The 283,106-nt window shown below is 43.2% G+C and overlaps 1 protein-coding gene and 1 long non-coding RNA gene across 7 annotated transcripts; one reads left to right on the forward strand and one right to left on the reverse strand.

Moving 5' to 3' along the window:
- Positions 1-19,093: 19,093 nt before the first annotated feature.
- elovl5 (ELOVL fatty acid elongase 5) lies at positions 19,094-234,593 on the reverse strand. 6 transcript variants are annotated; one of them, XM_059982052.1, is made up of 11 exons: positions 234,330-234,593; positions 220,548-220,625; positions 192,583-192,833; positions 168,011-168,114; positions 103,503-103,568; positions 65,844-66,031; positions 48,833-48,910; positions 38,552-38,723; positions 31,770-31,894; positions 24,935-25,069; positions 19,094-23,666 (listed from the first exon to the last, which is right to left on the reverse strand). In XM_059982052.1, the coding sequence occupies exons 5-11, from the start codon at positions 103,558-103,560 to the stop codon at positions 23,541-23,543; spliced, it is 882 nt and encodes a 293-aa protein (XP_059838035.1). In that variant the 5' UTR covers positions 103,561-103,568; positions 168,011-168,114; positions 192,583-192,833; positions 220,548-220,625; positions 234,330-234,593; the 3' UTR covers positions 19,094-23,540. The 6 variants fall into 6 exon arrangements, with proteins under 6 accessions (XP_059838035.1, XP_059838036.1, XP_059838037.1 ...); XM_059982053.1 differs by lacking the exon at positions 220,548-220,625; XM_059982054.1 differs by lacking the exon at positions 234,330-234,593 and having other exon boundaries at positions 220,548-220,734.
- On the forward strand, positions 169,259-180,116 carry LOC132400748 (uncharacterized). The gene is made up of 3 exons (XR_009514353.1): positions 169,259-169,434; positions 173,687-173,760; positions 179,892-180,116. It is a non-coding gene; the product is annotated as an uncharacterized LOC132400748 (long non-coding RNA).
- Positions 234,594-283,106: the final 48,513 nt, after the last annotated feature.

The following is a 283,106-nucleotide window of genomic DNA, read 5'->3' on the forward strand; positions in this document are numbered from 1 at the left end:
CCAGCATCTCCTTCCAATTTACTTTGACCAATTCCTCTCTCACACCATTATAATTTCCTTTACTCCACTGAAAAACTGCTACATCAGACTTTACTTTCTCCCTATCAAATTTCAAGTTGAACTCAATCTTATTGTGATCACTGCTTCCTAAGAGTTCATTTACTTTAAGATCCCTAATCTCCTCTGGTTCATGACATAACACCCAATCCAGTACAGCTGATCCCCTAGTGGGCTCAATGACAAGCTGCTCTAAGAAGCCATCTCAGAGGCATTCAACAAACTCACTCTCTTGAGATCCACTTCCAACTTGATTTTCCCATTCAACCTGCATGTTGAAATCTCCCATGGATATCATAACAATACCCTTTTGGCGTGCCTTTTTTAAAAATTTCCTGTTGTAATCTGTAGTTAACATCCCAGCTACTGTTGGGAGATCTTTGTATAACTGCCATCAGGGTCCTTTTACCCTTGCAGCTTCTTAACTCAACTCACAAGGATTCAACATCTTCCGATCCTAGGTCACATCTTTCTGCTGATTTGATGCCATTCTTTTATAGCAGAGCCACGCTGCCTACCTTCCTATATCTCTGATACACCGTGTAACCTTGGGCATTCAGCTGCCAACTGCAAACATCCTTCAGCCATGATTCGGTGACGGCCACAAAATCATGCTTGACAATTGGTAAAAGTGCAACCGGATGATCCACCTTATTTCTTACACTATGTGCATTGAGATATAACACTTTGAGTACTGTATTTGCTTCCCTTTTTGATTCTGCATCCCTAATGCACTGATACTTACCCTGCCGGTTACAAATTTGTCCTATCGTCTGCCTGTCCTTCCTGACAGTCTGACTGCATGCTGTTTTTGCCTTTTTACCATCCGTCCTATCCTGAGTCCCTTCTCTCCAGTTTCCACTCCCCTGTCAAGTTAGTTTAAACCCTCCCCAAACCTGCCCATGAGAATACTGGTTCCCGTCAGGTTCAGGTGCAACCCATCATTTTTGAACAGGTCACACCTCCCCCCGAAGAAATCCCAATGATCCAGGAACCCGAAGTCCTGGCCCTGGAACCAGCTTTTCAGCCGCACATTAATCTGCCAAATCATCCTGTTTCTTCCCTCACTAGTGCGTGGCACAGGCAACAATCCAGAAATTACTACCCAGGAAGTCCTGCTTCTCAGCTTTCTACCTCGCTCTCTAAATTCTCTTCAGGACCTCTTTGCTTTTCCTTCTATGTCATTGGTACCAATATGAACCAAGAAATCTGTTAGTTCTCCCTCCCTCTCCAAAATGTTGTGGACACAATCTGAGACATCTCTGACCCTGGCACCTGGGAGGCAACATACCAATTGGGTGTCCCGTTCATGTCCACAGAACCCCCTGTCTGTTCCCTGACTATTGATTACCCTATCACGACTGCTCCCTTCTACACCCTCTTTCCCTTCTGCACCATGGACCTATAGTTTTTAAATTTTGTATTTCAATGTGCTGCCACCACAAAGCAACTAATTTTACGACAACACACTCAAAATGGGAGGAGTTCAGCCTGTCAGGCAGCACCCACTGAATTCCTCCAGCAGTTTGATTGTGTTGTTGGTGAAATTTATTACTTTTGGCAGCAGTATAATGCAATAGAAAATAAAGACACAGTCGATGTTTTGGGCCAAGACCTTGCATCAGAACTGGGAAGGAAGGGGGAGAAAATATGTGATAGAATATGTCTGTGATATTAAACCTGATTCTGATTCTGATGTACAGGTGATAAATAAATCTGAATGTGAATCAGTGTGCGGGCCAATCATTAGCCACAAAGTTTGTGATCCTGTGCAAGAGTGCACCATCTGACATCTGGAGTGACACTGGTTTGATCCTGACACTGGGAACTTCCGGTACTGAGTTTAAATGGTCTGTTACGACCCGGGTTTCTTCTGCTGTAAAAAGTGACATGATAAATATCATTTAAAGCAAAATATGATGACTCAATCCCTTTTAATTGTCAGGGAGAGATAATTTTTATAGCACTCCCTTAAAGATAAAGAAATCTACATCAGTTGATAATGTTAATTCTGTAAATGTTTTCTGGCAGTCAGGAGAGGGCAAAGATCTAATCCTTGAGTAATCAGTTTAGAAATCATCTGTGGGAAAAGTGAAGGGTTAATATTTTAGGTCAACGACCTCCTGTTCACTTCAGTGATGTTGAGGTTAAGAGTGTTGAGAATTTCAAGTTCCTCGGAGTGAACAGCACTAATATACTGTCCTTGTCCAAACATAGACCATAAGATATAGGAGCAGAATTAAGCCATTTAGCTCATCAAGTCATTTCATCATGGCTGATCGAATTTTCCTCTCAGCCCCAATCTCCTGCTTTCTCCCCGTAAGCCTTTATGCTCTGGCCAATCAAGAAGCTATCTTCCTCTACCTTAAATGTACATAAAGACTTGACCTCCACAGCTGCCTGTGGCAAAGAATTCCACAAATTCACCACCCTCTGGCTAAAGAAATTCCTCCTCATCTCTGGTCTAAAAGGATGCTCCTCTATTCTGAGGTTGTGTCCTCTGGTCTTAGACTCTCCCACCAAAGGAAACATCCTCTCTACATCCACGCTATCAAGGCCTTTCACCATTCAATAGGTTTAAATGAGGTCACCCCTCATTCTTTTGAATTCCAGTGAACGCAGGCCCAGAGCCATCAAACGCTCTTAATGAGACAAGCCATTCAATCCAGGAATCATTTTCATGAACCTCCTTTGCACCCTCTCCAGCTTCAGCACATCCTTTCTAAGATAAGGGGCCCAAAACTGCTCACAATACTCCAAGTGAGGCCTCAACCTTACACCCTTACTTTTAAATTCTAGTCCTCTTGAAATGAATGCTAACCTTGCATTTGTCTTCCTCACTACAGACTCAACCAGCAAATTCACCTTTATGGAATCCTTCAAAAGGACTCCCAAGTCCCTTTGCATCTCAGTTTTTTTTGTATTTTCTCTCCATTTAGAAAATAGTCAACCCTTTCATTTCTTCCACCAAAGTGCATGACCATACACTTCCCGACACTATATTCCATCTGCCATTCCTTTGCCTATTCTCCTAATCTGTTTAAGTCCTTCTGTAGCCTCTCGACTTCCTCAATACTGCATGCTCCTCCACTTATCTTCATATCATCAGCAAACATTGAAACAAAGCCATAAATTCCATAATGCAAATCACTGACATGTAACATAAAAAGATTCAGTCCCGACATAGATCTCTGTGGAACACCACTCGTCCCCAGCAGCCAACCAGAAAAGGTTACCTTTATTTCCACTCTTTGCCTCCTGCCAGTCAGCTATTGCTTTATCCATGCTACGATCTTCCCTGTAATACCTCGGGCTCGTAGCTTGATAAGTAGCCTCGTGTGTGACACCTTTATCATGTGCCTCTGAGTACCCTGACATCTCATCCTTAATAACCAACTCCAATATTTTCCCAACCATTGAGGTCAGATAATTGGTCTACAGTTTCCTTTCTTCAGCCTCTCTCCCCTCTTGGAAAAGTGGAATGACTTTCCAGTCTTCCAGAACTTTTCCAGGATCTAGTGATTCTTGAAAGATCATTACTAATACCTCCACGAGATCTTCACCAACATTTCTCAGAACTCTGGGGTGTATACTGTCTGGTTCAGGTGACTTATCTACCTTCAGACCTTTCAGTTTCCCAAGAACCTTCTCTCTAGTTCTGGTAACTTCACACACTTCATGCTCCCTGATAACCTGGAACTTTCACCATATTGTTAGTGTCTTCCATAGTGAAGACTGATGCAAAATACTTATTCAGTTCATCTGCCATTGCCTTGTCCCCCATCACTACCTCTCCAGCACTGTTTTCCAGCTGTCCGATATCCACTCTTGCCTCTCTACCAATGACATAGGTAGGAAAAGGGAAGAGGTCCTGAAAGGAGAATATAGGGAGTCAGGAAGGCAGTTGAGAAGAGGGACCGCAAAGGTAGTGACCTCAGGATTACTGCCTGTGCCACGCGACAGTGAGAGTAGGAATGCAATGAGTTGGAGGATAAATGCGTGGTTGAGGGATTGGAGCAAGGAGCAGGGATTCAAGTGTCTGGATCATTGGGACCTCTTTTGGGGCAGGTGTGACCTGTACAAAAAGGACGGGTTACACTTGAATACTAAGGGGACCAATATCCTGGTGGAAAGGTTTAATAGAGCTGTAAGGGAGGGTTTAAACTAATTTGGCAGTGGGATGGGAACCGGAATGATGGAGCGGAGGAGAGGAAAAACAGAAATAGATCTAAGGTAGTGAGCACTAAGGATGTCAGGAAGGACAGGCAGGTGATGGAGCAAATTTGCAGCCATTGGGATGAATTGCAGTGCAATCAATGCAAAAAGTACCAAATACTGGACTTAAGGTGTTATACTTAAATGCACGCAGCATAAGGAATAAGGTGGATGATCTTGTTGTACAGTTACAGATTGGCAGGTATGATATTGTGACCATCGCTGAGACTTGGCTAAAGGACGCATGTCTCTGGGAGCTGAACGTCCAAGGATACACGGTGTATCGGAAGGATAGGCAGGTGGGTAGAGGGGGTGGTGTGGCTTTAATAGTAAGAAATGATATTAAATCATTAGAAAGAGTTGACATAGGATCGAAAGGTACAGAATCTTTATGGGTTGAGCTAAGAAATCGCAGGGGTAAAGGGACCCTGATGGCAGTTATCTACAGGCCTTCAAACAGCTGCAGTGATGTGGACTACAAATTACAACAGGAAATAGAAAAGGCTTGCCAGAAGGGCAGTGTTATGATAATTGTAGGGGATTTTAACAAGCGAGTGGATTGGGAAAATCAGGTTGGCACTGGATCTCAAGAGAGAGAATTTGTAGAATGTCTCCGAGATGGCTTTTTAGAACAGCTTGTTGTTGAGCCCACTAGGGGATCGGCTGTACTGGTTTGGGTATTGTGTAATGAACCAGAGGTGATTAGAGAGATGGAAGTGAAGGAACCCTTAGGAGGCAGTGATCATAACATGATTGAGTTCACTGTGAAATTTGAGAAAGAGAAGCCGAAATCCGATGTGTCGGTATTTCAGTGGAGTAAAGGAAATTACAGTGGCATGAGAGAGGAACTGGCCATGTTGACTGGAAAGGGACACTAGCGAGAAGGACGGCAGAGCAGCAGTGGCTGGAGTTTATGCTAGAAGTGAGGAAGGTGCAAGACAAATATATTCCAAAGAAGAAGAAATTTTCAAATGGAAAAAGGATGCAATCGTGGCTGACAAGAGAAATCAAAGCTAAAGTAAAAGCAAAGCAGAGGGCATACAAGGAAGCAAAAATTAGTGGGAAGACAGAGCATTGGGAAGTTTTTAAAAGTTTTCAAAAGGAAACCAAGAAGGTCATTAAGAGGGAAAAGATGAACTATTAATGGAAACTAGCAAATAATATAAAAAGGATACTAAAAGCATTTTACAAGTATATAAAGAGTAAAAGACAAGTGAGAGCAGATACAGGACCGATAGAAAATGATGCTGGAGAAATTGTAATGGAAGATAAGGAGATGGCAGAGGAACTGAACGAGTATTTTGCATCAGTCTTCACTGAGGAAGACTTAAGCAATATACCGGTGTAAAGAGGGTTTCTTCTTTTTGTTAACTAGCAGGAATGCTAATTTACTGATAACGAGAATGGTATTCCTTTGTAAACCAAATGGGGATTAATGTTCTTTCTTCTGAGTCTGTAAGCTTTTGTTGACGGGCTTTTGGGCAGATCGGCGCGAGGGGGTCGAGAGAGAGGACGCAATGCTGTAAACTGGGCGAGGATCGGACCCCAAAGGGGGGTCCGAAGCCGGGAGATACTCCGAGGAGGGGGGATGAAGCTAGATGTGCTTGGTTGACCACTCGGAGGGCCCTGAGCTGCGAGTCGAGGAGTTCGGAGGGGATCGAATGGTGGCCAGAAGACTTCAGAAATTGAGCTCCAACGGTTGTGCACGAAGTGGTTTGGACTTTGATAAGTTTGGCGCCTTTTCTTTATTTTTTTTCTCTTCATATATACTGTATCGTTATTAATCACTTAGTTATAGTAACCTTTATAAATTGTACTCATTTAATCGCATATGGTGTACTGTCTGTTTTTGGGCGAGGCGGGGACATCACACAGCATCCACACCAGCTGATTATACAGTTTGGCGGGGCCAAAGGCTGCTCCCCCTAGATGAGAACGAGCTGAGCGAGCCTGAGGCGACCCAGGGGGTTACACCGGACATTCAAGGGTGTCAGGGAAGAGAAATATGCGCAGTCACAATTACGACAGAGAAAGTACTGAGGAAGCTGAATAGTCTAAGGGTAGATAAATCTCCTGGACCAGATGGAATGCACCCTCGTGTTCTGAAGGAAGTAGCAATGGAGATTGCTGAGGCATTAGCAATGATCTTTCAAAAGTCAATAGATTCTGGCCTGGTTCCGGAGGACTGGAAGATTGCAAATGTCACTCAGCTATTTAAGAAGGGGGCAAGGAAGCAAAAAGGAAATTATAGACCTGTTAGCTTGACATCGGTGCTTGGGAAGTTGTTGAAGTCGATTGTCAAGGATGAGGTTACGGAGTACCTGAAGGCATATGACAAGATATTCAGAACTCAGCATGGTTTCCTTAAAGGAAAATCCTGCCTGAAAAACCTAGTGCAATTTTTTGAGGAAATTACAAGTAGGCTAGACAAGGGAGATGGCGTGGATGTTGTGTATTTGGATTTTCAGAAGGCCTTTGACAAGGTGCCGCACGTGAGGCTGCTAAACAAGATAAGATCCCATGGAATTACGGGGAATTTACATACATGGATTGAGTGTTGATTGATTGGCAAGAAACAGAGATTGGGAATAAAGGGATCCCATTCTGGTTGGCTGCCGGTTGCCAGTGATGTTCCACAGGGGTCCGTGTTGGGGCCGCTTCTTTTTACATTGTATATCAATGATTTGGATTATGGAATAGATGGCTTTGTGGCTAAGTTTGCTGATGATACAAAGATAGATGGAGGGGCTGGTAGTGCTGAGGAAAAAGAGAGAGTCTGCAGAGAGATTTGGATAGATTGGGGGAATGGGCAAAGAAGTGGCAAATGAATTACAATGTCGGAAAGTGTACGGTCATGCACTTTGGGAGAAGAAATAAATGGGCAGACTATTATTTAAATAGGGAGAGAATTCAAAGTTATGAGATGCAATGGGACTTGGGAGTCCTCGTGCAGGATACCCTCAAGGTTAACCTCCAGATTGAGTCTGTGGTGAAGAAGGCGAATATAATGTTGGCATTCATTTCTAGAGGAATAGAGTATAGGAGCAGGGGTGTGATGTTGAGGCTCAATAAGGCACTGGTAAGACCTCACTTGGAATACTGTGTGCAGTTTTGGATCCTTATTTAAGAAAGGATGTGCTGACATTGGAGAGGGTTCAGAGAAGATTCACTAGAATGATTCCAGGAATGAGAGGGTTAACATATGAGGAAAGTTTGACTGCTCTTGGGCTGTACTCCTTGGAGTTTAGAAGAAAGAGTTACCAGGAAAGTGGATGAAGTGAAGGCAGTGGATGTTGTATACATGGACTTCAGTAAGGCCTTTGACAAGGTCCTGCATGGGAGGTTAGTTAGGAAGATTCAGGCACTAGGTATACATGGAGAGGTAGTAAATTGGATTAGACATTAGCTCAATGGAAGAAGCCAGAGAGTGGTAGTGGAGGATTGCTACTCTGAGTGGAGGCCTGTGACTAGTGCTGTGCCACAGGGATCAGTGCTGGGTCCATTGTTATTTGTCAACTATATCAATGATCTGGATGATAATGTGGCAAATTGGATCAGCAAATTTGCTGAAGATACAAAGATTGGAGGTGTAGTGGACAGTGAGGAAGGTTTTCAAGGCTTGCAGAGGGATTTGGACTAGTTGGAGGAATAGGCTGAAAAATGGCAGATGGAGTTTAATGTGGATAAGTGTGAGGTATTGCACTTTGGAAGGTCAAACCAAGGTAGAACATACAAGGTAAATGGTAGGACACTGAGGAGTGCAGCAGAACAGAGGGATCTGGGAGTATAGATACATAATTCCCTAAAAGTGGCGTCACAAGTAGATAGGGTTGTAAAGAGAGCTTTTGGTACATTGGTCTTAATAAATCAAAGTATTGAGTATAAGAGTGGGAATGTAATGGTGAGGTTGTATAAGACATTGGTGAGACCGAATTTGGAGTATTGTGTGCAATTTTGGTCACCTAATTACAGGAAGGATATTAATAAGGTTGAAAGAGTGCAGAGAAAGTTTACAAGGATGTTGCCGGGACTGGAGAAACTGAGTTACAGAGAAAGGTTGAATAGGTTAGGACTTTATTCCCTGGACTGTAGGAGAATAAGGGGTGATTTGCTAGAGGTGTATAAAATTATGATGGGTATAGATAGAGTGAATGCAAGCAGGCTTTTTCCACTGAGGCCAGGGGAGAAAAAATAAACAGAGGTCATGGGTTAAGGGTGAAGGGGGAAAGGTTTAAAGGGAACATTGGTGGGGGGCGGAGAGCGGTGGGAGTGTGTAATGAGCAGCCAGATGAAGTGGTGAATGTGGGCTTGCTTTTGACATTTAAGAAAAACTTGGACAGGTATATGGATGAGAGGGATTTGGAGGGATATGGCCCAAGTGTAGGTCAGTGGGACTAGGCAGAAAAATGGTTCGGCACAGCCAAGAAGGGCCAAAAGGCCTGTTTCTGTGCTGCAGTGTTCTATGGTTCTATGGTTCTAATGAGAGGGGACCTCATAGAAATATTTTGAATGTTGAAAGGCATGGACAGAGTGGATGTGGCAAAGTCTGTTTCCCATGGTGGGGGAGTCTAGTATGAGAGGACATGACTTGAGGATTGCAGGGTGCCCATTCAGAACAGAGATGCGAAAAAAAATTTTTAGTCAGAGGGTGGTGAATCTGTGGAATTTGTTGCCACGGGCAGCAGTGGAGGCCAAGTTATTGGGTGTATTTAAGGCAGAGATTGATAGGTATCTGAGTAGTCAGGGCATCAAAGGTTATGGTGAGAAGGCAGGAGAATGGGACTAAAGGGGAGATTGGATCAGCTCATGGTGAAATGGCAGAGCAGACTCGATGGGCTACTCGATGAGCAAACTTCTGCTCCTTTGTCTTATGGTCTCTTTTATAGTTTATGTATCTGAAGAAACTTCTAGTATCCTCTTTAATATTATTGACTAGCTTACTTTCCTATTCCATCTTTACTTTCTTAATGATTTTTTAGATGCCTTCTGAAAAAAAGCATTTTGAAAGCTTCCCTAGCGTCTAACTTCTCAGTGATTTTTGGTCTATTATATGCCTTCTCTAACTTTTACATATGTTTTGACTTCTCTTGTTAGCCATAGTTATGCCATCTTTCCTTCAGAATTCTTCTTCCCCTTTGGGATATTTATACTCTCTGCCTTCCAAATTGCTTCCAGAACTTCCAGCCATTGCTCTGCTGTCAGTGTTCTTTTCCAATCAATTCTGGCCAACTCCTCTCTCATGCTTCTGTAATTCCCTATTCTCCTCACATTGGACAAACCACCAATGTGAAAAGTAGAACAATCTGTGCAAATACAAAAAGATTTAAAAATAATAATAAGCATCAAGAAAATAAGATAGCGAGTCTTTCAAAGTGAGTCCATAGGTTGTGGAAACAGTTCAGTGATGAGGCAAGAGAAGTTGTGTGTAGTTATCCCCTCTGGTTCAAGTGCCTGATGGTTGAGGGGTAATAACTGTTCCTGAACCTGGTGGTGTGAATCCTGGGGCTCCTATACCTCTTTCCTGACGACAGCAGCAAGAAGTCAGCATGGCCTGGATGGTGGGGCTCCTTGTCACTGCCCAGAAAGCTCACCAACCCCTCTACTTCTTTAGAAGGCTAAAGAAATTTGGCATGTCCCTTTTCACACTCAACTATTTCTATCAATGCAGCACAGAAAGCATCCTATCCAGATGTATCACAGCTTAGTATGGCGACTGTTCTGCCCTATGGAGAGTTGTGGACACAGTTCAGCACATCAAGCAAACCGTCCACGGACTTTGTCTACACTTCTCACCATCTCAGTAAAGCAGCCAACCTAATCAAAGACCCTACTCACCCCAGACATTCTTTCTTCTAGCCTCTCCCATTGGACAGAAGATACAAAGCACTATTGTCATCAAACCCAACCACATGAAGGAATGAGACCATAAGACATAGGAGCAGAATTAGACCATTCGGCCCATCATGTCTGCTCTGACATTCCATCATGGTTGATTTGTTCTCCCTCTCAGCCGCATTCTCCTGCCTTCTTCCCGTATTCCTTGACATCCTTACTAATCAATAACCTATCAACCTCTGCTTACAATATATGCAATGACCTGGCCATCACACCCATGGGTGGCAATCAGTTCCACAGATTTCTGGCAAAAAATGTTCCTTCTTATCTCTGTTCTAAACAGACGTCGCTCTATTCTGAGGCTGTACCCTCTGGTCCTAGGCTCCCCCACTATGGGAGACATCCTCTTCACGTTCACTCTATCTAGGCCTTTCACTATTGAATAGATTTCAATGAGATCCTCCTTCATTCTTCTAAGCTCTGGTGAGTGCAGGCCCAGAGCCATCAAATGCTTCTCGCGTATTAACCCTTTCACTTGTGGAATCATTTTCATGAGTAGAATGGGCCAGCATCCACTGTTCCTGAGAACCAACCTGGACTTGCCTCTGTGGGTGATGCTAGCGACAAGGGGAGAGAGGGCCCTCCTGCTGCTCCACTTTGATCCTCTCATTTATGGAGGGTTCACTTTAACCTGAGTATGCATGTGATCTGCTTGGCATTGGATTTACAGCTCTCACCTGTTCCCAGGCACTCACTGTGTGAAGCCGCAGTGCGACCCTCCCTTTTCCTGTTGCCTGTGGTTACTGTGGTTCCAGTGAGTGAGGGCAGGAAGCTCAGATTTAGAATCCAAATCAGGTTTATTATCACTGACCTATGTCATGAAATTTGTTGTTTTGTGGCAGCAGTACAGTGTAATACATAAAGAAAAAAATACTATAAGTTACAATAAGAAATATATACTGTATATAAGAAATAAATATGTAGGACAAAAAGAAAGCAAAAAATAGATAAATAACTATGGATTTCATGGACTGCTGAGAAACCTGATGGTGGAGGGGAAGGTGCTGTTTCTAAAATGTTGAGTGTGTGTCTTCAGGCTCCTACATTCTCCTTGATGGTAGCAATGAGAAGAGAGCATGTCCTGGGTGATGCCTTCTTGAGGCATCAGCTTTTTGAAGATGTCCTCAGTGGTGTGGAAGTGCATGCCCAAGATGGAACTGGCTGAGTTCCCAACTTCCTACAACTTTTTCTGTTCCTGTGTGGTGGCCCCTCCATTCCAGACGGTGATCCAACCAGTGAGAATGCGCTCCACAGTACATCTGTAGAAATTTGCTAGGGTTTTTGATGACATAGCAAATCTCCTCAAATTCCTAATGAATATAGCCAGTGGCATGCCTTCTTTGCAATTGCATCAAGATATTAGAACCAGGAAAGACCTTCAGAGACATTGACATCCAATAACTTGATGCTTCTAACCCTTTCCATTGCTGACCACTTGATGAGGACTGGCGTGTGTTCTCCCATCTTCCCTCTCCAAAGTCCACAATCAGCTGCTTTGTCTTACTGATGTCGAGTACAAGGTTTTTATTGTGACAACAATCAGCCACTCATTTTATCTCACTCCTATACACCTCCTCAAATGAGATTCTGCCAACTACAGTTGTGACATCAGTGAACTTATAGGTGGTGTTTTGAGTTCTGCCGAGCCACACTCAAGTCATGAGTGCAGAGAGAGTAGAGCAGTTGGCTAAGCATGCATCCTTGAGGTGTGCCGGTGTTGATTGTCAGTGATGAGGAATGTTATTTCTGATCTGAAGTGGCTGTGGCCTCCCAATGTAAAGTCTAATTGCAGAGGGAGGAACAGAGGCCCATGTTTTGTAGCTCGTTGACTTGAACTGTTATCAATAAACAGCAGCCTGATGTAGGTATTGCTGCTGTCCAGATGATCCAAGGCTGAGTGGACAGCCAGTGAGACTGCAGCTACTGTAGACCTACTGGAGTGATAGACAAATTGCAGATCCACGTCTTTGCTTAGGCAGGAGTTCATTCAAGCCATCATCAACCTCTCAAAGCATTTTACACAGTAGACATGAGTCAGCTCACCCTGCTCTTCTGGGGCACTGGTGTGATTGATCCCTGACTGCAGCCCAGAGAGAGATTGAAGATGTCTTTGAATACCCTTGCCATTTGGCTGAGTATCCGGGGTATCGGTCTTTAGAGTGCTGTCTGAGTAGCCACAGACTGCTTCCTACTTAACTCCTCATTATTGCGGCGAGGCCGTAGATGGTTGTAGACAGCCAGCTCCATCACAGGTACTAACCTCCCCCACCATCAAGGACATTTTCAAGAGGAGAAGCATCAGGTGACAGCGTCATTCATGAAAGAGCCTCACCGTCTGGCACATGCCCTCTTCTCATTAGCACCATCGGTCTGAAGATCCACACTTAACAATGCAGGAGTAGCTTCTTCCCTTCTGCCATTAAATTTCTGAATTGTTCATGAATTCATGAACCTTGTAATACTCTTTTTATTTTGCACGATATATTTTGAAATGTATCCTTTTTTTGTCTTTGTCCTGTACTGCTGCTGCAAAGCAAAATCTGTCATGTCATGTAAGTCAGTGATAATAAATCTGACAAGAGAAAATCCACAGATGCTGGAAATCCGGAGTAACACATACAAAATGCTGGAGAAAATCAGCAGGTCAAGGAGCACTTATGGAAAAGAGTGAACAGTCAACGTTTTGGGCCGAGTCTCTTCATCAGGACTTCAGAACAAACATGATTCTGTTACTAAACATGATTCAGTTCAGCTGCATTCTCATCCAAGTAATTTCTATAGCAAACAAAATACTCTGAGACTGCTCGGCACATCATGGAGAACAGCCTCCCTTCCATGACTCTGTCTATACTTCTCAACACCCGCCCCCACCCCTAGACATTCTCGCTTCTCCACTCTCCCATCACGCAGAAGGTACAAAAGCCTGAAAGCACGTATCAGCAGGCTGAAGAACGGCTTTTACCCCACTGATACCAGAATCCTGGAACAGACCTCGCACCTTATTATTACCAGACTATACTCTCTTGGTAACCGTAGCACCATTTTCTGCAATCTGTTCTTGTTTTCATTTGTACGACCTTAATGGCTTCCCCAAGGACCATTACGTTCTCATGGTGGAGAGGCTTGTGAATCGCTAAGATCCTGAGAGTGATGCTGTCTGGAGTTTAGCTCCTGGTAGGGTCAAAGGGCAATCCAACCAAGACGTCGATGGTGGTGTTGGTGAAAGACGAATACATATCACTATGGCACTGGGTCCCTGGTCATCTTGTACTCCATATCACTGGACCCTGACCCTGATCCTTTAAAGACCAGGTGGTGGCTACCCGTGCAGCACACTCCCCACATTAAACAAAGTCACACACAAGCATTCTCAGTATGGGAATAACCCCTTGGAGGAACAATACTGATCTCAAGTAATCACACTGACCAATACGCTTGTGAGCTAACCCCAGCTGCATCATTGTATGGCACAGAAACAGCAGTATGGCAGACTGGAAGGCTCTACAATGGGTAGTCAAAACTGCTCAATGTATCACCAGGCACCAGCCTACCCCCTGTCAAGGACATATATACCAAAAAGTGCCAGAGAAGGTCCAGTAACATCATGAAGGATCCCACCCACCCTGTTCATAGACTGTTTGTTTCACTCCCTTCAGGGAGGAGGCTACGTACCTTCCATTGCCAGGACCACCAGACTCAAAAATACAGTTACTTTCTTTAAGCAGTAAGGCTGATCAACACCCCCACCTCCACACCTCCAACCACCACGCCTTTATCATGTACTCTCAGTCATCTTCTGTACAGACACTCCTGTGCCTAGTGTCATTTTATGGACAGACAATCAATCTATGTATGTAAGCTGTCTTATACACTTCTATTAATTGTGTTTTTAATTATTCTTGTGTTCTTTAACTGGAGTAACAATTATTTTGTTCTCCTTTACACTTGTGTATTGGAAATGACATTAAACAATCTTGAATCCTGAATACATGTCTCAAGTGATTGCACTAACTTAATGAACTGATGTAATGAAATGATCTGTCTGGATGGCATGCAGAACAAGATTTTCACCGTGTGCCACTGTTACAAGAATATTGAAGTCCCTTAGTACAAGAAGATGGACTCTTGACATCACAATTTACCTTGTTCTGATCTTGCACTTTGTTTGCCTGCACTGTACTTTCCCTGTAGCTGTTACACTTTGTTCTGTATTCTGTTATTGTTCTACATTTTCCTACCTCAGTGCACTGTGTAAAGAATTGACCTGTATGAACAGTATGCAAGTTTTTTTTCACTGTATCTCAGTACATGTGACAATAATAAACCTGTAAACATGATACAGTGAAAAGCATGCATACTCTTTATACAGATTAATTCTTTACATAGCTCATTAAGGAGCAACACCTCATATTCCGTCTACATATCCTCTAACCTGATGGTGTAAACATTGCTTTCTCTAACTTCCAGAGGGTTTTTTCCCCTCTCCCTTCCCTCTTCTTCTATTTCCCACTTTGGCCTCTTACCTCTTCTCTTCACCTGCCTGTCATATCCCTCTAGGTCCTCTTCCCCTCCCCTTTCTACTATGGTTCACTTTGCTCTCCTATCAGATTTCTTCTTCTTCAGCCCTTTACCTTTTTCCACCTATCACCATCCAGCTTTTTACTTCATCTTCTGTCCCCCACCCAGCTGGCTTCACCTATCACCTTTTAGCTTGTCCTCCGTCCCTTCCACCCACCTTCTTTTCCAGTCCTGATCCCCTTCCTTTTCAGTCCTGATGAAGGGTCTTGGCCTGAAAACATTGACAGCAGCTCATTTCCCATGGATGCAGTCTGATCTGCTAGTTCCTCTAGTATTTTGTGTGCGTTGCTCTGGATTTCCAACATCTGCAGAATCTCTTGGTGTTAATAATGAACCTGTTTAACCAATTTAACAATGAATCTCTGCTTCTCCCAGTGCACACCAGGCTCTTTGGCCTCAACCAACTAGTGTGCATGACACCGGGGGCTGGGAGTCTGTAAATACCTGCCTTTTGATCGCTGCTGGAGCTGGAGTCTGTGAGTGGCCTATGGCTGTGTGGCTCGCTGTGCCAGGCGGGTAGGCCTCTCCAGCTCATGTCATCTCCCTCTCTTTCAATGAATGTCGGTGATATCATAGGATAGTATCACGGTTCTGCATTTAAGGATTGGACTATTGCGTTTACTGTCTGTGGAGTTTTTCAGATTTATGGTTTTTATATATTTTTTTATTGCCATTCTTTTTGTTTTGTTCTGCGAGGAGAGGGTGTTTGGGTTTGATTTTCTGTTAGTTATTTGTGCGGGGGAGTAGATGTTTGGGGGTCGATGTTCCTGTTCCATTCTGTGTGGGGGGAGGGGAGTTTTGGGGGGGGGGCTGATGATTAGGCTGCCTTTCTTTCTTACATGGCAGGGTGGGTAGGTTTGATGTTTGTCACTGAATGATTTTCATATTCTTTGTTTCGTGGCTGTCTGGAGAAGATGGATCTCAGAGTTGTATATGGATACCTGCATTGATAATAAATGAACCTTTGAAATGTATCATCCACACCTGAATGGTACGATGTAAAAAGGCTGCAGACTCAACACAATGGGACAGGCCTGCGCCATCACTGTGACTACCCTCTCTAACTGTACCTTATTCCCCAGAAACAGAAGCAGACCATGACAGATTGTAGTGAGAGCAATACAATGTTCCACAGGGGTCTGCGTTGGGACCATTTCTTTTTACGTTATATGTCAATGACTTGGATGTCGGGATTGATGACTTTGTTGCAAAGTTTGCAAACAATATGAAGATTGGTGGAGGGGTAGGTAGAGAGGCTACAGAAGGATTTAGACAGATTAGAATGGGCAAAGAAGTGGCAGATGGAATACAGTGTCAGGAAGTGTATGGTCATGCACTTTGGTAGAAGGAAAAAAAGAGTAGACTATTTTCTAAATGGAGAGAAAACTCAAAAACGTGAGGTGCAAAGGGTCTTGGGAGTCCTTGTGTCGGATTCCCTAAAGGTTAATTTTCAGGTTGGATCGGTGGTGAGGAAGGCTAATGAGATGTTAGCATTCATTTCAAGAGGATTAAAGTATAAAAGGATGTAATGCAGATGCTTTATGAAGCACCGATGAGGCCTCACTTAGAGCATTGTGAGCAGGTTTGGGGCCCTTATCTTAGAAAAGATGTGCTGAAACTGGAGACCATTCAAAGGAGGTTCATGGAAATGATCCCATGATTGAATGGCTTGTCAAATGAAGAGCATTTGATGGCTCTGGACCTGTATTCAATGGAATTTAGAAGAATGGGGGGTGACTTAATTAAAGCCTATCAAATATTGAAAGGCCTCAAAAAGTGAATGCAGAAAAGATGTCTCCAAGGCGGGAGAGTCTAGGACCGGAGGACAAAGCCTCAGAATAGAATGGATCCTTTTAGAACAAAGACAAGGAGTAATTTCTTTAGCTAGAGAGTGGTGAATCTGTGGAATTCATTGCCACAGGCAGCTGTGGTAGCCAAGGCTTTATGTATATTTAAGGTGGAAATTGAAAGATTCTTGATTAGTCAGGGCATGAGGGGTACAAGGAGAAGGCAAGAGACTGGTGCTGAGAGGGAAATTGGATCAGACATGATGAAATGGCAGAACAGACTTGATGGGTCAAAAAGCCTAATTCTGCTCCTATGTCTGATGGAAGTGGGGTCTGGTAAGGAATTTTGGAGAAAACCAGAGCACCTGGAGGAAATCCACGCAGTCATGGGGAGGATGAACAAATTCCTTACAGATAGGGGTGGGAATTGAACCGCGATCTGAGGTGCTGTATTGCCAAGCTACTCTAATTGCATGTACAGCTCCTACCCACAGCCTGTCCCTAGGAAGGAATGTCGGCCACCTTGTTCCACACACCAACTCTGCCTCTGGTTCCACAATCTTCCCCAGCAGCATGACCGCCATTCGGCCCATTGGCTTTGCTCTGCCATTCCATCATGACTGATATATTATCCCTCTCCAACACCATTCTCCTGCCTTATCCCCATAACCTCTTAACCACTAAACTCCAGAGAGTACGGGCCAGGAGCTATCAAATTCTCCTCTTACGATAACCCTTTCATTCCCGGGATCATTCTTGCGAACCTCCTCTGGACCCTCTTCAATGAGTACACATCTTTTTTTAGATAAGTGGCCCAAAACTGCTCACAATACTCCAAGTGCAGTCTAACCAATGCCTCATAAAGCCTCAGTGAACACCCAATGATATAATGCTGACTCTGAGTGACAAGATGCCATAAAGAATAATGGGTAATCTCACTGAAACCTACCAAATATTGAAAGACCTAGATAGAGTGGACATGCAGAGGATGTTTTCTATAGTGGGGGAGTCTAGGATCAGAGGTCACAGCCTCAGAATAGAGGGACACCCATTTAGAACAGAGATTAGGAGGAATTTCTTTAGCCAGAGGGTAGTGAACCTGTGGAATTTATTGACATACATGACTGTGGAGGCCAAGTTATTGAGTATAGGTTGATAGATCCTTGATTAGCAAGGGCATCAAAGAATACAGGGAGATGGCATAAGTATGGATAATAAATCAGCTGTGATGAAATGACAGAGCAGACTCTCTGGGCCATATTCTGCTCCTATGTCTTACAGTCTTAAGGTACTCTCTCTGAACACAATACAGTGAAGTCAGTACTAATGGCAGAACAATGTCCCACACTATGTGGCCAATTTATTAGGTACATCTGTAGACCTACTTGTTAATGCAATTATCTAATCAGCCAATCATATGGCAGCATCTCAATGCATAAAAGCATGCAGACATGGCCAAGGGTTTCAGTTGTTGTTTAGACCAAACATCAGAATAAAGAGGAAATGTGATCTAAGTGATTTTAACTGTGGAATGATTGTTGGTGCCAGACAAGATGGTTTGAGTATTAGAAACTGTTGATCTCCTGGGAGTTTCTCCCATAGCAGTCTCTAGAGTTTACAGAGAATGGTGTGAAAAACAAAAAAAATCCAGTGACCAGCAGCTCTGTGGGTGAAAACACCTTGTTAATGAGAGAGGTCAGAGGAGAATGGCCAAATTGGTTCAAGCTGACAGGAAGGCAACAGTAACTCAAATAATCACGTGTTACCACAATGACGTGCAAAAGAGCATCTCTGAACTCCAACTCCAACAGCAGAAGAACACAAACATCAGTGGTCACTTTGTTAGGTACAGGAAATACCCAAAAAATGTACCAATGAGTGGATTTAAAATACTATCGGTTTTAAAATTCATTAACAAAAATCACATGAAGAAGTAAATCCTCCTACCACGTCTCAGTGGTTTTCTCAAACTATTTCTTATCTGAGCTTGGAAAAAATTAGAAGCACTATTTTTGACTCATCAATTAAATTTGAAGAAACTTGGGGACCGTTCATTCGAAATTTTCATATGAATTAATTTGGCCTTTTCCAGACCTTCTCTCTGTTTATTCTTGTTCAGGTATGGAGTTCCGGAGTTTTTTGACACTATCATATACTTATAAACTGTTATTATTGCCCATGTTAGTTTAGTTTAGTGTTTTTTTTCAATATATATTTTCTTTTATATATTTTCAATTTTTTTTTCCTTTTCCTTTGATGATTATTTTTGTTTTTTTTCATATATAATTATATAGACTTGATTGATTAATGTACCTTTTTTGATGTTTAATAGGATATTATTATCCTATTATTAATGCAATTTCAAGTCTATTGTATTCATAACCTATTCATTATTATGTTATGTTTTTTTATATATATATGAAACTCAATAAAAAGATTGAAAAAGAAAGAAAAAGAAAAATCACATATCGTGCAACCAAACCAAACTCTGTGTGTGGGTATGTGTGTGTTTTGCGCGTCTGCTGGATCATAAATAAAACAGGGTAACTGTAGAAGTTTAGTAAAGGTTTTAATTGTGTAAATTTTGAGTGTGTCATTGTTACAACTGATGACTATACAAGTTACTCGGACACAGGTTAGAACAGCACACTCATAATCAACGTTTACCAAATAAAACATGTGATTTGACACTTGAGAGCAGCATAACTGAATAATTCAGTACTTATTCGAGAAGAGGGATACAGTGTGTCACACTTAAGACAACACAAATAGTTTTGCTTGTAGCTCACAATATTCGCAGCCTTTGATTCGACACAGGCCTAGCATTAATTTTCCTTTTGAGATGTGTTAGAGAAACCTATGTAAAGTTCTGAACAAAAAAGTCCCTGTTGTGTAATTCTCCAACGGGGAAATTCTAGCTCCCACGATAGCTACTAGGCTTGAGTCAGCCATTCTTTGATTTTATTTTTATCTGTATCCGCCCTCTTAGTCACCTCCACTAGGCAAACATTCACTGTCAGGATTCAGTCCTTGACTCTTGCAGTGTTTAAAACAACCAGAGATCCCAGAAGTACTTGGAAACCCTGACCATCTGGCAACGGTAGCCTTGGTAACTCCAAATATAGCAAACATTTTATAAACACAAGAGATTCTGCTGATACTGGAAGTCCAGAGCAACCTGATGAAGGGTCTTGGCTCAAAATGTCGACTGTTTATTCCTGTCCATAGGTGATGCCTGACCTGCTGAGTTCCTCCACCATTCTGTGTGTGATATCAAACTATTTGCTCCCTTCACAAACATTAACACCAATTATTCTTATCCAGAGAGGTAATAATTGTCACATTGGAATGTCTCACTGTCAAGATCCAACAGCACACAATTTCAAATTCAGTAAAGACTGTGTCTTTCTATGAGCTCAAATGAGCTGTAAAAAAAAATCTAGCTTCATTAACATTGTAGTGTTTCCACCAAAACTTTAGGTGCTCTAACTCACCAATCTCCAAGGCTTCAGAACTGAGTTGTGCAATACTTTGGATATTAAGTGATAGGGACATATTTTATCCTTAGTCTCAAATGATCAATCAATACATGACACACTCCCATGCTGGGGTGTGTAAACCCCATTCGGTGGTGATATTCCATGGTTAGACTACAGGACTTTATTCCCTGGAGTGTAAGAGAATGAAGGGAGATTTGATAAAGGTGTACAAAATCATGAAGGGTACCTAGATAGATAACGTACATGTAAGCAGGCCTTTTCCACTGAGGTTTGGTGGGACTGGAACTGGAGGTCAAGGGCTAAGGGTGAAAGGTGAAATGTTTAAAGGGAACATGAGGGGAAGCTTCTTCACTCAGTGGGTTGTTAAAGTGTAGAATGAGCTGCCATCGGAAGTGGATAAGTACATGGACAAGAGGGGTATAAAGGGCTATGGTCTCGATACAGGTTGATGGGACTAGGCAGAATAATAGTTCATCATGGACTACATGGGTCGATGGGCCTGTTTATGTGTTGTGGTGCTCTATGACTCTATATTGAGCTTGAATTTGGTAATTCAGCTCATCGATTCGGCTGAAGATGTGGGCTGGCCAAAGAGTGGTGCGCAATATTTACAGGCACCAGGTCAAAAAAAAAATTCTCACAGCTTATACTTCCACTGAGAATACACCCACTTAAAGGAACCAGGGGTCTATCCTACATCGCCAGAGGCAAAAATGTTATTAGATAACATACTGTCTTTTTAGTAAGAAGAATGATATGATGCCTATTCACAGTATTTATTCATGTGACTGGGAAGCAACTGAGGCATTAGCTATGCACAGGCATATACTTCAAATACAGTGGAGAGAGTTAAGGTCGATGCATGGCTGATTAATGCAAATTAGAAACCATTATGCAATTTTTCTTTCTACGCATAGAGATTCCAATGTTGTTTTGAATCCTGCTATTTTGTTAAGGCATAAGTGTAACTGCATGAATTATTCAAAGAAATACCACTTCCACTGAAAATGATCCTGGGAGTGAATGGTTTACATATGAGGAGTGTTTGATAGCTCTATGCCTGTATTCTCTGGAGTTTAGAAGAATGGGGGGGGGGGGGGGTTTCTCACTGACACCTATCAAATATTTAAAGTCTAGAAAGATAGAGTGGATGTGGAGAGGATGTTTCCTATCATGGGGGAGACTAGGACCGGAGAGCACAGCCTCAGAATATAGGAATGTCCATTTAAACAGAGATGAGGAAGAATTTCTTTAACCAGAGGGTGGTGAATCTGTAGAATTCAAGTTATTGGGTAACTTAAAATGGAGGTTCATAGGTCCTTGTTTACTAAGGGTGTCAAAGGTTACAGGGAGAAGAGAGGAGAATAGGGTTGAGAAGATTAATAAATCAGCCATGATGGAATGGTAGAGCAGACAAATTCTGCTCCTATGCCTTGTGGTTATCTGATTTCCTCATGCTACCCCACAAACCAACACTTAAAGATGTGTCTATTAATGTGTGTGCCAGATTCAGTCAAAAGGTTTCTTTAACCAACAGAAATGGGGAACTTACCACCAATGTATTTCTGATTTTATGTTATATGTGTATCCTCTATAAATACTAAATAGGATCACTGGAAACTGGAACTGAAAACAGAAAATGCTGAAACCACAGGTTCCTCCAGAAACAAAAACAATTCCTCGCCTTTCATATGCTCTCTGGGAGATTATGAATTTCCAGCATTTACGGTTTACACCGACTCCACTGTGCACGGTCCTCATCCTGGCTGTGAAAGGAGAAGAGCATGGCACTAGAAATCTCATCAGGTAAAAACCCAGAGCTACAGAAATGGCAATACCAGTTCCAAAGACCTCAGCCCTGAGAGAGGAAGGATCTTTGAAGATGGGCTTCACCTGGGGACAACTTGAAACACTGGCCCAGGATCGAGCACTCTGACGAGCTGCTGAGAGTGGCCTATGCCCCGGTTGGGAGGGAGAGGAGGAGGGGGAGAGAAGGAGAAGGAGGAATAGGGGGAGAACAAGGAAGAGGAGGATACCGTTTACACTCTCAGCGAAGACATTTACTTCTTCCTGGGAAACCTTGGAACTCAGAGCCTGAAGTTAACTCTGCGAGCAACCTCAGGTGCAACAGCAGAAATTTTTTGAGAAGGAAGCGGAAGTGGTGTTGGAGTTCTGGGCATGGGTAAAGTGAAGTCAGATAAAGCAATAGTATGGGACCAGATCCACTGGTGAAAGTGGAAATTTCAAAATGGTAAGAAATCCTCTACCAACTAGCTAAGTCAAATCAGAAGCAATCAGTCAAAAAGGGTGGATAACTTCTGAAGATGGAGTAGTCATCTATACTGTCAAGGAATTGACTGTATTAAACACACCTCAATCATCTATGTGCCAGCACAGTACAATCCTATTTTTTAAAACGGACGAGCCAACTAGGACAATCGGAGGCCAGTTTATGAGGTATATCTGCTCATTAATGCAAATATATAATCAACCAATCAAGTGGCAGGAACTCAATGCGTAAAAGCATGCAGATATGGTCAATAGAGTCAGTTGTTGTTCAGCCAAAACACTAGAATGGGAAAGAAATGTGATCTAAGTGACTTTGACTGTGGAGTGATTGTTGGTGCCAGACCAGGTGGTTTGAGAATCTCAGATATTGCTCTCCTGTGATGTTCATGCATAAGACTCGAGTTTACAAAGAACGGTGCGAGAAACAAAAAACAAATCTAATAAGCAGCAGGTCTGTGGGCGAAAACACCTTGATAATCGGAGGATAGAGGAGAATGGCTAGACTGGTTTGAGCTGACAGGAAGGCAACAGTAACTCAAATAACCATGTTTTACAACAGTGGTGTACAGAAGAGCATCTCTGAATGCACAACGTGTTGAACCTTGAAGTGCATGGGCCACAGCAGCAAAAAACCACAAACACTCACTCAGTGGCCACTTTACTAGCTACAGGAGATACCGATAAAATGGCCACTGAGAGTATATTTATACAAAGGAGATATGGGATTCGTGAAATGGTTAAAACCTAACAATTATGCAGCATTGAAACTTTAGGTAAAGCTAAGGCATTTGGGCCAAAATTCTGTGCCAAATTACATTTCAGCTTAAATGAATAAATATGGTTTAAGATTAGAATGAATACAAGACAATTCCTAACACACAAATAAGCAGTAAGGCAACAAGAGTATTGTAAACTAAAATGAACTACTTTTACCTGATTTACACTGGGTCCATTGCTCATGTTCAGGAAATAATCTACCACCCTTAAAATTATATAGAGCTGTTATGAATTTCTCTACCTAAGACTTTTCGGACAAAGAAGTTGCTCTAAATTTATTTTCCCTATTAATCACAACAATATTCAGTTCCATGTCCCCAGCCTCTCTGGCTATACAACGCAGGACCGGATATAGTTAACACGTTGGTAACCTTTGAAACTGCTTTAGAACGTCACAAAAATCTTAAGTGTGTCTACGATGTGCCGTGCAGGCCCTGGAAACTTAGTGTGTTTTCTTTGCTGAGTGGTGGTCCATTGGTGCAAAGAGGCCATTGCTGTGTCCATTCATGGCTAGTGTGGAGCCATTTAGACAGTCTTTACTTTGGCAAGCGCCCTTCTTCTTGTAGGTCTAGAAATGTCGAAACACAAAAAGGAAACACAGTCAGCATGGATGCATTTTGCAAACGATAGCATAGCCAATTCACAAGCCTAAAGCAATTCATCTTAAAGATCACCTTCAATAGGTGATACCTCAGAAAGTTGGCACGCATCATTAAGGACTCCTATCACACAGGACATTGCTACATTCAAGAGGGAGGTACAGGAGCCTGAAGACACACACTCAATGTTTCAGGAACAGCTTCTTTCCCTCCACCATCAGATTTCTGAATGGACAATGAACCCATGAAACTTCCTCATAATTTTTTTGCTCTCTTTTTGGACAACTTATTTTATGAGTTCACAATATACAGTATGTCATGAAATTTGTTTTTTTTTAAATGGGAACAGTACAGTGCAATACATAAAATTACTTCAGTACTGTGCAAAAGTCTTAGGCACCCTTAGCTGTATATATGTGCCTTACCTTAGACTTTTGCAAAGTACTGTATGCCTTATGGTCTTAAAACAGGCAAAGATTAGAAAGTAACATATTGAGAACATGATTTGTAAAATGTCCTTGAAAATTGAATCTATAGGCTGTGCAATCAGTTCAGAATTAAAGTAAGTGAAGATGTCCACACCTGTTCTGGAGCCAAATGGCTGAAGGGTAATAACTGCTTCTGAACCTGGTGGTGTGGGCCCTAAGGCTTCTGTACCTCCTTGCCAATGGCAGCAGTGAGAAGAGAACATGGTCTGGATGGTGGAGGCCCTTGATGATGAATGCTGCTTTCTCGTAGCAGTACTCCTTGTAAATGTGCTCAATGGTGGGGAGGGCTTTGCCTGCAGTGGACCATGCTGTAACCATCACTTTCTCTAGCCTCTTCCATTCCTGGGTATTGGTGTTTCCATACCAGGCAATGATGCAGCCAGTCAGGATACTCTCCACTGTAGAAGCTTGTCAATGTTTTTAGTGACATGCCAATTCTACACAAACTTCTAAGAAAGAAGAGGTGCTGTCATGCTTTCCTTGTGATGACACTTACATGACGGTCTGAGGACAGACCCTCTGAAATGTTGACATCAAACAATTTAAAGCTATTGACACTCTCCAACTCCAAACACTTGTGGAATAATTTTCCTTTCAATTTAGCTCATTATTTTGGGTAATTCTCTCTAGAAAGATATGCAAGGTACACAGCCTAACACAGGGATTTTCAACTTGAATTAAAAACAACAGGTGCAATAAAGATGTACCAGTTAGAATTAGTCACACAGCTACTAAACACGATCACTTGCCTGTATGTAGAAGTTTGTGAAGAGAATAATTAGGGAGATCATGTAGCCAATCTGAAAGTACAGCCAGCCACTCGGAAATCCACAGGGCCAGAAAACACCAAAACTGGTCTGGATTATCGTCAGAACAAACTGCAGCTGAAAACAGTAATAAAGGTTTTTAAATTAGCTTTAAATTAAAACACACTAAATGCAGTGTTTGTGTCAGTGACCAACACCGTCTAGGATGCGCGAAGGGCAAATGGCAAATGTCACCGTGCTTCCAGCACCAAGACAGCATGCCCACAACTCACTAAGTATATCCGAGACATCTTTGGACTGTGGGAGGAAACCAGAGCACCCAAAAGAAACCCACATGGTCGTGGGGAGAATGTACAAACTCCTTACAGACAGTGGCAGAAATTGAACATGGGTTACTGGCATTGTAAAGCATTACACTAGCCACTGCACTACAGTGCCACCCCATTGGAGAAACAGATCTTAAATACCTTAAGTAAAGAGAAGTTAAAATATATGATATAGCCTGAGTGGTATTGGTTGATTATCGTCACATGTATCAAATTTGATTGACTTTATTTCTTACATCCTTCATATACGTGATGAGTAAAAATCTTTACAGTACGTCTCCGTCTAAATGTGTAATGTGCAATTTATAGTCATTTATAATAAATAGTATGTACAACAGGACAGTCAATATAGAGATACAGTTGTGTCAGCATGAATTAAGCAGTCTGATGGCTGGTGGAAGAAGTTAGCCCTGGCTTTTATGCTGAGGTACTTTTTCCCAGATGGTAGCAGCTGGGACAGTTTGTGATTGCGGTAACTTGGGTCAAAAATTATCCTTTTTACTAGGGCCCTTTTTGCTCACCTGTCTCTGTAAATGTCCTGAATAGTGGGAAATTCACATCTATAGATATGCTGGCCACACTGCTCTCTGCAGAGTCCTGCAATTGAGGGAAATAGTGTTCCCATACCAGGCAGTGATGCAGCCAGTCAGGATGCTCTTAATTGTGCCCCTATAGGAAGTCTGATTTGGGAACCCATACCAAACTTCTTCAACCGTCTGAGTTGAAAGAGGTGCTGTTGTGCCTTTTTCACCACACGGCTGATACGTACAGACCAAGTGAGATCCTCAGTAATGTTTATGCCAAGGAACTTAAAGCTAATAACCAAGATACAGTGAAAAACTGCTCTTGTAATAATGGAGGAGAAAAAATTTCTAATTCTTATTTTTAAAGATCATAAGACATAGAAAAAGAATTAGGCCATTCAGCCCATCGAACGTGCTCTGCCAGTCAATCGTGTTCCACTGTGGTCAGTAGTGCCAAGTCACTGTGGAGGCCAAGTCATTGGGAACATTTAAAGGGGATGTTAATAGGTTCTTGATGGGCATCAAGAGTTACAAGGAGAAGGCAGGAAAATGCAGCTGAGAGGGATAAAAAATCATCCATGATGAAATGGTGGACAGCCTTAACGGGCCGAGCGGACTAACTCTGCTCCTATGTCTGATGGTCTTCTGGCTGTTATATTTTGCCTGTCAACTCCATTCTCCTGCTTTCTCTCCATAACCATAAGACATGCTCTCATAAGACATTTCCCAAAGATGAAAATGGCTAATACAAGGAGGCATAGCTTTAAAGTGCTTAGGGGAAGGTAGAGGTAGTTTTTTTTTAACACGGAGTGGTGAGTGCACGGTGATGTGCCCCCTGGGAAAATTCCTTCTCTATAACTATGTTATATCTGCTGGAGGATGACATTAGAAGTGCCATGGTAGCATTGAAGTTAGTGTGATGCTATTACAGAGCCTCGGAGGTCTGAATTCAATTCTGCGGCCATCTGTAAGAAGTTTGTAGGTTCTCCACTTGACTGCGTGGGTTTCTCTGGGTGCTCCGGTTCCTTCCACAGTCCAAATAGATACGGGTTAGTAGGTTTAATGGTCATTGTAACTTGTCCTCTGATTAGGCTAGAGTTAAATAAAGATGGGTTGCTGGGCAACACGGCTCATTGGGCTAGAAAGGACTGTCCTGTGCTGTATTTCTAAATATAACCATTCAGTCTCACAATCCGTGAGATCCAATCAAGATTCACTGTAATTCTAGACTTGTGTTAAAAGAAAAAGTCGAATTCTGAAGCTGGAACCAGGCTTAATATAGACACTCAAAAAATAGATAAAACTGCACTTTGTCATTTGGTGTGTGAAAATGTTAGAGGCAATTGTCAATAGCGTTAACAAGTAGTACTTCCTTACTAATAGTCTGCTGCTGCAAGTGTCTGCGAAGGCTAATTTACACATGTTAATGAGCTGGCAAAGTCATGGCAGTGTCAAGATTCAATATTGCTTAATGTCATTTCCTGTACACAAGTGTAAAGGAGAACAAAATAATTGTTACTCTGGTTCCTATGCAGCACAAAAAAAAACACAAAAGATAAAGAACACAGGAATAATAATAAAAATACATAAAATATAAATACATAAGATTGCTTATGCACATTACACTAGGCACAGGAGTGTCTGTACATAATGTCACTGACAGGAAATAACAAAGTAGTGGTGGTTGGGAATGTGGAGGGGTGGGTTAGTGGGTGGAGGTGTTGATCAACCTTACTGTTGGGGGGGGGGAATAACTGTTTTTGAGTCTGGTGGTACTAGCGTGGATGCTACGTTGACTGCATTTTGAAGAGAACTTCCTGCCTTAAGTTCCAACTCTAAATATCGAACTGATAAAACACAGCAAATACAGCATAGTACAGGTCCTTCAGCCTATGATGTTGTGCTGGCTTCTTAACCTACACAAAGATAGGCCCGTCCCTTCCCTGCTGCTGTAGCCCTTCATTTTTCTATCGCCCATGTGCCTATCTAATAGTTTTCTTGCACGTCCCTAATGTGGCAGCATGTTGCGGACACTCACCACTCTCTGTAGAGAAAACCTACCTCTGACATCCCCCTGATACTGTCCTCCACTCATCTTAAAATTATATCCTCTGGAATCGGCCATTTCTGTCCTGGGAGAAAGTCCAACTGTCCAATAGATTTATGTCTCTTATTATCTTGTACACCTCTAACAAGCCAAAAGTTCACCAACCATGAAAGCCTCCTGTATAATCACATGATTACCACCGTCCAGTGCCGTGGTTTGGAGATGGATGCTGATTCCACTGGCACTGGAGTCAAGCAAGGCTATGTTTTCACCCTAGACCTTTCCTCCATTATCTCCATTTCACCAATAACCGGTCCTTGTCCTACCAAGTAGAGGCCATGCCCATTAAAGATCACCAGCAGCTCTACTTCCCCAGGAGGCTAAAGAAATTTGGCATGTCCCCACCAACCCTTACCAATTTTTATCAATATGCCACAGAAAGTAGCCTATATGGATGCATCACAGCTTGATACGGCAACTCCTCTGCACATGACTGCAAGAAATTGCAGAGTTGTGGATGCAGCTTAGCACATCACAGGAAACAGCCTCCTCTCCACGAACTCTGTCGACATTTCTCACCATCTCAATAAAGCTGCCAGCATAGTCAAAGATCCCACCCACCCTGGATATGCTCTCTTCTCTCCTCTTTTATCAGTCAGAAGATACAAAAGTACAAAAGCACATACCACCATGCTCAACGACAGCTTCTATCCTGCTGTTTTTAGAATACTGAATGGGTCTGCTCATACAATAGACAAACTCTAGATATCATAATGTTATCTCGTTATGATTTGTACCTTATTGTCTATTTGCACTACACTTTCTCTTAGCTTTTACACTTAATTCTGCATTGTTAATTACAAATGAAGTGAAATGTTAAATGCAATTGAAATGTTCCCACAACCTACAGACTCACTTTCAAGGACTCCTCATCTCATGTTCTCGATATTTATTGTTTTTTTGTTTGTTATTATTATTATTTCTTTCTTTTAGTATTTGCACAGTTTGTTGTCTTTTGCTCACTTATTGAATGCACAAGATGGTGTGGTCTTTCATTGATTCTGCTATGTTTATTATTCTATAGATTTATCGAGTATTCCCACAAGGAAATGAATCTCAGGGTCGTATATGGTGAATATATGTTCTTTGATAATAAATTTACTTTGAACTTTGAATGTTTCCCATTTTCTACCTCAATGCACTGTGTGAGGAATAAATCTGTATGACCAGTGTGCAAGGTAAGGTTTTCGTGTTACCTCAGAACATGTGACAGTAATAAAATGATTTACCAGCTTACCCTCTTTCAAGATACTCCCACTGTTGAAAGCAATTCAACATCTATCCTGCCACCCCAGGGAAAGTCTTTTCTCAATAACCATCTCATATCCAGCCTCACAATCATCAGAATCGGAGGTTATTCTGGTTCTGTGCCTGAATTTGCCACGCCTGACTCTGCTCCTTCACTATGTTCCCTCTCAGGATTCTGCACTGTCAGATCTTTCCACTAAACATCTCTCCCATATCCCTCTCAACACAGGCCAGTGAGCTGTCAAGGTTAACTCGGTCACCATCTGGAAACTGCAACCATCGTCCAAACCATGATTAGTCACTGACTGGAAAGTGTCTGACACACAGCGGGGAGATCAGTCACAAGGAGTCAGCTCTAAAGCTCTTTTTGAATAAATTGCACAAGTTAAAATCTCAGGCTGATGCACTTCAATGCAAAATAAGAATATCAGCATCTCTGTTCCTGAGTGATAAACACACACACACACACACACACACACACACACACACACACACACACACACACACACACACACACACACACACACACACACACACACACCAGTATGGTACAGGAACAGACTCTTCGGCCCACAATGTCTATGCCATATATGATGCTGATTTAAACCAAACCTTTTCTTCCAACACATGATCCATATGCCTCCATTTCCTGCATATACATATGTGTATGTAGCAGCATCTTAAACCCCAGTGTCATAGCTGCTTCCACCACTACCACAAGCAGCCTGTCCTGCCCCTCTTTGCATAAAAATCCTGCCCTGCACGTCTCCTTTAAACTTTCCCCCTTTCACCTTAAATGCCTGCGCTCCTTTTCTACCCTGGGAGAAAGATTCTGACTGTCTACTCATAATCTTACAAACATCTAGGAGATCAATCCTGAGTCTGTGAGAAAAACATCCCAAGATTGTCCAACCTCTCCTTCTAGCACATGCTCTCTGATCCAGGCAGCGTCCTGGTAAACTCTTCTGCACTCTCTGCAAAGCCTCCACATCCTTCCTGTAATAGGCAACCAGAATTACACTCACTACTCCAAGTGCAGCCTAACCAGAGTGCATACAGCTCAACACAACTTCTTAACTCAAATACATACTCACTCAAGTTCAAGTTTATTGTCATTTGACTATACGTATTGACAACCAAACGAAACTGTCATGGTCCCTTCTGGCAATCACCCACCTGGCTATTTCCCTCAGGAATTGGGCCTCAGTCACCTCGTTTAGTTCCAATCATTCCCAGGTTCCACTAACTACACACACCTGCTTGCCATCGGCAATGCAGTATAAAAACCCTGTGAGCACAAGGCGCTGCCAGTTTGTTGGTTAACTCTGGTGTGAGTAACTTTGTTTCATGGTTTTTAGGGCTACCAGTTCTAGGTCAAGCATTGCTCCTGGATACCGACTCCATGCTCACTATGTTAATAATGCCTCCCGACTCTGCCTCCATGCCCGCGTTCTGCACTTGGGTTTGTTTCCACCGCCATGTCCTTGCAACAGAAACAACATTCCTCTGGACCACTGTGCACCCACAAAACATATGTAATGCCCTGAGTAAGGTTTCTACTGCTTCGCTGTGAGGTATTTTATTGTAGCATTTTGTGTGAAAGCAGTGTGTCCTGCTAGTAAGAGTGTTTTGGCTTCAGCTAAAGATAAGGAACCATGTTGTCCAACTTAGGAATGTCGTGCCATCCGATCAGGATTGTGGGATGTGAGAGAAGGTTCTAGGGAGCTGGGCAGGAAGAGATTTCTGAAGGGCAATATTCTGGTTTGGGGTCTTTTTGGTGGTAACTGCTGAATGGAGCACAAGGGAAGATGTCACAGAATGACATTTGAAGGAGAGACCCCTATTGTAAGAAGTGCTTTGTACAGATGAATGGCTCCGAGGAGGATGTGCCAATACTCTTGAGTTAGCCAGTTCATTCGAGATGGTCCTGGAGGCCTTCACACAAATCTGGGTCCAATCTGTGAGTAAAGCGATATACCGCCGACTATTCCAAAAATGAGCTCTAATGTTTAGGTGTACATTGGACTGGTTGAACTGTAATGGGCCCTTTTATTTTCCTTTTTTCCCCCTGTAATTATAAATTTTGTAAATATATTTCTTTATAATTTTATGCCAGTGTACGATCTATTAATTTTCTGGTGAACGATAACTTTGCATGCAGCAGTATTTACACAGCATTCGCAAAAATCAATGCTCCTTAATCAGAACATCCCAGCTTTCCTGTTTGGCTGAACCATAAATCATACCGACCCTAGGTGTATATTGCTTATGAAAGGTGGCATTCTCACCACTGTCACATGGCTTTTAGCAGAGTTAGCTAACGAGCCAAGTTTACATGTGAACCCGATGAGAGGTTATACATATATCACACACAGCACATAAAGCAAAATATTACCACAAATATAATTCAAAATACATGTGGTGAGTAGCATAGGTAACCAGTAACCAACTTGCTGTCCTAGTGACCAGACCTCAGTGGTAACCTCGGTTAAATGAAACCATCTTTCTCTGGACCAGTGTCCCAACCTTTACCACCCTAAGCTACAGACTGGACACTGATCTCACCATCTATACATCAACCTCAACATCTGATTCCAATGAAACACACTTACCAATTGTCCTTGAGTAATGTACTTCTTCCACCAGAGATAAGGTCTCATGGCTGGGACGGCAGAGAGACCATAATAGGAGTACATAAGCACGTGAATGAAACTGTTAAGGGTAGCCCCAAAGAAAGCTGCAAATAAACAAGGAAAATGCCAGTTGATCATGACAGAAGTATAAGCACAAAATAACATTGATGTTAACATCTGAAAACTAGAAACAAGGGTGTTGAAAAGCAGTTTCAACTAAAAGGAATCCAGCTCCTAAATTCTGAAGATAACCCAGTTATTTAAAAAGACTATTTCTTCCCAATGCTACATTAAGCACTCGCAACACAATGTAAGAACGATGCCTAAAAGTCTGGAAGTTACGTAGTTTGCATGGGGTTTCACTCTAACTGGGTTAGCATGCAGTGAACTTGCACAGTGATTAAAAAGAGGTGTATAGGTACATGGATTAGTGAAGAATGGTGATAAGAATGTGCAGAAAGCATCATGGCCTAAAAAATTGGCCATTCTGGAGGTGAATCAGAGGGACCACTCTCCAAGTTTTTTTCCTAATTTATCAGGACTAAACATAAATCCTGTTTAATTTGGTCAGGCTAAATGGCAAAGACATAAATTAGTAACCATTGCTTGATCTAAAGTCTCAAATAATAAAGATCTGTCAAATATCTGACTGCTTCCACCACACTACCTTTTAATTAAGGCTCCCTGCTGGGAACTTGCAGCTCTGTCTGCCACAGAAGGCAGGATTTCCCGGTGGCCATCCATTTTAATTCGACTTCCTGTTCCCATTCCAACATGTCTGTCTATGGCCTCCTCTATTGACACAATGAGGCCATGCAGAGGGGGTAAAACCGACATTTCATTTGCTGGTGGCAATGACCACACAATGTTTGACAATGAGTGCAAGGGCCCATTTTGTGTTACTACCCTGTACAAAACTACCCTTCCTTAAGGAACAGTACATGTCTCGATCCAAGGCAGTTGGGTCCATATAGTTCACTGTTCATTCATGCCATGTGGACAAAAGGAAATGACTGATTTTTGTTGATACAGCACTGAACAGGCCTTTCCGGCCCAACGAGCCACGCCGCCCAGCAACCTACCAATTTAACCCTAGCCTAATCACAGGACAATTTACAATGACCAATTATCCTACTAAAAAAATATATCTCTTTGGACTGTGGGAGGAAACTGGAGCATCGAAAGGAATCCCACATGACATGGGAAGAACATACAAAGTTTCTTACAGAGGACATCAGAACTGAACTCTGAACTCCAATGCCCCGAGCTGTAATAGCATCGAACTAACCGCAACACTACCGCGGCACAGTGATAGGTCAAGAGATAGCTCAACTTATACACAAAAACCCCCCAGAAATTTAACAACCTCCGTCCAATCCATGAATTCAGCACAAGTGATTGCAAGCAGCATGTTTCAAAGGACCACATTGTCTTTTTAACTAAGAGCACTTTTTCACAATTCATCTTGAATTAAAGCCCAGTTTCAAAGTGTACTGTTTCAAATGACTAGGACTAGAAAGGGCAGTTGTCAAATATGTAAAATGGTCACATTGTCAGTGTAAGTAAACCACAGCACTGAAGAGCAACTAAACCCAAAATAACTCAGCAATAATATACTTTTTGTTTTGGTCCCCACCCTCACCAGGACTGTGAGTTCTGAATAGTGTGCAAACACAGGGCAGGGTTACAGGCAAGGTGCTTCACACACACTGTGAGTACAAAACCCTAGATTTGGCCCAAAAGGAAGCTCCCTGCAGCAGATCAAGAGGCGGTGGGATTAAGGCAGGTTGTTATAGCGTCAGGAAGCAGAGGAGATTCTCTCTCAGAGGGTTATTTTCAAGAGAATAGATTGATCTTGGAATAGGTTAAGAGGCTGGCACAACATTGTGGGCAGAAGGGCCTGTATTGCACTGAAATGTTCTATGCACTATGATAAGAATGATCTTCCAGTCACCTTGCAATCTTTGGGACAAGAGGCTTCTTTCACAAGGTTGCTGCCTACAGGATGAGACGAATGCTCTCAGGGTGAGGACGGGGTGGCTGACAATGGGTCTGGGCTCTGATATGAGGGTGTCCACAAAAATGAAAAGATGGCTGAGTGGTGAGTGAGGGAGGATGGCTGTCAGGAGACAGAGTGAGGTGGGTATTCAGTTGTGGCCGATGGGAGTGGACAGAATGGGGTCAATTACTCAGAAATCCATTGGACTTAAGGAAACCTTTTCACTCTAATTGAGCCCCCTGGCCAGTGCTGTAACAGCTCTCACTTATCTCCCATTGCTCAGTAAAACAGCCAACATCATCAAAGACCCTACCCACCACAGACTTTCTGTCTTCTCCCCCTCCCATTAGACAGAAGAGTCAAAAGCCTGAAAGCATGTACCACCAGGCTCAAGGACAGCTTCTACCCTGCAGGTTTAAAACTATTAAATAGTTCCCTAGTACAATAAGATGACCTCACAATCCACTGCATCTTATTAAGATCTTACACCTTATTGTCTATCTGCACTGCACTTTCTCTGCAGCTGTTACACTTTATTCTGCATTATTATTGTTTTAGCTTGTTCTATCTCATTGCAAAGTTGTGAAGAATGGATTGGTATGAACAGTATACAAGACAAGTTCTTCACTGTGCTTCTGTACATGTGACAATAATAAACTAATTCCAATTCCATTCAATCCAGTCAACTGCTTAGCTGTCATAGAGTCATAGAACACTACAGCACAGAAACAGCCCATCTAGTTCATACCATCCCAATTTTCTACCTAGTTCCATCTATCTGCACCCTAACCATAGCCCTCCATTACCCATCCATGTACCTATCCAAATTTCTCTTAAATGTTATAATCGAACCTACATCTACCACTTCTGTTGGCAGCTCATTCTGCACTCTCATCACGCTCTAAGTGAAGTTCCCCCTTAAATATTTCACATTTGACCCTTAACCTATGACCCTTAGTTCTTGTCTCACCCAACTTCAGTGGAAAAAAGCTTGCTTGCAGTTACCCTATCCATAACCCTCATAATTTTGTATACCTTTAGCAAATTTCCTTCATTCTGCTTCCCTCTAGGGAATGAAGTCCCAGCCTATTTCACCTTTCCCTATCACTCAGGTCCTCAAGGCCCAGCAATACCCTTGTAGCCACAGACCAGGAAACAGTGATTGAAAAGAGTCACAGAGATACAGGCCCTTTGGCCCATAATGACCACCAACCACTATTCACACCAATCCCATTTTATTCTCTCCACATTCTCATCAATTCCCCCTAGACTTCGCCACTCTCTCATACACAAGAGGCAACTTACAATGGCCAGCACACCTTTGGGATATGGAAGGAAATTGAAGTACCTGGTGGAAATCCAAGTGGCCATAAGGCAATTGCGTGTGCAAATTCTGCACAGACATACTAGGACATAGAACACCACAGCACAGTACAGACTCTTTAGCTCATAACGTTGTGCTGACCTTTTAACCTACTCTAAGGGCAATCTAACCCTTCCCTCCCACATCGTCCTCCAAATTCTATCCTCCATGTGTCTAGCTAAGAGTTTCTTAAATGACCCCAATTTATCTGCCTCTATCACCACCCCTCGTAGGGTGTTCTACACAAACACCACTCTGTAAAAAAAAACTTCTGACATCTCTCTGATACTTTCCTCCAAACACCTTAAATTATGCCCCTTTGTATTAGCCATTTCCACCCTGGGGAAAAGTCTCTGGCTGTCCACTCAACCTACTGTAAGACTGTTACCATCTTGTACACTTCTCATCCTCTCATCCACAAAGAGAAAAGCCCCAGCTCACCCAACCTTTCCTTAAAATCTCTAAATCAAGTCAGTATCCTGGTAAATCTCCTCTGCACCCTCTCTAAAGCTTCCACATCCTTCCTATAAAGAGTCAAACACAAAATTCCAAGTGTGGTCCAATCTATGTTTTACAGAGCTGCAACGTTACATCAAGGCTCTTGAACTTCATTCTCTGATTAATGAAGGCCTACACACCATACACCTTCATAACAACCCTATCAACTTGTGTGTCAGCTCTGAGGGAACCCCCAATGTCACTTGAACATGGGTCACTGAAGATACAAGGTAGAGGCTCTACCAGCCACATCACTGTGACACCCATGGTCTCCATGGTGATGAGGATCACAAGAGTAGGCTGTGGTGGAGCATCTATCCAACACTTGTGGCTATAGGGGGCTGTAAATAGTTTACCCAAAGGTGTGGGCACGAGGCTTTACTTGCTCCACTATCATGCCAATGGATGCCCAGATACCATTATAACACTTAAGCAAATTTGCCACCCCAGCTCATCTTCAAGCCGGGCCTGAATGTTCAGCCTTCAAGCTATGAAATGACCTCAACTCACCTGTTCTCAAGAAGTTAACACTAACCCACACATACAGCTGAGACTCAAACAGATCTCACAAAGGTGATCACGGACCAGGAACAGAAGCCATTCAGCCCACTGAGTCTGCCCTGCCATTCCATCATAGCTGCTATAATTTCCCTCTTAACCCCATTCTCCTCCCTTCTCCCTGTAACCTTTTTAAGAACACTACAGCACAATAATAGGCCCTATGGCCCATCTAGTCTGTGCCGAACTATTAATTTGCTTAGTCCCATCAACCTGCACCCAGACCATAACCATCCATACTCCTCCCAATTATGTATCAATCCAAATTTCTCTTAAATGTCGAAATTGGATCCACATCCACTACTTCAACTGGCAGCCTGTTCCACACTTTCACTACCCTCTGAGTGAAGAAGTTCCCCCTCACATTACTCTTAAACTTTTCTCCTTTCACTCATGACCTCTAGTGCTAGTTTCACCCAATCCCAGTGTAAAAAGCCTTCGTGCATTTAACTTGTCTATCTATATATATATTACATATTGATGGTTATTAATTAGGCACAGTCAACAGAAATGGAAAGAGTGAGGAGGAGATGTATAAGGATGTTGCCAGGACTTCAGGAACTGAGTTATGGAGGGAAATTGAGACATAATTCACTGCAGTGTAGGAGAGTGAGGGGTGATCTTATGGACATTGATAAGGTGAATGTGCACAGTCCTTTTTCCAGGGTTTAGGAATCAAAAATAAAAGCACATAGCTTTAAGGTGAGAGGGAGAAGATTTAATAGGGATCTGAGGGATAACATTTTCACCCCGATGGTGGTCAGTAGATGGAACAAGCTGCTCGAGGTAGTGGTTGAGGCAGATACATTAACAATATTTAAAGGGTGTGCGGACTGGTACATGGGTAGGGAAAATTTAGAGGGATATAGGATAAACACAAATGGGAAATGGGAGTGGCTTGGATGGGAATTTTGGCCAGCATGGACCAGTTGAGTTGAAGGGCCTATTTCTGTGCTGTGTGACACTATGACTCTTTATGTCAGGAAATGTAGCAGAGGCTTGACCCAAAAGCAGAGCAGCAGAGCCCATCCAGTGGTGAACAATATTTTAATAATAGACTGAAAAATAACAAGCTATGGGGGGCAGGGTGGGGACAAAACAAGAGAGAACAGAAACTAAACCAAACAGGCAACACGGCAAATCTAGGAATAGCTGGTCAAGGTCAGCTGGTTTGATGAGTGAACAAGAACTCTGGATGAGAACTGGGGTTTAATAGGCTGCAGGTGATATGACTGGAATGAGCAGCAGATGAATTCTATTAGCTGGTTGGAGATCAGGAGGTGTCTGCATATGCAGGCTGGGAGATGTCAGCGGGACCAGGCCTGACATATGAGCTAATGGCTTGCAAACACGGTTAATGCAATGACACAGCTTTAAGAGTCTTGTTGCTGGGATAGGTGTTAGCAGTTGTATTCATATCAATCAATATGAATATCAATCAAGTAATAAGAATATGATGAGTAAATCTGGGATTATTTTATAACACAAACTTGGTTATTTTTACCTTTTCACAGACAACTAAGTTATCTAGCCATTCACAAATCATTTGGATTGAGAGGTTTGAATAAATTTGTTTTGTTGCCATAGCAACAGAGATCTTAACATTAGTAATGATGGGTGACAGAGATACACTCAGTGGTTACTTTATTAGGTACACCTGTACACCTTCTCAATAATGCAAACAGCTACTCAGCCAATCATGTGGTAGCAACTCAATACATAAAAGAATGCAGACATGGTCAACAGAGTCAGTAGATGTTCAGACCAAACATCAGAATGAGGAAGAAATGTAACCTAAGTGATTTTGACCATGGAATGATTGTTGATGCCAAATGGGGTGGCTTGAATATCTTAGAAGCTGCTGATGTCCTGGATTTTTATGAAAAACAGTCTCTGGAATTTATAGAGTACGGTGCAAGATGCAAAAAAAAAATCCAGTGAGTGGCAGTTCTGTGGGCGAAAACACCTTGCTAATGAGAGATGTCAGAGGAGAAAGGCTGGTCTGGTTCAAGCAGACCCAGGAAGGCAACACTAATAACCACTGATTGCAACGGGGGTGTGCAAACAAGCGCCTCTGAACGCACAACACTCGAACCTTGAAGTGGATGGACTACAGCAGCAAAAGGCCACATCAGGTTCCACACCTGTACCTAACAAAATGGCCACTGAGTGTATATGAAAGGAAGCTGATGGCAGGATATCTAAAACTTCTGGGGCTCTAGATTCCAAGTAGGACATTAAGCCAGGATTAAAGTGAAAGATCCCAATATCCTTGGGTTTAGTTGCCCTTTGAAAGACCAAATAAAAACACCTAAAAAGAGAAAAGATGGTTATTTCTCTTACAGTGACCACAGGGCACCCAGTTCATAACAAACCACCAGATGTTGAACATGGTGGCATGGTGATAGACATGCAGAATAGTGATCTGATGGTAGTTCTTTCGTAAAATGAAGAAAAATGTGTCCATGAACTCTATGACTTTAGAGAAGTAGTACCACCATAGGATACGGATAATCTGCGAAAAAGAGGGAATAATGCTCAAATGTAGTTTAGCATCGATTCAACACCATAAACATCAAATCACTGGCAGTCTTAAGGCAAATCTAGCGGTGAGGAACGTCGCAAACCATCATGAGAGTAATGGTATTACTCTTCCTGTAATCTGGCAAACTCCACGCTCCACAACATCAGACTGCTTGGGTCATTCAGATCATTGGAAAACTGAGTGAGATCAGGCATATACTCTTTCAAATAAACAACAGTTTTATTTATTGTTCTGATTTATTATTTAGAGATACAACATGGAACAAGCCCTATTGGCCCAATGAGCCGCACTGCACAGCAACCTAGCTATTTAACTCTAGCCTAATCACAGGACAATTTATAATGACCAATTAGCCCATAGTCTTAACCCATAGTCTTTAGACTGTGGGAGAAAACCGGAGCACCTGGAGGAAATCCATGCAGTTCATGCGGAGAACATGCAAACTCCTTACAGACAGTGCTGGAGTTGAACTCCAAACTCTGGAATGTCCCATGCTGTACTAGTGTTGTGCTAACCGCTATGCCACCGTGGTGCCCAGTGGTTTTAGTCACCCTGATATAGGAGAGAAGTTATTAAACTAAAAAGACTGTGTAAAGTATTTAATATAATATAGAACGGCACAGCACAGTAAGGGCCCTTCGACCAAGGATGTTGTGCTGACCTTTTAACTTACTCCAAGAGCAATCTAACCCTTCCCCCTCACATAGCTCACCTACGAGTCTTTTAAATGTCTCTAATGTAGCTGCCTACACCATTCCAACACTGCATTTCAGGCACCCACTACACACTGCACAAACCTTTTTCTGACATCTCACTAAACTTTCCTCCACTCACTTTAAATGGACGTCTACTGGCATTGGCCATTGCTGCCCTGGGAGAAAGATGCTGACTATCCCCTCTGTCTATACCTCTTACAATCTTGTACATCTCTATCAAATCACATCTCATTCTCCTTCACTCTGAAGAGAAAAGTCCGGCTCACTCAAAGTGTACTCATTTACCAAGATGTTGCCTGAGCTTGAGGGCCAGAGTTACGACGAGAGGTAGGAGGATGACTTGATAGAGGTATACCAGATAATGAAGGGGTGGACAGGGTGAAAGCACACAGCAACACACACAAAGTGCTGGAGGAATTATGGATGGAAATGAACTGCTGACGATTCAAGACTCTTATCAGGACTGGAAAGGAAGAAGGCAGAAACCAGAATAAGAAGGGCATCATTTTTTAATTTCTGAGGGAGAGGTGGTGCTAAAAACAAGATGTAGGGGTTTTTAAGATCAGAGGCGAGACGTTCAAAAGAGACCACAGAAGCAGCTACTTAACACAAAGGGCAGTGCATATTTGGAATGAGCTGCCAGTGGGCAGTACTGGTTGAACTGGGCACATTAGTATTGTTTAAAAAACATTTAGATAAGAGATGGATAGGAGAGGTTTAAAGGGCTGTGGGCCAAACAAAGGCAGACAGGACTAGCACACTGGGCAACACAATCAGCATGGACGAGTTGGACTGAAGGTACTGTTTCCATGCTGTAAGATTTTATCCATCTAAAGAAACAAACTAAAAGATATGACCGCTTGATTCAGTTCTTCTTTGAAATCAACTAACCATACAGTACAAATATGGCATACTAAATCATCCCAGTGCTCTTAGTAACAGCACAAGGACAATACCAAAATCAAAAAATTAGTTATTTATTTATCTATCTATCTATTTATTTTGAGATACAGGCCCTTCCAGCCCAACAAGCCTGTGCCACCCAATTACACACGTAACTAATTAACCTAACCGGTACGTCTTTGGAATGTGGGAGGAAACCACAGCACTCACAGGAAACCCATGTGATCAAGGGGAGAAGGTACAAACCCCTTATAGTCATTGACAGGAATTGATTGGACTTACGCTAACCGATACACTACCATGCCGCCTCTAATTAAATTTCTGTGTCAAGTCACAACTGTGCGTTTAATCACTGCCTGCAAGAGTAATATTTTTGTTTACTAGAATATATCCACCAACTTTGTATTAAATTAATGTACCGTTATGTTTCACAAGGACAATTTGGAAGATTTTTCAGTTGTTAAAACTAGATTTGGTATAAGAAGTATAATTTACTATAAATTCAGGGGTGTATGGGGTGACATCCCCAGGGAGAAGTAGCATCTCTGGTTAAGGGGCTTACATTGTCTATTCCAGGGCAACTCACCATTTTAGGCCCTACCAGAACCTCAGATCTCACCTGCGGCTCCAAGTAGCACCTGTGGAAACGCTTTGACGGGTGGGCTAAAGCAGTTGAGGGTAACCAGAGAGTCCCATAACCCAGTGAGACAGGGACATGCCTTGTCTTAACATGTGAAGTCAGCTCTGACAGACCGGGAGGATGTGATCTACAGTGACATCCAATTGCCAAGAAGGCAATTCTGCCACGCTTTTTGGAGAGCGAAGGGCACAGAGGAAGTCATGCTCATCCACTGCAACCAAGGAAGGCCCCAATTGTTCTGACTACTCATACCACTGGACTCATTGTTCCAAGGTCGAGAGAGTGCAACAGCTTTCCCACTTTAAAAACTCCCACACAGGTCTCTGTCACCATCAGATACGATGGACAATCACCATTATAAACTCAGAGAAATTCCACACAAGGCAGCATCTAAATTGGCATCTTTCATTGTGTAACAACACTTGCTTGTGATTGTGTCATCTGACCCTCCAGCCAATCACACAAGAGTTCCAATTATCCTACCCAACAACAATCACAGCTGAAACCAGTACTTCACGTATGGAGATAGACCCAGACAGACGTGAGCATTGTGTGAAGGCAGCGAAGAAAATGATCCTTTGATTGCAGGCGCTTATGAGTGCCTGATATGAAATGACAGTGAGTGAGTCAATATCCCTGAGGGTACTGCAAAACTGCTGTCTAACTCAGTGTCAGCAAACTGCCCTTTCTAAAACCTCTCTTCCGGAAAGCGCTATAGCACTACTAAAACAAAATAAAAACACACTATATTAGAAGTTTCTTCCCAGGCAATTAATCTGATAAACCATTCTAGTTAGCCCACCTCCATCCCCTCTATTTATGACCTCCGTCACTGCATGAAAACAAATTGTGTAATGCTGTTTACACTGTAAATACATGCTGGTATTTATGTATTATTGAACATTTTATTCCATATCTGTACTTCAACTAACTTTATTTTTATACAATTGTTTATTCTTATTATTGTAGAATGTTGATTGTTTAACCTCTAACTTTGCTAAATCTTGTATTTTATTTATATATTCTTTTTATAGTTTATATAATTCTTTATTCCTTATAATTATTAAATGTTTATTTTGTTCCTTGACGCACTAACACACCAGGGCAAATTCCTAATGCACAACGAATAAAGTTCATCTTTGATATTTGTCACATGTTCAGGTATCAGAATCAGAATCAGGATTAATATCACTGGCATATATCATGAAATAGGTTGCTTTGCAGAAGCAGTACATTGTAATACACAATAAAATAAATTATAAATGACAGTAAGAAATATAATTTAAAAATATTAAGAAGAGCAAAACAAGAAAAAATTTAGGTAGTGTACATGGTTTCATTGTCAATACAGAAATGTGATGATAAACTACAAAGTTAATTAGTATTTAAGAGGGAAACCTGATAACAACCTGGCTGGCCTTGATCATGAGTGGAGAGATGTAAGGCTGAAACAAATTGTTGCATTAAGCCTGTGAAAACCCATGAACTTAGCTTGAATTCAGGAATTTAAATAGAAAATCCTCAAGACACTGAACAGAGTGGAATGGTGTGTAGTGCCTGTGATCTGGGTTCAATTCCCGCTGTTACTGTAAGGAGTTTATACATTCTCCTCATGATTGCATGGGTCTTCTCTGAGTGCTCCGGTTTCCTACCATATTCTAAAGACGTACAGGTTACGGTTAGTAAGCTGTGGGCATGCTATGTTGGCATCAGCATGTGGCAACAGCTAGCGGGCTGTCCCCAGCACATCCGCAGACTGTGTTGGTCGTTGACGCAAATTACACATTTCACTGAATGTTTCAATTTACATGTGACAAATAAAACTAACCTTTAGTATCTGTGGAAAGGAATACCTGAAACCATGTTATTTATGATCTTGAACTCTGTTGTTTACCTGAACTGCACTTTTTTGGTAGCTTCAACATTTTATTCTGTAGTGTTATTGTTCTAAATCAATGCACTGGGTAATGATTTGATTTGTATGGACAGTATGCAAGACAAGTTTTTTAAGGTGTCTTGGTACACGTGACAACAGTAAACCAATACCACTCTGGTCGTACACTGATGAGAGCTTTGGGATTTTTAATTCATATACTCAGCCTGATTTGTTCACATAAAAACATCAACCAGAAGTGTCCATTTTGGCACAAGGGTGCACTCTGTGAGTTATTCCAACTACAAAAGGAGGGCACAATGATTGATTGTGGTGCCTTAAATTACCACCACTTTATCCTGTAGCTCTACAGAACACTGGTTAGACCTCACTCTTAAGTATTGCTTTCAATTCTGGTCACCTCATTCTAGGAGGCTTTAGAAAGGGTGTATAGGACCTGGTCTGGTTTAGAGAACATCTCTTGTGAGAAAAAGTTGAGCGATCTATGGCTTTTTGCTTTGGAATGAAGAAGGATGACAGACACCATAATAGAGGTGTATAAGATAGAGTAGACAGTCAGTGCCTTTTCCCCAGGGCAGCAATGGATAATTTCACAGGACATCCTTTTAAGGTGAGTGGTGAAAAGTTTAAGGGGGATGACAAAAGGAGGATTTTTTGCACACAGAGAGTGGTGGGTACATAAAACACACCGCCAGAATGGTGGTAGAGACAGATACATTAGGGACATTTAAGAGACTCTCAGATTGGCACATGGATGAAAGAAAAATGATTGGCTATGTGAGACAGAAGGGTTAGATTGAGCTTATAGTAAGTTAAAAGGTAGGCACAACATCGTGAACCAAAGGGCCCACACTGTGCTATAGACTTATACACAATATTATCCTGTGAAACCAGTTTTACATAGGAAAAATTTATGGGGGTAGCATTAAGATCTGGGAAGGGATTGGGAGCCTATAAACATACTCTGTATTAATGAGACTTCTTTCCATTGATGGCCAATCAATAAGCTTAATACCAATTGTAAATTCCAGACTTCAGAGAAAATTCAAACATGTCCGACAATTCTGACATACTTTATAATAATAATAATTATTATTATTACTAGAGTCATAGAATACAGTACAGAAATAGGCCCTTCAGCCTATCTAGGCTGGGCCAAACTGTTATTCTGCCTCGTCCCATTGACCTGCACTTGGAATAGCCCTCCATACCTCTTCCATCCATGTTCCTATCCAAACTTCTCTTAAATGCTGAAATCAAAGCAGTAGCCACCATTTCCACTGGCAGTCATTGCAAACTCTCATCTTCCTTTTAAACATTTCACCCAGGACTTCTAGTTCTGGTCTCAGCGCCTACTGGCATTTACCCTAATTACACCCCTCGTAATTTTGTATACCTCTATCAAATCTCCCCTCATTCTCCTACATTCTAGTTCTAGTTCTAAAATTGACCAAAAGTGCCAACATTTTTTACCTAATTATATTTCACAGGTGGATTTTACTAAAACTGTATGGTACAGAAATGAAGCAGATCTAATGATGATTTTATTTTTGTATGATTCAAGCAAGAAAAACCAAATAAAAACAGGAATTCAATGCTAATCTCAAAAGATAGATTACGTAAATTTAAGATTTCGATTCTTGATAAAAATGAAAATTTCTCTTTCACGTTTCAAGGATTAAACTGAAAATCTTCCTGGGATTTTCAGTCAAATGCAGGAATTTTTGTTTGCCAACAGCCTTAGACCAGATCATTAATTTGTGATCACAACAGTAACAGAGACCGGATTACCCCACAGCTGCAGTGACCTGGGTTCAGTCCTGACCTGGCTTGTGCTGTATGTGTAGGGTTTACAGGTTCACCATGTGACTAGTATGGGTTTCACTGAGTGCTCCAATCTCTACACACATCTCATAGACATGTGATCAGTAGGATTGGCTGCTGTAGATTATCCCTGGGTGGAATTGATAGGAATGTGTGGACAATGGGATTAGAGTATGACTGGTGTACATAGATGGCTGGTGGTTTGTGCCGACTCACTGGGCTGAAGGGCCTGTTCCTATGCTGCTTCTGTAACTGTGGCAATGCTTCAAAAGTGACATCCATCATTAAGGACCTCCACTCAACCAGTTAGGTACAGCTATTCCCCCTCTGCCATCGGATTTCTGAATGAACAATGAACCCATGTGCTTAGAAACAGGTTCAGAAGAGATGTCAGGGGTAAGTTTTTTTACGCAGAGAATGGTAAGCGTGTGGACTGGGCTGCCGGCAACGGTGAATACAATAGGGTTTTTTAAGAGACTCTTGGATAGGTGCATGTAGCTTAGAGAAAATAGAGGGTTATGGGTAACCCCACCCAGGTTATTTCTAAAGTAAGTACATGTTCGGCACAGGATTGTGGGCCAAAGGGCCTGTATTGTGCTGTAGGTTTCCTATGTTTCACTCATCTTGCTCTCCATGCTCTACTTATTTTCATATACACTCAGTGACCACTTTATTAGGTACACCTGTACACCTTTTTGTCAATGCAAATATCTAATCAGCCCATCATGTGGCAGCACAGCCTGTAGGCATGGTCAAGTGGCTCAGACGAAACATCAGAATGGGGAAGGAATGGGATCCAAGTGATCTGACTGAAATGATTGATAGAGAAGGCTGGAGTATCTCAGCAACAGCTGATCTCCTTGATCTTCACAGTCTCTAGAGTTTACAGAGAATGATGCAAAAAACCCCCAAAAAACATCCAGTCAGCCGCAGTCCTGTGGCTGAAAATACTCTGTTAATGAGAGAGCTCAGAGCAGGATGACCAGACTGGCTCAAACTGATAAGAAGGCAACAATAATTCAAATATCCACTTGTTGCAACAGGTGTGTGCAGAAGAGCATCTCTGAATGCACAACACATCAAATCTTGAAGTGGATAGGCTACAGCAGCAGAAAACCATGCACATACACTCAATGACCACTTTATTAGAATTAGAATTTAGAATTTACTTAAATCTTACATCCATCCCACTCTGTTGCAGACATGTGTATTTAAAAGTCTAGTGGCTCGAAGAAAGAAGCTGTCCTGTTGGTCCTGGCTTTAATTCTGCCGTACCGTTTGTCAGACAGAAGCAGCTGAAGCAGTTTATGGTTGGAGTGACTGGTGTCCCCGATGATCTTGCAGGCATTCTTTCTGCACCTGCTGCTATAAATGTCCTCAATGGAGGGAAGTTCACATCCACAGACGCACTGGGCTGTCAGTACCACTCTCTGCAGAGCCCAGCAATCAGGGTTGGTGCAGTTCCTGTACCAGGTGGTGATACAGCTGTCTGCCTCTGCAGACAGTTTTGAGGATTTGGGGGCCCATGCCAAACTTCTTCTGTCACCTGAGGTAGAAGAGATGTTGTGATTCTTTTGCCACAAAGCCAGTGTGTACAGTCCAGGTGAGATCATTGGTGATGTGTATACTGAGGAACTTGAAACTACTCACCCTCTCAACTGCAGACCCATTGATGTTGATCGGGCCAAGCCTGTCTCCACCCAACCTGTAATCCACAATCAGCTCTTTTGTTTTTTGGACATTGAGGGAGAGGTGGTTATCCTGGCATCACATCGTCAGGGTGTCAACCTCTCCTCTGTAGCCTGTCTCATCACCGCTAGAAATAAGGCCGATCAAAGTCATGTCCTCTGTGAATTTGATCAGCAGATTGGAGCTGTGTGTGGCAGTACAGTAGTGGGTGTAAAGGGAGTGGAGAAGGGGATTCAGAATATAACCCTGGAGGGCACCTGTGTTGAGGGCCAGAGAGGCAGGGGTCAGGGAGCGCATCTTTACCACCTTTCGGTGATCTGATAGTAAGTCTAGGATCCAACTGCACAAGGTGTGGTACAGGTTGAGGCCTCTGAGTTTCCTGTCAAGTCTGGAGGGAATTATGGTGTTGAATGTTGAACTGTAGTCCAGGAACAGCATTCTAATGTAGGCATCCCTCTTCTCCAGGTGAGTGAGGACAGCGTGTAGTTCCATGAATATGGTGTCATTGGTAGGCGAATTGTAGGGGTCCAGTGTGGATGGTAGCTCACTGCAGATGTAGTCTTTAACCAGCCTCTCAAAGCGTTTGCTTATAATTGATGTGAGTGCAACAGGGCGCCAATCGTTCGGGCACTACACACTGGGAGAGGGAGATTAAAAATTAAACACACCAGCCAGCTTTTCAGAACATACTTTGAGGATGTGCCCTGAGATACCATTTGGCCTCGCTGCCTTGCGGCTGTTGACATGTTGGAATATTCTATGGATCTCAGCCTCGGGGATAACCAAAGTGCAGGTCTGAACAGTGGCTCTCCTCGGGGGTTCAGTCCTAACAACCTGGAATCGAGCATAAAAAATCATTTAGCTCATCCAGGAGCCAGGTGGCAATGTTAGCTGTACTGCTGTGTTTCCTCTTGAAGTCCACGATGGCGTGCAGCTCTTGCTATCATTGTCACAGAGTTGTGACTGGAAATTGCCCCTGTGTTGCTGTTTTGCCACCTTGATGTCTCTACGTAAACCATAGTGGCATCTCCTGAGCTCCTGTTGTTCTCTGGAGGTAAAGGCTTAATCCCTTGCACTGACAGCAACATACACTGAACTATTTATCCAAGGCTTCTGGTTTGGGTAGACCCGGACCAATTTTTGGGGAACAATATCTTCAATGCACTTCTGAATGAAGCTTGTGACCACCTCCGTGTATTCAGAGATGTTCTCAGCTCAAAAAACCTCCCAGGTGACTACCAGAGAGCAGTCTTGTAACATTGAGTCTGATTGGTTGGACCAACGGTGGAGAGTTTTCAGGATGGCTGCTTCCTACTTCAATTTCTGCCTCTAGGCGGATAGGCTCACCTTGATGTGTTGGCAGAACTTCGGGTAAATTCTGGTTAGTGACACTTGGTTAAAATCTCCAGCAATGGTGAAAGCAGCCTCTGAATTTGTGGTTTCATGGATATTGATGGTTTTGCAAAGTTTATTAGGAACAGGAGGATCTGAGCATGTGCATATAAATGCTGGAAGAACTCAGTGGACCTGGCAGCCTCTGTGAAAGGAAATGAACTTGGATGCCACCCCAGATGAAGGGTCTCGACTTGAACATCAGTTGCTCATTTCCCTTCATAGATGCTGCTCAATTGCACAGCTCCTTGAGTATTGTTCCCAAGGCCAGCATCTGCAGTCTATTGTGTCTCCATTGTGCCACCTCAATGTCCATTTCTTTTTATTTAGAGATACAGCATGGTAACAGGCCCTTCTGGCTCACGAGCCCGTGCCCCCTAATTATACTCATGTGACCAATTAACCTACTAACCCATACGTCTTTGAAATGTAAGAGGAAGCAGAGCACCCGGAGGAAACCCATGCTATCACAGGGAGAATATATAACCTTTGACAGGCAAACCTTTGAACCTCGGCTGCTTGAGTGATTATTGCATTATGCTAAAGCTGCTGCAGCTGGATATTAATAACTTATCCAAAGACATCAATGAATCCTATGCTCTCAGAGATTGCAAAATAAAAAAAAATGGAAATATCTTTTAAACAGCTAAAACCCCAGGCCAGAGTCAGGGCATTAAAGATCTTGGTGGCAGGACAACGTTGCATTCTATATCATACCATCTAGTCACTTTATTATGCAGCCTGAGAGGAAAAATTCAGATGTAAATACTCTCACAGTTCATCCTTATGAATGATATCAGAGAAGTCGTTTAAACGAGATTAAGCAAATGGCTATTTGACTTTGACACAAACAACACATTTCACTTTATGTTTTGATGAAAATTTAACGAAAAAAAGTTAATCTTCAATCATAAAAGCAAGCATCTGAAATAGCAGCAAACAAATATCATCTCAGGCCTCTGGAGGTCATCATCCCAGGTACGATTCCACTCTCATTTAACGCAGACGTAACTCAATTTACCTTTAGATCAGCCTCACCAGCGCTGTGTGTGTCCTGACAGAAAATACTGTATCCACCGTCCCAAACACCTTTCACCAGCTGAAGAAACAAACAGACATGTTTGTAGTTACTGAAATTTCATCTCAAAGTAATCAACAAAGAAACAGTATTTTGTGTAATAACACTCTCAAACCATTATTAGAATCAGATTTAATACAACTCCGGTGTATATACTCAGTGGCCACTTTATTACGTACACCTGTTCATTAATGCACATATATAAAAAGGCATGTATAAAGACAATGTTATGATAGCCATTGGGGGGTGGGGTTGTGGTTCAATCTGCAGGTGGGTAGTTTGGGAAAATCAGCTTGGTGCTGAATCCCAAGAGGGAGAATTTGTAGAACACCTATGAGATAGATTTTGAGAGCAACTTATGGTTGAGCCCACTAGGGGAAAAGCAATCCTCGATTGGGTACTGTGTAATGAACCCGATTTGATTAGAGAGCTCAAAGTAAAGGAACCCTTAGGCAGGAGTTATATTAATATGATAGAATTCTCCCAGCAGTCTGAGAGAGAGAAGATAAAGTCAGATCTATCAGTATTATAGTAAAGCAAAGGGAATTACAGAGGCATGAAAGAGGAGCTGGCCAAAGTTAATTGGAAAGGGACATTATTAGTTAGGTATAATGTCAGAACAGCAATGGCTGGAATATCTGGGAGTAATTCAGAAGGTGTAGGATAGATACATCCCAAAGATGAAGAAGTATTCTAAAGGGAAGAAGAAGTAACCATGGCTGACAAGGGAAGTCAAAGACAGCATAAAAGGAAAAGAGAGAACATGCAAAAATTAGTGGGAAGTTATAGAATTGTGATTATTTTAAAAACCAACAAAAGGCAATTAAAAATCCGTAAGGAGAGAAAAGATGAAATATGAAGGCAAGTTAGCCAATAATATCAAGGAGGATACCAAAAGCTTTTCAGATATATAAAAAGTAAAAGATAGGAGAATGGATATAGGACGACGGGAAAATGACGCTGGAGACATCGTCATTGGGGCAAAGAAATGGCGGAAGAATTTAATACGTATTTTCAGAATCAGAATCAAAATCAGGTTTATTATAACCGGCATGTGTCATGAAATTTATTAACTTTGTTTTGCATCAGTCTTCACAGTGGAAGACACTAGAAGTATGTTATAAATTTGGGAGAGTCACAGGGCATAAGTTGCTATTACTCGGGAGAAGCTGAAAAGTTTGAAGGTCACCTGGACCGGACTACACCCCAGAATTCTGAAAGAGGTAGCGGAAGAGAATTTAGAGGTCGTAGAAATGAACTTTCAAGAATCACTGGATTCTGGAATGTTTCTAAAGGAGCTGAAAATTGCAAATGTTACTCCACTCTTTAAGAAAGGAAGGAAGCAGAAGAAAGGAAATTATAGGCCAGTTAGACCGACTTCAGTGGTGGCAAGATGGCGTGTAGAAGAGCATCTCTCAATGCACAAAACATCAAACTTTGAAGTGGGTTGCCTAAAGCAACAGATGACCAGGAACATACAGGAAATCCACTGACTGCATGAAGAACTTGTTCCACCAAACTCAAGAAACTACAGGCATTTGTTCAATCCACTGCACATTGCACTCAATTTAATTGGTTTCTTGCCCAAGGATTAGTTTCTCAACAATGGTCTTAAATCTCAAAATCTCATAAATGACACAATGAAGTGTGAAACATCAACAAGCCGTGCATGTAGATTGACAGATGTGTAAGTGTGATTGTCCCACATCCAATTCCCTGTTAAAAAAAAACTAATGATTTCGTTCCACCACTGTGTCACAGCAGACGATAAGAATTCCCACCTACCCATCTGTTCCCTCACCTGGTCTTACCTATCTTCTGCCAGCTTGTCCTTCTTCCCTCCCGCTCCCACCTACTTATTCTGTTTGTTTCCCCGTTCCTTTTCAGTCCTGATTAATTTCCTTGGCCTGAAATGTCAGCTGTTTATTCCCCTCCGAAGATGCAGCCTGACTTTCTGAGTTCCTCCAATATTTTGTGTGTAGCTTAGAAGGTTTATCTGTAGATTATCCAAAACATATTGATAAGTGAGATTCTAAATTTGAGCTTCATTCCTGATGCATTCCTGTGCCAGACAGTCATGGCGTGAAACAGCAGGTATGAAACGTTGACTGTTCATTCCCCTCCATTGAAGCTACCTGACTTGCTGCATTCCTCCATCATTTTGTGTGTGTTAGTCAAAAATTCTCACTGCCTTTCTTGACCAATTATTTTAAGCATGTTATAATTGTATTGAACTTTGTTTAGAGCACTCTTGGGGTAGTGAGTGCAATTCTGGTCACCCTATTTCAGGAAAGATGTGCAGTCTTTGCAGAGGGTGCAGGAGAAATTCACCAAGATGATATAAACTATAAGAAGAGTTTGGACAAACTTAGGGTTGTTTTCTTTGGAACATCAGAGGATGAGGGGAGACTTAATAGAGGTTTATAAGATTATGAGTGGCATTGATAGGGTAGACAATGAGATACTTTCTTAAAAGGTTACATAGATTGACATGTCATCAAAAACTTCTATAAGTTTCTATTGATGCGGAGTGGAGAGTATCCTAAAAGGTTAGGTCACTTCATAGCTTGGTATGGAAATACTAATGCCCGGGAATGGAAAAGGCAACATGAAAATGTGAGTAATGCTCAGTTCATCACAGACAAAACCCACCCCAGCATTGAGTGTATTTACATGCAGCACTGCAACAAGAAAGAGCATCCACCATCCAGGCCATGCTCTCTTCCCGCTACTACCATCAGGCGGGAGGTACTGAAGCCTTAGGTCCCACATTAATGAGCAATTAGAACTCTACTACCACCAGGCTCCATATTTTCACTCACCTCAACTCTGAACTGATTCTACGACCTACAGACTCACTTTCAAGGACTCTTTATAGCTCATGTTCTCAGTATATTTTTATTTGCACAGCTTGTAATCTTTTCCCAATTGTGTTGGCCAGTTTTGTTTAGTCATACGTTTTACACAAAATTGTACTGTATTTTTTTGTGTGAACCCTTGCAAGAAAACAATTCTCAGGGTAGTACAATATATGGTAAAACAGTGATAATAAATTTACTTTGAACTTGAACTTTGAAATATTAGCAATTACTTTTGCTGAATTCATGGATTGTATGGAGGTTGTTGTTTTTTTCTGTAAATTAACTTATCTCTTGACAAGTCGTTCATTTCCTTTAGACAACATGGCCTGAATGAGCGCACACTAAATATCGACCTGACTGCTTTGGATCAAGAGATACTGTAGCGGTGTGCTACATGCAGCGCTAAAATTACGACACGGAGTCGGTAACTGCAGTCAAAGGAAAAAAACTTTATTCGAAATCCTCAGCCTCACTTTTAAGCCTCCCTCAACCTGCCCCCCGTGGCACAGAGGCTCCAAAGCTCTGTGCTCGCAAACCCCCGTAGGCTATCTAATTGTGAGCTGGTTCGGATGTGCCAGGAAATGGGTCGCCACATAACCCCCCCCCCCCCCAGAACCGGCGATACACCCCCCAATGTCCACAGTCTGGGCCGGAACCTGCTTGGGAGGTCGGCCTCTGCGCCGAGGTGCCGGAAACTCGGCCGGTTGCGCCAGGTCCACATGGGCCGGTTTGAGGCGGTCCACCGTGAAAACCTCCTCTTTCCCCCCAACGTCCAGCACGAACGTGGACCCGTTGTTCCGGAGCACCATAAACGGCCCCTCGTATGGCCACTGCAGCGGTGGCCGATGCCCGCCCCTTCATACAAACACAAACTTACAGTTCTGCAGGTCTTTGGGTACGCAGGTCGGATTCCGCCCGTACTGTGAAGTGGGTATGGGGGCCAGGTTACCGAGCTTCTCGTGTAGTCTGCCCAAGACTGCTGCGGGATCTTCCTCTTGCCCCCCGTGGGGCTGGTAATAACTCCCCGGGGACGACCAGGGGCGCGCCGTATACCAACTCGGCTGACGAGGCGTGCAGGTCGTCCTTGGGCGCTGTGCGGATGCCGAGTAGGACCCAGGGAAGCTCGTCCGCCCAGTTGGCTCCTCGCAGGCGGGCCATGAGGGCCGACTTCAGGTGACGGTGGAAATGCTCCACTAGCCCGTTCGACTGTGGGTGGTAGGCAGTTGCGTGGTGCAGCTGAGTCCCCAAAAGGCTGGCCATAGCTGACCACAGGCTGGAGGTGAACTGGGTGCCTCTGTCGGAGGTAATGTGGGCCGGTACACCAAAGCGAGATATCCAAGTGGTGATCAGGGCTCGGGCGCAAGATTCGGAGGTGGTGTCGGTGAGCGGGACCGCCTCTGGCCATCTTGTGAACCGGTCCACGATAGTCAGGAGGTGCCGTGCTCCGCGCGACACTGGCAGGGGGCCCACGATATCCACATGAATGTGGTCGAAACGCCGGTGGGCGGGATGGAACTGCTGCGGTGGGGCTTTGGTGTGCCGCTGCACCTTGGCCGTCTGGCAGTGCATGCACGTTTTGGCCCATTCACTGACCTGTTTGCGGAGTCCGTGCCAAACGAACCTGCTGGAAACCATCTGGACAGTCGTCCGGATGGAGGGATGCGCCAAGTTATGAATGGAGTCGAAAACACGGCGCTGCCAGGCTGTCGGGACGACGGGATGGGGCTGGCCGGTGGCGACGTCACAGAGTAGGGTCCTCTCACCCAGGCCTACGGGGAGGTCCTGGAGCTGCAAACTGGAGACTGCGGTTCTGTAACTCGGAATCTCCTCATCTGCCTGCTGTGCCTCTGCCAGTGCCTCAAAGTCTACCCCTTGGGAAAGGGCATGAACGGTAGGGCGAGAGAGCGCATCCGCCACGACATTGTCCTTACCCGAGACGTGCCGACATCCGTCGTGTATTCAGAGATGTAGGACAGGTGGCATTGCTGGCGGGACGACCAGGGGTCGGATACTTTCGTAAACGCAAAGGTAAGCGGTTTGTGGTCCGTGAATGCGGTGAAGGGCCGACCTTCTAGGAAGTACCTGAAATGCCGGATTGACAGGTAGAGCGCCAACAGTTCCCGGTCGAAAGCACTGTACTTGAGCTCAGGTGGCCGCAGGTGTTTGCTGAACGCCAGGGGTTGCCAGCGACCTGCGATGAGTTGCTCCAGCACCCCACCGACTGCCGTGTTAGATGCGTCCACTGTGAGGGCGGTAGGGGCGTCCATTCTGGGATGTACTAGCATTGCAGCGTTCGCCAAAGCTTCCTTCGTTTGAACGAAAGCGGCGGCGGACTCCTCGTCCCAGGTAATGTCCTTGCTCGGACCCGACATCAGGGCGAACAGGGGGCGCATGATCCGGGCAGCTGAAGGGAGGAAGCGGTGGTAGAAATTGACCGTACCTATGAATTCCTGAAGGCCTTTGATCGTGGTGGGTCGGGGGAAGTGGCGGACCGCATCTACCTTAGCGGGCAGAGGGGTTGCCCCGTCTTTAGTAATCCTGTGGCCCAGGAAGTCAATGGTATCGAGTCCGAACTGGCATTTGGCGGGGTTGATTGTAAGACCATACTCACTCAGTCCGGCGCAGAGTTGACGGAGGTGGGACAGATGCTCCTGACGACTGCTGCTGGCTATGAGGATGTCATCCAAATAGATGAATGCGAAGTCCAGGTCCCGTCCCACTGCGTCCATTAACCGCTGGAACGTCTGTGCGGCATTCTTCAGGCCGAATGGCATGCGGAGGAACTCGAAAAGGCCAAACGGGGTGATGAGAGCCATTTTGGGGACGTCGTCAGGATGCATCGGGCTTTGATGGTACCCTCGGACAAGGTCTACCTTGGAGAAGATCCGTGCGCTGTGCAGGTTTGCTGCAAAGTCCTGAATGTGCGGCACAGGGTAGCGGTCCGGTGTGGTAGCCTCGTTCAGCCTGCGGTAGTCGCCGCACGGTCTCCAGCCTCCCATCGCTTTGGGCACCATGTGCAGGGGGGAGGCCCATGGGCTGTCGGACCGCCGGATGATCCCCAATTCCTCCATCCTCTGGAACTCCTCCTTCGCCAGTCGGAGCTTGTCCGGGGGAAGCCGCCGAGCACGGGCGTGGAGGGGTGGTCCCTGGGTCAGGATGTGGTGCTGTACGCCGTGTTGGGGCATGGCCGCTGTGAACTGCGGTGCCAGAACCGATGGGAAATCCACCAGGGCCCTGGTGAAGTCGTTGTCAGACAGCGTGATGGAGCCGAGGTGAGGGGCTGGCAACTGGGCTGCACCCAGGGAGAACGTCTGAAAGGTCTCGGCGTGTACCAGTCTCTTCCTGGGCAGGTCGACAAGTAGGCTGTGAGCCCGAAAAAAATCCGCGCCCAGAAGCGGTTGGGCTACGGCGGCCAGTGTAAAGTCCCACGTGAACTGGCTGGAGCCAAACTGTAGCTGCACCTGATGGGTGCCATAGGTCCTTACTGTGCTGCCGTTCACGGCCCTCAGAGGGGGCCCTGGTGCCCTGCTGCGGGTATCGTAACTCGTCGGAGGTAAAACGCTGATCTCGGCACCAGTGTCGACCAAAAACCGGCGTCCCGACATTCTGTCCCACACATACAGGAGGCTATCCCGATGGCCAGCCGCCGTAGCCATCAGCGGCGGCTGGCCCTGGCGTTTCCCGGGAACTTGCAGGGCGGGCGACAACGGCGGGCTTCTGCGCCCCACTGCTGGTGGTAGAAGCACCAGTGTTCATTGGGCCGGGGGTTGGCGGGCTCTGTGGCCGGGCCTGGACTGGTTTGCTGCTGGGATCGTAGCTGGGAGATCTGTGCGATGGACGCCCCGCTCACCTTTTTGGCGTTCCACAGCAAGTCCGCCTGGGCTGCACCTTCCGGGAGTCACTGAAATCCGCGTCGGACAGCAGCAGGCGTATGTCCTCGGGCAGCTGCTCCAGGAATGCCTGCTCAAACATGAGGCAGGGTGTGTGTCCGTCGGCCAGAGACAACATCTCATTCATTAAAGCCGAAGGAGGTCTGTCGCCCAAGCCATCCAGGTGCAGTAAACGGGCAGCCCGCTCGCGCCGTGAGAGTTCGAAAGTCCTGAGGAGCAGGGCTTTGAATTCCGTGTACTTGCCGTCTGCCGGGGGCGACTGTACGAACTCCGTGACCTGGGCCGCTGTGTCCTGGTCGAGGGAGCTCACCACGTAGTAGTAGTGGGTGTCTTCTGAGGTGATCTGGCGAACGTGGAATTGGGCTTCAGCTTTCTGGAACCATAGGTTCGGTTGCTGTGTCCAGAAACCCGGCAGTTTCAACGAAACCGCATGAACAGAGGCGGCGTCGGTCATTTCTGGTCCAAAAATCGTTTGGACCGTCGGGGTCACCAATTGTGGCGGTGTGCTACATGCAGCGCTAAAATTACGACACGGAGTCGGTAACTGCAGTCGAAGGAAAAAACTTTATTCGAAATCCTCAGCCTCACTTTTAAGCCTCCTTCAACCTGCCCCCCGTGGCGCAGAGGCTCCAAAGCTCTGTGCTCGCAAACCCCCGTAGGCTATCTAATTGTGAGCCGGTTCGGATGTGCCAGGAAATGGGTAGCCACAATACTTCCACCACTATAATGACCTGCCCTAAGCCCAACCTCTTTAACCCCTGCTGGGAACTTGCCTCCAGGCCAAATACTGGGATTTGCACTCTCATTTTGTGTGAAGCATCAGGCAGCGACTGTTAACCCCGCCCCATGTACACATGTACACAGAAGCCCTGGGAGGGGGTAGGGTGACCGAAACAAAAAGTATATTAATGCTGAGTTATTTTGGGTTTAGTTACTCTTCAGTGCTGTGGTTTACTTTTCTTTATTAAATAAAATATACTTTATTCAAAAATAAAATTATATACAAATAACCATTCAATGACTCTCAGTCCTTTACAAATATTTCCATTACAGTCTTTACATTCCCACACTTTTGCCACCCAGGTGGCACTCTGTTACTTCATATCTACATTCACTTGTTCAGGAGTATGCACCCCGCCCCCCCACCCCTCAACTCCCACGGGAGAAGAACCCTAGACTGTGGTCCTTCCCCACCAGGCCCTTGCGGTGGCTGCACCGAGTTTGAGTGCATCCCTCAGCACGTACTCCTGCAGTTGGCAGCATTCCCCCACGGACATCTCCATGTGCTGGTAGACCATCAAGTTTCGGGCCGACCAAAGAGCGTCTTTCACTGAATTGATGATCTGCCAGCAGCACCGGATGTTGGTCTCGGTGTGCATCCCCGGGAACAGCCCGTAGATCAGAGAGTCCTTTGTTACGCAGCTGCTGGGGATGAACCTCGACACTGTCCCTTCCATCCTCCTCCACACCTTCTCCGCAAACGCACACTGTGCAAAGAGGTGGGTCACCGACTCCTGATTGCAGTCCTCCTGTGGGCAGAGGGGTGTGAAGAGGACGTTCCGGGCGTACAGGAGGGATCGGACTGGGAGGGCCTCTCTCTCCACCAGCCAGGCGAGGTCTTGGTGCCTGTTGGTGAGGTCTGGCGATGAGGCATTTTGCCAGATGAACTGGATGGTCTGCTCAGGGAACCCCCACTGTGTCCATCACGTCCTTCTCCTGCAGTGACTGCAGGACCTTACGTGCTGACCACTGCATAATACCCCTGTGGTCAAAGGCGGTGACCTAAAAGAACTTCTCTATGAAGGTCAGGTATGGCGGCAACGACCAGCTGACAGGGGTGTTGCGCGGGAAAGCGGCCAGACCCATCCTTCATAGCCAGAGCGACAGGTAGAACCCAGGCACGTAGTGGTACTTGGTGCCCACATACCTGGGATCCACACACAACCTGATGCAGCCACACACGAAGCTGGCCATCAGGGTGAGGGCGACATTGGAGATGTTTTTGCCCCCGTTGTCCAGGCACTTGTGCATGGTGGTCCATCTGACACGCTCCATCTTGGATCTCCAGACGGATCTGAAGACGGCTCGTGTGATTTCCAAGCTGAAGGAGCGGGGGACTGGCCACACCTGCACCAACTACAGCAACCCTGAGAGCACCTCATGACCAGGTTCTTGCCTGCTATCGATAGGGAGCGCCCTCCCCACAGTCCCAGTTTCTTTTTGACCTTGGCAGTCCACTCCTGCCAGTTCTTGTTGCATGCCTCAGCCCCTCCAAACAGATCCCCAACACCTTCATGTGATCATCCCTGATGGTGAAGAGGACGTTGGATCGGTCGGGCCAGTTGCCGAAGATAATGACTTCGCTCTTCGTGTGGTTGACCCTGGCCCGACGCCTGCTCGAACTGTTCGCAGATGCTGATCAGCCTGCGAACTTACCTCGGATCAGAGCAGGAGACGGTGACGTCATTCATGTACAGGGAGGTTGTGACTTGGGTCCCTCCACTGCCTGGCGTCACCCCTCTTATGCCCTCATCCCTCCTGATGGCTTCGGCAAAGGGTTCTATGCAGCACACGAACAAGACAGGGGAGAGAGGGCAGCCCTGCCTGACTCCAGACCTGATGGGGAAGCTGTCTGTTTCCCACCTGTTGACTTGGACTGCGCTACAGATGTCTGTGTAGAGCAGTTCAATCCAATTCCGGATTCCCTCCCCAAATCCCATTTTGGAGAGTACATCCACCATGTATGTGTGCAATATCCTGTTGAAGGCTTTCTCCTAGTCCAAGCTGACCAGACAGGCGTCTACCCCCCTGTCCTGCATGTAGATGATGGTGTCCCTCAGCAGCACGAGGCTGTCCGAGATCTTCCTGCCCAGTACAGCACAGGTTTAGTCCGGATGGATCACCTAATCCAGCGTAGATTTGACCCTGTTGGCGATAGCCTTTGTCAGGATCTTGTAGTCCACATTCAGGAGTGAGATGGGTCTCCAAATTCTAATATCTTCCCTCTCCCCCTTCTGCTTGTAGATGAGGGTGATGATGCCCTTCCTCATGGATTCTGACATGCTGCCTACCAGAAGCATAGTGTTGTACATTTACAACTCGACCGGTAAGCTGTCACTTCCAGGAGTCTTACCCGACTCAAAGGAATGGATGGAGCCAGTTAGCTAGTCCAGGGTCAGTGGCTGCTCCAGACTCTCCCGCTTGCCGCTGTCTAAGACCTGTGTGATAGATGACAGGAAGGCAGGAGGCTGTGGAGTCCGTGGCCTTTTCTCCGTACACACCTGCATAGAAGGACCTGCAGATCCTCAGTATGTCTGTCTGCGAGGACGCGACTGAGCTGTCCTCTTCCTTAAGGTTGTGGATCACAAAGCTCCCTCTGTGCACCTTTTGGAAGAAGAATCGTGAGCACGTCTTGTCCTGCTCCACGGTTTGGACCCTTGACTGGAAGATGATCTCGGAGGATTCGGCGGCGAAGTGCTGGGCCTGCCGGCCCTTCACCTCCCACAGTTCCTCCCTGACATCCACCCCCCTCGAGTGCAGAAGGAGGAGTTGCTGCAACCCTGTCTGGAGTTTTTTGCAGTTCCCTCTGCCCCTGCCTTGCTTTCTGGATTACTTGTACTGACAGTGTGACCATTTTACATTTTTACAAGCAGACAACTGCCCTTTCCAGTCCCAGTAATTTGAAACAGTACACTCAGAAACTGGCTTTTAATTCATAGTGAATTGTAAAAAAGTCCTCTTAACTAAAAAGATAATGTGGTCCTTTTAAATATACTGGTAGCAATCACTTTTACTACATTCATGGATTGGATGGAGGTTGTTAAATTTTTGTTTTTATTTTGTGTGTAAGTTAAGGTGTCTCTTGGCAAATCATTCATTTCCTTTCGTCCACAATGGCTGAATGAATACTGAACTATATAGACCTGACTGCCTTGGATCAATAGATAGAAACACTCCGTAACATAAGTGGAGTATCACACAGAACACTGCAGCAGTACGAGCCCTTTGGCCCACAATGTTGTGCCAACCTTTTAACCTATTCTAAGATTAATCTAAACCTTCCCTCCTACATACCCCTCCATTTTTTAAATCATCCATATGTCTAAGAGTTTCTTAAATGTCCCTGATTTATCTGCCTCTACCACCACACCGGCAGGTAATCTATATAAAACACTTTATAAATTGATAAATGTCCAACTAAATGCAAATATTCTTGCTGTTCTCTCCCAGCTGAGCAATTCTGATTCAAATGAGTGGTGTGTAGATTTCGCCATGCCAGGTTTTCATGTTTTAAAAAATTCCTCCATTTAAAGTTCCAATCTTCATCTTCAATTTGTATCACTGCATCCTGCTCTCATCACTGTAACCCCTGTAAACCTAATAACCCCTCACTGCCTCCCCTATCACTGTAACCTGACCACACAATAACCCCTCACTGACTCCTCCCCAAAACTGTAACCCCTGACCACCCAGTAGCCCCTCACTGCCCCAATCACTGTAACCCCTGACCAGCCAATAACCCCTCTCTGACTGCATTCCCATCATTGTACCCTCTAGTCACTCACTGACCATCCCCGTAATCCCTGCCCACCCAATAAACCATCACTGTCCATCACTATAACCTCTGCCCACCCTGCACCTTCTCAATGCCTCCTCTCCCTATCAGTGTAACCTCTGCTCACCCAATAGGCCCTCATTCTTTCCCTATCACTGCAACCTTAGCACACTCAATAACCCCTCTTTGTTTTCTTCACCATCACTATAACCTCTATTCACTCATATTTACCTATTAAGTTAAATACATGTGAAGACATTAATTAACAGGTCAGACAAATAAAAATTTAAGCTGAAAGGATCATAATTGAAATTTATAGCTTAAACACACACACTCCTCCAGAACCACTGTCAAGTAGTGTTTGAAGTATGTTAAAATTTCACATCCATACAATAATAAACATATCTGCAGAAATATTACATCCTTTAGATTATCTCATTTTTCCTCAATTTCTAAACACAAGAATTTCTGCAAATGATGGAAATCCAGAGCAACACACACAAATTGCTGCAGGAATTCAGAAGGTTGGGCAGCACCTAAAAAGAGGAATGAAGATTCGACATTTCAGGTGAGATGTCTTGTTGCCGAGTGACTTGGCCTGAAACTCCTCTCCACTGGTGCTACCTGATCTGCTGAGTTCCTACAGCAATTTGTGTTTGCCATTTTCTTCTGGTTTTCTGAAAGCAGTAACACATGGCAACGTGTAACGAGAGTGGAACTCCAATAATTCAGTGTCCAAGTGACAGACAGTCTGATATGTGGCCCAGTCTTTACTCCAGATCATGAAAAAGGGGTTTAAAGTGCAGCTGGGGTGGGGTTCTGGATTCTAAGCCAGATGTGTGGCCAAGGATATCAAGAAACCAGAGATCAGGAGCATGGGTTGGGGTCCAGAATCCCAGGGGTCAGGAACACATATGAGATGCATCACTAACTGGCTGCATCATCATCTGGTATGAGGGCACCATTTGTCAGATCAGAAGAAGCTGCAGAGGGTTGTAAACACATGGGCACTAGCCACCCCAGCATTGTTCAAAAAGTGATTCCTCAAAAAGGCATATCCATCATGAAGGATCCCAGTGACCCAGAGCAGACCCTCTTCCCATTGCTACCATCAGGGAGGAGATACAGGAGCCTGAAGACACACACTCAGCATTTTAGAACAGCTTCTTCCTCACGACTATCAGATTTCTGAATTTCTGAACAGACAATGAAACAACCCATGGTCACTATCTCACTATTTTTGCTCCCTTTTTGCACTATTTATTTAATTTATATAATGGATACTGGTTAATTGGGCCATCGGTTAATCAGGTCAGTCATTTATTTGGGACAACTCTTAAAGAACAAAAATGAATTGAGAAAATAGCTGGGATTCCCTTCACTACCTGGACATTATGCCTCTTAATTGGTACAGGCGATTGTTGCCAAACAGTTTCTAACTAGTGCATGTGCTTGTGTGGCTGTTCATAAAAGTGATTTTTGTCACTGCTAGTTGGCAAGAAATAAGCAGAAAGACAATGCCGAACTGTTTTGCTCACTATAGTTTCGAGTATCCAATGAAATGAAGATTTAGAGGATGCAACAGTTTCTAAATAGTGTCAAGACATACAAAAAAGCTGAATGAACTCAGCAGGTTGGGTAGCATCCATTGAAATAAGCAGTCAACTTTTCAGGCCGAGACCCTTCATCAGGACCTGCTGAGTTCATCCAGCTTTTTTGTACGTCTTGATTTGACCACATCATCTGCAGTTTACTTTGTGTCTAAATAGTGTCAGTTGCATGCACTTGTGCGGCCATTTGATACTGTACCGTCTTAGAAAAAAATTTAAAATAGCGTCAGTTATATATGCTTGTGTTGTGTTATTCATTTCAGACAACCAATGCCAAATTAAAAAGCAGTGATGTTTGACATTACTTCATGCAGAAAGGCAATGAAGGCAGTCCATTATCTGCACTAGGTGTAAGCACTGATTTTGTTAACTTACAGTCAAAAGAACACAGCAGCATACACAGGATGAATTCCTCATTGATAACAATAAGAACTATACACAGTTTTATAGTACCATGGTAATATTGGTAGTGTTCCAATTTGTTCTGTATTTCATTTCAGTGGTTGAGTGAACTTGGTCTTTTCTCCTTGGAGCAACAAAGGATGAGAGGTGATTTGATAGAGGTGTATAAGATGATGAGAAGCATTGATCGTTTGGATAGTCCCATGGCTGAAATGGCTAACATGAGAGGGCACAGGTTTAAGGTGCTTGGAAGGGGCTGCCAGCAACGGTGGTGGAGGCGGCTGCGATAGGGTCTTTTATAACCATAGAACAATTACAGCACGGAAACAGGCCCTTCTAGTCCGTGCTGAACGCTTACTCTCACCTAGTCCCACTGACCCGCACTCAGCCCATAATCCTCCATTCCTTTCCTGTCCATATACCCATCTAATTTTACTTTAAATGACATTACCAAACCTGCCTCTACCACTTCTACTGGAAGCTCGTTCCACACAGCTACCACTCTCTGAGTAAAGAAATTCCCCCTCATGTTACCCCTAAACTTTTGCCCCCTAACTCTCAACTCGTCCTCTTGTTTGAATCTCCCCTACTCTCAATGGAAAAAGTCTATCCATGTCAACTCTATCTATCCCCCTCATAATTTTAAATACCTCTATCAAGTCTCCCCTCAACCATCTATGCTCCAAAGAATAAAGACCTAACTTGTTTAGCCTTTCCTTGTAACTTAGGTGCTGAAACCCAGGTAACATTCTAGTAAATCTTCTCTGTACTCTCTCTATTTTGTTGACATCTTTCCTATAATTCGGTGACCAGAACTGTACACAATACTTCAAATTTGGCCTCATCAATGCCTTGTACAATTTTAACATTACATCCCAACTCCTGTACTCAATGCTCTGATTTATAAAGGCCAGCATACCAAAAGCTCTCTTCACCACCCTATCCACATGAAATTCCACCTTCAGGGAACTATGCACCATTATTCCTAGATCACTCTGTTCTACTGCATTCTTCAATGCCCTACCATTTACGATGTATGTCCTATTTGGATTATTCCTACCAAAATGTAGCACCTCAAACTTATCAGCACGAAACTCTGTCTGCCATCGTTCAGCCCACTCTTCTAACTGGCCTAAATCTGTCTGCAAGCTTTGAAAACCTACTTCATTATCCACAACGCCACCTCTCAACCTTCTACGTTCCAAGGAATAAACCCATCCAATCTTTCTTAATAACTCAGGTCTTCCAGTCCTTTTAAGAGACTCCTAGATAGGTACATGGAGTTTGGAAAAATAGAGTGCTATGGGTAACCTAAGGTAATTCTGAAAGTAAGTACATGTTCGGCACAGCTTTGTGGGCCCAAGGACCTGTATTGTGCTGTAGGTTTTCCATGTCTCTATGTTTTATTTAAATACATAATTTGTTAGTTGAATGGTACCTTAACCTTTAAACTATTTCCATGAAACTTTGCATAATTGAGGCAGCCAATTAAAATGCATTGGTCCTGATGTTTCCCAATTAACCAGAATACACTTTGTGTTTGTGTTGTGTGTGTGTGTGTGTGTGTGTGTAATATATATATAAATATATATTTCTTATTGTAATTAACAGTTCTTAAATTATTGCACTGCTCTGCATCAAAACAATAATTTTACAACATATGTCAGTGATATTAAACCTGAATCTGATTCTGAAATGTTAGCTGGGATCCAGAGCGCTTATTAATTTTTTGTTTCTTTTAAATGTATCGGATTCATAGAACATAGAACAATGCAGCACAATAGACATATAATATTGTGCTGATGTTTTAACCTTAGAATTTGTTGCAATTGAGTATAATGTGACAGGAAATCACATTGCAGCAATATAAACGAGACTGCAGTTGGAGAATTGAATGAAGTTCTGATCTTCTCCACATTACAGGAAGGATGCAAAGGTTCTGGAGAAGGACCAGAAGAGTTTTAACAAGATGTTGCCTGGCTTAGAGAGCAAAAAGCTATAAGGAGAAGCTGGAGAAACCTGGGTTGTTTTCTCTCGAGTGGCAAAGGCTGAGGAGATATTTGATAGAGGTTTATAAGATTATAAGAAGGTAAGACTCAGAATCATTATCCCTGCTTAGAACAAGTATTAGTACAAGTACTAGAGGGCATGCACTTAAAGAGAGAGGAGGAAAGGTTAAAAAAGATGTGCGGAGCAGGTTAGGCAGCATCAATGGAGATTAATGAACTGTCAATTTTCAGCTGAGACCCTTCATCAAAGACATTCCAGAAGAATGCTGTATGTTCCACAGAAGGTGACTGTGCAGGGAATGAAGGGATATGGACATTGTATAAGCAGAAGGGATTGGTTTATTTGGTATCTGATTACTGATTTAATCAAAAATCAGTATTCAGAGTTGGGGTGCCACAATAGCGTAACAGTCAGTGTGACACTGTTACAGCTTGGGGGGGTTTTGGAGTTTGGAGTTCAATTCCATTGTAATGGAGTCTGTATGTCCTCCACTTGAACACATGGGTTTCCACCTGGTGCTCCAGCTTCTCCCACTGTCCAAAGACGAAACAGTTGGGAGGTTAACCGGTCATTGTACATTGTATGTAATTAAGCTCGGGTTAGATAGGTGTGTTGTTGGGCGGTATGGCTCATTGGGCTGGAAGAATCTGTTCCACACTCTATCTCTAAATAAAATAAAGTAAAAATTTAATTGGCTTTATCAGAAGAGACTGTTCCTGTGCTGTACTGTTCAATGTTCTATGTGGATTCCCAGTCTCGGTTCCAGTCACTCAACCAGTGACGCTGCTGACCCCCTGGTGTCTCAGACTCCTGTCTCAACCATTCAGCCCATCTTCAGTCTGCACCTTGGCCTCAGCTGCCATCTAGATCCATGGCTCTGGTTACTCAACCTGCTTATATGGAAATTGTGGTTAGGCAAGGGTTAAAGACAACATCCTGACTGTGGCAGTCAGACAAGGGAGAACTTTTAAGTGAGACCATCAGAGACACCTCTGCTTATTACAGATGAGATAGGCATGGCGGGGTGAGTGGAGGGGCCTGAGGCAGTGGATACTGGAGTTAGATAAGTGAGGCCTTTCACAATAAGGGGTGCCAGAGAGTGATGAGATAGGAATAACAGAAGGATGAGAAACACACCCAGCAACTGATGGACAATGGCTTTACTATCTTTGGCAGATCATAAGCTGTCAGCTTGTAGTTTCTATTGACTTGTAACACCTCTATTGTGAACAATGACTGATCTTGCAAGTAAGGAATTCAAACACATACAATTTACCAAATGGTCAATATCGGTAACTGATAAGCCAATTTGCATAAAAGTAAGTTTTCTGTCCTGGCTTCAGAACCGTGAGGTAATAGGCGCCATGCAGTTCTCCTTGTACACAACTAAATAAAATATGTTTGAGTCGTAAGAATGCATGTGTTCTGGGCCCAGCTGTTTCTGTTTTTTTATCTTATTATCGGTGACAACACTTACACTTCAGTTACCCAGTTCACGTTCCAGGCCAGGACTTCGGGGAACCCCGCACATTCAGATGCCCTGTATCCGAGTTTCACTGCACCGAACACAGGAAAGCTTCTCAGCAAAAGGTAAAAATCAATCACCAAATTGTTCGAATTTCTCACCTCACAGAACATGTATAAGGAAAGGAGAGTCAATCCAATGTTATAAACCACGAGTACGCCCCTGGAAGATAAGGGTGGCTTATTCCGCATGTACTTCGGTCCGACCCAAACCACAAACAGGTATAGAAGACTGAGTATAAACGTTGGAGGGTACGTATCAAGAAGGAAAAAGCCCTCAACTCGGCGATCTGCAACGAGAGAGACATGAGATGAGAACAGTAAGTCATAAACAGAGATGCTGGAAATCCAGAGCAACACACACAAAATGCTGGAGGAACTCAGCAGGTCAGGCTGCATCTATGGAGGGGAATAAACAGTTGACGTTTCCAGCCGACCACCCTTCATCAGGATTGGAAAGGAAGGCAATAGAAGCCAGAAGAAGATAGTGGGTAGAGAGGACAGAGTACAGTATGGATGAGACCAGGTGAGGCAGAAGGTGGATGCAGAAGGGAGAAGAAGCTTCTCACATCATCCCCCCTCACCCAGCCATCTACCTTCCCCTTCATGTGGTTTTACCTATTACCTGCCAGCTTGTACTCCACCCCCGCTCCCCTCTTTCTCTTCCTCACTTCTTTCTCCCCTTCCTCTCCAGTCGTGATGAGGGGTCCCAACCAGAAAGGTCAACTGCTCATTCCCTTCCATCAACATGGTCTGACCAGCTAAGTTCCTCTAGCGAGTTGTGTGTGCTCCTCTAAAGTGACAACAATGCTTCAAGAATAAAAAGGTTTCCAAATTTTGCAAGTACACAATAAACAAAGCATGTCTGTTCCAGATATACACTCAGCGGCCACTTTATTAGGTACACCCGCACATTAATGCAAATCAGCCAATCATGTGGTAGCAATTCAATGCATTAAAGCATGCAGGCATAGTCAAGTGGTTCAGTTGTTGTTCAGACCAAACATCAGAATGGTGAAAAGGTGATCTTCGACAGAGGAACAATTCTTGGTGTCAGACAGGGTGGTTTGACTCTCTCAGAAACTGACAATCTCCTGGGATTTTCACACATAACAGTCTCTAGAGTTTATAGAGAATGGTGCAAAAACCAAAAACAAAATCCCATGAGTGGCAGCTCTGTGGGCGAAAAGAGATGTCAGAGGAGAATGGCAAGACAGCTGATAGGAAAGTGGCAGTAACGTAAATAACCATGTGGTTTAACAGTGATGTGCAGAAAAGCAATTCTGAACACACAACATCTCGTACCTTGAACCAGCTGCAGCAGCAGAAGACCACAAACATATACTCAGCAGCTAGTTTATTACGTACAGGAGGAACCGAATAAAGTGGCTACTGAGTGTACAGCTTAACTTCTGATTATCTTTTAGAGGTTGCAGGAACAGCCATCAGCCTTCAGGCTTCTGACTCAGTACCCTACAGTCATCAGACACCTACCATCATCTTCCTGACCCTGTACCCAACAACCAACAGGATCCTGATCTAATATCCTACCACTATCAGCCTGCTGACCCTGTACCCGACAACTAACAGGCACATGAACCGGTGTGGTTAACTTCACTCACCTCACACTGAAGTGAGTCCACAAGCTATAGGCTCGCTATCAAGAACACTGCAACTCATATTATCAGTATTATTCTTTTATTTTATTTGCACTATTTGTCTTCCTTTGCACCTTACTTACTTGTTTGTCAGTCTTTGTTATTTATAGTTTTCCTTAAAACAATTGTATTTTATTTTCCTGTAGGTATCTGCAATAAAATGAATCTCCTCCCTCTGTCATCAGATTTCTGAATGGACAACAAACTCACTGTTTTTTCCCTTATTTGCTCTGTTTTTGTACTTATTTAATTTAATCTTATACATACATTTCTGATTAAAATTTATAGTATTATTACATTGCACTGTAAACAACAAATTTCAGGACATATATCCAGTGATATTAAACCCAATTCTGATTATGTACTGTGATAATAAATTTACTTTGAACTTTGAAGAAGCAGGCTGAACTTGACATAAGGAAAATAAATTGCAAAACATTGAAGAATTGTGAAAAATCTGCAAGGTTGTTTCATAAAAAGTTGAAAATAAACACTGATTGGATTAGAAAATGGCAACAGTGAACAAAAACAGCTTGAATAAAATTACAGTTTTGGAATTACCTTTTGCATTATGTTCTTAATGGACTTAAAAATAGTCACTATCTAAGCAGCACACTGAATAAGCTTCAGTTCCCCAGCATTAGGCCAATGGTCACGGTTCAATGCACTCTAAAAGCACAGCTTGGTAACCAGTTGCTCATTTGCACTGCACAGCTGGCTAAAGTGGAGGCTTAGCGAGGGGGGAGGGAAGGAGAGATGGGGAGGAAGGAAAGGAGAGGGTGAGAGAGGGGAAGAAAGGGGGAGAGTCAGAGAGAGGGAGGAAGGTTGAGAGAGAGGGAAAGATTAAGAGAGGGAGGTAGTGAGGCTGATAGGAGAGAGGGAGGGAGGGTGTTTGAAAGAGAGGACAGGGAGGTGGGGCAGAGAGAGTAAGAGCGATAGGGCAGGTGTGAGAAAGAGAGAGTGTGTGAGGGAGAGAGATGCAAATTAGAGAGAGGGACAGAAGGGAGGGAGAAAGCAAGGTTGGGTTGGGCCAGAGAGGGAGAAAGTGATAGCAGCAGGTGAGAGAAAGAGAGAGGAGCAGAGTATGTGAGGGAAGGGGAGGAGTTAGAGAGAGAGAGAGGAGGGAGGGAGAGAAAGAGATGGAGAGAGTGATGTGGCAGCCCAGAAATCCATGTAAAATTTCACAGATAAACTCTCATTTATTCCAAAGTTTTGAATATCAACCACATTCTTCGCGGGCAAGACCGTCGACACTGTGTGTGTTCTGCTGTGTTTTCCTATGAGTGGGTCACTTTGCCTTTTTTATGGTGGGAGGGGAGGTTAGAATGGCCATTATGGTCAGGCAGTGAGCCCTCAATAAACAATAGGAAAAGCACACTGATTATGGAAACAAGAGAATGAAGACTTTCTCTGCACACAAACAGCTTCTGACCAGTCCTAATTAGGGGAACTGAGCAGCAATTTGAGGCTTTAACTGGGCACTATAGTGCTTAATTAATTAGTCCATAAATACAGATTTCTAAACAATCCTTCCCTGCACAATTAGGGTGCCACAATAGCATGGTGATTATTGTGACGCTATTACAGCTCAGTGCGACCCAGAATTCAGAGTTCAATTCCAGCACCATTCTGTAAGGAATCTCTGTACATCTTCCCTGTGGAATGGATGGGTTTTCCCCGACTGCTCCAGTTTCCTCCCACAGTCCAAAGACCTACCAGGTAGATTAACTGGTCATTGTAAATTGCCCTGTGATAGGTTAGCATTAAATGTGGTTGTGCAGTTGCTGGGGTGACATGGCTGGAACATGCACTCAGTGGCTACTTTACACCTGCCCATTAATGTTAATATAGAATCAGTCAATCACATGACAGCTTCTCAATGCATAAGAGCATGCAGACACGGTCAAGAGGTTCAGTTGTTGTTCACACCAAACATCAGAATGAGGAAAAACTCTGATCTGAGTGACTTTGACCATGGAATGATTGTTGGCGTCAGTCAGGTGGTTCGAAAATCTCAGAAACTGCTGATATCCTGGGATTTTAACGCACATCTCTAGAGTTTAGAGAGAATGGTGCGAAAACTATAAAACATCCCGTGAGCAGCAGTTCTGTGGGCAAAACGCCTTCATAATGAGAGAGGGACCAGACTGGTTCAGGCTGACAGGAAGGCAATAACTCAAATAATCAGGCCTTACAACAGCGGTGAGTAGAACATCAATAATAAATGTACAACACATTGAACCTTAAAGTGGATGGGCTACAGCAGCAGAAGACCATGAGCGTACATGCAGTAGCCACGTTAGGAGGTTCAGGTGGCATCTAATGAAGTAGCTACTGTGTGTACAAGTGCTAAACAAAATCAAATAAAATTAGGGAGGAAGCTCATACAAAGGTAAATGATCTTCTCACCGTACCCATCAAGATTTCAGGATTCAAGATTCAAAAACTTTATTGTCATTCTAACCGTACATCAGCTCTGCAAGGCAGAATGAGACAGCGTTTCCCAGGAGCAGTGCAATCATAACATAACAAGTTCAACACTAAATAATCAACATAACAATAAATAGTAAAATACAACAGCCACATGTCAGTTAAAAACAAGTTATAAGTGTCCAGTGCAAGTTAAAAGAGTCCAAAGCAGAGTCAGGTAGAGCAGCTATTTAGCAGTCTGACTGCCTGTGGGAGGAAGCTGTTTAGTAACCTTGTGGTTTTAGTTTTGATGCTCCTGTAATGTTTACCTGATGGCAGAAGAACAAACAGTTCATGGAGAGGGTGTGAGGTGTCTTTAATGATGTACTGTGTCTTCTGGAGGTATCAACTCTGAAAGAGGTCTTGCACGGAAGGTAGGGAGACCTTAATAACCTTCTCTGCTCCCCTAACCACCCTCTGCAAGGCTTTTTTGTCAGCAGCACTGCAGCTGGAGTACCAGGTTGTGATGCAAAAGGTCAGCACACTCTCAACCATGCCTCTGTTGAATGTAGTGTACAATGTCCTGGGTATGTTACTCAAAATGGCCTCTTTGGTTTGTTACAAGTAGGAATGTTTCTTTGTCGGATAAGTGTCTCTCTAGCCGTTGTTTCACTTTAGAATGGCTGATATGGTAATTGTATTCATTTGTTAATCAATGGGGAATGTCATTGTGTCTTGTGATGCTGGGAACTTGGGGGAGGGGTTTTCGCGGGTTTTTTGGGGGAGGCCGAGGAAGACACTGAAGAAGGTGGACGTGTGCTGGACTGCTCGTAAGACCACCGGGGTGGTCCCAGGTGCGATGGCCGGATGGGTCGATTGGTTCGTTGATTGAGCTCCAACGAGTGCACTAAACAGACTGAACTTTGATAAGTTGGCGCCTTTTGTTTTTTTTTCCTTGTGTATATATATTGTATTGCTTACTACTCTTTCTAATTTTAGTAAACTCTTTAAAGTGTATTTCATAACGGTATTTGTTGTGGATTTGATATTGTTGGCGGGCTCGAGGCGTAAACTCGATTCTCACAGCACCTGCGTGTACGGGAGGTGGGTTGGAGAGTGGCTGGATCCCTTTTTCCCCTAGACATATACCAGCCTGTTGGGTAAGTGTTACATTTGTGGGGTGCTCGTCCGGGATTGGATTGTCAGGGGCTGTGGAATCGCGCAGGCAGCAGAGCGGAGATGGACAGAGACAAGTTTGTTTGTTGGTGCCAGTTTGAAGATGTACCAGTACAGTACGCATGCGTAGTGAGCGGAGTGGATGTTCGAGTTTTGGGAGACGCGATAGTGAGGGGTTTAAGTTCGGTGAAGGGTATTGGGCAGGTAGAATTGGTAGCTAGACGGTGTGGTAAAGAGGTAGAGTCTAGCTGGGTGTTGGTTCGTACGAGTGCTGAAGTCAGGACGGTGGAACTGCCGGCGATGGTCAGTGTACCGGGGGAGGCGGGCCCGTGGGGGCTCCACTTCTACAAGGATGAGGCTGAGGAGACATCGGAGGAGGAGCTAGAGCTAGAGGTGGACCCCAGAGAGGTGCCCGGCACTAGGAAAGGGAGGTGGGAGGAGGGAGTCGTGACTAAGCCCCGCTCCCCAGGTAGGGTGGAAGTCTCGGAGCTGGCAGCCGCACTTAACTCCCTGGTGGGGGTGGCCGAGAGGCCACGGCTGAAGCTGGGGGTGTTCTCCGGAGCCAAGCCTACTCCGGACGGGGAGGTAGACTATGAGACCTGGATCGAGCATTCGTCTTTGATGTTAGAGGAGTGGCCAGGCTCGGAGGAGGAGAAGAGGCAGCGATTGCTGGGAAGTTTGAGGGGTTTAGCAGCCAAAACCATCCGGGAGTTAAAAGCTGAGAAGCCTGGGGCCTCAGTGGAGGACTGCCTAGAAGTTTTGGAGGGAGCGTTTGGGTTGTCAGGGGAACCCTGGCTGCTTTTAGCAGAGTTTCAACGCCTGGAACAATGGAGAGGGGAAAAGCTCTCCGAGTACATATTTAGGATGGAGGGGATGCTCTCGGGGCTGCGGCGCCGAGGGGTAGTGAAGGCGACTGACGTGGCTAGCGTGAGGATGAGTCAGCTATTCAGTGGCTCTCTGGAGGAGGACAAGGTGGCATGGACTATCCGGCAGGCTTATAGGAAAGGTCCCCCTCTATCCTTCGGGCAACTGATTAGAGAGGTGCGAGAGGAAGAGAGAGCATTGGGGCAGAAAAGGGGCACGGGCCTACGGGAGCGATCCTCAGCGATACAGGAAGTGGTGGCTGAGTGGAGGAATGACAAACCCCCGGGGAGTAGGGAACCCCCTTTGGAGGGGAGGGACAGGGGAGGTACCTACTCTCAGGGGCGATCAGTGCAGTGGATTGGGAGCAGGAGCCGTCCTGGGAGAGGAGGGGCAGCCGGCAGTGTGTGCTTTAACTGTGGGAAAGAGGGGCATTTCAGGCAGGACTGTGGAAGGCCAAGGGTGTGCTATAGCTGTGGAGAGGAGGGTCACTTTAGGTGGGATTGTGAGAGACAAGGAGTCCCGCGGAGGACAAGCCCCCCTGCGACTAAGAAGGGAGAGGTGTCGGGGAAACTTAGGAGAGGCTCAGTGAGGGAATGGACTGGAGCCTCTGGAGGAACACGTTCCCAGAGATCAGCCGGAAGACCACCGGGTGCCCACGCCTCTGTTCCGGATGGGCTGGTAGGACCCTGTGCCAGTGTGGGTCTACGGATAGAGGGAGTTTACGCAAAAGCCGTTCTTGATACTGGATCGCAGGTGACCTTATTGTACCGGTCTTTCTACAATCAACATCTAAAGCATTTGCCCGTAACACCATTTGACGCCCTGCAGATTTGGGGTGTGAGCGAGGGTGACTACCCGTACGATGGGTACCTATCGGTGAGATTGGAGTTCTCGGAAGGCGATGTGGGAGTGTCGGAAGCTATTGAGACGTTGGTGTTGGTGTGTCCTGACCCGGTGGAAACCGGTGGTGCTGCCCTCCTGGTGGGGACTAACTCCCCAGTTGTGCGACGGCTCCTGGGAGCTTGTAAGGAGAAAGGGGGGGAAGACTTTCTGGAGACCCTCTCGGTGCATCCAGTGTTTCAAGCAGTGTTCGCAGAAGGGGTTGCCTCCCAAGGGCTGGACCCGGAGTGTAAACGAGGGACGGTGTGGTGTACGCAGGCGAGGCCCAAGGTGATCCGACCCGGGGAGGTAGCCCTAGTGATGGGGACCCCCAGATTCCCAGGAGTGCCGACGGGAGAAGCCCTGTTAGTAGACGCCCCAGACGATCTTGAAGGGGAGACACGATTTCCGGCGGGGGCGCTGGTGAGGCCTGAAGTGCAGAGACCAGGGGTGGTACATGCGAGGCGTATAGCTATAAGTGTCAGGAACACCACGGCAAGAGAAATCACCTTTAAGAGGGGAATGCCGCTGGCACATCTGTTCCCGGTGACGGTAATGTCCAGCGCACCAGTGCGGACCCCTAACGGGGAGGGATCGGAGCATCGAATGGAGCTGACCGCTGAAGCCTTTAACTTCGGGGATTCCCCAGTGTCGCCGGAGTGGAAACGCAGGCTAGTGGAGAAGATGCTGAAGATGGAAGCTGTTTTTTCTCGGGGCGAGTTTGATGTTGGCTGCTCCAAAAGCACTCGCCACACCATCCGGGTGACGGAGGACACCCCGTTCCGAGAGAGATCCCGGCGGCTGGCTCCGGCAGATGTTGAGGACGTGCGACAGCACTTGTGCAAGTTGAAGGAGGCCGGAATCATAGCTGAGTCTCGAAGTCCTTATGCGTCCCCAATAGTGGTGGCACGGAAGAAGAATGGGCGAGTGCGCATGTGTGTTGACTACAGGACGTTGAATCGGCGAACTGTCCCTGATCAATATACTGTCCCAAGAGTCGAGGATGCGTTGGCCTGCCTGAGCGGTGCAAAGTGGTTCAGTGTGCTGGATTTAAGAAGTGGGTATTACCAGATCCCGATGAGTGCGGCCGATAAAGAGAAGACCGCTTTTATCTGCCCGCTGGGGTTCTTTCAGTTCGAACGAATGCCCCAAGGCATATCCGGAGCCCCAGCCACCTTCCAGAGGCTCATGGAGAGAACTGTGGGGGATATGAATCTGTTGGAGGTGCTGGTGTACCTGGACGATTTGATAGTGTTTGGATCGACTTTGGAGGAACATGAGGAGAGACTGTTGAAGGTGTTGGGCCGGCTTAATGAAGAAGGGTTGAAGCTTTCCCTGGACAAATGCCAGTTCTGCAAGTCGTCAGTTAACTACATTGGCCATATCATTTCGCGAGAGGGAGTGGCTACTGATCCAACCAAGATAGAGGCTGTGACCACCTGGCCGAGACCCCAGAAAGTGGGTGCTCTGCGCTCATTTTTGGGGTTCTGTGGGTATTACCGGCGATTTGTGAAAGGATACGCCAAAGTGTGTCACCCGTTAACTCAGCTGTTGTGTGGCTATCCCCCGGTGGGGAAGAAGAGGATGGGGAACCAGAGGCAGGATGCTGGAGGATACTGGAACCCGGCGGAACCTTTTGGCTCGAGATGGGATGATCAATGTGAAGAGGCGTTCCGATCTTTGAAAAGGGCACTGACCCAGGCCCCGGTGTTGGCTTTTGCCGATCCCCAGAAGCCATATGTGCTGCACACGGATGCCAGCCGAGAGGGTCTCGGGGCTGTTCTGTACCAGGAGCATGGCAAAGCATTGAGGCCGGTAGCCTTTGTCAGCCGAAGCTTGTCGCCATCGGAGAGAAACTATCCCACTCACAAGTTGGAGTTCCTGGCGCTGAAGTGGGCGGTGGTGGACAAGCTGGGCGATTACCTTTACGGAGCCAAGTTTGAGGTGAGAACGGATAACAATCCTCTCACTTATATTTTGACTTCGGCGAAGCTGGATGCCACAGGACATCGGTGGCTGGCGGCATTGTCGGTATATGATTTCAGCCTGAGGTACCGTCCCGGAAGCAAGAATATCGATGCGGATGCATTGTCTCGTCGGGAGCCGGGGGAGGAGGAGAGGGACGAGGAGTGGGAGAGTGTCCCTGCCCCTGGAGTGAAGGCGATGTGTCAGTTTGTTATCACCGTGAAGGCTGAGGGAAGAGGGAGGCTGGAACGAGCCGTGGACCATTTGGGGGTTTTTGACGACGCCATACCCCTAGTTTACTGTGACCTGACCGCTCTGGGGACTAAACAGTTGCCGGAACTGAGTCCGGGGGAAGTGGCAACTGCTCAGCAAAATGACCCGGGCATTGGCACAGTGTGGAGAGCGGTCGAGAAGGGGGATGGGGCGTTGGCTGAGAAGGCGAAACACCCATACGTGCCTCTGTTGTTGAAGGAGTGGTCTCGGTTGAAGTTAAAGAACAAAATCTTGTACCGGGTAACAACGCCTCCGGACCAACCCCGCTGTTGGCAACTGGTCCTGCCGGAGGAGTATCACCAGACTGTACTCCAGGCCTTACATGATGATTCTGGACATTTGGGGGTGGAAAAGACATATGGATTACTCAAAGACCAGTTCTACTGGCCCCGGATGAGGGGGGACGTCGAAGAATACTGTAGGGGATGCCGTCGTTGCATCCAGAGGAAGACCCTGCCAGCGTTGGCGGCTCCACTGTCGCACTTGCAGAGTGCGGGACCTCTGGACCTGGTATGTATGGATTTCCTGTCGATTGAGCCTGACACCAGCAACACCGCGAATGTATTAGTCATCACCGATCATTACACTCGCTATGCTCAGGCATTTCCCACCAAGGATCAGAAGGCGACGACAGTGGCGAAGGTGCTATGGGAGAAGTACTTTGTGCATTACGGCCTTCCCAGGCGAATCCATAGTGATCAGGGGCGGGACTTTGAGAGCCGCCTTATCCAGGAATTACTGACTATGCTTGGGGTTGAGAAATCCAGGACTACCCCTTACCACCCACAGGGAGATCCTCAGCCAGAGAGATTCAACAGGACCCTGTTGGATATGCTCGGGACGCTGGAGATTGGGCAGAAAAGCAGGTGGAGTCGTCATATTGGACAATTGGTTCACTGTTACAATTGTACTCGCAATGAGGCTACAGGGTATTCACCCTATTATCTGATGTTTGGGCGGGAAGCGAGGTTGCCCATTGACGTGTGTTTTGGAGGTGGAATGGGTGAATTTCCCGGGAAGTCCCATCTAAAGTACGTTTCCGACATGAAGAGGGAGTTACAGCGGGCATACGAGTTGGCCGAGGCGGCGGCTACCAAACAAAATCAGCGGAATAAGATGCGGTATGATCGAAAGGTGAAGTTTGTACAATTATTACCGGGCGACCGGGTCCTTTTGCGGAATTTGGGACTCCCTGGTAAGCACAAGTTGGCAGATCGATGGGCGGCCAGCCCCTATGTAATAGAGAGCCAGATGCCGAACCTGCCAGTTTACCGGGTGAAACCCGAGGATGGAAAAGGACCTATCAAGGTACTCCATAGGAATCACCTGCTGCCACTGGGTCAAGCGGTGCAGGTGGATAAGGAGCCCGAGTGGGAGGTTACGCCCAGTACAAGGACTCTGCGAGGGAGCGGAGAACGGGAAGAGCAAACTGCTGAAGAGCGGGGACGGGTCCCTCACTCGGGAATGGCTACCGATTCAGAGGAGGACGACTCAGATGAGTGGGTCCTGTTCCCATTCGCTAGTGCTCCAGTACCAGGAGAGGAGGCTCCTGGCCCTTCCCATACTGAATTGGGTGAGAGGAGGGAAGGTCTTGAGGGTCAGATGGAGAGGCAGCCTACATTGGTGGGAGAGAGGGTGGAATCTGAGCGTGAGCCGGAGAGATCTCAGGTGAGGGAGGACCCCTGTGAGGAAGGGGGTGAGGGTCTGTCAGGTAGACCTGGGGTGTCCGAGACAGTGGGTTCACAGGTGACGAGGGAGCCCAGTGGGGCAGAAGGGGTATGGAGATCTCAGAGGATTAGGCGCCCCCCGGAGCGGTTGACATATGTGGTACCGGGAGAACCGAGTGTGATTTCTACTGCTCTGGGTAGTTATGTCATTGCCTTCTGCACCTGGGTTGGGTTTTGTGTGTTGCAAGAAGCTTTGGGGACCTCTAGTAATGCCATGAGGGCATGACATTTGCTGGTGGGGAGAGAATGTACAATGTCCTGGGTATGTTACTCAAAATGGCCTCTTTGGTTTGTTACAAGTAGGAATGTTTTTTTGTCGGATAAGTGTCTCTCTAGCCGTTGTTTCACTTTAGAATGGCTGATATGGTAATTGTATTCATTTGTTAATCAATGGGGAATGTCATTGTGTCTTGTGATGCTGGGAACTTGGGGGAGGGGTTTTCGCGGGTTTTTTGGGGGAGGCCGAGGAAGACACTGAAGAAGGTGGACGTGTGCTGGACTGCTCGTAAGACCACCGGGGTGGTCCCAGGTGCGATGGCCGGATGGGTCGATTGGTTCGTTGATTGAGCTCCAACGAGTGCACTAAACAGACTGAACTTTGATAAGTTGGCGCCTTTTGTTTTTTTTTCCTTGTGTATATATATTGTATTGCTTACTACTCTTTCTAATTTTAGTAAACTCTTTAAAGTGTATTTCATAACGGTATTTGTTGTGGATTTGATATTGTTGGCGGGCTCGAGGCGTAAACTCGATTCTCACAGCACCTGCGTGTACGGGAGGTGGGTTGGAGAGTGGCTGGATCCCTTTTTCCCCTAGACATATACCAGCCTGTTGGGTAAGTGTTACAGTAGTGTTACACCTGTGCCCCCCTCCTTTTTGAGAATCGCAAGATCGCTATTAATTCAGGTCAGGAGACCCAGGAAATGAGAGAGAGACGTCTGGAATGTCCTGGCTCTCAGCGATACAAAGCCACGGAAAAGGTCATTGTCTCTTGGAGACGGAATTGTGTATTGAGTACTGCGCTTCGTGAAAGCCCTCAGGCAACGTGGGCTGGTTGGGGGATGGCATCATTCCACCCTGAGTGACATCTGAGACCCCGTGAGTGGGGATAAAAGAGGGTCTGGGGAACGGCCCCTTTGACACGCACCAGGAGAAACGCTAGAAGTCCCGTGACAGCATTTAATAGCGACAGCTGGTGGAGGGTCCACGTGTGTCCTTTCCCGTTGCCCCGGGATTGAGGCCCTACCACGGAAGGCGGCTTAGCTAAGGAAGAGATCACCACCGACGCCATTTCAAAGGATCGACATCATAAAACGGAAACCGGGCAAGTTCTAAACCTCCGTCTCTCTCTCCAACCAAAAGCTGCAGCTTGAATGAACTAAAGTGACTTTTATATTTCCATCGGACAATAGATTATCCCCTAGACAATGATAGAGCTATTTCTTATTGATTATTATTATACCCGCGCTTTTAAATTTAGTATTGACGACGTATATTATCTGTATGTTTGCATTGATAATATTTTTGTGTATTTTTATCAGTAAATACTGTTAAAAATAGTGCCATCAGACTTCAACGGACCCCTCTATCTTTACTGGTAAGTGACCCAGTTACGGGGTACGTAACAGTAGTTAAGATGTTAGTGGGGAGTGATGCTTGTTTAAGCTTCCTCAGAAAGTGCAATCTCTGCTGGGCTTGTTTCACAATCCCAGTGGTGTTCCTGGACCAGGTGAGATTGTCCGAGATCTGCACCCCAAGGAACTTGATGTTTTCCACTCTCTCCACTGTGGAGCCGCTGATGCTGAGGGGTGTGTGCTCAGGCTGAGACCGTCTGAAATCGGTGATCATCCCCTTGGGTTTGGTGACATTAAGCATCAAGTTGTTGTCACTGCACCAGCTCTCTGGGTGTTTGACCTCCTCCCTGTACATTGTTTCATCATTTTTGCTGATGAGCCCCACCACTGTGGTATCATCAGCAAATTTAATGAGCAGGTTCCCCTTGAATCTGGCTGCACAATCATGTGTTAGCAGTGTAAACAGCAATGGGCTAAGCACACAACTTGCGGGGATCCAGTGTGATGGAGTCAGAGATGTTCCTGCCAACACGGACTGACTGTGGTCTCTCTGTCAAGAAATCTAGAATCCAGTGACACATGGCAGTGTTAAGGCCAAGCAGCGAGTTTCTCCACTAGTCTCTGCAGGATGATGGTATTTGCATCCCCTTTTATGAAAAGTATATTACTGGACCTATCCCACCTTCCCTGTTTACTATATGTTAATATTCAATTCTTTTTATTATTTGTATTAAGTCAGTGGAATAACTTTACGAGGGTGAACTATGCCTTCAACAAAAGTTCACAAGCATAGCAGTCTGTGGTTCTTATATTGTAAACCACAGGACAGAGCACACTCAGTTAAGTCATACTGTAGAACTACGATGGAAACCACACTGTTCAACACCAGAAACACCAGAGGTGTATAAGATAAGGGGCATAGACTGTGTGGACAGCCAGAGTGTAAATGGCTAATACGAGAGGGCATATTTTTATGATGATTGGAGGAAAGTATGGGAGAATGTCAATATAAGGTTTTATTACACAGAGTAATGGGGTGCATGGAATATACTGCCAGGGATGGTGGTAGAGGCAGATACATTAGGGACATTTAAGAGACCCATAGATAGACACACACTGAAAGAAAAACAGGGGTTTGTGAGAGTGAAGGATTACATTGAGTAGATTAAAAGGTTGGTACAACATTGTGGACCAAAGGGTCTGTACTGTGCTATAATGTTCTATGTTCTGAGTTGAGCCATTTACACCAACAGCATGGGTTGGAAATAGGCACCTTTTAAATGCAGGATGATGCAGTCAGCATAACCACCATTAAGTCTCCAAAGCAGGCAGCATTTATAACAGGGAGGGTCATTGGCAGATACAGACGACAAGTCTAAAAATAAAGACAGAGATCCTGAATGTTATGGTCATAAGGCAGCTGCTTCCAATACGGACAGCACTGCAACTCTATGCAGCCGTTTGCTGAGTTCCAAGTCATCAAGTCACAGAGCACTACAGGCCCTGTGAGGCAGCACTCTTCCCAGAATCGGAATCAGATTTAATATCACTGGCATATGTCTTGAAATAAGTTGTGTTATGGCAGCAGTACAGTGAAATACAGAATAAAAAACTATAAATTGCAAAAAGAAATATATATAAAAAATTAAATAAGTAGTGAAAAAGAGAGCAAAATAAAGAAAAAGTAGTGAGGTAGTGTACGTGGGTTCACTCTCTTCAGAAATCTGATGGTGATGGGGAAAAAGCTGCTCTTAAAACATTGAGTGTGTCCCTTCAGGCTCCTGTACCTCCTCCTTGATGGTAGCGACGAGAAAAAGGCATGTCCTGGGTGATGGGGGTCCTTAATGATGGATGCCACCACTTTGAGCCATCACCTTTTGAAGATGCCCTCAATGCTGTACAGGCTAGTGCCCATGATGAAGCTGGCCAAGTTTGCAACTTTCTGCAGCTTTTTTCAAACCTGTGCAGTGATCCTCCACCATACCAGACAGTGATGTAACCAGTTAGAATGCTCTCCACGGTCAACCTGTAGAAATTTGCAAGTTTTTGGTATCATACCAAGTCTCCACAAACTCCTAATGAAATATAGCTGCTGTCATGTCTTCTTTGTAATTGCATCAGTATGTTAAGCCCAGGATAGATCTTCAGAGATGTTGACATCCAGGAACTTGAAACTTCTCACCCTTTCCGCTGCTGATCCCTCGATCGGGACTCTCTGTTCCAGTGTGCTGGCCAGTCCTTACCACAACCACCCCCTAATCCCTCCGTCAACTCCCTCCTGCTGTTTCTCTATGTACCTGCCACCAGAAAAGAACAAACCACAAATAACCTTGACATATGTGCAGCTGAGATCCGCGTGGTTTCTTCGGAATGTCCTAGGCAGCAGACGCACTGCCCCAATACTCTAATGCTCCATTTCTTCAGGCTCGGCATACTACCATTTCAATGTACTCTTGCATTCTCTGGCACGATTTGGGCAAGATTTGCTGGAGTCAGGTATCAAGATTCAAGTTTATTTATCACATGTATATCAAACATACAGTGAAATGTGGCGTTTATTAACACAACCTATGGATGTGGTGGGAGCAGCTCACAAGTGTCAGCACACATTCCAGAGCCAACACGGTATGCCCACAATGTTCAGCAAAGCAAGACAGAAAACATCAAGCAACAAAATAGCAACAGCAAAACAAGCCCCGTTCCTCCCTCCCACCCACACACATACAGTCTTCTAACCCCAAATCAGCCCATCTTCTCCTGCCTCAAGCCTTCAGCAGACTCAGATTCGGATCGGACATGCAGATTCAGGGCTGGATTCCGTGCTCAGGTCTCGAACCTCGACATCGAGCACTGAACCCACCGATTACCGAACAGCAGGCCTCCAACGCCAGATTCGCTGATGATGAGGCCTCCAGACTTGCTAACGCAGGGGCCATCAGAACCCATTCCTCCTGCACACACTGAACTTCGAATCTGTAAACCCACTGACAACTCTCTGACTTGGGAGGAGACACCAGTCTTCATCCATGCTGTTCTGTCAGCTGGACATCCTAGTCTGGTCACCAAACAATCCTTAACACCTAGTGGCTAAACTTGGCTCACACACCAAGAGCAGGCACAGAAAAAGGTTACCATGGCAGCAGGCACTAACTTACATGATACACTGTAACGGAACACAATCCACTGGCACTGAGAACAGAATCTATTTTGACCACACTGCATTTCAGAGTTGAAGTTCACTACCAGAACAACCCGATACATGCAATCCAGTCTCTGACAGACTAGGGTTGTTTTCTGTGGAGCGCCCGAATAGAAGTTTATAAGATTATAAATCACAGAGCACCACAGCACAGGCACAGACCCTTCGGCCTATCTAGTCCATGCAATCTGAGCTTCTGCATAGCCCCATCTACCTGCACCCAAACCACATCCCTCCATATCTCTCCTTATTTGAAACTTCTGTTAAGGTTCAAAGTAAATTCACAATCAAAGTATGTATATGTCAGCATATACAACACAGCCATTCATTTTCTTGTAGGCGTTCACAGTAAATACAAAGAAAGTAATAATAATAAATAAGGAATAAATATCAAGAACATGAGATGATCAGTCCTTGAAAGTGAGTGTGTAGGTTGCGGAAACAGTTCAGTGTTTGCGTAAGTGAAGTTGAGTGAAGCTATCCGCTCTGTTCAGGAGCATGATGGATGAGGGGTAGTAACTGTTCCTGAACCAGGTGGTGTGGGTCCTGAGGCTCCTGTACCTCCTTCCTGATGGCAGCATCGAGAAGAAAACATGGCCTCGATGGTGGGGGTCTTCGATAATGGATACAGCTTCCCTGCGACAGTGTTCTGCGTTGATGCGTAGAGGCTTTACCTGTGATAGACTGGGCTATATCCATTACTTTTTGTAGACTTTTCTGTTCAAGAGAATTGGTGTTTCCATACCAGGCTGAGATGCAACCAATCAATATTGTATACTCTTCACCACACATCTATTGAAGTTTGTCAGTTTTAGATGTCATGCTCAATCTTACAAACTTCAAAGAAAATAGAGAGGCTATCTACTATACTTTCCTTGTGACAGTATTTACATGCTAGACCGGGGACAAGTCCTCTGAAATGATAACACTAAGGAATTTAAAGTTCTCCACCTCTGATCCCTCAATGAGGGCTAATTCATGGAACTCTGGTTTCCTCCTCCTGTAGTCAATAAACAGCTCCTTAATCTTGCTGACATTGAATGAGAGATTGTTGTGGCACCACTCGGCCAGATTTGAGTTAGAATTAGCCCGAATGGCCTAATTCTAAACCTGTATCCAAATGTGTAACAGCAGAGGCCAAGCATTTACAATGAGAGGGGTAAAGTTTAAAGGGGGCTTATTTATTTATTTAGAAATACAACGCTGTAACATAATCTTCTGGCACAACAAGCCTGTGCCACCAAATTACACCCATGTGACCAATTAACATACTAAAGAACTCAATTTTAGACTGTGTGAGGAAATCAGAGCACACGGAGGAAACCCACGAGGTCAAGGGGAGAACATACAAACTCCTTACAGAGAGCTGCAGGAACTGAACCCTGGTCACTGGCACTACATGACACTACTTTTTTACTCCATGTATGAGGCAGGTTTTGTTACACAGGGAGGGGTGGGTAACTGGAATGTGCTGACAGGGCAGGGGATAGAGATGGAAGGGCAACTGCACAGGATCACAGAAAGCCGCAGGAAGCTGCAAAACCAGCCAGCTCCATGGGCTCTACCCTCCATCGCCCAGCACATGCCCTCTTCTCATTGCTACCATCAGGGAGGAGGTACAAAAGTCTTAAGACACACACTCAACATTTTAGGAACACCTTCCTCCCCACCACCATCAGATTTCTGAACAGCCCATGAATCCATAAGCACATAATTCCCTTGTTTTGTATTATTTATTTATTTTGTAATTGATTGTAACTTCTTGTCTTTGTATTGTACTGCTGACATAAAACAACAAATTTCACATAATCTAATAGCACATCTGATTGCAAATCCTGAGCTCAGTGGGTCAGTTTGCAGCAGCAGAGAGAAATAGGGAGTTGACATTTCAGGTTCTCTCCACAGATGCTGCCTGACCCACTGAGCATCTTGTGTGGCTGGTTCCATGATATCATTATACAAATCATGACACCAGTCCACATAGTTTACTTCAATTTTCCTCCAAGGATATAAATAACCAGGCTTCTCAACTCCCCTTATTGTTTCTTTCTACTGAATGACAACTGGCTGCTGATGTTTAACACATTCTTTTGCATTAACATTTCAGAGGACCTGTCCTGAGACCAACACGTAAGTGTCATTTCAAAGAAGGCACAACAGTGCCGCTGTTTTTTTCCCTGACAGCCCAATCAAATAGTGATTCATTAGCAAGGGCAAATAATAATCAAACAGAGTGGCCATTGTGTGAGTGGACCAGTGTTAGAGTGGGGAAGCTCTGGTTCATCATGCTTCAATAAGACGGGGCTTAGACAAGGTACGTATCTTCTTCATCATTCTTCATCTGTTAGTACTTAGTTAGAGCAGGGAGGATAGCTCTAGGGGCTGTGTGGTGTCCTTTGTGTGAGATGTGGGAACTCTGGGAGACCTCCAGCCTCCCAGATAATCACATCCGCACCAGATGCACCAAGCTGCTGCTCCTCAGAGAACGTGCTAAGTTACTGGAGCTGCAGATCGATGATCTTCAGCTCATACAGGAAACTGAGGAGGTAATAGATAGGAGCTACTACAAGGGAGGGGGCCATGCCTAAGTTGGGTGACTGTCAGGAGAGGGAAAAGAAATGAGCAGTCAGCAAAGAATACTTCTGAGGCCAATCTTGTCCATAATATGTATACTGTTTTGGATACTCTTGGGGAAGAATGATCTAGGAGGAATGCAACAAACAGGTCTCTGGCACTGAGTCTGGTGCTGTGGCTCAGAAGGGAAGAGGAGAGAAGAGGATTGCAGTTTTGACAGGGGATTCTATAGTTAAGAAGAATCCACGAGACTCTGTGGATGCAATAGAGACACTCCAATGGTATGTTGCCTCCTAGGTGCTAAGGTCAGGGTTGTATCAGATAAAGTCCAATGCATTCTAAAGGGGAAGAGTAAGCAGCCAGTAGTCTTAGTACATATAGGCACCAATGATATAGTTAGGAAAAGGGAGAAGGTCCTGAAGATAGAATTTAGGGAGCTAGGTAGAAAGCTGAGAAGCAGGACCTCCAGGGTAGTAATCTGGTGTGTGTCACAGGCAGCAATCCAGAGATTTCTGAATTGGTGCAGGGGGCAGGGTTTCAGATTTCTGGATAATTGGGATCTCTTCTGGGGAAGGTATCACCTGTATAAAAAGGATAGGTTACACCTGAACCCGAGGGGGACCAATATCCTTGCAGGCAGGTTTGCTAGAGCTGTTGACTGAGTGATGGGGCTGAGGATGGGGCAGTTGCTATAAAAGTAGAGGCAGAGTGTATTGAGAATGTCATGAAAAGCAGGCAGATGATAGGGCAAAATTGCAAAATTGAGTTGCAGTGTAACAGCAGGACAAAAACCAGAGGACTGGGATGGCTCCAATCAGCTTTGGTCAGCTATATTTGAATGCACCCTGCATACAGAATAAGATCATGTAGCACGGTTGGAGATAGGCAAGTATGATGTTGTGGGCATCACTGAGTCATGTCTGAGAGAAGATCATAGTTGGGAACTTAACATCCAAGGATACACATTGTATCAAAAAAACAGGAAGGTAGGGAAGGGGGTGGCGTTGCTCTGTTGGAGAAAAAAACAAATTCTCAGGAAGGGGTGACATAGGAAGATGTAGAATCACTGTGGGTAGAGTTAAGAAACTGCAAGGGTAATATCCTGATGGGAATTATATACAGGCCTCTGAACAGTAGCAGGATGTGGGCCACAAATCACAGCAGGAGATAAAAAAAATACGTCAAAGAGCAATGTTACAATACACATGGGGAATTTCAATATGCAGGTCGATTAGGAAAATCAGGTTAGCGTTGGTCTTGGATCACAAGTGAGAATAATTCTAGAATGCCTTCAAGGTGGCTTTTCAGATCAGTCTGTGGTTAAGCCCAGCAGGGGATCAGCTATTCTGGATTGGGAGTTGTGTAATGAACCAATTTGATTAGAGAGCTTAAGGTAAAGGAACCTCTAAGGCCCAGTGATCATAATATAATAGAATTCACCCTGCAATTCGACAGAGAGGGGAGCTAAAGTCAGATGTATAAGTATTACAGTGGAGTAAAGGTAATTACAGAGGCATGAGAGAGGAGTTGGCCAGCATTGATTGGAAAGGGACACTTGCGAGGATGATAGCAGAGCAGCAATGGCTGGCATTTCTGGGAGAAAATTGGATCCCAAAGGATTAAGTATTCCTAAGGCAGGATGACATGAACACGGCTGACAAAGGAACTCAAAGCAAAAAGAAAGGGCATCTAATAGAGCAAAAATTAGTGAGAAGTTAGAGGATTGGGAAGCTTTTGAAAACCAAAAGAAGGCAACTAAAAAGCCATAAGGAGTGAAAGGATGAAATATAAGGGTAAGTTAGCCAGTAATATAAAAGGAGATACCAAATAATTTTCAGATATATAAAGAGTAAAAGAAAGACGAATAGATATCAGACCACTGAAAAATTACGCTGGAGACGTAGAAATGGGGGACAAGGAAATGGCAGATGAACTAAATAGATAATTTGCACCAGTCTTCACTGTAGAAGACACATACAGTATGCTGGATGTTTCAGAGAGTCAGAGCACTGAACTGAGTGCAGTAGCTATTATTAGGGAGAAGCTGCTTGGAAGGCCGAAAGGTCTGAAGGTAGATAAGTCACCAGGGCCACCAGATAAGTCACTTGAAAGAGGTAGCTGAAGAGATTGTGAAGGCATTGCTAATGATCTTTCAAGAATCACTAGATTCTGGCATAGTTCTGGAGGACTGAAAAATTGAGAATATCACTCCATGTTTCAAGAAGGGAGGGAGGCAGAAGAAAGGAAATAATAGGCCAGTTTTCCACACCTCAGTGGTTGGGAAGATGCTGGAGTCAATTAGTAAGGAGAGGTTTCAGGGTAATTGGAGGCACATGGTAAAATATGCCAAAGTCAGTATGGTTTTCTTAAGAGAAAATCGTCCCTGACATATCTGTTGGAATTTTTTCAGGATATCACAAGCAGTATAGACAAAGGGAAATCAGTAGATATTATATACGATTTTCAGAAGGCAATTGACAAAAGTACCACACATGAGACTACTTAGCAAGATAAGAGCTCATGGTATTACAGGAAAGATACTAGCATGAATAGAGCATTGGCTGATTGGTAGGAGACAAAGAGTGGGAACTGAGCCTTTTCTGATAGGGTGCTATTGACTAGTGGTGTTCCGCAGGGTTGTGTGTTGGGACCTATTCTCTTATGTTATGTTATCAATGATTTGGATGATGGAATTGATGGCTTATGGCCAAGTTTGTGAATGATAGGTGGAGGGGCAGGTAGTCTTGAGGAAGCAGAGAGGCTGCAGAAGGACTTAAGATTGATTAGGAGAATGGACAAAGAGATGGCAGATGGAACACAGTATCAAGAAGTGTATGGTCATGCACTTTGGTAGAATGAATAAAAGCATAGACTATTTTCTAAAAGGGGAGAAAATTCAAAAATCTGAGGTACAAAGGGACTTGGGATCCTCATGCAGGATTCTCTAAAGGTTGGTGGAGAGGAAAGCATTGTTCGCATTCATTTCAAGAGCACTAGAATATAAAAACAAGGATGTTGGTCATATAATCTAATTATCTAATTCCTTAGAAGTTTACATAAATTCACCATGTCACTAAAAACTTTGACAAACTTCTGTAAATGCACAGTAGAGAATATCCTAATTGGCTACATCAAACCCTGGTATGGAAACACCAATGCACAAGAACAGAACAGTCTACAGCAAGAGGTGGATACAGCCTAGTCTATCACAGGCAAAGTCCACTCCACCACTGAATGCATCTACACAAAGCACTGCCACAAAAAAAAGCAGCATCCATCACTACAGAGCTCCACCATCCAGGCCATACTCTCTTCTTGTTGCTGCATCAGGCAGAAGTTAGAGAAGTCTTTGATCCCAAACCACCAAGTTCTGGAACAATTACCCCTCAAATCGTCAGGCTGTGAACCAGTGTGGATAACTTCAATCACTACTACACTGAAGAAATTCTACATTCTACAGACACACTTTCAAGACCTCTTTACAACTTATGTTCTCAGCATTATTTTTATTTGAAGTATCTGTCTTCCATTGCACATTGGTTCTTTGTCAGTCTTTGTTTATGTATAATTTTCATAAGTTCTGCGACATGTTTTACTTGAAAATGTTTGCAAGAAAATAAATTCCAATAAGGCATATGGGAACATGTTCATACTTTGATAATAAATTTACTTTGAGCTTTGACTATGTGGGAATTAAAATCCTCTTTTGGTGGCAATGGACTTTGTACGTGGCAGGAACCCGTTACTGACCGAGTGTCAAAGACCTCCATTGTTCCCCAGGTACATAATACAACACCAACAAAGCACAAAACAAATAGATAGGGGTTGTTTACCATCAGTGTACAGAGCCTTCAACTGGCTGGCTGAACACTACACAGGGGAACCAACCACTACAAATGGAAAATGATATTGGGCATAACACCAAACAAAGGCAAGTCCTTGCAGAGTCATGTGAGTATGCAAAGGCAGGGTGGCTTTTGCTCATTATTAAGAAGGCCAAGATGACTGGTTTGGCAGTAACCAAACACAGAACGTGCACAGTACAGGCCTTTCATCCCACCAACCTTTTAAAGTACACCAAGATCAACCTAATCTTTCCCTTTTGTACAACCCTCCATTTTTCTGCCATCCATGTGCCTACCTAAGAGTTTGTAGATGTTCCTAATTTCTTTGCCACTACCACCATCCCTAGCAGGGCAGTCCACACATGCACCACCCTCTGTGTAAAAAAACTTACTTCTGACATCCCCCTATACTTCACTCCAATCATCTTAAAATTATGCCCCTCATATTATCCATTTCTGCCCTAGTTAGAAGTCTCTGGCTGTCCACTCAATCTATGCCTCTTATCTTGTACTTCTCTATCAAGTCACCTCTCATCCCTCTTCTCTCCAAAAAGAATAGTCCTAACTTGCTCAACCTATCCTCATAAGACATATAATATATCTATAAAGTTCAAAGTAAATTTATTATCAAAGTACATATACTTCACCATATACAACCCTGAAATTCATTTTCTTGTGGGTATACTCAATAAATCCATAATAGAATAATAACTATAATAGAATCAATTAAACACTGCACCAACTTGGGCATTCAACCAGTGTGCAAAAGACAACAAACTGTGCAAATACAAAAGTAAAGAAAGAAAGAAAGAAACAAACAAACAAGCAAGATATATCATGAACATGAGGAGTCCTTGAAAATGAGTCGATAGGTTGTGGGAATGTTTCATTGATGGGGTAAGTGAAGATATCCCCTTTGGTTCAAGAGCCTAATGGCTGAGGGGTAATAAATGTTCATGAACCTGGTAGTGTGATTCCTGATGGCAGCAGGGAGAAGGGAGCATGACCTGGGTGGTGGGGGTCCCTGATGATGGATGCTGCTTTTCTGTGACAACACACCATGTAGATGTGCTCAATAGTAGGGAAGATTTTACCCTAGATGAATTGGGCCAGATCCCCTGCTTTTTGCAGGGTTTTCCATTCAAGGGTACTGGTGTTTCCATTCCAGGCTGTGATGCAACCAGTCAATATACTCTCCACTACACATCTGTCGAAGTTTGTTGAAGTTTTAGATGTTCTGCCAAATCTCAGCAAACTCCTAAGGAAGTAGTGGCGCTGCCATGCTTTCTTCGTAATTGCATTCACATGCTGGGCCTAGGACAGGTCCTCTGAAATGATGACACCCAGGAATTTAAAGTTGCCAAACCTCTCCACTTCTGATCCTCCGATGAGGCTCATGGACCTAGGAAGTTGCAGAATTATGAAAGCGCTCAATGACAACTCCTTTGGATTCATCTGCAAAAACAATTTAATTTCTACCTTTCATGCCTGTCTTTTTTTATTTGGAAGGGGTTTTGTTGAAGCCCCTGACCTGGGGTTACACTCAGAATGCGGCTCTTTGTGGTGGTGGGACCCGCTCCTGGGGGCTGACGACCAGCCGCTTTTTGAAATCCCTAGAAGACGAGCACGCCTCCAGGGTTCCAAGGTTTCGCATCCCTGTGGAGAGGCTGATTCTAATCCGGTGCTGCCAACTGAAGCACCGCGGGAGAAAAACAGGAGAACAAGAACAGCAGATCAGCTGACGGAGGCTCCACACTCAGCGAATTGCGCGCTCATCCTCTCTCTCTCTCTCTCTGGTGGGAGGAGTTTGTTGCTGATTCTTGAGTCAGAGAACTCAGAAAAAAATAGCACAATAGATGATTAACACTGTAAATCAGCAAGCTGTTTTGTTATGTCTCCCCTCTCGCTGTGAAAGGGGACACCTCTTTTTCCTTTTATTAGAGGGTGTGGCAGGTCGAACTGTCAGATGAATGATTATTAGTTTTTGTTGTACTGCAGATCATGGTCTTTCTTGAGGGCTTTGCTATTGCTTGCTTGGTGGGTGGAGGGCGCTACTGCTTTTTTAGTGGAAGTGAGGGTCAATGATTTGATGCTGCTTGTGTGTGGGAGGAGGGAGTAGGGGGCTTTGGGGTTCTAATGTTCTTACTGTTGCTCATTCTTTGGGCCACTCTTCTGTTTTCATGGATGTTTGCAAAGAGCAAGAATTTCGGTTTGTGTATTGTATACACTTCTCACATATTAAATCTTAAACTATTGAACTATTGGACCTTTGGTTTCCTTCTCCTGATGTAAATAAACAGCTCCTTGGTCTTGCTGACATTGAGTAAGAGGTTGTTGTTAGTGAGAGGTCAGACAGAATTTCAATCTCCCCCCATATGCTGATTCATCAATAGTTCAATTGTTCCACCTAACATCAGAGAATGTACACAATATACAAACTGAAATTCTTACTCTCCACAGACATCCTCGAATGCCAAAGAATGAATGACAGGAAAAACATACGACTCCCAAAGCCCCTTAATCCCTCCCACTCACAAGCAGCATCAAATCATCAAGCAGCAAGAAGCATCTGCCCACCTCCTCCCAAAATTATTCTAGCATAAAGCACTCCCACCACCCACCATGCAAGCAACAGCAAAGCTCCCAAAGAGAGATCATGATCTACAGTCAGGCTCTCTCTCTCACTAACGGGGGAGAGAGAGATAACGCTTCTTCCGTAGTGTCAGGGAAGGTAACAGTCACTGTTTCAAAGTTACAGTCAGTCTGAAGCATTGCTTTTTTATTTTGAGTTCTCCGACTCAAGCAGTGGCAAACTGACTACCGAGTGCAGATCCCTCTGACAGCCACTCACGTTGTCTTTGATGTTCCAGCTCCTGCTACACTTCAGTACTATCACTTTGTTTCAGCCAATGACAGTGCTGTTGTCAGCAAACTGGAATATGGAATTGCAGCTGTGCTTAGCCAAACAGTCCGAAGTGTAACATGAGTAGAGCAGGAGACGAAGCACCGAGCCTTGTGGAGCAGCTGTGCCGATGTCAATTGTGGAGAAAATGGTGTTACCAACCCAGACTGACTGGGTCTGCAAGTGAGGAAATCAAGGTTCCATTTGCACAAGGAGGTATTGAGACCAATGTCTTGGAGCATATCGATTAGTTTTGAGGGGAAGATAGTACTGAATGCTGAGCTGTAAGCGATAAAGAGCATCCTGATGTATGCATCTTTGCTGTCCACATGTTCCAGGGTTGTGGAAAGAACCAATGAGGTGGCATCTGCCGTGGACCTGATGCTACAGTAGGCAAGTTGGAGCGGATCCAAGTCACTTCTCAGGAAGGAGTTGAGATGTTTTATCATCAACCTCTCAAAACAATTCATCGCTGATTAAATAGGTGGTTTTATATCTTTAAAACACAAATCAAAGACTAAGAGAAGCAAAGAGAATGTAAATTTTGTTTCATCTTTGTTCTGGATGCTTTATTTGTGACATGTCCATTGAAACATACAGTGAAAGTGTCGACTGCTGAGGGCAGTCCGCTTCTGGTAGCGACATAGCATGTACACAGCTTACTAACTCTAATCCTAACCATACATTGTTTAGAATGTGTGAGGAATGTGGAGCATCCAGAGGAAACGCTCGTGGTCATGGGGAGAATGTGCAGTCAGCGGCGGGAATCGAACACCGATTGGTGATCACTGGCACTGTAAAACAATGGCACTAACCACTACGCTACTGTGCCCGATTCTTGCATGACTTCACACAGACGAGGGAATACAAAACAGAATAATGCATCCTATAAATGAAAATGCAACATTGAAGGGACATTTCCATAAATGGAGATAATGGTATAAAGAAGGCAGTGTTTACATCACAGAAGGATTATTGTAAGCTATGGTAACATGTTTCTTTTTAGGAACTGGCTCCCTCAACAATAGGTAAAAGTTCCTCTTGCAATCTTACACTGCTTTTCTTGGAAGACCTCACACAAAGAAAGCCTCTTATTCTTTGCAGCTGAGATCCTTTTTATTACAATAGAACTTTTATGACAATGTGTTTTGTCTATGTTAGGGCACAGATAACTCCAAGGTCATTTATTCCAGCAGAATATATATAGTGTTCTCATTCAACTCTTCATTCTGTGGTCTCAGCCAATTTGCACAGATGTTACACTGTGGTAACTAAACACAAGTGTTTCTTTCTTTACGTTTGCTCTGCAATTTATATTGATTTTTTTTAGCTTATTCAGCAAATGCCTTCTAAACAAAGTGCCATGTCAAACATAAACCATACTCAAAGCATAATCATTGCACAGTAAAAGTATACTCACTGAGTCACAATAGCATTTATTCTCTGAAAAGCAGAAAGCCAGCACTAATCTTCAAAGTTCAAAGTTCAAAAACAAATTTATTATCAAAGGTCAGACATGTCACCATATACGACCCTGAGTATTTTTCTTGCAGGTATTCACAGTAGAATACAAAAATACAATAAAATCAATGAAAACTTACACAAAGACAGACAACCGATGTACAATACAAAAATAATAAATATAAATAGATACAGGTGATGGACAGATAGACAGACAGGCAGACAGAAATATAAATAAGTAGATAAATAAATAATCACGAGTTGTAGAGTCCTAGAAAGTGAGCCCATAGGTTGTGGGATCAGTTCAGTGTTGTGGTAGGTAAAGAGTGTTGTGGTAGGTAGGTAGGCACATTCTGTTCAAGAGCCTGATGGTTGAAGGGTAATAACTATTCCTGAACCTGGAGGCGTGGAACCTGAGGCTCCTGTATCTCCTTCCGGATGGCAGCAGCGAGAAGAGAGCATGGTCTGGATGGTTGGGTTCCTTGATGATGGATGCTGCTTTCCTGTGGCAGCTCCCCTTGTAGGTCTGCTTTATGTTTGGGAGTGTTTTTCCTGAGCTGTATGGAAAATGCTAGAATATGAGTAGGAATACTTGGAGCCATAAATTTTGTTGTTAATCTCAAGGGCTAACAGCAAAGAATCTGTAATCACTGCACACAGAGATTAAATTAGTGGTAACAATGTTAGCCAAGGTTTTAAGGAACTCAGTTTTGCTTTCAATCATTTGAATTCAGTGACCACTTTACTTGTTACCTCCTGTATCTAATAAAGTGGCCATTGAGTGAATGCTCCTGGTCTGCTGCTGTAGTCCATCCACTTCAAGGTTTGACCTCGGAGAAGCTTCTGGACACCACTCTTGCAACATATGGTTATTTGAGTTACTGTCACCTCCTTGTCAGCTTGAACCAGTCTGACATTCTCCTCTGAAATCTCTCATTCACAACGCAATTTTGGCCGCAGAATTTCCACACTGCTGATTTCATGCAAAGTAGTCTCTTGGGTTTACAGAGAATGATGTGAAAAACAAAAAAATAGTAGCAGAATACCATGAACATACACCCAGGTACCTAATAAAATGGCCACTGAGTGCATGTCTTTCTGTTCCACCTGTTATGTCGGTAATCAGGGTGAGCAGTTCAGAGATTTCTGTTCTAATATCTCCAATTATAACCTACCAATTTAAATGCCTTCCTTTTATCCCTCCTCTGTCTTCTGCTTCTGCACCAATATCTAAAACAGATCAATAATTCACCTCAAATTTCATGGACTTGAAGTTTAGCGGGCAGTCAGAGAGACTTTATCGATGGTTCCAGGAAGTCCATTTAAATAACATTGTTCCGAGCTGCCCTGTCCACTGCTTTAGTCTCCTCTGCTCAATATTAGATCAGGAAGGGTTTATGTTTTTTATAAAGTTTGTTTCTTCACTCTGATCAGCTGAAACTTCTCAATAACTTTCACTGACTTTGTAAACCCCTGTGATCTCCCAACAAGGGTTAGTCTGAACAATCTGTGACCCCAACACACTTTAGAACATAGAACACAGAAAACTAGAGCACATAATGCTTTGCCAACCTTATAACTTAACTTAAAACTTAACAAGGCCAATCTAAACCTTCCTTCCAATATAGCCCTTTAATTTTCTATCATCCATGTGCTTATCTAAACATCCCTTAAATGTCCCTAATGTATCTGTTTCTGCCACCACCCTGGCAGTGTGTTCCACACACCCACTATATTCTGTGTAAAAAAAACTACCTCTAACATCCCCCCCTATATTTACTTTGAGTTACCTTAAAATTAGACCCTCTCATATTAGTCATTTCCACCCTGGGAAAAAGTCTCCGGCTATCCACTCGGTCTATGGCTTTTATCATCTTGTACACCTCTATCAAGTCACCTCTCATCCTCCTTCACTCCAAAGAGGAAAGCTCTAGATCAGTCAACCTATCCTCATTAGTCACGCTTTTCCTAAAGAGTGAAGTGACAGCTGCAATTTTCCAGTTGAGAGAACTTTTGAAAAATTACAGTTGGATTATCTGAAAGTCAGACAAAGTCGAGTTTATTGTCACATGCACAGGTATATATATGCACAGGTGCAATTAAATCTATTTTAGTGCAAAGTAATCAAAGTGGTTATAGAGTTGCTATCTGTAGTGATTAGGGTTCTGCCGATTGGACCAAGAACTGAATAGCTTAAGGGAAGTACAGTACTGTGCAAAGGTCTTAGGCACATATATATAGCTAGGGTGCCTAAGACTTTTGCACAGTATTGCAGTAATTTTATTCATTGCTGCCACAAAAAAATAAATGTCATGACATCTGTGAGTGATGATAAACCTGATTCTGATATGGATCTCTATTGTAGACTGAGAGTGGTAAGGGGTCAGGTAGAGGGGAATCATGGCTGGGAAGAGAGGAAGGGAGAGAGGAAGGAGCAGGAAGCACCAGGGAGGTATTTTGTAATGATCAATAAATCAGTTGTTTGGAATCAAATAACCCTACCTGGTGTCTCAGAGCTGGGTATGTCTTCTCCCATGCATTCCCCCACCCCACCGCTGGCACTCCTCTGACACCTGTCCCACACCCCTCCCGTAACACTCCACACTCGCCATTCAGAATCAGAATTAGAATCAGGTTTATTATCACCGGCATGTGACGTGAAATTTGTTAACTTAGCAGCAGCAGTTCAATGCGATACATGATCTAGCAGAGAGAGAAAAAAATAATAACAAATAAAATAAAATATAATAATAAATAAACAAGCAAATCAATTACATATATTGAATAGATTATTAAAAAACGTGGAAAAACAGAACTACTGTATATTTTAAAAAATGAGGTAGTGTCCAAAGCTTCAAAGTCCATTTAGGTATCAGATGACAAAAGGGAAGAAGCTGTTCCTGAATCGCGGAGTATGTGCCTTCAGGCTTCTGTATCTCCTACCTGGTGGTAACAGTGAGAAAAGGGCATGCCCTGGTGCTGGAGATCTTTAATAATGGACGCTGCTTTTTTGAGACACCACTTCCTGCAGATGTCCTGGGTATTTTATAGGCTAGTGCCCAAGATGAAGCTGACTAGATTTGCAGCTCTCTATGGTACAACTATAGAAGTTTTTGAGTGTATTTGTTTACATGCCAAATCGCTTCAAACTCCTAATAAAGTATAGCTGTTGTCTTGCCTTCTTTATGACATCAATATGTTGGGACCAGGTTAGATCCTCAGAGATCTTGACATACAGGAACTTGAAGCTGATCACTCCCTCCACATCTGATCCATAAGGATTGGTATGTGTTCCCTCGTCCTTACCCTTCCTGAAGTCCATAATCAGCTCTTTTGTCTTACTGATGTTGAAGGCCAGGTTGTTGCTGTGGCACCACTCCACTAGTTGGCATATCTCACTCTTCACCACCTGAGATTCTACCAACAATGGTTGTATCATCAGTAAATTTGTAGATGGCATTTGAGCTATGCCTAGCCTTCTTCACTCCCGCTGTATGTTTCGAAGTTTCAATGTACATGTGCCAAATAAAACTAATCTTTATTATCTTTATTTACTGTATGTCCCGGGTGGTGGGAACCTTTGATAATAAATGTTGCCTTCTTGAAACACCTTTTTGTAGATCTTGGGGACAGGTACGTCCATGAAGTTCACCGCACTCTGCAGCTTTTCATGTCCCTGCACGTTTGAATTGCTGTACCAGAGCATAATACAGCTGAATGAACTTTCCCTTCAAAACACTGGACTGGAAACCACATGGACTTGGGCTATCCATAACTTTGAGCCAGTAGTATTTTAATTAAATTAATCTTGTAGAATTCTTCCCCTTCATTCAATATTGGCAATGTTAGAAGGTATTGACATTGATATTGGCTTATTAGCACATTACCAAGATATGAGATTTAGATACTGATATAAAAAATACTCAAAGCATTTATTGTTCATGTCAGACCCACCCTTACATTTACAATCCACTGCTATTTGCTATTCACTTGGAGTTTAACCCGCCAAATGCTAAGTGTTGCACCTTGGGAGATCAAATGCAAAGAAAGAATACACCATTAATGGCAAGAACCTTTTGGACTTAGGTATTTTATTCCAAGTTTCTTTCATAGGGCAGAAAAGAGGCACAGAACTTGTTGATTTATTGTCATTATATTAAGCATTAATTGAAAAATTAGAGAGTTGAAAACGGTCAGTCATAGAATTCTACTAGTTGAAGAGAGGGAGACTCAAAAGATCTAAGAACTGAATGGCATTGCCTGTGGAGCATTCTTTTTATTCTACATAGATAAGGAAAATTCCATTCAAATTCATAGATAAGAGTTAACCAATGAGAAAGTTCTTATGCATATAGTGCAGCATGAAGACAAGCTTCCCAGTATCATGCCAGAATAACCACTAGGGACATATTGAACATACCCGTGCCATAATAAAGCATAATAAACTGGTACATGTACATGAAATACAAGGAAGCAATTAACTGTAAAACTGCAGAAAAATAACAATTAAGCAGTTGGATCCAACAATCCTCAAGCAGTGTTGATGAGCAAAAGGATCTTGGGATCCAGGTCCGTAACCTCCTGAAATATCTATGCAGGTTGATAGACCATAAGACGTAGGAGCAGAATCAGACTATTCAGCCCATTGAAACTGGTCCATCATTCTAGCAAGGCTGATTTATATTCCCTCTTAACCCTTTCATTCCCAGGATAATTCTTGTGAACCTCCCCAAACTCTCTCCAAAACCAGTACATCATTTCGTAGATAATAGGCTCAAAACTGCTCACAATACTCTGTGTGATCTGACCGATGCCTTATAAAACCTCAGTATTACATCCTTGCTTTTATACTCTAGTCCTCTCAAAATGAATGCTAACAATGCTGGACTCATCATCAACTCATCATCGACTCATCCTGGAAATTGACCTTTAAGGTGATCAGCCTAATGCTGCAGATAATGCCAGTTCAGCAGTTAGACTCATGATGTGACATTTACCAAGGTCAGAGAATATCAGTCCAGATGCAGTATTCATTTGGGTATTGATAACAGCAGCAAGCAATATTGTCAAGAGACATTGAGTAAAATGGAAGGTAAGAAGAAATAAATAAAGGAAAAGTTTATTGCTTGCTCATTAAAGATAGCGGTTAGGATAACACTTTACACTGTCAGCAACTTGAGTTCAATTTCTGTTGCTGTCTGTAAAGAGTTTGCACATTTTTGCTGTGACTGTGTGGGTTTCCTCAGGCACTCAAATTCCTCACACATCTCAAAGGCATACAGGTTAGGGTTAGTAAATTTTGGGCATGCTATGTTGCTGCCAAAAGCGTGGCGACACTGGCAAGCTGCCCCTAGAACATATTCTTGGGCTGTGTTGACCATTGATGTAAACATTGCATTTCACCATATGCTTCATGTAACAAATAAAACTAATCTTTCATCCTTAACTCTCCTGAAGTTTACCACCACACTGCACTCACCTACACACTTGGGGAAAATTTACAACGGCATATTAACCTCTCAGTCTAGCGGTCTTTGGGATGTGGTTATAGGATGAACAATCCAATTCCACACAGATGAAACCCTGATCCTGAAAGATTCACAAGTGGCAAGTAAAGGTAATGAATGGATAATAGGAAAAACTAGGGAACCTGTGCTCCCATGAACCAGAACTATTTTATTTTAAGGATATAACACAGTAACAGACCCTTCCAGGCCAATGAGCCCATGCTGCCCAATTACACCCAAGTGTAATTAACCTACTAATTTGTACATCTTTTGCAGGTGGGAGGAAACCCTCACAGGTGTCTATCCGTGCCTCTCAAAATTCTAAAAACTTCTGTCAGATCTCCCCTCAGCCCCTGCCACTCCAGAGAAAACCAAGTTTGTCCAACCTCTCCTTATAGCTCATGCCCCCTAACCCAGGCTGCAGCAGCATCCCGGTGAACCTTTTCTGCTCCCTCTCCAAAGCCTCCATATCCTTCCTATAATGGGGCAACCAAAATTGAATGTACTCCAAATGCAGCCCAACCAGAGTTTTATAAAGTTGGAAAAAAGTACCGGGGAATGTCAATGGTAGGTTTTTTTACACAGAGAGTGGTAGGTGCATGGAACACACTGCTGGAGTGGTGGTAGAAGCAAAAGCATTAGGGAGATTTAAGAGACTCTCAGATAAAGATTAGCTTAATTTGTCACATGTAAATTGAAATATCAAAACCAATTGTGAAATGCATTATATACAGTGAAATGACAGGCACATGCATGATAGAAAAATGGAGGGCCATGTGGGGGGGGGGGGAAGGATTAGATTAATCTCAAAGTCGGTTAAAAGATCGGCAGAACATTGTGGGCCGAAGGGCCTGTACTGTGTCAGACCATTCTATGCTCCATGTTTTTTGTCCTGTGAACTCTTTTGGTGATAGCACACATAAGAAAATCACCATAGTAATAAAAAGTCATCTGAGAAGGTTCCAGGGCAAACTGATAGATGTGAACCAGGAAGATGATTTGGACAGAGTCTGAGAAATTTTAAGAATCTGTTCAACATTCATGCAGGATTCACCATGAGGGAACTCAGTATTCAGGTAGTGGAAATTTACTTTAGCCTGTGGGTATATGAGATATCCCATCAGAATCGAATTGTGATTATTTACCATGACCTAAGCGCTGTAGAGACAACACAGCTGATCAGTGCACGTGACACTTTTCCATTCAGCGACTGTAAACAACAAAAGAGCAAGGCACATGACTGAAATTTAAAATTATCCACAATGACTCTGAGAATTCAGGGCACCACAATGATACAAGTAGAAAAGCTGCTTCCTCACAGCCCCAGCATCGCAGGTTCAATCCTGACTTCTGGCGCAGTCTGTGTGCATTTTGCACGCTCTCCCTGTAACCACGTGAGTTTCCTCCCACATCCCAAACGATTAGTAGGTTAATGGGAGACTATCAGTTGTCCCTGGCCTGTAAGAGAGTGCTAGAATGAGGTGTCGAGAGGGCGGAGCTGATCGAAATATAGGGTAAATCAGTTAGGGTGAAATTAATGTAAACTCTTGGCCAAGAAAGTGCACTAACGCCTCTACTTCCTCAGGAAATTCAGGAGATTTGGCAAGTCCCCCCCCCCAGCAATTTTTATTGATCCACCGTAGAAAGTACCCTAGATGCTTCACAGTTTGATGTGGCAATTATTCTTCTTCAGACCCACAAGAAACTGCAGAGGAACCAGCCTCCACCACTTCCCCACCCACCCATGGACTCTGTCTATACTTCTCGCTGCCTCGATAAAGCAGCCAATGTACAAAGTACAAACTAAATTTATTATCAAAATACATATACTGTATGTCATCATATACTACCCTGACATTAATTTTCTTACAGGCATACAGAGTAAATTGAAAGAAACACAACAGAATCAATGAAAACCCTCATGTGGCAGAGACAAGCAACCAATGTGCAAAAGACAACACATTGTCAGTGACGCAACCACTCAGAATACCCTCCATCGTGCATCTATTGTCATCGCCAAAGCATTACCATGCTGTAATTCTATGTCCTTGTAACTTCTAACAAGTAAAGTGTGACATTACAATAATGAAAAGGGTTAACACGTTACGACTGTGGTGGGTCTCATCAGTAAGAACGACGAGTCAGCTTACAGAGAGGAGGTGCAGCGGCTAACGGACTGGTGCAGAGCCAACAACCTGTCTCTTAATGTGAACAAAACAAAAGAGATGGTTGTTGACTTTAGGAGGACACAGAGTGACCACTCCCCGCTGAACATCGACGGCTCCTCGGTAGGGATCGTTAAGAGCACCAAATTTCTTGGTGTTCACCCGATGCAGAATCTCACCTGGTCCCTCCACACCAGCTCCATAGCAAAGAAAGCCCAGCAGTGTCTCTAACTTTCTGCAAAGGCTGAGGAAAGTCCATCTCCCACCCCCAACCTCATCACATTCTACAGGGGTTGTATTGAGAGCATCCTGAGCAGCTGCATCACTGCCTGGTTCGGAAATTGCACCATTTCGGATCGCAAGACCCTGCAGCAAATAGTGAGGTCAGCTGAGAAGATCATCAGGGTCTCTCTTCCCACCATCACGGACATCTACACTACACGCTGCGTCCACAAAGCAAACAGCATTATGAAGGACGCCACGCACTCCTCATGCAAACTCTTCTCCCTCCTGCCATCTGGGAAAAGGCTCTGAAGCACTGGGGCTCTGTTCTCCATAGAACAGTTTCTTTCCTCAAGCTATCAGACGCCTCAATACCCAGAGCCTGGACTAACACCTTACTGCCCTATTGTCCTGTTTATTATTTATTGTAATGCCTGCACTGTTTTGTGCACTTTATGCAGTCCTGGGTAGGTCTGTAGTCTAGAGTAGTTGTTTTTTCTCTCTCAGTGTTGTTTTTTACGTAATTCAGTCAAATTTTTGTACTGTGTCATGTAACACAATGGTCCTGAAAAGCATCGTCTCATTTTTACTGTGTACTGTACATAGCAGTTATGGTCAAAATGACAATAAAAGTGACTTGACTTGACTTGACTTTACTGCAAAAGGGGGTACTAGATTCAGATGGCTGTTGTAACCTGATGAATATTGATGTGATTAAATGAATAATCTACTACATGGCTTCAAAAAAACAAAATAGCAACAAGGAAGATGAAATTTGGAAGAAAAATAGTTTGAACAACACAAACAAAATGCCGGAGGGACTCAGGAGGTCAGGGAGCTTCTGTAGAAACGTTGTAGAAACAGTTGACATTTTGGGCTGAGACCTTTCAGCAGGCCATTGAGGATTTAGGCACTGAAATATGTTGTGATCTTTGTTGTATTGTAACAAATATATATATACTAAAGAGAGAAAGAGAGAGACATACCCAATAGCCACTAGGTGTTTGGTGTTTTATATTTTTCACAAACATTCACACATTCTCCATAAACTCTAGGGACTGTTGTGCGTGAAATTCCCAGGAAATCAAACACTCAAACCACCCCATTTGGCACCAACAATCATTCCACACTCAAAGTTACTCAGATCACATTCCTTCCCCCAGTCTGATGTTTGGTCTAAACAAATGAACCTCTTGACCACATCTGCATGCTTTTATGCATTGAGTTGCTGCCACATGATTGGATGATTAGATATTTGCTTTAACTAATATGTGTACCTAACAAAGTGGCCACTGAGTGTATATCTAAATTGATCTTAGTGTCAGGTAAATGGTCAGCACAACATTGTAGGCTGAAGGGCCAATTACAGAGATATAGTATGGAAGTAAGCCCTTTGAGTGAATGCTAATCACCAACAGCCAATCTTACACCAAATCCCCCTCCCCTTTCACTCTTCCCCCATTCTCATCATTATAAAATCAGCAAAATCCCCTTCAAATGATTGTCCTGTAAACAACAGGCAGATTCCTCCAACACAGGGCAATTGTGTTCAAACCTTGCACAGGTGCTGTCAGAATTCAGAGGAGATCTTACCTTGCCACTTGCTACGTTACAATCTCCCTGCCCCTGGAGAGAGTCTGACCACTGACTGCCCTTTCAACTCTGAGGTCTGAAGCACCAGGCGCAGTTAGCACTATCAGCACTGCCACGTTTGGTTAGGGTCCTGATGGGTCATTCTCTTATCTCACTTTGTTGAGTCCCCATACAGAACTGTGAACTAAAATTATTCCAGCACTACAGAACATTATAGCACAGAAACAGGCCTTTCAGCCCATCTAGTCTATGCCAAACTACTATTTTGCCTAGTGCACATAGTGCAGACTATTCCATAAACTCAGCTACTTGGCACTCTCTTGAAGTCTATCACAGTTTGATTGTATTTACATTATCGTTATCAAATGGCAAGTGTGGATTAGAATCATAGAATTACTGAATGAAACAGAGTCAGTCTACACTAACCCATTTATACTGAAGATTCCAGTCCTGATAAAGAATCTCAGCCCAAAATGTCGACTCATTACTCCTTTCCATAAATGCTGCCTGATCTGCTGAGTTCCTCCAGCATTTTGTGTCCATTACTCTGGATTCTCAGCATCTGCAAAATCTCTTGTGTTTACACTGAAGATTAGTTTTATTTGTCACATGTATATCAAAACATCAAAACATACAGTGAAATGCATTTTTTGCTTCAAATCCAATCCGCAAAGATTGTGCTGGGCAGCTCACAAGTGATGCCATGCTTGCAGCGTTTTTATAGCATGCCCACAACTCATTAATCCTACACTCTACATCTTTGGAATGTGGAAGGAGGCTGAAGCACCCAGAGGAAACACACACGGTCACAGGGAGAAGGTGCAAACATATTATAGACAATGGCAGGAATTAAACCTTGATCAGTGATAGCTGGCACAGTAACAGCTTTATACTAACTGCTACAACACCATGCCACCCCGAATCTTTGCCTACAATCACTGATTGAACTTCCACAACCCTCTGGGTGCAAAACTCTAAAGGTTCACAACCTTCTGAGTGAATAAAACTTTCTTTAATTCAGTCTTTTAAGGCATTTCTTTGACTTAACAGAAAATACATTTGAAATTTCTGGATGTATATGAAATAAGGCTATGCTAATTAAGACACCCAAAATCAAAGTTCGTAGTTTAAAGTAAACTTAATATCAAAGTACATTTATGTGACCATAAACTACCTTCAGGCTCATTTTCTTGTGGACTTTCACAGTAGAACAAAGAAATACAATAGAATCAACCAAAAACTATGCACAAAGTCTCTCAACCCACCAATGTGCAAAAGAAGATAAACAGCAAATAAATAAATAGATAGATAGATGGATAGATAGATAAATAAATAAATAGGTAGGTAGATAGACAGATAAAGCAAGCAAGCTAAGAACATGAGTTGTAAAGTGTCCTTGAAAGTGAGTCTGGAGGTTGTGGAATTAGGTCAGAGTTGAGGTGAGTGAAGTTATCCTTAACTCTGAACTGATCCCACAACCTATGGACTCAATGTGGTCCTTCTCACCTATTTTTGCTAATCATTTGAGTTTCCCTTTGAGTACTGTTGAATAATTATTCAGCTAATGAGTCACCTATTAAAACAACTGTGCTTCCAACAGATGTACAGTACATTATCATCAACACTCCTGTCACAGGCTCAATTAATACCCACATAACGATGTTCTAGATCTTGCAATGTAAAGTAAGATATTAATTGCTCTCCTACAGAAACCCTTGCATCTCATTACAAAGTAAAGCTTGAAAAAAAGATCAAAAGTCTTTCTTACCTCTTGGCCCAAACCACAAAACAAAATAGTGATTTAGAGTCCTGTCCAAAGCTTCCATTTTAGTATCTGTGAGATCAAGCAAATAAAAGAGTAAATAGAATGTAAGAAACTTCAATAATTGTCAATATTGTCTCTCATTCTCTACATGATACAATGAGCAGGAATGTCGCTTTGATCTTGGCCAGGCCTCAGTTAGAATATTTAATACACATTATCATTCCTTGATGGGTAGTAGTGAGGATTTGGAAAAAGTCCAGTAAAGGTCTATTAGGCTAATTCCCAGCATAAAGTATTTAGTAATCGAGATAGTCTGAAATATGTGGGATTGGCATAGACTTGGGAAAAATATGACTAAGAATTACAAAGTTCTAATACAGTTAACTCCTTGTTCCAATACGATAAATTTAGGAAGGCTAATCTAATTCTGTATCTTGCCATGGAAACCCTATGGACAACTATTCTATCCATCAGGTCACCACGAGTTGAAGGCACTCAATAATGAACTCCTACAGCTTGAGAAACCACGCAGCTGACACAAAGATTAGTGGTGCTGTGGATAGAGTATAGAAGGTTCAAAGTTCAAAGTAAATTATTATCTAAGTATGTATATAACACATATACTACTCTGAGATTCATTTTCTTGCAGGTATTCACAGTAGAACAAAGAAATACAACAAAAATAAAATAGGTTGTTGGGGATTACAATGAGACATCAACAGGATACTGAGCTGGGCTGTGAAGTGGCAGATGGAGTTCAACCCCAAGTAGTGCGAAGTGATTCACTTTAGAAGGCTGAATTTGAAGGCAGGATTTGAAGACAATGTTAATGACAGGATTCTCAGCAGTCTGGAAGAACAGGGGGATTTTGGACTCCATGTTCATAGATCCCTCAAAATTGCCACACAAGTTGATAAGGTTATTAAGAAGACGTATGGTGTTTTGGCCTTCATAAGTCAGGAGATTTAGTTCAAAAGCCACAAGGTGATGTTGCAGCTCTCTAAAATCCTAGTTAGACCACACTTTGAATAACTGCTCTGGTTATCTCATTACAGGAAAGTTTAGAGATAATGCAGAGGAAATTTACCAGGATACTGCATGGACTAGAAGGTATGTTTTATGAAGACAGGTTGTATGAGCCACGATTTTTCTCTCTGGAGCAAAGGAGGATGAGAGGAGACTTCAGAGAGGTGTGTAAGATGATAAGAGGCATAGATTGAGTGGAAAGCCAGAAACTTTTTCCAAGAGCAGTTATAGCTAACACAAGGGGGCACAATTTTAAGGTGATTGGAGGAAAGTATAGGAAGAACATCAGAGGAAACTTTTTTCACACAGAGTGGTTGGTGCATGGAAAGCCTTGTCAGGGGTGGTGATAGAGGCATGTACATTATGTGCATTTAAGAGGTTCTTAGATAGGCACATGGGTGATAGAAAAATTCAACATAATGTGGGAGGAAAGAGTTAAAAAGGTTGCGCAACATTGTGGGCCAAAGGGCCTGTACTATTCTATATTTAAACCATAGTTGAAGAAGAGGAGTGTGGCCATTACCCAGGGGTCTAGGGAGTCCTCAGCCATGGGCTGAAGTGGCGGTGGGAGGGTATTTGAGATTATCACCAAAATTAGGAGATGTTTCCTTTCCTACAGAATAGTCACCCTCTTGAACTGGCTGCAGACTCATGCGGACTTAGCAACTCACTGAATTCCAGCAACTATTTGGTCCTGGTTGAAAAGGCTCACCACCTACAAAGGGGAACAGCTTCAGAACAAGAGTGATTGTAACTCCTAGGCCAGTTATGTTTAACTAGATGGGTCTTACTTTATTATATTTAGAGCTACAGCACAGTAACAGGGCTTACTAGCCAAATAAGCCCACACCACCCAATTACACCCATGTGATCAATTAACATACTAACCAATGCCCTTGGAATGTGCAAGGAAACCGGAGCACTCGGAGGAAACCCACACAGTTACAGGAAGAACATACAAACTCTTTACAGACAGCAGTGGGAATTTAACCCAGGTCATTGCCACGGTAATAGTTTTGTGCTAACTGCTACTGTGCTGCCCCTCTGAGATACAAATGAACTTTCTAGATCTTTCTTTCCACCAACCGGCCTGAGATTTTACCTGTGATTTTTCTATTGCCTCTCCCAAGAAGGGTTTAGCCCATACACCATGATACATGAGGGAAGACATCACAATTGTGTAGAACCTTAAGCCCTCAATTCTAAAGTCTTGTCACAATCACAGCTTGATCCCTTAGAATGTGAATGCCTGCCCCATAAGAAGCGAGCTCTCTACATGGTTGTCATTCTGTGTTGCAAAGACCTTAATTTTCCTCATAAGCTATTTTCACCAGGAAAAATTCAGTATGATCCATAGGATCAAGGAAGCCACTACACATGATGAGAGTTGCAGTGCCCTAGCCACGGAATGCACCATCCCCTCCTCCCTCATCTGCCTGTCACTCTTCCTCACCTGGATCCACCTATCATTTGCTAGCTCTTGTCCATTTTCACCTGACCCACTGCTTTCCTCCAGCATGTTTTGTGTTGTTTAAAATATCCCTCTCACTTTCCTCAGCTGACTTATCCCCACTATTCAAGGGGAGGAGGTGGTCAGTTTTTCATTGATGCTTTGCAAAAAGCATCCTATCTGGATGCATCATGACTTGGTACGGCAACTGCTCTGCCTGCGACCACAAGGAAATGCTGAGAGTTGTGGGCACAGCTCAGCATGTCATGGAAACCAGCCTCCCCTCAATGGACATTGTCTGCACTTCTCACTGCCTCAGTAAAACAGCCAGTATAATCAAAGACCTTACTCACCCGGAAAATCTCTCTTCTCCCCTCTCCCAATGGGCAGAAGATACATCGGCTGAAAACACATACCATCCACTGTCAAGAGACTTGGACTGGTTCACTAGTACAAGATGGATTCTTGATCTCACAGTCTTCCTTGTTATGACCTTGCACGTGATTGTCTGCCAACACTGCATTTTCTCTGTAAATGATACACTTTATTCTTCATTTCTCTATAGCCTCACCTTGTTCTACCTCAACATACTGTTGTAATGATCTGATCTGGACAAACACCATGCAAAACAAGCTCATCACTGTATCTTTGTATGTGGGATGATGGTAAACCAATTCCAGTCTAATTCCAAATCCAAACTGGGAAGCTGCGCAGGCACCGGGAAAGGCATGTGTGATTAACACACATCCCTCGGCACCCCACCCCACCTCCCGCCTATCTTATGGTCTCAGTGACCAGTCATTGCTGGTATGGCTGGTTGCCATCTTAGGACTATGCTGACGTGGCTGAGTTCTGGATGGAGTGGAGAGGAGGAGGGAAGTCCAGGAAGTCCTCCAGACACAGGCTGAGGTGATGCATGAAGGAGCTTTGAGGTCACCAAGCTCTGCTGCTCGTTCTCTAAGTCTACTTTTAAAAGACACTCAAGCATCAGATACAGCTCAGTAGTCCATATTCTCATTACTTACACACCACCCAAAGTCTCCAATCAGGAATCTCCTGCACTCTGTCACACACCAATGCTCTACAGACTGGCTTAACATAGCTTTTGCTATTAAAACATGACAGCCACATTCACCAAACACGCTGACCAATTTGGATCGGATGTGCTGAGGAACAAAACACGTGTCCCTCTTCCTAAGACAAAGGAACTGAATTGCACCATTTGGCCCATCAAGTCTGCTCCACCATTCCATCATGGCTGATTTATTATCCCTCTCAACACCATTCCTTCTCCTCATAACTTTTGACACCCTTACTAATTACCTATCAAACTTCAATTTAATTATATCCAAAAACTTGACTTACACAGCAATTTGTGGCAATGAATTCCACAGATTCAACACCCTCTGGCTTAAGAAATTACTCTTTATCTCTGTTCTAAAGGAACATATTTGACCCAATTAGTTAACATTTCATCACAGCAGTTATGATCAATTTTCTGTTTCCTATAAATGATGAAATTAATTATATCTATCATTTAAACCATCAAGTTTGCTAAAATATTACCCTCCTGATGCTTTCACACGTTTAAGTTCATTGGCATCATGGACGAACACACCCAGGGTCTCAGTGCCATGAGAATGACCTTATTGCAGCAGTAGTACAGTACATTACAAATATGACTAATATGGTTAAATAGACTTAGATTAACATAAATTAAAGGTAAAGTACACACTCATCCCATAACCCTCCATTCCTTTCCTGTCCATATACCTATCCAATTTTACTTTAAATGGCAATACCGAACCTGCCTCTACCACTTCTGCTGGAAGCTTATTCCACACAGCTACCACTCTCTGAGTAAAGAAATTCCCCCTCGTGTTACCCTTAAACTTTTGCCCACTAACTCTCAAATCATGTCCTCTTGTTTGAATCTCCCCTACTCTCAATGGAAAAAGACTATCCACATCAACTCGATCTATCCCCCTCATTATCTTAAATACCTCTATCAAGTCCCCCCTCAACCTTCAACGCTCCAAAGAATAAAGACCTAACTTGTTCAGCCTTTCCCTGTAACTTAGGTGCTGAAACCCAGGTAACATTCTAGTAAATCTTCTCTGTACCCTCTCAATTTTGTTGATATCTTTCCTATAATTCGGTGACCAGAACTGTACACAATACTCCAAATTTGGCCTTACCAATGTCTTGTACAATTTTAACATTACATCCCAACTCCTATACTCAATGCTCTGATTTATAAAGGCCAGCATACCAAAAGCTTTCTTCATCACCTTATCCACATGAGATTCCACTTTCAGGGAACTGTGCACCATTATTCCTAGATCACTCTGTTCAACTGCATTCTTCAATGCCCTACCATTTACAATGTATGTCCTATTTGGATTATTCCTACCAGAATGTAGCACCTCACATTTATCAGCATTAAACTCCATCTGCCATCGTTCAGCCCACTCTTCTAACTGGCCTAAATCTCTCTGCAAGCTTTGAAAACCTACTTCATTATCCACAACACAACCTATCTTAGTATCATCTGCATACTTACTCATCCAATTTACCACCCCATCATCCAGATCATTAATGTATATGACAAACAACATTGGACCCAATACAGATCCCTGAGGCACACCACCAGTCACCGGCCTCCAACCTGACAGACAGTTATCCACCACTACTCTCTGGCATCTCCCATCCAGCCACTGTTGAATCCATTTTACTACTTCAGTATTCATACCTAACGATTGAACCTTCCTAACTAGTGATTCACTAGTTTTTTAGCTTTTAGCTTTTTTAGCTTTTAGTTTATTGGAATTGTATCCGTTTTTTGGGAATCCTTTGTGTTTTAGAAATTGCTTGTAATTTGGAAATCTTTTCTCAGGTAGAAATCCTCTGTGAGCTTTAAATGTGTTTTTAGAACTTTATCTAAATTTAAATGTGCATCACTAAAAATAAGTGAAGTCTTTAAACTACTTTGTTTGCTGGGAAGGGATCCCACCACTCAAATAGTGGATATTGGCACCTAAACTCACCGTGGAGGATAATTTGGTCTTTGAAGACTAGGTAGCTAGAGTATAACCTCCCTTTACATACAGCTATCTATATCGGATGGAGCTTAAGATTTTTGCAGTCAGCAAACTTGATACCATCACAAAACAGGCCCTTCAGCCCTCAGTGAACCTGCTAACCACTGTACTACCCATACTAGTCCCAGTTATCAAATTTGGTGTTTTTGAGACAGCCGAAGAGGGAATATTGGTGGGAGCCCAAATCCAAAAATGGCACGGGACAGTGCCAAAGGGAATCATCAAATATGCCCCCTTTAGGACTACTACAGCTGAAATCCACAGTGACAGCCATGGCAGAGGCACAGATACAAGATAAAAGGGGAGAAGCTGAGAGGTAACCTCAGAGGGTAGTTAGTACCTGCAATGAGCTGCTATAGGAAGTGGTTGAGGTGGCTACAATTGCGGTATTTAAGAAGCTTTTGGATAGGTATATGAGGGGAAGGGGATTGGAGGGTGGTGGGCCAAACATGGGCAACTGGGATTAGCAGGAAGGATGCCGTGGCTGGCACAGACCAGTTGGGCCAAAGGGCCTGTTTCTACACGATGACTATTGTCATCTATTGCACCTATTGTCTATTGTCTATTGACTCTAGGAAATGCAGGTATAGGGTTGGGTTAATCTGGAGCCTAGGCAAGGCAAAAGGGTTGGTGTGGAAAAGATACTCCCAGGTTGACAAAAGGAAGCAGCCTGGAAGTTTAGCTTCTACCCAAAGGTCAAGAGTGCACGAGCTGCAGAGCCAATCTCAGTGCATTCCGTTAGACCTTGACATCGGACTAAGTGTCATGTAAATGCAAGGTAATCCATCTCCAGATGAAATAAACATCACCTTGTTCATGGTCAGTTGTTCTAGCTGCAATGTTCCAATGAAGAGCTGCTTTTTATGTTACAAAAGATTCAGATTCAGATATGGATTTATTTAACGTCAGTACATTGAAACATACAGTGAACCGTGTCGTTAGTTATTTACTTTTTTAGAGATATAGTACGGAACAGGCCCTTCTAGTCCAATGAGCCACACCACACAACTACTCACCTATTTAACCCTAGCCTTATCATGAGACAATTTACAATGACCAATCAACATCTAAGTGGTATGTCTTTGAACTGTTGGAGGAAACTGGACCACCTGGAGGAAACCCATGTGTCTGTGGGGAAGAACATATAAACTCCTTACGATGATTTCAGACTTGAATTTGAACTCCAGTGTCCCAAGCTGTAATAGGGTCACTCTACCATGGTGCCCATTGTGTTAAAAGCCGACAAAATCCAAGGATGTGTTGGGGCAGCCCGCAATTGTCACTACACATTGCAGCACCAACTTCGTGTACCTACAGTACTCTGTAGAACCAGGCACAGCAAGCAACAAAACAGCAGCAGCAAAACATGCCCAATCCTCCCCTCCCCACAACACACACACACACACTTTGTCACCCGCCCACCTCACTGGCCTTTGAGCTTGGAATGTTCTTAAGTCTATCACCCCCACTGGGGCATAGGCTGCCGACAGCAGCTCACCAGAGACCTCTGTCATGGACCAGTCTTTCAGGGTGAAGCCCATCGAAGATCCTTCCTCTTCCCAGCAATGAGGTCTTCGGAGTTTCTGATGGGGTCTCTATAGCGCTGGGATTTTAGTGGATGGGGTTCCGAGCCCCATGCCCAACCCTCATTTCACAGCTTAGCTTGGGATTCATCCATGGAGGAGGTAACTCCTCTACATTCCTGTCCATAAACCCAACCTGACCCAGTTAACTCCTCTCTTTGTCCCCAAAAACATCCTTACAAACTTAAACGACAACTATATCTGAGCCATGACCTCGATGGAAACCGTAACTCAGCTCCATGTTGACAGGAAAAGTTTATTCACCTACAAAGCATTGTACATAATTAGGGCATCATAAGCTATTTATGGTTTCAAGTTCAAATATGTTTAGCACGTAGAACAATACAACATACGATCAAGCCTTTTGGCCCACAATATTGCACTGTACCAATAAAATTAGCCAGCAAATGGCCAACTAGCATCTTCTGCCTACACATTGTCCATATCCTTCCATTTTCTTCACATTCATGTGTCTATTCAAATGTCTCTTAAACATCCCTAATGTATCTCTCTCTACCACCACCCCAGACAGTGCATTCCAGGCACCTACTACTCTTTGTGTAACAAAACTTGCCCCGCAGCTCTCCTTTGAAATGTTCACCTTTCAATTTACATGCATGTTCATTGCTGGTAGACTTTCAACCCTTGAACGAAGATATTATGTCACTCATAGTGTTATAAATCTATATCTGGTATTCCCTCAGCCTCTGGCTCACCAGAGAAAACAACCTAGTTTTGTCCAATGTCCCATTATAGCACATATCCTTTAATCCAGGCAGCATCCTGGTAAACCTCTTCTGCACCTCCAATATCCTTCTTATAAAGGTGACCAGAACTGTATGCAATACTCCAGATGTGCCCTAATCAGAGTTTCATAAAGCTGCAGCATAACTTCCTGATTTTTGAGCTCACTACCTTGACTAACAAAGGCAAGCATGTAATATGCCTTCTTAACCACCTCATCAACCTGTGTGGTCACTTATTAATATCTACAACATATTCAAGTTACTAAAGAGCCCACTGTTCTTGAAAATCCCCCAAAGTACCCTTAAAGACTGCATGCTCCTTCCCTAAGAACACTCGGGCACAAATGTAACCCTGGAAGAGAGGCAGGCAGTACCCTCGACTGCCCACCGGCTGTACCTGTTAATGGCCATTTTGGCCAGTCCTGGGAGCAAACCAACCAGCAAATCCCTCGAGCAACCCATCCCTGCCTATACTGGGTGACTGTAGATCAGGAGCCTGGAGCCGAAGTGTAGCCATAACTTGAGGAGCAGCCCCTTCAAGATTCAAATAGAGGCTGCAATCTCACACATCCCACATACACATGGTATTGTGTTATTTATTATCTGTTGCTGAGTTGTAGGCATTATTAGCAGGTCCGCATGTACTGGTGGAGAGCAATGATTATTTATTTATTTAGAGATAACAACACCAGGCCCAACGAGCCACACCACCCAGCAACACACAACTTAACCCTAGCCTAGTCACGGGACAATTTACACTGTCCCACCATTAGCCTGTAGGAGGAAACTGAAGCACCCATACGAAACCCACACATGTATGATCAGCAAGTGCAAACACAGATGGTGACAGAATTGAACTTCGAACTCCATCTGTAATAGTGCTATAATTTAAATATGAGCTTTATCACAATAAAACATACAGTGGAGTGTGGCATTTGCGTCATTGTTTTTGCAATGTGCTGGGGGCAGCCCATAAGTGTCACCATGCATCTGTGCCAATATAGCATGCCCACAACTCACTAACCCTAATCTTTAGAGCAGAAATGAGGAAGAACGTCTTTAGCTAGGTACTGAATCTGTGGAATTCATTGCCAAAGGTGGCCAAGTCTTTGGGTATATTTAAAGCAGAGATTGATAGGTCCTTCCAAAGGTTAGAGGAGAATGGGGTTGAAAGTGATTTAAAAAATCAGCCATGATGGAATGACAGAGCAGACTCGATGGGCTGAATGGCCTAATTCTACTCCTATATCTTGTGGTCTAACGGTAGTTGGAATGTGGGAGGAAACCAGAGCAAAAGACAAACTGCTAGAGGAACTCAGAAGGTCAGGCAGCATCTGTGGAGGGAAATGGACAATCAACGCTGTTAGTTAAGATGCTTCATCAGGACTGGAAAGAGGGGAGGTGGCCAGTATAAAAAGGTGCTGCGGGGCAGGAGGTAAAGAGTGGAGTGAGAGCTGGTGAGTAGCAGCTGGATCCAGGTGAGGGGAGTAGTGATAGGCAGATGAGCGAGGGGGTAATGTGGGTATATTGTTAGAAACTGGTGGGTGATAAGGGAAAGAAATTGGAATCTAATAAAAGAGTACAGCAGACCACAGAATGAAGGAAAGGGAGGAATGTATGGGTGGTGGGCAATCAAGAGGGCAGGAAAGGGTATAAAAATGGGATGAATGGACCAGTAAAGTGAGCAGAATAAGTGGGGATCGAGAGAAGTGGTTGCCAGACATTAGATAAATTGACATTCATGCCTTAAGACCACAAGACATAAAAATGGAGGGGCTATATAGGAGCAAAGTGTGAGATCAGTCTTAGAGTAGGTTATTAGGTTGGCACAATGCCACGGGATGAAGGGTCAGTTTAGTGCTGCAGTGTTTTAAGTTCTATGTTACCCTGAAGGGGACCAAAGACAGAGAATGGAATGGGAGTTAAAGCAACTCACAACCAGATTCTCAGGGCGCCCCTTCAGAATGAGCACAATCACTGCATAAAGCAATTGTCCAATTAGTATTTTGTTACTGCATTGTAGAGGAGATTACAGTGTTCCCAGTGCTTTATGTTTTTATTGCGGATTTCCAGCATCTGCTATCACTAACAGTGTCAAAAAACACTATAGCACAGAAACAAGCCATTCAGCCCATCTAATCCATGCTGAAGTATAGTCCCATCAATCTGCATCTGGGCAATCGCCCTCTATACCTCTCCCATCTAGGTACCTATCTAAATTTCTCTTAAATTTGCAATCGAACCCACATCTACCACTTCCTCTGGCAGCACATTCCACACTCTCACAACCCTCTGAGTGAAAAAGTTCCCCTCAGGTTCCCCTTAAACATTTCACTTTTCACCCTTAACCTGTGACCTCTAGTTCTAGTTTCACCCAACCTCAGAGGAAAAAGCCAACTTGCATTTACCCTACCTATATCCCTCATAATTTTGTATACCTCTATCAAATCTCCACTCATTCTCCTACACTCTAGGGACTGAATTCCTAACCTATTCAACTTTTCCCTCTCATGCAGATTCTCAACTCTCAGCAACACCCTTATAAATTTTCTCTATACCCTTTCATTGATATTTTTCCTGTAGACTGGTAACCAGAAATGCACACAACACTCCAAATTACGCCTCACCAAGGCTTCCCTTGTTTTATTTTCAAAGTAGCTTTCACAGCTTCAGTAAAATAGATACCGTGGACTTCTCCAGATGTTTATAGGTCAATGTAAGTGACTAGTTTGTTAATGAGGAAGAAAAACATAAATGTCAGCAGGGAAAGATATTAATCCAAGCTTTGTCCCTTAAGTCATAAACACAAGAGATTCTGAAGATACTGGAAATCCAGTGTAACATACACAAAATACTGGAGGAACTCAACAGATCAAACCGCTTCAATGGAGAGGAATAAACAGTCGGCATTTCAGGCTAAGATTCTTCATCAGGACTGGAAAGGAAGGGGGGGGGGGTGATGCACCATCAATAACTCTCTGAGACATGAGGCGAGATATAGGCTTTTATTGACTGGAAGAAAGAACAAGTAGCAATTGACCACCATGCTACATCCTGGAGACTGAGAGGCAAGGCTCAGGCCCCAATCACCTTTATACCGGGGTCCGTGGGAGGAGCCACAGGAGCAATCAGCTGGGGGGGGGGGGCATGTCCAGACAGGTATATGTAGTACACCACAGGGGGGCAGGGGCAGAGAGAAGCCAGAGTACTAAGGTGGGGAGAGGGGAAGGAGAACAAGCTGACGGATGATAGGTGAAGCCAGGTGAGGTGGGTGGGTAGGGAAGGGGAAATAAAGTAAGAAGCTGGGAGATGACAGGTAGAAGAGGTAAAGGGGCTGAAGAAGAGTAATTTGCTAGGAGAGGAGAGTGGACCATAGGAGAAAGGATGGTGCAAGAGCTGGATAGGCTGCCAGCAGAAGTAGTGGATGTGGGCTCGAATGCAACATTTAAGAGAAGTTTGGATAAGTACGTGGATTAGAAGGGTACAGGGAGCTATGGTCCTGGTGCAGATCGATAGGAATAGGCAGAATAACAACTTGGCATGGACTAGGTGTGCCAAAGGGCTTATTTCTGCATTGTAGTGCTCTACGACATGTTTTAACACTTCTTGTGCATCATTGTGTGGTACGGAAGCTACAAGGCATCAGACCATAGGACCCTACAGAAGGTGGTAATTAAAGCTGCCATGAAGATCACAGGGATCTCCCACCCCCCTACTTGTGACATTTACCAGGAGCATTGAAAACGGTACAAAGCATTGTTGAGGATCCCCACCACCCATCCCACAATCTCTTTGACCCACTGAGGTACAGGAGCATCAGGACTAAGATTGCCAGTCTGGGTAACAACTTCTTCCCTCAGGCTGTGAGACTAACTAACCCTGCCACCACTGAGATCTCATCACTAGAACAGTAGGCTGTTTACAGTTTACCTTTACTGTTCACAACCTCCATTTGGAATTATACTTTATTAATTTATTTATGGTAATATTTTGGTTTATGAGCTGTGTGTGATATATGTTTTGTGGGTGTACTGTGGACCAGAGGAACATTATTTCACTTGTTTGACAATAAATGTGAACTTGAACTTTTTCTAAATGGAGACGAGCTGTGCAAATTTGCGTAATGAACCCAATTCTTAGAGCCTTCTCCATCACTAAGAGCAGAGCAATCCAAGTGTATCTTAACTCTGTATTCCTATCTATCTCCAGAAACCTTTCACCCTCCTGCTTATCAACAATCTACCCCTTCCTTAAAAACACGCAAAGACTCTGCATCCACCATCCTCTTAAATTCCACAGATTCTGAGAAAAACTGTTCAATATGGTGTAAGGTTAAAGACTGAAGTTAGTGAGCATGGAGATAGAAGCTTAAAGAACGAGTCTGCAAGTCTGGGCCAGGGAATCCTGATGTCTAAGTCACAGAGTCCAGAGCCAAGGGCTGGAGGCCTGGATGTGGCCTTTTCTAGAGATGGAGGCCTGTCTGTGTGTGAGTGGATGGAAGGAAAGAGTTTTGTATTATTGTTGTTTTGTGTTGTTCTGCCAAACAGTGCGGGGATGTTATGTTGACACTGGAATGTGTGGTGAAACTTGCCTCCGGTACATCCTTGGGAGTATGGTTGTTAATGCAAATGCTGCATTTCACTGTATCCATGGGAAATAAACTTGAATCTGAACCTGATTTAAGAGCAACTCCTTATTTGTCAGACACAAGAGTTTGTAGTTTGTCAGCAGTGGTCCCCTGGACTAGCTTCTCCAACAAGAAAATATATCCGCTGCATCCGAATCCTTTCATCATCACCCCTCAGCATCTTAGATGTTTGATAAGTACATCAGCAATATTTTTGTGTGATCAGTGTAAGTCAACTCCCCTGGTAATCTATTTCACCTCATGGATGAGAGTGTTCTATTTGTGATCTTTCCCTGTTTCCAGTTAGACGACTATTATTTTTATACAATTTTGTTTCTGTAATTTTGCTTTCTGACTAATAGGCGAAGAATTCCTTTTACTTCAACCCTTTATGTCTTCCGCCTATCACCACCCACTCCTTCATGCCCCCCTCCCCCACCTTCCCCTCCCCAGCTTTTTTATTCTGGCTTCTTGCCCTTCCTTCCAGTCTTATTGAAGGCTGAAAATGCTATTCCTCTCCACAGATGCTGCCTGACCTGCTAAGTTCCTCCAGTATTTTGTAAGTGTTGCTCAAGATTTCCAGCATCTGCAGAATATCTTGTGCAACAACTATTAAGGTAAGTTTTTGTACTGCGTACAACAGGAAAGCAATACTGTGACAATAACAAATTCACATACAAGATCATAACAGTTAAACACCTGAGACTAGATCTGCCTTGTCTCAAACAAAGCAGACATCTATTGGGATGAGATACAATATGGGCGCAGCACAAGTGAAATCTAATTGATCTAAGTCAGGTGAGATCAAATTGACTGCAGCTAAGGCAAGAAGCACGGGGGTATGTTGAATGACAGTAAATAAAGGGATTTGGGGTTCTACTAAGAGTTCAGTACTACAGTGGCAACTGCTAAGTGTAGCTAGGCAACTAATTGTTAGAAAATCTCGAAATAACAGTGCGAAAGTCACCTTTTAACTTCATTAACACAGGCACCTGGCATCTGTGATACCTTGTGTATGTATCACTGTGTGGCTGTGTGCCTCTGCGAGTGTTTGTGTCTGTGCATGTGTTCTGTGTGTGTCTGTGTGTGTGTCTATGCATGTGAATGCTTGTGTGTGTGTGTGTGTGTGTGTGTGTGTGTGTGTGTTTATTTGCACACGTGTCTATTTTTGTGCATGTATGTTCACACTCGTGTGTGAAATGCACGTGCTATGTGAATGAATGTGTGTATGTTGTTTGTATGTATAAGCATGCATGTATGTGGATTATGCTGAAGATGATGTCTTTGAGGGCACAGATCGGGATGAAGAGCAGAGAAAGATCCAATTGTTCTTCAGGAGACAGTGAAAAGAACATGCCTCAGCCCCATCAGATTACTCGTTGTTGACAATGCTCCATGCATAACATAGCAACGATGCAATGGGAAATGAGCCCTTCACGTAAGAAGAGGCCCACTGCTGCTTATCAAGAGCCTAACACTATGTGAGGAAATCCCATGGTAGAGCACTGCACTCTCCACACACTGCCTTATTTGGAGATATTGTAAGAGAGGTGTCAGATTTCAAGAAACAAGCCGAATTCAACACAAATCCTACCACCCATTCTGTGGAGCAGGGTACAAATATGAATGGTTTCATTCCCTAACACTCCAGCACGAAACATCAGTCAAATCACAAAGTGTGCAGAAGCTGAAAATCCAAAGCAACACACACAAAATGCTGGCGGAACTCAGCAGGTCAGGCAGCAGTGATGGAAATTACTACAGTTGATGTTTCATGCTGAGACCCTTCTTCAGAACTGAAATGGAAGGGGAGAGATGCTAGAATAAATAGTTGGGGGAGAGGGGAAGGAGGCAAGCTGGAAGGTGATAGATGAAGCCAAATGGGTAGGACACAAGCTCCAAAAATTGCTAGAGGTGTACAAGATTATGAGACACAGATGGAGCAGACAGCCAGAGATTTTTTTCCAGGGCAAAAATGGCTAATATAAGGGGACATAATTTTAATGTGAGTGATGGAACATATGGAGGGGGGAATAAGCCCACAATTTACTAACACTAACTCACATGACTTTGGAACATGGGAGGAAACTGCAGCATCTGGAGGAAACTCACACGGTGATGGGAAGAATGTACAAACTCATTACAGACTGTGGGAGTCAAATCCCAATTGCTGATCACTGGAGCTGTAAAAGTGGCTGACTAATGTGTTGCCCAACGGGGCCATGCCACCTTCTCACATCTATCCGACCGGGCAGGAGGAACACAAGTCTCAGGACTCACACCACCAGGATCAGGAACAGTTATTACCTCAACCACTGGGGATAACTTCACTCAATTCCCACCGCTGCACATAAGGAGTTTGTATCTCCAGATGCTCACAACAAAATGAATCATGATTATATATGGTGACATATATGCACTTTAATAATAAATTTACTTTGAATTTTGAACTTTACATTTTGAAGAACAGTTATTTCCCTCAACCATTCACTTCTTGAACCAAACGTCACAATCCTAATCACTGCCTAATGACTTCTTTGCACTACAATGGACTTTTTATTGTTCTAATTGTGTTCTTTCTTGTATAAATTGTGTATAATTTATGTTTTTAAGTTTTTCTTGTAAGTGTTGTGTATCTGATGCTATTTGCCTGCAATATTGCAGCAAGAAAATCTTTAATTGCACCTGAGAAGACCTGTACAGAATCAGAATCAGGTTTAATCTCCCGACCATATGTTGTGAAATCTGTTGTTTTGTGGCAGCAGTACAGTGAAAGACATAATAATAAAAATATTATAAATTTCAATAAGTAGTCCAAAAGGAAACAAAAAAATATGAAAAAAATTTGAGCAGCACACACACAAAATGCTGGAGGAACTCAGCAGGCCAGGCAGCATCTAGGGAAAAGAGTACAGACAACATTTAAGGCCAAAACCCTTCATCAGGACTGGAGAAAAAAAGCTGTGGAGTAGATTTAAAAGGTGGAGGGAGGGAAGAGAGAAACACAAGGTGATAGGTGATGGGGAGGGATGAAGTACAGATCTTGGAAGCTGATAGGTGAAAGAGATAGAAGACTATGGAAGAAAGAACAGGGGGGCAAGGAGCACCAGAGTGAGTTGATGGGAGGGCAAGAAGATAAGTGAAAAAAGAAAATGGAGATGGGAAATGGTGAAGGGGGGGTGGGGGTGTATCGGGCATTACCAGAGGTTTGAGAAACTTCATCCCTCCCCCTTCCGGTTTCACCTTTCACTTTGTGTTTCTCTTTCCCCAAACCCACCTTTTCAATCTACTCCTCAGCTTTCTTCCTCTAGTCCTGCCAAAGGGTCTTGACCCAAATGGTTGACTGTACTATTTTCCATAGATGCTGAGTTCCTCCAGCATTTTATGTGTGCTGCTTAGATTTCCAGCAACTGAAGATTTTCTCTCGTTTGTGAAAAAATTGTGAGGTCATGTACATGGATTCATTGTTCATTCAGAAATCTGATGGTAGAGGGGAAGAAGCTGTTTCTAAAACATTCATTGTGTGTCTTCAGGCTTCTACACCTCCTCCCTAATAGTAGTAATGAGAAGAGGGTATGTCCTGATGATGGGGATTCTTAATAATTGCCATCTTTTCGAGGCATCTTCATTTGAAGATGTCCTCAATGCTGGGGAGGCTAGTGGCGTGATAGAGCTGACTGAGTTGACTACACTCTACAGCTTTACCTGATCCTGTGTACTGGTGCCCCATATCAGATGGTGATCCAACCAGTCAGAATGAGCTCCACTGTTTCTCCGGGGAGGCTAGTGCTCATGATGGAGTTGGCTGTGTTTGCCAACCTCCTGCAGCTTGTGTACTTGACAATAAACTCGACTCAGAGTTTGTAAGGAAGTAAATGAGGAGTGAGGAACTTTAATCCATTCGAGTTATGTAAAAACTGCCCAGGTGTATGTACGGTTACAGCGACTCTGAAAACATGCACTCCCTGGTAATTTCTATTTCGCATAACATCTAGATGCAGAGATAACTGTCCTGATGATTAAATGGCTAGGAATAGCTGCAGGTGTCCTGTTGAGGATGCCTGCCACTCACCCCACAATCTCTTTGACCCACTCGCATCAGGAAGGAGGCACAGGAGCATCAGGACTTGGGCTGCCAGACAGGGTAACATCTATTTTCCCCCAGGCTGTGAGACTAATGAATACCCTGCCAGCACCGAGGTCTCGTCACTAAGGTAGCAAGATGTTTACTGTTCACTGTGTACTGTTTACCTCTGCTGTGCACTTTACATGCACTTTGAATTATATTTTATTAACTTATTTGTGGCAATCTTTTGTTTAACGTGCTATGTGTGATGTATGTATTATGGGTGCTCTGGGTACCAGAGGAACATTGTTTTGGTTGGTTGTATAAATGTACAGTCAAATGACAATAAACTTGAACAACACAAGAACAATTAGTGCTCAGGACATGACAAATGCTGTGATGTGCAGCTTAATCTGTGTTCACCTCATCCATCAATGAGAGACTGCATACTTCTTCAACCTTAGGTGACAGACAGGAGATCTGATTCCCACTGCTGACTACTCAGCTACAAGGCAGCTCAATTCCAATAGCTTAGATTCGGTCCTGACTTCTGGTGCTGAGCGGAGTTTGCATGTTCTCCCTGTGACCATGTGGGATTCCGCACCCCCCCCCCCCCCCCAAGTTCACTAGTTTCCATGTGAAGGGAATGAAAGGATATGAATGATACACAGCAGGAGGGCATTTAGTATAAATCAGCATTCAGACAGGCCTGTCCAGTGCTGTGCTGTTCTAAAATAAATCCCTTATACAACATTACAGCACAGAAACAGGCCTGTTGGGCCCTCTTGACTGTGCCGAACCTTTTTTCTGCCTAGTCCCACTGACCTGCACCTGTGCCATATCCCTCCAAACCCATCTCATCCATATACCTGTCCAAGTTTTTCTTAAATGTCAAAAGTGAGCCCGCATTCACCGCTTCATCTGGCAGCTCATTCCACACTCCCACTACTCTCTGCGTGAAGAAGCCCCCACTAATGTTCACTTTAAACTTTTCCCTTCACCCTTAACCCGTGACCTCTGTTTTTTTTCTTCCCTGGCCTCAGTGGAAAAAGCCTGCTTGCATTCACTCTATCTATACCCATCATAATTTTATACACCTTTATCAAATCACCCCTTTCTCCTACAGTCCAGGGAATAAAGTCCTAACCTATTCAACCTTTCTCTGTAACTCAGTCCCAGCAACATCCTTGTAAACCTTCTCTGCACTCTTTCAACCTTATTAATATCTTTCCTGTAATTAGGTGACCAAAAATGCACACAATACTCCAAATTCGGTCTCACCAATGTCTTATACAACCACACCATTACATTCCAACTCTTATACTCAATACTTTGATTTATAAAGGCCAAAGTACCAAAAGCTCTCTTTACAACCCTATCTACTTGTGACGCTACTCTTAGGGAATTACGTATCTGTACTCCCAGATCCCTCTGTTCTACTGCACTCCTCAGTGTCCTACCATTTACCTTGTATGTTCTACCTTGGTTTGACCTTCTGAAGTGCAATACCTCACACTTGTCCGCATTAAACTCCATCTGTCATTTTTCTGCCCATTCCTCCAACTGGTCCAAATCCCTCTGCAAGCCTTGAAAACCTTCCTCACTGTCCACTACACCTCCAATCTTTGTATCATTAGCAAATTTGCTGATCCAATTTGCCACATTATCATCCAGATCATTGATATAGATGACAAATAACAATGGACCCAGCACTGATCCCTGTGGCACACCACTTGTCACAGGCCTCCACTCAGAGTAGCAATCCTCCACTACCACTCTCTGGCTTCTTCCATTGAGCCAATGTCTAATCCAACTTACTACCTCTCCATGTATACCTAGCGACTGAATCTTCCTAACTAACTTCCCATGCGGGATCTTGTCAAAGGCCTTACTGAAGTCCATGTATACAACATCCACTGCCTTCCCTTCATCCACTTTCCTGGAAACTTCCTTGAAAAACTCTAACAGATTGGTTAAACATGACCTACCACGCACAAAGCCATGCTGACTTTTTCTAATAAGTCCCTGTCTATCCAAATACTTGTAGATCCTATCTCTTAGTATTCCTTCCAATAATTTACCTACTACCGATGTCAAACTTACCCGCCTATAATTTCCCGGCTTACTTTTTGAGCCTTTTTTAAACAACGGAACTACATGAGCTATCCTCCAATCCGGCACCTGACCCGTGGATATCGACATTTTAAATATTTCTGCCAGGGCCCCTGCAATTTCAACACTAATCTCCCTCAAGGTCCGAGGGAATATCCTGTCAGGTCCTGGGGATTTATCTACTTTGATTTGCCTCAAGACAGCAAGCGCCTCCTCCTCTTTAATCTTTATAAGTTCCATGACCTCCCTATTTGTTTGCCTTGTTTCCATAGACTCCATTCCAGTTTCCTTAGTAAATACAGATGCAAAAAAAACCCATTTAATATCTCTCTCATTTCTTTTGGTTCCATACATAGCCGACCACTCTGATCTTCAAGAGGTCCAATTTTATCCCTTACTATCCTTTTGCTCTTAATATACCTGTAGAAGCTCTTAGGATTATCCTTCACCCTGACTGACAAAGCAACCTCATCTCTTCTTTTAGCCCTCATGATTTCTTTCTTAAGTATTTTCTTACTCTTTTTATGCTCCTCAAGCATCTTATTTCCTCCCTGTTGCCTATAAATATTATACATCTCTCTCTTCTTCTTTGTCAGAGTTCCAATATCCCTCGAGGACCAAGGTTCCTTATTCCTATTCATTTTGCCTTTAACCCTGACAGGAACTTCCTGCTTATTTCCCTCCAAAAGTTGACTCCACCATCACCCCTTCCCTCTCTCCATCTGCCTCCATCCATCATCCACCTGCCTCTGTTTTCCAACTTGACCCCTCTCTTTGTGGCTCAATCCCTTTAAACATTTGGTTCTTGTATCATAATTCCAATCTCCCCCTCAGAATGGCAACACTATGATCACCCTGCACTATGATGGACTTTGTGCTTTTTGTTCTAATTGTGTTTTTTCTAGTAAAAATTGTGTATGTTTTCTGACTGTCTTGTGAAAGATACTTATCACAGTAGTGTAGTGGTTAGCTTAAATTTGTACAGCACCAGTGATCGCGATAGTGGCTCAATTCCCTCCATTCTCTGTATGTCCTGCCCATGACTGCATGGGTTTCCTCCAGGTGATCCAGTTTCATCCCACATTCTAAAGACTAACGTAGGGTTTAGGGTTAGTGAATTGTAGACATTCTATGATGGCACTGGAAGTATGGCAACACTTGCAGACGGGCCCCAAGCACATCCCCAAACTGTGCTGAAGCAAAAGACGCATTTCACTGTATGTTTCGATGTATAAGTGACAAATAAAGCTCATCTGATCTTTATCTGATGCTATAAACCTGTGATGCAACTACAGTAAGTTTTTAATTGCACCCGTGCACACATGCACTTGTGCATTTAACAATACACTTGACTTTGACCTGCTAACCCCCATGTCTTTGGGAAACTAGAGGAAACCCATGTGGTCACATTCAGAACTTGAGGTCAGGGTCAAATCCTGGTCTCTGCCACTCAGAGGCATCGGCCCTACCTGCTGCACCACTGTGCTGACCTTTAAAGTCATGACAGATTTCGATAAAGCATGTAAGGAGAAAATATTGTCAATGAGCAGGGATTCAAGGCAGAACACATTCCAAGTGCTGGAAAACAGCATTCTAACTGGTTGCATCACCATCTGGTCTGGAGGGGCCTCTGCACAGGATCGGAAAAAACTTTACTGACTCACCCAGCTCCATCTTGGCCATAAGCCTCCCCAGCAGAGGACAGCTTCAGCAGGCAATGCCTCAAAAAGGTGACACTTATCACTAAGGACCCCCACCACCCAGGACATACCCTCTTTGCGTTGCTACCAAGAAGGTACAGGAGCTTGAAGGCACACAGTCAACATTTTAAGAACGGCTTCTTCTCTTCTGCCATCAGATTTTTGAATGGATTACGAACTCATGAACACTACCTCACTTTTTTTGCACTACTTATTTAATTTAATTTTACATATATGCAGTACTGTGCAAAAGTCTTAGGGACCTTCAGATTCAGATTCAGTTTATTGTCATTTAGAATCCACAAACGCAATGCAGTTAAAAAAATGAGACAACGGTCCTCCAGAATGATATCACAAAGGCACATGACAAAACAGACTACACCAGAAAATCCACATAACATTTGGCAATCCCCAATCCAGAGTCCGGATAGGCTGCTGCATATTAATATCACGCTACCATCTTAGCACATTCCCTGGAAAGGAGCTCTCATCCCACCAGACAAAACAAGACTAAAATCTAAAGCTACAAGACCTGCACAAAACCACATAGTTACAACACATAGTTACAACATATAGTTACAACAATGCAAACAATAGCATAATTGATAAAAAAAACAAACCATGGGCACAGTAAAAATAGTCTGAAGATGTTAAAAGACTGTAAGTCCAAAAGAAACCACCACACAATTTCCACAAGTCCTCAGGGTCCCGATAGACTTGTCATCCCACGCAGGCGGCAGAAGGGAATACCCCCGCTATGGACTTCCACAGCGCCACCTGACTCAACCTCACAGATGCAGCACACAATGAAAGCTCCATCGAACCCAAACTTGCAGACACAGCACACAGTGAAAGCGCCCCGACCGCAGCGGACTACAAGCACCATCCTCTGCCAAACATATTAAGACGCCCCCGCCAACGGCCATCGGCATCGCGACCCCAAGGACTGGGGGCCTGTTCTTCCCAGCAGAGACCCAGACCTCACAGCAGCAACAGCAATGAAGAAGGTCTTCCTGGAGATTTCCAGATGTTCCTTCATGCTCCCACGTCATTTTTCATCTGATTATGATTGCGCAAGGCACCCCGCTTCACAAGTAACAGATAATCAGCCCCGGAGTGGCCGCTGCAAGCAGAGTCACGCCGCCATCTTGGTTAGCGATATATATATATATATATACTTACAGTATACAATTAATACAATTGTCATAATATTACAATTAAATTTATATTACTATAAATTACAGTAAGAAAAAATTATATATAAACAGTGGCATGCAAAAGTTTGGGCACCCTAGTCAAAATTTCTGTTACTGCTTATAGTTAAGTGAGAAGAAGATGAACTGATCTCCAAAAGTCATAAAGTTAAAGATGAAACATTCTTTTCAACATTTTAAGCAAGATTAGTGTATTATTTTTGTTTTGTACAATTTAAGAGTGGAAAAAAGGAAAGGAGCACCATGCAAAAGTCTGGGCACCCCAAGAGATTTGCGCTCTCAGATAACCTTTATCAAGGTCTCAGACCCTAATTAGCTTGTTAGGGCTATGGCTTGTTCACAGTCATTGTTCGGAAAGGCCAGGTGATGCAAATTTCAAAGCTTTATAAATACCCTGACTCCTCAAACCTTGTACCAACAATCAGCAGCCATGGGCTCCACTAAGCAGCTGCCTACCACTCTGAAAATTAAAATAAATGATGCCCACAAAGCAGGAGAAGGCTATAAGAAGGTAGCAAAGCGTTTTCCGGTAGCCATTTCCTCAGTCTGTAATGTGATTAAGAAATGGCAGTTAACAGGAACGGTGGAAGTCAAGTTGAGGTCTGGAAGTCCAAAAAAACTTTCGGAGAGAACTGCTCATAGGATTTCTAGAAAGGCAAATCAAAACCCCCGTTTGACTGCAAAAGACCTACAGGAAGATTTAGCAGACTCTAGAGTGGTCTGTGCAGTGACACCTGCACAGATATGACCTTCATGGAAGAGTCATCAGAAGGAAATTTTTCCTGCATCCTCACAACAGAATTCAGCGTCAGAAGTTTACAAAGGAACATCTAAAGGAGCCTGCTGCATTTTGGAAACAAGTCCTGTGGACTGATGAAGTTAATGTAGAACTTTTTGGCCGCAATGAGCAAATGTATGTTTGGAGAAAAAAGGGTGCAGAATTTCATGAAACTAACACCTCTCCAACTGTTAAGCATGGGGGTAGATGACATGCTTTGGGCTTGTGTTGCAGTCAGTGGCACAAGGAGCATTTCACTGGTAGAGAGAAGAATGAATTAAATTAAATACCAGCAAATTCTGGAAGCAAACATCTCACCATCTATAAAAAAAGGTGAAGATGAAAAGAGGATGGCTTCTACAACAGGATAATGATCCTAAACACACCTCAAAATCCACAATGGACTAGCTCAAGAGGCGCAAGCTGAAGGTTTTGCCATGGCCCTCGCAGTCCCATGACCTAAACATAATTGAAAATCTGTGGATCGACCTCAAAAGAGCAGTGCATTCAAGACGGCCCAAGAACCTCACAGAACTAGAAGCCTTTTACAAGGAAGAATGGGTGAAAATCCCCCAAACAAGAATTGGAAGTCTCTTAGCTGGCTACGCAAAGCATTTACAAGCTGTGATACTTGCCAAAGGGGGTGTTACTAAGTACTGAACATGCAGGGTGCCCAAACTTTTGCTTCGGGCCCTTTTCCTTTTCTGTTATTTTGAAACTGTAAAAGATGGAAATAAAAAAAAGTAATCTTGCTTAAAATAATAAAGAAATGTGTCATCTTTAACTCTATGCCTTTTGGAAATCAGGTCATCTTTTACTCGCTTAGCTATTCACAGGAACAGAAATTTTGACCGGGGTGCCCAAACTTTTTCATGCCTCTGTGTGTGTGTGTATATATAAAACTGCATATATTTTTTAAATTATAATCTATAGCTTTTTCATTATGTATATCAATGCTCTGAGTCACAGACAACATATTTCACAACATACGCCACTGATATTAAACATGACTCTGATTCTAATAAAGCCAAAAAGGAGAAACACAAAACACAAAATACTGGAGGAAATCTGCAGGCTAGCCAGCATCTAATGAAGGGTCTCAACCTGAAGTGTTGACTCTTTATTCCTCTCTATAGATGCTGCCTGACCTGCTGAACTCCTCCAGCAGTTTTGTCTGTTGCTCAAGACTTCCAGCATCTGCAGAATCTCTTGTGTCAAGGATTTAAAATGGCAGATGAGAGGTGGAAGGGGCAACATGAGGTTAAAAAAATGGAGTAGTTGGTTTGGGTTTGAAATCTATTTCCCGATAAAACTGTGGGCCCAAATTCAATAACAAGGCTCAAAGAATCATTAAGTTCGCTAATGACACAACAGTGGTTGTCCTCATCAAAGGGTCAAAGGTCCAATTTAACATCAGAGAAATATATGCAAAATACCTCATATAACCATATAACAATCACAGCATGGAAAAAGGCCATCTCGGCCCTCCTAGTCCGTGCCAAACTCTTAATCTCACCTAGTCCCACCTACCCGCACTCAGCCCATAACCCTCCACTCCTTTCCTGTCCATATACCTATCCAATTTTACCTTAAATGACACAACTGAACTGGCCTCTACTACTTCTACAGGAAGCTCATTCCACACAGCTATCACTCTCTGAGTAAAGAAATACCCCCTTGTGTTTCCCTTAAACTTCTGCCCCCTAACTCTTAGATCATGTCCTCTCGTTTGAATCTCCCCTGCTCTCAATGGAAACAGCCTATTCACGTCAACTCTATCTATCCCTCTCAAAATTTTAAATACCTCGATCAAATCCCCCTTCAACCTTCTACGCTCCAATGAATAGAGACCTAACTTGTTCAACCTTTCTCTGTAACTTAAGTGCTGAAACCCAGGTAACATCCTAGTAAATCGTCTCTGCACTCTCTCTAATTTATTGATATCTTTCCTATAATTCGGTGACCAGAACTGCACACAATATTCTAAATTTGGCCTTACCAATGCCTTGTACAATTTTAACATTACATCCCAACTTCTGTACTCAATGCTCTGATTTATAAAGGCCAGCGTTCCAAAAGCCTTCTTCACCATCCTATCTACATGAGACTCCACCTTCAGGGAACTATGCACTGTTATTCCTAGATCTCTCTTCCTCTGCATTCCTCAATTCCCTACCATTTACCCTGTATGTTCTATTTGGATTAAAAAAGCATGAAATGCTTTTTCTTTGCAAACATCCATGAAAACAGATAAGTGCCCGAAAGAATGAATGACAGTTAAACGTAAGAACCCCAAATTCTCCCCCCCCCCAGCTCCCCTCCCTCCCACGGGTAAGCAGCAGCAAGCAAAGATCCCCCCTCCCCCACCAGCAAAAAAAAGCAAGCATCGGCACCACTCAAACATGAGCAAACAGAGAAGAAACAGACTTGCAGTTACTCCAAAAACTTCACGTTTCACCTGGCATTCAACATATCACAGGTTCTCTCTCTCACTACTAAAGGAGAAGGAGGTGTCTCCATTTTGTAATTTATAGTAATCTTATGTACTGCTGCTACAAAAAAAGAGATTTCACGTTATATGTCAGTGACAGTAGACCAGAATCTGATTCTGAATTGTAACTTGTTAGTCATTTGAAAGCACAGAGTCCACACCTCATTTGTGAATCATCTATGGTTGGCAGGACTCCTTGACTTACTGCTTTTTTCACTCCCTGAATGGAGCTTAACATCCAAATACAATAAGGAATGCAAATCTGTTCTTACACATGAAAAGATATCTTGCAAGAAAAGCAGATGTGCCTAACCTTTCACTGCATATTTCCTGCATCACAATAAATTAAACCCTTCTATCTTATCAAACGTTAAACCTTGCTCTGCAGCCTAGGCAACTATCAACATGACAAAAAGACAATTTACAGAGGGGAGGTAGAGCGGCTGTTAGAATGGTGCAAACAAAACAACTTGAGTCTCAATGTGGACAAGACCAAAGAGATGATTGTGGATTTAGGAAAGCATAGGTTGACCACTCCTCACCACACATATATGGCTCCTCCATGGACAGAGTTAGAGCACGCAATGGACGATCTCACCTGGTCCCTCAACATCACTTTTCCGGTCAAGAAAGCACAGCGGTATTTCCATTTCCTGATCAGATTGAGACGAGTGAGGCTCCCACCAGCATTTTTAAAGGAGCGCCATTGAGAGTATCCTGACCAGCTGCATTACCATCTGGTACAAGAATTGCAAGGCATCTGACTGTAAATCCCTACTAAGGATTGTGAGGACTGCTGAGATTATCTCTCTCCCACCCATTTGAGATATATTTTTCAAAAGTGTTGTGTACACAGAGACCTTAGCATTGTCAATGATCCCTCCCAACTGTCCAACAATCTCTTTGAACCACTACCATCGAGCAGCAGGTATTGTAGCAATAGGACAAGAACTGTTATGATGGGAAACAGCTTCTTCTCCCAGGCTGTAAGAGTACTGAACTCCCTGCCACCACATGCAAATCTCATCGTACAGTTTCATCACATATGAAGCTCCAGTAGCATTATACTGTTTATATGCACCTTATTGTTTGTGTTATCTATTTGTGGTAATATTACTTTATGTGTTATTGTTACTGGATGAGCATGTTACATGAACTAAGTTGTGCACCTTGGTCCAGAGGAGCATTATTTCATTTGGCAGAATACATTACGTACAGTTGAAGACAAAAAATTGATCTTCAACCTTGAATGGGAGATAATGTGGAAGGAGGTTAAATGGTAGGAGTGTCATTAAATGGTGGAAAGATTGAACCCATGTTGAGCGAGTTTTAAGGTCAGTACTAAAAGTTTGGCAAAGTCCAGAGGGCATCCTTGTCCAATTCCAGACTTCAGTGAGTCCAGAGGTGGAAGCCAAAAAATTAAAACCTCTTGCTGAGTTTACCTAGAGGTCAGAGGCCCATTGTCTGCATGTGTTTATGTTGTTCTGCTTCAGCATTGAGGTTAACCTATCTGAGAGCCACAACCAAAATGTGTGGGAACACCAGTGGGCTGCCCCCAGGACATCCTTGTGTTGTGTCAGCTGTTAAGTCACACAACCACCACTCACTGTATGTTTCAATGTACACGTGAAAAATCAATTGCAATCAAAATCTGAATTTGGAAGTGCTTTCCTGTTTACTTCACTATTCATAAACCTTTAATTGCACTGAAGTTCAAAGCAGCACACAGACCTCTCTTCTATCAACTAATTGCCTAGGCAGCAGAGCAAAGCTTAAAGTTTGATAAGATAAAAGGGTTTAATCTATTGTGATGCAGGAAATGTGCAGTGCCAGTGAAAGGTTATGCACATCTGCTTTTCTTGCAAAATATCCTTTCATGTGTAAGAACAGATTTGCATTCCTTATTGTATTTGGATGTTAAGCTCCATTCAGGGAGTGAAAAAAGCAGCAAGTCAAGGAGTCCTGCCAACCATGGATGATTCACAAATAAGGTGTGGACTCTGTGCTTTCAAATGACGAACAAGTTACAATTCAGAATCAAATTCAGGTCTACTGTCCCTGACATATAATGTGAAATCTCTTGTTTTGCAGCAGCAGTACATAAGATTACAATAAATTACAAAATAAATTGTGCAAAGAAAAGGATTAACAAAGGCATTGTTCATAGGTTCATGGACTGTTCAGAAATTTGATGGTGGAGGGGAAGAATTATTCCTGAATTGTTGGGTGTAGGTCTTCAGTCGCTTGTACCTCCTCCTTGATGGTAGCAGTGAGAAGAGGACATGTCCTGGGTGATGAGAGTTCTTAATGCTGCCTTCTTGAGGCATTCCTTTTGAAGATGTCCTCAATGACGAGGAGGTGTGTGCCTCTGAAAGAGCTGCCTGAGTTTGCAAACCTCTGCAGTTGTTTCCACTCCTGTGCATTGATGCCTCCGTGCCAGTGTATCTGTAGAAATTTGCTAGAACCTTTGGTGGCACACCAAATCCCCCAATGAAGCATGAACCCACCCCCCCCCCTCCACTTGCACCTTGCTAACAGGACCTGACGAAGGTTCTCAACCCAGAATCTCGATCTTTGATGCCCCTCCATAGATACTGCCTGATCTGCTGAGTTCCTCCAGCAGTTTGAATACAGAATTAAAGGTATGTCAGCAATGCTCTTGATGAGCCCAAGCTTATAATTATAAATTTAGAAAAGTCTACAGTAAATCATTCAGCCAGCAGGCTATGCAAAATGATGTCACCAGATGCTCCAGATGACTTGGAGTGAACGAGGCAGGGAAAGGTTACATGTGAACTGCAACTGGCTGATTCATGGGATGACAATCCTATGTATTTACTATTTCATTGCTCTTGCTGTACAGAACTGAAGTGAAACACACACCAAGCTCTTTAACTGTAAGACATTAGCCCAATCTCAATAGGGGATCTCACTGAAACCTATCAAATACTGAAAGGCCTAGATAGGGTGGATGTGAAGAGGATGTTTCCTATCATGGAGGAGGAAGATCATTTATAACAAAGATGAGGAGAAATTTCTTTAGCAAGGGGATGGTGAATCAATGGAATTTCATTGTCACAGACAGCTGTGGAGGCCAAGTCTTTGGGTAGGTTTAAAGAGGAGGTTAATAGATTCTTGATTCGTCAGGGAGTCAAAGGTTACGGGGAGTAAACAGGAGTATGGGGATTGAGAGAGATAATAAATCAGCCACGATGGAAGACAGAGCAGATTCGATGGGCTGAATGGATAATTCTGCTCCTATGCCTTATGGTTTTGTGAAACAAGCAGATGCTGCAACATGGAGCAACGTGCAAAGTGCCGGGTGAAATACAACAGATCGGTCAGCATCTGTGAAGGGAAATGGGACTAGCTTAAAAATACACTCTGTGTCCCAGAGGTGGGGACTCAAGAGAATGAGTGGATGTCCGGCTGCCCCAGGTCAATAGGTCCTGGGATCAAATGTCTGTGCGAGCAGGAAGCATGAGAGCCAATGAGCTGGTGTGCTGCAGTTCAGTGTCTCCTCTTTGGCTAGTCTGGGGGCTAACACTGAAGATCAAAGCCTGAAGGTCGGTCAGAAGTCAAAGCAAAATGCCAAGTCTGGAAACTGGATGCCGGAGGCCTGTCCTGGAGTTCCAGGACTCTCCATGTGTGGGGGTGGTTGGGAGGGAGAGAAAGGACTTGTTTTGCTGTTTTTGTTTTGTCACTTGGATGTTGTTTTTCATTGTGTTCTATGTTGTTCTGCTGTTCATGGTGGGCATGCTATTTTGGCGCTGGCGCCAGAATGTGTGGCGACGCTTGAGGGCTGCCCCTAACATCCTCGCGGTGTGTTGGTTGTTAAGGTAAGCGTCACATTTCACTGTATGTTTCAATGTACACGTGATGAATAAATCTGAATTTCAGATGCTCTGTGGGAGCTTATTCCAGGAGATTGCCTCATCTGAGTCTGAAACCTTATACCATTTCCAGTCGGAGCACAAGATGGCCTCTAGCCTTTAACCATCCTCAGTTGCTATAGCAACAGCAAGTGAGAGTTCAAATCAATCATCAGCGAACAAACATCCAGTAAACTTGCCCTAAATATTCTTCAGCAAAGGTTCCTCTGTCACGAGGTGATACCAGAACAGTAACAGCAGTGCATATTCAAAGTGACTTGTTAATCGGAAACAAGCAACAAAACAATTTTGGCCAAAAAAATGTCGATAAATATAGCAGCCAGCACACATCAACAGTAAAATCACACATCAGTTTCACTCAGCAATTGTAACACTGCTATCAGAGTGTCTATCTGTGAGGAGAGATCTGATATAAATTTATAATTATGGGAGGCATAGATGGAGTAGACAGAACAATATCTTTTTCCAATGGTTGAAATCTCTAAACCAGACAGTATTCAAGGTGAGAGGGGGTAGTTTCTAAGGAGATGTGAGGGACAAGAGTATTTACACAGAGAGTGATAGGTCCCTGGAATGTACTGTCTGGGCTTGAGATTGAGGGAGAAATATTACAGACTTTTAAGAGAAGTTTAGACACATGAATGTGAGGAAAATGGAAGGATATGGACTTGCATAGGCAGAAGAGATTAGTTTTGTTAGCCATTTGATTACTAATTTAACTGGTTTGACACGACATTGCAGAATGAAGAGCCCGTTCCTGTGCAGTACTGTTCTATGCTCTATCTACAATTTAAGAAACCACAAAATGCTATTATTTTTAAACAATCGATCTTACTCCTGGTAAAATTAAATAAGAAAGCACAATAGCCCCTGTTTTGACAGGCATGATAAGAACTTTCCCAGAAGAATCTACGCAAAGTTGATTCCTAGTTACAAGCTCAGCTGTCAAGTCTGCAGATATTTAGGGTCTGGTCCTGTCAGCTGCACCCCCACACCGTGCTGACTGCACTTGGTTCAAAGCAGCCAGATGCAACCACAAAGTGGAACATTACAATTCTCAGCACAATTAGTACATTTGCCTTGATCTTTCACTTCCATATCTCACTTCTTTCTTAGAATTTCCCCTGCTACCCAGATATGAAACCACATATTCCCCTACACACTCACACTTCATTCTCTCGATGAAAGTTCAAAAAGGTCTATCTTGAGAGATGTTACGTTTTTACTCCTTTGCGGCAACCAACAGTTGAAAAACTTTGTGTGTTCAATTTAATGACTTGAAAATTTTGTCCCCATTTTAGCCTGTTTACTTATTGTGAGGTCACATCATGTCACAGAGGACTCAATCTCAGAGGTGTACAAACCACTTAGAATTTTGACAAAAGATTAGTTTAAGGCCATATGATAGCAGAATTAGGCCATTCAGACCATCTAGCCTGCTCCATTATTCCATCATGGCTGATCCTGGATCCCACTCAACCCCATACACTTGCCTCCTTGCCATAACCTTTGATGCCCTGACCAATCAGGAAACGATCAATTTTCATTTTAAATATACCCGCACTCTTGGCCTTCACAGCTGTCTGTGGCAGAGCATTCCACAGATTCACTACTCTCTGGTGAAAATATTTCTTCTTTAGCTCTGTTGTAAAAGGTCGCCCCTCAATTTTGAGGCTGTGCCCTCTAGTTCTGGACACCCCCACCATAGAAACATCCTCTGCACATCCACTTTATCTAGTCCTTTCAACATTTGATAGGTTTCAATGAGATCCACCCCCCCCCCCACATTCTTCTAAATTCCAGTGAGTACAGGCCCAAAGCTGCATAATGGTTCTCATATGTTAACCCCTTCATTCCTGGAATCATCCTCATGAAACTCTTCTGGACTCTCTTCAATGACAACACATCCTTTTTGAGATATACGGCTCAAAACTGTTGACAATACTCCCAAGTGCGGCCTGGTGAGTCTTTTATATATTGCTGTTATGTTCTATTCCCCTTGAAATAAATGTCAACATTGTATTTACCTCCTTCACCACAGACTTAACCTGTAAATTAACCTTCTGGAAGTCTTGCAAAAGGACTCATAAGTGCCTTTGCACTTCTAATATTTGAATTTTCTCCCTATTTAGATTATAGTCTGCACTTTTGTTCCTCTTACCAAAATGAATTATCATACATTTCTCAACACTGTATTCCATCTGCCACTTTTTTTGGCCCATTCTTCCAACGTGTCTGAGTCCTGCTGCAATAGGATTGCTTCCTCAGCACTACCTACCCTCCATCTACCTTCATATCATCTGCAAATTTTACCACAAAGCCATCAATTCCATTATCTAAATCACTGACAATGTGAAAAGTAGTGGTTCCTTTACAGGCCCCTGAGGAACACCACTAGTCACAGGTAGCCAACCAGAAAAGGCTCTCTTTATTCCCACTCGCTGCCTCCTGCCTGTCAGCCATTTCTCTGTCCATGCCAGTATCTTCCCTGTAATGCCATGGGAATTTATCACACGTAAATCAAAATGTTGAAACATACTATGAAAAATGTCATTTGCATCAATAACCAACAAAGCATGCCCACGACTTTCTAACCCTAACCCGTATAGTCTTTGGAATGTGGGGAGGAAATCAGAGCACCTGGAGGAAACCCACGCAGTTACAAGGAAAATGTACAGATTCCTTCTGGACAGCTGTGAGTATTGAACCCCAATCACTGGCACTGTAAAGCCTTTTGCCAACTACAATGCTACCATGCAACCCTTTTTGGGGCAGCAAAGCAGCACAGCCTGTAGAGCTACTGCCTCACAATGTCAGAGATCTGGGCTCAATCCTGGCTCTGGTACTATTTGTACTTGTGGAGCTTGCAGGTTCTTTCTATGACGGCATGGTTTCTCCCCGGGTCTCCATTTTCCTCCAACATCCCACACACATGCTGATTTGGTTGGTGAATTGCACTGTAAATCGTGTGTAGATGAGGGTTAGAATCCGGGGAGGGGAGATGATGGGAAGGTTAAGGGGAAAAGGCAAAAAGTGAACAATTGCCTTCTCCCCTGGATGTGACTACAACTAAAGGTCATAGATTAAGGGTGAAAGGTGAAATGTTTAAGGGAAACATGAGGGGGAACTTCATCATTCAGAGGGTGGTGAGAATGTGGAACGAGTTGCAGTGGAAGTGGTGGATGCAGGTTTGATTTCAACATTTAAGAGAAATTTGGATAGATACATGGATGGGAAGGGTATGGAGGACTAGTGTCCGGGAGCAGGTCGATGGGACTAGGCAGATTAAAAGTTCTAACACGGAATGGATGGGCTGAAGGACCTGAAGTGTTTTGTAACTCTATGGACTCTTGACTTCACAATCTACCTCGCTATGGCCTTCCACCTTATTGTCTACTTGCACTGCACTTTCTCTAACTGTAACACTTTATTCTACATTATATTATTGTTTTACCTTGTACTACCTCAATGCACTAGGGAATGAATTGATTTCTATGGACAGAATGCAAAGCAAGTTTCTCACTATATCTTGGCACATGCGACAATAAAAAAAAATTTACTTGGAGAATGAACTGACTGCACTGTGCTGTTCGTCAATCACTCCTGTTGATGCCCTCAGCTTTCTGTCTCTCATAACTTCAGACCTCTTTAAGTCAAAACATTTTAAGCCAGCTGTTGACTTTAAGCAAACAAGTGCTGACTCAGCACCGATTACCAAGACAGGGCAGGGAAAGAGAAAACTGGAGAGAGGCATTAGGAAAGGCAAAGGAAGTAGAAAGCATTGATTAGTGAATATTGCATGCTGCTGGGGGAGAAAATGTATTTCAGTGAACAAATAACTGTTTGGATTGATGCTTGGCCTCATGCTACAACTCTGGATCTTTCAAACGATGAGAAATAGAAGAGAGAATAAGTTCCAAATGAAGATTATTGAGAAATATATAGTTAAATAAGAAATGTATTAAGATAAATTATTGTGAAAAAGAGATTAAAAATAGTGAAATGATAATTACGATGAGAAGGTATTGAAGCCTGCAAAGCCCACAGTCAATATTTTAGGAATAGATTCTTACCCTTCATCATCAGGTATATGGCCTAAGAACACTATTGCACCGTACTGCTGCCACAAAACATCAAATTTTATGACATGTCAGTGACAATAATCCTGACGTTGATTATGATTCACTACCTCACTAATTTGAAATTTTGCACTGTATTTTCATATAATCTCATTGTAATTTACAGTATCTTAAACCTTGTCACAAAACAATAAATTTCATGACATATATCAGCAATAATAAACCTGATTCTGACTCTGAAACATTTGAGGTACCATCCCACCCCAATGGGCTTCTCTTGTTAACCATCCTCACCCAGATCCTCATAGACGGTAGCGCAATATTACTACGCAGCAGCCTCTCCAGACTCTGGATTGGGGATTGCCAAATGTTATGTGGATTTTCTGGTGTAGTCTGTTTTGTCATGTGCTTTGTTGATATCATTCTGGGGGAACGTTGTCTTATTTTTTAACTGCATTGCATTTGTGGATTTTAAATGACAATAAACTGAATCTGAATAGTAACTCTATACAAAGTACAGAGATGTTGCTGGGACTTGAGGACCTGAGTTATAGGGAAAGGTTGAATAGGTCAGAACTTTATTCCCTGGAGTGTAGGAGAACGAGAGAAGATTTGATAGGGGTATATAAAATTATGAAGGGTATAAATGGGGTAAATGTAAGCAGGCCTTTTCGACTGAGGTTACGTGAAAACACAAAAGTAGAAATGTTGGGTTATTGATAAAGATAGGTGGATTTTGCATTGACAGATTAAAGTTATAGAATTTAAATGCCATTTAATATTGGAAAACAACTCTGATCACCTATTCACAGTATGCTGGATGGAACAGTAGTGTAGCAGTTAGCACAATCACGTTACAGCAGCAGCAATCACCGATCATGACGCGATCCCTGCCGCTATGTGTAAGGAGCTTGTACGTTCACTTGTGTGGATTTGATCTGGGTGCTCCAGTTTGCTCAAACATTCCAAAGATGTATGGGTTAGGCTTAGTGGGTTGTGGGCAAACTATGTTGGCACCAGAAGCACGGCAACATTTGCGGGCTACCTCCAGCACAATCTTCGCTGATACGACTTGACGTAAGTGACACATTTCACTGTACGGTCACTGACCTCCAGGCAGAATATTCAAGATTGTTTAATGTCATTGAGCACACAAATGTAAAGGAGAACAAAATAATTGTTACTCCAGATCTGATGCAGCACACATAAGATGAAGAGAACAATAATAAAAAAAACAATAAATATAATTACCTAAGAATAGCTTAGATAAATAGATTGATTGTATGTCCATAAAGTGACAATAGGTACTAAAGAGTCTGTATATAAGGTAACTTTGACAATAAATGATAAAGTAGGGATTGGTGTATGGAGGAGTGGAGGTGTTGATCAGCCTTAAAGCTTGGGGAAAGTAACTATTTTTGAGTCTGGTTCTCCTGGCATGAATGTCATGTAGCCTCCTCCCTGATGGGAGTGGGACAAACAGTCCATGAACAGGGTGGGTGAGATCCTTCATTATATTGCTGGCCAATATGGTCAATCTAAAACCATCCCCTGCCTTCTATGGTTATCCAATTTGAAACCACACAGCCTCATGAAGCAAAGGCACGAAGGACTGCCGGCAGGCTTGTGTGTTAAAACTGATGGGGTTTGCTACACTTTGCAAAACAAACACTCATTTTTCCATTTTTCAGGGTAGCCAAACAGTTCTACCCATGGGAAAGCAGGAACAAGCAGATTCTCATCATTGACTAGAGCTCAAATGAGCATGGCCAAAGTGAGTACAGTAAGAGATAACCAGTAATGTTGCAAATTTCCTGAGATTATCATTGGAGCTGAAACAAAATATCCAGCATTAAATATTTCTACATCACAAATTTCAATACTTTTTTGGTAGAATTAACTGTGGATTAACCCTGTGTGTGAGTGTAGGAATCCAGAAAATAAGGTTATTCAAAGGTAGAATGCAAGGTTAATGGCAGGATTCTCAGCAGGGAATCAAGGATCAACTTTATCCGCCACGAGACATATGAGCAGAGTTAAGCCATTTGGCCCATCTGGTCAGGTCCACCATTCCTCATGGCTGATTTATTATCCATTTCAACCCCATTCTTTTGGCTTCTCCCTATAACCATTGACATACTGACTAATGAGGAACCTATCAACCTCTGCTTTGGCTTGCCTTCCACAGTTGTCTGTAGCAATGAATTGCACACGTTCACCACCTCTGGCTAAGGAAACTTCTCCTTATCTCTGTTCTAAATCTACATCCCTCTATTCTGATGTTATGCCCTCTGGTCCTAGACTTACCCGCTATAGGAAAGATCCTCTCCATATCCACTCTGTCCAGGCCGTTCACTATTCAATTAGGTTTCAATGAAATCACCCCTCTTTATTCTAAAATCCAGGGAATTAAGACCCCGAGCCATCAAACGTTAACATACGTTAACCCTTTCATTTCCTGAACAATTCTCCTCTGGACCCTCTCCAATGCTAGCACAACTTTTCTTAGATAAGGGGCCCAAAACTGTTCACAATACCCTAAGTGCAGCTGACAATTCCTTATAAAGCCTCAGCAATAAATCCTTGTTCTTATATTCTAGACCTCTTGAAATGGATAGTAACATTGCATTCATTACCTCTGACCCAACCTGCAAGTTAACCATTAGGGAATCCTGCACAAGGACTCCCAAGTCCCTTTGCACCTTTGATTTTTGAATTTTCTCCCTGTTTAGAAAATAGTGTCCGCCTTTACTCCTCCTATCAAAGTACATGACCATACACTTCCTTACACTTTGTTCCATCTGCCACTACTTTGCCCATTCTTCCAATCTGTCAAACCCATTCTACAGACTCCCTGATTCCTCCACACCACCTGCCCCTCCACCTACCTTTGTATCGCCTGCAAACTTGGCCACAAATTCCATTATCCAAATCATTTACATATAATGCGAAAAGAAGTTGTTTCAACACCAACCCCTGCAGAACACCACTAGTCACCGGCAGCCAACCAAAAAAGGCCCACTTTATTCCTACTCTGCATTCTGTCAATCAGCCAATCTTCTATCCACTCTGGTATTCTTCTGGTAATAGCATGGGTTCTTATCTTTTTAGGTAGCCTCATGTTTGACAACTTGTCAAAGGAAACAAATCCAAGGAAACAATATCCACTAACATTACTTTGTCTACCCTGCTTGTTATTTCCTCAAAAATTTCCAACAGATTCGTCAGACAGGATTTCCATTCGGAAACCATGCCGACTTTTGCCTACTTTATCATGCACCACCAAGCAGCCTGAAATCTCACCCCTAATAAAGTACTCCAATATCTTGCCAACCACTGAAGTTAAGCTATCTGGTCTATGATTGCCTTTCTTCTGTTGTTAATCATAATTCATTATCAAGGTGCATATAAGTTGCCACATACAACCCTGAGATTCATATTTTTAGGGCAATCACAGTAAATACAAGAAATACAAAGAAGCCAATGAAAGACCACACCCAACAGGATGGACATCAACCAACGTACAAAAATAAACAACAAACTGTGCAAGTACAAAAAGAGGAAAAAATAAGCAATAAATATTGAGAACATAAGATGAAGAGTACTTGGAAGTGAATCCATTTCAGTGGGGACAATTCTGTGACGGGCGAGTGAAGTTATCAACCACCGCACCCCCCCCACCGGTTCAAGACCTTAATGATTGATAGCTACTAACAGTTCCTGAACCAGGTGGTATGAGTCCTGAGGCTCCAGTACTTTCTTCCCTGATTGGCAGCAGCAAGAAGAGAGCATTGCCTGCATGGTGAGGGTTCTTGACAATGGATGGATGCTGCTTTCCTCCGACTGTGCTCCTTGTAGATGTGCTCAATGGTAGTGAGGGTTTTACCCATGATGGACAAGGCCGTATCCACTACTTTTTGTAGACTTTTCTGTACAAGGGCATTGGTGTTTCTATACAAGGCCACAATGCAACCAATCAATATACTCTCCACCACACATCTACAGAAGTTTTTCAAAGTTTTAGATGACATGCCAAATCTTCACAAACTTCTAAGTAGAGGCACTGCCATGATAGACCCAGGACAGGTCCTCTGAAATGATAACACCGAGGAATTTAAAGTTGCTGACCCTCTCCACCTCGAGTCCCCCGTGGACAGGCTCACAGACCTCCGCTTTCTTTCTGCTTAAGTCAATAATCATCTCCTTGGTCTTGCTGATCCAGCACCAACTTGATTTTCCCAATCTACCTGCTTATTGAGATCCTCCATGACGATTGTAACACTGTCTCTTTTACATGCCTTTTCTATCTCCCATTGTAACTTGTAGCCCACATCCTGGCTACTGTTTGGGGGCCTTTATATAACTCCCATCAGGGTCTTTTACTCTTGCATATCTTAACTCTACCTACAAAGATCCTATATCATTCGATACTATGTCACCTCTCTGTAAGGATTTGATATCATTTTTGTATGAAATGCGCCACCCACCCCCTCTACCTACCTGTCTGTCCTTTCAATGCAATGTGAATCATTGAATGTTAAGCTCTCAACTTTGATCTTCTTTCAGCTACAACTCAGTGAAGCCCACATCATACCTGCCTGTCTCTAACCAAGCAACAAGATCATCTACCTTATTCCATATACATTTACAAATCTGTTTGATATGTACTTTGTTAAGAATTTACTGTGATGTGTTAATCAGAGTGCAACATGCAACAAAAACAACATTCAACAACTGTAAAGAATAAAGAATTATATAAGAAATAAACGGTTTACCCTGGCCAGTTAACTTACCAACCTGCATGTCTATGAGATATGGGAGGAAACTGCAGTAACACAGTAACAGGGACAACGTGCAAACGACACACCGACAGAGCCAGAGGTCAGGATCAAAGGTGGTACAATCTGTAAGGTAGCATCTCCACTATCTCTACCACAATGCGGCCCCAAGATTCATACAATGCAGAAACAGGCTCTTCACCCTTTCACATTGTCACTAGCCCTCAACCACTTATCTCCACCAACCCTAAACTGATCCCATTTCATTCCTCCCTACATTTCCATCAAGTGTCATGCAATCTGCAAAATTAATGAGGGCAAATTCACTCCGTGTTAGCAAGATGCGTTACTCCACTTAAATTACTGGGTGTTTCTACCCTCAATAGTAAAGCTTTTAAGGATATTAGCTTTACTTGTCACATGTACATTGAAACATACAGTGAAATGCTCCACGTTGCACCAACAACCAACATGGTCCAAGGATGTGATGGGGACAGCCTGCATGCAGCTCCATGCTTCAGACACCAACATAGTATGGTCACAACTCAGTAAACCTAACCCGAACATCTTTGAAATTTGGGAGGAAGCTGAAGCACCCAGAAAAAACTAACATGGACATGGGGAGAACATACCAATTCCTTACAGACAGCAATTGAACCTGGGTCGCTGGTGCTGTAAGGCATCACGCTAACCTCTTCGCTACCTTTCCACTCTAATATACAGCGCAAATTATTAATAGATTTCTAGCAAAGTTCTCCTAATCTCTGTGTGCATTGCTCTAAATTTATAGAAATGACCTGACACCTTCCACATGCTTGAAGAATTACTGCCAAACACACATTCCACTACAATTATCGAAGCAACCAGTAATCTGAACCTTTACCACGAGAATAAACTGAATTTTAAACTACAGCATTTTTGCCTACATGTGTGATAGTGTGCTGAAGACAAAACAGTGTGTTAAGAGCTGATTGTCTTCTTTGCAGCATTTTCAGGAAGACACCATATGTACCTTAGCCCTTCTCCTCTCCTCACCTGCCCATCACCACCCTCTGATTCCCCTCCTGCTTCCATGGTCCACTCTCCTCTCCTATTAGATTCTTTCTTCTTCAGCCCTTTACCCCTCCCACCTATCACCTCCCAGATTCTCACTTCACCCCACCTTCCTCTCACCCCGTCTCACCTATCACCAGCCAGCTGGTACTCCTTCTCCTCCCCCTCACCTTCTTATTCTGGCTTTTGCAACTTCCTTTTCCAAACTGAATTATGTTGAATAATTTCTGCAAATTCATGCAAAAAATTCATTGTTGTCCTTTCTGACTTTGGCTTGATTGTGAGGATTTTGCCAGGACTAGAGAGCTTGGCAACCTCTAGAGAGGGGTTACCCAGGACAGGTCTTTATTTCTTAGAATTTAGGAGAAGGATGAGTGACCTTACAGAAGTATTCAAAATTATGAGAGACATGGATAAGAAATCTTTTCCCCAGGGTAGGGGAGCCGAAAGCAATGGAGACTATATTTATGGTGAGGGGAACAATTTAAAAGAGACTTGAGGGGTAACTTGTTCATGCAGAGGGTATTGAATGCATGGAACGAACTGTCAAAGGAAGTGGTTGAAGCAGATACAATGGTAACATTAGACAGGACCTTGAATTGGTACATAGAGGGGTGGGGATTAGAGGGATAGGGATGGAATGCAGGAAATTGGGACTAAGTGTGTGGGCAACATAGTTGGCCTGGACGCATTGGGCTGTTGTGCCTGTTATGTGTCAATGAGACAGGTAAAATAGGTCATTTAAGAAGCACTTGGGAGGTTATGGGCCAAAAGTAGGAATTTAGGACTATCTGGTTGGTTGGCATGAAAAATGTTGGGCCTAAAGGCCTGTATCTGTGCTGTATTGCTCTTTGATCTTTCCAGTCCTGATGAAAGATGTCAGCATGCAACATCTCCATAGATGCTGTCTGACCTGCTGAGTTCTTCCAGCATTTTGTGTGTGTTGCGCTTTCACGGATGCTGGAAATCTGTAGAATCTCTTGTGTTTGTGCCATGCAGAATAATTTCTTCCATCAACGGTTTACCAAACCCTAGCAGGACAGTCTCAGATGTTTATGAATGTTTTATACTTGGTCAGCTCGGATAAGACTGGAGGTGCTGAACTGAGCTGTGGGGAGGCAGCAGAGTGGGGAATACACTTTGGAAGGATGGTTGAGATTTTGGACCTTTCCGTGAAAGCACCAACACTACACGGGTAGTCAAAACTGGCCAATTTAGCACCGACACCAGTATACCCACCATCAAGGATGGTGTTACTGAAAGGTGCCAGAAAAAGGCTAGTAATATCATGAAGGATCCCACCCACTCATGGACTATTTGTCCCACTCCCATCAGGGAAGGGGCTGCATAGCAACCGTGCCAGGACCACCAGACTCAAAAACAGGTACTTTTCCCAAGCAGTAAGGCTGATTATCTTGTGATTTTTGCTGATTGGATCTGGAGTAACAATTATTTTGTTCTTCATACTTGTGTACAGCAAATAACATTAAACGGTCTTAAATTAATTGAATGGTCATTGGATCAGGCTGGAGTGAGGAATATCCCTGCACAAGCAATCCCTCAGTCTCCAGGGTAACCTGCTCCCCGCTCTCCTGTTCTGAGGACGAGAGATGCCTGTGCATGAATTCACAGAGTGTGGCGGCTGACATCAGCTGTCATGTGGGGCTGACAAAGCCAGATCTCAGCCCAGAGGAAAAGGGGATCCAAGATAACTAGGGACTATGTTCTGATGCAGGGACCTAATGCTAACCCCTACCCCCACCAACAAACACACACACACACACACACACACACACACTCATGACAAAGGTATACACAGTGCACACATAAATACACACACACACACACACACACAGAGCTTACTGACACACACCCACATACTAACAGCACACAGAGGTGCATGCCATGCACATAGACATATAGTGCTCATATATACATGCACACAGATGGACACATATAGACATACACATGCAAACGCACAAGCATGTATCTTCATAAGCACACACACACTCAAACCTATGCACATACATAAGAGAGAGACAGCCGAGCTGACTGAGGTCTGGATATAGTCACCAGATGACAAAACGAGCCTTGGACAGTTTGCTGTGCTGTTCACCAAACAGTGCGGTCATTATCTGAAAACTGCAGATTTTACAAATGCCTGGATGATAAAATCTGCTTGATAAGCATTAACACAAAACAACAGGCTCTAAGTAAGACAATAAGATCATAGGACATAGGAGCAGAATTAGGCCATTTGGCCCATCGAGTCTGTTCCGCCATTCAATCACAGCTTATCCTTTTTCCCCTCCTCAGCCCCACTTCCCAGCCTTCACCCTGTAAACTTTGATGCTATCTCCAATTGAGAACCTTTCAATCTCCATCTTAAATATACCCAATGACCTGGCCTCCACAGCTGCCTGTAGTAACAAATTCTACAAGTTCACCACCCTCTGGCTCAAAAAATTTCTAAACATCTCCCCCACGATGGGAAATATCCTTTCCAAATAGACTCTGTCTAGGACTTTCAACATTCGCAAAGTTTCAATGAGATCCACCCCCCCCCCCCATCCTTCTAAATTCCCGTGAATACAGGCCCAGAGCCATCAAACATTCCTCATATAACTCCTTCATACCTGTAATCATCCTTGTGAACCTCCTCTGGACTCTCTCCAATGCCAGCACATTTTTTCTTAGATAAGGAGCCCAAAACTGTTCACAATTCTCAAGGTGAGGCCTCACCAGTGCCTTACAATGCCTCAGCATCACATCCTTGCTCTTGTATTCTAGACCCCTTGAAACGAAAGCTAACAGTACATTTGTTTTTTTCACCATTAAAGCTTCCTGCAAGTTGACCTTTAGGGTATTCTGCACAAGGATTCCCAAGTTCCTTTGAATCTCAGGTTTTTGGAATTTTTCCCCTTTTAGAAAATAATCTGCACATTTATTTCTTCTACCAAAGTACATGACCGTACATTTTTGATCATTATATTTTATTTTCCACTTTCTTGACCACACTTTCTTGTGGTCTTGAGTCCTCCAGCAGCCTTCCTGTTTCCTCAACACTACCTGCCCCTCCACTAATCTTCACTATCATCAGCAAACTTGGCAACAAAGACCCCATCATCTAAATCATTGATATACAGCATACTGCAACACCAACCCCTGAGGAATACCACTAGTCACTACCAGCCAACCAGAAAAGGATCTTTTTATTCCCACACTGCCTCCTACCAATCAGCCAACTTCCCTGTAATACCACAGGTTCTTAGCTTGGTAAGCAGCCTCCTGTGTGGCACCTTGTCAAAGGTCTTCTTAAAATCCAAGTATACAACATCTACTGCATCCCCTTTATCTATCCTACTTGCAATCTCCTCAAAGAATTCCAACTGGTTCGTCAGGCAAGATTTCCCCTTAAGGAAACCATGCTGACTTTATCCTATCTTTCCAGTGTCACCAAGTACTCCTTAACTTCATCCTTAACAATTATTTCCAACATCTTCCCAACCACTGAGGTCAGGCTAACTGATCTATAATTTCCTTCCTGCTGCTTCCTTCCTTTCTTAAAGAGTGGAGCGACACTTACAATTGTCCAGTCCTCTGGAACCATGCCAAAGTCCAATGATTCTTGAAAGATCATTACTAGTGCCTCCACAATCTCTACCACCACCTCTTTCAGAACTCTAGACTGCTATTCATCCAGTGCTGGTGACTTGTGCATCTTCAGGTCTTACAGCTTTTTGAGCACCTTCTCCCTTGTAACTGCACTCACATTTCTTCCCTCACACTGTTCAACATCTGGTAAACTGCAAGCGTCTTCTACAGTGAGAAGTGATACAAAATACACATTTAGTTAATTTGCCATCTCCTTGTCCCCCGTTATTATTTCTCTGGCCTCATTTTCTAGCTGTCTTATTCCACTCTCATCTCTCTTTTTTTAATATATTTGAAAAAGCTTATTCTATCCACCATGAAATTGTTTGCTAATTTTCTTTCATATTTCATCTTTTCCCTCTTAATGAATCTTTTAGTTGCTTTCTGTAGGTTTTTAAGTTTCCCAATCCTCTATCTTTCTGCTAATTTTTGCTTTGTTGGATGTCTTCTCTTTCTATTTTTTTTCCCCTCGCCGCCACCCTCCTGCTCCGGCTCCTCTTTTGATTTTGCATTAGCTTTGACTTCCCTCGTCAGCCATGGTTGTACTATTTTGCAACTTGAGTATTTCTTTGTTTTTATTATTTCTTCTGCCTTCAAGGTATGCCTCCGTTCATGATTTATCTGTGTATATTTGAAAGACCAGAGTGTACTGATCAAGAAATAGGTTCTTGTGATTGGTATTTTCCCTTTGGATATATCAGCAGTTCCTGGGGATCTGAAATATCGTTCCCCAGTGTTTACTTAAGAAGTGGCATGGAAGCCTAGTGGTTAGCGCCAGTGATCTGGGTTCAATTCCCGCCACTGTCTGTAAGAACTTAGTACTTTCTTCCCATGACCACATGAGTTTCTTCTGGTTTCCTCCCACATTCCAAAGATGTACAGATAAATAGGTTAGTTGGTCACATAAGTGTAATTGGGCCGTGTGGGCTTGTTTGGCCAGAATTGCCCGTTACTATGCTGTATCTCTAAATAAAATTTGTCACGTACTTCAAGTCAAGTCACTTTTATTGTCATTTCGACCATAACTGCTGGTACAGTACATAGTAAAAATGAGACATTTTTCAGGACCATGGTGCTACATGACACAGTACAAAAAACTAGACTGAACTATGTAAAAAAAACACAGAGAAAGCTACACTAGACTACAGACATACACAGGACTGTGTAAAGTGGACAAAAACAGTGCAGGCATTACAATAAATAATAAGCATGACAATAGGGCAAGGTGTCGGTCCAGGCTTCGGGTATTGAGGAGTCTGATAGCTTGGGGGAAGAAACTGTTACATAGTCTGGTCGTGAGAGCCCGAATGCTTCGGAGCCTTTTCCCAGACGGCAGGAGGGAGAAGAGATTGTATGAGGGGTACATGGGGTCCTTCATAATGCTGCTTCCTTTGCGGATGCAGTGTGTAGTGTAATCCTTACATCCTGAAATGTATCATTTGTGTCAATAGCCAAGAATTGTGCTGTGGGCAGCCCACAAATGTGATTATGCTTCCAGCACCGACATACATACCCACAACTTGCTAACCCCAACCCGTATATCTTTGGAATGTGTGAGGAAACCAGAGCACCCAGATGAAACCCACACGATCTCAGAGAGAACGTAAGACTCCTTATAGATAGTAGGGGGAATTGAACCTGGGTCGCTAGTGCTTTAATAAAGACACACTAAATGCGATGATACTGTGCCACCCAGGATGCTTTAATCTTGCCTGTTCTGGGCTAAGGAAAGATTAAGGTGCCATATAAATGTAGAAAATGCTGGGGACTCAGCATATTTTTAATGAAGTAAAGAATTTTTGTCTTGTGGATGTTTAGTATAAGGTTCTTAAGTATAAAGTTCATCATCAGTGTTGAGTGAAAACTATCCAATATCGTAAGACCAAAATAGAGTGGACATAGAGAGGGTGTTTCCTATATTGGGGGCACCTTTCACCCTAAACCCATGACCTCTCACCCAACCTAAGGGGAAGCAGTCTGCATGCATTCACCCTATCTATGCAACTTATCATTTTGTATTTAAGATCTCCCCTCATTCTTCTGCACTCCATTTAATAAATTCATAACCTAACTAGCCTTTCCTGTAATTCATGTCCTCAAGTCCTGGAAACAACCATGTACATTTTCTCTGCATTGCTTCAAGCTTCTCAGGGTGATCTCAACATCCACCTCAGAACCCACAGATTGAGAAGGGAAATGAGTCACCCTCGATACAAAGTACTGCCTGAGAAGAAAAGTCTCTATATTTCACATCTAAATGAGTAATTTTAAGGTTCTGATTCTGACTCAAAAGTTTTTGGCCTGCTCCACCTGAAGAAATAGTTTCCAAAATCAGAATCACTAACTATGGTAGGAAATGTTTTTACTCCACAGCAGCAGTACAATACATAAAAGATTACCATAAACTACAATAAGAAATATAAAAAAAAGGTAAAGCAAAAAGATAGCAAAATAGAGAGGTAGTGTTCATGGGTTCATAAACCGTTCAGAACTCTGATGGAGAGGGTAGAAAGCTGTTCTTAAAAGTTAAGTGTGCGTCTTCAGGCTCCTGTACCTCCTTTCTGATGGTAGCAATGAGAAGAGGGCATGTCTTGGGTGATGGTGGTCCTTCATGATGAATGCCACCTTCCTGAGGCATTGGCTTTCGAAGATGTCTTCGATGCTGGGCAAGCAAGTTCACATGATGAAGCTGGCTGAGTTTGCATCTCCGCAGCTTTTCCAGTCCTGTGCACTAGAGCCTCCATTTATCTTCCCCCTATTTACTTTCTAGAATTCTCTTCCTAATTAATTAGTTCACCTCTTAGTGTTCTTGGCCTGGGGGAGTTCCAGCCTATGTTTTGGAATGCAGATTAATCCTCCAGCCCCAGAACTCTACACCAAAAATCATTCCTGACACTCAGAGCCCAAAACAGATGGTGGGATTCCTGAAGAACATCTTTTGTATTTCAACACAGACATGACAATACAGCAGGTCAGGTAGCATCTACGGAGGGGAATAAACAGTCAGCTTTTTGGCCAATATCTTTCATCAGAACTGAAGGACATGATTATGTTCAAACATATTGTAGAATATTGTATAACATATTGTAGAATATTGCACATTGTAGAAGACTACAACACAGTACAGGCCCTTCAGCCCACTATGCTGTGCTGACTTTTTAACCTACTCTAAGATCAATCTAAAACCTGCCCCCCACATAGCCCTCCATTTTAAATGATGGACTTCCCTCTTTTCTGAGGCACACCCTCAAAATACAAGGACGTCCATTTAAAACAGAGATGAGGAGAAATTTCTTTAGCAAGGGGGTGGTGAATCTGTGAAGGCCAAGTCACTGGGTATGAATAAAGCATAGGTTCTTAATTAATCAAGACATCAAAGTTACAGAGAAAAGGGAGAAGAATGGGGTTGAGAGGGATAATAAACAGCCATGATGGAAATGGTAGAGCAGAAATGATTAGCTGAATGGCCCAGTTCTGCTCCACCACCTTATGTTCTTTTAACCTACTCTTAAGATCAATCAAACCCAATCCCCCCGCATGGCCCTCATTTTTCTATCATCCATGTGCCTATTTAAGAATTTCTTAAATACCCCTAATGTATATGTCCCTAACACCAACCCTATTCCACATACCTATCATGTTCTATATAAAAAACATATCTGGCATCCCCCCCCAATACTTTCTTTCAATCACTTTAAAATGACGTTCCTTCACCTTAGCCATTTCCATTGCTTTTAATGAGTCTTATACACATCTACTCACTTGCAGTACCCTTTACACCTTGACTCGAAAATCCATTTCTTATTCATGTTCTGAATTTTATTTTTGAATGCAGAGTTAATCAAATCACAATTCCATACTTTGAAATAGATATGCCAGAGCTATTCCCACTAACTTAATAAATTAGTTAGGGTTAATAAGTTGTGGCCATGCTATGTTGGTGCTAGAAGCACAGCAAAACTTGCTGGTAACAAGGGTGGGACAAACAGTCCATCCTTGGACCGTATTGGTCATTGTCGCAAACAACACACTTCAATGTATGTTTCAATGTTTTTTCATACAAGTGACAAATAAAGCTGATCTTTAATTAAGGCTAATCTATGTTCTTCTACAATCTCCTACTTCCATCTTCTTTAAATGGAAAATGCTGGTTGACTGGTGTTGCAGCAACCACCTCGCACTCAACATCAGCATAGCCAAGGGAACTGATCGTAGACTTGAGGAAGAGGAAGTCCTCATCGAGGGATCAGCAGTGAAAAGGTTGAGCAGATTCATGTTCCTGGGCATCGATATCTGGTATACTCCTACACTCCTGGTATAGGAGTCTGAAGACACACACTCCACAATTCAGGAACAGCTTCTTTCCCTCTACCATCAGACTTCTGCGCAGTCAATAAACTCATAAGCACTACCTTCTTCATGCTTCATTTTGCACTATTTTTGCAGTTTATAGTAATTTCATGCCTTTGCTCTGTACTATTGCTGCAAAACAACAAACCACATCATACAAAGTCAGTGATATTAAACCTGTTTCTGAAATTAAACATGGATAAACAAGACTGTACTCTTAAACACTGGTAGACATGATGAAACATTGATTCCCCCGGTACAGATCCACAGAGACTATGTGTCACAACCCATTAATCACAGGACATCTGCTTTATCACTATTAAAATCAGAATGCTGGGACTCTGAAATTTTTTTTTAATTTAGATTCAAGATTGTTTAATGTCATTTCCTGTGCACAAGTGTGAAGGAGAACAAAATAATTGTTATTCTGGCATGATAAAAAACATAATACGATAAAGAATATAGTATTAATTTAAAAATACAATAAATAAAAATACAGTTTATATACATAGATTGATTGCATGTCCATAAAGCGACAGTAAGCACAGGAGTGTCTGTACGTAAGGTGACTGACAGTAGTGCTGGGGGTGTGTGAAGGGTGTGTTAGTGGGTGGAAGTGTTGATCAGCCTTACTGCTTGGGGAAAGTAACTGTTTTTGTGTCCAATGATCCTGGTGTGGAAGCTACATAGCCTCCCCGCCCCCCCCCCCCCCCCAACAAGATGGGACAAACAGTCCATGAGCAGGGTGGATGGGATCCTTGATGTTCTTACTGGCTCTTTTCTGGCACCATTCTGTAAATATGTCCTTGATGCCAGCCTACCCACACGCTAACAACATGGTACTAGTTCCTCCCTGCACTGCCCAATTACACCCACTTGAGTAATTAACCTGTTCACCTGGTATGCTGGAAGAAACCGGAGCATCCAGAGGAAACCCATGCAGTCACAGGGAGAACAAGCTCCTCACAGACAGCGGCAGAATTGAACCCAGGTCGCTGGCGCTGTAACAGCATTACACTATCCCACTGCTTCTCACAGGAAGTTAGAAACAGTTAATGCTGGAAACACACAGCACCTGTGGGAAATAAGAGTTGGCATTCTCCAGTTCTTTAAGGTTGTTATAGCTGGAGGGGGGAGCGGGGATAGGTTCCCAGTACCTATTACATGATTCCTTAAGGTCGTTATAGCCAGGGGTGGCAATGGGAACAAGCTCCCACTACAGTACTTATTACACGCTCCCAAAGTTTGGCATGCATCTCAAGTCGCCTCTTACAAACACGTCCAGCTCCTGCCCTTCAGGTGTGGCTTCGCTACTAAGCCAGCAGAACCAGTTCGGTCTCTGCCGTTCCTTTATTCATCAGATGCATGGAAGAGGGAAGCTTGCTACGTGGGCAACAGCCTGCACTCCATATTGTACTGCCTAGGCTTGCATATCTAGACAGCTATTTTGCAACATCAATGGCTGACCCTGACCGATGGAGGCCTCAAACCACAAAACCTATTAAAAGTCTACAATGGAGTGCATCTCAAATAGCCCTTGACAACCAAATCCACCTCCAGGTCTTCACCTGTGGCTTAGCTACTAAACCCAGCAGAATCATTTCTATTGACAGGTGAAGGGACAAAGGCGGGTTACTGGCAACTTAAAACCAGTCACTTTGAGCTGATGGGGCTCATCAGCCATAGTTTGCAGCTCATCTAGGAGACAGAAAACTCTGAACTCAAACCTCCGTTGCCTTATCAGAATCAGAATCAGGTTTATCATCACTGGCATGTGGTGTGAAATTTGTTAATTAGCAGCAGTAGTTCAATGCAATACTTAATTATAGAAGAGAAAAATAATAATAATAAAATAATATTAAATAAGTAAATAAATTACAGTATAGATATATTGAATTGATTAAAAATCATGCAAAAAACAGAAATAATATACATTAAAAAACTGAGGTAGTATCCAAGGGTTCAATGTCCATTTAGGAATCGGATGGCAGAGGGGAAGAAGCTGTTCCTGAATCACTGAGTGTGTGCCTTCAGGCTTCTGTACCTCCAGCCTGATGGTAACAGTGAGGAAAGGGTGTACCCTGGGTGCTGGAGGTCCTTAATAACGGACGCTACCTTTCTGAGCCTCCGCTCCTTGAAGATGTCCTGGGTACTTTGTCGGCTAGTACCCAAGATGGAGCGAACTAAATTTACAACCCTCTGCAGCTTCTTTCAGTCCTGTGCGGTACAACCCCCCCAGCATACCAGACAGTGATGCTGTCTGTCAGAATGCTCTCCACAGTACACCTATAGAAGTTTTTGAGTGTATTTGTTGACGAACCAAATGTCTTCAAATTCCTAATGAAGTATAACCACTGTCTGGGCTTCTTTATAATTGCATTGGTATGTTGGGACCAGGTTAGATCCTCAGAGATCTTGACACCCAGGAACTTGAAACTGCTCACTCTTTCCTCTTCTGATCCCTCTGTGAGGATTGGTGTGTGTTCCTTCATCTTACCCTTCCAGAAGTTCACGACCAGCTCTTTCGTCCTACTGACATTGTGTGCCAGGTTGTTGCTGCGACACCAGTAGTTGGCATTTCTCTCCCCTGTACGCTCTCTTGTCACCATCTGAGATTCTGCCAACGCTGGTTGTATCATCAACAAATTTTTCAATGGTATTTGAGCTATGCCTAGCCACACAGTCATGGGATATATAGCTATTCATGGGGAACGCTTTGGGAGTAAATCCCCAAGGAAAATTCCATAACTGGAATCCCCAAAGTAGTCTTACATTAAATTCAACACTGACCGGCAACTCCTACGATGCCACTGGTGCTATTCGCTGTTCCTTTGCATTTATCAACTGCATGGAGAGGGGGAGTCTGCTGCATGGGCAACAGCTTGCTATCTGTATCGTACTGCACTGGCTATGTATCATATAGACAGCAAGGATGCAACATCCATGGTCAACCTCAACCAAAAGAGGGCCTCAATTCTGATGATAGCACAGTGATGTGAAGCATTGACTGGTTTCCTCATTCCGATGCTGTTGACTTGGTATGTCACCAAAAACTCTTGCAAATTTCTACAGATGTACCGTGGTGAGCATTTCAACAGGTTGCATCACTGAAGGGGCTACTGCACAGGATTTGTAAAATGCTGCAGAATGTTGCAAACTCACCCAGTTCCATCGTGACACCTCCCCAACATCAAGGACAACTTCAAATGGCTATTCCTCAAAAAGACATCCATCATTAAGGGCCCCATCACCCAGGACATACCCTCTTCTCATTGCCACCATCGAGGAGGCCTAAAGACACACTCTCAACATTTTAAGAACAGCTTCTTCCCCACCATCATCAGAATTCTAAACAGACCATAAACCCATGTACGCTACCTTACTATTTTTTTCTGTTTTTCGCTCTCCTTTTGCACTACTTATTTAATTTTATACATATTTCTTACTGTAATTTATATTTTTATTATTTATTGCAATGTTCTGCTGCTGCAAAACAATATATTTCATGACATATGCCAGTGATACTAAACCTGATTCTGATAATCCCCAGAAGTTTCTCCCTTCATAATAAAGACACAGGAAAACACACAGAGGCCTGGAGGGTTTTGCTGAAATGTATTAATAATTTGCACTGTGCATTACTATTGAGAATAGAAACATCCAGTAACACAAATGGAGTAACACACAGAACATAGAACCTATAACAATACAGCGCAGTACAGATCCTTTGGCCCATGATTGTGTGACAACCTTTTAACCTACACTATGATCAATCTAACCCTTCCCTCCTACATAGCACTCCATTTTTCTGTAATCCATGTGCCTATCTAAGAGTCTCTTAAATGCCCCTAATGTATCTGCCTCTGTCACTAACCCTGGCAACACGTTCCACGCACCGACCATGCTCTTGTGTCAAAACCCTACCTCTGACTTTCCCCCTATACTTCCCTCTAATCACTGTAAAATTATGCCACTTGGTAGTAGGTATTTCCACCCTGGGGAAAAGTCTCTGGCTATCCACTCAATCTACAGCTCTTATCATCTTGGACACCTCTAATTCTCCTTCAATCAGGTTTTCTCACTCTATTGAGAAAACCCTAGTTCGTTCAATCTATTGTCAAAGGACATGCTGTCTAATCCAGGCAGAATCTCATCTGCACCCTTTCTAAAGCTTCCACACTTCTCGTATAATGAGACAACCAGAAGTGAACACAATATTCCAAGTGTGCTCTAACATCTTGCTGAGACGGTGTAAATTTACCCACATTAGGTCACTTACAATTCTGTAAATTGCATGACATTTATTTGAAGGGAATATCACGGGGGGAGGGGGAGGAGTAGGATTGGTGGAGATAGGTGGTTGAGGGCTAGGGATGACCAGAAGGGCTGAAAGGCCTGTTTCTGTGCAGTGTGGATCTTGGGGCCTAGTGGTAGAGTTAGTGAATATGGTAGCTTACACATGGTACTACATTCAAACCTGACAATAGACAATAGACAATAGGTGCAGAAGTAGACCATTCGGCCCCTCGAGTCTGCACCGCCATTCTGAGATCATGGCTGATCATTCACTATCAATACCCAGTCCCTGCCTTGTCCCCATATCCCTTGATTCCCCTATCCATCAGATATCTATCCAGCTCCTTCTTGAAAGCATCCAGAGAATTGGCCTCCACCGTCTTCCGAGGCAGTGCATTCCACACCTCCACAACTCTCTGGGAGAAGAAGCTCTTCCTCAACTCTGTTTTAAATAACTGACCTCTTATTCTCAATCCATGCCCTCTGGTACTGGACTCTCCCAACATCTGGAACATATTTCCTGCCTCAATCCTATCAAATCCTTTAATTATCTTAAACGTTTCAATCAGATCCCCTCTCAATCTCCTCAATTCCAGCGTGTACAAGCCCAATCTCTCCAATCTCTCTGCGTAAGACAGCCCTGCCATCCCAGGAATCAACCTAGTGAATCTACGCTGCACTTCCTCAATTGCCAGAATGTCCTTCCTTAAACCTGGAGACCAAAACTGTACACAATATTCCAGGTGTGGTCTCACCAGGGCCCTGTACAAATGCAAAAGAACATCCTTGCTCTTGTATTCAATTCCCCTTGTAACAAAGGCCAACATTCCATTTACCCTCTTCACTGCCTGTTGCACTTGCTCATTAGACTTATTCCATTAATCCAGTTCAGGTATGGGGGAGACAGTCAGAGCAGTGGTGTGCTCCGTATGCAGTATGTGGGAGGTCAGGGTCAACACAGTTGTCCCTGATGGCCACACCTGCAAAAGGTGCGTCCAGCTGCAGCTCCTATCAGACCGAGTTAGGGAGTTGGAGCTGGAGCTGGATGAACTACGGATCATTCGGGAGGCAGAGGCAGAGATAGATAGGAGTTATCAGGAGGTAGTCACACCAAAGAACCAAGATTTAGGCAGATGGGTGACGGTCCAGAGAGGCAGGGGGAGCAGGCAGAGAGAGCAGAGCACCCCTGCGGCCATTCCCATTAACAATAAGTGTACCGTACTGGATACTGTTGATGGGGATGACCTACCAGGAATGAGTTGTAGTGGTCCTGCCTCTGGCACAGAGGTTGAACCCTCAACTAGAAAGGGGAGGAGGGAAGAGAAGAGAGCGATAGTTTTAGGGGACTCTATAGTTAGGGGGGCAGATAGGAGATTTTGTGGGGCAGATCGGGAGTCTCGGATGGTATGTTGCCTCCCTGGTGCCAGGGTCCGGGACATCTCAGATCGGGTGCAGGCTATTCTTGAGAGTGAGGGCATGAACCCAGATGTAGTGGTCCATGTAGGGACCAATGATGTAGGTAAGGTGAGTGAGGGGGTCCTGCTTAGAGTTCAGGGAGTTAGGAGTGAAGCTGAAAAGCAGGACCTCCAGGGTGACAATCTCGGGATTGCTACCTGTGCCACGTGCGAGTGAGGCGAAGAATAGAATGATTATGCACATTAATACGAGGCTGAGAGCATGGTGCAGGAAGGAAGGGTTCAGGTTTTTGGATAATTGGTCTTTGTTCCAGGGACATTGGGATCTGTTTCGAAGGGATGGTCTACATCTGAACCGGAGGGGTACTAACATTCTTGCAGGAGTATTTGCCAGTGCCTCTCGGGGGGGTTTAAACTAGATGTGCAGGGGGCAGGGATCCAGATCCAGAGGGTTGGTCAGAAGGAGCATGGGGTTAAATGTGTACAAGGTTTGGGTGATCTTGAGAAGGTCATCAAAATTCAGGGTGCAATTTGCCCGAAGGAAGTTCAAGGAGCTGGGTTAGGTACAGTAGACAGTGTTTTAAGCAAAGAGAGGAGGAATGGGCTAAGAATTCTATACTTGAATGCGCGTAGTCAGAAATAAGACAGATGAGCTTGAAGCTCAGATGAAAATGGGGAACTACAATATTGTTGGGATAATGGAGACATGGCTGCAAGGGGATCAGGCCTGGGAATTGAGTGTACCAGGGTATACGTGCTATCGTAAAGACAGAAATATGGGAAGAGGGGGTGGGGTGGCCCTGTTGGTGAGGAATGAGATTCAGTCCTTAGCAAGAGGTGACTTGGGAACAGGGGAAGTACAGTCTGTGTGGATTGAGCTGAGGAACAGTAAGGGTAAAAAGACCCTAATGGGTGTTGTGGACAGGCCCCCAAACAGTAGCGTGGATATTGGGTACAAGTTGATTAGGGAGTTAACATTGGCATGTGCTAAAGGTAATGCAGTCGTTATGGGAGATTTCAACATGCAGGTGAACTGGGAGAATCAGGTAGGTGCTGGACCCCAGGATAGGGAGTTTGTGGAGTGTCTAAGGCGGGGGTCGGCAACCTGCGGCTCCCGAGCCATTTGTGGCTCTTTCACCTCTGTGCTGCGGCTCCCTGTGGCTTTGGGAAATAATTGGTCAGTATTTAATTAAAATGTATTTTATGTTAGTTTGTTAGCTTTTGAAATGTAATTCTAAATTTGAAGATTATGGTGATCTTGTACAATCTAAGTGTGGCGACACATTTCCTGGCACATCCGAAACGGCTCACAATTAGCCAGCATTCCGGCTAAGGGAGATAGCCTACGGGGGTTTGTGAGTACGCGTCTTTTGCAGCATCTGCGTCCATGGGGGCTGGGTTGAGGGAGGCTTAAAAGCAAGGCTGTTTAGTTCGAATAAAGTTATTCGACTGCAGTTTACTGACTGCGTGAGCACACCGCTACAACGTGTTTTTATCGCTATTAATATACGTCACCACTGCCAATACCTGACACCCGCCAGTGCGCGATTTCTTTAATTTTTCGATCCAAGGTAAGCCAACTATGGAGAATTCTAAAAAAAGAAAAGTGACTGAAGAAAACAGAACGTTTAATGATACGTGGACAGATTCATTTGCTTTCACTGTTGACGAGACTGGTTTACCGGTATGCTTAATATGCAATGAGAAACTAGCAAACAACAAAAAGTCAAATGTCGCAAGGCATTTCCAGAGTAAACACGCAGCCTTTGCTCAAAAATATCCGGATGGAGATGAGAGAAAAAAAGCCGTTTCGGAACTGATGCGGAAGGATGATCTGAGCAAAAATCATTTCCAGAAATGGATGAAGTCTGGAAAATCAACGACATACGCCAGTTATATTGCCGCTTAGGAAATAGTCAGGCACGGGAAGCAGTTTACAGATGGTGAATATATAAAAGAATCTTTCATTAAGATTTCAGAACATCTATTCACGGACTTTAAAAACAAGAGTGAAATTGTGCAGAAAATCAGGGATATGCCCCTCTCTGAAAAGACTGTCAAAGACAGAACCATAAAAATGGCAGAAGACATCACAAGACAGCAAATTAAAGACATCAATTCAGCTGTGGCCTACTCGATTGCCTGTGACGAGTCTAAAGACAAAGGTGATATTGAACAAATAGCGTTGTTCTGCCGGTATGTAAACTCTGCCGGGCCACAGGAAGAACTGATTGAGTTGATACCTCTAAAAGACCAAACACGGGGGGAGGACATCTGTGAGGCTGTCTTGAATTGTTTAAGAGCCAAAGGAATAAAGACCACCCATCTGGTGTCAGTAGCTACTGATGGGGCTCCGAATATGACGGGAACGCACAAGGGATTTGTGGCTTTACTGCAGAAGTCGCTGGACAGAAAGCTGCTGACTTTTCACTGCATCTTGCACCAAGAGGCACTGTGCGCTCAAACATTTCCTCCGGAATGCACAGAAGTAATGGATGTTGTCATTCAGATTGTCAATAAAATAATGGCAAAAAGTTTAAATCACCGTCAATTCCGTTTGTTACTGGACGAGATGGAAAGCGCATATTCTGATCTCCTGCTGCACAACAAAGTCCGGTGGCTGTCCAAAGGGGAGGTGCTGAAACGCTTTGTCGCGTGTCTGGAAGAAGTGAAAACTTTCCTGGGCAGCAAAGGGCTCACCTTTCCTGAGCTGGAACAGCCAGAGTGGCTGGAAAAGCTACACTTCATGGTAGACATGACAGCGCACCTGAACACGCTGAACACAGCTCTTCAGGGGAAAGGACGCACAGCCCTGCACATGTTGGAGGATGTTTTGGCATTCGAGCGCAAGTTGACAGTGCTTGCCAGAGATTTACAGAAAGGCACTTTGTCTCACTTCCCCAATTTGAGAGAGTTCAAACAAGGTCACGACATGATAATTTCGGAGTATTTACATTCTGCAATCATCGCAATGCAAACATCGTTTGGGAAACGCTTCTGTGAGTTCAGAGAGGAAAAAAACACATTATCCTTCCCGGTCACTCCCTTAAGCATCGATCCTTCCCTACTGAATACGACTGCATTGGCAGGTGTGAGTCAACCTGATCTTGAGATGGAACTGGCCGACATAGCCGACAAAGACATATGGGTGTCCAAGTTTAGACGCTTGACAGCAGACCTTGAAGATGTTGCCCGTCAGAAGGCCGTTCTTGCTCAGAATCACAAATGGAGTGATATTGAAAACCTTCCAAAACCGGACAAACTTGTGTTCGAAACATGGAATGCTATACCCGACATTTATGTAAACATGAAAAAGTATGCGCTTGGAGTCCTGTCGATCTTTGGATCCACATATGTATGTGAGCAGGTGTTCTCCAACATGAACTTTATTAAAAACAAACATCGCGCACGCCTCACAGATGACAGCTTGCGATCCTGTGTAAAGATGAAGGTGACGTCATACAACCCTGATGTGCAGACGCTGTGCGCTGAGGTCCAGGAGCAGAAATCCCATTAACCAAGTATGATAAATATTTTAATTGCCTATTATTTTATGTATATTCATATTTTTTCATTGTTCAGTGAAATAGTCCTTTTATTTTTCAGGCTGACAGCTGGCTGATGTTATTTTTGGTTTGCTGCTGGCGGCAAATTTAAGTTTGGCGTTTTTCATAAATACAAGAAGGACTCAAATAGACGTTGAGTATTTTACTTAAAAGTAACCTTCAACCCAACGTCTTTTTTTCGGAGTTCAAAATGTTTTTGTTGCATGCAGAAATGTAATTTCGTTTTCTCTGCAGGAGTTCATCAATTTCATAAATGCAACACATTATAGTTTGTTTATACATAGCATAAAGGCAAAAAAAACGTTGTATGCAGTGTTATTTCATTTTAAATGTCAAACGGGTTTTGCGGCTCCCAGTGTTTTCTTTTCTGTGGGAAACGGGTCCAAGTGGCTCTTTCAGTGGTAAAGGTTGCTGACCCCTGGTCTAAGGGATGTATTTTTGGAACAGCTTGTGCTTGAGCCAACCAGGAACGAGGCTATTTTGGACTTGGTGATGTGTAATGAACAGGAATTGATAAGTGATCTTGAAGTAAAGGAGCCATTAGGAAGTAGTGATCATAACATGATAAGTTTTTATCTACAATTTGAGAGGGATAGGGGCAGATCAGAGGTGTCAGTGTTGCAATTAAATAAAGGAGACTACAGAGCCATGAGGGATGAGCTGGCCAAAGTTAAATGGGCGGATGCCCTGGCAGGAAAGACAGTGGATCAGCAGTGGCAGATATTCTTGGCATAATACAAAAGATGCAAATGCAGTTCATTCCAATGAGAAGGAAGGATTCAAAGAGGGGGAAGGGGCCACAGTGGTTGACAAAGGAAGTCAGAGATTGTATAGCATTAAAGAAAAAGAAGTATGACAGGGCTAAGATGAGTGGGAATACAGATGATTGGGAAAGTTTTAAGGAACAGCAGATCTTAACTAAAAAAGCAATACGGAGAGAAAAAATCAGGTATGAGCTCAGTCTAGCCAGGAATATAAAAGGGGATAGCAAAAGCTTTTTTAGCTATGTGAAGAGAAAGAAGATAGTTAAGAACAATGTTGGCCCCTTGAAGAATGAATTGGGAGAAATTGTTATGGGAAACAGGGAAATGGCAACAGAATTTAATGCATACTTTAGATCTGTCTTCACCAGGGAGGACACAAGCAATCTCCCAGATGTATGGATGGGCCAGGGTCATAAGATATCAGAGGAATTGAGACAGATTGACATTAGGAAAGAAACTGTGATGAGTAGACTGGTAGGACTGAAGGCTAATAAATCCCCGGGTCCAGATGGTCTGCCTCCGAGGGTTCTAAAAGAGGTGGCTCAGGAAATTGCGGATGCATTGGTAATCATTTTCCAATGTTCCTTAGATTCAGGATCAGTTCCTGAAGATTGGAGAGTGGCTAATGTTGTCCCACTTTTCAAGAAGGGAGGGAAGGAGAAAACAGAGAACTATCGCCCTGTTAGCCTAACGTCAGTCGTGGGGAAGATGCTTGAGTCCATTATTAAGGACGAAATAGTGGCACATCTAGATGGCAGAAATAGGATTAGGCCGAGCCAGCATGGATTTACCAAGGGCAAATCATGCTTGACTAATCTGTTGGAGTTTTTTGAGGGTGTAACAAGGATGTTAGACGAGGGTAAGCCAGTAGATGTTGTGTACCTAGATTTTCAGAAGGCATTCGATAAGGTGCCACATAGGAGATTGGTGAGTAAAATCAGAGCTCATGGCATTGGGGGCAGGGTTTCAACATGGATAGAAAACTGGTTGGCAGATAGAAAGCAAAGGGTAGCAGTGAATGGATGTTTCTCAGACTGGCTGGAGGTGACTAGTGGGGTACCACAGGGCTCTGTATTGGGACCACAGCTCTTTACGATTTATGTCAATGATTTAGATGAGGGCATTGAAAACTATATCAGCAAGTTTGCTGACGAAACTAAACTGGGTGGCAGTGTGACATGCGAAGAGGACGTTAGGAGAATACAGGGAGACTTGGATAGGCTGAGTGAGTGGGCAGATACTTAGCAGATGTCATTCAATGTGAATAAATGTGAAGTTATCCACTTTGGAAGCAGGAACAAGAGGGCAGAGTATTGTCTGAACGGTGTCGAGTTAGGTAAGGGAGAAATGCAAAGAGACCTAGGAGTCCTAGTTCACCAGTCAATGAAGGTGAATGAGCAAGTGCAACAGGCAGTGAAGAGGGCAAATGGAATGTTGGCCTTTGTTTCAAGGGGAATTGAATACAAGAGCAAGGATGTTCTTTTGCATTTGTACAGGGCCCTGGTGAGACCACACCTGGAATATTGTGTACAGTTTTGGTCTCCAGGTTTAAGGAAGGACATTCTGGCAATTGAGGAAGTGCAGCGTAGATTCACTAGGTTGATTCCTGGGATGGCAGGGCTGTCTTACGCAGAGAGATTGGAGAGATTGGGCTTGTACACGCTGGAATTGAGGAGATTGAGAGGGGATCTGATTGAAACGTTTAAGATAATTAAAGGATTTGATAGGATTGAGGCAGGAAATATGTTCCAGATGTTGGGAGAGTCCAGTACCAGAGGGCATGGATTGAGAATAAGAGGTCAGTTATTTAAAACAGAGTTGAGGAAGAGCTTCTTCTCCCAGAGAGTTGTGGAGGTGTGGAATGCACTGCCTCGGAAGACGGTGGAGGCCAATTCTCTGGATGCTTTCAAGAAGGAGCTGGATAGATATCTGATGGATAGGGGAATCAAGGGATATGGGGACAAGGCAGGGACTGGGTATTGATAGTGAATGATCAGCCATGATCTCAGAATGGCGGTGCAGACTCGAGGGGCCGAATGGTCTACTTCTGCACCTATTGTCTACTGTCTATTGTCTATTCACCTTCATTGACTGGTGAACTAGGACTCCTAGGTCTCTTTGCATTTCTCCCTTACCTAACTCGACACCGTTCAGACAATACTCTGCCCTCTTGTTCCAGCTTCCAAAGTGGATAACTTCACATTTATTCACATTGAATGACATCTGCCAAGTATCTGCCCACTCACTCAGCCTATCCAAGTCTCCCTGTATTCTCCTAACGTCCTCTTCGCATGTCACACTGCCACCCAGTTTAGTATCGTCAGCAAACTTGCTGATATAGTTTTCAATGCCCTCATCTAAATCATTGACATAAATCGTAAAGAGCTGTGGTCCCAATACAGAGCCCTGTGGTACCCCACTAGTCACCTCCAGCCAGTCTGAGAAACACCCATTCACTGCTACCCTTTGCTTTCTATCTGCCAACCAGTTTTCTATCCATGTTGAAACCCTGCCCCCAATGCCATGAGCTCTGATTTTACTCACCAATCTCCTATGTGGCACCTTATCGAATGCCTTCTGAATGACCTCTGGCCCTGTCAGTGTTTAGCTTGCATGTTCTCCCTGTGATTAAAAGGGCTTCCCCTCAGCACTCTAGTTTCCTTCCACATCCTACAAACGCATGGGTTGGTAGGTTAACTTGCTGCTGCAAATTGTGTTTTGTATGTGGGGCAGTGGTAAAATCTGAGAGGGATTTGATGGGACTCCACCTATTAGCTCACCCCTCCACTCCTGCAAACAGCACTATAATTTCCTGTCAGGTCATCTCATGTACAGATACTCCTCTGTCTAGCATCACTTTATGGATGTAACAATTATTTTGTTCTCCTTTCCAAAAAATTGGCTTAAAGGAAGAAAGCAGAGGGTAGTTGTGGAAGGAAAGTATTCTGCCCGGAGGTCGGTGACTAGTGGAGTGCCGCAGGGATCTGTCCTGGGACCCCTGCTATTTGTGATTTTTATAAATGACCTGGATATAGAGGCGGAAGGATGGGTGAGTAAGTTTGTGGATGACATGAAGATTGGAGGAGTTGTGGATGGAGCTGCAGGTTGTTGAAGGTTACAAGTGGATATAGACAGGCTGCAGAGTTGGGCAGAAAAATGGCAGACGGAGTTTAATTCGGATAAGTGTGAGGTGATGCATCTTGGAAGGATAAACCAGAAGACTGACTACAGGATTAATGGTCAGTTACTTAAGTGTGGATGAACAAAGGGACCTTGGGGTTCAAATCCATACATCCCTCAAGGTCACTGCGCAGGTTGATAGGGTAGTTAAGACGACCTATGGGATGCTAGGCTTCATCAACAGGGGGATTGAGTTCAAGAGTAGAGAGGTCATGTTGCAACTCTACAAATCTCTGGTGAGACCGCACTTAGAATATTGAGTTCAATTCTGATCACCTCATTATAGGAAGGATGTGGAAGCTATGGAGAGGGTGCAGAGGAGATTTACCAGGATGTTGCCTGGTTTGGAGAACAAGTCATATGAAGCAAGGTTAGCAGAGCTGGGACTTTTCTCTTTGGAGCGTAAAAGAACGAGAGGGGACTTGATAGAGGTCTACAAAATTATGAGAGGCATAGATAGGGTGGATAGTCAGTACCTGTTTCCCAGAGCACTAATAGCAAACACCAGAGGGCATATGTACAAAATTAAGGGAGGGAAGTTTAGGGGAGACATCAGGGGTAAGTTTTTCACACAGTGTAGTGAGTGCCTGGAATGACTTGCCAGGGATAATGGTGGAGGCTAAAACATTAGGGGTATTTAAGAGCCTCTTGGACAGGCACAGGGATGAAAGAAAAAAGGAGGGTTATGGGGTAGTGTGGGTTTAGTACTTTTTTTAAGGATTATATGGGTCGGCACAACATGGAGGGCTGAAGGGCCTGTACTGTGCCGTAGTGTTCTATGGTTTACATTTGTATTCTGGAAATGACATTACACAATCTTGAACCTTGGGAGGACAAAACGGGATGGTTGTAAGTTAATGGTTGGTGGCCAGCATGGATGATCAGCTGAAGGGCCTGTCCCTATTGTCTCCAAGTTGTGCAGGGAACATGCTAGCAGATGGACAGAGAAAACAATCCATGGAAGTTCTCAAACAAACAGTAAAACTGTGTAACATCCCGCCGACTTGTGAAAATCCTTGGCTTGCGATCATTCAAACTGGAGAAAGAACATTTGAGACAGTACCAGGAATCCAGTCTCTTTATCTGAAACTTCCTGATCCTTAGCTTCAGAACCCACAGAAACAGAATGGAATCAAATACTTCTCCATTGTAAGGATCTCCCTAGATTAGTCATAGAGCACTATATCATAGATATAGTCAACCCATCTAGTCTGTGCCAAGCTAGTAATCTGCCTAGTCCCATCGACCTGCACTCAGACCACAGCCCTCCATACTCCTCCCATCCATGAACCTATCCAAATTTTCTTGAATGTTACCATCAAACCTGCATCCACCATTCCCACTGGCAGCTTGTTCCACACTCTCACCTCCCTGAGTGAAGAAGTTCCCCCCATGTTCCCCTTAAACATTTCACCTTTCGCCCTTAACCCATGACCTCTTATTCTTGTCCCTCCCACTCTCACAGAAAAAAAAAGCCTGCTTGCATTGACCCTCTCTATACCCCTCATAATTTTATCTATCTCTGTCAAATTTCCCCTCTTTCTCCTACACTTTAGGGAATAAAGTCCTAACCTATTCAACCTTTCCCCACAACTCAGGGGTCCTCATGTCCTGCAACATTCTTGAAAATTTTCTCTGTATCCTTTCAACCTTTTGGATATCTTGCCTAAGAAGAAGTCACCAACTCAAGAGAGTTGCAGATGGGAGCGACACCCACAAAACTCTGGAGGAACTCAGCAGTTCAGGCAGCATCTATGGAGGGAAATGTTCAGTCAATGTTTTGGGCCAAGAACCTTCATCTGGATATCTGGAGAAGCCAAGATCTACTGGTCAAGATGGCACCAAATGTGATGTCTGTTGAAGTCATGGCTCACACTTTAGTTGTTGTTGATTAGATTAATCAGGATGATTTTGGCGACAGCTCCTGGACTTGGGGTTTAGGACAGGGATGATGGAGAGTTAGAGGTCAGGGGCAAAAGCTTAAGGTTGGAGAACAGGGTCAAAGGCCAACAATCCCAGAGGGTGGAGGTCAGGTGGGTAAGTGCAGAGGACAAAGAACAGCGATCCCTGATGGGAAGTGGGGGAGTCGGAAGGGATTTGTTTTGTTATTTTTGTGTGTCTTGTTGTATGGTGGCTGCACATTGTTCTGCTGAACATGGTGGGCATGCTATGCTGCTGCCAAAAGCATGACAACTCTTACAGGCTGCCCCCAGTACATCCTCGAACTGTGTAGGTAACTTCACTCATCTCAACACAGAACTGATTCCACAATCTACTGTGTGGACTCACTTTCAAGGACTCTACAACTCATCTTCTCAGAATTATTTATTTACTTATTTATTACTTATTTATTTAGTGTTTTTTTGGGATTTGCACAACTTGCGTATATACACAGTACTGTGCAAAAGTCTTAGGCATCCTCGGCTTTTTAAGTGGTTTCAAATGGTGTGGCCTCCACAGAGCCCTGACATCAACGTCACTGAAGTTGTCTGGATTGACTTGGAGAGACAGAATCAAGCAAGACTGGCAACGTCTACAGCAGATTCATGGCAAGTTCTCCAAGTTGCTTCGAATAACCTAAGACAATTTTCTGAAAAAAAATGCACAGCAGTGTACCTAAAAGACCTGATGCAGTTTTGAAGGCAAAGGATGGCGCACCAAATATTAATTCAATTTAGTTTTTACTGTTTACCACTTTTTAGAGTGGATTTTGAAAGCATCTTCACTTTACAGATGAGACATATAGCATATATGTACTTTGATCATAAATTTACTTTGAACTTTGAAAAGTCTGATGCATTTTGTTTATTTGGTGAACAGAAGTGTGGATTGAAGCTTTTGACTGCCTGTAGCATTATTTTTGGACCTGCCTTCCTAACTGCTGAGTTTGGACCAGAGAGATTAAAAAGAAATCTAGTGGGAGAGATGAGCAAATGCATAATGTGCTGTTCTCCTGATCACTGCCAATTTATTCACTGTCACCCTTGGGAACTTTCAGCTGAGTATTTACCACATCCAATTGATTGTATAAAATACTAAAAGCATTAATTTATATTGAAATACACCACTGTAAAATCTAACACTGGTCTCAATATCTTTAATGGTTGGAGAACAGATAACAGTATAAAGGATATCAGTTTTTTTCTTTATTGTATTGTCTGGAGAGATTGCAGAGAAGACTATGGGCCGAATGGCCTAATTCTGCTCTAATGATCTATGTTCATTAGGTCGACTTCACTAGCGCCCAGAAATAAAACTTCCTAACGTCTGGGTATTGTCTGCAGTCCCCACCCAAAAACCTTGTATGGCAGTCCAGGCTGGTTTTATGTTCCAGCCAACTCTGGGATTTAAAAAAATATGAACTGTTCCCATGTACAAACAAGGCTTAAATACTGATTCAGGCCAACCTTGGCAAAGAACGTTTCACTTAGTTATCCTGACAATGCACTAGGGTAGAAAATGCAGACTGGTCCTAACCGAGAACTGTCAGTTCCTGCATTGTCCTTGAGGGAAGTTGAAAGTTTGCTTTTACAATTATCTTAACCCACAGCACATCATTTCTAAAAATACACTTCAACAAGCATTTTGCCCTTAATTGGTTAATTCATATCGTAATTAGTTAACTCCATACTCATAGAACGGCTAATTAACATCCATCATCAAGAACCCCCCCACCCCCTACTCTCTTCACGCTGCTGGTACTGTATCAGGAAGGAGGTACAGGGGCTTCTGGACCCACACCAACAGGATCGGGAACAGTTATTTCCCCTCAGCCATCAGGCTCATGAACCAGCATGGATAACTTCACTCGCACTAACGATTCCCAGAACCCTTGGACTCACTTTCAAGGACTCTTCATCTCGTGTTCTTAGTATTTATTTCTTATTTATTATTTTTATTTTCAAGATTTATTTTGGATTTGCAGTTTGTTGTCCTTCGCACATAGGTTGTTTGTCCATCTTGTGTACGGTTTTTCACTGATTCTGTGGTGTTACTTTGCATTTATTGTGAATGCCCGCGAGAAAATGAATCTCAGAGTAGTATATGGTGGCATATGTACTTTGGTATTTTGAATTTTGGTCGCTAGCATCAAATTAAAAGTCTAATATGAAGTGGTAGATCAAAAGGATTGAACGGATCACCGCGATAAAAGGGTGGGGGAGGGAGTAAACTCATACCCTTTGGAAGATGCCAATCGCTCACCTCGACCGGAGTAACAAAGAAAAAATACATTGCAGAAATGCTGCTTTGTGTATAATCTGACTTTTTTGATGTGGGAAAGTCTCGCTTGACATTTGGCGGAAATCAAAGTGAAAATGCAAAAATTAAAAAGCACACATGTACTCGTCTCCACGCCTGAAATGCAATATATATATATATAGACTCTCGCATCCACAGGATCCCAGGCACGTTGCCCGGGATCATTGCACACACGGTCCCGAGCAGTATTTCAAGTCACTCCCGCTGAGCCGCCTTCTTGTGGAACAACTGTACAATAACATTTTAAGCACTGAAAAGCACATACAGATACATACGCCGACGAGCTGACCTGACCTCAAATGCAGGGGGTGGGGGGTATCCTCACTTACCTCGCGGAAAAATAAAATCTCCCCGACGGTAGAAAGAGACCAAACGTGCCCCTTCTGGGGAAGAAGCGGCACCCAGATCCTCCCTCTCTCAGCCCAGCCACTCTCTGCAGAGGGAGAGAGACAGACAGAGAAAGAGAGAGAGTGAGCGAGAGAGATGACAGAGAGGATCGGGACACTGAGAAGCCAGCAACATGTGATTGAGTTTCTGCTTTATAATCCAGGCAACGTCACATCACACCGCTTGCAAGTAACCAGATGGTTCCCAGCTTCGCTCCTCTTCCCTGCTCCGTCCTCCCGCCCTCGTCCTAGCGTCACCCCTCTCCCCTCCTCTCCTCTACTCACCTCCCTCCCCCCCATCGAACTCTTCATTTCATCCTTTCCCCTTTCTCTCGTCGCCTTCCTTCGATCCTCAATCAGGCTTCTTCCCTCTCTTTCCAGCCCAGTGTCGGCCTGAAACATCGACAGTTTATAAATGCTGCCTGAACTGCTGAGTTCCGCCGGCATTTTGTGTGTTGTTCGCCCCTTTTTTTCTACCCTTTCTACCTTTACCCCTTCTAATCCATTCTCTTTCTTTCTGTCCCCATTTCGCTGCTCCTCCAGGTTCTCCCTCTATTCATTTTGTCCCTCTTATTTGTGACTACCTCCTGTTCATTCTGGCTGTCCATTCTCACTCTCCCCATTCCCTTTCCGTTCATTCTCCCGCCCTTTACAAATCCTCTCTCTTGTGCTCCTCATCATCCTCTCTCACTCCCTCCCTCTTCCTCCCCCCTCAATCTCTCACCCTCCTTCACTCTCAAACTCTGTCACGCTCCCTTCCTTTCCTTTTTCTCTCACCCTCCCTTACATTCTGGCACTCTCCCTCCCTGTCCCTCACTGTTCCTCCCCTTCCTCACTCTCCCTCCCTGTCCCTCACTGTTCCTCCCCTTCCTCACTCTCCCTCCCTGTCCCTCACTCTCCCTCCCCGTCCCCCACTCTCTCACTGTTCCTCCCCTTCCTCACTCTCCCTCCCTGTCCCTACTCTCCCTCCCTGTCCCTCACTCTCTCACTGTTCCTCCCCTTCCTCACTCTCCCTCCCTGTCCCTCACTCTCCCTCCCCGTCCCCCACTCTCTCACTGTTCCTCCCCTTCCTCACTCTCCCTCCCTGTCCCTCACTCTCCCTCCCCGTCCCCCACTCTCTCACTGTTCCTCCCCTTCCTCACTCTCTCTCTCCCTCCCTCCCTCACTCGCACACACAGTGTCATGCTCCTCCACTTTCCACTCTCCCCATTTTCCTCATCCTCTCCCTCTTTCACCTTTTCGCCCTTCACCCCCTGCTCACAGCATTTTCCCTCACCCTTCTTTTCTGTCCCCTGCAACCTCCTCCGCCGCCTTTGATCAGACTCAGTTATCCAGGCACCCCAGCCCAACAACAGTTCGACCCTCGAGTAAGTGACTGCCGAGGGCGCCGGTCTTCCGCGCGGGAAAGCGGGGGTTAATCTCAGGCAGCGTGCTGCAAGGTTTGCCCCATCCCTCCATTGCCATTGCAACTCATAAGCTGAATTATGTTTAATATCACCGGCATATGTCGTGAAATGGGTTGTTTTACGGCAGCAATACGTTGCAATGCATAATGAAAAGCGAAATAAGTAGTGCAAGGAGGAAAAAATAGTGAGGTGGTGTATTGCCCATTCAGAAATCTGATGGCGGTGGGGAAGAAGCTGTTCGTGAAACGTTGAGTGAGTGTCCCCAAGCTCCGGAGGGTGGTTCTGAGTCATTAATGATGGATGCCAGCTTTTTGAGGCATCGCCTTTTGAAGGTGTCCTCGATGCTGAAGAGGCTCGTGCCCACGATGGAGCTGGCAGAGTTTACAACTTTCTGCAGCCCTTTTTTTTAAAAAAAAACTCAGTCGTTGCCTTGGAAACAGTTCGGCATGTGTCTGTTACAAATCCAGCCTCAAAATAATTGGCGATAAACCCTATGCATGCAGGCATAGACAGATTGCGTGTTTGGTTTCCAGTTTTTATTGTGTGCGTCCCTCTCACTGGAGCTCAGCCCTCCTCACGCCACTCATCTGGCGGCTCCCAGCGCCAATCAGGGCTCGGCGAAGCCGCTCCGGGAGGGACCGGGAGAAGCGGTGGGCTTCGGCAGCAGTCGCTTCGTTCCGGTCACTCTATATGCACTTTCACTCCCATGATGTTGATCTTTTAATGTTCAGCTATTTCAAAAGATCTGCCGTCAAAGCTATGATTAAGCAAGTATTAAATTATTAGCAGAGTTGATTTAGTTATGAACACAAGAGATTCTACAGATGCTAGAATCCAGAGTAATGTATACAAGATGCTGGAGAAACTCGGCAGATCAGGCAGTGTCTATGGAAGTGAATGAATAGTCCAGGGTCTTGCCCAAAATGTCGATTGTTTATTCCTCTCCATCGGTGCTGCTTAACCTGCCGAGTTCCTCCAGCATGAACAGTTTCTTTCTCCTCAGGTGCTGTCTGGCCTGTACTGAATGTTTCCATCATTTACTAATTCAGATTTCCAGTGTCAGGTTTTTGTTACAATTTTGAAACATGCACTATTTAGCCATATTTTTCAGAACCCAGGGAGATAAGTTTCTTGAGATTTTCATAACTGGGATACAGAACACCAGTCCTTGAGATTTATCAACTTTCAAGCTTATTAACTTCTCTGGTCTCAAACAGGCCATGGGGTACTGCAAATGTGAGCACTGATATGCAATAAAATTATAATTTAACAACTGTTCAAAACAAACACATTCCCACCTACTGACCCACAACATCAGAACCAGAATTATCATTGTCTTATATGAGGTGAAATTTGCTCTTTTGTGTCAGCAATGCAGTGCAAATACATAAAATTACTATAAATTACAAAATTAATCCTCCAAGAGGAACACAACCTTGTCATACAATAGACAATAGGTGCAGAAGTAGACCATTCAGCCCTTTGAGCCTGTACCACCATTTTGAGATCATGGCTGATCATCTACTATCAATACCCGGTTCCTGCCTTGTCCCCATATCCCTTGATTCCCCTATCCATAAGTTACCTATCTAGCTCCTTCTTGAAAGCATCCAGAGAATTGGCCTCCACTGCCTTCCGAGGCAGTGCATTCCAGACCCCCACAACTCTCTGGGCTTTTAAGCTTTTCCTTAACTTTGTCCTAAATGACCTACCCCTTATTCTCAAACCATGCCCTCTGGTACTGGACTCTCCCAGCATCTGGAACATATTTCCTGCCTCTATCTTGTCCAATCCCTTAATAATCTTATATGTTGCAATCAGATCCCCTCTCAATCTCAATTCCAGCGTGTACAAGCCCCAGTCTCTCTAACCTCTCTGCGTAAGACAGTCCGGACATCCCAGGAATTAACCTTGTGAATCTACGCTGCACTTCCTCTACAGCCAGGATGTCCTTCCTTAACCCTGGAGACCAAAACTGTACACAATACTCCAGGTGTGGTCTCACCAGGGCCCTGTACAAATGCAAGAGGATTTCCTTGCTCTTGTACTCAATTCCCTTTGTAATAAAGGTCAACATTCCATTAGCCTTCTTCACTGCCTGCTGCACTTGCTCATTCACCTTCAGTGACTGATGAACAAGGACTCCTAGATCTCTTTGTATTTCTCCCTTACCTAATTTTACACCGTTTGGATAATAATCTGCCTTCCTGTTCTTCCTCCCAAAGTGGATAACCTCACACTTATTCACATTAGATGTCATCTGCCAAGTATCTGCCCACTCACCCAGCCTATCCAAATCAACCTGAATTCTCCTTACATCCTCATCACATATCACACTGCCACCCAGCTTAATAACATCAGCAAATTTGCTGATGTTATTCTCAATGCCTTCATCTAAATCGTTGACGTAAATCATAAACAGCTGTGGTCTCAATACCGAGCCCTGTGGCACCCCACTAGTCACCACCTGCCATTCCAAGAAACACCCATTCACCGCTACCCTTTGCTTTCTATCTGCCAACCAGTTTTCTATCCATGTCAATGTCTTCCCCCCCCCAATGCCATGAGCTTTGATTTTACCCACCAATCTCCTATGTGGGACCTTATCGCATAGTACCATTTTATTGTACTATGGAACCATTCTATAATTTGATAACAGTAGGATAGAAGTTGTCCTTGAGTCTGGAGCTACATGCTTTCAGGCTTTAGTATCTTCTGTTCATTGGGAGAGGGAGAAGAGAGAGTAGTCATAGTTTGGAGGCTTGAGTGTCTCAGTGACCCAGAGTGCTATGTTGGCTGGAGTCAGGGTTTTATGCATTGTCTCATGTCAAACAAGTCAAAGGGTCGAGGCCAGAATAAGGTGGACCACTGGTCCTCCAGGTCTGGGGATTCGGCTCAGGGCTAACAATGTTGACTGGCTGACAAAACAGAACTGTTGTGGAAACAGCAAAGAAGAGTTCTAATACATTGGAGTGTGATGGTATTCCTGAATCTGCACTTGGGATGCATTACGGACAGCTGTGAAATCCGAGAGGAAGCTACTGACATGATGAAGGAATCCCTGAACAGCTTCAGAGATGGAGGACCTTCATTGCTGCCCTAAACGCCAGCAGCCTATTGAGCAGTAACACACACAAAATAAATATTGCAAATAAAGGAATACAGAGTCTTGGGTTGCTCAGAAATTTGATGGCAGAGGGGGAAAAGCTATTCCTGAAGTGTCTTCAGGCTCCTGTAATCGGTAACTGATCTCTCTCTCTCTCTCTCTCTCTCTCTCTCTCTCTCTCTCTCTCTCTCTCTCTCTCTCTCTCACTCTCACTCTCCCTCAGATGAGTGAGGGATTTTTGAGTCGCGGAACTGGAAATAAAAAGCAACATTTCAGACTGACTGTAGCTTCGAACTAGTGACTGTTGTCTCCCCTGTCACTGTGGAAGGAGTGACATCTGTAACTCCCTTGTTAGTGAGAGAGAAAGCCTGTGGGATGTCGGAAATGTTGGAGTGAACAGTTAGTTTTAGAGGTACTGTAGATTGTGATCTCTCCTCAGGGGCTTTGCCATTGCTTGCGTGGCAAGTGGTAAGAATGCTGATGCTTTATGTGAGAATAAGTGGGGGTGGGAGAGGGTTGATGCTCTTTGCCATTGCTTGTGCGTGGGAAGGAGGCAGAGAGGGGGCTTTTTCTGTCATTCATTCATTGGGGTTTCTCCTTCTGTTTTGAGGATGTCTGTGGAGAGGAAGAATTTCAGGTTGGATTTGGGAAAGTGAATAAGCACATTCGCCCAATCTATGCCCCTCATGATTTTACACACCTCTATAAGATCACCCCCCCCCCTTCCCCTGCACTCCAGTGAATAAAGTCACTAAAGACTCTGGCAAATTTTGTACCATGGTGAGCATTCTGACTGGTTGCATCACCATCTGGTCTGGAAGTTCCAATGCACAGGACTGAATAATGCAGAGGATTATAGGCCCAGCCAGCTCGATCATGACCTCTCCACTATCAAGGACATCTTCTAGAGGCAGGAGTGCAGTGAAGGGGGTAATAGGTAGAAGGGGTGGGGGAGGGGCTAACTATTTATTTAGAGATACTGCACAAGGTAGGCCATTCTGGCCCTTTGAGCTGCACCACCCAGCAACCAACCTATTTAACACGAGCTTAAGCACAGAACAATCTACAACAACCAATTAACTGATCAACTGTTATGTCTTTGAACAGTAGGAAGAAACTGGAGCACCTGGAGGAAACCCACACCATCATGGAGAGACGTACCAAATCTCCTCAAAGACATAGTAGGCAAATTGCATGCTTAATTTTATTATACCAATCAAGGAACTGAGTTAAAGGGTTAGGAAATTATTTTGCTCTGGTCAACCTCTTCAAACATAACTTCTGCCTTTAGATATCCGAACAGTCCATGAACACTACCTCACTGTTTTGCCCTCTTTTCGAATTATTTATTTATTTTTATATATTGTCATTGTAATTTTTAGATTTTTCATGTATTGTACTGTACTGCTGCTGAAAAACAACAAATATTATGGCATATGTCAATTATTTTAAACCTGATTGTGAAAATTAATTTCCTGCAAATTGATATAAATCAATTATCATTGGTATTTTTTGGTCTGTTTCTCACAATTAACATTCAAGTACAAATTAAATAGATAAATGCACACATAGAATATGCCATGGAGAAAGAAAAGCTGGTTGGATGCTTCTTCCACTATGGCATCAGATTTCTGAACGGACCATGAACCCACAAACACTACCCCTCTTTTTGCACTAAATTTATTTTTATACAGTACATTTCTTACATTAGTAATGTTTATGTCTTGCTCTGTACTGCTGCTACAAAATTTCACAATATATATCAGTAATAACAAATCTGATTCTGATTCTACCCTAAACATGAGATGCTGGAAATCCAAAGCAGATCACACAAAATGCTGGAGGAACTCAGCAGGTCAGGCAGCTGCTGAGTTCCTCCAGCATTTTGTATCCAATTCTACCCTGCTGCAAAACCACCTCCAAAGCTTCTGCATTGCTTTTTATTAATCTCTGAGTTTGGCTGTCACTAACAAGACCTGTGTTATGCACCGAGATACAGATTAGGAGCAGGTGTAGGCTGATCTGACAATGTCCTGGGACACAGTCTTGTCATCTCCATTATTTACTGAGGTGGTTTCTGTTGACTTCATGGTAATGACATGTTATGGGAACAGGCATTGGTAATGGGTTTATTATTTGTCAAGGTACAGACAAAAATTTCACTTTGCATGCCATCCATACTGGTTCGGTCAGATAAATCTCATCAGCCATAGTTGGCTGCCCATCTAGGAGAAGGAAAACTCTGACCTCAAACCTTCGCTGCCTTACGGCAATACCCACTCATGGGGAAGGCTTCAGGAGTGAACCACAAGGAAAAATCTGGATCTAGAGTCCATCAGGCAGTCCTATGTTGAGTTCAATTCTGATTGGCATCTTCTGCGATGCTGCTGGTGCCAAACTGTTTCAGTCTCTGCTGTCCCTTTGGATTCATCAGCTGTGTGGAGAGGGGGAGCCTGCGGCATGGGCAACAGCTTGCTCTCCATACTGTATTTCCCGGGCTTGCATATCTTTTGCAACATCCATGGTTGACCCCAATCAACTGAGGGCTACATACAGATCATTTCATCCCATCAGTAAATTGAGAGAGTTGAAGGGAAAAGCAATAACAGAATATAATTGGAGAGTAAGTGCAATGTAAGCAGACAATTAATGGCAGGACTACAACGAGGTAGATTGTTAAGTCAAGAGTTTATCTTATTGTACTAAGGGACCATTCAATAGTCTTATAACAGCAAGATGAAAGCTGACCTTGAAGTGGCGGTGAATGCTTTCGGTCTTTGTATCTTCTGTCCGAAGGGAGGTGGGAATAAAAGGGATTTCTGTTCAATAGTCTTGCTGGTTTAGGAGGGGATTCAGAGGAGGTTCATGAGAAGAATTCCGGGAATGAAAGGGTTTACTTATGAGGAGTATTTGATGACTTTGGGTCTGTAGTCACCGGAGCTTAGTAAAATAAGGGGGTATCTCATTGAAACCTATCAAATATTGAAAGTTCTGGATAGAGTGGACATGGAGAAGATGTTTTCTATAGGTGAATGAGTCTTGGACCAGAGGGCACAGCATCAGAGTAAACAGGCGTCCCTTTAGAACAAAGATAACAAAGTATTTCTTTAGCCAGAGGGCAATAAATTGACAGAATTCATTGTCATAGATGGCTGTGGAGGCCAACTCATTGAGTATATTTAAAGCAGAAATTGATAGGTTCTTGTTAAGACAGGGCATCAAAGAATGGAGTTGAGAGGGATATGTTACGTACCCGATAGAGAGGTCCGTTGAAATCTGATGGTACTATTTTTAACAGTATTTATTGATAAAAATACACAAAAATAATATCAATGCAAACATACAGATAATATACATCATCAATACTAAGTCTAAAAGCATAGGTATAATAATAATCAATAAGAAATAGCTCTGTCGTTGTCTAGGGGATAATGTATTGTCCGATGGAAATATAAAAGTCACTCAAGTTCATGCAGGCTGCAGCCTTTGGTTGGAGTCAAGAGAGAGAGTTTAAAACTTGCCCATTCCTTTTATGATGTCAATCCTTCGAGAGTCGTTGGGGCTGATTTCTCCTTTGTTTTAGCTAAAGCCGTTCTTCCGTGGTAAGGCCCACCAATTCCGAGGCAAATGGAAAAGGACACACGTGGACTTTCCACCGGCTGTCGCTATTACGCTGTTACAGGATTTCTAGCGTTTCTTCTGGCGCGTCTAAAGGGGCTGTTCCCCAGACCCTCTTTTATCCTGACTCACAGGGTCTCAGATGTCAATCAGGTCGGGATGATGCAATCCCTCAACAAACCCCCTCTGATCATTCCCTGAGGGCTTCCATGAAGTACAGTACTCAATACACAATTCTGTCTCCAAGAGACAATGGCCGTTTTCCGTGGCTTTGTATCGCTAAGGGCCAGGACATTCCAAACATCTCTCTCTCATTTCCAGGGTCTCCTGACCTGAATTAATAGCCATCTTGCGATTCTCAAAAAGGAGGGGGCTACTTTGGACCCTTTGGCTCCTCAGAGTTGGGCACAGGCGTAACAGATAATAAGTCAGTCATGATGGAATGGCAAACACGATGGGCTGAATGGCCTAATTCTGCTCCAAAGTCTTATGGTCTTATAATAGTGGGGATATTTGGTCCAAGTCCATGAGTTAGGCTTTGAGCTGGGATTGGGGATCAGGCAGCATCTACAGAGGCAAATAAACAGTCAGATTTTCAGCTTGCGACCCTTCTTCTGGACATCTTTACTTGGTCTTTGTAAGTGGTGGGTTTGCCAAAATGGTCTGGAAACTCGTTTTTGTAGTTTCGAGAAACCAGCTGGTGTCTGTGCTCAATCTGTTACCAGGTGCACACACTGAGACAAACTGAAGGACTTGAATCCCGATGAAGTGACTTGACCCAAAACGTCATCATTTTATTCTCATCCATAGATGCTGCCTGACTTGCTGAGTTCCTCCAGCATCTTATATCTGTTGTTCTGCTCTCCCATTGATCAGAAAGTGCAAGATGCTGAAAGCACACACCATCAGGCTCAAGGACAGCTTCTACTCTGTTGGTATAAGACTGTTAAATCTTTGCATAATATTAAAGGATGTACTCTTGACCTCACAATCTATTTTGTTAAGGCTATGTTGAACATGGGCCAAAGGCCCTGTACTGTTCAATGACCTTGCAGCTTATTGTCTACCTACTCTGCATGTTCTCTATAACCATGGAATAAAATTCGGCATTTTGTTATTGTTTTACTTTGTGCTCTCTCAGCGTGTAATTAGAGTATTTACTCAAGTCAAGCTTGATGATCTCGGAAGGGATCTTTGGATCTTCACATGACTGTAGAGGCCGATCCGCGATCTACATATAATCCGGGATGTTAGGGTGAATCCCTAATGGTGGGTGCCTGTGTGTGATCTTGTTTAACATGGGATGGCTGTTGCATGCGTAGCCGCCACATGGTCCTTGTCAGGGTCCAGTGGCATGGAGTGCAAGACCCTTCACTGCTGCAGCCTTCCTCTGCCTTCACTACCATTGTGATGTGTCATCATCTTCTGCAAACTCAATTGTTGAGAGCTAGGTTGAATTGTTCTTTGCCTGGAACCTCTCCCTTGACCTTACCGCCAGGGGTGACCCTACCAGGAGCTAAACACCAGATGGCTAAAATCTACATGGCCTTGCTCTCGGGATCTCAGGAACTCACAAGCCTCTCCAATAACAAGTTGACTATCATTGGAGAAGACTGTGTAATGATCTGATCTGTATGAACAGTATTGCAAGATAAGCTTTTCACTGTATTTTGCTACATGTGACAATAATAAACCAATACCGATTTTATAAATAAGTTATCTTTGAAATATGAAAAGTTGTGTCTGCCATGTACATGTTTTAGAAAGGGTGCAAGTTAAGGTGTTATTTCATCTGCTACATGTAGAATCATAGAGCCATAGAAAAGACAGCACAGAACCAGGCCCTTTGGCCCACCTAGTCCATGCTGAACTATTGTTCTGCTTTGTCTCATTGGAAAGTACTGGCAATAAATTCTAGAATGTTCCAATTTCCTCAAGTATAGCAGTTATAAGGATTCAATGAAAAAGGTGATCAGCAGTTCAGTTCATCAGATATTAATTACAGCTGTTGAGCTGAGGAGCCTTCAACATCTCGTTTTTGTTGCTGCTAATGTTTGCTCTTAGATTTCAGCTGAACCATGCGCATTAGTATCTCCAATTTAGAAAGGCTTGCAAATCATAGACGTCCAAGGTCATGTGTGAGTTCATTGGAGTGTATAGCCAAGGTGAAACAGAAAATGAGTTGATTGCAGGGATTAGCTGCCAGTGACTTGTGCAGGGGTCGAATTTGGGACCACTTCTTTTTATATTATATGTCAATGATTTGGATGACAGAATTAATGGCTTTTGGCCAAGTTTGCAAACGACACGAAGTTCAGTGGAGGGGCAGATAATGTTGAGGAGGTAGGGAGTCTGCAGAATGACTTAAACAGATTCGAAGAACAGGCACAGAAGTGTTTAGTCATGCACTTTAAGAGAAGTGACAGTGTGGACTATTTTCTAAGTGGGGAGAAAATTCAAAAATCCGAGGTGCAAAGGGCCTTGGGAGTCCTTGTGCAGGATTCCCTACAGGTTAACTTGCAGGTTGACTCAGTGGTAAGGAAGGGTAACAAGTTAAAATGTTATCTGAATAATAGATTGCCTTTATTTTCATAAGAATAACAATAATAAAACCATTCTAAACTGACAGCGGGGGGGGATAAATGCAAAATGGAGGACCAGAAATTTGAAATAGAGAAGGTAGGCTTTCAAATGAACATATTTTGTCCAAGTACAAAAAACTGTTCTTCACTACAAACAGAGGAATGTACAAGGAAGTAGTTGGTCAGAGAAAGCACAGAAATTGGCATCTTTCCGCAGAATGGAGCTGTAAATGTTAGAGAGCAAACGGTTGGTTAATCAAGCCATTATGCATCCAGGTAGGATAGTTAATTACTTAAGCATATCACCCCGACTGCAGAACAGGCCTGATGGCATAGGCCATCAACAGTAACTCGCCGAAGTTCACTGTCCTGGGCCAGCCTTTTACTTTGTCTCCAAGAGTAGCCCTTGTTCTTGGTGTATCTTTTCTCTCCCACGGATGAAGTCGTTGGAGCTTCTCTTGGTGTTCCTTTAGCACTGGGGTTTTACAGAATGAAGTTGTTAGCCCCATGCGCAACCCTGCTCCTTTCACAGCCGAGCTTGGGACAGTCATGTCAGAGTTATTACAAATGGACAGGAAGCCATAAACAGAGATAGGTAGTTGAATGAACATACTATGTTGAAATATAAAGCTGTTTATGCATCCAGATAGGATGCTTTTCATGTTGCATCGATAAAAATTGTCGAGTGGACAGAGACATTCTAAATTTCTTTAGCCATCTGAGGAAGTGGAGGCATTGAATGATAAGAGATTTTTAAGTGATTAGAGAGATTAGCTTTATTTGTCACATGTACTTTGAAACATTGAAACATATGTTTCAGTCAACAACCAACACACTTGAGGTTGTGTTGGGGGCAGCCTACAAGTAACACCACACACTCTGGTGCCAACTTAGCATACCTGCAACTTATTAACCCTAACTGTACATCCTTGGAACTGGAGGAAACCCATGTCATCACAGGGATAATGTACAAAAGCCTTCCAGGCAGTGATGGGAATCGAACCTCAATCTTCCAGCTGATAGTGTAAAGCTTTGCGCTACTGTGCCACCCGCTTGTTAAGTAAGGTCTTGTGAATTACAGTTGATAAATGGTCAATCTTTTTTATTTACAGTGCTGTGTACTTCTGGTAATGATGCACCATCAATAACTCACTCTGAGACGTAAAGGCGAGATATCGGCTTTTAATGACTGGAAGAAGGAACCAGCAGTGAGTGACCACCATACTACATCCTGGAGACTGAGAGGCCGGGCTCAGGCCTCGATCGCCTTTATACAGGGGTCTGTGGGAGGAGCCACAGGAGCAGTCAGCAGGGGGCGTGTCCAGACAGGCACATGTAGTTCACCACAGGTAATTTCCCTCCCTCCCCTTCCCCCTTCTTCATTTCCCCATTCTGGCTCCCCTCTTACCTCGTCTCCTCACCTGCCTATCACTTCCCCCTGGTGCCCCTCCTCTTTCCTTTTCTCACCTGGTCCATTCTCCTCTCCTATCAGATTTCTTCTTCTTCAGCCCTTTATCTATTCCACTATGAACTCCCAGCTTCTTACTTGCAACACCCACCTAGCTTCACCTATCACCTTTTAGCTTGTGCTCCTTTCCCTCCCCCTCCCCTTCTTATTCTGACATCTTCCCCCTTCCTTTTCAGTCTTGATGAAGGGTTTCAGTCTGAAATGTTGATTGTTTTTTGATTTCAGGTGCTGCATGACCTGCTGAGTTCCAACGTTTTGTGTGTGTGTGTGGCTCTGTATCCCCTTTCATTTCTTTATAAGTATGAAGAAAAGATAAATAAGTAGTACAAAAAAGAGCAAAAATACTAAAATAGTGTTTAAGCCATCAAAGAATCTGGAGTATTGCATACAGTTCTGGTCACCCTGTTATAGGAAGGATGGTGAGGCTTAGGAGAGGGTGCAGATGAGGTTTACCAGGATGTTGACTGAGTTAGAGAACAGTGCTGAAATGGGAGGTAGAACAAATTTGAGTTGTTTTCTCTGGAGTGGTATAGGCTGAGCAGATGAAACTCTGAAAGAGGTTCATAAGATTATGAGAGACATTGTTGGAGTAGACAGAAAATATCTTTTTCCAAGGGTTAAAATGTCTAAACCAGACAACTAATACCAGCATCTAAGGTGACAGGGGGTAATTTCAAAGGAATTAATAGGGGCAATTTGTTTTCACACAGAGAGTGGTGGGTGCCTGGAATGCATTGCTTCGGGTGGTGATCAGAGCAGAAACATTAGAGATTTTAGAAAGGCACATGAATAAGAGGAAAATGGAAGGATATGGGCATTGTGTAGGCAGAAGAGATTAATTTAGTTAGCCATATGATTACTAATTTAATTGTTTCAGCACACCATTGTGGGCCGAAGTGCCTTGCACTGTAATGAAGCAGTGAAAAAAGTGTTGCCCAGATTGGAGGGTATTAGCTATAAGGTTGCACAAACTTGGACTATTTTCTCTGGAGTATCTGAAGCTGAGGGATGAACTGATAGAAGTATATAAAATTAAGAGAGGCATGGATAAAGTGACTAACCAGCGTCTTTATTCCCAGTACATGCAGGTGCACTCACCCATGTACATTTGTTGCCAGGTGAGATGTATTCATTGAGCACAGTGTAAGATAATGATTATACACCAATTAGCCAAAATATATGTCGAGCAACTGACACAGCCTAAGAAAATTCACTGTGGAATAGGTCTTCAATCAACAGTGAGATCTAGGATCAAGGATCAACTTTATTCACCATATAGATTTACATGTGTTATGATTTTACTGTGGTGCATTGGTCAGGATGCAACAAAAGACCATAAAGTTTTAAGATATAGAAGTAGAATTTGGCCATTTGGTCCATCAAGTCTTCTCTGCCATTCCATTTTGGTTGATTATTATCCCTCTCAAACCTATTTGTTTGCCTTCTCCCTGTAACCCTTGATGTCCTTACTAATCAAGAATGCATCAACCTCCACTTCAAGTATACCCAATGACTTGGCCTCCACAGATTCAGCCTCCTCTGGATAAAGAAATTCCTCATAAACTTTGTTCTAAAGTGAATTTCTTCTAACTGACCCTGTCCTAGACAGGCTATGGTCCTGGACTCCCCTACTAGAGGAAGCACTCTCTCTACATACACACTATCTAGGCCTTTCAATATTTCATAGGTTTTGGTGCCATCTCCTATCTTTCTCCTAAATTCCAGTGAGTACAGGCCCAAAGCCATCAAACATGCAACAAAAAAAAACAATATTCAACAATTATAAAGAATTACATAAAAATAAAGTTAGAGGTTAAAGTACAGATCTGGAATAAAATGTACATAAATACTCATATGTACTTACAATGTAAACAGCATTATAAAGAGTTGTTTATAGTGTTTACAGTGCAGTGCAGTGCAGTGAAGGGGTAATAGACAGAGGGAGGGTGGGTAGGGATTAACTAAAATGGTTGATCAGATCAGATTAACAGCCTGGGGGAAGACATTTTTAAGACGGCATATTTAGCTTTAATAGCCCTATAGAACTTTCTAGAAAGGAGCTTTTAGAAAAGACAGTTTGCCTGCTGGGTGAGTAATGTCGGCAATCAACTTTCCCACCTGCTTCTTTGCCCTGGACACATACAAGTCTTGCAATGATGGTAGACTGTAGCCAGTGACATTTTCTGTTGATCTGATAGCTTGCTGTAACATTCATATATAGTGAGAGATTGCTGGTTCCTTAAGGTTGTTACAGCTGGGGGTTGCAGAGGGGATAAACTCCCACTACTATTAAATGGTTCCAATGGTGTGTGTCTCAAATAGCCTCTGAAAACCAAGTCCAACTCTTGGTCTTCAAGTATAGCTTAGTTAATAAGCCTGGTGGAACCATTTCTACTGACAGAAGAGGCAAAGGCAGGTTCCAGTGCCTTAAAACCAGTTATTTCAAACAAATGGGGCTGGTCAGCTGTGGTTGGCAGCTCATCCAGGTGAAGGAAAAATCTGATCTCAAACTACCACTGCCTTGTTGCTACACCCGCTCATGGGAAAGGCTTCCAAAGTAAAACCTGTGGAAAAATCAGGAGCTGGAGTCCCTAAGACAGTCCTATGTTGAAGTCAACACTGTCTGACAACTCCTGCAATGCTGCAGTTGCCAATCTATATCGGTCTCTGCCATTCCTTTGGATTCATCAGATGCATGGAGAGGGGGAGTTTGCTCTCCATATTGTACTGCCCTGGCTGCATACTGGCTTTGCATATTACAAAGACAGCTGGGACACAACAGAGATCCTCAAGAGAGGATGCTGTACCAAATCAGACAGTAATGGTTGATATGAGGACGCTCTCTTTGAACTAGTTTCCTTCAGCTCTTAACGCACACAAGAGCTGAATTGTTTGCTGGTGTTGCACAGTTAACAAGGTGATCCCAAGGGAGAAGACAATGTTAAAAGCAATATGTTCACTCCTTGCCAAAATAATCATGCTGTAATTTGATCCTATTTCTCTGCTCACAGGATTTCACCTTGTTCCAGAAGTGATCATAAAGGTGTGTTTGTATTTGTAATGCATCTAAAATAGAATGTAATACAGGCCCTCCCTGGGTTCAGAACACCCATTTATAACCCTATATAGGCTCAGTGGCCACTGAGTGTATGTTCGTGGTCTTCTGCTGCTGTAGCCATCCACTTCAAGGTTCAACATTTTGTGCATTCAGTGATGCTCTTCTGCACACCACTGTTGTAACACATGGTTATTTGGGTTACTGTCATTTTCCTGTCAGTTTGAACCAGAATTTTTTTCTCACAGATGAGCCACTCATTAGATGTTTTTCTTTTGTTTTTAGCCACATTCTCTGTAGGCTCTAGAGACTGTTGTGTGTGAAAATCCTAGGAGATCAACAGTTTCTGAGATCCTCAAACCACCCCATTTGGCACCAATAATCATTCCACGTTAAAAGTCACTTAGATCACAATTTCTTCCCACATTCTGATGTCTGGTTTGAACAACAAATGGACCTCTTGATCATGTCTGAATGCATTTATGCTCTGAGTTGCTGGCACATGATTGGCTGATTAGATATTTGCATTAGTGAGCAGGTGTACAAATATACCTAAAAAGTGGTCTCTGTGTGTATGATTAAGCCACAGAGTATTATTAAATTCACAAGTCCATATGTGTTCATTGCTCTGAACAACAGAATTAGCTTCCTCGCTCCTCATTCAGTAAATTTCTTCATCAATCTTCAATGCTTTTGATGCTATTCATTATAATAAGACCTTAGGACATAAGACATGGGAGCAAAATTAGGCCACTCAGTTCCATCATTCCATCATGGCTGATTTATTATCCCTCTCAACCCCATTCTCTTGGCTTCTCCCTGTAACCTTTGGCATCCTGACTAACAACAACCTATCAGCCTCCGCTTTAAATATTCTCAATTACTTTGCCTCTACAACTGTTCATGACAATGAATTTCACAGATTCACCACCGTCTGGCTCAAGAAATCCCTTCTCACCTCTGTTCTAAATGGATGTCCCTTTATTCTGAGGCTGCGCCCTCTGGTCCTGGACTCTCCCACCATAGGAATCATCCACACCCACTCTTTCTAGGTCTTTCAACATTCGACAGGTTTTAATGAGATCCCCCCTCATTCTTCTAAATTCCAGCAAGTAAAGGTACAGAACAATCAATCGCTCCTCATATGATAAGCCTTCCATTCCAGGAATCATTCTTGTGAACCTTCTCCAGTGTCAGCACATCCTTTCTTAGATTAGTGCCCACAACTGCTCACAATAATCCTAGGATGGTCTGATCAAAGCCTTATAAAGCCTCAGCATCACACCCTTGCTGTTATCTCCTAGTCTTCTTGAAATGAATGCTAACATTGCATTTGCCTTCCTTATCACCGACTCAACCTATGAGGTAACCTTTAGGGAATCCTACACAAAGACTCCCAAGTCCCTACATACCTCTGATTTTTTAAATTTTCATCTCACTTAGGAAATAGTCTACACTGCCTATAAAAAATATTCACCACTCTTGGAAGTTTTTATGTTTTATTGTTTTCCATCATTGTATCACAGTGGAGATAATTTGACTTTTTTGACACTGATCAACTCCTTTGTGTCAAGGTGAAAACAGTGAATACTTCTTATGGGCACAGTATGTCTTAATCCCTTCTACCAAAGTGCATGACCATACTCTATATTCCATTTGCCGCATCTTTGCCCCTTCTCCCAATCCGTCCAAGTTCTTCTGCAGACTCCCTGCTTCTTCAAGACTACCTGCTGCCCCTCCATCTAGCTCTGTATCGTCTGTAAACTTGGCCACAAAGTCATCAATTCCATTACTCAAATCATTGATATGCAGCATGAAAAGAAGCAGTGCTGACGCCGGTCCCTGTGTAACACCACTATTCACAAGTAGCCAGTCAGAAAAAGCCCGCTTTATTCCTACTCTTTACCTTCGGCCAATCAGCCATGCTAGTATGTTTCCTGTAATACCACGGGCTCTTATCTGTTAAGCAGCTTCATGTGCAGCATCTTGCCAAAGGCCTTCTGAAAATCCAAGTAAACCACATGCACTGACTCTCCTTCGTCTATATTGCCTGTTACTTCCTCAAAGAATTCCAACAGATTTGTCAAGCAAGATTTCCCCTGAAGGAGACCATGCTTACTTAAAACTAATCAGTAAGCTTCAAGACGGTGGCTTCAAAACCTCCCTGTGCAATTGGATCCTCGATTTCCTCACTTACAGACCCCAGTCAGTTCAGATAGCAAAAACATCTCCTCCATCAACCTCCAAAGAAAGTGTGCTTAGCTCCCTGCTCTACTTGCTTTACACTTATGACTGTGTGGCTAAGCACAATTCCAATGCCATATATAAATTAGCTGACTACATAACTGTTGTTGACCGAATCAAAGGCAGTGACAAATCAGCATATAGAAGGGAGATTGAAAATCTGGCTGAGTGGTGCCACAACAGTAACCTTTTATTCAATGTCAGCAAGCTGATTATTGACTTCAGTAGGAGGAAACTAGAAGTCCATGCACCAGCCCTCATCTGGGATCAGAGGTGGAGAGTATCAGCAACTTTAAGTTCCTTGGTATTATCATTTTAAAGGACCCATCCTGAGCCCAGCTCTTAAGTGCAATTATGACTAAAGCACAGTACCGCCTCTACTTCCTTAGGAGTTTGCAGAGATTTGCCATGACATCTGAAGCTTTGACAAACTTCTCACAGTGTGGATTTAGGAAGAACAGGAGCACAATTGACATGATCTTCACAGCCCAGCAACTTCTGGAAAAGTGCCAGAAGCAACAACAAGACCTGTTTATGGCCTTTGTCGACCTCTCCAAAGCATTCGACTCTGTGCAAAGAGAGTTCTGACAGGATGTCCTCCTCAGGTTTGGCTGTCACAATAAATTTGTTAACATCCTCTGCCATTTAGACGATGGGATGACTGCTCAGGTGACCATAGGAAGACAAGAGTCCGAGCCCTTCCTTGTATGCACAGGGGTGAGGCAGGGGTATGTGCTAGCCCCAGTGCTCTTTAACATTTTCCTTTTGTGTGTTACCAAGCTTCTCCACAATTAGATTGAGGACAGCAGCGGTGTGGCAGTGGACATCAGATTAGATGGCAACCTCTTTAACATCAGGAGGCTCCACGCAGCCACCAAACTCCGTAGAGAGCGGGTCCTGGAGTTGCAGTATGCAGATGACTGTGCTCTTGTGGCCCATACTCCAGAGGATCTTCAGACTGTCCTTGCTGTGGCGGTGAGAGCGTACAGCAGGATGGAGCTGACCGTCAATACCACCAAGACAGAAGTGGTTTGCCAATGGAGTGCCAGTGTCCCACCCACCCTACCTGCCTTCACTGTGGGTGATGAAAAGCTGTCAGTAGTGCCATCTTTCAAATATCTAGGAGCATTCTCTCTGAGGATAGCACCATTGACAATGACATCCAGAGCCGCATTAAACAGGCATCAGCTACCTTTGGGAGACTTCAGCATAGTGTCTTTCAGAACAGGAGCCTTCGTCCCTCCACAAAGGTCACCGTATACCAAGCAGTCTGTGTCACCACCCTCCTTTATAGCTGTAAAGCTTGGGTAACCTACAGCCGTCACATCAAGTCCTTGGAGCGCTTCCACATAAGCGGTCTTCAGCACATCCTGGGAATTACCTGGCGTGAGCAGGTGCCTCACACTGAAATACTTGTAAAGACCAACTGCAGAAGTATTGAGGCCATGATCACCCAGCTTCAGCTGCAGTGGCTGGGGCACGTGATAAGGATGCCCCCATGTCGGCTATCCCACGGCGTGTTATATGGCCAGCTGCATCATGGTTGATGCTCAGCTGGAGGGCTGAAGAAGCACTATAAGGATCAGATGAAGAATGCTTTAAGGAAGTGCAAGATCAGACCCGAGGACCTGGAGGATGTTGCTGCTGATTAACACTTGGCGACAGCTGTGTAGGGATGGGGTTCGTATTCTGGAGATGGAAAGAACAACCAGAAGACAGCAGAAGAGACCCAGGAGAAATGCAGCTGTAGTTGCCATCACTACCTTATACATGTCCCACCTGCAATAGAACTTGTGGGTCCAGGATAGGACTGTATAGACATCAAAGATCTCACCGTTAAAGGAGTGGACGTTGTCATCGGGTTCCAATGGACAACCGAAGAAGAAGAAATGTACTTTTTCTGCTGCTTTGGCAAGTAAACTATAACCATAAACTATCTCTGTTTCAGAATTATTCCTGTGAACATTCTTGTAAATTAGATCTTTTTCCCCAAGTTTTAAAGAACAGATATGAAACATAATACCAAGGGCACAACTGGCAATATAAGTAACTGATAGAAACCTGGTGGTTATACTGACATTGATTATATTTTCAGCTAGGGTACTATGAAACCACAAGGACTCCAAGTTGCCGCATAAAGAAACCTCAGAGAATCATGATATTATAACTGAAATGTAACAGCAAACAGATTAGCAGCATTATAAATAAACATAGGTACCTCTATCTATATTTGACACACTGTACAATAAAGAACTGATGTACAAATTCAATCAGTAACATGAGAACAATGACTCAGCAAATGAAAGATCACAGTTGGCTAAAATAAATAAGAAATTATGTTCAGTAAGGAATTTGTTACAGTTTCAGGCCAGTGCCTAATCATCTGTGTCATCTCAAATGTAATTACTCTGACTGCCAGCAACGTCCAAGACGGTAGAAATGCATTAAAGAAATATGCAGGGTGGGCATATTTGTCCTCCGCTTCACTGTCTGAACCTCAATGTGGGGTGAGAAACTTAAAGCTTTATTTGTCATAGGTATATTGAAACCAGTATTTATCACTCTTCCTTAGAAACCTGGAGCAATAGAATGTGAATTACATAGGACCATAAGTTCAATGAGTCATATCACCAAGATACTTCTAAGAATTTTGATGACAAGAGCTAAAAGTAAGATACAAGCTGAAATAGGTAAAGAACAATGTGGTTTTGTAAAAGGCAAAGGTACATGAAATGCAATATTGATGTTAAGGATACTATCAGAACGAGCTATTCAAGTGCAAAAAGATTGTTTGTTTTATCAACTACACAAAAGCATTTGATAAAGTGAAGCACAATAAGTTATTTGAAATATTACAGGACACTCTGGATCTGGTTTTGAAAGACCTCTGCCTAATCAGAAATCTGTAATGGGACCAAACTGCCGCTGTAAGAATAGATGTAGAAGTGAGTCAGTTTACGAAAATCAAGAGAGGCGTTAGACAAGAGTGTGTTTTCTCCCCTGATTTGTTCAATGTGTACAGTGAAACAATATTACAAAAAATAAGATACATCTTGGGAATCAAAGTTGGCGGTGAAAACATCAATAATTTCAGATCTGCGGATGACACTGTGTTAATTGCGAGTACGGAGGAAGAACTACAAAACTCAATTGATATAGTTGTTGAAGAAAGTGAAAAAATGGGTCTATCAATTGCAAAAAGACAGAATGTATGGTGATATCAAAAAAGAAGGAGAATCCTATCTGCAGACTGAGAATAAATGGTGAAAACATAAATCAAGTACAGAACTTTTGCTACTTAGGAAGCTGAGTGACATCAGATGGCAGGTGCCACATGGACATCAAAAGAAGAATAGGGATGGCAAAAGATACCTTTACGAGAATGAAGAGTGTACTGACCAACACAACCCGCCTCAGAGTACTGAAATGTTACGTTTATCCAGTTATATTATATGGCTCAGAATGTTGGACAATATCTAGTAACATGAGGAAATGAATTGAAGCAGCAGAGATGTGGTTTCTGAGGAGGATGAAAAGAATATCATGGACGAAACAAATATCTAATGAGGATGTCATGAACAGAGCAAGCACAAGAAGAGAAATTATGTATGAGATCATGAAAGGGCAACGTAACCTCATTGGACATGTGATTAGGAAAGAGGAATTGGAATGCACGGTAATTATGGGAAAGTGAAGGGAAGAAATCAAGTGGAAGGCAAAGACAAATGATGATGGAGACAGCAGCCAGAGAACTGGAAATGAATACCAGTGAATGAATCCACTTGACCTGAAACAGGAGTGTGTGGGCCATGGCAGTCAAAGCTCAAACTGGGCACGACACCTGATGATGATGATGACATCGAAACATATGGTAAAACATGTTGTTTGGCCTCAATGTCTGACATGGGTAGGCACAGAAGTGTCACCATGCTTCCAGCACCAACATAGCATGCCCACAACTTACTAACCCTAACCTTTGGAATGTGAGAGGAAATCAGAGCACCCCGAGGAAACACACACCATCACAGGGAGAATAAGATCTTAAGACCATAAGACATTGGAGCAGAATTAGGCCACTTGGCCTGTCGAGTCCGCTCTGCCATTCTATCAAAGCTGATTTATTATTTGTTACGAACCCCGTAACTGGGTCACTTACCAGCAAAGATAGAGAGTTTTGTTGAAGTCTGATGGTACTATTTTTAACAGTATTTATTAGTAAAAATACACAAAAGTAATGTCAATGCAAATATACAGGTAATATACGTCGTCAATACCAAATCTAAAAGTGCGGGTATAATAATAATCAATAAGAAATAAGCTCTATTGTTGTCTAGGGGATAATGTATTGTCTGATGGAAATATAACAGTCACTCAGTTCATGCAGGCTGCAGCCTTTGGGGACCGCTGGGTTTACAATGATTGGAGAGAGAGAGAGATTTTGAGAAACTTGCCGGCTTTCCTTTTATGATTTCGATCCGTCAGAGTCTCATTGGTGTGGCCGGTCACTTGTGGCCTCTCCTTTAGCTAAGCCATTCTTCCATGGCGAGCCCGCCAATCCCAGGCAAGGGAAGGACGCACACGAGCCCCCACCGGCTGTCGCTATTAAACGCTTGTCACGGGATTTCTAGCGTTTCTCCTGGTGCGTCTAAAGGGGTTGTTCCCCAGACCTTCTTTTATCCTTACTCACTGGGTCTCAGATGTCAATCAGGTTGGGATGATGCAATCCCTCAACCAGCCCACTCTGGTCATCCCCTGAGGGGCTTCAATGAATAGTACAGTACTCAATACACAATTCTGTCTCCAAGAGACAATAGCCGTTATCAATGGTTTTGTTTTGCTGAGGCCAGGACACATTCTAAACCTTGTGGATTCTCTCTCATTTCCTGGGTCCCAGACCCGAATTAATAGCGATCTTGCGATTCTCAAAAAGGAGGTGGCGACTTTGTACCCTTCGGCCCCTCAGAGTTGTGGCACATTCGTAACATATTCCTCTCAACTCCATTCTCCTGACTTCTTTCGATAACGTTGATGCCTTGACTTATCAAGAACCTATCAACCTTTGTCTTAAATATACCCAATGACTTGACCTCCACAGCTACGTGTGGCAATGAATTCCGCAGATTCACTACTATCAAAATTCTGTAAATTCCATAGAAATCTGATGGTGGACGGGAAGAAGCTGTTCCTAAAACATTAAGAGTGTGTCATTAGGGTTGTACAAGAATGTCATAGTTTCTCCCTACCCACCACCCACCACCTACGACCTATATTCTTTACCAAGTCTTGCAATATTATACCTATATCTACTGAGCTCTCCAGGAGTGGTACATGGGATTCTGTTACATTTCTTTAAACTTGAAGTCCAGTTTGAGGCACCAATCTCCTTTGAAGGGAATTCGAATAGGTTTATCACTGTCATGAATGCAGTTCATACAAATCAACACATTACAACAATGTATTGTGGTAAGACAATAACGGAGTACAGAATAAAGGAAATGCAGTGCAGGGAGACAATAAGGTGCAACGAGGGACCAATCAGCAGAGAGAGCCAGGAGCTGTTCTTGAGACTGGTGGTTAAGTGCTCTCAGGTTTTTGTATCTTCTGCTTGGGGTGGGGGGAGAAAATGTGCAAATTCCACACTGACGGATCCTGAGGTTGGGATTGAGCCTTGGTCCCTGGTGCTCTAAGGCAGCCGCTCTATCATCTGCTTCACAGTACCATCACAATTTGGCCTAAATAGCAGTGTTCTTGCTCAAGACATTGAAGAAGCTGCAACTTGGCTAGTACCCAAGATGGAATTGACTAGATTTACAACCCTCTGCAGCTTCTTTGGGTCCTGTGCAGTAACCCCTCCATACCAGACAGTGATGCAGCCTGTCAGAATGCTCTTCACAGTACAACTATAGAAGTTTTTGAGTGTATTTGTTGACATGCCAAATTTCTTCAAACTCCTAATAAAATATAGCCACTGTCTAGCCTTCTTTATAAATACATTGATATATTGGGGCCAAGTTAGATCCTCAGAGATCTTGATACTCAGCAACCTGAAGCTGCTCACTCTCTCCTCTTCTGATCCCTCTATGAGGATTGGTGCGTGTTCCTTCGTCTTACCCTTCCTGAAGTCCACAATCAGTTCTTTCATCTTACTGAGGTTGAGTGCCAGGTTGTTGATACAACACCCCTACACTAGTTGGCATATCTCGCACCTGTACGCCCTTTCATCTCCATCTGAGATTCTACCAACAATGGTTGTATCATTAGCAAATTTATAGATGGTATTTGAGCTATGCCTAGCCACAGAGCCGTGTGTGTATATGTGAAACAAATCAAAAGCAAAAGCATGGGAGACCAGAAAAAGAAGTTTACTTTTAATTTTTGTTTTAGTGAGACAAGCACATATGACGTGGTGACATATTGATGTAGGCCATTAATATACTTTTACATATAATCCATAATGAATTCTGTAAACAAAGAAAGCTTACTCAAACAATATATTAAAAATATTACTGAAATCCCTCCCATACTTTCCTCCAATTGCCTTAAAATTCTGACCCTCATATTAGACATTTCTGTCCTGGAAAAGATCTCTGATTATCCACTTAATCTATGCCCTTTACCATCTTGTACATCTCTATAAAATTCAACTCTCATTCCTCTTTGCTCCAGAGAGAAAAGCCCTATCTTGCTTAATCAGAGTCATTTTATTATCACAAAGTTGTATGATGTCAGATCTATTGGTTTGCAGCAACAGTTCAGTACAAGGTGAGGGGTCCCCAGTCATCTTGCATTTCATAACACTCGACCTTGCACCTGATCTATCAAGAACTGTACGGTGGCTGCCCATGCATTAGTCTCCCCACCTTAAACAAAGTCAAGCACTGGCATTCTCAATTCAGGGAATAACCCCTCAGGTGAACATCATACCTGACTCAAGTGATCATGCAACTACAGTGCAAAAACAATAATTTACAAATTAAATAGTGCAACAGAGAACAGAGGAATGGTTTTCAAGAGTTTTTTTCCTCTGAACTCTTACCTTAATATTCTCGTCTATCTACATCCATTTCAATTTCAGAATTTGGATGCCATTGTGCTTACGGTACTTTTAAATGTTCATATAAAGCAAAATGCAATAGCTTCATGAAATCAGAATTCGAATGCTGAAAAAAACAAGCATAAGAAAATACTCAGCAGGTCAGGCAGCATCAATGGAGCTGGAAGTGGAATCCAAGGTTCAAGCCTTTCATTGGGATTGAAATATATTCAGAAGGTCCAGTCAATCAGAGTCTGAAATGTGAACAAAGTTCAAGTTCAAGTTTAATTGTCATTCAACCATACATATTTAAACAAAACAGAACTCCGAAGCCAAGGTGCAAAACACAGCACATATAGTTACAATAGCAGGTACAGTCACAAAAAATAATATTAGCACAAGTCCCTGAGTGGCATGGCCTGAAGATTGGTATGGTGTCCTAATGCAACGTTTCTGCTAGAACCAGTAGGTAGCAGTTCCTCATCTCGTGCTGGGTCACGAGACAAAGGCAAAACTGCTTGACTTGCACTGGATCAGCTACAGCCAATGCAGCTTTTGTCTTCCAGGAAAAATAACAATTGAATGGCTTAATGCTTCATGGTTGAGCAGGTAATGAAATTTGCACAAAGTGTTACGGACTATTAATGTTTATGATGAAGATTAATTGTACCTGAAATCCCTCCCATAGTAGACAAGTCCCCTCACAAGTGTTCTATGTTGATATATTCTGTTGTTCTTAAAATAAAAGGAAAGGTGATGACAGATATTTGTGGATAGACAAGTGCAAATTTTGGCTTAAATTAAACCCTACAAGCAGCTTCAAAGTCAAATGCAAACTTGGTAAGTTTTCCAGACACAGCTCACACCGTAATGCGATTATGGCACCGGCAACCTGGGTTCAGTTATGCATGGACTAGATGGACTGAAGGGCCTGTCTCTGTGCTGTAAAGCTTTATGAATCTATGACTTTAATTTCTTCCACTGTCTGTAGGGAGTTAGTACATTCTCCCTGTGACAACACAGGTTTCCTCCCACATTCCAAAAATGTACAGGTGTATTTGGACAGCCTGGGGTGGTTAGGCCAAAAGGGCCTGTTACACTGCTTATCTCTAGATAAATTAGTTCAAATCATGGGATCTAAATCTAAATCTTAGATCTAATTCTAAATCTACATACAAATCTCAATGAAACAAACATAAAGGATGGCATGGGAGCGTAGCAGTTAGTGAAAGTGCTTTACAGCACCAGCAATCAGCGACCCGGGTTCAATTCTCACCATTGTCTGTAAAGAGTTTGTACATTCTCCCATGTTTGCATGCGTTTCCTCTAAGTGCTCTGGTTTCCTTAATAGGTCACATGGTGTAATTGGGTGGTGCAGGCTCATTGGGCTGGAAGGACCCGTTAACTGTGTTGAATCTCTAAATAGAATAAATGATCTGCAATATGCAAAGTGCTTATTTCTCCAAGAAAAAAAGGAAATCACACAAATCGCAGACTCTGAGGTCTTTGAGGTGGACTGCAGCCATTGACATTGGAAACAAGTGCAGCGAGGGAATTAAACTGACTTGGTGACACATTAATATCCTTGACACATTATCAAAATGAACTAAGCTGTTAAAATAATACCTTTGATAGAATTTAGTGGTTAGAAATGAGAGGACTGGACTACTAATTAGATTTAATTCCACCAGAGCAATTAGTTGAAAATATACACCAGCAGGTTTAGGTATAGTTATTACCCTTCAATCATCAGGGTCCTGAACCAGTGTGAGTAACATCACTCACCTCAATAATGAACTGATTCCACAACCTAAGGATTCACTTTTAAGGACTCTACAACTCATATATTTGTTTACTTATTTATTATTATTATTTTGTATTTGTACAGTTTTGTCTTCTTTTGCACATTGTTTTTTTGTCAGTTTCTGTTCGTGTGTAGTTTTTAATTGATTCTCTTGTGTTTCTCAGTTCTCTACTATGAATGTCTGCAAGAAAATGATTCTCATGCAGTATATTGAAACATATACATATCTATTTTAACAATAAATTAACTTTGAACTTTGGAAACGTAGGATCAGTAATAATGAGAATGATTGTAATGAACCCATAGCTTCATTAAAGAGCTTCAGGTAAGGAAATCAGGAATTCTTAGCTGCCAATCCTCTATGTAAATCCAGATGCAATATGACCAACTCATAACAGCACTTGTGACCCAGCAAACTGCTGGATGGTGTCAAAATTAAACATAGAACTAGAACAGCACTATGCAGGCCATTCAGCCTGCAATGTTGTGCCTATCTTGATGCTGATTTGTACTAAATCTCACAGCACAGTCACTGTCAAATTAACACAGGAGGCCAAATGCAGGTCAGCAAGCAAAAGATTTGAATAAAGGAGTTTTTGCAAGATTTTGTTGGCGCAATCACAGTGAATCAGGAAACCTCTCACGTTAGCAAAGACAAATAAAAATAAGGCAGGGACGAGCAGAGCAGCCATTGTGTGAGTGGAGAGGTTTTGTCTCATCAGGCTTGGATGTAATAAGTATTTGATAGGTTTTTCTTCTTCATTCTTTGTCTGTGTAGTTCATAGTGCAGTGAGAATGACTCCAGGAGCTGTGTTGGGTTTTGTGTGAGATGTGGGAGTTCTGGGAGACCTCCAGCCTCCTGGATAACCACATCTGCACCAGGCATATTGAGCTGCAGCTCCTCAGAGAATGTGTTAAGGATCTGGAGCTTAATGACCTTCAGCTCATACAAAAAACTGAGGAGCTACAAGGAGGTATTCACTCCTACGTTGCAGGAGGCAGGACAATGGGTGACTGTCAAGAGAGAGAAGGGAAACGGCAGCCAGTGCAGAGTACTCCTGTGGCCATTCCCCAAAATAATAAGTATACTGTCTTGGATAACGTTAAAGGGGACAACTAGCAGGGGCTGAGCTGTACTGACCAGGTTCCTGAAACTGAGTTTGGCATTGTGTTCAGAAGATGGGGCGAGAAGAGGACTGCAGTGCTGATAGACAAGTCTATAGTTAGACAAGCAGACATGAGATTCTGTGGACACAATAGAGACACCTGGATGGTAGGTGCCAAGGTCAGAAATGTCTCGGATCGGGTCCATGAAGTTTTCCAGGTAACGGTAAACAGTCTTGTTACATATTGACATCAATGATATAGGTAGGAAAACCTAGGCAGTCCTGAAAAGAAAATTTAGGGGTCCAGATAGAAAGCTGAAAAGCAGAACATCTAGGGTAGCAATCTCTGGATTGCAACCTGTACCACACACCAGTGAAAGTAGGAATAGAATGCTTTGGCAGATGAATGCGTAGCTGAAAAACTGGTGCAGGGGCAGGGTTTTAGATTTCTGGATCATTAGGATCTCTTCTGGGGAAGGTATGACCTACACAAAAGGGATAGGCTGCACCTGAACCCGAGGTTTGCTGGAGCTATTGGGTGGGTTTAAATTAATTTGGCAGGCGGTGGGTGGGGACAGTGTGATGGGGCTGGGGACATGGCTGTGGTTTACAAGCAGAGGCAGTGTGTAGGGAATTGCCAGGAAAGGTAGGCAGATAATAGGGCAAAATTGCAGTCAGTAGGATGAGTGTAGGTCTGTAGTCTAGTGTAGATTTCTCTGTGTTGTTTTTTTTTTTACGTAGTTAAGTCTAGTTTTTGTACTGTGTCATGTTACACCATGGTCCTGAAAAATGTTGTCTCATTTTTACTATGTACTGTACCAGCAGTTATAGTCGAAATGACAATAAAAGTGACTTGACTTGACTTGAGTTGCAGAGTAGAAGAAGGGTCGAAAAGGGTGTTGGATACAGGACTGAAGGTTTTAATTTTGAATGCATGCAATATGCAGAATAAAGTAGATGATCTTGTAGCGCAGTTAGAGATGAGCAGATGTGACGTGGACATCACTGAGTCATGGCTGAGAGAAGATTGTAGTTGGGAGCTTAACATCCAAGGATACACATTGTATCAAAAGGACAGGTAGGTAGATAAAGGTAGTGGTGTGGCTCTGTAGGTAAAAAATTAAATCAAATCATTAGAAAGAGGTGACATAGGAAGATGCAGAACTGGGTAGAGATAAGAAACTGTAAGGGTAAAAAGACTCTGATGAGAGTTATATACAGGTCTCCAAAGAGTAGCCAGGATGTGGGATACAAATTACAATGGAAGATAAAAAAGGCATGTTAAAAGGGCAACATTTTGATAGTCATGAGAGATTTCAAAATACAGGTAGATTAGGAAAATTAGGTTGGTGCTGGATCCCAAGGGAGAGATTTTTTAGAATGCCTACAAGATGTTTTTTCAGAGCAGCTTGTGGTTGAGCCCACTTGGGGATCAGCTATTCTGAATTGTGTGTTGTGTAATGATCTAGATTGGATTAGGGAACTTAAGATGAACCTTTGGGGAGTAGTGATCATACTATGATAGAGTTCACTCTTCAATTTGAGAAGGAGAAACAAAGTCAGATGTATCTGTATTATAAAGGAGTAAAGGGAATTACAAAGGCATGAGAGAGGATCTGGGCAAAGCTGACTGAAAGGGCACACTAGCAAGAATGACAGCAGAGCACTGATGGCCAGAATTTCTGTGAACAATGCTGGCAGGACAGATACATCCCAAAGAAGAAGGCAGGATGAGGGAACTGTGGTTGGCAAGGGAAGTCAAAGCCAACATAAAAGCAAAAGAGAGGGCATATTATACAGCAAAAATTAGTGAGAAGTTAGAAGGCTGAGAAACTTTTAAAAACCAACAGAAGGCAACTAAAAAGCTAAGAGATGAGGGGGGTAGTTGAAAAATGAAGGTAAGCTAGAACATAATATCAAAGAGGATACTAAAAGAAGAGAGGTGAGAGCAGACATTGCACCACTGGAAAATCATGCTACAGAGGTAGTAATGGGGACAAGCAAATACTGCACCAACTGAATAATTTTATTTGCATCAGTCTTCACTTTAGAAGACACTAGCAGTGTGCCAGATGTTTGAGAGTGCCAGGGGGAGAAGTGGGTGCAGTTGCTATTATGAGAGAAAAGGTTCTTGGGAAGCTGAAAGGTCTGAAGGTATACACAAGTCACCTGGACTAGATGGACTATACCCTAGGTTTCTGAAAGAGTATCTGAAGAGATTGTGGAGACATTAATAAGGATCTTTCAAGAATCATTTGATTCTAGAATGGTTCTGCAGGACTGGAAAATTGCAAATGACTCTTCACGCTTCAAGAAAAAAAGAAGAAAGGCTGAAGATCAGATAGCCTGATCTCAGTGGTGAAAAAGATGCTGGAGTCAATTGTTAAGGATGTGTTCTCAGAATACTTGAATGCACATGGTAAAGTAGGCCGAAGTCAGTATGGTTTCCTTAAGGGAAAATCTTGCCTGACAAATCTATTAGAATTCTTTGAGGAAATAACTAACAGAATAGTCAAATGAGAATTGATGGATGTTGTGTACTTGGATTTTTAGAAAGCCTTTGACAAGGTGCCACAAATGAGACTGCTTAACAAGATAAGAGTGCATGGTATTACATAGAACCATAAATCATTACAACACAGAAACAGGTCTTGTGGCCCTTCTTGGCTGTGCTGTACCAGTTTTTCTGCCTAGTCCCACTGACCTGCACCTGGGCCATATCCCTCCAAACCCCTCTCATCCATATACCTGTCCAAGTTTTTCTTAAATGTCAAAAGTGAGCCTGCTTCATTTGGCAGCTCATTCCACACTCCCACCACTCTCTGCGTGAAGAATCCACCCCCCCCCCAATGTTCCCTTTAAACCCTTAACCCATGACCTCTGTTTTTTTTCTCCTCTGGCCTCAGTGGAAAAAGCCTGCTTGCATTCAGTCTATCTATACCCATCATAATTTTATACACCTCTATCAAATCACCCCTTATTCTCCTATGCTCCAGGGAATAAAGTCCTAACCTATTCAACCTTTCTCTGTAATTCAGTTTCTCAAGTTCCGGCAACATCCTTGTAAACCTTCTCTGCACTCTTTCAACCTTATTAATATTCTTCCTGTAATTAGGTGACGAAAACTGCACACAATACTCCAAATTCGGTCTCACCAGTGTCTTATACAACCTCACCATTACATTCCCATTCTTATACTCAGTACTTTGATTTATTAAGGCCAATGTACCAAAAGCTCTCTTTACAACCCTATCTAATTGTGACGCCACATTTAGGGAATTATGTATCTGTACTCCCAGATTCCTCTGTTCTGCTGCACTCCTCAGTGTCCTACCATTTACCTTGTATGTTCTCCCTTGGTTTGACCTTCCAAAGTGCAATACCTCACACTTGTCCTCATTAAACTCCATCTAACAACAACTCACACAAAATGCTGGTGGAACACAGCAGGCTAGGCAGCAATCTATAGGGAGAAGCGCTGTCGACGTTTCGGGCTGAGACCCTTCGTCAGGACTAACCGAAAGGAAAGATAGTAAGAGATTTGAAAGTAGTGGGGGGGAGGGGGAAATGCGAAATGATAGGAGAAGATACAGAGCTGGAGAAGGGAAAGGATCATGGGATGGGAGGCCTCAGGAGAAAGAAAGGGGGGGGGGGGGGGGGAGCACCAGAGGGAGATGGCGAACAGGAAAACAACTAAATATGTTATGGATGGGGTAAGAGGGGGAGGAGGGGCATTAACGGAAGTTAGAGAAAGGAAGACATCTCCTTTATCCTGGAAAGAAAAGCCTCATCCTGAGAGCAGATGTGGTGGAGATGGAGGAATTGTGAGAAGGGGATAGCCTTTTTGCAAGAGACAGGGTGGGAAGAGGAATAGTCCAGGTAGCTGTGACAGCCTTAAACTCCATCTGCCATTTTTCTGCCCATTCCTCCAACTAGTCCAAATCCCTCTGCAAGCTTTGAAAACCTTCCTCACTGTCCACTACACCTCCAATCTTTGTATCATCAGCAAATTTGCTGATCCAATTTGCCACATTATCATCCAGATCATTGATATAGATGACAAATAACAATGGACCCAGCACTGATCCCTGTGGCACACCACTAGTCACAGGCCTCCACTCAGAATAGCAATCCTCCACTACCACTCTCTGGCTTCTTCCATTGAGCCAATGTCTAATCCAATTTACTATCTCTCCATGTATACCTAGCGACTGAGTCTTCCTAACTAACTTCCCATGCGGGACCTTGTCAAAGGCCTTACTGAAGTCCATGTATACAATATCCACTGCCTTTCCTTCATCCATTTCCTGGTAACTTCCTCGAAAAACTCTAACAGATTGAGTAAACATGACCTACCACGCACACAGCCATGCTGACTTTTTCTAATAAGTCCCTGTCTATCCAATACTTGTAGGCCCTATCTCTTCGTATTCCTTCCAATAATTTACCTACTACCGATGTCAAACTTACCCGCCTATAATTCCCCGGCTTACTTTTTGAGCCTTTTTTAAGCAACGGAACTACATGAGCTATCCTCCAATCCTCCAGCACCTGACCCATGGATATCGACATTTTAAATATTTATGAGGCAGTCATGAGGCCTCACTTGCAGTATTGTGAGCAGTTTTGGGCCCCGTATCTAAAAAGGAAGTGATGACATTGGAGAGGGTGCAGAGGAGGCTTACAAGAATGATTTCTGGAATGAAAAGCTTATTGTATGAGAAGCAATTGATTGCTCTGGACCTTCCCTCACTGGAATTTAGAAGGATGAGGGGGAGCTCATTGAAACATATCAAATATCAAATAAAGCAAGAGAAAACCTGCAAACATTGGAAATCCAAGCAACGCACATGAACTACTGGAGGAACTCAGCAGGTCAGGCAGCATTAATTGAAAAGAGTTAACAGTTGACATTTCAAGCCGATATGTTCTGAGGAAGGTTCTCGGCCCAAAACATCAACAGTTTACACTTTTCCATAGATGCTGGCCTGGCCTGCTGAGTTCCTCCAGCGATTTAAATGTTGAAAGGCCTAGACAGAATGGATGTGAATGTTTCCTATGGTGGGAGAGTCTAGTGTAGGGTAATGTATTCAATGGAAAAGTACATAATTCACAACCATTGACATTGAGTTGGGGGTTCACGGTAAGTGACTAGTCTGCATGTGTATGGCCTCAACAGCTGGCCACGAGAGGCAATCAGCACCAGCATTATTTTTCCCCTTGACATGTTGTATATCAATTGCAAACTCTGATCTGTAGGCCAGTTGTCATTGCTGCTGTGCAAACCAAGGGTGTGATAATTTGGCCATTGTGTGCACGAGGGATTTGCAGTCAACAAATGCTGTGAAGTGACATCCCACTAGAAGAAAACTAAAATGGCGGACAGCCAGATAGAGATGGAGAAGCTCACTGTCAAACATGCTATACTTCTCTTCGGTGGGCAGGAGCTGACAGTTGAAGAAGGCTAGTAACTCCTGTGAAGTTCTCACTAACACTTCAAGATTCAGTTCTGTTCAATGTCATTTCCAGTACACAATTTCCAAAACAAAATATTTGTTACTCCTATCCTGATTCAACACACAAAAACTCAACAAGATGTTCTGATCAAGATGACGCCTGTGTACTCTGCTCCTTTAGTTGTCACCTCCTGGATAGATCATGAAACAATCTTTTTCACTTTTTTATGACTTTTACATTTGTGTATTGTTTTGAATGTGATTCTTGAATTGTTGGAGCCCGTGTTTTGCTGTTTGGAAATCATTTGGGTGCTTCAGCGCTCTACAGTGAGAGGATTCCTGGAGGCAGAGGCAGCGTGAGTAAAGAATGAACCTTGTAGCAAGAAGGCTGCGGGATGGTGGATGAGCCAACGTTTGACCCCATTCCACCAATTAAAGCTCCCATTATTCACCAATTCGAGCGATGAGGGAGATTGAAGCTTCGAAGAAAGTGTGGTGGGTGAGCGCCGGCTGCCTGTCTTTTGATTGGTTGCTCTCCAGAGAGTGGGGAGCCTGCTGCTGTGCCTGAGCCCAGAGAGTATTGTCCAGATTTTATTCTGCATTTTGGATGTGGACTTTGGACTATTGACTCTTTTTCAGTCTTATAGTCTTTATACTCTGTGTTCTTTCTCTGATCCTTTCGATGTTTTTTGAGCAGGGAAGGAGTTTTGTGGGTTGATGTCCCTGATCTATTTCATTCTTTTTTGTGCAGCAGGAGGGATTTGGGGAAGGGTCAATATGCCTGTTCCGTTTTGTTCATTTTTTTAATGCGGGGCGTGGGATTTGGGGCTTGATGTTTCTGTTTCGTTTTTGTGCATTTTTTATGCAGCAAGGGGGATTTGGGGGTCGATGTGCCTGATCTGTTTTTCTTGGTTTTTTTTGTGCAGAAGGAGGGATTTTTGGGTTGATGTGCCTGATCCATTTTGCGTTATATTTTGTGTGGGAAGAAGAATTTGGGGAATGAGGGGCCTGTTCCATTTTGATTTGTTTTTTTTTTGCGGGAAGGTGAGATTTGGGAGTTGATGATTGTGCTGCCTTTCTTTTTTTTTTCTTGGTCTCATGGCTACGCAGAGAATGGAAGAATTTCAGAGTTGTATACTTTGATAATAAATGAACCTTTGGTCCTTTGAGAACACAATAATAGTAAAAATACAGTAAGTATGAATACATAAGAAAATACATAGATTAGATAGATAGATAGATTATATACACACAAAATGACACTAGGAAAGAAGCGTCTGTAAATAAGGTGACTGACAGGAGTTGATATAGAAGTGGTGGGTGGGGGGGAGGAGGTGGAGCTGTTGATCAACCATACTGCTTGGGGGAAGTAACTTTATACAAGATAACAACACACATGACATACATTAGTCAATTATCAGAATCATATCTCAAGGCCACCATTTTAATCTCTTCTGCCAGCATCCCTAGGTACATCCTGTCCAGCAATCAACACTATTGAGGACAGCATGAATGAATAGTGGATAGAGTAACACTTTAGAGTGCCAGCTCTAAGATCAGGGTTCAATTCCTGCCACTGTCTACAAGAAGTTCGTACATTCTCCTCTTGAGCACATGGGTTTCCTTCGGGTGCTCCAGTATCCTCCCACATTCTAAAGGTGTACGGACAGGGTTAGTAAGTTTGCAGCATGCTATGTTAGCACCGCAAGCATGGCAATACTTGAAGGCTGCCCACAGCATATCCACGGACTGTGCTGGTCATGATGCAAATGACACATTTCACTGTATGTTTTGATGGGCACGCGACAAATAGAGTTAATAGTTAAAAAAATGGTGGCTTTAAATTTAACATTTTAATTATTTCTGATTTTCTCCCTATTCTACTGTGGTGGAATTTGACTTAATAAGACCATAAGACCGTAAGACAGAGGAGCAGCATTAGGCACACACACAGACATACACATGCACACACAAGCATACACATGCAAACACACAGGCATGTACCTTCATAAGCACACACACACTCAAACCTATGCACGTACATAAGAGAGAGAGAGAGAGACAGCCGAGCCCACTGAGGTCTGGATATAGTCACCAGATGATAAAATGAGCCTTGGACAGTTTGCTGTGCTGTTCACCAAACAGTGCGGTCATTATCTGAAAACTGCAGATTTTACAAATGCCTGGATGATAAAATCTGCTCGATAAGCATTAACACAAAACAACATGCTCTAAATAAGACCATAAGGTCATAAGTCTGTTCTGCCATTCAATCACAGCTGATCCTTTTTCCCCTCCTCAGTCCCACTTCTCGGCCTTCACCCTGTAAACTTTAATGCCATCTCCAATCAAGAACCTTTCTATCTCCAGCTTAAATATACCCAATATACCTGTCCTCCACAGCTGCCTGTAGTAACAAATTTCGACAAGTTCACCACCCTCTGGCTGAAGGAATTTCTAAGCATCTCTGTTTTAAATGAATGCCCCTCTTTGCCCTCCTGTCCTAAACTCCCCCATAATGGGAAACACCCTTTCCAGATTGACTCTGTCTAAGACTTTCAACATTCAAAAAATTTCAGTGAGATCCTCCCCTCATCCTTCTAAATTCCCATGAGTACAGGCCCAGAGCCATCAAACATTCCTCATATAACCCTTTCATTCCTGGAATCATCCTTGTGAACCTCCTCAGAACTCTCTCCAATGCCAGCACATCTTTTCTTAGATGAGGAGCCCAAAACTGTTCACAATGTTCAAGGTGAGGCCTGAGCAGTGCCTTATAAAGCCTCAGAATCAGGTTTATTATCACCAGCATGTGATGTGAAATTTGTCAATGTAGCAGCAGCAGTTTGATGCAATACATAATCTAGCAGAGAGAGAAAAACATAATAATAAATAAGCAAGTAAATCAATTACGTATATTGAACAGATTATTTTAAAATGTGCAAAAACTGAATTACTGTATATTAAAAAAGTGAGGTAGTGTCCAAATCTTCAACGTCCATTCAGGAATCGGATGACAGAGGGGAAGAAGCTGTTCCTGAATTGCTGAGCGTGTGACTTTAGGCTTCTGTATCTCCTACCTGATGGTAACAGTGAGAAAAGGGCATTCCCTGGGTGCTGGAGGTCCTTAATAATGGATGCTGCCTTTCTGAGACACCACTCCTTGAAGATGTCCTGGGTACTTTGTAGGCTAGTGCCCAAGATGGTGCTGACTAGATTTACAACCTTTTGCATCATTCTTTTGTCAGAATGCTCTCCATGGTACAACTATAGAAGTTTTTGAGTGTATTTGTTGACATGGCAAATCTCTTCAAACTCCTAATAAAGTGTAGCCGCTGTCTTGCCTTCTTTATGACTACATCAATGTATTGGGACCAGGTTAAATCCTCAGAGATCTTGACACCCAGGAACTTGAAGCTGCTCACTCTCTCCACTTCTGATCCTCCTATGAGGATTGGTATGTGTTCCTTCGTCTTACCCTTCCTGAAGTCCACAATCAGCTCTTTCATCTTACTGACGTTGAGTGCCAGGTTGTTGCTATCTCCTGCACCTAATAAAGTGGCCACTGAATGTATGTTCTTGATCTTCTGCTTGAAGGTTTGACGTACTGTGCATTCATATACCATTCTACACCCCACTGCCGTAATGCGTAGCTATTTGAGTTAATGTTCCCGCCTATCAGCTTGAACCAGTCTGGCCATTCTCCTCTGATCTCTCTCATTAACAAGGCATTTTTGCTCACAGAGCTGTCACTCACTGGATGTTTCTCATTTTTTGCTCCATTCTCTGTAAACTATTGCACGTGAAAATCCCAGATCAGCAGCTTCTGAAATAATCAAACCATCCTCTCTGGCACCAACAATCATTCCATGGTCAAAGTTACTTAGATCAGACTTCTTCTCTGTTCTGATCTGTGGTTTGACCAATAACTGAACCTCTTGCCATGTCTGTCTTCTTTTATTCACCAAGTGACTGCCACGTGATTGTCTGATGAGATATTTGTAGGTGTACAGGTGTATCTCATAAAGTGACTGCAGAGTGGAGCTACGACGTTGTGGCCATTACAGAGACTTGGATGGCTCAGGAGCAGGAATGGCTACTTCAAGTGCCAAGCTTTAGATGTTTCAGAAAGGACAAGGAAGGAGGCAAAGGAGGTGGAGGTGTGGCACTGCTAATCAGAGATAGTGTCATGTCTGTAGAAAAGGAGGAAGTTATGGAGGGATTGTCTACAGAGTCTCTATGGGTGGAAGCTAGGAACAGGAAGGGGTCAATAACACTACTGGGTGTTTTTTATAGACCACCCAATAGTAACAGGGATATCAAGGAGCAGATAGGGAGACAGATTCTAGAAAGGTGTAATAATAACAGAGTTGTCATGGTAGGAGATTTTATTTTCCCAAATATCGAGTGGCATCTCCCTAGAGTGAGGGGTTTAGATGGAGTGGAGTTTGTTAGGTGTGTTCATGAAGGATTCTTGACACAATATATAGATAAGCCTACATGAGGAGAGGCTGTACTTGATCTGGTATTGGGAAATGAACCTACTCAAGTGTCAAATCTCTCAATGGGTGAACATCTTGGAGATAGTGATCACAATTCTATCTCCTTTACCATAGCATTGGAGAGGGTTAGGAACAGACAAGTTAGGAAAGTGCTTAATTGGAGTAAGGGGAAATATGAGGCTATCAGGCAGGAAATTGGAAGTATAAATTAGGAACAGATGTTCTCAGGGAAATGTATGGCAGAAATGTGGCAAATGTTTAGGGGATATTTGTGAGGAGTTCTGTATATGTACGTTCCAATGGGCCAGCGAAAGGATGGTAGGGTACAGGAACCGTGGTGTACAAAGGCTGTAATAAATCTAGTCAAGAAGAAAAGAAAAGCTTACAAAAGGTTGAGAGCCAGGTAATGTTAGAGATCTAGAAGATTATAAGGCCAGCAGGAAGGAGTTTAAGAATGAAATTTGGAGAGCCAGAAGGAGCCATTGGAAGGCCTTGGCGGACAGGATTAAGGAAAACCCCAAGGCATTCTACAAGTCTGTGAAGAGCAAAAGGATAAGGCATGAGAGAATAGGACCAATCAAGTGTGATAGTGGAAAAGTGTGTAGATATAGCAGAGGTACTTAATGAATTCTTTGCTTTGGTATTCATTACGGAAAAGAATCTTGGTGATGTAAGGATGACTTACAGTTGACTGAAAAGCTTGAGCATGTAGATATTAAGAAAGGATGTGCTGGAGCTTTTAGAAAGCATCAAGTTGGATAAGTTGCCGGGACTGGATGAAATGTATCTCAGGCTACTGTGGGAGGTGAGGGACGAGATTGCTGAGCCTCTGGCGATGATCTTTGCGTCATCAATGAGGACAGGAGAGGTTCTGGAGAATTGCAGGGTTGCAGATGTTGTTCCCCTATTCAAGAAAGGGAGTAGAGATAGCCCAGGAATGTATAGACCAGTGAATCTCTCTTCTGTGGTTGGTAAGTTGATGGAGAAGACCCTGAGAGGCAGGATTTATGAACACTTGGAGAGGCATGGTATGATTAGGAATACGTAGTCGGTATGACTTTGTCAAAGGCAGGTCATGCCTTAGGAGCCTGATTGAATTTTTTGAGGATGTGACACATCCTCACATTGATGAAGATAGAGCAGTAGATGTAGTGTATATGGATTTCAGCAAGGAATTTGATAACATACCCCATGCAAGGCTTATTGAGAAAGTAAGGAGGCATGGGATCCAAGGGGACATTGCTTTGTGGATCCAAAACTGGTTTGCCCACAGAAGGCAAAGAGTGGTTGTAGATGGGTCATATTCTGCATGGAGGTTGGTGGCCAGTGGTGTGCCTCAGGAATCTGTTCTGGGACCCCTACCCTTAGTGATTTTTATAAATGACCTGGATGAGGAAGTGGAGGGATGGGTTAGTAAATTTGTTGATAATGCAAAGGTTGGGGGTGTTGTGGATACTGCGGAGGACTGTCAGAGGTTACAGCGGGAAATTGATGGGATGCAAAACTGGGCAAAGAAGTGGCAGATGGAGTTCAACCCAGATAAATGTGAAGTGGTTCATTTTGGTGGGTAAAATATAATGGCAGAATATAGTATTAATGGTAAGATTCTTGGCAGTGTGGAGGATCAGAGGGATCTTGGGGTTTGAGTCCATAGGACACTCAAAGCTGCTGCGCAGGTTGGCTCTGTGGTTAAGAAGGCATAGAGTACATTGGCCTTCATCACTCATGGGATTGAGTTTAAGAGCTGAGAGGTAATGTTGCAGCTATATAGGACCCTGGTCAGACCCCACTTGGAGTACTGTGCTCTGTTCTGATCGCCTCACTACAGGAAGGATGTGGAAACTATAGAAAGGGTACAGAGGAGATTTACAAGGATGTTGCCTGGATTGGGGAGCATGCCTTATGAGAATAGGTTGAGTGAACTTGGCCTTTTCTCCTTGGAGCGACGGAGGATGAGAGATGACGTGATAGAAGTGTATAAGATGATGAGGGTCATTGATCCTGTGGATAGTAAGAGGCTTTTTCCAAGGGCTGGAATGGCTAGTACAAGAGGGCTAGCCATTCCAGGTGTTTGGAAGCAGGTACAGAGAAGATGTCAGGGGTAAGTTTTTTATGCAGAGAGTGTTGAGCGCATGGAATGGGCTGCCGGCAATGTTACTGGAGGAGGATATGATAGGGTCTTTTAAGAGACTCCTGGATAGGTACATGAATCTTAGAAAAAGAGAGAGCTATGGGTAACCCTAGGTAATCTCTAAGGTAAGGACATGTTCAGCATAGTTTTGTGTGCCGAAGGGCCTGTACTGTGCTGTACGTTTTCTGTTTCTATGCTCTATGTTTCTACATCCAAATCCTCAATAAATATTTACATTTGTTGTATTTTATTGTTTTCTTTATATTTATTGTGTTTATTTATTGTTTTCTTTATATCTATTGTGGCTTTTAAGTTTGCATCAGCTTTTTATTAACAATTGTTTCATTCTCCTTTACACTCAAGTACTGCAAAAAGACATTAAACAATCTTGAAACTGGAATCTTGAACCTCAATGCTGAGTATTGCTGCTGCAGTTCTATACTGCAGTCATTGAGTCTGTCCTGTGCACCTCCATCACTGTGTGGTTTGGAGCCGCCACCAAGCAGGATAGAACCAGACTACAGCGCACAGTGAGGACTGCCAAGCGCATCATTGGAGCCTCCCTGCCCTCTATTGTGGACCTGTACTCTTCCAGGTTGAAGAAGAGGGCGGGGAACATCATAAAGGACTCCTTCCTTCCTGCGCACGGACTGTTTGAACTGCTTCCGTCTGGTAGGTGCTTCAGATCCCTCCAGACTAAGACTAATAGGCACTGGAGAAGTTTTTTCCCTACTGCGGTCACTTTGCTGAACAGTTAACTGTCGGCTAACTATTACTTGGATTGCACTACCTGTATGTATAAGCTATATTTTCATTTATATTTATCATTGTTATTGTTATGAGCTGAGAGACAACATCTGCAAATTCCTTGTATGTGCTCAGGTACTTGGCGATTAAAGTCTGATTCTGATTCTGAGTTCTTCCAGCATTTTGTATTCTCATTGTTAACCTCTTCCCACTCTCAGCTGGCAGACAGCTACTGCTTCAATGCACATTTCTTGGAAGGAACTTTAAAGTGTAAGCAGATTTTTAATTGCACCTGTACATCTGACAATAAACTGAACTTTGAATTTGACTTTAGAGGAGATGGAACCGTGATGCAATAGCGCCACCACTGACCAAACCATAGAACTGTCAGCGTGGATTCACTAAGAATCTCTAATATATTGTTTAATGTCACTTCCAGTACACAAGTGTAAAGGAGAACAAAATAATTGCTACTCCAAATCTAATGCAGCACAAGGAAACAAAATAATATAACTAACACAATAGTAATAAAACACAATAAATATAAAACATAAGATAGCTTATATACATAGAATGATTGTATGTCCATAAAGTGATGCAAGGCACAGAAGTGACTGTACCTAAGGTGACTGAATGGAAATAGTAGTGGTTGGGAGTATGAAGGGGTGATTTAGCGGGTGGAGGTGTTGATCAGCCTTACTGCTTGTGGAATGTAACTGTTTTTGAATCTGGTGTCATGGCGTAGATGCTATGTAACCTCCTCTCGTAGTCATGGTGGGTGGGATCTTCCATGACATTAGGTTCTTTTGCGGCACATTTCTGTGTTCATGTCCTTGATGATGGGTAGTCTGGTGCGGTGTGCGGTGGGCAGTTTTGACTACCCATTTAGAGCCTTCCTGGCCACTGTCGTGCAGTTTCCGTACCATGTAATAATGCAGCTTGTAAGGACGCTCTCTACTTCGCAACTGTAGAATGATTTTGAGTATAAATATGCATGGTCAAGCTCTCTTCAGCCTCCTCAGAAAGTAAAGGAATATGACATTAGTTGACTATATGATCTATCAAACAAATCTTATTTATAAAATTAACTTGCAAAACCTTTTAATCACATGCTACATTTCATGGAAATAACTACCCAATATTCTGTCAGACATTCACAACTCAAAAGAATGAGAAAGGAAAATAAAATAAGAAAATAAAGGGGATTAGCAGTGTAGCAGCTAGTGTAATGCTTTGCAGTGCTAGTTGTAAGATTGGGGTTCAATTCCCACCACTGTCTGTAAGGAGTCTGCACGTTTTCTCCATGACTGCGTGTGTTTCCTCCAGGTGCTCCAGTTTACTCCTATATTCCAAGGACATACAGGTTAGGGTTAGTTAGTTGTGAGCCATGATATGTTGGTGCCAGAAGCATGGCAACACATGTAGGCTTTCTCCAGCACCTTCCTGTAGCAAACAGTGCATTTCACTGTATGCTTTGATGTATATGTATATAGAACATAGAATAGTACAGCACAATACAGAACCTTTGGCCCACAATATTGTGCCGACCCTCAAACCCTGCCTCCCATATAACCCCCCACCTTAAATTCCTCCATATACCCATCTAGTAGTCTCTTAAACTTCACTAGTGTATCTGCCTCCACCCTGACAGACAGTGCATTCCATGCACCAACCACTCTCTGAGTGAAAAACCTTCCTCTAATATCCCCCTTGAACATCCCTCTCCTTACCTTAAAGCCATGTCCTCTTGTACTGAGCAGTGGTGCCCTGGGGAAGAGGCCCTGGCTATCCACTCTATCTATTCCTCTTAATATCTTGTATACCTCTATCACGTCTCTTCTCATCCTCCTTTGCTCCAAAGAGTAAAGCTCTAGCTCCCTTAATCTCCAATCATAATCCATACTCTCTAAACCAGGCTGCATCCTGGTAAATCTCCTCTGTACCCTTTCCAATGCTTCCACATCCTTCCTACAGTGAAGAGACCAGAACTGGACACAATACTCCAAGTGTGGCCTAACCAGAGTTTTATAGAGCTGCATCATTACATCGCATCTCTTAAACTTTATCCCTCGACTTATGAAAGCTAACACCCCATAAGTTCTCTTAACTATCCTATCTATCTGTGAGGCAACTTTCAGGGATCTGTGGACATGTACCCCCAGATCCCTCTGCTCCTCCACACTACCAAGTATCCTGCCATTTACTTTGTACTCTGCCTTGGAGTTTATCCTTCCAAAGTGTACCACCTCACACTTCTCCGGGTTGAACTCCATCTGCCACTTCTCAGCCCACGTCTGAATCCTATCAATGTCTGTCTGCAATCTTCAACAATCCTCTACACTATCTACAATACCACCAACCTTTGTGTCGACTGCAAACTTGCCAACCCACCGTTCTACCCCCACATCCAGGTTGTTAATAAAAATCACAAAAAGTAGAGGTCTCAGAACAGATCCTTGTGGGACACCACTAGTCACAACCCTCCAATCTGAATGTACTCCCTCCACTACAACCCTCTGCGTTCTGCAGGCAAGCCAATTCTGAATCCACCTGGCCAAACATCCCTGGATCCCGTGCTTTCTGACTTTCTGAATAAGCTTACCATGTGGAACCTTGTAAAATGCCTTACTAAAATCCATGTAGATCATATCCACTGCACTACCCTCATCTATATGCCTGGTCACCTCCTCAAAGAACTCTATCAGGCTTGTTAGACACGATCTGCCCTTCACAAAGCCATATGTTATTTGATAAGTATATGATAGTCCTTATCCTACTGTTAAAGCTAACCTTTAAGATCCTCACTTTAAAACTTTTGAAAACGTAAGAGGTTTTGCAGATGCAAGAAAGGATTGGACAGATTTTGCAGTGGAGCAGCAAATCAGAAGTCCTATGAGAAATTTGTCCAGAAAAGAGAAAAAAAATTCGCATCCCTGTTCCCAGTAGGACATGTCAGCCCATAGCTTCCTCTACGGCCATGACCAGGCAAATCTCAGGTTGGAGGAGCAACACCTTATATTCTGTTGAGGTAGCCTCCAACCTAATAGCATGAACATTGATTTCTCCAGCTTCTGGTAATTTTCCCCCCTTCCCCTTCCCTTATCTTCTATTCTCCACTCTCACTCCACTCTTATCTCTTCTCTTCTCTCACCTGCCCATAACCTCCCCTGCTGCCACCCCTCCTTCCGTTTCTCTCATATCGCTAAATAAAAATAAATAAATAAATATCAAGGTAGCCTATGGTGACATATACATGCTTTAATAATAAATTTCTTTGAACATGCACAACCCTAATCACTAATTACATCAGTATGGCAACACTATGACCACTAACTACTACAATGGACTTCTGTTCGAATTGTGCTCTTGCTAATACGCTTTATAATTAATTCCAGGTTTTTTCCTGTGAACTCCGCATGTCTGAGGCTGCTGCAAGTTTTCCATAGCAGCTGTGCATACATGTACTTGTTCATATGACAATAAACTCAACTATGACTTTGTCTAATCACTGGTGATTGTATTCACATTTGCAAAAGCACTTAGTTGTAACCATCTTAGATTTGATAGTAAAACACGAAATTCTCTTTATCATATAGTTAAAAAATCAGTAAGGGTCAACTATTTTTAAGCAGGTAATCTACATTCTATTTAAGAGCTCTGTGCAATAAAATACGGATTATTGCCTGTTTAGGTTCATATTGCCCTGACTATGGCAGATAAACTACCAGGTTCTTGAACCAAAGGGTATGACTTCACTCAATTTCACTTGCCAGTCACTTAATTGTTCCCACAACTTATGGATTCACTTTCAAGGACTCTTCATCTCATGTTGTCAATATTTATTGCTTATTTATTATTATTATTTCTATCATTTTGTATTTGCAAAGTTTGTTGTCTTTTGCACACTGGTTGAACAACCTAAGTTCACACAACTTTGTGTTATAGCACACACCCTCTAATCCAGGCAGCATCATGGTTAAACCTCTTCTGCACCTTCTCCAAAGCCTTGACATCCTTCCTATAATAGGGTGACTAGAACTGTATGCAATACTCCAGATGCGGTCTAACTAGAATTTTATAAAGCTGCAAGTTGACTTTTGCACTCAGTGTTTTGACTAATAAAGGCAAACATGCCATAGCCTTCTTAACCATCCTATCAACCAGTGTAGACACTTTCAGGGACTTATGAACTGGACCCCAAGATCCCGCCACTTATCTCCACTGTCTCTTTACATTTGACCTAACAATGAACAATACTTCACATTTGTCCGGGTTAAAATCCATCTGCCATTTCTCTGCCCATATCTGCAACTGAGCTATATCCTGCTGTATTCTTTGCCAGTCATTACACTATCCACAGCACCACCAATCATTGTATCATCTACAAACTTACTAACAAACCCATGCAAATTTTTATCTATGTCACTTATACAGTATATATACAAAAAAAAAAGGTGTCAGTGCTGATCCCTGCAGAACACCACTATTCACAGACTTCCAGCTAGAATAAGTCCCTTCAACCACTCCTCTCTGTCTTTTATGGCAAGCCCTTTCTGAATCCAAACAGCAAATTCACCACTGATTCCATTCATCTTAATCTTCTGGATGAGCCTCCCATGAGGGACCTTGTCAAACACCTTACGAAAATCCATGTGGAAAATATCCACAGCTCTACCTTCATCAATCACCCTCATCACCTTGTCAAAAAACTTAATCAAGTTAGTAAAGTTCCAAGGTCAAAGTACATTTATTATTGAAGTCAATATATGTCACCTTATACAACCCTGAGATTCATTTTCTTGCCAGTATACTCAATAAATCCAATAACCATAACAGAATCAATAAAAGACCAAAGCAAATGGGTATGGAACCAGTATGCAAAATACAAAAAGCTGTGCAAACGCAAAATTAAATTATCATTAATAATAATTACTTTATAAGCAATATATATCGAGGATATGAGTAGAAGACTCCTTGAAAGTGAGTCCATAGGTTATGGAAACATTTCTATGATGGGTGAAATTGAAATTGAAATTGAAAATGAAATTGAGTGGTTATCCCCTTTGGTTTAAGAGCCTGATAGATGAGGAGTAATAACTGTTCCTGAACCTGCTGGTGTGAGCTCTGAGGCTCCTGTACCTTCTTCCTGATGGAAGCAGTGAGAAGAGAGCATGATCTGAGTGGTGGGGGTCCTTGAAGATGAATGCTGCTTTCCTGACACAGTGCTCTGTGTAGATGTGCTCAAAGGTGGGGAGGGCTTTATCAATGATGGACTGGGCTGTATCCAGTACTTTGAATTGGATTTTCCATTTTAAAACATTAGTGTTTCCATACCAGGCTGTGATGCAGCAAGTCTATATTCTCCACCACATATCTATAGTCACTTGTCGAAAGTTTTAGATGTCATGCCAAATCTTTGCAAACTCCTAAGAAAGTAGAAGCACTGCTGTGCTATCTTTCTAATTACACTTAAGTACTGGGCCCAGAACCTCCTCGGAAATGACAACACCGAGGAATTTAAAGTTGCTGACCTTCCCCACCTCTGACCCTGATGCTGATGGACCTCTGGTTTCCTCCTCCTGAAGTTAATAATAAGCTTTTTGGTCTTGCTGACATTGAATAAGAGCAAGATGTGACTTTCCACACATAAAGCCAGGCTGGCAGTCCCTAATTAGGCCATGGTTCTCTATGCTCATAAATCCTATAGCTAACAATCCTCTCCATTAACTTCCCTACCACAGACATGACACTCACTAGTCCTTAGTTTCCAGGATTATCCTTGTTCCTTCTTGAACAATGGAACAACATTAGCTACGCACCAGTCTTCTGGGACCTCGCCTGTGGCTAGAGAAGACATGATGATATTGGTCAAGACCCTAGCAGTCACTTCATTTCCTCTTTCAACAACCAGGGATATATCCCATCAGGCCCTGGGGACTTATCCACCTGAATGCTCTTTAAGAGCCCCAATACCACCCCCTCCTTTACTTCAAAAAGCCCCAGTGCATTAACACTCCCAGCATTGACTTCTCCACCCTTCTCCTTGGTAAATACTGATGTAAAGTACTCATTAAGGACCTTACCCACATTCTTTGCATCCAAGCAAATGTCCTTCTCTTTATCCTTGAGTGGTCATACCCTCTCTCTAATTATCTTCTTATACCTGAACTACAGTGTTTATAAAATGTCTTTGGATTCTCTTTAATTCTACCTGCCAAGGACTTTTCGTAGCCCTCCTGGCTTTCCTAATTCCCTGTTTGTGTTCTTTTCTGACTTTTTTAATTCTCAAGGGCAATGTTTGATTCTAGCTTCTACAGCTTTACATGCTTTTTCTTTTTCTTCTTGACTAAATGAATCACCTCCCTCGACATCCAAGGTTCTCTACCTTGTTATCCCTGTTCTTTCTCTGACTGGAACATATCTGTACTGTACTCTGTGCAGTTGTCTTCAAACACCCTCCACATGTCAGATGTGGACTTGTAGAGCTAATTAGAGTTCCCAATTAACTCTTCCTAGTTCCAGCCCAATTGTGCTGTAATTTGCCATGCTCCAGTTTAATGTTATCTCACAAGGCCAATGTTTACCTTTAACCAGAGCTATCTTTAAACTTACGAAGTTGTTCCCAAACTGCTCACCCACTTAAAGGCCAGTCACCTGACTAGACTCATGATCGAACACCAAGCCCAGTACCGCCCTTCCTCTTGTTAACTATATACATATTGATTTAAGAGACTCTCCTGGATTCACCTGACAAATTCTGACCCATCTAAACCACTTGCACTGAGAAGGTCCGGTTTATAAGACCATAAAATATAGGAGCAGAATTAGGTAATTTGGACCATTGAGTCAGCTCCACCATTTCATCATGGTTGATGCACTTTCCCTCTCAGCTCCCATCTCCTGCCTTACCCATGCATCTCTTCATGCCCTGACAAATCAAGAACCTATCACCATCTGCCCTAAATATACAAAAAGAACTGGCCTCCACAGCTGCCTGTGGCAATGAATTCCACAGATTCAGCACACTCCGGCCGAAGAAATTCTTCCTCAGCTCCCTTCTAAATGGACATCTCTCTACTCTGAGGCTGTGTCCTCTAATCTTGGATTCCCCCACCACAGTAAACATCCTCTCTACATCCACTCTATCATGGCCTTTCACCATTCAATAGTTTTCAATGAGGTGTTTCCCAATTCTTCAGAATTCTAATGAAACCACTTTCATTTCTAATACCAAAATACATGGCCATACACTTCCCAACACGATGTTCCAGCTGCCAATGCTCTGCCCATTTTCCTAATCTAAGTCCTTCTGTAGTATCTTTATTGTCTCAAAACTACCTGCCCCTCCACCTATCTTCATATCATCTGAAAACTTTGCAACAAAGCCAGCAATTCCATCATCAAAATCATTGACATATTGCGTAAAAATAATTGGTCTTAACACAGACCCCTGTGGAACCGAGATGAGGAAAAACTTCTTCACACAGAGAGTGGTGAATCTGTGGAATTCTCTGCCTCAGGAAATAGTTGAGGCCAGTTCATTGGCTATATTTAAGAGGAAGTTACATATGGCCCTTGTGGCTAAAGGGATGAGGGGGTATGGAGAGAAAGCAGGTACAGGGTTCTGAGTTGGATGATCAGCCATGATCATACTGAATGGCAGTGCAGGCTCAAAGGGCTGAATGGCCTACTCCTGCACCTATTTTCTATGTTTCTATGTAACACCACAAGTTACCAGCAGCCAACCAGAAAAGGCTGCTTTTATTCCCACTCTGTCCCCTGCTAATTAGCCACTCCTTTATCCATACTAGAATCTTTCCTGTAACACCATGGGCTTGTAGCTTGTTAAAAAGTCTCATAGAAACATAGAAAACCTACAGCACAATACAGGCCCTTCGGCCCACAATGCTGTGCCAAACATGTACTTACTTCAGAAATTATCTAGGGTTACCCATAGCTGTCTATTTTTCTCCATGTACCAGTAAGCTCCATGTGCCTATCCAGGAGCCTCTTAAAAGACCCTATCGTATCCACCTCTACCACCATTGCTAGCAGCCTGTTCCACACACTCACCACTCTCTGCATAAAAAACTTACTCCTGACATACCCACTGTACCTGCTTCTAAGCACCTTAAAACTGTGCCTTCTCATGCTAGCCATTTCAGCCCTGGGAAAAAGCCTCAGACTATCCACACGATCAATGCCATTTTGTCATCTTATACACCTCTATCAGGTCACCTCTCATCCTCCACTGCTCCAAGGAGAAAAGGCCAAATTCATTCAACCTATTCTCATAAGGCATGCTCCCCAATCTAGACACCATTCTTGGAAATCTCCTCTGCACCCTTTCTATAGTTTCCACATCCTTCCTGTAGTGTGGTGACCAGAACTGAGCACGGTACTGCAAGTGGGGTCTGACCAGTGTCCGATATGCCCATAACATGTGTGGCACCCAGTCAAAAGCCTTCTGAAAATCCAAGCGCACAACAAAAACATCAACTGATTCTCTTTGTCTATCCTACTTGTTATTTCTTCAAAGAATTCCAGCAGATTTTTCAGGCAAGATTTTCCCTACAGGAAACCATGCTGACTACTTCCTACTTTATCATGTGCCTCCAAGAAACCTGAAACCACATCCTTAAACATCAACAACATCTTCCCAGCCACTAAGTTCACTTACTGGCCTATAATTTCCTTTCTTCTGCCTCTCTCCTGTCTTGAAGAGTGGAGTAACATTTCCAATTTTTCCGTCTTCCAGAACCATTCCAGTATCTATTAATTCTTGAAAGATCATTACTAGTGCCTCCACAATCTCTTCAGCCACCTCACTCAGAACTCTGGGGTGTACACTATCTGGTCCAGGTGACTTTTCTACCTTCAGACCTTTCAGTTTCCCAAGAATCTTTTCCCTAGTAATGGTAACTTCACCAATTTCATGAACACTGACACCTGGAACTTCCACCCTCTGTTAGTTTCTTGCACAGTGAAGATTGTTGTAAAATATTTACTGAGTTCATCCATCACTTCTTTGTTCCCCTTGTTAACTCTCCAGCAACATTTTCTGGTGGTCCAACATCCACTCTCACCTCTCTTTAATATAATTGTATCGTCTTTAATACTAATAGCTAGCTTACTTTCATATTCCATATTTTCCTTCATAATGAGTCTTTAGTTGCCTTCTGTTGGTTTTTAAAAGCTTCCCAATCCTCTAAATTCCCTCTAATTTTTGCTCTATTAGATGCCCTCTCCTTGATTTTGACTTCTCTTGTTAGCTATGGTTGTGTCCTTTAGTATATAACTTTAGTATACTTTTCCTCTTTAGGATGTATACATTCCATGCCTTCCAAATTGTTTCTGGAAATTTCAGCCACTGCTGCTCTGCCATCATCTCTGCTGGTGTTGTTTTCATAGGAGCATAAGAAATAGGAGCAAGAGTTGGCAAACCGGCCAATTGAGGCTGTCCAGCAATTTAATAAGATCATGGCTGATCTGACAATGGACTCATGTCCACCTATCTGTCTCTTCTTCATTATCTCCTTGTAACGTTCTCCTTCGCGTGTCACGAAACGCCGAATTTAACATCGAGATAAACCACAGTTAATAAGAACCAGATCGCAGTAAGATTAACCATTTACTGTTCACTCTTCACATTAACATATGGTGAAAACTGTTGATAAAACAATACAAGATTGATACAGTATTTGTTCCTTCCTTAATATCACATTTCAAGTGTAAATACTTGCAAAGGTGACTATAACTACATTACACTAAGGTGCAGTATACAGGGAGAGTTTACCTGCTCCATTGACTACTTTAAATACACTTCCATGCAAACTATCCGCGACTCTTTAACTAACGAAAGCATAAACATTATCGACCGTCGTTACTTCTAACAGGATCGGCATTAAAATCTTAGTTCAATATATCGATTATCTATTAACTTACAGCGTTGCTCTCACTGTGATTTCTCATGCCTGCAAAACAACTTCTGCTCAGGTGAGCCTCGTGGAAAGCCCCCACCCTCGCGCTAATTTCAAACCGGTATTTTCCCACAAGACGCGGCGAAACCGGATGTGACGTCATCGCATGCCGATATATTTTACATGCAATGAATATACTTTAAACACTTCTAATTCTAACTAGAAAACACTATCGAATGAATTACTAAGCGAAAATATTATAAACTAAATAACTGTCGTAAAGACAGCACACTCCTAATTCCACTACAATGCACAAATCTGTCCTACAAATACTTATCCATAAGATAAGGATGCATAAGAGTTGGGAGTGATATACGAGCATGGATAGAGCATGGTTAGCCAATCGAAGGGCAGAGATTAGTATGATGGTGCCTAACAGCAACTCTTTTGCTTGCATCTTCGGATACAGCTTTCTTTCTCTCTTTTGTATCTCTTTTTTTTTCTTTTCAAGGTTCTTTTGAAGAACCTGACCTGGAGTTACATGCTGACTTTAGTTCTTTTCAAGAACAGGACCCGCTCTCAGGTCCTCACGACCGGCCACTTTTCAATATGCCAAGGTCGCGGCCAAGAAGATCAGCACAGCTTCAAGGTGCCAGATTCCTGTGGCCCTGGAGTAAGGCAGATTTGAGGTCGGTGCCGCCGCCGGAAACTGGTGTGTCATGGGAGTGCACGGAAGATTGAAAGCAGTGAGCTAGCTGCTGGCTGTGTGCCCAGTGACACGAGATCTTTGGGTATAGGGCTCAGAAAAAGTGATGCAACAGACTTTTAACACTATAAATCAGTGAATTGTTATGTCTCCCCTCCCCCCCCCCCGCTGTGAAACGCGGACTCCTCGTTTTCCCTTACTAGGGAGGGAGAGAGCCTGTGGTATGTCGAATACTGGGTGAATGAGTAGTCTTTGGGGTACTGTAAATCTGTCAGTTTTTATTGATGCTTTGCTGCATGCTTGAGTGTTTGGTGGGAGGTACTGATGCTTTTTTGCCGGTGGGGAAGGTTGCTGCTTATGCATGGGAGGGGGGCTGGGGGGCTTTGGTGTTCTAACATTTAGCTGTCATTCATTCTTTGGGACACTTTGTGGATGTTTGCCAAGAATCTCAGAAAAGTTGTTTCCACTGGCAGGGGAGACTAGAACTAAGGGACATTGGCTCAAGATTCAGGGGAGTAAATTTAGGATGGAGGTGAGGAGGAACTGCTTTCCCAAAGAGTGGTCAATCTGTGAAATGCTCTGCCCAATAAGGCTACCTCAGTAAATTCTCTCAAATTCAATCCCTCAAGCAATGGCCAACATTGCATATTCTTTCTTGATAGCCTGTTGCACCTGCAAACCAACCTTTAGTGAGTCATGCACAAGCAATCCCAAGCCCCTCTGCACAGCAGCATGCTGCAATATTTTATCATTTAAATAATCATCTGAGAGAAAACGGCCGCGAAGCTGTTTTCTGATTCTCCATCGCCCTCCAAATTAAAGGTAGCACTTTTTACACTCAGCCCCGACGTTTATTGTTCAACTCAGAGAAACCTGCCGCGAAGCTGAGCTCTCTAAATTTCGATCACCCTCCTGATTAACGGGTAGCTCTTTCAAAGCAACCCTGACGTTGATTTTCCAGCTACGAGAAAATTGCCGCGAAGCTGCGCTCCCTAAATCTAGATCGCCCTCCAAATTAAAAAGGTCGCTCTTTTTACGCACAGCACTGACTTTGATTGTCCAACTGAGAGAAAATTGCCGCAAGATTCAGCTTTTAAAATCTTGAACGCGGAACTGACTGAGTGGTAGCTCTTTTTTACGCACTGCCTCTAGCTGACAGGCCGCTCAACAACTGCCACAAAACTTGCCTTTTAAATCTTGATCGCCCTTGTGATTAAAAGGCCGCAAGCGAAATTCTGCTTTCTAAATCATGATCACCCTCCAAATTAAAAGTTAGCTCTTGGTTCCCCCACCCCCGATTTCTTAAATCTTCCCTCTCGCTCTCCCACTGCTGAGTTGTAACTGATCGCTTATTGTCCAGCTAAGAGAAGATTGCCACGAAGCTGATTTTAAAATTTTGACTGCGAACCTGGCTGAAAGATAGCTCTTTTTACAGTCAACCCTGGTGTTTATTGTCGAACTGAGAGAAAATTGCCTCGAAGCGCTGTTTATAAAATCTTGAACGCAGACCTGACAGAAAAGGCGAGAGTTTCACGGACGTTTCTCTGAGTTCAGGAGCGACCAATCAGCAAGAAGCAGCGTGTATAAAAGAGCTACCTTTCAATCAGGTGCGCTTCCAGACTTCATAAAGCAGATCTTCACGGCAGTTCCCCCAGTTGGACAATCGACTTCAAGCTGTGTAAAAAGAGAGGAAAAAACCTTTTAATCAGGGGGGCGATCGAGATTTAGAAAGGAGAGTTTCGCGGCAGTTTTCTCTCAGCTGAACAATAAACATCAGGGCTGAGTATAAAAAGAACTACCTTTTAATCAGGAGGGCTATCGAGGCAATAATTTTGTGGCAGATTCTCTGAGTTGAGAAACGAACGATCAGCAAGATGGAGTGCGTTAAAAAAAGAGCTCCCTTTCTGTCAGTTCGACAATAACCATCAGGGCTGAGTTTAACAAGAGCTTTCAGTCAGGTTCGCGTTCAAGGTTTTAAAATCAGCTTCGCGGCAATCTTCACTTAGCTGCACAATAAACATCAGCCATGAGTGTAAAAAGAGCTACCTTTTAATTTAGAGGGCAATCATGATTTAGAAAACTGAGCATCGGGACAAATTTTTCTCAGATGAACAATAAACGTCTGGGCAAAGTGTAAAAAGTCAAATAAACATGAAGGATAAGTGTTGGCAGTGGCCTAGTGGATAAGGCATCCATCTAGTGATCTGAAGGTCACTAGTTTGAGCCTTAGCTGGGCCAATATGTTGTGTCCTCGGGCAAGGCACTTAAGAACACATTGCTCTGCAACGACACCGGTGCCAAGCTGCATGGGTCCTAGTGCCCTTTCCTTGGACAACATCGGTGGCATGGAGAGGGGAAGGCTTGCAGCATAGCATAGGCAACTGTCGAGATTTTAAAGGTGGGATTTTCGTGGCAAATGAGTTGAGTTGGCAGTAGGTTAATAAAGAGCTACCTTTCAGTCAGATTCACGTTCAAGATTTTAAATCGGAGCTTCGCGGCGATTTTCTCTTAACTGGACAATAAACATCAGATACAAGGGAAGAAATGTACTTTATATATAATCAATTCCATCGCTCTTGATTAAATATCCCAAATTAAATTGTTTTGATCATGTCCGAACAAATAATGAAACTTGTAAGATGTTTATATTGAATGTTTTAACTAAAAGAAATCCACTAACTTAACTGTTCCTCTGGCCATATTGTGTGAAATATTAACAGAAAATGCAATGGTTTGCAAACTAGTTTAATGGACGGGCCTTGGCAAAGTATAGATGAAATATCTTGTTTTTGATTGCATTGTTTTAGGGAGGAATTTCAGTGAGAAAAATAAAGCCAATCAAGGAGATGGAATTGTAAGCTTCATCTTAATAAATTTACTGTGGGTGTGGAAGTTGGAATAGCTGCTGTACTGACATAAATTAATTTCCATGGAATGAAATAGTTTTGCTAATTGAGTGTTTTTCCATGTTGATTATTTGCACTTAGAAACGTTTGCTCTGCAGGGCAAATGCTCAGTTATCTGCTAAATATAGTCTCCTTGCTGTTATCCATCAAGTAAATTGCTTTGAAAGGAATTTGGAATACATTAAATTATGCCCAACAGCATCCCCCCCCCCCCCAACAATACTGTATTGGCTTAATAGATTGCAGTTTAGTCTTGAGATCTAAAATGCCATGGGGGTGCCACAGTAGAATAGTAATTAGTGCGCGCTATTACAGTTCCACAGTTCGGAGTTCAATAGCTAGCACCGTCTGTAAGGAGTTTCTATATTCTCTCCATGACTGCATAGTTTTCAATGTCTGAAGTAAATTGACAATCAAATTACATATGTCACCATATACAATTATGAGATCCATCTTCTTGCAGGCATTCACAGTTAATACAAGAAACACACTAGAATCAAGGAAAAATACCCCTAACAAGATGGACAAACAATCAAAATATAGCAAACTGTGAAAATATGAAAGAAAGGAGGGAAAAATAATAAATAACTGGGCAATAAATATCAAGAACATGAGTCCTTGAAAGAGTCTATAGGCTGTGGGAGCAGTTCAGTGATGGAGTGAGTAAAGTTATTCCTTCTGGATCAAGAGCCTGATGGTTGAAAGGTAATAAGTTTCTGAATCTGGTGTTGTGGGTCTTGGGGCTCCTGTACTGCACCCAAATGGATGGCAGTAGTGAGAAGAGAGCATGGAGAAGATAGAACAATGCGATAGTGGTCATTATAAATTGTACCATAATTAGGGTATTGTTAAATAGGTGGGGTGCTGGACCAGAAGGGCCTGTTCTGTACTGTATCTCTAAATAAAAAAATAAATAAAATTTACCAGGCACGAATCAATGATTATCATACATGTTATCCACTCTTGTGCATAGAGTTACTGAATAAATGTTGTTTCTTAAAGTTCTTATATTGCAGTCCATTTTTCTGGTCATACTTTCAGAAATCCTTCTCCAACTGAACTTTTCTCTGAAGCAGTGTGCTGGTAATCTCAAAAGAGTATCATAATGTCTATTATTAGGTGTGTGCGGTGCTACTTTTAGAGAATGAATCAGTAGTCCAATGAACTTCCATCGTGTGGTTTTGGGGAACAGTTTATATTGGGATTCCCACACAGCTGCTTTCCTTATCACTTGCTATTTTCAAATTTTCTCATCCACTTGATGACATACACTGATGCTTTTGGTTTAAAGGATTAAAGAAGATTAGCTTTATTTGTCAGATGGACATTGAAAATACAGTGAAATGTGGTGTTTGCATCAATGACCAACACTGGCTGAGGATGTACTTGGGCCCGTCTGCAAGTATCACAATGCTTCTGGCATCAACATATCATGGCTTTGACTAAACTGAACATGAGAGGAAACTGGGGCATCTGGTGGAGAACAGTGCAGTCATGGGAAGTATGTACAAAGACCTTCAAGGCAGTGGCAGGAATTGAACATTTTGAGACAGGTTTCTGGGTTTGTGAGGAACTAATCAAAGAGACCGAAGTGCTGTAGCACATCCTGTAACTGGTACACTATGTATTCAGTACATTCAGCCAGAGCCAACACTGAGCGTCATAGGAAGTCATTCCTGCCTGCGGCCATCAAACTTTACAACTCCTCCCTCAGAGGGTCAGACATCCTGAACCAATAGGCTGGTCCTGGACTTATTTCCACTTAGCATAATTTACCTATTATTATTCAATTATTTATGGTTTTATAGGTTTTATATTGCTATATTTCTAGACTATTCTTGGTTGGTGTGACTATAACGAAACCCAATTTCCCTTGGGATCAATAAAGTCTGTCTGTCTGTCATTAAGAAAGGGCGTTGAAGTTTAAATTGGTGAGAATAATGCCGATCAAGTGGTCTATTTCAAAATTAAAAGTAAATTTATTTTCAAAGTGCATTTGTCACCATGTACTGGTGAAGAGCTTTCAAATCCCAGTCTCTATGAAGAGAGGTCCCGCCTTGTGAAGAGGTTATTGTTGCTGAGTAGTCTTGAGTCAGAGTAGTGAGGCTTTGGGGAGAACAGGCAAAGACAAGGTAAGTTCATTTCTTTTTTCTTATTTAGTTGTTGAGAGAGTTAAGGGTATACCTGTTCTGTTCTGGGTGTCAGATGTGGGATTTCCAGGAGACTTCTTGCCTCTCCAAAGGACATATCTGCACCCAGTGCATCGAGAGACAGCTCCTTAGAGCCTGTTAAGCAACTGGAGAAGCAGCTCGATGACCTCGGTTTCTTGGAAAAATTCAAGCAAGGATAAATGAGCTGCAGGGGAGGTAGTCACCCAAGGCTACAGGAGACAGAAAAATGAGAGACTATCAGCAGAGGGGGGAGAATGCCAGATAGTGGAGAGCACCCCTGAGGCAGTCCCCCTCAATAATAAGTACTCCATTTTTAATACTGTTAGGGTGCATGACCTACCTGGAGGAAGCAACAGCGGCCGTGCCTCTGGCGCTGAATCTGCCTCTGAAGCTCAGAAGGTAGGGAACTGTAGAGGATGGCAGCAGAAGTACGGGACATGATAGTTAGGGGGACGAATAGGTGATTCTATAGATGCAAAAAGGAAATACGGATGGTAGTTTGCCTCACAGCTGCCAGGGTTTGCAATGTTTCTGAACACAAAGAGATAGGAAGGAAGCTGAGAAGCAGGACCTCAATGGTAGTAATCTCGGGCTTTCTGCCTGTGCAAGCAGATTTACTAGAGCTGTTGGAAGTGGTTTAAACTAATATGGCAGGGGGATGGGAACCAGTATGATAGAGCTGAGGATGAGCCAGCAGGTCTACAAGTAGATGATGGGCGTAACATGAATGTAAGGAAGGACAAGCCAGTGATTGGGTACAAATTCAGACAGCAAAGAGGTTAACTGTGCCACAGAGGAAAAATTCAAATGGGCAAAGAATGCAGGACTGGAGGTGCTGCATTTAAATGTGCGTAGCATTCGGAAGAAGTTGGTCGAACTCCTGGCGCATCTAGACATTGGTCAGTTTGCCATTGTGGGTATCACTGAGTTGTGGCTGAAAGAAGGCCATCATTGGTAGTTTAAACATCAAAGGATATATCAAAGGACAAACAAGAAGACAGGCTGTGGTGTGGTTCTTTTGGTAAGAGATGAAATTACAAATTGAGTAAGAGGTGACATAGGGACAGAGAATGTTGAATCTTTGTGGCTGGAGTTAAGAAACTGCAAAGGTAGAAAAACCATTATTGGAATCATATATAGACCTCAAAATAGTAGTCAAGATGTGGGGATGAGATTGGAAAGGGAATTGGAAAAGGCATGTAACAAAGGGAATGACAGAATTGTAATGGAGGACTTCAATATGCAAGGGGATTGGGGTAATCAGCTTGGTGTCAGATCGGAAGAGAGGACATTTGTTGACTGTCTACGAGATGGCTTTTTTGAGCAGCCTTGTGCTTGAGCCTATTCGGGGAAAGGCTATCTTAGATTGGGTGTTGGGTGATGTTTCTGATCACGTCCACAATATCTTGAAGTGGGAAGGAGAACAGCCAGAGATCATGGTACATATTGGTACCAACAACTTATGTAGGAAAAGGGAGGAGGTCCTGAAAACAGACTACAGGGAGTTAGGAAAAAAGTTGAGAAGCAGGACCTCAAAGGTAGTCATCTCGGGGTTACTGCATATGAGTATAGGAATAGAATGACGTAGAGGATAAATGTGCCACTGAGGGATTGGAGCAGGGAGCAGAAATTCCAATTTCTGGATCATTGGGACCTCTTCTGGGTCAGGTGTGACCTGTACAAAAATGACAGGTTGCACTTGAATCCAAGCGGGAACAATATCCTGGTGGGAAGGTTTGCTAAGGCTACTGGGGAGAATTTAAACTAGAATTGCTGGGGGGTTGAGAACAGAACTGAAGTGGTGGAGGAAGAGGAGGCTGAATCATAAATAGAGAAAGATTGGAGACAGTGCAAATGGGAAGATAGACAGGTGATAGAGAAGGGACATGCTCAGGCCGATGGTTTGAAATGTGTCTATTTTAATGCAAGGAGTATTATGAATAAAGCAGATGGGCTTAGAGCGTGGATCAGCACTTGAAGCTATGATGTTGTGGCTACTGCAGAGACTTGGATGGTGCAGGGCAGGAATGGCTTCCTCAAGTGCCAAGCTTTAGATGTTTCAGAAAGGACAGGGAGGGAGGCAAAGGAGGTGGGGGCATGTCACTGTTGATCAGAGATAGTGTCACGGCTGCAGAAAAGGAGGAAGTCGACGAATACGTACACAATGCTGGAAGAACTCAGCAGGTCAGGCAGCATCCGTGAGAAAAGAATAGCCAACGTTTCGGGTCAAGACCCTTCATCAGGAATGGGGGAGAAGAGAGGACCGAAGCCCAGTAATAGAGATAGGGGAGGGGGTAGGGCCTAAAGGCGCCAGGTGGAAAACCAATCAGAGGAAAGATAAAGGGGGAGAGGGAGGGGATAAGCATGAAAGAACTGTAGAGATAAAGAAGCAGAAAGTTGAAAGGGGAGAGAGGCAGAGAGGGACCTGGGATAGGGGAAGGGGGAGGGGGAGGGAATTACCGGAAATTGGAGAATTGGAAATTGGAGGCTACCCAGATGGTAGATGAGGTGTTGCTCCTCCAACCTGAGTTTGGCCTCATCGTGGCAGTAGAGGAGGCCATGCATGGACATATGTAGATGGGAATGAGAGGCAGAGTTGAAGTGGGTGGCAACTGGGAGGCCCTGTCTATTGTGTCAAGCATAGGTGCTTGACGAAGCGGTCCCCCAATCTACGTCAGGTCTCGCCAATGTAGAGGAGGCTGCACCGGGAGCACCAGATGCAATAGACAACTCCAGCAGACTCACATGTGAAGTGTTGCCTCACCTGGAAGGACTGTCTGGGGCCCGGAATGGTGGTGAGGGGGGAGGTGTGGGGACACTGAGGGGGTTGGCTCTGGAGCCTCTGTGGGTGGAAGTTAGGAATATGAAGGGGTCAATAACTCTACTGGGTGTCTTTTATAAAACACTCAATTGTAACAGGGACATCGAGGAGCAGATAGGGAGACAGATCCTGGAAAGGAGTAATAATAACAAGGTTGTTGTGGTGGGAGATTTTAATTTCCTAAATATTGATTGGCATCTCCTTAGAGTGAGGGGTTTAGATGGGGTAGTTTGTTAGGTGTGTTCACAAAGGTTTCTTGACACAATATGTAGATAGGCCTACAAGAGGAGAGGCTGTACTTGATCTGGTATTGGGAAATGAACCTGGTTAGGTGTCAGGTCTCTCAGTGGGAGAGCATTTTGGAGATAGTGATCACAATTCTATGTCCTTTACCATAGCATTGGAGAGGGATAGGAACAGGCAAATTAGGGAAACATTTAATTGCAGTAAGGGAAATATGGGGCTATCAGGCAGGAACTTGGAATCATAAATTGGAAACAGATATTCTCAGGGAAACGTATGGAAGAAATGTGGCAAATGTTCAGGGGATATTTGCATGGGGTTCTGAGTAGGTACATTCCAATGAGACATGGAAAGGATGGTAGGGTCAAGATATGTGGTGTACAAAGGCTGTTGTAAATCTCATCAAGAAGACAAGAGTTTATGAATGGTTCAAAAAACTAGATAATGATAGTAATCTAGAAGATTATAAGGCTAGTAGGAAGGAGTTTAAGAATGAAATTAGGAGGAAAACCCCAAGGCATTCTACAAGTAGGTGAAGAGCAAAAGGATCAGACGTGAGAGAATAGGACCAATCATATGTGACAGTGGAAAAGTGTACTGTATATGGATCAGGAGGAAATAGCGGAGGCACTTAATGAATATTTTACTTCAGTATTCACTATGGAAAAAGATCTTGGTCATTGTATGGATGACTTGCAAAGAACTTGAGCATTTAGATATTGGGGAAGAGGATGTGCTCAAGCATTTGGAAAGCATCAAGTTGGATAAGTCACTGGGACCGGATGTGATGTACCCCAGCCTACTGTGGGAAACAAGAGAGGAGATTGCTGAGCCTTTGACAATGATCTTTCCATCATTAATGATTACTGGAGAGGTTCCGGAGATTATAGGCCAGTGAGTCTTCATTCAGTGGTTGGTAGGGTGATGGAGAAGACCCTGAGAGGCAGGATTTATAAACATATGGAGAAGCATAATATGATTAGTAATAGTCAACATGGCCTTGTCAAAGGCAAGTTGTGCCTTTCGAGCCTGATTGAATTTTTTGAAGATGTGACTAAACACATTGATGAATGTAAAGAAGTAGATATAGTGTGTATAGAATTCACCAAGGCATTTGATAAAGTACCCCATGCAAGACTTATTGAGAAAGTAAGGACATTGGTCATGATCCTACAAGAATCACTTGATTCCGGCATGATCCTAGAGGTGGGAGATATTAAAAGTCACTCCACTCTTTAAGAAATGAGGAAGGCAAAAGAAAGGAAATTGTAAGCCAGTTCACCTAATCTCTGTGGTTTGGAAAGTGTTGAAGTCTACTATTAAGGGTGAGGCTTTGATATACTTGGAAACTAATGATAAAATAAGTCAAAGTCAGCATGGTTTTTATAAAGGGAAAACTTGCCTGACAAATCTGTTAGTTTTTAAAGGAAGTAACACAAAGCAAAGCTCTGATTTTAAAATCTTGAATGCGAACCTGCCTGAAAGATAGCTCTTTCAAGTCAGCCCTGAGGTATATTGTCGAACTGAGAGAAAATTGCCTCGAAGCGCTGCTGAAAAAATCTTGACCGCGACCCTGACTGAAAGATAAGTCTTTTTACACTCAACCATGATGTTTATTCTCGAACTGAAATTTCCCTCCAAGCGCTGCTGAAAACACCGTGAACGCGACCCTAAGTGAAAGATAGATCTTTTTCTACGCACTGCCTCTTGCTGAATGGCTGCTGAATTCAAAGTGCCGCGAAAAATTTGCGTTTAAAATCTCGACAGCCCTCCTGATTAAAGGTTAGCTCTTTTTACTCTCATCCCTGATATTTATTATCCAGCTGAGCAAAAACTACAGCGAACGAACCTGTTTTACAAATATCGATGGCTCTCCAAAATAAAAGGGTAGCTCTTTTTACAACTAGGCCGGATGTTTATTGTGCAGCTAAGTGAATATTGCAGCGAAGATCTGTTTTTAAAATCATAACTGCAATCTGACTGAAAGATAGCTGTTTTTACATCAGTCTTGATGTTTATTGTCAACTAGAGAAAATTCCCTCGAAGCGCTGCCAAAAACCACCTTGAACGCAAACGCGAGTGAAAGACAGCTCCTTTTTTACTCATTGCCTCTTGCTGAATGGACGCTCAACTCAGACAACGTGCCGCGAATACTCTGGTGTCTAAAATCTCGACAGCCCTCCTGATGAAATTTAGCTCTTTTTATTCTCAGCCCTGATATTCATTGTCCAGCTGAATAAAACTGCGGCGAAGGAAGCTGCTTTCCATGTCTCGATGGCTCCCCAAATTAAAAGCATAGCTCTTTTTACATTTAGCCCGGACATTTATTGTGCAGCTATGAGAAGATTGCAGCGAAGTTCAGTTTTTAAAATCTTGAACGCGATCCTGAGTGAAAGACAGCTCAGTTTTTACGCACTGCCACTTGCTGATTGGACGCGCACCTCCTGCCTTTGAAATCTCGACAGCCCTCTTTAGTAGAGGTAGCTCTTTTTGCACTCCACCCTGATGTTTATCGTCCATCTGCGAGAAAAACGCCGCGAAGCTGTTTGCTAGATCTCGGTGGCCCTTATGATTAAAAGTCAACGCTTTTTACACTTAGCCCAGACCTTTATTGTTCATCTGAGAGACGACTACCCTGAAGCTCTGCTTTCTAAATCACGATCGCCTTCCAGATTAGAAGGTATCTCTTTTCACACTCATACCTGATGTTTATTGTCCAGCTTCCAGAGGATTTCCGTGAAGCTGATTTTAAACTCTTGAATGCGAACCTGACTGAAAGACAGCTCTTTTTACACTCAGCCCTGATGGTTATTCTTGAACTGAGGGAAAATTCCCTCGAAGCGCTGCTAAAATCCACCTTGAACGCGAACGTGAGTGAAAGACAGCTCTTTTTTACGCATTGCCTCTTGCTGATCGGACGCTCAACTCGGACAACGTGCCGCGAAAATTTTGGCTTTTAAAATCTCGACAGCCCTCCTGATTAAAGGCTTGCTCTTCTTACTCTCATCCCTGATATTTATTGTCCAGCTGAGAAAAGAAAACTGCAGCGAACGAACGTGTTTTCCAAATCTCGCTGGTTCTCCAAAATTAAAGTTTATCTCTTTTTACATTTAGCCCGGACATTTATTGTGTAGCTAAGTGAAGATTGCAGCGAAGTTGTTTTTAAAATCTTGAACACGAACCTGACTGAAAGACAGCTCTTTTTACTCAACCCTGATGTTTATTGTCGAACTGAGTAAATTGCCTTGGAGCGCTGCTGAAAAAATCTTGAATGCGAACCTGACTGAAAGACAGCTCTTTTGACACTCAGCCCTGATGTTTATTCTTGAACTGAGGGAAAATTCCCTCGAAGCGCTGCTAAAATCCACCTTGAACGCGAACGTGAGTGAAAGACAGCTCTTTTTTACGCGTTGCCTCTTGCTGAATGAACGCTCAACTCAGACAACGTGCCGCGAAAATTTTTGCGTTTACAATCTCGATAGCCCTCCTGGTTAAAGGTTTGCTCTTTTGATTCTCAGCCCTGATATTTATTGTCCAGCCGGAAAAAAAAACTGCAGCGAACGAACCTGCTTTCCATGTCTCGATGGCTCTCCAAATTAAAAGCTCATCTGTTTTTACATTTAGCCCGGATATTTATTGTGCAGCTAAGAGATGATTGCAGCGATGTTCAGCTTTCAAAATCTTGAACGCGATCCTGAGTGAAAGAAAGCTCTTTTAACACGCAGTCTTAATGCTCATTGTCGAACTGAGAGAAAATTTCCTCGAAGCGCTGCTGAAAAAATCTTGAATGCGAACCTGACTGAAAGACAGGGTTTTTTTTTACTCATTGCCTCTTGCTGAATGGACGCTCAACTCAGACAACGTGCCGCGAATACTCTGGTGTCTAAAATCTCGACAGCCCTCCTGATGAAATTTAGCTCTTTTTATTCTCAGCCCTGATATTCATTGTCCAGCTGAATAAAACTGCGGCGAAGGAAGCTGCTTTCCAAATCTCGATGGCTCCCCAAATTAAAAGCATAGCTCTTTTTACATTTAGCCCGGACATTTATTGTGCAGCTATGAGAAGATTGCAGCGAAGTTCAGTTTTTAAAATCTTGAACGCGATCCTGAGTGAAAGACAGCTCAGTTTTTACGCACTGCCACTTGCTGATTGGACGCGCACCTCCTGCCTTTGAAATCTCGACAGCCCTCTTTAGTAGAGGTAGCTCTTTTTGCACTCCACCCTGATGTTTATCGTCCATCTGCGAGAAAAACGCCGCGAAGCTGTTTGCTAGATCTCGGTGGCCGTTATGATTAAAAGTCAACGCTTTTTACACTTAGCCCAGACAGTTATTGTTCATCTCAGAGATGAATACTCAGAAGCTCTGCTTTCTAAAACACGATCGCACACCAAATTAGTAGCTCTTATTACACTTATACCAGTTGTTCATTGTCCGGCTGACACAAGATTGCCGCAAAACTCTGATTTTAAAATCTTGAATGCGAACCTGCCTGAAAGATAGCTCTTTCAAGTCAGCCCTGAGGTATATTGTCGAACTGAGAAAATTTCCTCGAAGCGCTGCTGAAAAAATCTTGAACGGGAAGCTGATTGACCCATAGATCGTTTTACACTCAGCCCTGATGTTTGTTCTCGGACTGAGGGAAAATTCCCTGGAAGCGCTGCTAAAGAAAATCTTGAACGCCAACGTGAGTGAGAGACAGCTCTTTTGTACGCATCGCCTCTTGCTGAATTGGCGCTCAATTCAAAGTGCCGCGAAAATATTTGCATTTAAAATCTCGACAGCCCTCCTGATTAAAGGCTTGCTCTTCTTACTCTCATCCCTGATATTTATTGTCCAGCTGAGAAAAGAAAACTGCAGCGAACGAACGTGTTTTCCAAATCTCGCTGGTTCTCCAAAATAAAAGTTTATCTCTTTTTACATTTAGCCCGGACATTTATTGTGCAGCTAAGTGAAGATTGCAGCGAAGTTGTTTTTAAAATCTTGAACACGAACCTGACTGAAAGACAGCTCTTTTTACTCAACCCTGATGTTTATTGTCGAACTGAGTAAATTGCCTTGGAGCGCTGCTGAAAAAATCTTGAATGCGAACCTGACTGAAAAACAGCTCTTTTGACACTCAGCCATGATGTTTATTCTTGAACTGAGGGAAAATTCCCTCGAAGCGCTGCTAAAATTCACCTTGAACGCGAACGTGATTGAAAGACAGCTCTTTTTTTACGCGTTGCCTCTTGCTGAATGAACGCCCAACTCAGACAACGTGCCGCGAAAATTTTTGCGTTTACAATCTCGATAGCCCTCCTGGTTAAAAGTTTGCTCTTTTGATTCTCAGCCCTGATATTTATTGTCCAGCCGGAAAAAAAACTGCAGCGAACGAACCTGCTTTCCATGTCTCGATGGCTCCCCAAATTAAAAGCATAGCTCTTTTTACATTTAGCCCGGACATTTATTGTGCAGCTATGAGAAGATTGCAGCGAAGTTCAGTTTTTAAAATCTTGAACGCGATCCTGAGTGAAAGACAGCTCAGTTTTTACGCACTGCCACTTGCTGATTGGACGCGCACCTCCTGCCTTTGAAATCTCGACAGCCCTCTTTAGTAGAGGTAGCTCTTTTTGCACTCCACCCTGATGTTTATCGTACATCTGCGAGAAAAACGCCGCGAAGCTGTTTGCTAGATCTCGGTGGCCCTTATGATTAAAAGTCAACGCTTTTTACACTTAGCCCAGACAGTTATTGTTCATCTCAGAGATGAATACTCAGAAGCTCTGCTTTCTAAAACACGATCGCACACCAAATTAGTAGCTCTTTTTACACTTATACCAGTTGTTCATTGTCCGGCTGACACAAGATTGCCGCGAAACTCTGATTTTAAAATCTTGAATGCGAACCTGCCTGAAAGATAGCTCTTTCAAGTCAGCCCTGAGGTATATTGTCGAACTGAGAAAATTTCCTCGAAGCGCTGCTGAAAAAACCTTGAACGGGAAGCTGATTGACCCATAGATCGTTTTACGCTCAGCCCTGATGTTTGTTCTCGGACTGAGGGAAAATTCCCTGGAAGCGCTGCTAAAGAAAATCTTGAACGCCAACGTGAGTGAGAGACAGCTCTTTTGTACGCATCGCCTCTTGCTGAATTGGCGCTCAATTCAAAGTGCCGCGAAAATATTTGCATTTAAAATCTCGACAGCCCTCCTGATTAAAGGCTTGCTCTTCTTACTCTCATCCCTGATATTTATTGTCCAGCTGAGAAAAGAAAACTGCAGCGAACGAACGTGTTTTCCAAATCTCGCTGGTTCTCCAAAATTAAAGTTTATCTCTTTTTACATTTAGCCCGGACATTTATTGTGCAGCTAAGTGAAGATTGCAGCGAAGTTGTTTTTAAAATCTTGAACACGAACCTGACTGAAAGACCGCTCTTTTTACTCAACCCTGATGTTTATTGTCGAACTGAGTAAATTGCCTTGGAGCGCTGTTGAAAAAATCTTGAATGCGAACCTGACTGAAAAACAGCTCTTTTGACACTCAGCCCTGATGTTTATTCTTGAACTGAGGGAAAATTCCCTCGAAGCGCTGCTAAAATCCACCTTGAACGCGAACGTGAGTGAAAGACAGCTCTTTTTTTACGCGTTGCCTCTTGCTGAATGAATGCTCAACTCAACGTGCCGCGAAAATTTTTGCGTTTACAATCTCGACAGCCCTCCTGATGAAATTTAGCTATTTTTATTCTCAGCCCTGATATTCATTGTCCAGCCGAATAAAACTGCGGCGAAGGAAGCTGCTTTCCATGTCTCGATGGCTCTCCAAATTAAAAGCTCATCTGTTTTTACATTTAGCCCGGACATTTATTGTGCAGCTATGAGATGATTGCAGCGAAGTTCAGTTTTTAAAATCTTGAACGCGATCCTGAGTGAAAGATAGCTCAGTTTTTACGCACTGCCACTTGCTGATTGGTCGCGCAACTGAGACAAACTGCGGCGAAAAATTTGCATTCGAAATCTCGACAGCCCTCTTTAGTAGAGGTAGCTCTTTTTGCACTACACCCTGTTGTTTATCGTCCATCTGCGAGAAAAACGCCGCGAAGCTGTTTGCTAGATCTCGGTGGCCCTTATGATTAGAAGTCAACGCTTTTTACACTTAGCCCAGACAGTTATTGTTCATCTCAGAGACGACTACCCTGAAGGTCTGCTTTCTAAATCACGATCGCCTTCCAGATTAGAAGGTATCTCTTTTCACACTCATACCTGATGTTTATTGTCCAGCTTCCAGAGGATTTCCGTGAAGCTCCGATTTTCAAATCTCGAATGCGAACCTGACTGAGAAATAGCTCTTTTAACACTCAGCCCTGTGGTATATTTTGGAACTGAGACAAAAATTTCCTCGACAAAATCTTGAACGGTGATCTGACAGAAAGGTAGCTTTTTTCCACGCACGCCATCCTCCTCGGTCGTTCCTCAACTCAGACAACCTGCCACGAAATTTTTGCCTCCACCGCCCTCCTGATTGAAAGGTAGCTCTCTTACACAGTTTGAAGTCGATTGTCCAACTGAGGGAACTGCCGTGAAGAAGTGCTTTTGAAGTCATGAAGCGGACCTGATTGAAAGGACCGCTTATGCTCTTCCTCTTGCTGATTGGTAGCTCAACTCAGACAAACCGCTAAAGCGAAAATTTTCTCTTTTAAAATCCCGACGGCCCCCATGAGTAGAAGTGAGCTCTTTTTACACTCACCCCTGATGTTTATTGTCCAACTTAAAAGGATCGCTCTTTTTACAACTAGACCGGATGTTTATTGTGCAGCTGAGTGAATATTGCAGCGAAGTTCTGTTTTTAAAATCTTTGAAGCGTATTTTACAGAAAGATAGCTATTTTTACACTCAGCCCCGACGTTTATTGTCGAACTGAGAGAAAATTGCCTCGAAGCGCTGCTGGAAACATCGTGGACGCGAAAGTGAGTGAATGACAGCTGTTTTTACGCATCGCCTCTTGCTGATTGGACGCTCAACTCGGACAATGCGCCGCGAATTTTTTTGCGTTTAAAAAGTCGACAGCCATCCTGATTGAAAAAAAAAGCTCTTTTTATTCTCATCCCTGATATGTATTGTCCAACTGAAAAAAAACTGCAGCGAACAAATCTCGATGGCTCTCCAAAATAAAAGCGTAGCTCTTTTTACATTTAGCCCGGATGTTTATTGTGCAGCTAAGTGAATATTGCTGCAAAGTTCTGTTTTTAAAATCATAACTGCAACCTGACTGAAAGATAGCTCTTTTTACATCAGTCTTGATGTTTATTGTCGAACCGAGGGAAAATTCCCTCGAAGCGCTGCTAAACAAAAACATGTTGAACGCGAACGTGAGTGAGAGACAGCTCTTTTTTACGCATTGCCTCTTGCTGATCGGACGCTCAACTCGGACAACGTGCCGCGAAAATTTTTGCTTTTAAAATCTCGACAGCCCTCCTGATTAAAGGCTTGCTCTTCTTACTCTCATCCCTGATATTTATTGTCCAGCTGAGAAAAGAAAACTGCAGCGAACGAACGTGTTTTCCAAATCTCGCTGGTTCTCCAAAATTAAAGTTTATCTCTTTTTACATTTAGCCCGGACATTTATTGTGTAGCTAAGTGAAGATTGCAGCGAAGTTGTTTTTAAAATCTTGAACACGAACCTGACTGAAAGACAGCTCTTTTTACTCAACCCTGATGTTTATTGTCGAACTGAGTAAATTGCCTTGGAGCGCTGCTGAAAAAATCTTGAATGCGAACCTGACTGAAAGACAGCTCTTTTGACACTCAGCCCTGATGTTTATTCTTGAACTGAGGGAAAATTCCCTCGAAGCGCTGCTAAAATCCACCTTGAACGCGAACGTGAGTGAAAGACAGCTCTTTTTTACGCGTTGCCTCTTGCTGAATGAACGCTCAACTCAGACAACGTGCCGCGAAAATTTTTGCGTTTACAATCTCGATAGCCCTCCTGGTTAAAGGTTTGCTCTTTTGATTCTCAGCCCTGATATTTATTGTCCAGCCGGAAAAAAAACTGCAGCGAACGAACCTGCTTTCCATGTCTCGATGGCTCTCCAAATTAAAAGCTCATCTGTTTTTACATTTAGCCCGGATATTTATTGTGCAGCTAAGAGATGATTGCAGCGATGTTCAGCTTTCAAAATCTTGAACGCGATCCTGAGTGAAAGAAAGCTCTTTTAACACGCAGTCTTAATGCTCATTGTCGAACTGAGAGAAAATTTCCTCGAAGCGCTGCTGAAAAAATCTTGAATGCGAACCTGACTGAAAGACAGGGTTTTTTTTTTACTCATTGCCTCTTGCTGAATGGACGCTCAACTCAGACAACGTGCCGCGAATACTCTGGTGTCTAAAATCTCGACAGCCCTCCTGATGAAATTTAGCTCTTTTTATTCTCAGCCCTGATATTCATTGTCCAGCTGAATAAAACTGCGGCGAAGGAAGCTGCTTTCCAAATCTCGATGGCTCCCCAAATTAAAAGCATAGCTCTTTTTACATTTAGCCCGGACATTTATTGTGCAGCTATGAGAAGATTGCAGCGAAGTTCAGTTTTTAAAATCTTGAACGCGATCCTGAGTGAAAGACAGCTCAGTTTTTACGCACTGCCACTTGCTGATTGGACGCGCACCTCCTGCCTTTGAAATCTCGACAGCCCTCTTTAGTAGAGGTAGCTCTTTTTGCACTCCACCCTGATGTTTATCGTCCATCTGCGAGAAAAACGCCGCGAAGCTGTTTGCTAGATCTCGGTGGCCGTTATGATTAAAAGTCAACGCTTTTTACACTTAGCCCAGACAGTTATTGTTCATCTCAGAGATGAATACTCAGAAGCTCTGCTTTCTAAAACACGATCGCACACCAAATTAGTAGCTCTTATTACACTTATACCAGTTGTTCATTGTCCGGCTGACACAAGATTGCCGCGAAACTCTGATTTTAAAATCTTGAATGCGAACCTGCCTGAAAGATAGCTCTTTCAAGTCAGCCCTGAGGTATATTGTCGAACTGAGAGAAAATTGCCTCGAAGCGCTGCTGAAAAAATCTTGAACGGGAAGCTGATTGACCCATAGATCGTTTTACACTCAGCCCTGATGTTTGTTCTCGGACTGAGGGAAAATTCCCTGGAAGCGCTGCTAAAGAAAATCTTGAACGCCAACGTGAGTGAGAGACAGCTCTTTTGTACGCATCGCCTCTTGCTGAATTGGCGCTCAATTCAAAGTGCCGCGAAAATATTTGCATTTAAAATCTCGACAGCCCTCCTGATTAAAGGCTTGCTCTTCTTACTCTCATCCCTGATATTTATTGTCCAGCTGAGAAAAGAAAACTGCAGCGAACGAACGTGTTTTCCAAATCTCGCTGGTTCTCCAAAATAAAAGTTTATCTCTTTTTACATTTAGCCCGGACATTTATTGTGCAGCTAAGTGAAGATTGCAGCGAAGTTGTTTTTAAAATCTTGAACACGAACCTGACTGAAAGACAGCTCTTTTTACTCAACCCTGATGTTTATTGTCGAACTGAGTAAATTGCCTTGGAGCGCTGCTGAAAAAATCTTGAATGCGAACCTGACTGAAAAACAGCTCTTTTGACACTCAGCCATGATGTTTATTCTTGAACTGAGGGAAAATTCCCTCGAAGCGCTGCTAAAATTCACCTTGAACGCGAACGTGATTGAAAGACAGCTCTTTTTTACGCGTTGCCTCTTGCTGAATGAACGCCCAACTCAGACAACGTGCCGCGAAAATTTTTGCGTTTACAATCTCGATAGCCCTCCTGGTTAAAAGTTTGCTCTTTTGATTCTCAGCCCTGATATTTATTGTCCAGCCGGAAAAAAAACTGCAGCGAACGAACCTGCTTTCCATGTCTCGATGGCTCCCCAAATTAAAAGCATAGCTCTTTTTACATTTAGCCCGGACATTTATTGTGCAGCTATGAGAAGATTGCAGCGAAGTTCAGTTTTTAAAATCTTGAACGCGATCCTGAGTGAAAGACAGCTCAGTTTTTACGCACTGCCACTTGCTGATTGGACGCGCACCTCCTGCCTTTGAAATCTCGACAGCCCTCTTTAGTAGAGGTAGCTCTTTTTGCACTCCACCCTGATGTTTATCGTACATCTGCGAGAAAAACGCCGCGAAGCTGTTTGCTAGATCTCGGTGGCCCTTATGATTAAAAGTCAACGCTTTTTACACTTAGCCCAGACAGTTATTGTTCATCTCAGAGATGAATACTCTGAAGCTCTGCTTTCTAAAACACGATCGCACACCAAATTAGTAGCTCTTTTTACACTTATACCAGTTGTTCATTGTCCGGCTGACACAAGATTGCCGCGAAACTCTGATTTTAAAATCTTGAATGCGAACCTGCCTGAAAGATAGCTCTTTCAAGTCAGCCCTGAGGTATATTGTCGAACTGAGAGAAAATTGCCTCGAAGCGCTGCTGAAAAAATCTTGAACGGGAAGCTGATTGACCCATAGATCGTTTTACACTCAGCCCTGATGTTTGTTCTCGGACTGAGGGAAAATTCAATGGAAGCGCTGCTAAAGAAAATCTTGAACGCCAACGTGAGTGAGAGACAGCTCTTTTGTACGCATCGCCTCTTGCTGAATTGGCGCTCAATTCAAAGTGCCGCGAAAATATTTGCATTTAAAATCTCGACAGCCCTCCTGATTAAAGGCTTGCTCTTCTTACTCTCATCCCTGATATTTATTGTCCAGCTGAGAAAAGAAAACTGCAGCGAACGAATGTGTTTTCCAAATCTCGCTGGTTCTCCAAAATTAAAGTTTATCTCTTTTTACATTTAGCCCGGACATTTATTGTGCAGCTAAGTGAAGATTGCAGCGAAGTTGTTTTTAAAATCTTGAACACGAACCTGACTGAAAGACAGCTCTTTTTACTCAACCCTGATGTTTATTGTCGAACTGAGTAAATTGCCTTGGAGCGCTGCTGAAAAAATCTTGAATGCGAACCTGACTGAAAGACAGCTCTTTTGACACTCAGCCCTGATTTTTATTCTTGAACTGAGGGAAAATTTCCTCGAAGCGCTGCTAAAAAAACACCTTCAAGGCGATCGTGAGTGAAAGACAGCTCTTTTTTTACACATTGCCTCTTGCTGAATGGACGCTCAACTCAGACAACGTGCCGCGAATACTCTGGTGTCTAAAATCTCGACAGCCCTCCTGATGAAATTTAGCTCTTTTTATTCTCAGCCCTGATATTCATTGTCCAGCTGAATAAAACTGCGGCGAAGGAAGCTGCTTTCCAAATCTCGATGGCTCCCCAAATTAAAAGCATAGCTCTTTTTACATTTAGCCCGGACATTTATTGTGCAGCTATGAGATGATTGCAGCGAAGTTCAGTTTTTAAAATCTTGAACGCGATCCTGAGTGAAAGATAGCTCAGTTTTTACGCACTGCCACTTGCTGGTTGGTCGCGCAACTGAGACAAACTGCGGCGAAAAATTTGCATTCGAAATCTCGACAGCCCTCTTCAGTAGAGGTAGCTCTTTTTGCACTCCACCCTGATGTTTATCGTCCATCTGCGAGAAAACCGCCGCTAAGCTGTCTGCGAAATCTCTGTGGCCCTTATGAAGAAAAGTCAACGCTTTTTACACTTAGCCCACACCTTTATTGTTCATCTGAGAGACGACTACCCTGAAGCTCTGCTTTCTAAATCACGATCGCCTTCCAGATTAGAAGGTATCTCTTTTCACACTCATACCTGATGTTTATTGTCCAGCTTCCAGAGGATTTCCGTGAAGCTCCGATTTTCAAATCTCGAATGCGAACCTGACTGAGAAATAGCTCTTTTAACACTCAGCCCTGTGGTATATTTTGGAACTGAGACAAAAATTTCCTCGACAAAATCTTGAACGGTGATCTGACAGAAAGGTAGCTTTTTTCCACGCACGCCATCCTCCTCGGTTGTTCCTCAACTCAGACAACCTGCCACGAAATTTTTGCCTCCACCGCCCTCCTGATTGAAAGGTAGCTCTCTTACACAGTTTGAAGTCGATTGTCCAACTGAGGGAACTGCCGTGAAGAAGTGCTTTTGAAGTCATGAAGCGGACCTGATTGAAAGGACCGCTTACGCTCTTCCTCTTGCTGATTGGTAGCTCAACTCAGACAAACCGCTAAAGCGAAAATTTTATCTTTTAAAATCCCGACGGCCCCCATGAGTAGAAGTGAGCTCTTTTTTCACTCACCCCTGATGTTTATTGTCCAACTGAAAAGGATCGCTCTTTTTACAACTAGACCGGATGTTTATTGTGCAGCTGAGTGAATATTGCAGCGAAGTTCTGTTTTTAAAATCTTTGAAGCGTATTTTACAGAAAGATAGCTATTTTTACACTCAGCCCCGACGTTTATTGTCGAACTGAGAGAAAATTGCCTCGAAGCGCTGCTGGAAACATCGTGGACGCGAAAGTGAGTGAATGACAGCTGTTTTTACGCATCGCCTCTTGCTGATTGGACTCTCAACTCGGACAATGCGCCGCGAATTTTTTTGCGTTTAAAAAGTCGACAGCCATCCTGATTGAAATAAAGCTCTTTTTATTCTCATCCCTGATATGTATTGTCCAACTGAAAAAAAAAACTGCAGCGAACAAATCTCGATGGCTCTCCAAAATAAAAGCGTAGCTCTTTTTACATTTAGCCCGGATGTTTATTGTGCAGCTAAGTGAATATTGCTGCAAAGTTCTGTTTTTAAAATCATAACTGCAACCTGACTGAAAGATAGCTCTTTTTACATCAGTCTTGATGTTTATTGTCGAACCGAGGGAAAATTCCCTCGAAGCGCTGCTAAACAAAAACATGTTGAACGCGAACGTGAGTGAGAGACAGCTCTTTTTTACGCATTGCCTCTTGCTGATCGGACGCTCAACTCGGACAACGTGCCGCGAAAATTTTGGCTTTTAAAATCTCGACAGCCCTCCTGATTAAAGGCTTGCTCTTCTTACTCTCATCCCTGATATTTATTGTCCAGCTGAGAAAAGAAAACTGCAGCGAACGAACGTGAGTGAAAGACAGCTCTTTTTTTACTCATTGCCTCTTGCTGAATGGACGCTCAACTCAGACAACGTGCCGCGAATACTCTGGTGTCTAAAATCTCGACAGCCCTCCTGATGAAATTTAGCTCTTTTTATTCTCAGCCCTGATATTCATTGTCCAGCTGAATAAAACTGCGGCGAAGGAAGCTGCTTTCCAAATCTCGATGGCTCCCCAAATTAAAAGCATTGCTCTTTTTACATTTAGCCCGGACATTTATTGTGCAGCTATGAGAAGATTGCAGCGAAGTTCAGTTTTTAAAATCTTGAACGCGATCCTGAGTGAAAGACAGCTCAGTTTTTACGCACTGCCACTTGCTGATTGGACGCGCACCTCCTGCCTTTGAAATCTCGACAGCCCTCTTCAGTAGAGGTAGCTCTTTTTGCACTCCACCCTGATGTTTATCGTCCATCTGCGAGAAAACCGCCGCTAAGCTGTCTGCGAAATCTCTGTGGCCCTTATGAAGAAAAGTCAACGCTTTTTACACTTAGCCCACACCTTTATTGTTCATCTGAGAGACGACTACCCTGAAGCTCTGCTTTCTAAATCACGATCGCCTTCCAGATTAGAAGGTATCTCTTTTCACACTCATACCTGATGTTTATTGTCCAGCTTCCAGAGGATTTCCGTGAAGCTCCGATTTTCAAATCTCGAATGCGAACCTGACTGAGAAATAGCTCTTTTAACACTCAGCCCTGTGGTATATTTTGGAACTGAGACAAAAATTTCCTCGACAAAATCTTGAACGGTGATCTGACAGAAAGGTAGCTTTTTTCCACGCACGCCATCCTCCTCGGTCGTTCCTCAACTCAGACAACCTGCCACGAAATTTTTGCCTCCACCGCCCTCCTGATTGAAAGGTAGCTCTCTTACACAGTTTGAAGTCGATTGTCCAACTGAGGGAACTGCCGTGAAGAAGTGCTTTTGAAGTCATGAAGCGGACCTGATTGAAAGGACCGCTTATGCTCTTCCTCTTGCTGATTGGTAGCTCAACTCAGACAAACCGCTAAAGCGAAAATTTTCTCTTTTAAAATCCCGACGGCCCCCATGAGTAGAAGTGAGCTCTTTTTACACTCACCCCTGATGTTTATTGTCCAACTTAAAAGGATCGCTCTTTTTACAACTAGACCGGATGTTTATTGTGCAGCTGAGTGAATATTGCAGCGAAGTTCTGTTTTTAAAATCTTTGAAGCGTATTTTACAGAAAGATAGCTATTTTTACACTCAGCCCCGACGTTTATTGTCGAACTGAGAGAAAATTGCCTCGAAGCGCTGCTGGAAACATCGTGGACGCGAAAGTGAGTGAATGACAGCTGTTTTTACGCATCGCCTCTTGCTGATTGGACGCTCAACTCGGACAATGCGCCGCGAATTTTTTTGCGTTTAAAAAGTCGACAGCCATCCTGATTGAAAAAAAAAGCTCTTTTTATTCTCATCCCTGATATGTATTGTCCAACTGAAAAAAAACTGCAGCGAACAAATCTCGATGGCTCTCCAAAATAAAAGCGTAGCTCTTTTTACATTTAGCCCGGATGTTTATTGTGCAGCTAAGTGAATATTGCTGCAAAGTTCTGTTTTTAAAATCATAACTGCAACCTGACTGAAAGATAGCTCTTTTTACATCAGTCTTGATGTTTATTGTCGAACCGAGGGAAAATTCCCTCGAAGCGCTGCTAAACAAAAACATGTTGAACGCGAACGTGAGTGAGAGACAGCTCTTTTTTACGCATTGCCTCTTGCTGATCGGACGCTCAACTCGGACAACGTGCCGCGAAAATTTTGGCTTTTAAAATCTCGACAGCCCTCCTGATTAAAGGCTTGCTCTTCTTACTCTCATCCCTGATATTTATTGTCCAGCAGAGAAAAGAAAACTGCAGCGAACGAACGTGTTTTCCAAATCTCGCTGGTTCTCCAAAATTAAAGTTTATCTCTTTTTACATTTAGCCCGGACATTTATTGTGTAGCTAAGTGAAGATTGCAGCGAAGTTGTTTTTAAAATCTTGAACACGAACCTGACTGAAAGACAGCTCTTTTTACTCAACCCTGATGTTTATTGTCGAACTGAGTAAATTGCCTTGGAGCGCTGCTGAAAAAATCTTGAATGCGAACCTGACTGAAAGACAGCTCTTTTGACACTCAGCCCTGATGTTTATTCTTGAACTGAGGGAAAATTCCCTCGAAGCGCTGCTAAAATCCACCTTGAACGCGAACGTGAGTGAAAGACAGCTCTTTTTTACGCGTTGCCTCTTGCTGAATGAACGCTCAACTCAGACAACGTGCCGCGAAAATTTTTGCGTTTACAATCTCGATAGCCCTCCTGGTTAAAGGTTTGCTCTTTTGATTCTCAGCCCTGATATTTATTGTCCAGCCGGAAAAAAAACTGCAGCGAACGAACCTGCTTTCCATGTCTCGATGGCTCTCCAAATTAAAAGCTCATCTGTTTTTACATTTAGCCCGGATATTTATTGTGCAGCTAAGAGATGATTGCAGCGATGTTCAGCTTTCAAAATCTTGAACGCGATCCTGAGTGAAAGAAAGCTCTTTTAACACGCAGTCTTAATGCTCATTGTCGAACTGAGAGAAAATTTCCTCGAAGCGCTGCTGAAAAAATCTTGAATGCGAACCTGACTGAAAGACAGGGTTTTTTTTTTACTCATTGCCTCTTGCTGAATGGACGCTCAACTCAGACAACGTGCCGCGAATACTCTGGTGTCTAAAATCTCGACAGCCCTCCTGATGAAATTTAGCTCTTTTTATTCTCAGCCCTGATATTCATTGTCCAGCTGAATAAAACTGCGGCGAAGGAAGCTGCTTTCCAAATCTCGATGGCTCCCCAAATTAAAAGCATAGCTCTTTTTACATTTAGCCCGGACATTTATTGTGCAGCTATGAGAAGATTGCAGCGAAGTTCAGTTTTTAAAATCTTGAACGCGATCCTGAGTGAAAGACAGCTCAGTTTTTACGCACTGCCACTTGCTGATTGGACGCGCACCTCCTGCCTTTGAAATCTCGACAGCCCTCTTTAGTAGAGGTAGCTCTTTTTGCACTCCACCCTGATGTTTATCGTCCATCTGCGAGAAAAACGCCGCGAAGCTGTTTGCTAGATCTCGGTGGCCGTTATGATTAAAAGTCAACGCTTTTTACACTTAGCCCAGACAGTTATTGTTCATCTCAGAGATGAATACTCAGAAGCTCTGCTTTCTAAAACACGATCGCACACCAAATTAGTAGCTCTTATTACACTTATACCAGTTGTTCATTGTCCGGCTGACACAAGATTGCCGCAAAACTCTGATTTTAAAATCTTGAATGCGAACCTGCCTGAAAGATAGCTCTTTCAAGTCAGCCCTGAGGTATATTGTCGAACTGAGAAAATTTCCTCGAAGCGCTGCTGAAAAAATCTTGAACGGGAAGCTGATTGACCCATAGATCGTTTTACACTCAGCCCTGATGTTTGTTCTCGGACTGAGGGAAAATTCCCTGGAAGCGCTGCTAAAGAAAATCTTGAACGCCAACGTGAGTGAGAGACAGCTCTTTTGTACGCATCGCCTCTTGCTGAATTGGCGCTCAATTCAAAGTGCCGCGAAAATATTTGCATTTAAAATCTCGACAGCCCTCCTGATTAAAGGCTTGCTCTTCTTACTCTCATCCCTGATATTTATTGTCCAGCTGAGAAAAGAAAACTGCAGCGAACGAACGTGTTTTCCAAATCTCGCTGGTTCTCCAAAATAAAAGTTTATCTCTTTTTACATTTAGCCCGGACATTTATTGTGCAGCTAAGTGAAGATTGCAGCGAAGTTGTTTTTAAAATCTTGAACACGAACCTGACTGAAAGACAGCTCTTTTTACTCAACCCTGATGTTTATTGTCGAACTGAGTAAATTGCCTTGGAGCGCTGCTGAAAAAATCTTGAATGCGAACCTGACTGAAAAACAGCTCTTTTGACACTCAGCCATGATGTTTATTCTTGAACTGAGGGAAAATTCCCTCGAAGCGCTGCTAAAATTCACCTTGAACGCGAACGTGATTGAAAGACAGCTCTTTTTTTACGCGTTGCCTCTTGCTGAATGAACGCCCAACTCAGACAACGTGCCGCGAAAATTTTTGCGTTTACAATCTCGATAGCCCTCCTGGTTAAAAGTTTGCTCTTTTGATTCTCAGCCCTGATATTTATTGTCCAGCCGGAAAAAAAACTGCAGCGAACGAACCTGCTTTCCATGTCTCGATGGCTCCCCAAATTAAAAGCATAGCTCTTTTTACATTTAGCCCGGACATTTATTGTGCAGCTATGAGAAGATTGCAGCGAAGTTCAGTTTTTAAAATCTTGAACGCGATCCTGAGTGAAAGACAGCTCAGTTTTTACGCACTGCCACTTGCTGATTGGACGCGCACCTCCTGCCTTTGAAATCTCGACAGCCCTCTTTAGTAGAGGTAGCTCTTTTTGCACTCCACCCTGATGTTTATCGTACATCTGCGAGAAAAACGCCGCGAAGCTGTTTGCTAGATCTCGGTGGCCCTTATGATTAAAAGTCAACGCTTTTTACACTTAGCCCAGACAGTTATTGTTCATCTCAGAGATGAATACTCAGAAGCTCTGCTTTCTAAAACACGATCGCACACCAAATTAGTAGCTCTTTTTACACTTATACCAGTTGTTCATTGTCCGGCTGACACAAGATTGCCGCGAAACTCTGATTTTAAAATCTTGAATGCGAACCTGCCTGAAAGATAGCTCTTTCAAGTCAGCCCTGAGGTATATTGTCGAACTGAGAAAATTTCCTCGAAGCGCTGCTGAAAAAACCTTGAACGGGAAGCTGATTGACCCATAGATCGTTTTACGCTCAGCCCTGATGTTTGTTCTCGGACTGAGGGAAAATTCCCTGGAAGCGCTGCTAAAGAAAATCTTGAACGCCAACGTGAGTGAGAGACAGCTCTTTTGTACGCATCGCCTCTTGCTGAATTGGCGCTCAATTCAAAGTGCCGCGAAAATATTTGCATTTAAAATCTCGACAGCCCTCCTGATTAAAGGCTTGCTCTTCTTACTCTCATCCCTGATATTTATTGTCCAGCTGAGAAAAGAAAACTGCAGCGAACGAACGTGTTTTCCAAATCTCGCTGGTTCTCCAAAATTAAAGTTTATCTCTTTTTACATTTAGCCCGGACATTTATTGTGCAGCTAAGTGAAGATTGCAGCGAAGTTGTTTTTAAAATCTTGAACACGAACCTGACTGAAAGACCGCTCTTTTTACTCAACCCTGATGTTTATTGTCGAACTGAGTAAATTGCCTTGGAGCGCTGTTGAAAAAATCTTGAATGCGAACCTGACTGAAAAACAGCTCTTTTGACACTCAGCCCTGATGTTTATTCTTGAACTGAGGGAAAATTCCCTCGAAGCGCTGCTAAAATCCACCTTGAACGCGAACGTGAGTGAAAGACAGCTCTTTTTTTACGCGTTGCCTCTTGCTGAATGAATGCTCAACTCAACGTGCCGCGAAAATTTTTGCGTTTACAATCTCGACAGCCCTCCTGATGAAATTTAGCTATTTTTATTCTCAGCCCTGATATTCATTGTCCAGCCGAATAAAACTGCGGCGAAGGAAGCTGCTTTCCATGTCTCGATGGCTCTCCAAATTAAAAGCTCATCTGTTTTTACATTTAGCCCGGACATTTATTGTGCAGCTATGAGATGATTGCAGCGAAGTTCAGTTTTTAAAATCTTGAACGCGATCCTGAGTGAAAGATAGCTCAGTTTTTACGCACTGCCACTTGCTGATTGGTCGCGCAACTGAGACAAACTGCGGCGAAAAATTTGCATTCGAAATCTCGACAGCCCTCTTTAGTAGAGGTAGCTCTTTTTGCACTACACCCTGTTGTTTATCGTCCATCTGCGAGAAAAACGCCGCGAAGCTGTTTGCTAGATCTCGGTGGCCCTTATGATTAGAAGTCAACGCTTTTTACACTTAGCCCAGACAGTTATTGTTCATCTCAGAGACGACTACCCTGAAGGTCTGCTTTCTAAATCACGATCGCCTTCCAGATTAGAAGGTATCTCTTTTCACACTCATACCTGATGTTTATTGTCCAGCTTCCAGAGGATTTCCGTGAAGCTCCGATTTTCAAATCTCGAATGCGAACCTGACTGAGAAATAGCTCTTTTAACACTCAGCCCTGTGGTATATTTTGGAACTGAGACAAAAATTTCCTCGACAAAATCTTGAACGGTGATCTGACAGAAAGGTAGCTTTTTTCCACGCACGCCATCCTCCTCGGTCGTTCCTCAACTCAGACAACCTGCCACGAAATTTTTGCCTCCACCGCCCTCCTGATTGAAAGGTAGCTCTCTTACACAGTTTGAAGTCGATTGTCCAACTGAGGGAACTGCCGTGAAGAAGTGCTTTTGAAGTCATGAAGCGGACCTGATTGAAAGGACCGCTTATGCTCTTCCTCTTGCTGATTGGTAGCTCAACTCAGACAAACCGCTAAAGCGAAAATTTTCTCTTTTAAAATCCCGACGGCCCCCATGAGTAGAAGTGAGCTCTTTTTACACTCACCCCTGATGTTTATTGTCCAACTTAAAAGGATCGCTCTTTTTACAACTAGACCGGATGTTTATTGTGCAGCTGAGTGAATATTGCAGCGAAGTTCTGTTTTTAAAATCTTTGAAGCGTATTTTACAGAAAGATAGCTATTTTTACACTCAGCCCCGACGTTTATTGTCGAACTGAGAGAAAATTGCCTCGAAGCGCTGCTGGAAACATCGTGGACGCGAAAGTGAGTGAATGACAGCTGTTTTTACGCATCGCCTCTTGCTGATTGGACGCTCAACTCGGACAATGCGCCGCGAATTTTTTTGCGTTTAAAAAGTCGACAGCCATCCTGATTGAAAAAAAAAGCTCTTTTTATTCTCATCCCTGATATGTATTGTCCAACTGAAAAAAAACTGCAGCGAACAAATCTCGATGGCTCTCCAAAATAAAAGCGTAGCTCTTTTTACATTTAGCCCGGATGTTTATTGTGCAGCTAAGTGAATATTGCTGCAAAGTTCTGTTTTTAAAATCATAACTGCAACCTGACTGAAAGATAGCTCTTTTTACATCAGTCTTGATGTTTATTGTCGAACCGAGGGAAAATTCCCTCGAAGCGCTGCTAAACAAAAACATGTTGAACGCGAACGTGAGTGAGAGACAGCTCTTTTTTACGCATTGCCTCTTGCTGATCGGACGCTCAACTCGGACAACGTGCCGCGAAAATTTTGGCTTTTAAAATCTCGACAGCCCTCCTGATTAAAGGCTTGCTCTTCTTACTCTCATCCCTGATATTTATTGTCCAGCAGAGAAAAGAAAACTGCAGCGAACGAACGTGTTTTCCAAATCTCGCTGGTTCTCCAAAATTAAAGTTTATCTCTTTTTACATTTAGCCCGGACATTTATTGTGTAGCTAAGTGAAGATTGCAGCGAAGTTGTTTTTAAAATCTTGAACACGAACCTGACTGAAAGACAGCTCTTTTTACTCAACCCTGATGTTTATTGTCGAACTGAGTAAATTGCCTTGGAGCGCTGCTGAAAAAATCTTGAATGCGAACCTGACTGAAAGACAGCTCTTTTGACACTCAGCCCTGATGTTTATTCTTGAACTGAGGGAAAATTCCCTCGAAGCGCTGCTAAAATCCACCTTGAACGCGAACGTGAGTGAAAGACAGCTCTTTTTTACGCGTTGCCTCTTGCTGAATGAACGCTCAACTCAGACAACGTGCCGCGAAAATTTTTGCGTTTACAATCTCGATAGCCCTCCTGGTTAAAGGTTTGCTCTTTTGATTCTCAGCCCTGATATTTATTGTCCAGCCGGAAAAAAAACTGCAGCGAACGAACCTGCTTTCCATGTCTCGATGGCTCTCCAAATTAAAAGCTCATCTGTTTTTACATTTAGCCCGGATATTTATTGTGCAGCTAAGAGATGATTGCAGCGATGTTCAGCTTTCAAAATCTTGAACGCGATCCTGAGTGAAAGAAAGCTCTTTTAACACGCAGTCTTAATGCTCATTGTCGAACTGAGAGAAAATTTCCTCGAAGCGCTGCTGAAAAAATCTTGAATGCGAACCTGACTGAAAGACAGGGTTTTTTTTTTACTCATTGCCTCTTGCTGAATGGACGCTCAACTCAGACAACGTGCCGCGAATACTCTGGTGTCTAAAATCTCGACAGCCCTCCTGATGAAATTTAGCTCTTTTTATTCTCAGCCCTGATATTCATTGTCCAGCTGAATAAAACTGCGGCGAAGGAAGCTGCTTTCCAAATCTCGATGGCTCCCCAAATTAAAAGCATAGCTCTTTTTACATTTAGCCCGGACATTTATTGTGCAGCTATGAGAAGATTGCAGCGAAGTTCAGTTTTTAAAATCTTGAACGCGATCCTGAGTGAAAGACAGCTCAGTTTTTACGCACTGCCACTTGCTGATTGGACGCGCACCTCCTGCCTTTGAAATCTCGACAGCCCTCTTTAGTAGAGGTAGCTCTTTTTGCACTCCACCCTGATGTTTATCGTCCATCTGCGAGAAAAACGCCGCGAAGCTGTTTGCTAGATCTCGGTGGCCGTTATGATTAAAAGTCAACGCTTTTTACACTTAGCCCAGACAGTTATTGTTCATCTCAGAGATGAATACTCAGAAGCTCTGCTTTCTAAAACACGATCGCACACCAAATTAGTAGCTCTTATTACACTTATACCAGTTGTTCATTGTCCGGCTGACACAAGATTGCCGCAAAACTCTGATTTTAAAATCTTGAATGCGAACCTGCCTGAAAGATAGCTCTTTCAAGTCAGCCCTGAGGTATATTGTCGAACTGAGAAAATTTCCTCGAAGCGCTGCTGAAAAAATCTTGAACGGGAAGCTGATTGACCCATAGATCGTTTTACACTCAGCCCTGATGTTTGTTCTCGGACTGAGGGAAAATTCCCTGGAAGCGCTGCTAAAGAAAATCTTGAACGCCAACGTGAGTGAGAGACAGCTCTTTTGTACGCATCGCCTCTTGCTGAATTGGCGCTCAATTCAAAGTGCCGCGAAAATATTTGCATTTAAAATCTCGACAGCCCTCCTGATTAAAGGCTTGCTCTTCTTACTCTCATCCCTGATATTTATTGTCCAGCTGAGAAAAGAAAACTGCAGCGAACGAACGTGTTTTCCAAATCTCGCTGGTTCTCCAAAATAAAAGTTTATCTCTTTTTACATTTAGCCCGGACATTTATTGTGCAGCTAAGTGAAGATTGCAGCGAAGTTGTTTTTAAAATCTTGAACACGAACCTGACTGAAAGACAGCTCTTTTTACTCAACCCTGATGTTTATTGTCGAACTGAGTAAATTGCCTTGGAGCGCTGCTGAAAAAATCTTGAATGCGAACCTGACTGAAAAACAGCTCTTTTGACACTCAGCCATGATGTTTATTCTTGAACTGAGGGAAAATTCCCTCGAAGCGCTGCTAAAATTCACCTTGAACGCGAACGTGATTGAAAGACAGCTCTTTTTTTACGCGTTGCCTCTTGCTGAATGAACGCCCAACTCAGACAACGTGCCGCGAAAATTTTTGCGTTTACAATCTCGATAGCCCTCCTGGTTAAAAGTTTGCTCTTTTGATTCTCAGCCCTGATATTTATTGTCCAGCCGGAAAAAAAACTGCAGCGAACGAACCTGCTTTCCATGTCTCGATGGCTCCCCAAATTAAAAGCATAGCTCTTTTTACATTTAGCCCGGACATTTATTGTGCAGCTATGAGAAGATTGCAGCGAAGTTCAGTTTTTAAAATCTTGAACGCGATCCTGAGTGAAAGACAGCTCAGTTTTTACGCACTGCCACTTGCTGATTGGACGCGCACCTCCTGCCTTTGAAATCTCGACAGCCCTCTTTAGTAGAGGTAGCTCTTTTTGCACTCCACCCTGATGTTTATCGTACATCTGCGAGAAAAACGCCGCGAAGCTGTTTGCTAGATCTCGGTGGCCCTTATGATTAAAAGTCAACGCTTTTTACACTTAGCCCAGACAGTTATTGTTCATCTCAGAGATGAATACTCAGAAGCTCTGCTTTCTAAAACACGATCGCACACCAAATTAGTAGCTCTTTTTACACTTATACCAGTTGTTCATTGTCCGGCTGACACAAGATTGCCGCGAAACTCTGATTTTAAAATCTTGAATGCGAACCTGCCTGAAAGATAGCTCTTTCAAGTCAGCCCTGAGGTATATTGTCGAACTGAGAAAATTTCCTCGAAGCGCTGCTGAAAAAACCTTGAACGGGAAGCTGATTGACCCATAGATCGTTTTACGCTCAGCCCTGATGTTTGTTCTCGGACTGAGGGAAAATTCCCTGGAAGCGCTGCTAAAGAAAATCTTGAACGCCAACGTGAGTGAGAGACAGCTCTTTTGTACGCATCGCCTCTTGCTGAATTGGCGCTCAATTCAAAGTGCCGCGAAAATATTTGCATTTAAAATCTCGACAGCCCTCCTGATTAAAGGCTTGCTCTTCTTACTCTCATCCCTGATATTTATTGTCCAGCTGAGAAAAGAAAACTGCAGCGAACGAACGTGTTTTCCAAATCTCGCTGGTTCTCCAAAATTAAAGTTTATCTCTTTTTACATTTAGCCCGGACATTTATTGTGCAGCTAAGTGAAGATTGCAGCGAAGTTGTTTTTAAAATCTTGAACACGAACCTGACTGAAAGACCGCTCTTTTTACTCAACCCTGATGTTTATTGTCGAACTGAGTAAATTGCCTTGGAGCGCTGTTGAAAAAATCTTGAATGCGAACCTGACTGAAAAACAGCTCTTTTGACACTCAGCCCTGATGTTTATTCTTGAACTGAGGGAAAATTCCCTCGAAGCGCTGCTAAAATCCACCTTGAACGCGAACGTGAGTGAAAGACAGCTCTTTTTTTACGCGTTGCCTCTTGCTGAATGAATGCTCAACTCAACGTGCCGCGAAAATTTTTGCGTTTACAATCTCGACAGCCCTCCTGATGAAATTTAGCTATTTTTATTCTCAGCCCTGATATTCATTGTCCAGCCGAATAAAACTGCGGCGAAGGAAGCTGCTTTCCATGTCTCGATGGCTCTCCAAATTAAAAGCTCATCTGTTTTTACATTTAGCCCGGACATTTATTGTGCAGCTATGAGATGATTGCAGCGAAGTTCAGTTTTTAAAATCTTGAACGCGATCCTGAGTGAAAGATAGCTCAGTTTTTACGCACTGCCACTTGCTGATTGGTCGCGCAACTGAGACAAACTGCGGCGAAAAATTTGCATTCGAAATCTCGACAGCCCTCTTTAGTAGAGGTAGCTCTTTTTGCACTACACCCTGTTGTTTATCGTCCATCTGCGAGAAAAACGCCGCGAAGCTGTTTGCTAGATCTCGGTGGCCCTTATGATTAGAAGTCAACGCTTTTTACACTTAGCCCAGACAGTTATTGTTCATCTCAGAGACGACTACCCTGAAGGTCTGCTTTCTAAATCACGATCGCCTTCCAGATTAGAAGGTATCTCTTTTCACACTCATACCTGATGTTTATTGTCCAGCTTCCAGAGGATTTCCGTGAAGCTCCGATTTTCAAATCTCGAATGCGAACCTGACTGAGAAATAGCTCTTTTAACACTCAGCCCTGTGGTATATTTTGGAACTGAGACAAAAATTTCCTCGACAAAATCTTGAACGGTGATCTGACAGAAAGGTAGCTTTTTTCCACGCACGCCATCCTCCTCGGTCGTTCCTCAACTCAGACAACCTGCCACGAAATTTTTGCCTCCACCGCCCTCCTGATTGAAAGGTAGCTCTCTTACACAGTTTGAAGTCGATTGTCCAACTGAGGGAACTGCCGTGAAGAAGTGCTTTTGAAGTCATGAAGCGGACCTGATTGAAAGGACCGCTTATGCTCTTCCTCTTGCTGATTGGTAGCTCAACTCAGACAAACCGCTAAAGCGAAAATTTTCTCTTTTAAAATCCCGACGGCCCCCATGAGTAGAAGTGAGCTCTTTTTACACTCACCCCTGATGTTTATTGTCCAACTTAAAAGGATCGCTCTTTTTACAACTAGACCGGATGTTTATTGTGCAGCTGAGTGAATATTGCAGCGAAGTTCTGTTTTTAAAATCTTTGAAGCGTATTTTACAGAAAGATAGCTATTTTTACACTCAGCCCCGACGTTTATTGTCGAACTGAGAGAAAATTGCCTCGAAGCGCTGCTGGAAACATCGTGGACGCGAAAGTGAGTGAATGACAGCTGTTTTTACGCATCGCCTCTTGCTGATTGGACGCTCAACTCGGACAATGCGCCGCGAATTTTTTTGCGTTTAAAAAGTCGACAGCCATCCTGATTGAAAAAAAAAGCTCTTTTTATTCTCATCCCTGATATGTATTGTCCAACTGAAAAAAAACTGCAGCGAACAAATCTCGATGGCTCTCCAAAATAAAAGCGTAGCTCTTTTTACATTTAGCCCGGATGTTTATTGTGCAGCTAAGTGAATATTGCTGCAAAGTTCTGTTTTTAAAATCATAACTGCAACCTGACTGAAAGATAGCTCTTTTTACATCAGTCTTGATGTTTATTGTCGAACCGAGGGAAAATTCCCTCGAAGCGCTGCTAAACAAAAACATGTTGAACGCGAACGTGAGTGAGAGACAGCTCTTTTTTACGCATTGCCTCTTGCTGATCGGACGCTCAACTCGGACAACGTGCCGCGAAAATTTTTGCTTTTAAAATCTCGACAGCCCTCCTGATTAAAGGCTTGCTCTTCTTACTCTCATCCCTGATATTTATTGTCCAGCTGAGAAAAGAAAACTGCAGCGAACGAACGTGTTTTCCAAATCTCGCTGGTTCTCCAAAATTAAAGTTTATCTCTTTTTACATTTAGCCCGGACATTTATTGTGTAGCTAAGTGAAGATTGCAGCGAAGTTGTTTTTAAAATCTTGAACACGAACCTGACTGAAAGACAGCTCTTTTTACTCAACCCTGATGTTTATTGTCGAACTGAGTAAATTGCCTTGGAGCGCTGCTGAAAAAATCTTGAATGCGAACCTGACTGAAAGACAGCTCTTTTGACACTCAGCCCTGATGTTTATTCTTGAACTGAGGGAAAATTCCCTCGAAGCGCTGCTAAAATCCACCTTGAACGCGAACGTGAGTGAAAGACAGCTCTTTTTTACGCGTTGCCTCTTGCTGAATGAACGCTCAACTCAGACAACGTGCCGCGAAAATTTTTGCGTTTACAATCTCGATAGCCCTCCTGGTTAAAGGTTTGCTCTTTTGATTCTCAGCCCTGATATTTATTGTCCAGCCGGAAAAAAAACTGCAGCGAACGAACCTGCTTTCCATGTCTCGATGGCTCTCCAAATTAAAAGCTCATCTGTTTTTACATTTAGCCCGGATATTTATTGTGCAGCTAAGAGATGATTGCAGCGATGTTCAGCTTTCAAAATCTTGAACGCGATCCTGAGTGAAAGAAAGCTCTTTTAACACGCAGTCTTAATGCTCATTGTCGAACTGAGAGAAAATTTCCTCGAAGCGCTGCTGAAAAAATCTTGAATGCGAACCTGACTGAAAGACAGGGTTTTTTTTTTACTCATTGCCTCTTGCTGAATGGACGCTCAACTCAGACAACGTGCCGCGAATACTCTGGTGTCTAAAATCTCGACAGCCCTCCTGATGAAATTTAGCTCTTTTTATTCTCAGCCCTGATATTCATTGTCCAGCTGAATAAAACTGCGGCGAAGGAAGCTGCTTTCCAAATCTCGATGGCTCCCCAAATTAAAAGCATAGCTCTTTTTACATTTAGCCCGGACATTTATTGTGCAGCTATGAGAAGATTGCAGCGAAGTTCAGTTTTTAAAATCTTGAACGCGATCCTGAGTGAAAGACAGCTCAGTTTTTACGCACTGCCACTTGCTGATTGGACGCGCACCTCCTGCCTTTGAAATCTCGACAGCCCTCTTTAGTAGAGGTAGCTCTTTTTGCACTCCACCCTGATGTTTATCGTCCATCTGCGAGAAAAACGCCGCGAAGCTGTTTGCTAGATCTCGGTGGCCGTTATGATTAAAAGTCAACGCTTTTTACACTTAGCCCAGACAGTTATTGTTCATCTCAGAGATGAATACTCAGAAGCTCTGCTTTCTAAAACACGATCGCACACCAAATTAGTAGCTCTTATTACACTTATACCAGTTGTTCATTGTCCGGCTGACACAAGATTGCCGCGAAACTCTGATTTTAAAATCTTGAATGCGAACCTGCCTGAAAGATAGCTCTTTCAAGTCAGCCCTGAGGTATATTGTCGAACTGAGAGAAAATTGCCTCGAAGCGCTGCTGAAAAAATCTTGAACGGGAAGCTGATTGACCCATAGATCGTTTTACACTCAGCCCTGATGTTTGTTCTCGGACTGAGGGAAAATTCCCTGGAAGCGCTGCTAAAGAAAATCTTGAACGCCAACGTGAGTGAGAGACAGCTCTTTTGTACGCATCGCCTCTTGCTGAATTGGCGCTCAATTCAAAGTGCCGCGAAAATATTTGCATTTAAAATCTCGACAGCCCTCCTGATTAAAGGCTTGCTCTTCTTACTCTCATCCCTGATATTTATTGTCCAGCTGAGAAAAGAAAACTGCAGCGAACGAACGTGTTTTCCAAATCTCGCTGGTTCTCCAAAATAAAAGTTTATCTCTTTTTACATTTAGCCCGGACATTTATTGTGCAGCTAAGTGAAGATTGCAGCGAAGTTGTTTTTAAAATCTTGAACACGAACCTGACTGAAAGACAGCTCTTTTTACTCAACCCTGATGTTTATTGTCGAACTGAGTAAATTGCCTTGGAGCGCTGCTGAAAAAATCTTGAATGCGAACCTGACTGAAAAACAGCTCTTTTGACACTCAGCCATGATGTTTATTCTTGAACTGAGGGAAAATTCCCTCGAAGCGCTGCTAAAATTCACCTTGAACGCGAACGTGATTGAAAGACAGCTCTTTTTTACGCGTTGCCTCTTGCTGAATGAACGCCCAACTCAGACAACGTGCCGCGAAAATTTTTGCGTTTACAATCTCGATAGCCCTCCTGGTTAAAAGTTTGCTCTTTTGATTCTCAGCCCTGATATTTATTGTCCAGCCGGAAAAAAAACTGCAGCGAACGAACCTGCTTTCCATGTCTCGATGGCTCCCCAAATTAAAAGCATAGCTCTTTTTACATTTAGCCCGGACATTTATTGTGCAGCTATGAGAAGATTGCAGCGAAGTTCAGTTTTTAAAATCTTGAACGCGATCCTGAGTGAAAGACAGCTCAGTTTTTACGCACTGCCACTTGCTGATTGGACGCGCACCTCCTGCCTTTGAAATCTCGACAGCCCTCTTTAGTAGAGGTAGCTCTTTTTGCACTCCACCCTGATGTTTATCGTACATCTGCGAGAAAAACGCCGCGAAGCTGTTTGCTAGATCTCGGTGGCCCTTATGATTAAAAGTCAACGCTTTTTACACTTAGCCCAGACAGTTATTGTTCATCTCAGAGATGAATACTCTGAAGCTCTGCTTTCTAAAACACGATCGCACACCAAATTAGTAGCTCTTTTTACACTTATACCAGTTGTTCATTGTCCGGCTGACACAAGATTGCCGCGAAACTCTGATTTTAAAATCTTGAATGCGAACCTGCCTGAAAGATAGCTCTTTCAAGTCAGCCCTGAGGTATATTGTCGAACTGAGAGAAAATTGCCTCGAAGCGCTGCTGAAAAAATCTTGAACGGGAAGCTGATTGACCCATAGATCGTTTTACACTCAGCCCTGATGTTTGTTCTCGGACTGAGGGAAAATTCAATGGAAGCGCTGCTAAAGAAAATCTTGAACGCCAACGTGAGTGAGAGACAGCTCTTTTGTACGCATCGCCTCTTGCTGAATTGGCGCTCAATTCAAAGTGCCGCGAAAATATTTGCATTTAAAATCTCGACAGCCCTCCTGATTAAAGGCTTGCTCTTCTTACTCTCATCCCTGATATTTATTGTCCAGCTGAGAAAAGAAAACTGCAGCGAACGAATGTGTTTTCCAAATCTCGCTGGTTCTCCAAAATTAAAGTTTATCTCTTTTTACATTTAGCCCGGACATTTATTGTGCAGCTAAGTGAAGATTGCAGCGAAGTTGTTTTTAAAATCTTGAACACGAACCTGACTGAAAGACAGCTCTTTTTACTCAACCCTGATGTTTATTGTCGAACTGAGTAAATTGCCTTGGAGCGCTGCTGAAAAAATCTTGAATGCGAACCTGACTGAAAGACAGCTCTTTTGACACTCAGCCCTGATTTTTATTCTTGAACTGAGGGAAAATTTCCTCGAAGCGCTGCTAAAAAAACACCTTCAAGGCGATCGTGAGTGAAAGACAGCTCTTTTTTTACACATTGCCTCTTGCTGAATGGACGCTCAACTCAGACAACGTGCCGCGAATACTCTGGTGTCTAAAATCTCGACAGCCCTCCTGATGAAATTTAGCTCTTTTTATTCTCAGCCCTGATATTCATTGTCCAGCTGAATAAAACTGCGGCGAAGGAAGCTGCTTTCCAAATCTCGATGGCTCCCCAAATTAAAAGCATAGCTCTTTTTACATTTAGCCCGGACATTTATTGTGCAGCTATGAGATGATTGCAGCGAAGTTCAGTTTTTAAAATCTTGAACGCGATCCTGAGTGAAAGATAGCTCAGTTTTTACGCACTGCCACTTGCTGGTTGGTCGCGCAACTGAGACAAACTGCGGCGAAAAATTTGCATTCGAAATCTCGACAGCCCTCTTCAGTAGAGGTAGCTCTTTTTGCACTCCACCCTGATGTTTATCGTCCATCTGCGAGAAAACCGCCGCTAAGCTGTCTGCGAAATCTCTGTGGCCCTTATGAAGAAAAGTCAACGCTTTTTACACTTAGCCCACACCTTTATTGTTCATCTGAGAGACGACTACCCTGAAGCTCTGCTTTCTAAATCACGATCGCCTTCCAGATTAGAAGGTATCTCTTTTCACACTCATACCTGATGTTTATTGTCCAGCTTCCAGAGGATTTCCGTGAAGCTCCGATTTTCAAATCTCGAATGCGAACCTGACTGAGAAATAGCTCTTTTAACACTCAGCCCTGTGGTATATTTTGGAACTGAGACAAAAATTTCCTCGACAAAATCTTGAACGGTGATCTGACAGAAAGGTAGCTTTTTTCCACGCACGCCATCCTCCTCGGTTGTTCCTCAACTCAGACAACCTGCCACGAAATTTTTGCCTCCACCGCCCTCCTGATTGAAAGGTAGCTCTCTTACACAGTTTGAAGTCGATTGTCCAACTGAGGGAACTGCCGTGAAGAAGTGCTTTTGAAGTCATGAAGCGGACCTGATTGAAAGGACCGCTTACGCTCTTCCTCTTGCTGATTGGTAGCTCAACTCAGACAAACCGCTAAAGCGAAAATTTTATCTTTTAAAATCCCGACGGCCCCCATGAGTAGAAGTGAGCTCTTTTTTCACTCACCCCTGATGTTTATTGTCCAACTGAAAAGGATCGCTCTTTTTACAACTAGACCGGATGTTTATTGTGCAGCTGAGTGAATATTGCAGCGAAGTTCTGTTTTTAAAATCTTTGAAGCGTATTTTACAGAAAGATAGCTATTTTTACACTCAGCCCCGACGTTTATTGTCGAACTGAGAGAAAATTGCCTCGAAGCGCTGCTGGAAACATCGTGGACGCGAAAGTGAGTGAATGACAGCTGTTTTTACGCATCGCCTCTTGCTGATTGGACTCTCAACTCGGACAATGCGCCGCGAATTTTTTTGCGTTTAAAAAGTCGACAGCCATCCTGATTGAAATAAAGCTCTTTTTATTCTCATCCCTGATATGTATTGTCCAACTGAAAAAAAAAACTGCAGCGAACAAATCTCGATGGCTCTCCAAAATAAAAGCGTAGCTCTTTTTACATTTAGCCCGGATGTTTATTGTGCAGCTAAGTGAATATTGCTGCAAAGTTCTGTTTTTAAAATCATAACTGCAACCTGACTGAAAGATAGCTCTTTTTACATCAGTCTTGATGTTTATTGTCGAACCGAGGGAAAATTCCCTCGAAGCGCTGCTAAACAAAAACATGTTGAACGCGAACGTGAGTGAGAGACAGCTCTTTTTTACGCATTGCCTCTTGCTGATCGGACGCTCAACTCGGACAACGTGCCGCGAAAATTTTGGCTTTTAAAATCTCGACAGCCCTCCTGATTAAAGGCTTGCTCTTCTTACTCTCATCCCTGATATTTATTGTCCAGCTGAGAAAAGAAAACTGCAGCGAACGAACGTGAGTGAAAGACAGCTCTTTTTTTACTCATTGCCTCTTGCTGAATGGACGCTCAACTCAGACAACGTGCCGCGAATACTCTGGTGTCTAAAATCTCGACAGCCCTCCTGATGAAATTTAGCTCTTTTTATTCTCAGCCCTGATATTCATTGTCCAGCTGAATAAAACTGCGGCGAAGGAAGCTGCTTTCCAAATCTCGATGGCTCCCCAAATTAAAAGCATTGCTCTTTTTACATTTAGCCCGGACATTTATTGTGCAGCTATGAGAAGATTGCAGCGAAGTTCAGTTTTTAAAATCTTGAACGCGATCCTGAGTGAAAGACAGCTCAGTTTTTACGCACTGCCACTTGCTGATTGGACGCGCACCTCCTGCCTTTGAAATCTCGACAGCCCTCTTCAGTAGAGGTAGCTCTTTTTGCACTCCACCCTGATGTTTATCGTCCATCTGCGAGAAAACCGCCGCTAAGCTGTCTGCGAAATCTCTGTGGCCCTTATGAAGAAAAGTCAACGCTTTTTACACTTAGCCCACACCTTTATTGTTCATCTGAGAGACGACTACCCTGAAGCTCTGCTTTCTAAATCACGATCGCCTTCCAGATTAGAAGGTATCTCTTTTCACACTCATACCTGATGTTTATTGTCCAGCTTCCAGAGGATTTCCGTGAAGCTCCGATTTTCAAATCTCGAATGCGAACCTGACTGAGAAATAGCTCTTTTAACACTCAGCCCTGTGGTATATTTTGGAACTGAGACAAAAATTTCCTCGACAAAATCTTGAACGGTGATCTGACAGAAAGGTAGCTTTTTTCCACGCACGCGATCCTCCTCGGTCGTTCCTCAACTCAGACAACCTGCCACGAAATTTTTGCCTCCACCGCCCTCCTGATTGAAAGGTAGCTCTCTTACACAGTTTGAAGTCGATTGTCCAACTGAGGGAACTGCCGTGAAGAAGTGCTTTTGAAGTCATGAAGCGGACCTGATTGAAAGGACCGCTTATGCTCTTCCTCTTGCTGATTGGTAGCTCAACTCAGACAAACCGCTAAAGCGAAAATTTTCTCTTTTAAAATCCCGACGGCCCCCATGAGTAGAAGTGAGCTCTTTTTACACTCACCCCTGATGTTTATTGTCCAACTTAAAAGGATCGCTCTTTTTACAACTAGACCGGATGTTTATTGTGCAGCTGAGTGAATATTGCAGCGAAGTTCTGTTTTTAAAATCTTTGAAGCGTATTTTACAGAAAGATAGCTATTTTTACACTCAGCCCCGACGTTTATTGTCGAACTGAGAGAAAATTGCCTCGAAGCGCTGCTGGAAACATCGTGGACGCGAAAGTGAGTGAATGACAGCTGTTTTTACGCATCGCCTCTTGCTGATTGGACGCTCAACTCGGACAATGCGCCGCGAATTTTTTTGCGTTTAAAAAGTCGACAGCCATCCTGATTGAAAAAAAAAGCTCTTTTTATTCTCATCCCTGATATGTATTGTCCAACTGAAAAAAAACTGCAGCGAACAAATCTCGATGGCTCTCCAAAATAAAAGCGTAGCTCTTTTTACATTTAGCCCGGATGTTTATTGTGCAGCTAAGTGAATATTGCTGCAAAGTTCTGTTTTTAAAATCATAACTGCAACCTGACTGAAAGATAGCTCTTTTTACATCAGTCTTGATGTTTATTGTCGAACCGAGGGAAAATTCCCTCGAAGCGCTGCTAAACAAAAACATGTTGAACGCGAACGTGAGTGAGAGACAGCTCTTTTTTACGCATTGCCTCTTGCTGATCGGACGCTCAACTCGGACAACGTGCCGCGAAAATTTTTGCTTTTAAAATCTCGACAGCCCTCCTGATTAAAGGCTTGCTCTTCTTACTCTCATCCCTGATATTTATTGTCCAGCTGAGAAAAGAAAACTGCAGCGAACGAACGTGTTTTCCAAATCTCGCTGGTTCTCCAAAATTAAAGTTTATCTCTTTTTACATTTAGCCCGGACATTTATTGTGTAGCTAAGTGAAGATTGCAGCGAAGTTGTTTTTAAAATCTTGAACACGAACCTGACTGAAAGACAGCTCTTTTTACTCAACCCTGATGTTTATTGTCGAACTGAGTAAATTGCCTTGGAGCGCTGCTGAAAAAATCTTGAATGCGAACCTGACTGAAAGACAGCTCTTTTGACACTCAGCCCTGATGTTTATTCTTGAACTGAGGGAAAATTCCCTCGAAGCGCTGCTAAAATCCACCTTGAACGCGAACGTGAGTGAAAGACAGCTCTTTTTTACGCGTTGCCTCTTGCTGAATGAACGCTCAACTCAGACAACGTGCCGCGAAAATTTTTGCGTTTACAATCTCGATAGCCCTCCTGGTTAAAGGTTTGCTCTTTTGATTCTCAGCCCTGATATTTATTGTCCAGCCGGAAAAAAAACTGCAGCGAACGAACCTGCTTTCCATGTCTCGATGGCTCTCCAAATTAAAAGCTCATCTGTTTTTACATTTAGCCCGGATATTTATTGTGCAGCTAAGAGATGATTGCAGCGATGTTCAGCTTTCAAAATCTTGAACGCGATCCTGAGTGAAAGAAAGCTCTTTTAACACGCAGTCTTAATGCTCATTGTCGAACTGAGAGAAAATTTCCTCGAAGCGCTGCTGAAAAAATCTTGAATGCGAACCTGACTGAAAGACAGGGTTTTTTTTTTACTCATTGCCTCTTGCTGAATGGACGCTCAACTCAGACAACGTGCCGCGAATACTCTGGTGTCTAAAATCTCGACAGCCCTCCTGATGAAATTTAGCTCTTTTTATTCTCAGCCCTGATATTCATTGTCCAGCTGAATAAAACTGCGGCGAAGGAAGCTGCTTTCCAAATCTCGATGGCTCCCCAAATTAAAAGCATAGCTCTTTTTACATTTAGCCCGGACATTTATTGTGCAGCTATGAGAAGATTGCAGCGAAGTTCAGTTTTTAAAATCTTGAACGCGATCCTGAGTGAAAGACAGCTCAGTTTTTACGCACTGCCACTTGCTGATTGGACGCGCACCTCCTGCCTTTGAAATCTCGACAGCCCTCTTTAGTAGAGGTAGCTCTTTTTGCACTCCACCCTGATGTTTATCGTACATCTGCGAGAAAAACGCCGCGAAGCTGTTTGCTAGATCTCGGTGGCCGTTATGATTAAAAGTCAACGCTTTTTACACTTAGCCCAGACAGTTATTGTTCATCTCAGAGATGAATACTCAGAAGCTCTGCTTTCTAAAACACGATCGCACACCAAATTAGTAGCTCTTATTACACTTATACCAGTTGTTCATTGTCCGGCTGACACAAGATTGCCGCAAAACTCTGATTTTAAAATCTTGAATGCGAACCTGCCTGAAAGATAGCTCTTTCAAGTCAGCCCTGAGGTATATTGTCGAACTGAGAAAATTTCCTCGAAGCGCTGCTGAAAAAATCTTGAACGGGAAGCTGATTGACCCATAGATCGTTTTACACTCAGCCCTGATGTTTGTTCTCGGACTGAGGGAAAATTCCCTGGAAGCGCTGCTAAAGAAAATCTTGAACGCCAACGTGAGTGAGAGACAGCTCTTTTGTACGCATCGCCTCTTGCTGAATTGGCGCTCAATTCAAAGTGCCGCGAAAATATTTGCATTTAAAATCTCGACAGCCCTCCTGATTAAAGGCTTGCTCTTCTTACTCTCATCCCTGATATTTATTGTCCAGCTGAGAAAAGAAAACTGCAGCGAACGAACGTGTTTTCCAAATCTCGCTGGTTCTCCAAAATAAAAGTTTATCTCTTTTTACATTTAGCCCGGACATTTATTGTGCAGCTAAGTGAAGATTGCAGCGAAGTTGTTTTTAAAATCTTGAACACGAACCTGACTGAAAGACAGCTCTTTTTACTCAACCCTGATGTTTATTGTCGAACTGAGTAAATTGCCTTGGAGCGCTGCTGAAAAAATCTTGAATGCGAACCTGACTGAAAAACAGCTCTTTTGACACTCAGCCATGATGTTTATTCTTGAACTGAGGGAAAATTCCCTCGAAGCGCTGCTAAAATTCACCTTGAACGCGAACGTGATTGAAAGACAGCTCTTTTTTTACGCGTTGCCTCTTGCTGAATGAACGCCCAACTCAGACAACGTGCCGCGAAAATTTTTGCGTTTACAATCTCGATAGCCCTCCTGGTTAAAAGTTTGCTCTTTTGATTCTCAGCCCTGATATTTATTGTCCAGCCGGAAAAAAAACTGCAGCGAACGAACCTGCTTTCCATGTCTCGATGGCTCCCCAAATTAAAAGCATAGCTCTTTTTACATTTAGCCCGGACATTTATTGTGCAGCTATGAGAAGATTGCAGCGAAGTTCAGTTTTTAAAATCTTGAACGCGATCCTGAGTGAAAGACAGCTCAGTTTTTACGCACTGCCACTTGCTGATTGGACGCGCACCTCCTGCCTTTGAAATCTCGACAGCCCTCTTTAGTAGAGGTAGCTCTTTTTGCACTCCACCCTGATGTTTATCGTACATCTGCGAGAAAAACGCCGCGAAGCTGTTTGCTAGATCTCGGTGGCCCTTATGATTAAAAGTCAACGCTTTTTACACTTAGCCCAGACAGTTATTGTTCATCTCAGAGATGAATACTCAGAAGCTCTGCTTTCTAAAACACGATCGCACACCAAATTAGTAGCTCTTTTTACACTTATACCAGTTGTTCATTGTCCGGCTGACACAAGATTGCCGCGAAACTCTGATTTTAAAATCTTGAATGCGAACCTGCCTGAAAGATAGCTCTTTCAAGTCAGCCCTGAGGTATATTGTCGAACTGAGAAAATTTCCTCGAAGCGCTGCTGAAAAAACCTTGAACGGGAAGCTGATTGACCCATAGATCGTTTTACGCTCAGCCCTGATGTTTGTTCTCGGACTGAGGGAAAATTCCCTGGAAGCGCTGCTAAAGAAAATCTTGAACGCCAACGTGAGTGAGAGACAGCTCTTTTGTACGCATCGCCTCTTGCTGAATTGGCGCTCAATTCAAAGTGCCGCGAAAATATTTGCATTTAAAATCTCGACAGCCCTCCTGATTAAAGGCTTGCTCTTCTTACTCTCATCCCTGATATTTATTGTCCAGCTGAGAAAAGAAAACTGCAGCGAACGAACGTGTTTTCCAAATCTCGCTGGTTCTCCAAAATTAAAGTTTATCTCTTTTTACATTTAGCCCGGACATTTATTGTGCAGCTAAGTGAAGATTGCAGCGAAGTTGTTTTTAAAATCTTGAACACGAACCTGACTGAAAGACCGCTCTTTTTACTCAACCCTGATGTTTATTGTCGAACTGAGTAAATTGCCTTGGAGCGCTGTTGAAAAAATCTTGAATGCGAACCTGACTGAAAAACAGCTCTTTTGACACTCAGCCCTGATGTTTATTCTTGAACTGAGGGAAAATTCCCTCGAAGCGCTGCTAAAATCCACCTTGAACGCGAACGTGAGTGAAAGACAGCTCTTTTTTTACGCGTTGCCTCTTGCTGAATGAATGCTCAACTCAACGTGCCGCGAAAATTTTTGCGTTTACAATCTCGACAGCCCTCCTGATGAAATTTAGCTATTTTTATTCTCAGCCCTGATATTCATTGTCCAGCCGAATAAAACTGCGGCGAAGGAAGCTGCTTTCCATGTCTCGATGGCTCTCCAAATTAAAAGCTCATCTGTTTTTACATTTAGCCCGGACATTTATTGTGCAGCTAAGAGATGATTGCAGCGAAGTTCAGTTTTTAAAATCTTGAACGCGATCCTGAGTGAAAGATAGCTCAGTTTTTACGCACTGCCACTTGCTGATTGGTCGCGCAACTGAGACAAACTGCGGCGAAAAATTTGCATTCGAAATCTCGACAGCCCTCTTTAGTAGAGGTAGCTCTTTTTGCACTACACCCTGTTGTTTATCGTCCATCTGCGAGAAAAACGCCGCGAAGCTGTTTGCTAGATCTCGGTGGCCCTTATGATTAGAAGTCAACGCTTTTTACACTTAGCCCAGACAGTTATTGTTCATCTCAGAGACGACTACCCTGAAGGTCTGCTTTCTAAATCACGATCGCCTTCCAGATTAGAAGGTATCTCTTTTCACACTCATACCTGATGTTTATTGTCCAGCTTCCAGAGGATTTCCGTGAAGCTCCGATTTTCAAATCTCGAATGCGAACCTGACTGAGAAATAGCTCTTTTAACACTCAGCCCTGTGGTATATTTTGGAACTGAGACAAAAATTTCCTCGACAAAATCTTGAACGGTGATCTGACAGAAAGGTAGCTTTTTTCCACGCACGCCATCCTCCTCGGTCGTTCCTCAACTCAGACAACCTGCCACGAAATTTTTGCCTCCACCGCCCTCCTGATTGAAAGGTAGCTCTCTTACACAGTTTGAAGTCGATTGTCCAACTGAGGGAACTGCCGTGAAGAAGTGCTTTTGAAGTCATGAAGCGGACCTGATTGAAAGGACCGCTTATGCTCTTCCTCTTGCTGATTGGTAGCTCAACTCAGACAAACCGCTAAAGCGAAAATTTTCTCTTTTAAAATCCCGACGGCCCCCATGAGTAGAAGTGAGCTCTTTTTACACTCACCCCTGATGTTTATTGTCCAACTTAAAAGGATCGCTCTTTTTACAACTAGACCGGATGTTTATTGTGCAGCTGAGTGAATATTGCAGCGAAGTTCTGTTTTTAAAATCTTTGAAGCGTATTTTACAGAAAGATAGCTATTTTTACACTCAGCCCCGACGTTTATTGTCGAACTGAGAGAAAATTGCCTCGAAGCGCTGCTGGAAACATCGTGGACGCGAAAGTGAGTGAATGACAGCTGTTTTTACGCATCGCCTCTTGCTGATTGGACGCTCAACTCGGACAATGCGCCGCGAATTTTTTTGCGTTTAAAAAGTCGACAGCCATCCTGATTGAAAAAAAAAGCTCTTTTTATTCTCATCCCTGATATGTATTGTCCAACTGAAAAAAAACTGCAGCGAACAAATCTCGATGGCTCTCCAAAATAAAAGCGTAGCTCTTTTTACATTTAGCCCGGATGTTTATTGTGCAGCTAAGTGAATATTGCTGCAAAGTTCTGTTTTTAAAATCATAACTGCAACCTGACTGAAAGATAGCTCTTTTTACATCAGTCTTGATGTTTATTGTCGAACCGAGGGAAAATTCCCTCGAAGCGCTGCTAAACAAAAACATGTTGAACGCGAACGTGAGTGAGAGACAGCTCTTTTTTACGCATTGCCTCTTGCTGATCGGACGCTCAACTCGGACAACGTGCCGCGAAAATTTTGGCTTTTAAAATCTCGACAGCCCTCCTGATTAAAGGCTTGCTCTTCTTACTCTCATCCCTGATATTTATTGTCCAGCTGAGAAAAGAAAACTGCAGCGAACGAACGTGTTTTCCAAATCTCGCTGGTTCTCCAAAATTAAAGTTTATCTCTTTTTACATTTAGCCCGGACATTTATTGTGTAGCTAAGTGAAGATTGCAGCGAAGTTGTTTTTAAAATCTTGAACACGAACCTGACTGAAAGACAGCTCTTTTTACTCAACCCTGATGTTTATTGTCGAACTGAGTAAATTGCCTTGGAGCGCTGCTGAAAAAATCTTGAATGCGAACCTGACTGAAAGACAGCTCTTTTGACACTCAGCCCTGATGTTTATTCTTGAACTGAGGGAAAATTCCCTCGAAGCGCTGCTAAAATCCACCTTGAACGCGAACGTGAGTGAAAGACAGCTCTTTTTTACGCGTTGCCTCTTGCTGAATGAACGCTCAACTCAGACAACGTGCCGCGAAAATTTTTGCGTTTACAATCTCGATAGCCCTCCTGGTTAAAGGTTTGCTCTTTTGATTCTCAGCCCTGATATTTATTGTCCAGCCGGAAAAAAAACTGCAGCGAACGAACCTGCTTTCCATGTCTCGATGGCTCTCCAAATTAAAAGCTCATCTGTTTTTACATTTAGCCCGGATATTTATTGTGCAGCTAAGAGATGATTGCAGCGATGTTCAGCTTTCAAAATCTTGAACGCGATCCTGAGTGAAAGAAAGCTCTTTTAACACGCAGTCTTAATGCTCATTGTCGAACTGAGAGAAAATTTCCTCGAAGCGCTGCTGAAAAAATCTTGAATGCGAACCTGACTGAAAGACAGGGTTTTTTTTTTACTCATTGCCTCTTGCTGAATGGACGCTCAACTCAGACAACGTGCCGCGAATACTCTGGTGTCTAAAATCTCGACAGCCCTCCTGATGAAATTTAGCTCTTTTTATTCTCAGCCCTGATATTCATTGTCCAGCTGAATAAAACTGCGGCGAAGGAAGCTGCTTTCCAAATCTCGATGGCTCCCCAAATTAAAAGCATAGCTCTTTTTACATTTAGCCCGGACATTTATTGTGCAGCTATGAGAAGATTGCAGCGAAGTTCAGTTTTTAAAATCTTGAACGCGATCCTGAGTGAAAGACAGCTCAGTTTTTACGCACTGCCACTTGCTGATTGGACGCGCACCTCCTGCCTTTGAAATCTCGACAGCCCTCTTTAGTAGAGGTAGCTCTTTTTGCACTCCACCCTGATGTTTATCGTACATCTGCGAGAAAAACGCCGCGAAGCTGTTTGCTAGATCTCGGTGGCCGTTATGATTAAAAGTCAACGCTTTTTACACTTAGCCCAGACAGTTATTGTTCATCTCAGAGATGAATACTCAGAAGCTCTGCTTTCTAAAACACGATCGCACACCAAATTAGTAGCTCTTATTACACTTATACCAGTTGTTCATTGTCCGGCTGACACAAGATTGCCGCAAAACTCTGATTTTAAAATCTTGAATGCGAACCTGCCTGAAAGATAGCTCTTTCAAGTCAGCCCTGAGGTATATTGTCGAACTGAGAAAATTTCCTCGAAGCGCTGCTGAAAAAATCTTGAACGGGAAGCTGATTGACCCATAGATCGTTTTACACTCAGCCCTGATGTTTGTTCTCGGACTGAGGGAAAATTCCCTGGAAGCGCTGCTAAAGAAAATCTTGAACGCCAACGTGAGTGAGAGACAGCTCTTTTGTACGCATCGCCTCTTGCTGAATTGGCGCTCAATTCAAAGTGCCGCGAAAATATTTGCATTTAAAATCTCGACAGCCCTCCTGATTAAAGGCTTGCTCTTCTTACTCTCATCCCTGATATTTATTGTCCAGCTGAGAAAAGAAAACTGCAGCGAACGAACGTGTTTTCCAAATCTCGCTGGTTCTCCAAAATAAAAGTTTATCTCTTTTTACATTTAGCCCGGACATTTATTGTGCAGCTAAGTGAAGATTGCAGCGAAGTTGTTTTTAAAATCTTGAACACGAACCTGACTGAAAGACAGCTCTTTTTACTCAACCCTGATGTTTATTGTCGAACTGAGTAAATTGCCTTGGAGCGCTGCTGAAAAAATCTTGAATGCGAACCTGACTGAAAAACAGCTCTTTTGACACTCAGCCATGATGTTTATTCTTGAACTGAGGGAAAATTCCCTCGAAGCGCTGCTAAAATTCACCTTGAACGCGAACGTGATTGAAAGACAGCTCTTTTTTTACGCGTTGCCTCTTGCTGAATGAACGCCCAACTCAGACAACGTGCCGCGAAAATTTTTGCGTTTACAATCTCGATAGCCCTCCTGGTTAAAAGTTTGCTCTTTTGATTCTCAGCCCTGATATTTATTGTCCAGCCGGAAAAAAAACTGCAGCGAACGAACCTGCTTTCCATGTCTCGATGGCTCCCCAAATTAAAAGCATAGCTCTTTTTACATTTAGCCCGGACATTTATTGTGCAGCTATGAGAAGATTGCAGCGAAGTTCAGTTTTTAAAATCTTGAACGCGATCCTGAGTGAAAGACAGCTCAGTTTTTACGCACTGCCACTTGCTGATTGGACGCGCACCTCCTGCCTTTGAAATCTCGACAGCCCTCTTTAGTAGAGGTAGCTCTTTTTGCACTCCACCCTGATGTTTATCGTACATCTGCGAGAAAAACGCCGCGAAGCTGTTTGCTAGATCTCGGTGGCCCTTATGATTAAAAGTCAACGCTTTTTACACTTAGCCCAGACAGTTATTGTTCATCTCAGAGATGAATACTCAGAAGCTCTGCTTTCTAAAACACGATCGCACACCAAATTAGTAGCTCTTTTTACACTTATACCAGTTGTTCATTGTCCGGCTGACACAAGATTGCCGCGAAACTCTGATTTTAAAATCTTGAATGCGAACCTGCCTGAAAGATAGCTCTTTCAAGTCAGCCCTGAGGTATATTGTCGAACTGAGAAAATTTCCTCGAAGCGCTGCTGAAAAAACCTTGAACGGGAAGCTGATTGACCCATAGATCGTTTTACGCTCAGCCCTGATGTTTGTTCTCGGACTGAGGGAAAATTCCCTGGAAGCGCTGCTAAAGAAAATCTTGAACGCCAACGTGAGTGAGAGACAGCTCTTTTGTACGCATCGCCTCTTGCTGAATTGGCGCTCAATTCAAAGTGCCGCGAAAATATTTGCATTTAAAATCTCGACAGCCCTCCTGATTAAAGGCTTGCTCTTCTTACTCTCATCCCTGATATTTATTGTCCAGCTGAGAAAAGAAAACTGCAGCGAACGAACGTGTTTTCCAAATCTCGCTGGTTCTCCAAAATTAAAGTTTATCTCTTTTTACATTTAGCCCGGACATTTATTGTGCAGCTAAGTGAAGATTGCAGCGAAGTTGTTTTTAAAATCTTGAACACGAACCTGACTGAAAGACCGCTCTTTTTACTCAACCCTGATGTTTATTGTCGAACTGAGTAAATTGCCTTGGAGCGCTGTTGAAAAAATCTTGAATGCGAACCTGACTGAAAAACAGCTCTTTTGACACTCAGCCCTGATGTTTATTCTTGAACTGAGGGAAAATTCCCTCGAAGCGCTGCTAAAATCCACCTTGAACGCGAACGTGAGTGAAAGACAGCTCTTTTTTTACGCGTTGCCTCTTGCTGAATGAATGCTCAACTCAACGTGCCGCGAAAATTTTTGCGTTTACAATCTCGACAGCCCTCCTGATGAAATTTAGCTATTTTTATTCTCAGCCCTGATATTCATTGTCCAGCCGAATAAAACTGCGGCGAAGGAAGCTGCTTTCCATGTCTCGATGGCTCTCCAAATTAAAAGCTCATCTGTTTTTACATTTAGCCCGGACATTTATTGTGCAGCTATGAGATGATTGCAGCGAAGTTCAGTTTTTAAAATCTTGAACGCGATCCTGAGTGAAAGATAGCTCAGTTTTTACGCACTGCCACTTGCTGATTGGTCGCGCAACTGAGACAAACTGCGGCGAAAAATTTGCATTCGAAATCTCGACAGCCCTCTTTAGTAGAGGTAGCTCTTTTTGCACTACACCCTGTTGTTTATCGTCCATCTGCGAGAAAAACGCCGCGAAGCTGTTTGCTAGATCTCGGTGGCCCTTATGATTAGAAGTCAACGCTTTTTACACTTAGCCCAGACAGTTATTGTTCATCTCAGAGACGACTACCCTGAAGGTCTGCTTTCTAAATCACGATCGCCTTCCAGATTAGAAGGTATCTCTTTTCACACTCATACCTGATGTTTATTGTCCAGCTTCCAGAGGATTTCCGTGAAGCTCCGATTTTCAAATCTCGAATGCGAACCTGACTGAGAAATAGCTCTTTTAACACTCAGCCCTGTGGTATATTTTGGAACTGAGACAAAAATTTCCTCGACAAAATCTTGAACGGTGATCTGACAGAAAGGTAGCTTTTTTCCACGCACGCCATCCTCCTCGGTCGTTCCTCAACTCAGACAACCTGCCACGAAATTTTTGCCTCCACCGCCCTCCTGATTGAAAGGTAGCTCTCTTACACAGTTTGAAGTCGATTGTCCAACTGAGGGAACTGCCGTGAAGAAGTGCTTTTGAAGTCATGAAGCGGACCTGATTGAAAGGACCGCTTATGCTCTTCCTCTTGCTGATTGGTAGCTCAACTCAGACAAACCGCTAAAGCGAAAATTTTCTCTTTTAAAATCCCGACGGCCCCCATGAGTAGAAGTGAGCTCTTTTTACACTCACCCCTGATGTTTATTGTCCAACTTAAAAGGATCGCTCTTTTTACAACTAGACCGGATGTTTATTGTGCAGCTGAGTGAATATTGCAGCGAAGTTCTGTTTTTAAAATCTTTGAAGCGTATTTTACAGAAAGATAGCTATTTTTACACTCAGCCCCGACGTTTATTGTCGAACTGAGAGAAAATTGCCTCGAAGCGCTGCTGGAAACATCGTGGACGCGAAAGTGAGTGAATGACAGCTGTTTTTACGCATCGCCTCTTGCTGATTGGACGCTCAACTCGGACAATGCGCCGCGAATTTTTTTGCGTTTAAAAAGTCGACAGCCATCCTGATTGAAAAAAAAAGCTCTTTTTATTCTCATCCCTGATATGTATTGTCCAACTGAAAAAAAACTGCAGCGAACAAATCTCGATGGCTCTCCAAAATAAAAGCGTAGCTCTTTTTACATTTAGCCCGGATGTTTATTGTGCAGCTAAGTGAATATTGCTGCAAAGTTCTGTTTTTAAAATCATAACTGCAACCTGACTGAAAGATAGCTCTTTTTACATCAGTCTTGATGTTTATTGTCGAACCGAGGGAAAATTCCCTCGAAGCGCTGCTAAACAAAAACATGTTGAACGCGAACGTGAGTGAGAGACAGCTCTTTTTTACGCATTGCCTCTTGCTGATCGGACGCTCAACTCGGACAACGTGCCGCGAAAATTTTGGCTTTTAAAATCTCGACAGCCCTCCTGATTAAAGGCTTGCTCTTCTTACTCTCATCCCTGATATTTATTGTCCAGCTGAGAAAAGAAAACTGCAGCGAACGAACGTGTTTTCCAAATCTCGCTGGTTCTCCAAAATTAAAGTTTATCTCTTTTTACATTTAGCCCGGACATTTATTGTGTAGCTAAGTGAAGATTGCAGCGAAGTTGTTTTTAAAATCTTGAACACGAACCTGACTGAAAGACAGCTCTTTTTACTCAACCCTGATGTTTATTGTCGAACTGAGTAAATTGCCTTGGAGCGCTGCTGAAAAAATCTTGAATGCGAACCTGACTGAAAGACAGCTCTTTTGACACTCAGCCCTGATGTTTATTCTTGAACTGAGGGAAAATTCCCTCGAAGCGCTGCTAAAATCCACCTTGAACGCGAACGTGAGTGAAAGACAGCTCTTTTTTACGCGTTGCCTCTTGCTGAATGAACGCTCAACTCAGACAACGTGCCGCGAAAATTTTTGCGTTTACAATCTCGATAGCCCTCCTGGTTAAAGGTTTGCTCTTTTGATTCTCAGCCCTGATATTTATTGTCCAGCCGGAAAAAAAACTGCAGCGAACGAACCTGCTTTCCATGTCTCGATGGCTCTCCAAATTAAAAGCTCATCTGTTTTTACATTTAGCCCGGATATTTATTGTGCAGCTAAGAGATGATTGCAGCGATGTTCAGCTTTCAAAATCTTGAACGCGATCCTGAGTGAAAGAAAGCTCTTTTAACACGCAGTCTTAATGCTCATTGTCGAACTGAGAGAAAATTTCCTCGAAGCGCTGCTGAAAAAATCTTGAATGCGAACCTGACTGAAAGACAGGGTTTTTTTTTTACTCATTGCCTCTTGCTGAATGGACGCTCAACTCAGACAACGTGCCGCGAATACTCTGGTGTCTAAAATCTCGACAGCCCTCCTGATGAAATTTAGCTCTTTTTATTCTCAGCCCTGATATTCATTGTCCAGCTGAATAAAACTGCGGCGAAGGAAGCTGCTTTCCAAATCTCGATGGCTCCCCAAATTAAAAGCATAGCTCTTTTTACATTTAGCCCGGACATTTATTGTGCAGCTATGAGAAGATTGCAGCGAAGTTCAGTTTTTAAAATCTTGAACGCGATCCTGAGTGAAAGACAGCTCAGTTTTTACGCACTGCCACTTGCTGATTGGACGCGCACCTCCTGCCTTTGAAATCTCGACAGCCCTCTTTAGTAGAGGTAGCTCTTTTTGCACTCCACCCTGATGTTTATCGTACATCTGCGAGAAAAACGCCGCGAAGCTGTTTGCTAGATCTCGGTGGCCGTTATGATTAAAAGTCAACGCTTTTTACACTTAGCCCAGACAGTTATTGTTCATCTCAGAGATGAATACTCAGAAGCTCTGCTTTCTAAAACACGATCGCACACCAAATTAGTAGCTCTTATTACACTTATACCAGTTGTTCATTGTCCGGCTGACACAAGATTGCCGCAAAACTCTGATTTTAAAATCTTGAATGCGAACCTGCCTGAAAGATAGCTCTTTCAAGTCAGCCCTGAGGTATATTGTCGAACTGAGAAAATTTCCTCGAAGCGCTGCTGAAAAAATCTTGAACGGGAAGCTGATTGACCCATAGATCGTTTTACACTCAGCCCTGATGTTTGTTCTCGGACTGAGGGAAAATTCCCTGGAAGCGCTGCTAAAGAAAATCTTGAACGCCAACGTGAGTGAGAGACAGCTCTTTTGTACGCATCGCCTCTTGCTGAATTGGCGCTCAATTCAAAGTGCCGCGAAAATATTTGCATTTAAAATCTCGACAGCCCTCCTGATTAAAGGCTTGCTCTTCTTACTCTCATCCCTGATATTTATTGTCCAGCTGAGAAAAGAAAACTGCAGCGAACGAACGTGTTTTCCAAATCTCGCTGGTTCTCCAAAATAAAAGTTTATCTCTTTTTACATTTAGCCCGGACATTTATTGTGCAGCTAAGTGAAGATTGCAGCGAAGTTGTTTTTAAAATCTTGAACACGAACCTGACTGAAAGACAGCTCTTTTTACTCAACCCTGATGTTTATTGTCGAACTGAGTAAATTGCCTTGGAGCGCTGCTGAAAAAATCTTGAATGCGAACCTGACTGAAAAACAGCTCTTTTGACACTCAGCCATGATGTTTATTCTTGAACTGAGGGAAAATTCCCTCGAAGCGCTGCTAAAATTCACCTTGAACGCGAACGTGATTGAAAGACAGCTCTTTTTTTACGCGTTGCCTCTTGCTGAATGAACGCCCAACTCAGACAACGTGCCGCGAAAATTTTTGCGTTTACAATCTCGATAGCCCTCCTGGTTAAAAGTTTGCTCTTTTGATTCTCAGCCCTGATATTTATTGTCCAGCCGGAAAAAAAACTGCAGCGAACGAACCTGCTTTCCATGTCTCGATGGCTCCCCAAATTAAAAGCATAGCTCTTTTTACATTTAGCCCGGACATTTATTGTGCAGCTATGAGAAGATTGCAGCGAAGTTCAGTTTTTAAAATCTTGAACGCGATCCTGAGTGAAAGACAGCTCAGTTTTTACGCACTGCCACTTGCTGATTGGACGCGCACCTCCTGCCTTTGAAATCTCGACAGCCCTCTTTAGTAGAGGTAGCTCTTTTTGCACTCCACCCTGATGTTTATCGTACATCTGCGAGAAAAACGCCGCGAAGCTGTTTGCTAGATCTCGGTGGCCCTTATGATTAAAAGTCAACGCTTTTTACACTTAGCCCAGACAGTTATTGTTCATCTCAGAGATGAATACTCAGAAGCTCTGCTTTCTAAAACACGATCGCACACCAAATTAGTAGCTCTTTTTACACTTATACCAGTTGTTCATTGTCCGGCTGACACAAGATTGCCGCGAAACTCTGATTTTAAAATCTTGAATGCGAACCTGCCTGAAAGATAGCTCTTTCAAGTCAGCCCTGAGGTATATTGTCGAACTGAGAAAATTTCCTCGAAGCGCTGCTGAAAAAACCTTGAACGGGAAGCTGATTGACCCATAGATCGTTTTACGCTCAGCCCTGATGTTTGTTCTCGGACTGAGGGAAAATTCCCTGGAAGCGCTGCTAAAGAAAATCTTGAACGCCAACGTGAGTGAGAGACAGCTCTTTTGTACGCATCGCCTCTTGCTGAATTGGCGCTCAATTCAAAGTGCCGCGAAAATATTTGCATTTAAAATCTCGACAGCCCTCCTGATTAAAGGCTTGCTCTTCTTACTCTCATCCCTGATATTTATTGTCCAGCTGAGAAAAGAAAACTGCAGCGAACGAACGTGTTTTCCAAATCTCGCTGGTTCTCCAAAATTAAAGTTTATCTCTTTTTACATTTAGCCCGGACATTTATTGTGCAGCTAAGTGAAGATTGCAGCGAAGTTGTTTTTAAAATCTTGAACACGAACCTGACTGAAAGACCGCTCTTTTTACTCAACCCTGATGTTTATTGTCGAACTGAGTAAATTGCCTTGGAGCGCTGTTGAAAAAATCTTGAATGCGAACCTGACTGAAAAACAGCTCTTTTGACACTCAGCCCTGATGTTTATTCTTGAACTGAGGGAAAATTCCCTCGAAGCGCTGCTAAAATCCACCTTGAACGCGAACGTGAGTGAAAGACAGCTCTTTTTTTACGCGTTGCCTCTTGCTGAATGAATGCTCAACTCAACGTGCCGCGAAAATTTTTGCGTTTACAATCTCGACAGCCCTCCTGATGAAATTTAGCTATTTTTATTCTCAGCCCTGATATTCATTGTCCAGCCGAATAAAACTGCGGCGAAGGAAGCTGCTTTCCATGTCTCGATGGCTCTCCAAATTAAAAGCTCATCTGTTTTTACATTTAGCCCGGACATTTATTGTGCAGCTATGAGATGATTGCAGCGAAGTTCAGTTTTTAAAATCTTGAACGCGATCCTGAGTGAAAGATAGCTCAGTTTTTACGCACTGCCACTTGCTGATTGGTCGCGCAACTGAGACAAACTGCGGCGAAAAATTTGCATTCGAAATCTCGACAGCCCTCTTTAGTAGAGGTAGCTCTTTTTGCACTACACCCTGTTGTTTATCGTCCATCTGCGAGAAAAACGCCGCGAAGCTGTTTGCTAGATCTCGGTGGCCCTTATGATTAGAAGTCAACGCTTTTTACACTTAGCCCAGACAGTTATTGTTCATCTCAGAGACGACTACCCTGAAGGTCTGCTTTCTAAATCACGATCGCCTTCCAGATTAGAAGGTATCTCTTTTCACACTCATACCTGATGTTTATTGTCCAGCTTCCAGAGGATTTCCGTGAAGCTCCGATTTTCAAATCTCGAATGCGAACCTGACTGAGAAATAGCTCTTTTAACACTCAGCCCTGTGGTATATTTTGGAACTGAGACAAAAATTTCCTCGACAAAATCTTGAACGGTGATCTGACAGAAAGGTAGCTTTTTTCCACGCACGCCATCCTCCTCGGTCGTTCCTCAACTCAGACAACCTGCCACGAAATTTTTGCCTCCACCGCCCTCCTGATTGAAAGGTAGCTCTCTTACACAGTTTGAAGTCGATTGTCCAACTGAGGGAACTGCCGTGAAGAAGTGCTTTTGAAGTCATGAAGCGGACCTGATTGAAAGGACCGCTTATGCTCTTCCTCTTGCTGATTGGTAGCTCAACTCAGACAAACCGCTAAAGCGAAAATTTTCTCTTTTAAAATCCCGACGGCCCCCATGAGTAGAAGTGAGCTCTTTTTACACTCACCCCTGATGTTTATTGTCCAACTTAAAAGGATCGCTCTTTTTACAACTAGACCGGATGTTTATTGTGCAGCTGAGTGAATATTGCAGCGAAGTTCTGTTTTTAAAATCTTTGAAGCGTATTTTACAGAAAGATAGCTATTTTTACACTCAGCCCCGACGTTTATTGTCGAACTGAGAGAAAATTGCCTCGAAGCGCTGCTGGAAACATCGTGGACGCGAAAGTGAGTGAATGACAGCTGTTTTTACGCATCGCCTCTTGCTGATTGGACGCTCAACTCGGACAATGCGCCGCGAATTTTTTTGCGTTTAAAAAGTCGACAGCCATCCTGATTGAAAAAAAAAGCTCTTTTTATTCTCATCCCTGATATGTATTGTCCAACTGAAAAAAAACTGCAGCGAACAAATCTCGATGGCTCTCCAAAATAAAAGCGTAGCTCTTTTTACATTTAGCCCGGATGTTTATTGTGCAGCTAAGTGAATATTGCTGCAAAGTTCTGTTTTTAAAATCATAACTGCAACCTGACTGAAAGATAGCTCTTTTTACATCAGTCTTGATGTTTATTGTCGAACCGAGGGAAAATTCCCTCGAAGCGCTGCTAAACAAAAACATGTTGAACGCGAACGTGAGTGAGAGACAGCTCTTTTTTACGCATTGCCTCTTGCTGATCGGACGCTCAACTCGGACAACGTGCCGCGAAAATTTTGGCTTTTAAAATCTCGACAGCCCTCCTGATTAAAGGCTTGCTCTTCTTACTCTCATCCCTGATATTTATTGTCCAGCTGAGAAAAGAAAACTGCAGCGAACGAACGTGTTTTCCAAATCTCGCTGGTTCTCCAAAATTAAAGTTTATCTCTTTTTACATTTAGCCCGGACATTTATTGTGTAGCTAAGTGAAGATTGCAGCGAAGTTGTTTTTAAAATCTTGAACACGAACCTGACTGAAAGACAGCTCTTTTTACTCAACCCTGATGTTTATTGTCGAACTGAGTAAATTGCCTTGGAGCGCTGCTGAAAAAATCTTGAATGCGAACCTGACTGAAAGACAGCTCTTTTGACACTCAGCCCTGATGTTTATTCTTGAACTGAGGGAAAATTCCCTCGAAGCGCTGCTAAAATCCACCTTGAACGCGAACGTGAGTGAAAGACAGCTCTTTTTTACGCGTTGCCTCTTGCTGAATGAACGCTCAACTCAGACAACGTGCCGCGAAAATTTTTGCGTTTACAATCTCGATAGCCCTCCTGGTTAAAGGTTTGCTCTTTTGATTCTCAGCCCTGATATTTATTGTCCAGCCGGAAAAAAAACTGCAGCGAACGAACCTGCTTTCCATGTCTCGATGGCTCTCCAAATTAAAAGCTCATCTGTTTTTACATTTAGCCCGGATATTTATTGTGCAGCTAAGAGATGATTGCAGCGATGTTCAGCTTTCAAAATCTTGAACGCGATCCTGAGTGAAAGAAAGCTCTTTTAACACGCAGTCTTAATGCTCATTGTCGAACTGAGAGAAAATTTCCTCGAAGCGCTGCTGAAAAAATCTTGAATGCGAACCTGACTGAAAGACAGGGTTTTTTTTTTACTCATTGCCTCTTGCTGAATGGACGCTCAACTCAGACAACGTGCCGCGAATACTCTGGTGTCTAAAATCTCGACAGCCCTCCTGATGAAATTTAGCTCTTTTTATTCTCAGCCCTGATATTCATTGTCCAGCTGAATAAAACTGCGGCGAAGGAAGCTGCTTTCCAAATCTCGATGGCTCCCCAAATTAAAAGCATAGCTCTTTTTACATTTAGCCCGGACATTTATTGTGCAGCTATGAGAAGATTGCAGCGAAGTTCAGTTTTTAAAATCTTGAACGCGATCCTGAGTGAAAGACAGCTCAGTTTTTACGCACTGCCACTTGCTGATTGGACGCGCACCTCCTGCCTTTGAAATCTCGACAGCCCTCTTTAGTAGAGGTAGCTCTTTTTGCACTCCACCCTGATGTTTATCGTCCATCTGCGAGAAAAACGCCGCGAAGCTGTTTGCTAGATCTCGGTGGCCGTTATGATTAAAAGTCAACGCTTTTTACACTTAGCCCAGACAGTTATTGTTCATCTCAGAGATGAATACTCAGAAGCTCTGCTTTCTAAAACACGATCGCACACCAAATTAGTAGCTCTTATTACACTTATACCAGTTGTTCATTGTCCGGCTGACACAAGATTGCCGCAAAACTCTGATTTTAAAATCTTGAATGCGAACCTGCCTGAAAGATAGCTCTTTCAAGTCAGCCCTGAGGTATATTGTCGAACTGAGAAAATTTCCTCGAAGCGCTGCTGAAAAAATCTTGAACGGGAAGCTGATTGACCCATAGATCGTTTTACACTCAGCCCTGATGTTTGTTCTCGGACTGAGGGAAAATTCCCTGGAAGCGCTGCTAAAGAAAATCTTGAACGCCAACGTGAGTGAGAGACAGCTCTTTTGTACGCATCGCCTCTTGCTGAATTGGCGCTCAATTCAAAGTGCCGCGAAAATATTTGCATTTAAAATCTCGACAGCCCTCCTGATTAAAGGCTTGCTCTTCTTACTCTCATCCCTGATATTTATTGTCCAGCTGAGAAAAGAAAACTGCAGCGAACGAACGTGTTTTCCAAATCTCGCTGGTTCTCCAAAATAAAAGTTTATCTCTTTTTACATTTAGCCCGGACATTTATTGTGCAGCTAAGTGAAGATTGCAGCGAAGTTGTTTTTAAAATCTTGAACACGAACCTGACTGAAAGACAGCTCTTTTTACTCAACCCTGATGTTTATTGTCGAACTGAGTAAATTGCCTTGGAGCGCTGCTGAAAAAATCTTGAATGCGAACCTGACTGAAAAACAGCTCTTTTGACACTCAGCCATGATGTTTATTCTTGAACTGAGGGAAAATTCCCTCGAAGCGCTGCTAAAATTCACCTTGAACGCGAACGTGATTGAAAGACAGCTCTTTTTTTACGCGTTGCCTCTTGCTGAATGAACGCCCAACTCAGACAACGTGCCGCGAAAATTTTTGCGTTTACAATCTCGATAGCCCTCCTGGTTAAAAGTTTGCTCTTTTGATTCTCAGCCCTGATATTTATTGTCCAGCCGGAAAAAAAACTGCAGCGAACGAACCTGCTTTCCATGTCTCGATGGCTCCCCAAATTAAAAGCATAGCTCTTTTTACATTTAGCCCGGACATTTATTGTGCAGCTATGAGAAGATTGCAGCGAAGTTCAGTTTTTAAAATCTTGAACGCGATCCTGAGTGAAAGACAGCTCAGTTTTTACGCACTGCCACTTGCTGATTGGACGCGCACCTCCTGCCTTTGAAATCTCGACAGCCCTCTTTAGTAGAGGTAGCTCTTTTTGCACTCCACCCTGATGTTTATCGTACATCTGCGAGAAAAACGCCGCGAAGCTGTTTGCTAGATCTCGGTGGCCCTTATGATTAAAAGTCAACGCTTTTTACACTTAGCCCAGACAGTTATTGTTCATCTCAGAGATGAATACTCAGAAGCTCTGCTTTCTAAAACACGATCGCACACCAAATTAGTAGCTCTTTTTACACTTATACCAGTTGTTCATTGTCCGGCTGACACAAGATTGCCGCGAAACTCTGATTTTAAAATCTTGAATGCGAACCTGCCTGAAAGATAGCTCTTTCAAGTCAGCCCTGAGGTATATTGTCGAACTGAGAAAATTTCCTCGAAGCGCTGCTGAAAAAACCTTGAACGGGAAGCTGATTGACCCATAGATCGTTTTACGCTCAGCCCTGATGTTTGTTCTCGGACTGAGGGAAAATTCCCTGGAAGCGCTGCTAAAGAAAATCTTGAACGCCAACGTGAGTGAGAGACAGCTCTTTTGTACGCATCGCCTCTTGCTGAATTGGCGCTCAATTCAAAGTGCCGCGAAAATATTTGCATTTAAAATCTCGACAGCCCTCCTGATTAAAGGCTTGCTCTTCTTACTCTCATCCCTGATATTTATTGTCCAGCTGAGAAAAGAAAACTGCAGCGAACGAACGTGTTTTCCAAATCTCGCTGGTTCTCCAAAATTAAAGTTTATCTCTTTTTACATTTAGCCCGGACATTTATTGTGCAGCTAAGTGAAGATTGCAGCGAAGTTGTTTTTAAAATCTTGAACACGAACCTGACTGAAAGACCGCTCTTTTTACTCAACCCTGATGTTTATTGTCGAACTGAGTAAATTGCCTTGGAGCGCTGTTGAAAAAATCTTGAATGCGAACCTGACTGAAAAACAGCTCTTTTGACACTCAGCCCTGATGTTTATTCTTGAACTGAGGGAAAATTCCCTCGAAGCGCTGCTAAAATCCACCTTGAACGCGAACGTGAGTGAAAGACAGCTCTTTTTTTACGCGTTGCCTCTTGCTGAATGAATGCTCAACTCAACGTGCCGCGAAAATTTTTGCGTTTACAATCTCGACAGCCCTCCTGATGAAATTTAGCTATTTTTATTCTCAGCCCTGATATTCATTGTCCAGCCGAATAAAACTGCGGCGAAGGAAGCTGCTTTCCATGTCTCGATGGCTCTCCAAATTAAAAGCTCATCTGTTTTTACATTTAGCCCGGACATTTATTGTGCAGCTATGAGATGATTGCAGCGAAGTTCAGTTTTTAAAATCTTGAACGCGATCCTGAGTGAAAGATAGCTCAGTTTTTACGCACTGCCACTTGCTGATTGGTCGCGCAACTGAGACAAACTGCGGCGAAAAATTTGCATTCGAAATCTCGACAGCCCTCTTTAGTAGAGGTAGCTCTTTTTGCACTACACCCTGTTGTTTATCGTCCATCTGCGAGAAAAACGCCGCGAAGCTGTTTGCTAGATCTCGGTGGCCCTTATGATTAGAAGTCAACGCTTTTTACACTTAGCCCAGACAGTTATTGTTCATCTCAGAGACGACTACCCTGAAGGTCTGCTTTCTAAATCACGATCGCCTTCCAGATTAGAAGGTATCTCTTTTCACACTCATACCTGATGTTTATTGTCCAGCTTCCAGAGGATTTCCGTGAAGCTCCGATTTTCAAATCTCGAATGCGAACCTGACTGAGAAATAGCTCTTTTAACACTCAGCCCTGTGGTATATTTTGGAACTGAGACAAAAATTTCCTCGACAAAATCTTGAACGGTGATCTGACAGAAAGGTAGCTTTTTTCCACGCACGCCATCCTCCTCGGTCGTTCCTCAACTCAGACAACCTGCCACGAAATTTTTGCCTCCACCGCCCTCCTGATTGAAAGGTAGCTCTCTTACACAGTTTGAAGTCGATTGTCCAACTGAGGGAACTGCCGTGAAGAAGTGCTTTTGAAGTCATGAAGCGGACCTGATTGAAAGGACCGCTTATGCTCTTCCTCTTGCTGATTGGTAGCTCAACTCAGACAAACCGCTAAAGCGAAAATTTTCTCTTTTAAAATCCCGACGGCCCCCATGAGTAGAAGTGAGCTCTTTTTACACTCACCCCTGATGTTTATTGTCCAACTTAAAAGGATCGCTCTTTTTACAACTAGACCGGATGTTTATTGTGCAGCTGAGTGAATATTGCAGCGAAGTTCTGTTTTTAAAATCTTTGAAGCGTATTTTACAGAAAGATAGCTATTTTTACACTCAGCCCCGACGTTTATTGTCGAACTGAGAGAAAATTGCCTCGAAGCGCTGCTGGAAACATCGTGGACGCGAAAGTGAGTGAATGACAGCTGTTTTTACGCATCGCCTCTTGCTGATTGGACGCTCAACTCGGACAATGCGCCGCGAATTTTTTGCGTTTAAAAAGTCGACAGCCATCCTGATTGAAAAAAAAAGCTCTTTTTATTCTCATCCCTGATATGTATTGTCCAACTGAAAAAAAACTGCAGCGAACAAATCTCGATGGCTCTCCAAAATAAAAGCGTAGCTCTTTTTACATTTAGCCCGGATGTTTATTGTGCAGCTAAGTGAATATTGCTGCAAAGTTCTGTTTTTAAAATCATAACTGCAACCTGACTGAAAGATAGCTCTTTTTACATCAGTCTTGATGTTTATTGTCGAACCGAGGGAAAATTCCCTCGAAGCGCTGCTAAACAAAAACATGTTGAACGCGAACGTGAGTGAGAGACAGCTCTTTTTTACGCATTGCC

This window comes from Hypanus sabinus, chromosome 10, assembly GCF_030144855.1.
Source record: "Hypanus sabinus isolate sHypSab1 chromosome 10, sHypSab1.hap1, whole genome shotgun sequence".
NCBI lineage: Eukaryota > Metazoa > Chordata > Chondrichthyes > Myliobatiformes > Dasyatidae > Hypanus > Hypanus sabinus.

Bases quoted from the DNA above. Each gene is read 5' to 3' on its own strand.
- elovl5 (XM_059982053.1), bottom strand. From the start codon at position 103,560: ATGGAAGCTTTGGACAGGACTCTAAATCACTATTTTGTTTTGTGGTTT. The intron at 48,911-65,843 runs GTGAGAAATTCG...TTGTTTCTTCAG, and splicing joins CCTTATACATGTTCTGTGAG to CTGGTGAAAGGTGTTTGGGA. The intron at 38,724-48,832 runs GTAAATTGAGTT...TCTTTTTCGCAG, and splicing joins CTGGTGAGGCTGATCTAAAG to ATTATCCGTATCCTATGGTG.